The 287,769-nt window shown below is 47.1% G+C and overlaps 3 protein-coding genes, 1 long non-coding RNA gene, 1 other non-coding gene and 3 pseudogenes across 10 annotated transcripts; 4 read left to right on the forward strand and 4 right to left on the reverse strand.

Annotated features, from left to right (window-relative positions):
* Positions 1–1,790: 1,790 nt before the first annotated feature.
* On the reverse strand, positions 1,791–8,376 carry LOC138423613 (uncharacterized). The gene is made up of 3 exons (XR_011250329.1): positions 8,290–8,376; positions 6,441–6,489; positions 1,791–1,988 (listed from the first exon to the last, which is right to left on the reverse strand). It is a non-coding gene; the product is annotated as an uncharacterized lncRNA (long non-coding RNA).
* Positions 6,777–140,370, forward strand: RIN3 (Ras and Rab interactor 3). Its single transcript, XM_069559701.1, has 10 exons — positions 6,777–7,707; positions 48,198–48,405; positions 67,061–67,178; positions 99,979–100,051; positions 106,308–106,399; positions 113,637–115,211; positions 117,679–117,987; positions 131,087–131,218; positions 136,082–136,245; positions 139,170–140,370. Exons 1-10 carry the CDS (start codon positions 7,664–7,666, stop codon positions 139,488–139,490), a joined length of 3,036 nt encoding a protein of 1,011 aa, XP_069415802.1. The 5' UTR covers positions 6,777–7,663; the 3' UTR covers positions 139,491–140,370.
* On the reverse strand, positions 33,153–33,271 carry LOC138423961 (5S ribosomal RNA; annotated as a pseudogene).
* A 5,486-nt stretch (positions 140,371–145,856) lies between the features above and the next one.
* On the forward strand, positions 145,857–145,928 carry TRNAY-GUA (transfer RNA tyrosine (anticodon GUA)). Its single transcript has one exon. It is a non-coding gene; the product is annotated as a tRNA-Tyr (tRNA).
* A 2,977-nt stretch (positions 145,929–148,905) lies between these two features.
* On the reverse strand, positions 148,906–186,309 carry LGMN (legumain). 3 transcript variants are annotated; one of them, XM_069558912.1, is made up of 14 exons: positions 186,074–186,309; positions 175,246–175,413; positions 164,009–164,106; positions 162,818–162,899; positions 161,373–161,458; positions 160,193–160,268; positions 159,527–159,589; positions 157,369–157,435; positions 156,358–156,476; positions 156,181–156,270; positions 153,928–154,128; positions 151,919–152,089; positions 149,780–149,847; positions 148,906–149,489 (listed from the first exon to the last, which is right to left on the reverse strand). In XM_069558912.1, exons 2-14 carry the CDS (start codon positions 175,381–175,383, stop codon positions 149,447–149,449), a joined length of 1,302 nt encoding a protein of 433 aa, XP_069415013.1. In that variant the 5' UTR covers positions 175,384–175,413; positions 186,074–186,309; the 3' UTR covers positions 148,906–149,446. The 3 variants fall into 3 exon arrangements, with proteins under 3 accessions (XP_069415013.1, XP_069415014.1, XP_069415012.1); XM_069558913.1 differs by having other exon boundaries at positions 185,863–186,086; XM_069558911.1 differs by lacking the exon at positions 186,074–186,309 and adding an exon at positions 176,172–176,535.
* Positions 186,310–230,878: 44,569 nt separating this feature from the next.
* Positions 230,879–231,806, forward strand: LOC138423616 (serine/threonine-protein phosphatase PP1-gamma catalytic subunit B-like; annotated as a pseudogene).
* A 20,837-nt stretch (positions 231,807–252,643) lies between these two features.
* On the reverse strand, positions 252,644–253,564 carry LOC138423619 (pre-mRNA-splicing factor SPF27 pseudogene; annotated as a pseudogene).
* A 2,991-nt stretch (positions 253,565–256,555) lies between these two features.
* Positions 256,556–284,744, forward strand: GOLGA5 (golgin A5). 4 transcript variants are annotated; one of them, XM_069559706.1, is made up of 13 exons: positions 256,556–256,841; positions 259,057–259,633; positions 264,891–265,118; positions 266,040–266,259; positions 266,715–266,838; positions 268,293–268,496; positions 272,752–272,922; positions 275,327–275,455; positions 277,634–277,732; positions 278,462–278,687; positions 280,662–280,767; positions 282,922–282,985; positions 284,275–284,744. In XM_069559706.1, exons 2-13 carry the CDS (start codon positions 259,087–259,089, stop codon positions 284,353–284,355), a joined length of 2,199 nt encoding a protein of 732 aa, XP_069415807.1. In that variant the 5' UTR covers positions 256,556–256,841; positions 259,057–259,086; the 3' UTR covers positions 284,356–284,744. The 4 variants fall into 4 exon arrangements, with proteins under 4 accessions (XP_069415807.1, XP_069415810.1, XP_069415808.1 ...); XM_069559709.1 differs by having other exon boundaries at positions 264,894–265,118; XM_069559707.1 differs by having other exon boundaries at positions 256,640–257,269.
* Positions 284,745–287,769: the final 3,025 nt, after the last annotated feature.

The raw sequence follows: 287,769 nt of genomic DNA on the forward strand, positions 1-287,769 counted from the left end.
TCAGTATCCTTGCCTTGAGAACCCCATGAACAGTATCAAAAGGCAAAATGACAGGATACTGAAAGAGGAACTCCCCAGGTCGGTAGGTGCCCAATATGCTACTGAAGACCAGTGGAGAAGTAACTCCAGAAACAATGAAGGGATGGAGCCAAAGCAAAAACAATACCCAGTTGTGGTAGAGGCAAGGTCCGATGCTGTAAAAAGCAAAGTTGCATAGGAACCTGGCAGCACAAAGCAGGGACAAATCAAACAATGACACAGGACTCAGAAATAGAGCAGGCTTTCTCCTTGGTTACAAGTCTTTTTATTTAGACAATAAGAGATTATTAAGTGCCTGCTGTTTGCAAATCCCTCCACTGAAGATTATGAGGGGAGAGAAAAAAAATTTTTTAAAGAGGGCGTATTTCCTGCTCCTAGGGAGCTGGCACTCTCATGCTAAGGATAACAGAGGCATGAGAACATCGTAGTGTCTAGAAATATGTAACAAGTGTGGTTCAAGAGGATATTTTAGTAGGGAGCATGCAGGCTTCAGAGAGGAACCTGGAGTCAGATGAACCAATGCAGTGACTGGGCAAGAGAGAGGTTCTTTAAGAAAGATCTTGAAAGCTTTCAGTTTCTGCCATAGTGATGAGTGGGGCTGGCCGAGGGCAAGTGGGAGACCAGACAGGAAGCTGCCCCAATAATCCAGGTTGGAGGTTGCTTTAAAAGTTTGTTGGGGTGTGTCCTCAGCTCATGAGCACCCTTGCTCTCTGAGATTGCCAACCCCTCACAGCCAAGACAATAATCAGATGTTATCTCCAGATCTGGAATCGGGACTATGGGATGCTAGTCAGTCTCTATACAGGGGTAACTGAGACCTGGAGACTTGGGGGTTGTGGGGTTGTCTGTCTGCAGAGAGAAGGGGAGAAAGACGGGGACCTGCAGAGAGAGGACAATGAGGCAGAATGCCGGAGACTGGGACTAAAGATATCCTGCTTGGTTCTAGGGGACAGAAAAGGGTGTTAGTCACTCAGTCGTGTCTGACTCTTTGTGACCCCATGGACTGAAGCCCACCAAGTTCCTCTGTCCATGGGATTCTCCAGGCAAGAATACTGGAGTGGGTAGCCATTCCCTTCTCTAGGGGATCTTCCTGACCCAGGGATTGAACCTGGGTCTCCCACATTGCAGGCAGATTCTTTAACATCTGAGCCACCAGGGCCAAACATTATCTGTCAGGATCCCATCCCTTCTGGATCCTATGGAATCCCTGTGCACCTGTGGGTTCCACTAGGCACACCTTCACATGAGTCAGATTCACCTTCCTGCCACATGGAGTCTCAGAGTGGCTGAAGGTACAGGTGTGGTCAGATCCTCAGCCAGCATCCATAGGATAACTGGGCTTTTGGAAATGCTTCTCTAGTCAGGGTCATGTTTCAGAAATCTGACACAGTCCTATAAAAATTCAGAGTCCCAGTTTTTACTCTTTTTTAAAATTGTAAGGCCCTTTGTGCACAGGCCCTCATTCCTGCTGGGCATCTGCTGGTGAGAGCTGAGAAGAGGCTTCCTTCAGAGCTAGGCTCTCAGGTCACCCCAGCCCCTACCCAGTCACTACAGACACTGTGTTCCTGGCTGACCCGAAGGATACTGATTGATTTTGCAATAATAAAGTTTTTCTCCACCACTTTCAACATATTTCACCAAAGTAACAGGGAACAGAAATGTTGGAGCTCTGGTAGGGGGAGGTGGTCAGAAGAAGATGGAAAAGCCTCAGGAAGAGAGCTGTTTTCTGTGTCTATTTTTGCAAAACAAAATTGCCCCAATCATTTTTATTATATTTCACAATTTTCCCAGTCAAGAATTCAGGTAGGACTTGTCCAGTGATTCTCCTGGTCCATGTGACATTGATAAAGGTCACTGCATGATATCTGGCTAGCAGATGGGCTGGTCCAGAGGATCCAAGATGGTTTCACTCATCTGTCTGGTCCCTTGGCCAATTTGCCCAAGAGTGCCTGCCAAAGTCCGGAAAGATTTGACCTCAGTTTGTCTGATTCCACAGTTTTGCCCTCCTGCCCTCCCTGACCCCAGTCCTTCCCCACACCCCAGGAGTCTGACCCAGAGGGACTCCACACCTATAGGGACTGATCAATAGGCTCCCAAGCCCTCTGGCTTCCAGCTGAGTTTAGCGATTGCAGGGCCCACTGCTTGCTGGAGGTTAGGTGGAGGGAGATTATTCGGATTATTTTCCTGGCTGCATCCCTAGACTGAGGGTCCTTGGTCTGCTCCCTAAGTGATCATTCTACAGGACAGGACTCTCTGCTTCTGGGTCTGGTAACCACTCCTTCTCATCTTCAGGCTGAGGAAGGTAATAGATCTAAGAGGGATAGCACAGTCCCTGTTACTTTCCACTACACATTTACTAAATCCTCCTCTTGCACGTGCAACTGTAGCCCTCCAGGCTCCTCAGTCCATGGGATTCTCCAGGCAAGAATACTGGAGTGGTTTGCCACGCCCTCCTCCAAGGGATCTTCCCAACCCAGGGATTGAACCCAGGTCTCCCGCATTGGAGGCGGATTCTTTACCATCTGAGCCACCAGAGAAACCCAAGAATACTGGAGTGGGTAGCCTGTCCCTTTTCCAGGGGATCTTCCCAACCCAAGGACTACAGCTGTTTCTTCTGCTTCTCCTAGATTGCAGGCTAATTCTTTACTACTTAAGTCATACTCAAGTTATCCTAATCAGAAGTACCTGTGAGAGCTGACTGATTCATTTGTGCTTAGTCATAGCACAAATAATTGTTAATACTTATTGAGTACTTACTACATGCCAGGGTCTGTTCTAGTCCCTTACCTACATTAGTTCATGCAACAGTCACAGAATCCCTATGAGGTAGGTGCTATTACTATCCCATCTGACAGATGAAGAAACTGAGTCACACAGAGGTGAAGCAGTTTGCCTAAGGCTGCACAGGAGCTAAGTGGCAGAGCTAGGATTTGAACCCTGGCCTCCTGAAAGCTAGTGGAGGTGATGGAATTCCAATTGAGCTATTTCAAATCCTGAAAGATGATGCTGTGAAAGTGCTGCACTCAATATGCCAGCAAATTTGGAGAACTCAGCAGTGGCCACAGGACTGGAAAAGGTCAGTTTTCATTCCAATCCCAAAGAAAGGTAATGCCAAAGAATGCTCAAACTACCACACAATTGCACTCATCTCACACACTAGTAAAGTAATGCTCAAAATTCTCCAAGCTGGGCTTCAGTAATATGTGAACCACGAACTTCAAGCTGGTTCAAGATGTTCAAGCTGGTTTTAGAAAAGGCAGAGGAACCAGAGATCAAATTGCCAACATCTGCTGGATCATTGAAAAAGCAAGAGAGTTCCAGAAAAACTTCTATTTCTGCTTTATTGACTATGCCAAAGCCTTTGACTGTATGGATCACAATCAACTGTGGAAAATTCTGAAAGAGATGGGAATACCAGACCACCCGACCTGCCTCTTGAGAAATCTGTATGCAGGTCAGGAAGCAACAGTTAGAACTGGACATGGAACAACAGACTGGTCCCAAATAGGAAAAGGAGTGCGTCAAGGCTGTCTATTGTCACCCTGCTTATTTAACTTATATGCAGAGTGTATCATGAGAAACGCTGGACTGGAAGAAGCACAAGCTGGAATCAAGATTGCTGGGAGAAATATCAATCACCTCAGATATGCAGATGACACTATCCTTATGGCAGAAAGTGAAGAGAAACTAAAAAGCCTCTTGATGAAAGTGAAAGAGGAGAGTGAAAAAGTTGGCTTAAAGCTCAACATTCAGAAAACGAAGATCATGGCATCTGGTCCCATCACTTCATGGGAAATAGATGGGGAAACAGTGGAAACAGTGTCAGACTTTATTTTGGGGGGCTCCAAAATCACTGCAGATGGTGATTGCAGCCATGAAATTAAAAGACGCTTACTCCTTGGAAGAAAAGTTATGACCAACCTAGATAGCGTATTGAAAAGCAGAGACATTACTTTGCCAACAAAGGTCCATCTAGTCAAGGCTATGGTTTTTCCTGTGGTCATGTATGGATGTGAGAGTTGGACTGTGAAGAAAGCTGAGTGCCGAAGAATTGATGCTTTAGAACTGTGGTGTTGGAGAAGACTCTTGAGATTCCCTTGGACTGCAAGGAGATCCAACCAGTCCATCCTAAAGGAGATCAGTCCTGGGTGTTCATTGGAAGGACTGATGTTGAAGCTGAAGCCCCAATACTTTGGCCACCTCATGTGAAGAGTTGACTCATTTGAAAAGACCCTGATGCTGGGAAAGATTGAAGGCAGGAAGAGAAGGGGACGACAGAGGATGAGATGGTTGGATGGCATCACCGACTCGATGGTCATGAGTTTGGGTAAACTCCAGGAGTTCGTGATGGACAGGGAGGCCTGGTGTGCTGTGGTTCATGGGGTCGCAAAAAGTCAGACATGACTGAGTGACTGAACTGAACTGAACTTCTTACTCCAGCCCCTACTCTTAACTTAACTACTCCATATACTAGGAAAGAGTAGTTACTAACTTTTAACTACTCCATATACTAGGAAAATTTCTGTTGAACAAATATGCTCTGTTTCCTCAAAGTCTGTAATCCAACTCAGAGCAAGATTTTGAAATATAAGACTGTGCTGTGAAATATTTTTCTTTGCTAATCGTCCCCAGAAACTCCAGCAAGGTTTGGAGTTAACCTCCTGAAGGTGACTTTCCCCTGAAAATTCACACATTCCTCCTCCGGATCAAGCCTATTTGCCCTCATCTGAGTAGAGGGAGGGGAAAGTGGAGGAGCTTGTGGAGGTGAGAGCTACCCCAGGAGGACCCAGAGAGGCAAAGCAGCCTTTTCTCTTTTGGGGAAATAAGTTGAAGTGTTGACCTCTGCATTCCTACAGTCCTGCCACAACTGGACATCCTCCAGACCCAGCTGAGAGTGGAAGGTGGAAGGAGGGGCTGCAGTCACGGACAGCCTGGAGTCTTTGTGTGATGGTTAACAGAAACCTGACGGAGATTTGGCTTGAGTTTTTAGAAATGGAAAGAAAATATAAAGGACTATATTGGTTCTTACACATGAGATGTCTAATGGTGCTTTAAGCATCTCAGAATCAAAACCTCAAAAGATGTCATTAGGGCATAGTCTCTCTCTGCATTACTTTCCTCTCTTGACTATATTTTGAGCACAATTTTACCACATGGTGGCTCAAGTAACTACTGGGCTGCCCCAAGCTTATGCTCTCCCTGGATAAAGCCAGTTTGTGGTTGGGGGGTAAGACTGCTGGCATTTCCTGATAGTACCAACATAAAGTCCCAGGGAGGGATCCTATTGGCCCAGCTTAGGTCATGTGCTCATCCATGAGCCAATCACTGGGCCTGGTAGGTATAGGGCTGATTGGTCAGATTAGATTAGTCTATGTCCTCTAAAGTGGGGTAGAATCTGGTTGTCTTCGGATGAACTTAACTGAGGAGGGTTGACTCCTTAAACAGAAACTGTTAACCAAAAAAACTGAGGGTAGAGGAAGGAATTTACAGGCCTAAACAGCTGGAGATTTTCACTTCCCACAGGAGTCCTCAGATTCACTCCAGGGAGAGAAGTGGGGCGTGTGAGGACTTGAGAGTGAAAAGGCGACCCAGGAAGGAATCTAAGGGCTAGCTTGGCAGAGGCCATGACTAAAGGGGGCTGCTCAGATTCCAATCTTGGCAACGTCCTCCTCCGTCAGTTAGCAGCAACAAGGTCAGGGCGGGGCCTCGCCTGGTGTCCACCGGAGGAGTTCTGTCTTCACAGAGGAGGTGAGGAGCAGGCCTTGTGGAGGCCTCTGGTGGACATGGTTAGAGCCCTGGAGATGGTTTCATGGAACCGGGGCTTTGAAAAGCTCGTCCTGAGTTTCTCAGATGTGGTCCAGGGAGCAGAGTGAGTGCAAGTCGTGTCCAACTTTTTGCGACCTCATGGACTGTAGCCCGCCAGACTCCTCTGTCCATGGGATTTCCCAGGCAAGAATACTGGAGTGCGCTGCCATTTCCTTCTCCTGGGGATCTTTCCAACCCAGGGATCGAACTCGGGTCTCCTGCCTTGAAGGCAGATTCTCTACCATCTGAGTCACCAGGAAAGCCCACCAGGGTGCTGAAGGAAACCTTTATTTGTGGAGGCCATGGAAGAGTGCGGTTACTCGCAATCCAGATCAGCCTAGAAGGAGCTGGAAGACTATTCCAGGTGTGAGAGCTGGATGGACCCTGGGGCCCAGGGAGCCCTGGGAATGGCCTACAGGCTTGTTTTAGCAACAGCAGAGGACTAATAATAATGGCACCCTGGAGTGCCCCCCTCACCCCCTCCCGTTTATACATGTCACTTCTACAGATGAGCAAGCAGGGGTAGGGAGGGCAAAGAGGCCTCGCCTCCGAATGCTTTCACCAGAGCCCTGGGCCTCAGTCCTGTGACACCTTACCTTGCCATGTGCCTCAGGCAAGTCAGCTCCTTTGTCTCAGTTTCCTTATCTGTGAAATAAAGATGTTAGACCAGAGGGTCTCAACTGGGATGATTGTGGCCACCAGGGATATTTGACAATGTCTGGAGACGTTTTGGGGTTGTTACAAGGAGAGGGTGATGCTACGGGCACAGTGGGCAGAGGCCGTCCTACAAGACACAAGACAGCTCCAATGACCAAGCATTATCTGGCCCCAAATATCAACTGTGAAGAGGCTGAGGAAGCCTGCATTAGACTGAGGTCACTCTGTAGGGGTCAGTGCTGACCAGTCACTGTGAGATATTCTGAGGGCACCCCGGGCTCAGGAGGCATTTTTGAGTGCCCAGGCCTTTAGAAGAGAGGTCTCCTGGTCCCACTAGAGTAGCTGTAGTTGTATTTGTGTAAACTGACTGGCTTTCTCTCTCTGCTCTGATCTAGACGTGATACCTAGAATAGGTGAATTAGATGCCTGGCTTGATGGAAGAACAGACGGCCCTGTGAGGTAGTGAGTCCACCGTCAGTGGAGGCATTCAAGAGAAGGCAGCGTGGCCACCTGTCAGAGACGTGGAGGAGGAGCCCTGCCTCTGGTCTGAGCTGTCCTATGGCATTTTGAGCCTCCTTCGGTCAGGAGGTAAAGCGCGAGAGTGCTCTGCGTAGAGCTCTCGGCTTCCCCACCTGCCGGTCCGGAGCGGAAGCGCCTTGCTTCCCACGGGACTCTCCACCAAGCTGCAAACTTTTCTCCAAGTTTTTCTCCCCGGTCTCCGGGAGCTGCCGGAGCGGCGCAGGCAGCACCCCGCGGCTGGTTGCTTCGACCCGACGCCACCGCCGCCAGGCCCGGCCCAGCCCAGCCCAGGGGGCGCGGCTGCAGGGGCTTCCGAGGGCCCCCGGGGTGGGGGTGGGGGGCTCCGGGCCGCGAGCCGCTGCCGAAAGGCTTTTGACAAAAAAAAAAACCCTTGACCACCAAGGCCAGCCTCTTCCTGAAAGCCCCGCTCGCTCCGATACAGGAAGTGGAGGGAGCGAGGGCCCCAGAGCGCGGCGGCGGCTGCGGCGGTGGCTTCCCGACTCGGCGCGGGGCTGGCGGCGGTGCCCGCCCGGGCCCTTCCCCAGGGCAGCAGCGCCAGGGGCATGCGGGCGCCCGGGCCCCCGCGGCCCGCGCCGCCCGGCGCCTGAGCCCTTGCCTTCATGGTCCCGGAGCTGACGGCGGCATGATCCGACGAGCCGGGGCGCCCGAGCGCGCGGACCCCATGGGGTAAGTGCGGAGCCGCGGCGCCCCCTTCTCCCTCGGTGTCCCCGGGCCCCTCTCGTTCCGCGTCCCTCCCGCCCCCGAGAGCGCTCGGAGCTCCGGAGTAGCCCTGCCGCAGGACTTCGGGGTGTCGAACTGAGACCGAACCCCTGGCCACGGCTCGGGCCGGTCCCCCCGGTACTGCGCGGAAGGGGGCGGCCCTGGTGCCTCTTCAGGACCCAAGACTTGGCGAAACTTTTAAACCCAGATGTCGCTCGCCGGAAAACCGGCTGGCACGTCCGGGGCTAGGTTGGTGGGTATCTGAGGGTCGTCTCTATCTGTCAGAGCCGAAGCGGAGGGGCTGTGCGATCGCGGCCCCCTCCCCGGGTTCTGGTCTCGCCTGAACTTCAGATGCGATCACCGCGGGCCGGGCCCCTCTAGCCTCTCGCGCCCGCCGCTTCGCCTGTGTCCCGCGCGCGTCCTCGAGTGCTGGCGCTCGGCCGCGCCTGGGGCCGAGGACCCGAGTCCCCGTAAGTTTGGACACGCCCGCGGCCTGTAGCCCACCCGCCCGCCAAGACCGAGGACCCACCGGGGTCCCCTCCCCCACACCTCTTTTGGATTCCCGGACAGTGGTGACCTTCGGACCGGCCTTTGCGAAGCCTGGGGCTTGGGGAGGGTCCAGGGCGCACGAACTGCGCGTGGCCTTAGGAATCCCCTACGGAAGGGAGGAGGCACTGCTTGGAATGCGTGAAGCCAAACCGGTTTGGGAACCGGCTTTCGGGAGGGGTCTCCAGCGTCTGGTTTCCTGTCCCCCACCCCCATCTCGCACCCTCGGACTTCTGGACATTGCTCAGGGCTGCGCTCCGAAGTAGATTCTTTCGATCAGCCCAGCCCAGCAGGCGCCCAGGGAAAGCTTCAGTGGGATGAAGAGGTTCCTGTTCAGAGGCAGATTACTGGGCAAACCTCTTAGACCTTTCTGGGAATTAAGGATGGTGGGCGCCATGGGGGAAGCCAGGCTCGAGCTACTTCTGTGATGGACACTCAGTTGCTGCCTGGCTTAACTCTGTGACCTCAGCTACGCGGGCCTCAGTTTTCCCCAGTGTTAAAACAAAGCGACGGGCTGTTCTCCGGCAGCCCGGAACTGGGGAGCAGCTGGAGGTAACTGGCCCTAGGCTAGTGGGAGGGGTGTCTCAGAGGGACCTGAGAGCACTAGATCCGAATGCCTCCCCTCCTCCCCCTCCCCCATTTCCGTCCCAGCCTGGATCCTTTCCCTTGGAAGTGGAAAGACAAATGTCATCCGCTGGAGGAACTGGAAATTTTGTTGGGGAGGGCGCCCCCCCAAGAATCAAATATCTACCACACCCAATACTGATGGGTGGACCTAGGAGGAGATTCCCAGGGAGGAAGGGGAGGTGAGGGGCCAGGGTCCCGAACTATGTGACTTCCCATAATTGTCCCAGGTTGACCTCTCCTTACCCATTTCCTCTTGCCTTTCTCTGTTTATTACAGGGTCAGTTATTAATACTTAACCTCTCTGTGCCTCATTAGTGTTAGTGTTAATAAGTATTAATCGCTCAGTCGTGCCCGACTCTTTGCGACCCCATGAACTGCAGCCCTCCAGGCTCTGCTATACATGAGATTTTCCAGGCCAAGGGGTTGCCATTTCCTTCACTTACCTAGAAAATGAAGATAAGTGATAATAACTACCCTTCAGAGTTGTTTTGAGGATTAAATGAGATAATGCATAAGAAGTTTTGCACCTAGGGCGGAGGGCAAACTTTTAATAGTTATTATTATTACTGCTATTATCATTTGTTTATAACCTCTGTTTCCCAATTGCTTAACTAGGATGGGATGGCCTTGGCCTCATCCGTAAAATGGGGGTAATAATAACACCTGCTTCTTAAGATTGTTATGAGGATTGGATAAGTAACTATTTAAGTAGCTATCCACAGGCAACCAAGGATTAACACACCAGTGCAAGCTTACTTTAAACTGTGTGGGGCCCATCCATCATAAATAGTAATTGAATATTGGTTTGTTGCTAAAAAAAAAAAAAAGTTGCTTTATTTAAGAGGATCTTTGGAGTTGGAAGAGTTCTGAGATAGTATCTCATTTAACCTTGCACCCAGTACAGGAATCCCATTGACAATATTCCTGAAAGGTGCTTGCATACCTCCAGTGATGGGGAACTTAACCACCACTGTGGTAGTCTTTCCAATAGATATCAAAGAAAGTCTGCCTCCTTCTAACTTGTACCATTAGAAACCCTGTTCAGAGGGGCCCAATCCTTCTTCACTCAAATACTAGAAGACAGTTCTCAGTCTCACTCGTGCATCCTCTGTCAGCCCCTGAGCTGCACATCTACCCGTGTTACAGTACCCAAAGATGGTGAGGGGCAATCATCTATGACCCCTCACCCCCAGGCCACCCCTAGTGCCTGCCGACCACTCAGGGCTGGCTTCCAAGTCTTTAGCTGAGCTCAGCTTTCCACCCGGCTCCCAAAGCCCCCTCCTCCTCGCTGGCAGGAGATGGATGTCCAGACAGCTAGGGGAATGCCTCCCACCCCACACCCAGGGGCTCGGAGGGGGTGGCTTGGATGTCAGCCCCCTGGAACAGGAGTATGAGGATCTTGGCAAGCAAGCTCCGTCTGCTTCTTATTGGAAACACCGGCTGGGGAGAAGGAAAATGCAGACAGGCTGCCCAGTACTCTGGATGCAGACACTTCTTTTCCTCTATTCATTCAGTGTTCATTCCACAAGTAGTATCTGCATTAGATGGGCAGGGGGGGAGGGCAGCCTTAAACCGAGCCCCTGCCGGCTTGCAGCTGACCTTCCCAGCAGGAAAGACAAAAGGTCAGGGTTAGGGGTATGGGAGCCCAGGGGGGCTGTTCTGGAGCAGGTGGTTGGGGAAGGCCGCTCCAAGAAAACCGTGTTTAGCCGAGATCTGAAGGAAGTGGGGAGAGTGAGTCAAGCCCCTGAGAGGTGGGGGGTGGGGGTGGTGGTTGGTGTGTCTGACACGGGGAGGCCAGGGAGGCTGGAGTGGAGTCGGGAAGAGGACAGAAAAAGGCTAGCCGGTGGGGTACAGGCTTTGGAGGGTGCTCTAGGTGAGAGGGGCCATGGGTGGGGTTCGCAGAGGGGTGACCTGACTTGTATTTGGATTGTATTGAGGACAGATTGTGGGGGGAATAGGGGCAGAAGCAGGGGGGCGCCTGTGGTGGCTGGGAGAGAGGGCTGGAGCCGGGAGAGTGGGCAGTGGAGACATGAGAAGCTGGAGCCCCAGGCTTCGCTGGTGGGTTGGAGGTGAGGTGAAGCTGCTGAAGCTGTAACTGTCAGGTGACCAGACGCTGGACAGTGGTGGGGTCGCTGGGAATGTGTGTGCTCAGAGCCCACACGCTTTCTCATGTTTGGTAAATTAAGGATCTGTTTAAGATTTTATTTGAAAAAAGAGCCCACTCTTGGAAAAAACATGGCCATCACAGACCTCATCCAGTCCCCTCGTATGACAAGGAAATGGAGACCCAGAAAGAGGAAGTGACTTACCCAATATCAGGGGAGCTGGGCCCAGAACGCGAGACTCCTGAGCCTTGGGCCTGCAAGGGGTTGTCAGGGCAAGGCCCCAGGCTTAAGAGAGCCCTGGCTGTCTCCCTCATGCCTGATCCATTGTAGGGGTCCTACCAAACACCTCAAGGAGCCCCTCAACCACTTCCAGCACTAGGGTGGGGGCTCTTCCTGGGTGAGGCCCACCCAGAACAGGATCCAGTGATGAATTCAGGGTCCCAGCTACCGCTCAGCTCGCTGACCCCGGTTTCTTTGCTGTCAGGGGCTAATGCTCCCAGATGGTCCTGGCTGGCCCTCAGCTGGGATGCCCACCCCCTTCTAGACCCTAAAAGAGACTCTGACCCACAGGAAGCAATTGATACCTCATCAGCTTAAGCAAAAGGTACCTTCCTTCACTTTGGGCCCTGAGAAACCCCAGTGCACCCCTGGGAAGTGGAAAGACACCCCTGGGAAGCACACAGGAGGGCAGGGAATAGGGGTGCAGGGGCCACTCAGGATGGGAGAGTCTCAGCATGTTTACCCCTGGCCCCCTTCCCATCATCCCTACCCCTTGACAGGCCTTATCCTGGGCCCGGGTCCCTATTTTGTCATCTCTACTGAGGCAGTAAGTGTTAAAATACAACGAGATCACCTGCATTTTAATCCAAGAGATCAGGAAATCAAGTCAGAAACCAACCAGGAATGGGCTTGATATTTGAAGAGAGCACCCACCCCCGGCCCCCCTTGGGTCTCCCGGGAGCTCCCTTTTACAGACAGGCATCTGGGCTGGTCTGCGGCAAACTCAGCTGGCCTCCCAGCCATGGGCCAGAGCAGAGGGAAGGGAAGAACAGGTCCCAGACAACCACAAACACCGTCCTTCAGACCCGCTCACAGATTCCATCTGTCACAGCGAGATTCTCTCCTGAGAGTCGTCCCCTGGGTTGTGTCATCCAGGCAGTGACACATAAGCGGAAGTGGGTGGGCAGCCGGGGAGGGGGTGGGGGGCAGGTTTGGGGGAGAGAAGTGCCCGAGCCAAGGCTTTGAGGTGGGAGTGTAGAGTAGGCCCGGGAGGGAAGGAATCTGCCCCCCAAGTTATCAGGCAGTGGGGTCGAAGGGAGCAGGGAAGGCCAGCTTTGGCCAGGGAGAGATTGGCAGGAGTATGAAGAGGACTGCTCACTGGGCCCCATTCTTTGCCCAGGTTACTCTAGGGGTTCGGGGCACCTGTGTGCCTAGAAAGAGCCCAGTTATGGGGGAGGCGACCCAGAAAAGACCCAGGCCAGCTCTGGATCACAAATAGACATGCATCTTCGCCGAAAGAATGGAGTCAGCTGGGGGTACAGGATCTGGGGGGACCCTGGCTGGTCATGAAGGTCTGTGGTCCACTGAGAAGCTGGGAAAATGATGTGTTGTAGTGTGTGTGTGTGTGTGTGTGTGTGTGTGTGTGTGTGCGCGCGCGTGCGTGCGTGTGCGTATGCGTGTGCATGTGTGTATGTCTATCAGCCAAGGTTGCCAAACTATCTTTTCCAGGGCAGCACTGTTCCTTATTCTGAGATTAGGTCTTCTTTCTGTATTAAGCCTCCTTTCTTTTATGAAATGATCGGGCACATTGATGGTAGTTGTTAGTTTTTAATGTCTTTTTGGCAAAAGAAGAAGTTGCTGGAGGAAATTCTGAGAAACACTGCTTGAGCTGCTTCAGTGGAATTTATCCATTTTGTTCCCCCTTCACCCCTCTCCAGAGAGTCAGCCTGGTGATATGGTTCTTTGCTGATTTTGAAGATGCTTCAGGACCTGCATGCTAAGAACATCAGTAGGGCTGGAGGATATCCTAGGGTCCCACGCTGTTCTGGGGTTTGAGGTTTTTTTCTAGGGAGCAAGTCCCTTAGTCTCCCTGGGCCTCAGTTTCTCTACCTGAAAAATGAACTCGGTAATCTCTAAGACCCTGCTCTGTCTGACTCAGTGATTCCCTGAATTACTGGCCAACAGGCAGTAGAAGCTGGTATCCTGGAGTGATATGGGAGTGCCAGTTGGAGATGAGACAGCTCTTTCTTCCTCTGATGTTTCTTCTAGAACATACACTTTCATAAGAAACAAAGACTCAGAAAGGAGACTTCTGGGTCATCACCCTGATCAAGTGCCTGGAAGAAAGTGTCTTTTCACTGGTATGGGTGATTTTTGAAAAACTCATTTTGAAAAAAAAGTGTACTGGTTTGGGGAGCCCGCTTTGGGGAGAGGCCCCTGGCTTCCTGGTAGCACTGGCCGCCTGGTTGGTGAGTTAGGAAGGCTCCTTGGGGGGGCTTCTCTGAGTGTGAGTGGATGTGCGCCAGTGGGCCCTGCTCTGGCCCACTGGTGTGGGAGCCCTGGGGATGCGGACGAGGTGGCCGGCGGCCTGGTGTCATGGGGTTCCTGGCTGGGAAGGCTGCTCCTGACAGGGTTTGAGAGCGGCATGGTCTGAGGAAGGGCTCAGGATGGGGGGCTGGACAGGCCCTTCAGCTGAGGGAAGGGACTCCCTGCTAGGCAGGCCCAGCCTCCCCGCAGCAACCCCACTGTTGCCGCGACAGAGCCAGGCCGTCTGTGTGCAGGAGGGAGGGAGGCCCAAGGACAAACACACACATACACACACACACACACAGTTATACAGTGAAACCAGCTCTTTGCCTCCTGCCAGGGTGACCTTAGAAGAAAGGAGGTAGGTAGGTACAGAGGAGGCCTTCCCTTAGCTGGGGTGTCTACAGGGCAGTGGGAGGGCCTTACTGACCCCATACCCGTGTGGCCGCCAGCCTCAGGCCTTGGATAGAAGGATCTGGAAGCCGCCGGCATGACTGCTGCCTCTGTCTCTCCCCACCTGCCAGTGAGGCCTCCCAAGCAGCCTCATGCTGGTCCCGAGCCCGGAACAGCCCTGGTGGTCAGAAGCTCTGAGAGTGGCAGCAGGGCCCCTTGCTCCGTTTTGCCGATAGCTCCTAGGGGTGCCCTTAGCTCAGTCTGTTAGTGTTTGAAGACCCACCCAGCCTGCTGTGAAATGTCGGTTCCCTTTTAGAAGAAACAGCCTCTGGAGCGGTTGTGGTCAAGGTCTGTTGTTGCCGTCTGTGCACGGCACCACTGCTCGCTCAGGCCACATCCTATGGGGAAACCAAGGCCCCCTGCCTCCCCTACCTGGGGCCAGGCAGCGTGCGATTCCCCTAGAACCTGGCTCTACCCGCCAGCCTGGAGCCCTGGGAGGCTCAGGGTTCCAGGAGAGGGAGCCGGGAGTGGTGAGAGGCTGCCCTAGAGGGGCTCTCCTAGGGGACAGTTAGCTCCATGAACATGGCCCCCATTTAATCACTGACTCTGGGATCTTTATCAAAGCCAAGAAGTTTTTATTCCCTAGTTAAGAGATGGGACTTCAAACGCCAGACACCATCCCAACTCCTTGACTAACATCATTCAATATGAGGTGTCAGGGCTGATGAAAGGGCCTGTTTCCTCAAGGCAGAAAGGGAAGGAAGGGGGATGGAGAGGGACAGCCCAGTAGAAGAAGAGGAGACCCCAGGGGTAGCAGAGATACATTCCCCTCCTGCATGGATTTTCCCAGGGCTGGGTTGTTTCCTGGGTTAATAAATGTGCATCTTTACCCACCTCCAGGGACCAAAGAAGTAAAGGACTTTGCATCTGAAATTCACAATCTGACGATCTCTGGCAGAGAAAGCTCTCAAGAAGGAGTACACTGGGGATCTCTTTCCCCACCCACCGTAGCCCCAGCCCCCTTAGTCTCAATCAGTGACAGGGACGGATACTGTACATTTCCCTGGGGATGCCGCAGTTCAAGGGCTTCCCAGTGGTGCTAGCGGTAAAGAACCCACCAATGCAGGAGACATAAGAGACGCCGGTTTGATCCCTGGGTCAGGAAGAGCCCCTGGAGGAGGGCCTGGCAACCTGCTCCAGTATTCTTGCCTGGAGAATCCCCAGGGACAGAGGAGCCCAGCGTCCTGGTGGGCTACAGTGCATAGAGTCACAAAGAGTCAGACGACTGATGCAGCTTAGCACGCACGCATTGCGGTTCAAAGCAAAGACTTGCCTCTCTACCAGTGGCACCTGATAACAGCACTTGTGCTGCTTGCTTCTTTCTGTTCATGTCATTTTGACAGAGCAACTGTGTAAAATATATTCAGGATTTTAACCACTGGGGAAACTAGTGAAATCTCAGCCATTCTCACCTATCCATCCATGCACCCAGCTCTCCATCTCTCCATCCGTTCCCCGACTACACCCATCCATTCAGCAAATATTGGTTGGACATCTCGGAGTTTTCAGTTCATGTACTAGGGGAAGTAAGCGAAACATGCACCTAATTGTAGGGCTCTGTGTACAAAGGTGCTGAGGCTCTGTTACACTTGGCTGTGGTGAGCAGGAAGGACGCCCTGCAGAGGTGGCATCTGGATTAGGTCTTGAAGGATAAATAGGAATTTATGAAAAATGATTTGTGTATTTGTCTGTTTCTTTTCAGCGGTGCTGGGTCTCGGTTGCTTTGTGCAGGCTTTCTCCCGCGGTGATGAGCTGGGGCTGCTCTTCATTGCGGATCACGGGCTCTAGGGCCTGTGAACTCAGTGGCCGCAGCTCCTGGGCTCTAGAACACAGGCTCGGCAGTTGTGTGCACAGGCTTAGCTGCTCCACTGCGTGGAGGACCCTCCTGGACCAGGGATCGAACCCGTGTCTCCTGCACTGGCAGGCAGATTTCTTTACCACCGAGCCTCCAGGGAAGCCCTGGATGAGTGGGGTTTTAACTGAAATCCGGAAGGGTATCTTAGGAGAAAAGCACCAAAAGGGAAAGTAGAAAGGACAGGCTGTGCGCGGGAGCTCTGAAGAGCCTGGTTTGGGGACAGGGAAGAAGGGTTCTTTGTGCGATGGGCCTGGAAAGGGAGTCGGGACCATCTGGCTACAGGTGGAGAAGCTGAATTTGACCACAGGTCTGCTCTGCCTCTTAGAGCTGGGCAACCCCGGGCAAGTCACTGACCTGTACCTGCCAGGACGCCTTCCTCTTCCTCCTCTGCCAAGCAGAGCGGTGATCCCTGCCTTGCAGGGTTGTTACATGAGAGGATGTTCGTAGTTATTTGGGCTGTGAGACCAGGTAAGGGCTGCTGCCTATCTGTACATGGTGTGTGTGTGTGTGTGTGTGTGTGTGTGAGCTCGTGTGCACACACATTCTGTTGATTTTCAAAACAATATTTTATATCCGAAAAAGTTCACATATAGACATAAAAAATACTAAAATGTAACGCATCAAGCACATCATCTTTTTGAGGCTACACCCCGTCCAGCTGCCTGTTTGGTTAATGTCCATCTCTGGTACCTGGTTTTGAGCTATGTGTATCTGTTTGTGTTCCTCTTTTTTTCACTGAGTGTTATTTCCTATACGTATTTCTGCATGCCGTACTCTGGAGGTTATGTTGCCTACGTATCATCTTTGATTACCTCATCATATTATGATCATATTAACGGTTGGAGTAGGCATAGACATATGTCAACTTTTTTTTTGAAGTTCCCTCTGTTTTAAATAAAGCTCCTGAAAACTTTTATGGGTCTAGGGTTTGGGGACCATTTCATTGTCATCTGCCATCATCTTGCAGTATTTGAGTTCAGGGGTGAAGCAGAGCCTGTTGATGGGCCCCCTGAATTTTAGTTGGGTATAAATTTTTAGCTAAACATGTCCCAATTTCCTTTCAGCTAGATGTGGCTATGAGATTAGATTTGGACAGAAAAATATATGGGGAATAAGATTTGCTTGGTGATGTCCTTGAAGGGAAGGCTCATGCCTTTCTATTTTCCTCTTTCCTCTTGGCTGGAATATAAACATATTGGCTGGGCTTGGGCACCCATTTTGGACTCTGGGATGAATTTGAGAATGGAAGTTATGCAGAGTAGAGCAGCAGTATAATATATAAATATAGTAAGGCTCTCAGACATGTTGGTGTATCATCCCAGCCCTGTATTACTTACTCAGATTTGTGTATGAGAGAGGAATACATATCTACCTTACTTAAATCACTATTGTTTAAAATTTTCTATCACAGACAAACTTAATCCTGACACACACAAAAATTTATCCCTTGTCACATGGCACCAGAGTATATGCCAGAAACGCTAAGGCTGCTTTTCAGGGTTACATGCAAGCCTTTATTTCCTAGTGGAGGTGAGAAGGAGGAAAAGGGGGAGAGGGGAGAGACGTTTTGCATAGACTAAGAGTCTTATTTCAAGGACTAAATTGCAAACTTGTTTTTCCCATTGGGTGTTTGTGAGTTTTAGATTTCACCAGAAGCTTCAGACCAGTTATTCTGGTTTAAGTTCTGACTCTCAAACTTCGTGCTTTGACAAGGCTAAATACTGCTGAGCAAGGCAGCCGTGTCTCTTCCCTCAGTCTCAGTTTCCTCATCTGTACTTTATTTCTTTCCAAATATGTTGGCTTTTAAAAAATATGTGTTTACTGGCTGTGCTGGGTCTTAGTTGCAGCTCACAGATCTTTGGTCTTTGTTGCGGCATGCAGGATCTCTAGTTGAGGCATGTGGGATCTAGTTTCCTGACCAGGGACCGACCTCTGGGGCCCCTGCATTGGGAGCCCGGAGTCTTAGCCACTGGATCACCAGGGAAGCCCCCTTCATCTGCGCTTTAGATGGAGAAACTTCCTGCCTGTGCCGACGTTCTGAGCTTGGTTCTCCGACCAAACCAGCACAAGAAAGGCTGGGGGCCTGCTCCGAACGGTGCTCGCTTGTATCCCTGATGGCTGCCAGCATTCATTCATTCTTTCCTTGCTGCTTTATTGAGCACTTACAGGTGCCAGGCTGGCTTTGTGCTGACCGCTGGCCGCTAGAGGTCTTGGGTGGTCACCTCACTTCTCTGCTCAGCCTTGGGAAAGGTTTGCCCTGAGATGGCCAGGGCTGGCCTTCCCTTTCTAGGGGTAGCAAAGACCCATTTGGAGCCTGTAAGACCCTGCTCTGAGCTGCTCTCCCACAGCCCAGGATCATGCTGTCCGTCCACCCCCCAGGTATGGGGAGGCCTTGAGGACCTTGGTCTAAGAGGCCACAGGTATCCTGGGATTGAGCAGGGCGGGCTGTCTTGAAAGGCTAGGCAGTTGCTTTTGAAGTAGTTTGAAAGGCAGGCAGGGGGCTTCTTTCCGTGAGCCAAAGTGGCCCCATCCTTGGCCCTTACATTGTCAGGCATCAGAGCTCAGTGTGAGTCTGGTGACCCCATAATCCAGCCTCTGCTCACAGATAAGGCTCAGAGAGGGGATGTGGTTGCCCCAAATTCTCACAGCTGGACCCAGGCTGTTTCCATGGCTCTGTGCAGGTGCCTAGGCTGCTCCTTCACGTGAGGCCCTAGAGGTGGGGGGACAGTCACATTGGCTGTCACTGGCTGCCTCTCCGTCCAGCCTCTGGGTAGTGCTGAGCTCTTTCCTGCCTCAGGGACTAAGCATACACACCCCACCTCTAGCCTCCTGCAAAAGCCTTCCAGGCTCTCTAGCCTCTAGGGCTGTTGCGTACAGTTGTGCAGGTTGCTCACTGCACAAAGGCACCTGCTGAGAGAGGAGCAAGGGGCCCCTGAAGTTTCACTCTCTTGCCAAGCCCTGTGTGATGTCAGGTGTGTGTACAGGGTGGAGGAGGGGTTGTCTGCATCCATGGGAAGCAAGAACCATCTTTTCCTAATTTACACAGAGGTACCAGGATGCCGGTCAGCAAAGACCCATCAGCCCTGTCCGAGCCTCGTTTCTCATGCTGTCATGGTGTATTCTCTCTCTGTGGCCCTGCTAGACTGTAAGCTCTCAGGGCAGAGAGAGCGACTCCTCCTGACAGGTGTGGTTGCCAGATCCACACTGTTCTGGGCATAGAGTGTTTGACTCAGAGAACACTCAAGCTAAGCAAGAGTAAGAGCTGGAGAGGCGTGTCCCACGCAAGGCTTTGTTGAATGAATATATGGCAGGTTAATGCCCAGTAGAGAGGTGGGGAGGGATTAACCAGGATAGAGGGCCTCTGGGAGATGGGAAGGGGCCTGCCAGGAGCTTGCAAGAGGAGGCTGTGGCTATGCAAGCTTGAGCAGTAGGGTGAGGTGTGTGACTGGGCAGGCCTTCGAACTCAGCTCTGGGTGGGAGGCCCTGAGGGTAGAGGCTGTGGCAGGAGAAACCTGAGCCACGCCTGGCCTGGCCCTGGCTCTGATGTGCTGGGCCAGGCCTGAGCAGGCTTAGTGTGGATATCTGCCAAAGCCCCAGCTCCTCCCCAGCCCTTAGACCCCCACCCAGCCGAGTCCCAGAGCTCCTCTCCAGCCCGCATGGCGCTGGTCCGCCAGTTACCTGACAACTCACCCTTGTCCCAGGATCCCAGTCTTGTGGGGCTGCAGGAGCGGCAGGCAGTGCAAAGCTCGAATGATGCAGGATGGTCCCCTGGAGTGCTGGGGTCCCTGGCTGGCTCAGGGGTGTCCCACTCAGACTAGAGCACATCTGGGGGAGCTTTAGCGGGGAGGTGAGAGCCGAGCCGAGCTGAGTGACACCTGGGAGTTTCCCAAGTAGCCGCGGGGGATGGGGGAACCAGCATAGCCCGGTTGTGGGTACCATGGCCCAGTGTGCCTGGTGTTTGCTCTGTGCATGGACCAGAGGTGACCTGTGCAGGAAGAGGGGACAAGACACCTGAGGCTCTTAGGCTGGAACCTGTAGACCCTGGAGACTGAGACAGTCTCGTCCCCCCATTTTTAAAGTTGGGCTGTGTATTGGTTTCCTAGGGTGGCTGTGATAAAGCAGCACAAACTGGGTGGCTTACAACAATCAGAGTTTGTTCTCGCCATTCTGGAGGCTGGTGTTCTGATCACGGTGACGGCAAGGCCGTGCTCCCTCTGAGACTCTGGGTGGAATCTTCCTGCCTCTTCTTAGCTTCTGGTGGCCCCGGCGGTCCTTGGGGTCCCTTCACTTGCAGCTGCATCACTCCAGTCTCTGCCTGGTCACTGGGCCGTGTCCTCCCTGTGTGTTGCTCCTCTCCTTATAAGGACACCAGTCATATCAACTTAGGGTCCCTCCTGCCCCCATTCTAAAATGACCTCATCTTAACTTACATTGGAGCTTCCCAGGTGGCACTAGTGGTAAAGAACCCATCTGCCAGTGCAGGACACCATAAGAGACGCAGGTTTGATTCCTGGGTCAGGAAGATCCCCCGGAGAAGGGCATGGCAACCCACTCCAGTATTCTTGCCTGGAGAACCCAATGGACAGAGGAGCTTGGCGGGACACAGTCCATGGGGTCAATCAGACACGGCTGAAGTGGCCTAGCATGCACATCTTAACTTCTACATTGGCAATGACCCTATTTCCAAATACGGTCACATTCTGAGGTCCTGAGGTGCTGGGGGTTAGGACTTCAACATGTCTTTCCAGGGATACAGTTCGACCCATAACAAGGAAACATTTATATGGAATAAGCCTCTTCTGTGAACTTTTCAATACATTCTGGTAAACGTCGACTGTCGGGTAACCACTACCGCAATCACGATAGAGCAGTTCCATCACTTTCCGAAGTTCCCCTGTGCCTTTTGTAGTCAGCCCCTCCCCCGCCCAAACCCTGGCATCCTCACTCATATCCATCCTTGAGTTTTGGTGTTTCGAGAACTTCACACGAATGCTGCCTTTGAGTCTGGCTTCTTTCACCTGGCTGAAGGCGCTGGAGACCCATCTGTGTTGTGTGTCTCAGTATTACTTTCTTTTTATTGCTGAGTGTATTTCATTGTATGCATGTATCACAGTTTGTTTACCCATTCACCCGCTGTGCCACATTTGGGTTGCTCCCAGTCTGCGGCAATTGCGAATAAAGCTGCTGCAAACATTTGTGTATAAGGTACAGGTTTTGCACAGGAATCACATGGATTGCTTGCATCGGGCTGCTGTGTGAAGAAGGGCATGGGGTTTGGGGGAGTAGTACATGGGGCAGAAGCTACTGTAGGGGTCGAGGTGAGCAGAGATGGAGGCCTGGACCAGGGTCTCGGCAGTGGGGATGGGGAGATAGGGCGCCCTCAGGGTGTATCTAGGATGGAACCTGGTGGTGGGTTGGGTGTGCATCATGGAGGCAAGCAGGCTGCCTTTATTACCTCCTGCCAGCCCACCCTCCACCTGCCCAGGAGAAGGTGCCTGTTGTAGCCCAGCGTGGCCGTCTGGATATGAGAACGTTGAGAGGGGAGGAGTACAGCTTAGCGGTTAGGCCATGGAGCCAACCTATTCTCTGCCTTAGTTTCCTCATCTGTAAAATGGGGTGCTAATAGTTCCATACTCTTAGAGCTGCTGTTGTATTACATGAGTTAATGCATGTAAGGAGCTTGGACAGAGTTCCACACGTAGTAGGTGTTCAGGAAATGTGAAGCATGTCCCATGGTCTTTGGAAAGGCCTCAGTGCCTACCCTCTTGTGCACTCCACTTGTCCCCAGGTCTGTCCTGTCTTGCTGTGAGACCTTGAGCTGGCTCCTTGCTCTCTTTGACCATTGCTTCCTGCATTCATACAATGTGGAGGCGCAGAGCCCCCACTGTGTGCCGGGCTCTGTGTGAAGCAGCACGTGGCCCAGCAGCCTCCCACAGTAGGTACTTCATGAAGACTTGGCTGTGGTTCCTGCTCACAATACTGTCAGAGGAGGCTGGTGAGAGGCTCTCAGGACACAGGTTTGGGGACTGCCAGAGGCTCCCCTGCAGCTGCTACAAATGCCATCTTCCCCTTTCCCCGCCAAATCTGTTCTTTGCCCCTGACAGAAACTGCCCATGGTGGCAGCTGGGGAAGCCTCAGCAGTTACAGGGTGGGTGCCAGGTGGGGGCCTGGCCTGGGCTCCAGGGCAAGAGGTATGCTGGGTCCCAGTTCAGATGACACAGCAGCTCGCTCCCAGGCTGACAGATGCTGTGTTATGAGCAGGGTTCATGTCCAGGTGGGCCACAGTGGGGGCCAGCCTAACGAAGGGACGTTTGCACCCAGTCCTCATTACTCACAGATTCTGCATTTGCAAATCGGCCTGCTTGCTGAGGCTTATTCATAACCCCCAAATCATAGTGCTTTGAAAGTTGTTTACAGCCCTGCACAGAGCAATGAAAAATCTGAATATTCTGACACACACGTTCTCATCTGAGAACAAGGTGCCTTCTTGATTCCGTCCTCGTCGTGGTCTGTTATGTTTTTCAAGTTCTCCTGCTTTGGGTTGATGGTTTCGCTGTTTAAAGTGTCCCCCAAGTACAGTGCTTCTCTGCTGTCTAGGGTTCCTGAGGGCGAGAAGGCTGAGACAGGCCCCGTGGAGAAAATATGGGTGTTAGAAGAGCTTCGCTCAGGCATGAGTTACACTGTTGGCCGTGAGTTCAAGGTTAATGAATCAATGATACGTATTAAATTAGGTATCTTTAAACAGAAACACACATAAAACAAGATGTGTCCTGATCAGTGGATGGAAATGTTGTGACTAGCAGTTCATGGGAACCTACCCCTGTGTTTTCCCCCAAAGCGGTGGTTCTGTTTCCACTAACTCAGTGTCTGTGGTGAACTTTGTGGCATGTACCGACCACAAATGCTGAGAGTGGACTGTGTGAACATCGGGTAGATAAGTCAGTGCCAGTCTCTCTACTGCACTGTCTGAATGTCTATCAGCAGTTCATTCCTCCGGATTAAGAAGTGCCCAACTCATGCATGGTCTGTCTTTAAAATGCATAAGTCTTTGGGGGTAGGCATCATCCCTCTGTCCCCGGGCCTTGGTCCTCTCTCCCTCCAGTGAAATTCAAGGCTTGGAAAGAACAGTTTTCAAAGAGGGGAGCAGTCAGTGCTAATATGTCACATTCTGTGATTCTCACAGAAGCATCCTTCTAAGGAGCAGAGTTTTGATCGAGGCATAAAAATCGGGGACCTGTGGTATTCATGCTGTTGCTAAGTCGCTTCAGTCGTGTCCGACTCTGTGTAACCCCACAGACAGCAGCCCACCAAGCTCCTCCATCCCTGGGATTCTCCAGTCAAGAACACTGGAGTGGGTTGCCATTTCCTTCTCCAGTGCATGAAAGTGAAAAGTCAAAGTGAAGTCTCTCAGTAGTTCCCGACTCTTAGTGACCCCATGGACTGCAGCCTACCAGGCTCCTCCACCCATGGGATTTTCCAGGCAAGAGTACTGGAGTGGGTTGCCGTGGTATTCATAGATGACACTAATAGTTACAGCAGTTATGTGAAGCCCCTTTGCTTGTTTGTTTTTGTGTTTTTGGTTACACCACAGGGCATGTGGGATCTTAGTTTCCTGACCAGGAATCAAACCTGCACCTCCTGCAGAGGAAGCGTGGAGCCCTAACCATTGGACTTCCAGGAAATTCCCCAGGCCCCTTTGCTAAGCGCTGTTTCTCAGTTATTCGTCACAGCCCCATGAGGCTGGGGTTGCAGTGCCCAATTTACAGGCAGGGAAACTGAGGCACAGCAAGTGACTCAGCAAGTGGAAGCCCTCAGCACTCTGTGGCAGACTCGGAACCTGAATCCAGGTTTATCCGAGTCCAGAGCCTCGGCCTTTGCCCCTGAATTCCCTGTATCCCTGTGTTGCATCCCAAGATTCCAGGACCTGCTGCCTGTCCTAGACCCAGGTGTGCCTGGTCCTGGAGGGAAGGATGCTGCTGGACCCTCCCCAGGCCTGCTGAACCCCACGGAGGGGGTGACCTCCTAGCCCCCTTTCCAAGTTGGCCATATATGATGGACCAGGTGAAGAAACTCAAAGGTGTAGAAATGGGGGCCTGGCCCCACCTTCCAGTCTCTCCCTTGTCATCCACTGACAAAGTCACATCCTGTAACCCCCGCCCTTGGAGTTGCTGTTATTGTTTTTCCATCGCTCAGTCTTGTCCAGCTCTTTGCAACCCTGTGGACTGCAGCACACCAGGCTTCCCTGTCCTTCACCATCTCCTGGAGTTTGCTCAGACTCATGTCCATTAAATTGGTGATGCCATCCAACCATCTCATCCTCTGCCGCCCCCTTCTCCTGGAGTCGCTGGGAGACACTTTAACCTGGGATGGGTGGAGTGTGTTTCCTCTCTCCCCACCCCAGTGCCTCCCAAAGGCCCCCAAAGGTAATGAGCCAGTGACCTCGGCCTCCTCTGCTCTTGAAAACTCACTGCGGCGGCTAACTTGCCTTATGCTTAGGCATCAGGGACCGTGCACCCTATAAAGTCTGATGGGGGAGGGGACCCAAGCCCTTAAAAGGACACGGCCCTGGAGGTGGGATTTTGGGGGCAGGGGGTGGGATGTCCATCTTGTTTTGGGAGGTGGGCCTGGGCCCAGGAGGCGCGCTGCCAGACAGCATCAGGACTGCCGAGCTGGGGCGTGCACAGGACCCCGCAGAGGAAATGCGGTCACAACAGTTGTGAGGTGGGTCGCAGGGTGACTCAGTGTCGCCAGGGGCTGGAGGAATGTGATGCCGCAGCAGCTTCCTGCAAGGTGCAGATGTCCAGAGCCTGCCTCCTCAGGGTGCAGGCAGTGCCCCAGCTGGGCAGCGTCAGGGGTTGGGTCAGTGTTCACCCCTGAACCCTGGCAGGCGCTGGGCGTGACCCCACTTCTGGTTTAGAAATGGGGGTTCATTTTGTCAAAGCACACCCCTCTGACTCTGCTCATGTTTCACCCTTCCAGCAAGCCTCTGAAAGAGGGAGGGTGAGTATCCTTTCGCTTATCTCACTAGTGAGAGAACTGAGGCCCAGAGAGGGAGGGAGGCTTGCCTGAGGACACACAGCCAGCTGGTAGCTGAGGCTGGAACAGAGCCCGGCCGCCTTTCTGGGGCAGAGCGTTTCCTGCGCCGCTCAGAGCTGTCCAGCATCAGTCGTGTCCGCAGTGACCACCGACAGAGCTGCTGTGAAGCTCCAGATGCAGTCAGCATTTTGTCCTCACTGCGGCCTTTCGGGGTCTGTTCTCAGTCTCATTTTACAGACCTTGAAAGGTCGGTCTCAGAGGGAAATTCAGTCAGGCTCCAGACACGAAGGGCGAGGGAAAGAGAAATTTAAGCAGAGGTCCAGCGGGAAGCCCACATCTCCCCTTCTGGGCTGAGACCTGTCCCCCACGGAGCCCCTGCTCCCTCCTCCTGCCTCCGGCTCCTAAACCCTGGGTCAGGCCCGGGAGGGGAGGGTTGTGATCTCCTTTCCATTTCCCCCAGATGATGGGGGAACCGCTGAGTAAGCAGGAGCGGGGCCAGAGGACAAGGTCACAGTGGGACTTGTGGGCTGCCACGTGGCGGGGGCGATTCCGGAGGGAGGGAGGCCAGCAGGGGCCAAGGACAGGCCTCCCCAGAACTGATGGGCCTCCTGTTTTCCAAACCTGGTCCACGTGGGAAGGAGAACACAGCAGAAGGAAGGTGGGTGAGGAACCCGGGAGCTCTGTAGAGACAAGCCTGGGAGGCCTGAGCTGGGATCCATGTGCAGAAGGGACCTTGACCTACAGCCAGCTATGGGGGCGTGGGCAACTCCTGAGAGAAGGGGACCTTAAACCCTGGAACAGACAACTGAAGACATGGTCTTCCTGAAGAACTTTGCAAATTGGGCAATGGCTAATGGTCATAGCACTGACATGTGTTGAGTTGTCTTTGTTTGTTTGTTTAATCTTTTTTCTTTCTGTCTAACTAAAAGCAAATCCCACACACAGTATATGAATTCTCACACACTGAAAAGATTTAAACAGTAGAAAAGTCTAGACCTGCATTGTCCAGTACATTAGCCACTAGCCTTGTGTATCTGTTTTACAAATTAAATTAATTAAAGTGAAGTAACAGTTGAACTGGCCATAGTGCAAATGCTCCAAAACCACGGGCAGCTGATGGTGACTGCCCTGGACGGTACAGACATGGGACGTTTCCATCTCTGCATTCAGTTCTTTCAGGCAGCACTGGCTGGACCACGAGCAGGGAAAACCCTGCCAGCTGAAAAATAAATTCTGGAATCAATTTGGTTCCTTTGGACCTGTTTTATGTATTTAACTATGTCTGGGTATCCACCTTTCCCAGACGCAATTCTTTCTGGTCTGCCCAGCTCCTTGGCCCTATAAATAGACTGTAGCCTGCCAGGCTCCTGTATCCACAGAATTCTCCAGGCGAGAATAGTGGAGTGGGTTGCTGTTTCCTGCTCCAAGGGATCTTCCTCACCCAGGGATCAAACCCAGGTCTCCTGCATTGCAGGCAGATTCTTTACCATCCGAGCCACCTGTTAGGCCTCATGAGAATGATATTTTGCACTTTTTCCCAAAAGAGGAAACCAAGACTCAGAGAGCTAAGGGACAGGTTGGAGCACGTTTGTTTTCTAGGCACTTCCCTTGGTGTGTCCGGGGTAGCTGAGGGGCATCCAGGCTGGGGCTCTTATGATCTTTTCAACTCCCTGCACATTTCACTCAATTGTGTGTGAAGGAGAGACCCTGATGGGCACATCGATCTTCTGGGAAGTCTTTCCCCTGGTCATTTTAATTGTTTCCTCTGAAATGTTTGTCCATTATTTTCTGATTTTCATAGTAATACACACTGAGTGTAAAAATTTGGAATGTGGAAAAACAGTGTTAAGAAGGAGACAGAAATGCCTCAATCCCAGGGTTAAGAACCGCTCCTGGACCAGTTTATACTCCCACAGGCAGAGCAGGAGTGTTCCAGTTCCTCCATGGCCCCGGTCCTTGGTTATGTAGGTCTGCCTCATGACAACCATTCTCACAGGCTCCTGAAGTTTTAATTCCAGATTCTCTGATTTCTCTGCTCTTGAGAAGCTTTTCAGATGCTCCCTGGCCATTTCGATGGTCTCTGTGTTAAGTGCCAGCTCAAGTCTCTTGCCCATTTTTCTATTTGTTCTTATTTGTCTTGTTTTTTCCTTATCAATGTGTAGAAGTTCTATGTATAATCTAGTTCTGAGCACTTTGTGTTACAAGTGTCTTCTCCTACACAGGGCATAAATTTCACTGTCTTGATGGTGTCTTGATAAACAGAAAGTCATCATTTTAATGCAGTCAAATTTAAAATTTTATTTAAGGTTGAGGTGTGTGAGTGTGTGTTTGTGTGTGCACTGTTAAAGAAGTCGCTCTTCCGTCAGATTATGAAAGTATTCTTTATTTTCTTCTAGAAGCTTTTTTTTGGTTTGTTTTGCTTTCTACATTTTATCAGAACAGAGTCTTCCTGGAACTGATTTTTGTATAAGCTGTGAAGAATGGATCACGTTTATTTTTTCCCCATGCAAATCGCTAGTTGTCTCAGCACATTTTGTTGCGAAGTTTGTCCTTTCCTCAATGCTCTACTGTGACCTCAAGTGACTATGTTGGGGGATCTATTTCTGGACTTGCTTAGGCCACTGACATATGTGCCTGTCCCTGCCCCAATACCATACCTTCTTCATCTGTAGCTCTATCATAAGTCTTGATTTCCAGCAGCCCAAATCCTACCCCCTTCTTCAAGTGTGTCTTGGATGTTCTTGGCACTTTTCATAGAATACTTTTGGGGTTCTAATTGGAATTGCACCGATTCGTTCAATCAGTTTGCATAGGATTCATGCCTTGAGAGTGTTAATTCTTCTGCTCTGTGGGCGAGATCTGCCCTCCATCTTTTTCTTATATTGTATATTTATAATGTTTAATAATCATACATTGTGAATAAGAGTCTAGAGGGATTTCGCAGGGTGATTAAGAACACAGACTCTGAGATAGCCAGGGTTCCAATCTCAGCGCTGCCACTTTCTGTAGCTTCAGTGAGTTGCTTAATTTCTCTGTGTCTCAGTTTCCCCCTCTGTAAAATGGGAGCAATAACCAGAGTTATCTCATAAGGTTGTTTGAAAAAGTCAACTTAGTTAATACATGTGAAGCAATTAGAGCAATGCCTGGCACAGAAATCTCTGGAAACATTATTTATGTTTGAGTTGGTGAAATATTTGCAGGATTCAAAATAAATATATTTTTTAAAAGTCATGATTTTTTAAAATGGTTTAGGATTTAACTGGTTTAGGATTGAAAGGACATCTTTATAGAGGTTAATGCCACAGACTGCATCAAGGCCTTGTCTGCACTATTTGAATATTTTCATGTTTCTTGAATGAAAAACAAATGCAATGAAATAGTATTCCCACCTTTGTCCCCTATGTGCCTGTTCCCATCGCTGCCCCACGAGGTATTAGTTTCTTGTGTGTTCCTTCAGAGTGACTTTTTGCAAATACAAATAAGCCTTAAAAATTTTTTTTTTCCAACAAGAGAGCACAGTCTAGACACTCTTCTGTACTTTGCTTTTGTCACTTAACCACATATCCTGAAAACCTTTCCATGTCAGTATACAGAGAGCTTCCTTACTCATTTTCTTTTTTTTTTTAAGTTGCATAGTATTTACAGAGGCCTTATGTTTGTTGATTTGTTGCTGTTGTTTAGTCACTAGGTCGTGTGTCTGACTCTTGTGACCCCATGGACTGCAGTCCACCGGCTCCTCTGTCCATCAGATTTTCCAGGCAAGAATACTGGAGTGGGTATTCCTTCTCCAGGGGATCTTCCTGACCCAGGGACTGAACCTGCGTCCCCTCCATTGACAGGCAGATTCTTTACCACTGAGCCACCCCAAGAAGGCACAGTTCTCTAGATCTGCATGTACAGAACTCGGCTCAATTTCACATCTGAAACCCCGTTAACGAGAACTTTTTTTTCAAAGTTCCAAACTGCTTTGATCATTTTTCAGATGGGTGATATAGTTCCATGGTTGAAATCCAAAAGGTGCGAAAGGATGTACGGTATTTATTGTTGATCGTGCTGGGTTTTGCTGATGCACGGCTTTTCTCCAGTTGTGGCAAGTGGGGGCTACGCTCTAGTTGCAGCATGCAGGCTTCTCACCGCAATGCTCCTCTTGGTTCAGAGCACGGGTTCTAGTATTCCGTCTTCAATATTTGTGGCTCCCAGGCTCTAGAGCACCAGCTCAGTAGTTGTGGTGCGTGGGCTTCGTTGCTCCGAGGCATGTGAGATCTTCCTGGACCAGGGGTGGAACCCATCTCTTGCATTGGCAGGTGGACTCTTTATCACTGAGCCACGAGGAAAGTCTGGCATCAGAGCACCTTAACGTGCACGTATCACAAAGATGCACGGGGCCTGTCCATCGCCCTTGGTGACTTGGGTTCTTGTCCTCACTGCTTTCAGCTTCAATCTCAGCCAGGAAGTTGGTACCCCAAATTCTGTCTTCTCTAGTAACCACTTCCGTGTTCAGTGAAATTTCCCAGGAGTTTTTAAAGGGGCGGGGGAAGGGAGGGAATGTCAGTGCTTTTTCGCTGTGTGTGGCTATTATTGTAAGTATTATTGTGATAAGTCTAGAATGATGTTGGTCCATAGCGGATGCTCAATAAATTACTGGATGAATGAATGTATGATAATAACCTCAATGAATGTTTGCTGTATGCCAGGCACTATCCTCAACAATTCCATAAGGCAGTAATGCTGATGTTTCCCATTTTAAATGTGAGGAAATTAAGACAGAATTGTTTGGTCATGTGCCAAGGCCAACATGCTAGGATTCCAACCCAGGCTCTCTGGTTCCCAAGCCCATGCTTAAACTGCTAGTCAGCATACCCCTCAAGGCCTAATCGCACATAGCACTGGGGCCAGAATGGGTATCATCACCTATGAACCATGTTCTGATGGCAGACAGTCCTAGCCTAGGCTGGGATTGGGGGAGGGAGGTCAGCAGGATGAGCAGGCTGACCTGCCCATCAGGCTGGGTTCAAGGGCCTGGCTGGGGTATGGAAAGGGACTGGGACCCGTGAGCCAAAGGTTACAGAGGGAGAATGGAGGAACTGTCCCCCAGTCCTGGGAAGGCTGTGGGCATCAGGCAGGCAGCCCAGGAGGCAAGGCTGGGAGCCAGGTGGGCCTGAAACACACCGGGCAGCAGAGGCCTGCAGCACACAGGTGTGGAAAGTTTGAAGGCCGTAGACCTGCTTGATCCCTTGATGTGGGCTGTGACGTGCGAGCTGAGACAGCCAGACCTGTTCTCAGCACTTCCGGGGCCCGGAAGACTTGCTCTAGCTGACTTCCCCTCAGCGAGGCTGTGGGCAGGGGCCCTCCAAGTCCGGTCCCAGCTTCCCGGGGGGCACCCACCGAGGGTTGGGGGCTTAAGCTGCACCCCATGCCCTACCTCATCTCAGAAGGCCTTTTGGTCTCCCGGTAAGGAGACACCTAGGGAGCTCTCTCACAACAGGATCCCAGGCACCATTCTTGGAGCCCCAGTGACTGGGAGCCCACCAGGGCCTCATGCAGTTATCTGGCCCATGGAACCGGGCTGGAAGCATTGGTTGAGCATTTGCAGATGGTATACATGTGAGCGATGCTGATTCTGCGACTGGCTGCCTCTATCCGTCTCCACGTGATTCCAAAGGCTGGGCCAGAAGTGGAACCACGCGGCAGCTGTGGCTCAGCTTTCACAGGTCCAGGAAAAAGCATTTGGTGGAGCGGAACCACAGAGAAGCTGGCCTGGCTGCCTACCTTCTCTCAGACTGTCTGCTGGGCCAGAGCCAGCCTGGCTTGGCAGAGAGACTTCAGATGGTATGAGCTAGGGGTCTGGTGAGTTGCAGAATCATGGAATGCATAGTGCTGGAAGGAACCCCAGTCTTAGGTCTTGTCCAGGCTCAGACAATGCATAGCCCAGTACCCAGCCTGTGGCTGACAACACTAGGCGATCCCAGCAGACTTTCTCTGCCGAGCCTTTAGTGCAACAGTCTGGGCAGCTGCTGCCTATCAACTGGAGTTCACAGGGAAATTCAACCTACTTGCCATTCCAAATCTACAGCAGTCTTCTCATTTTACTGAAGAAGCCACTGAGCCTGGAGATGGGAAGTGAGTGAGTGGCCAAAGGTCTCAGCGTGAACAACACAACCAGACCATGGTCTCTTGAGTCTGAGCTGTGTCATTTCCTTTGTGTTGTCCCTGTTATCCTGATGAAAACAGTATCTGCATGTAATTACTCATCTCCTAAGCTCTTTTTATCTCCTTTCATCTCCACATTGTGATCGCAACCTCAGAATTCAAAAAGGTTGCCCATAGTTCCCCAAGAATGTTGTATACATAGCTGCAGAAAAGCTGAGCTGTCTTAGGTCGTGTTAACAGAAGTAGACTGTCTAGATTGAGAGAGGTGATGGTCATGCTCCTTTATAAGCTGCTCAGGACACACCTGGGAAATTATTTCCTAGCTTGAGACTCTATATTTCAGAGGTAGAAAGACAGAAGGATACTCAGCACACTCAGGAGGATAAAAACAGTACAGTGAAGGGGTTCAAACACTCCATAATTTACGGTCAATTGATTTTCAACAAGGGTGCAAAGAAGATTCAACGGGGAAAAAATCATCTTTACAACAGATGTTGCTGGGACAACAGGATCAGTTCAGTTCAGTCGCTCAGTCGTGTCCGACTCTTTGCAACCCCATGAATCACAGCATGCCAGGCCTCCCTGTCCATCACCAGCTCCCAGAGTTCACTCAAACTCATGTCCATCGAGTCGGTGATGCCATCCAGCCGGTAATGCCATCCAGCCATCTCATCCTCTGTCATCCCCTTTTCCTTCTGCCGCCAGTCCCTCCAAGCATCAGGGTCTTTTCCAGTGAGTCAGCTCTTCACATGAGGTGGCCAAAGTACTGGAGTTTCAGCTTTAGCATCAGTCCTTCCAAAGAACATCCAGGGCTGATCTCCTTTAGGATGGACTGGTTGGATCTCCTTGCAATCCAAGGGACTCTCAAGAGTCTTCTCCAACACCACAGTTCAAAAGCCTCTCCAAATGCAAAAGGAGGAGGTTGGACCCTATCTCATATCATATGCAAAAATTAATTCAAAATGGAACAAAGACCTAAGTGTAAAAGGTCTCAGAAGAAAACAGGGGTAAATCTTCATGATCTTGAATTAGATGTTGGTTTCTTAGCTATGACACAGAAAGTACAAGCAACCAAAAAGAAAATAGGTAAATTGGATCTCACCAAAATTAAAAACTTTTGTGTTTCAAAGGACACCTTCATCTTTTCATTGGGAAAATTAAAAGACAACCCATAGAATGGGAGAAAATATTTGCAAATCGAACACCTTATAAGGCACTTAAGCATAGGATATATAAAGAACTTACAACTCAATAATAAAAAAATAATCTAATTCTAAAACAGGCAAAGAATCTGAAAAAAAATTTTTTTCTAGAGAATATCTACAGATCATCAATCATTAAGATTCTCAGTGTAGTTTTACATCAGAGAAATGTAAGTCAAAATCACAATGAGACATTCACTGAACTTTTGTGATGATCGTCTCATGATGTGAGTTAGCCAGATCATTATTCTGTACACCTTACACTTATACAATGATGTATGTCAGTTATATTGCAGGAAAACTGGAAGAAAAAAACACAATGAAATACAACTTTATACCCACTAAGATGGCTATAACAATAAAGATAGCTAATAAAGGGACTTCCCTGGTGGCCCAATGGCTAAGACTCTGCGCTCCCAATGCAGGGGTCCTGGGTTCAATCACTGGTCAGGAAACTAGATCCCGTATGCCACAACTGAGAGTTCTCACACTGCCACTAAAGATCCTACATGCCTCAGCGTAGAGCGAAGATCCCACATGCCACAGCTAAGATCCAATGCAGTCAAATAAATAAATAAATAATATTTCAAAATGATAATAACAAGTGTTGATAAGAATGTGGAGAAATTGGGACCCCGTCCCCTGCCCTGCACTGTCAGTGGGATGTAAATTCTTTAGCCATTTTGGAAAAAACAGTCTGGCAGTTCTTCACATGCTAAATATAGAGTTACCGTGAAAGTCGAGCGACTCTTTGCGGCCCCGTGGACTATACAGTCCGTGGAATTCTCCAGGCCAGAATACTGGAGTAGGTAGCTGCTCCCTTCTTCTGGGATCTTCCCAACCCAGGGATCGAACCCAGGTCTCCCACACTGCAGGTGGATTCTTTACTGACTGGGCCACCAGGGAGGACCAAGCCAACAGCACCTAGTATTCCCAGGAGTTCTCCCATCCAAGTGCTAACCAGACCCGACCCTGCTTAGCATCCAAGATCAAATGAGATCGGGTGCATTCAGGGTGGTATGGCCGTAGACAGAGTTACCATATGACCCAGCAAGTCTAGTCTTAAGTATATACCCAAGAGAATTGAAAACAATGTCTATACAGAAACTCATACATGAATATCAGTGGTGTTATTCATAAAGGCCCAAGAGTGGATCAACCCAAATATCCATCAACTAATGGGACAAGTACAGTGCGGTATGTCCATACAATGGAATACTATTTGGCACTAAAAAGAAATGAAGCACTGGAGCTTCCCTGGTGCCCGGAAAGATGGTGGATTCATAAAGAATCCACTTGCCAATCCAAGAGACGTGGGTTTGATCCTTGGGCGGAGAAGATCCCACATGCCGTGGAGCAACTAAGCCTTTGTGCCACAATTACTGAGCCTGTGCTCCAGAGCCGAGGAGCTGCAGCTGCTGAGCCCACATGGCCTAGAACCCGTGCTCCACAACAAAAGAAGCCCTCACACCATGACTAGAGAGTAGCCCCCACCAGCTGCAATGGGAGAAAAGCCCGCACAGCAGCAAAGACCCAGCACAGCCAAAAATAAATGAGTAAAATTTTAAAAAAGAAAGGGAGGACTGATGCATGATGTAAGTCGTGACAGCGTGAAAGTGAAAGTGTTGGTGGCTCAGTTGTGTCCGACTCTTTGCACCCCATGGACTGTAGCCCACCAGGCTCTTCTGTCCATGGACTTCTCCAGGCAGGATTACTGGAGTGGGGTGCCATACCCTTCTCCAGTAGAGCTTCCTGATCAGGGATCGAACCTGGGTTTCCTGCAGTGCAGGCAGATTCTTTACTGTCTGAGCCACCAGGGAAGCCCAGGTGAACCTTAAAAACATTATGCCAAGTGAAAGAAACCAAACATAAAAGACCACACACTGTATGATTCCGTATGGGGAATATCAGAAGGCAAACCTATAAAGACAGAAGATGGATTAGTGGTTGACACCCGCTGGAGCATTAGGAGGAAATGGGGAATGACAGTTAATGAGGACAGCATCCCTTGTTGGGATGGTGAAGATATCCTAAAATGAACTGCAGTGATAGTTGCATGATTCTGTGACTGTACTAAACGCTATCTCAGTGTACACCTTAAAATATTACTAGAAAGCAAAGCACTCCGTATGCAAAGTCATGGAGACAGTGTGTGTAAACCAATGTGTGGCTCAGTGTCAGACACAGGGGAAAAGTTAAATGTTACCTGTGGGTACCACATGGTGTTACCTGTGGGTGCCACAAGGAGAGGCGGGCTGATCAACCTGGAAAAGAGATGACCCTAGAGGATCGGGGTAGGAGTTGGGCTGGCCTTCTCTGCATAGTTGAAGGGCTATGTGGGGATGGGGCGTGTTGTCCCAGTGGCCTTATAAGGGGTAGAAAAAGAAACAAGAGGAAGGATTCAGAGGAACAGATTTCATCCCAATGGAAACAGAGGACTGCTTCTCAGAATGACTTGCCCAGTGAGGTAGTGAGCTCCCTGTCATTAGAGGTCTTCAAACAGATACAGCTACGTATTGGGATGGTACAGAGAGTTCCCAGTGTTAGGGGAACCTCTGAGGTAGAGGACAGCTGATAGGCTTACAAAGTCTTGTTCAATATTCAGAAATTTTAAGCTAGTTGTTAAATCATCGATAACTTCTTATTAGCAATGGTGGGAATACTTACAACCATGGCAATCCTCATTCACTATACGCCAGGACTTTTGTTGTTGTTGTTGTGGACAGGTGCTTAATAGCACATCACTGATCCAAGCCAACTGCTCCAACAGGTCTTTTGGAGTGCTTGTTACTCAGCAGAACGTGGGTCCACTCACCCACGTGCAGCAAAGTCGATCTACTGACACCCGGTTGTAGTGAGGGAAAGTACAGCATTTATTGCAGGTGGCAAGCGAACAGCATGAGCAGTTAGTGCTCAAAAGGAAGACCTGAAGTTCCAAGTGGCTTTCAGGGAGAGGTTTCTAAGGCAATATTGGGGGTGAGAACAGCAGCTCAGGGACTTCTGATTGGTTGGTGGTGAGGCAACAGGGTGATGTTTTGGGAATCTTCATCATCAACCTGGTTCCAGCCAGTCTGGAGTCTCTGTACTTATGTCAACCACGTAGTGACCATCCTTTACCTGGGTGGCTGATCTTAGTTTCTGCAGACCAACTCAAAAATATGCATCAGATTGTTCTGCGTATCCCTTAAGGAGGGATTAGGACACTTTTTAAAATCACTGAGCTGCTAAGTTGTCATTGCTTTTCTTGATGGACTGCTTTCCCTTTGTTTCTGCATTCCTTCACTTCCCTAATTACTGACTGCTTAAGCCCGCTCTTTGGAACTCAGGGAAGGCCTAGGAGACCAAAGCCTTTTTCTACAAACAAGAAACAGGGCACAACAAGGGGCTTTTGTACCCAGGAAGGCCCCAAAGTGTCCTACTTGGTTTCAGTTCCCCCGTTTCTTCAATAAACCTCAATCCTGAGGTGAACAGGGGCGGGCCAAGAAAAGGAATCAAGTTTTGGATAGAGAGGTTAATCATAAACTCAGGGGGGCAACTCAGTTCCCGGGGGGCTTGGTTTCATGCTCATCCACCCCCAAAGTCCCCAGATTCTCCTCCTTAACCAACGGGTTCACCTTCTCTGCCCTGTCCCAGGATCTGATGAGCCTTAACTTCTTCCATGAACGGTCTTGAGCTCTTCATCTCATCTAGGAGTTACCACTTAAGTGTCCATTGTGGCTGAGTTCTTCCTTACCCTGTCCCATGACCTCTGAAGCAAGTGGTGTAGATGAAAGAATTAATCAATAATTGATCTAGGGGCTTCCCTGGTGGCTCAGCAGTAAAGAATCCACCTGCCAGTGCAGGGGACTCGGGTTCAATCCCTGGTCCACGTGCTGCGGGACAGCTAAACCCATACACCACAACTACTGAGCCCACACGCCCGGAGCCTGTGCTCAGTGAGAAGCCTGAACGCTGCAACAAGGAGTAGATCCTACTTGCTGCTACCGGAGAAGGACCTCATGCAGCGACGAAGACCCAGGGCAGCCAGAAATAAATACATCTTTTAAAAAAATAGTTGATCTAGAAGGAAATGAAAATTTTTATTTGAGCCGACCTGAGCATTATAATCCAGGAGGCTGTCTTTCAGAAAGCTCTGAGAATTGTTCCACTCTTTTAGAGGTCAGAGCCCAGGTATGTAAGTTTTTGAGAAAGGGCCATACTCAAGTCATTGACAGGTTGCACAGTCCAGATCTACACTACAAAGTGTGTAGCGGGTCTTGGGTGGCCCCTCGTGGCCCCTTACAAGATGAAAGAAGGAATGTTGTCACCTAGGAAGGTTTGCTTAATGAGGTTGCACAACAGGCACTAAAGGGGAAGGAGGAGGCCCAAACCAGCAAGGAAAAAATTTATGTTTAAATTTTCTCATCTCGGGCTTCCCTGGTGGCTCACTGGTAAAGAATCTGCCTGACAGTGCTGGGGACATGACTTTGATCCCTGGTCTGGAAAGATCCCACATGCCTCAGAGCAACTAACCCCATTTGCCACAACTGCTAAGCCCACGTGCCACAACTCCAGAGCCTGTGCCCTAGGGCCTGTGCTCCACGACGAGAAGCCACTGCAATGAGAAACCCCTGCATCGCAACTATTAATAGTAGCCCCCATTCGCCGTGCAACAACGATGCAAAAGCCCCGTGCAACAACGATGACCCAGCACAGCCAAAAATAAATAGAGTTATTTTAAATTTTCTCATCTTGCCCTAAAATATGAATTTTAATTTCATCAGTGGCCTAGGCTCCCTGTTTACACTGGGGGACACTGAGCCCAGGGTGGGTGTTTGTTCATAGCACTGGGGCCTCAGAAGGAGTTCTCCCAGCTCCAGATACCTGCCGCCAGTCTTGCATGTTCCTGCTGGCATCTTCCTGTAGTCAGAACTCCAAGCTGTCTCTCACTCTGGCATCAGCTGCTGCTCCTTGGCCCAAGTCTTGTAGCTGCCACAGTGTGGAGACACAGTCCCAGTGACCTTCTCTGGCTTCTGCTCTGCTGTCGCAGCTATCAGAAGATTTTCCTTAAAGTCCCCCAGGGCCTGATTCTTTGGGTGGACTCATCTTGATTACCTTTCAACACAGGCCCTCGGGCTCCAGAACGGTCTTAAAAATGCCAAGAAAAACAAACGATGGGAGTCACCCCGGAGGAGCTGGCCTGGCAGAAGGGACAGGCTTAAGTGTTCTTGTTGCAGAGAAGAACCAGGTCTGACTCCGTGCTGGAACTGTTTCTTTGACTTGCTTTTCATTGCTGCTGTTATGTGCATGCTCAGTTGCTTCAGTCATGTCCGACTCTTTGCGACCCCATGGACTGTAGCCCGCCAGGCTCCTCTGTCCATGGGATTCTCCAGACAGGAATACTGGAGTGGGTTGCTACGCCCTCCTCAAGGGAATCTTCCCAACCCAAAGATCAAACCCGAGTCTTCTGCACTGGCAGGTGGGGTCTTCATCCCTAGCGCCACCATTATAACAATACATGATGGCCTGCCTTGGGGGACCCTGCCCCTCTGCCTGACTTGACTGTTGGACTGTATGTGTGTAAGTCACTCAGTTGTGTCTGACTCTGCAACTCCATGGACTGTAGCCTGCCAGGCTCCTCTGTCCACGGAATTTTCCAGGCAAGAATACTGGAGTGGGCTGCCATTCCCTTCTCCAGGGGATCTTCCCGATCCAGGGATGGAACCCCATCTCCTGCATTGCAGGCAGATTCTTTACCATCTGAGTCACCAGGCAAACTCAATTGTTGGACTAACTGTTAGCCTTTGTTCAGCTATTAGGAAGATAATCTGACCCTGCCCACTTGTGAATGGCTGCAGGAAAGAAGAGATTAACACACCCCTTCCACAGGCTGGCCATTCCGGGAGATGTTTTGTAAGACTGATGGCCCTTTGTATTAATACTTCACTTCCTCACTGCTTCTCCCTCTCTATTCTGCCTTTTGACTTTAGTTCCTCACCCCTTCTCTCTCTGGTTCTATAAAAGAAGCTGGCATCCAGACCCCGACAAATGGTTATTTTGAGACATTAGTCTGCCATCTTCTCGGTCAGCCGGCTTTCTGATTAAAGGCATATTCCTTGTCTCAACACCTCGATTCATTGGCCTGTCGTGCGGCAAGCAGAGCAAGTTTGGACTCAGTAACATCCTAAGACCCCCCCCCCCACCCCCACTCTACAATGCCTGGGCTTGTGGCAAGTTCTGGAGGATCTGGGGAGAAGGTGCGTGTTTCTGACATTTTAAAAATAAATAAATCATTGCAGAACTGGCCAAAGCCTCCTTCACACATTTCCCAGATCCCATTTTCTTCCAGCTCCTCAGAGGCCACCATTGTCCTGGATTTGGTGTGCCTGTGTATTTACAGAAAAACATAGAACTGTTGTGTACACTTTTACACTTCATATAAGTGTTTTCATTCCTGCTGTAGTTTGCTTATTTCATTCAACATTGGGATTTTGGTTTGTTTAATTTTAAAGCTTCTTAACTTTTTCTTTTAAAATAACTTCAGACTCCCAGAAAAGTTACTGGAGTAGTACAGTGAATTCCTGTACAGTCTTCAGTCAGATTTACCAATCCTGCACAGTCTTCAGTCAGATTTACCAATTATGAACATTTTGTCACATCTGTTGGTTTTCTCTTCACTTTTTCTGAACTTGTGAGAGTAAGTTGCAGACATTATGCTTCTTTACCTGCACATATGTCTGTGAATATTTCCCAAACATGGACATTCTCTTACATAACCTCAGCACAAGGATCAATATCAGGAAATTAACATCAATGCAACTGATAGGATTTTGAGATTTCACCCAATAGCAACTGGTTCCTAACTTTTAGCAGCTGTGTGGTAGTCCAGGGTGGAAGAATCACAACTTATTGATCATTTTCTCATGTCTGTTTCTCATGGATGGACATTGGTTGTTCCCATTTTCTTTCATTATAGGTGCTTCCATTATCAATTGTTTCCTTACGCCTGTGTGTGTCCTGGGAGTGGGGCTGCTGGGGCCTGGCTACAGCACCCCTCTTTTAGATTTTGACAGTCTTTCAGAGCAGGTGCAATTGTTTTTGTTCTCATGGGGGTGCTTTTCTTCCTTGGTGTGCTGGTGGCATTCAGGGGGCTGAGCAATGGATTCTCCCCTATCTCAGGTCATTTCTCATGTTGGCATTCGTAGGAGAAACAGGGCAGGACCACATGTGTGGTTAGGCCAGCAAGAGTAGTGACATATTCAAGGTGTTCTTGTGTGCCAGATGCTGCTTCATGCACACGTGGCAGGGATTACCAGCTCCATTGGGCAGATGAGAAAACTGAGGCCCGCAGAGGTGAAAAATCTCACCCTGGGTCACATGGCCAGATGTGGCAGGGTTGGGCCCGAAACTGCTTGAGTCCTAGTTTTCACCTTGGGGCTATGTGGAATGTGAAATGACCACCACTAATCGTAGTGAGAAGGTGGGTGGGCACAGCCATGAGTGACTGCCCTCCCCTCCCCTGGGAGTGTCAAGGCTCAGCTGGTTCTCCAGGATCAGACACGAGGAAAACACCCCTGGGGCCTCTGGACAGTTTTGCCCCAGCTTGAGAAATAGCTGCCACTTCAAAAGGAGGGAGGCTTTGGACTTCTGGAAGCTCTGCTTGAGCATGGGAGCCCCACCAGGCAATTTAGTTACGGCTCTTAGAAGTTTGCTCTCAATCACTCTCGGGATAATAGCGCACAGTGTGCGCATCTGATCCTCTCTACTCCCGAGGGAAACGCTCTCTGCCTGTTATACTTACTCCCCATTTCACAGAAGAGGAGACTGGAGGTGAGTGTGGTTAGGCAAATAGACCTCTTAGCGAGTCAGTGCGGAGCTGGCTTTGCAGTGTGTGAAATGATCACCAAGCCGGCTCAGGAGATCCCAAAGCCACCAGCTCTCCACCCTGCATGCATTTATATGACAAACCTGCGTATTTCTACACATTGATTTAAGGTGATTTTAATCATAGAAGTAATGCATAATTGGCATAAAAATTTGAAACAACCCCCCTGCATGCACTTCTCAGAAATAACAGTTCTTACTGATGTCATACAGAGCCTTCAGGACATTATTTCTGTGTATGTTTATATTTCTCTGTCTCTGTGTTTATATAAATTCCGAATGGGTCAACAAACTTTAATGAGCACTTTCTTTGCCAAGTACTATAAGGATACATAAACACATGGGAAATTTTCAAAGTTTCTTCAAGAACTAGAATAATGTAGAGGTGAGTAGCCCAGACTCTGGGTTCAGATTGTCCAGATATGAAGCCCAGCTCTGCCACTTAGAGGCTGTGTGACCTTGGGCTTCCCTGATGGCTCAGCAAGCAGAGAATCCACCTGCAATGCAGGAGCCGCAGGAGCCTCAGGAACCTCGGGTTTGATCCCTGGGTGGGGAAGATCCCCTGGAGAGGAAATGGCAACCCACTCCAATATTCTTGCCTGAAAAACCCCCATGGACAGAGGAGCCTGGCGGGCTACAGTCCAAAGTGTTGCAAAGAGTCAGACATGACGGAGCACAGGCGCACAACCTTGGATGAGCTGTTTAACCTTTCTGCGCCTCAGTGTCCTCATCTTTACATGAGACTGTCAGGTAGATATGTTACTTTCCAAGAGCTGCAGCAGGAAGTCATCATGAACCTTGGAGCTATTAACAATAGAAATGTATTTTCTCATGGTTCTGGAGGCCAGAAGTTCAAGACCAAGGGGTCAGCAGGGTTGGTTCTGTCTGGAAGCTTTGAGAGAATAGGGCCATGTCTTTCTGCAGCCTCTGGTGGTAGCCGTCAATCCTTGGTGTTCAAAACTGCTAACTCTACTTTCTTCCCTGCCTTCATGTGTTTTTCTTATATCTCTGTGTCTGTGCATGTGGGATCTTAGTTCCCTAAACTAAGAACCCCTGCCTCCTGCAGTGGAAGCTCAGAGCCCTAACCACCGAAGCCAGAGGATTCCTCTCTGTCTTTCTATGAGAACACCTCTCACTGAATTTAGGGTCCACCCTAAATCCATAGAGCTTCCCTAGTGGCTCAGACAGTAAAGAATCTGCCTGCAATGCAGGAAAGCTGGGTTTGATTCCTGGGTTGGGAAGATCCCCTGGAGAAGAGAATGGCAACCCACTCCAGTATTCTTACCTAGAGAATCCCATGGAGAGAGGAGCCTGGCAGGGTACAGTCCGTGAATTTGCAAGGAGTCAGACACGACTGAGCGACTAACACTAAATCCAGATTGATGTCATCCTTAATTACATTTACAAAGATCCTTTTTCCAAGTGAGGTCACATTCGCAGGGGCTGGGTGCTAGAATTTGGATCTGTCTCTTTGGGGGACCCAGTGCTGCCCTCTCCAGTAGGCGTGAGGATGACTGTGTGCCATGGGCTATTGAGGATGAGCGGGCATGTTGCTGCCCTGACTGGCATTTCCAGGGCCCGCCCCTCCCACCCTGGCCCCTCCATGTCTTCATATACTCAACCCCTGTACGGAGTGATCGGGCCATCCCATGACACTGACTGCTGGGACCAGGTTTCTTTCTCTCAATAGACTCACTTGGTCCTGGAGCAGGGGCGTGGTCAGGACTGCGGGTGGGACGGAACTGGCCTTTTCCCAGTCCTCCCCTTCCATCCCACACTCCCCCGCCACCCCCCGAGTTCCGGCCAAGTCTGCACAAGGGGGCCTTAGTTCTTCCAGTGATGCGTCATTGGAACTTTCTGAGCTGCTTCCCCGGAGCCCACACAGGCAGCCCAAGGCCAGCGTCCTCGTGAGCTGGAAACTAAGGGGCCTTCTCCCAGACAGGGAGCATCCAGCCAGGGGTCTGCACTCTTAGCTGACCCCACACCCAGGTGGGCCCCTCTGGTGGCCTCTCCACCCCAGAGCAGGGCTTTCCTTTCTCCTCACCAAGGTTTAGTAGGCCCATGACTCAATGCAGGCAGCATGCCAGGGTGGACACACCATGCCAAGTCCCTCCTTCCTGTGGGAGCTGGTGAGAAGGTCCCCAAATAAGCCAGGATGCCGAGCCTAGGCCTGGTCCCTGTGGCCCAAGGCAAGGGTTTTTCCTGGTGTCTGGCCACCCTGCACCTGGGTGGGGCAGCCTGGGTGTCCTCGGACAGCCCACCCCTTGAATTGAAAGGCTGTTAGGACTGCTGATTAGAGCTGTTCTCTATATTTCTCCTGTGCAAGCAGAAGGGAAACAAGTCATGGAATGATTTCTCTTTCCCGTGGAATTGCCCTGAAGTGTCTGGGCTCATTATTTTGTGCTAACAGTGCCATTCATTACTCGGGGTTCCGGTGGCTGCCTTCGCAGGGCCCTCAGCTGGAGCTTGGCTGGTGAGCAGGAGGGTGTGGGAGCTGGGGCGGTTGACTGTGCCAGCAGATGACATATTGGCTGTGGTGCGGGCTCAGTGATGGTCCCTCAAAGTCAGAGCTGGTGTGGCCAAGCTGTTTAATGACCGTCATCATGGCTCTGCAACAGCCTGCGCGATGCCCGCTAAGGGTGTTCGCACCTCTGCCATCCTGCTTAAGCCCGACAGTCCAGCCTGGAGCTCCAGCATCAGTTGCAGCGTTTAATAGTCACAAGTGGGCATCCAGAGAGCTCAAGTGACCTGAGGCTCAAGGTCATCAGGGACTCAGGGGGTAGGGGCCGTCTTCCTGGCCCCATTACCCTTCCTTGGCCTGGTCAGAGCAGGTGTCCCTGCCACTCTGTCCCTCCAGGGCTCTGCTGCTCCTGTGACCTGGTGCAAGGCCCAAACCTCCCCCAGGCTCAGTTGCTCCTTCGCTAACTTATAGTCCCTGCTGCAGCCTTTGAAACTTAGAGTTTCCACTCCAAGCCTCCGATCCTGCCAAGCCACCACTTAGAGGGCCCTGAGCAAACCCTTGTTGCTTCCACCCTTGCCCACCCAGAGGGGAAGGAGAACATTGAACAACTTGGACAATTCCTGGAAAGCAGCATCTTAAGAGCCTTTGGCCTCTTGAGTGTTTAGTCTGAGTGGCCACGCGTAGCCCCTTCAGTGCTCATCTCTGGAAGGTTTCTGCAGTAACCCTAGGTCTTATTTGTCTTTCCACCGGCAGAAGCTGAGCTCAAGTTACAAAAGGGATCCTCCAAGTTATTTGTTTCTGTGCCCCCAAATTGGCTTTTTTGTTCATGTCAAGCCGTGGTTCCCTAGCACTTGAACTTGGACTGGAATTGACTTGGGTATAAGATGAATGCAATACACAAAGGTATGCCCCACTCTAAATGTGCTGAGTCCTACAATCCAGGCTGCAATGTAGGAGAACTATAGTGAGAAGAGGAAAATAAGAATTCCAATTAGCGAGCTGAAAAGAGAAGCAGTAGCTAGCATTTCCTGAATTATGTGCACTCTGCCAAGTTCTTGACAAATGTCCCATCAACTTTTCACAATTATCCAATGAAGTATTTTTATACAAGTGAATAAATGGAAGCCCAGAGAAGTAAAGGATCTGGCCAGAGATCACACAGCCTGGATCCTAACCTAGGGCTCATAGGGCTCTGAAGGATGGGAAAACTTTATCCCCAGTGGTTTGTTATAAAAAATATACTAGACATACAGAAGAGTCAAAATAATTTTGGAGTAAGCACTTACCCTTGATGTTTTTGTTTATTCCTCTGTTTCTCCACCTTATTTTTTCTTCTGCATTTTAAAGAAAGTTCTGGACACCCCAGAATACTTAGCACGTATATCACTAACTAGAGTTCAGTATTTCTTTATGGTTCTTTTTTACTGTTTTGGTGTAAATTTTGCATATAATAAAATGTAAATATACTTAGCTAAGTGTACCAGCTGAACTTCATATAAATGGATACATATCATATGTATTTTTTGGCGCCTGGCTCCTTTCTCTCAGCAGTGTTTTTGAGATTTATACATGGGATTGTGTATATCAGTGGTTCCTGTTTGCTGTTGAATATTTTTCCACTGTGTAAGGTACCACTTGTCTGTTGATTCTGACTGATGACTATCTGGACCAGTTTGGGGCTATTATGAATAAAGCTGATATGAACACTCAAGGAGAGGTCTTTTCATGGGCATACTTTTGCCTTTCTTTTGGGTACATATCTATGAATGGAATGGCTCAGCCATGGGGCAGGTCTATATGAAAGTTGATTTGAAAAGACTGCCTTTTTTCATAGTGGTCTCACCAATAAAGCATGAGCGTTCTGTTTACTTCCTATCCTTGCCATCATGTGATGTTATCAGTCGTTTTAATTTTAGCCTAGTGGTTGTGTCGTGGTATCTTATTGTGGTTTTAATTTGCATTTCCTTAATGACTAATGATGTCAAGCACTTTTTACCTGCTTCCTGGCCATGTCTTCTTCTTTGAAGCATCCTCAAAGCCCCTTTAAAAAATTAATTTGTGTGATCTCTATTAGATACATGCTTTGCAAATATTTGCTCCTAGCCTGTAGTTTGAGTCTTCAGGGTGGTTTTGGTTTTTTTTTGTTTTGTTTTTTTTGAGTCTTCATTTTCTTCATGAGGTGTTTCCATGCGCACAAGTTTCAGTGTTGATATAACTAACTTATCCATCTTTTCCTTTCTGGTTCTTGCTTTCTGTGTCCAGTCTAAAGAATGTTTGCCTACCTGTTGAGAGGAAGTCACAGAGAATCTGAAGGCACTGCAGGTGGACAGAATAGCTGGAGCAAGAGTGTCAAGTGGGGATGTGCAGATTTTGCAGGGGTGGTGGACAGAAGCCTCCTTCTGTGGGCTGGGGGCTCCCAATGGGAATGCCTTCAGTATCAGGGACTGGATTGGACTTTTCCGGCAGTGGGAGCCATTGAGAGTTTTAGAGCGGGGCAGGGACATGATCACAAAAGGAGAGATGACACAGTCCCTTTGCTGGAGCCTGGGGCAGTTTCTACTTGGTCACCGTGAAAGCAGCAGGCTGTACCTCAAGAGGCAGGTGGGACTGCTGAGGGCTGGGGATAGGGGATTGGTTTCATGTCTGTGGGCCCAGAGGCCAGCCAGGCCCCACCACATCTTAAACAGTCCATTTCTTCTTGCCAAGAAAACCCAGGGGCTGGTGAGAGCAAGTTGCTAGCCGGAAGCCCAGGGAAGGTGCTTACTTATGTGGATTTAGAGGCGACTCTCCCAGTAGATCCAGAATCCTTAGAGAGAGAGACACACACACCCCCACCCCACCCCACTGTGGTCTCTGACCTCACCTTCTCCCGCACTCACCCTTCTACCTCCTGCTACCCCCAAGCTTCCTCGTGGTTCCTCCTGGACCAGGCAGCTCAAGCCTGCTGCTCAAGGCCTTTGCTGCCCGAGTCTGGTATCTTTTCCCCAGCTGTCTGCATCCAGATGTTACTCAGTCTTTTCAATGAGGGCTCCCCTGACCCCAGCCCTTTGCTTGCCTGGCTGGTGCTCAGCACCATCTAACACCCCAGGGCACCCCTTCACCTTGTCTGTGGCCTGACTTCTCTCCCAGAGATGAGGGGTTTTTCTCCTTTTTAAGCTATTTTGTTCTCTGCTTTAACCCCATGCCTGGAACAACATCTGGTACTTTCAGGCCCTCAGAAAATATTCATAGTATAAATGAATTCAAGGTGAACTTTCTCATTTTTTTCAAAGTTTGTTTGATCTTGGTTCCACAAGAGAAAATGGGGACCCTTGTCCAGAAAGTCCAGGTCCTACCTAGGCCACCTGGCAAAAAGAGGAGTCTTCTAGGCCACTTCTTCCCTGTGTACAGATGCAGAAACTGAAGCCCTAAGAGGGAACAGATGTTCTCACAGACTTCACTAAGCAACCTAAGCCTAGTTAGTGGCAGAGAGGAAATGGGAGCCAATTGCTCTCACTCCAGTGGCTGTTAGAGTCCTAACTGGCCTCTGAGAGGAAGCCTGGGGCCAAGCAAGAAGATTTTAGGATGATTATAAAGACTTTCGGTGCCAGAAGATATTTTTGTGCTTCCAAGGAAGGCTAGAAGAACCTAGAAGACCAAGAATGTGTATTTCTGGGTGATTCTGGCCTCCCCTGTCTTTACTGCTTTCCCAGAGGAGATGTGGACCATACTTCGGGCCCTGGGAAGAGGTCATGTCCGTATGAGCTGGGCTGCCCTGCTCTCAAACTCTAAATGAGACCCAGTTCCACAGCCTGTAGATGCCCCCCAGCTGCCCCTCCCAGCCCCATGACGCCCGCAGCTGCCTGGACACTACTGTTGGCCTGGTGACCTGGCACACTCTTGTGTGGACCCAAAGGAGAAATTCATAAGAACCCCTGACACACGCAGCTTCCAGGGAGGGAGGGCGGGCTTCTAGAAGGATTTAGGAGTGAGGAGCATCAGAAGAGGGAATTTTTAGTACACTGACTTTGCTGGATCTCTCGCTATACATATCTTTCTAGTCTGGTCTCTGCAAAATCCAACACAACTGGACCTGTTTAACCTCACCTTCCTGGCCTCCCCACCACCCAGAGAACTGCCAGGACCCCCGCCCTCCCTTCTAGGGAATGCTGTTCCCTCCTCAGGACTCCTGGGTCCCCCACCTCCTCTGACCTCAGCAAATGGTTCCACTTTTCTGTGCTTCTAGCAGGCCTCATCCTGGCCTCATCCTACCCCACCCCCAGGCAGCTCCTTAACAGCAGATGCCGACCTGATCTCTGGTGCCCTTCGGCAGCATCTCAGGGATACAGGACAAAGGAAAGGCACCAGCTGCATCTTCCTGGTTTTATAACTACCCTTTTCTATCTGATTAAGGTTTTCACCCATGGGAAATCCCTGGTGGTCTGGTGGTTAGGACTCCATGCCTCTACTGAAGCGGGCACGGGTTTGATCCCTGGTCAGGGCACAGCTAAAAAAACAAACAAAAACAGCAACCACAAAGAAAAAGGTTTTCACCCCTGCAGATACCCTGAGAGATTTTGTTCCTCAGGTAGCAGGCAAACAGACCACACAGCCCCCACCCCACCCCACCCCCAACTCAGAATTTGAGGCCCCAAGATGCTGTTCCTCCTTTCCTGGAATCAAACTCACGTGCATGCGTGTGTAGGGGGTCGGGTGGGGGAAGCGTGTTGTGGAGAGTCTGGAATCTCTTGGGCCGGTCCTCTACTTGTCCTGCCATTTCTCAGGCCTGTGATGTTCTTTCTTTCCCAGGGACCCTGACCTGTTACATCCTCATCCTGGGGATTGACTGGGAGAGAGACAGGGAAACCTGGAAATGTCTGTATCAGCATATCTAACCAAAATACAATGCAAGCATCTTTTGTAGTTTTACATTTTCTGGTAGTCACACTACCAGAAAAAAAGGAAAAAGAAAGAGGTGAAATTAATTTTAATAATGTTCTATCTCAGTATGTCCGAAAATGATCATTTCAATACACAATCAATGTAAAATATTATTAGTGGACTATTTTGTGGTCTTTTTTTTTTTATACCAAGTCTTTGAAGTCCTGTGTGTATTTTACACTTCCAGTGTGTCTCAGTTCAGACGGCTGACTCTTAAGCGTTGACATGACTAGTGGCTATCATACTGGACAGCACAACTCTGTCTTGATCTGGGTGATGGTTACTTGGGTGCAGACATACGTCAAAGTTTGTCTAATTGTATATTAAAGACTAGTGCATTTTACTGTGTGTAAATTACACTTCAGTTAGGAAGTTGTTTTTTTTTTTAATTCTCTTCAGATCTCTGCTCAAATGCCATTGTTTTCATGAACCCTCCCTGGGTTGGAATTGGCTCCTTCCATTGCACTGTCCTCTTGCTATATTTAGTCTGATCTGTGCTGCAGCTGGTTGTGTCTGTGTATGTCTTACTCATGTTAAGTGCCTTAAGGTGAAGATCATGTCCATTTTTTTAACTCCCCAAAAGGCCCTGGCTATGCAGATGCTGAATAAGCAAGCATGATTTATTCAATCCAGTAAGAATTGAATCCCCATTTGTTGTCAAGTCCTCTCTGGACCTGTGTCAGGATGCACTGATCATTCTATTCTGTTCACAGTCCTATTCCAGATGTTGGCAAAGGAGAAAAACAGGAAGAGGAGAAGGAAGACGGAGTGGGGCCCGGCCTGCCAGGCACTCCGAAAAACTGCCTTCCTCGCCGGGACATCAGCGTCCTGGAGAAACTCGTCAAGACGTGCCCGGTGTGGCTGCAACTGGGTCTGGCCCGGGCGGAGGCGGCCAGGATCCTACACCGGGAGGCAGCCGGGGTGAGTGGGGTGGTCTGTCCACCTCGTGGCCGGTGGGCAGGTACAGCTGTATGGAAGTAGCTGCCTTCTAGATGGCCGCCCATTTGCTCTCTTCTTAGGCTTATCAGCATTCCAACCAGAACTCAGGATTGAGGGACTGTTGGGCCGTCTGGTTTCTGCCTTGGAGAGCAGGTGTCCCGCTGCGGAGCCTTGGGCAGCATGGCTAGCGGGATGTGTCTGAGCACTTGGGTGTCCCAAGCAGGACTGGCACTTCGAGAACTCAGCCAGGCATCCAGGGACTAGAGAATATCAGAGCCTGAGGAACCCGAGAAATCATTTTACATGTGAGGATGAGGGGCTGTGGAATATAATCGAAAGGTTTCTCTTGTCTGGGTGGTTTTTGGTTTTTGTGTTTTTTTTTTGGTTTTGAGTCAGGCTCTGTGAGTTGGGAAATGGCTTGAATTTTCTGAACCTCACTTTTCTCTTTGAAATGGGGCCATTAATAGTATTTTCCTCCCCATGGTGTAAACATTACAGAGGAAGATAGATAGGTACATAATAAAAGATGAGTCAGAGCTCATCAAATCCCACCCACTCTCCACCACCCCCATACATGCTACTTCCTTTAAATTTTTTTAATTTAATTTAAAAAGTGATATATATATATATATAGTAAAAAAAAATATCAAGCTGGACAGAAATGATAAAGTAAGAAGTAAAGTGTCTGATAAAGGTCTTTGCCACCTACTCTTTTTCCACCTACCTACTACCCAGAAGTCTTTTTTTGTTCAGGGCTTTTTAAAATTGAGGTGAAATTCACGTAACATAAAATTAGCTTTTTTTAAGTGAGCGATTTAGTATGTGCACAAGGTTATGCAAGCAGCACTTCTGTCTAGTTCCAAAATATTTCACTGCCCCAAGATAAAGCCCCATATCCATTAAGCAGTCACTCCCTATTCCTTCTTTGCCTGGCCTCTGACAGCCACTGGTCTGCATCCAGAAGTCATTTCTGCTGAACGTGTGTGTCCTGTTGATCTTGTGTTCAGACCCCCACATCTGTAATAGCTAGCATTCCCCAAAGGGTGAAAGGGTTAGTTGTTCAGTCGTGTCCAACTCTTTGCGACCCCATGGACTGTAACCCGCCAGGCTCCTCTTTCCATGGGATTATCCAGGCAAGAATACTGGAGTGGGTTGCCATGCCCTTCTCCAAGGGATCTTCCCAACCCAGGGATCGAACTCAGGTCTCCTGCATTGCAGGCGGATTCTTTACCATCTGGGCCTCCAAGGAAGCCATTCACCAAGCACTTACTATATTCTGGGCACAGTCTAAGTTCTCCAGTGCAGGTTATCCTCACAACAGCCCTCTGAGATAGATGTTACTATTATGCCCATTTTACAGATAAAAGTAACTGAGATACCATGCAGTTGAGTGTCCCCAGGTGGACACAGTGAGCCAGTGCCCGAGCTGGCATTTGAACCCAGGTGGCTGGGGAGCTCCCACGTACAGGTTTCATTTGACACAGATAGAATCACATCTTTCAGCCATTTGTGCTGGTCTCACCTTCAGGGTGGTATGCATCGCTACTCTCTGGGGAATAGTCCAAGCTCCTAAACACAGGAGACTCAGGTGGATAGTGGACTCATTTACCATGGACTGGATAAAAATCCATCAACTTGGCAATTGTACCTGAACTTTGGAATTACTGGAACTTATAGAGAAGACAGTGGCAGAGGATAAGATGGTTAGATAGCGTCACCAACTCAATAGACATGAAATTGAGCAAAGTCCAGGAGATAGGGAAGGACAGGGGAGCCTGGCGTGCTGCAGTCCATGAGTCACAAAGAGTTGGACACGACTTAATGACTGAACAAGAACAGCAACAACAACTTGGGGCCTCTAGTAAAGTCCCACAGAGGCCCCTGCCGTAGTGAGTGGGTACCAGAGAGGCCTGAAGACCAGGCAGAATCCCGAGGGAGCAAAGGGAGGCCACCACCAGCCTGTGGACCTGCCCAGCCCCACCACAGCATCAGGTCAGCCTGGGAGAGGGTTAGAGGGGGCAGGCAGGGAGACTGTAGTCCTCAGGAAACTAGATCTGTTGTTTCATTCCTCCCCCACTTAAAGGCTTTCCGTTTTGAACTGACTGAGGGCTTCAGAGCAGATGATGAAACTGCATAGAAAGTAAAATTGGAGACTCACACCAGCAGGTGTTCGGTCAGCATTCCCAGGCTGCAGGCCTGGTTGGTTGTCCACTCTTCTATTAGGATCTGAGGGGAGGATGCAGCTGAAAAACAGGCCCAAGTATAAGGTTGCAATGCTGAGGGTGGCTGTTTTCTGGACCTTTCTGGGTCATCAGGAGAAGTGTGTCCAGGCCTGTGTGTAGATGGAGGTGGACCAGAGAGTGAGGACCCGTCCGAAGGAGAACTGCATTGGGTATAAGTCATGCCCACTTCATCAAATGGTTCAATCCTCAAAAAGTTTGCAATAAACCCTACTCAAAACAATAGTAGTGGTCTGTGTGGAGCATGCTTATTAATGTCAGGCCCTGTACCAAGTACAGTATAGTATGATTGTCGTCTCATTGAATCCTCACAGCAATCCTGTGAGGTGGACTCTGCCATGATCCTCGTTTTACAGATAATGAAACTGAGGCTGGAGGGGGAGCGCCCTTGTTTGTGCTTCCCAAAGGCAAAACCTCAAAGGCTTCCCAAGCTGAGGATTTGATTGCAAGTGGTTTATTTGGGAGGTGACCCTAGTGACCACAAGTGGGGGAAATAAGACAAGAAAGTGGAGACAGATAATAAAATCAACCCTAACCCTAATAAAGGGCTTCCCTTGTGGCTCAGCTGGTAAAGAATCTGCCTGCAATGCGGGAGACCTAGGTTCAATCCCTGGATTGGGAAGATCCCCTGGGGAAGGGAAAGGCTACCCACTCCAGTATACTGGCCTGGAGAATTCCATGGACTGTACAGTCCGTGCGGTCACAAAGAGTCAGACACGACTGAATGACTTTCACTTTCACGTTCATGCTGGTTACCCCGGGGGCACATGGAGCTGGCTTCTCCTGGGGCACTTTGGGAGCCAGGGCAGAACACATATCTCAAGGTCATTCCACCCCGAGGGCTGAGGGAGCTGGTGTTATTGACCACCTCCTGAGAGCCGTTGGTTCCAGGCAGTGGGGGTGATGGTTCATGTTCCAACACCTCCCTTCTGCTCTCAGTATGAGAAGCTCTGACTCTGGTCAGAAATAGCCAGTGGGCAAAGAGATGCCAGTCTGGCTGTTGGAAGCAGGGCTGGGGTCCGCTAAAAAGAGTGGGTGGGACCCAGCAGCATCTGCCACTGGGAGTGAAGTCACCTGTCCAGGGTCACACGGGTAGTGAGTTACAGGGCTGAGATTTGACCCCAGTCCTAGCTAAGCCAGAGCACACCCCTCACAAGGGTGAAAGTTAGTAGCAGGCAAGAAAAAGAAGTGACTTTCTGAGGTCAACCGATACCGGATGGGTGTGGATATAAGACATGTACGAAAATGGGTAAACTATGATCTTAAACACATATGAAGATGGGTAAACTGTGATCTTAAACACGTATGCAGATGGGTAAACTATGATCTTACCACAGTTTTCTCAGAGTGTCTGGGAGGGCGAGTTCTATGCATGGATATGAATGAGATGGCGCGGGGAGGAGATGTCTGAGTGCTGTGTGAAAGGTAGGACAGCGAGGGACCTGGAAGAGGGAGGGAATATGTCCAGGTGGGCTGATCCAGGCAGACTTCCTGGAGGAGGCAGATGCTGAGCCCTGTGTCCAGAGCTTTGAATCTGATCCTAGGAGTGAGACCACAGGGTACTGTTAAGACCACAGGTTGGGAGCCGGAGGCCTTCCCACTTCTGCCCCCTACTGCCCCCTCCATGGCCACAGGGATTGGGGCAGCCCTGAAGACCACAGAACTGGAGGAGACGCCTTCTGTTCACTTCTCTGCCCTCCCCACTACTCCTCCCTGTGAGCCTCTGTATTTTCAAGCAGAAAGCAAAGCCCTAAGGCTCATGCTCTGATACAGACTTGTCCCACTTTTACCCAGTGTTCTTTGCATGATCTTATTGCTTACTCCTTGGAAGAAAAGTTATGACCAATCTAGATAGCATATTGAAAAGCAGAGACGTTACTTTGCCAACAAAGGTCCATCTAGTCAAGGCTATGGCTTTTCCAGTGGTCATGTATGGATGTGAGAGTTGGACTGTGAAGAAAGCTGAGCACTGAAGAATTGATGCTTTTGAACTGTGGTGTTGGAGAAGACTCTTGAGAGTCCCTTGGACTGCAAGGAGATCCAGCCAGTCCATTCTGAAGGAGATCAGCCCTGGGATTTCTTTGGAAGGAATGATGCTGAAGCTGAAGCTCCAGTACTTTGGCCACCTCATGAGAAGAGTTGACTCATTGGAAAAGACTCTGATGCTGGGAGGGATTGGAGGCAGGAGGAGAAGGGGACAACCGAAGATGAGATGGCTGGATGGCATCACTGACTCGATGGACATGAGTCTGAGTGAACTCCGGGAGTTGATGATGGACAGGGAGGCCTGGCGTGCTGCAATTCATGGGATCGCAAAGAGTCGAACATGACTGAGCGACTGAACTGAACTGATTGGATTCTCACAGTGACTTCTTTCTGGTCGATGTTATTGGCATTTCTATTTCCAGATAAGAAAGTGAAGGCACAGAGAAGTTAAGTCACTTGCCTGAGGTCACACAGCTAGAAAGTGCAGAGTCTGCACGGTGTGATCTGCAGGGATGCTGGGAAGGCCCTTTGCTGTATAGTATCACTCTCAGGGAACTGTCTGAATTTCCATCAGTGCAATGGCTTCATAGTTTTTAAAGATTACAGACACTGAATAGCCCCCAGGCTGTGAGAGTTCAGAGGGTCCTCAGAGATCACACGGCTCCACGCCTTCATGACACTGAGGTGGGACAGTGCTTCCTCTGTCACTGTCTGGGGCCAGTGGTCAGGAGACTGGAGATCCCGCCCCTTTGTCCCAGTTATCTGTATAACCTTGACAACATCCCCACCCAACCACCCCCGCCCAATCCCTCCCCATCTCCTGTAGCCTGCTTCTCTGATAAGGTGCTGGGAACATATTGGCCCATTTTTGATTTGCATGGACTCAGAGCAAGGCAGTCAAAAGCCACCTTTATTCATTCTGCACCCAAAGGGTGGGGTGTTTTTTCTTTTAGTTTTATTTTAGAAGTCTTCTGTTTACAAAGAAGTTGCCAAGATAGTACAGATAGTTCCCTTATGTGCTTCTCACCCAGTTTCTCCCACTGTTAACATCTAACATAAGTCTGGTACGTTTGTCACAGTTAATGAACCAGTATTGCTACGTTAGTATTAACTAGCACCCACTTTCTATTCAGATTTCCTGGTTTTTACCTAATGTCATTTTGTGTTTCCAGGATCCCCTCCAGGGCACCACATCATATATACTCACAAGTCTCCTTAGGTTCCTCTTGGCTGCATGTTTCTCAGACTTTCTTTGTTTTTGACGATCTTGACAGCTTTGAGGAGTACTGGTCAGGCGTTTTGTAGACTGTCCCTTACCTGTGATTTGTCTGATGGTTAGACAGGGATTCCCTGCTGGTTCAGACGGTAAAGTGTCTGCCTGCAGTGGGGGAGACCCAGGTTCGATTCCTGGATCCGATCCCTGGGTTGGGAAGGTCCCGTGGAGAAGGGCATGGCAACCCACTCCAGTATCTTGCCTGGACAGAGGAGCCTGGTGGGCTACAGTCCATGGGGTCACAGAGAGTCGGACACGACTGAGCGACTTCACTTTCACTTTCACTTAGACGGGGGTATGGGTTTGAAGGAGAAAGATCCCAGAGCCAAAGTGCCATTCTCATCCCACTGTGACTAAGGTATGTATTGTCAGCATGACGTCACTGTGGATGTTGACCTTGATCACCTGTCAGGTTCCACTGTAAAGTTACTCCTTCCCCTGCCCCTTCCACACCGTCCTCTTTGGAAGGAAGTCACTCTACACAGCCCACACTCAGGGAGTGGGGACTTGTGCTCCCTCTCCCTGAGAGTAGAGCATCTATGTAAATTATTTGAAATTCTTCTGCACAAAGGATTTGTCTCTTCTCCTTCATTTATTCATTTATTCAATCAGTTGCTTTATCAGTATGGACTCACAGATATTTATTTTGTGCTTTGAGTTTTAACTCAGCGTTGTCATTGTTGTTTAGTTGCTAAGTCACGTCCATCTCTTTTGCAACCCTGTGGACTATAGCCCAGGCTCCTCTGTCCATGGGATTTCCAAGCAAGAATACTGGAGGGGATTGCCATTTCCTTCTCCAGGGCTCCAGTGGATCTTCCCGACCCAGATCAAACCTGCATCTCCTGCATTGGCAGGTGGATTCTTTACCACTGAGCCACCAGGGAGGCCCAATGTAGCCTCATACTACTATAATTATTTTGTTGCTCAAATTGTTTCAGCTTTGGCCACCGGGAGCTCTTTCAGTTGGTTCCTGTGTCCCTTTGATGAACTCCCATCATTTTGTGTGTGTTTTACTTATTTGTTTGTTTGGAGCACTTCCTCACTTTCTTACACTAAAAGATGCTCCAGACTCATATATTCCTTGCCCTAGTTCTAGGCTCAGCCATTTCTCATCGGAAAATAATACTGGAAACTAAGATCTGGGCACTCAGTGTTGCTATTGGAGTGTCATTGCTTCTAGACCTCAAGGTGGTCTTTTAATGAATGAAACCTCTTGGAAGATTGCTTTTTGTTTAGCAAGAGTTGCAGTAACCCGAGTTTTGATATGGACCAGCCACATTCAAGGCATCTTCCTCTACTGTGAGCCAAGGATACCAATTCCATTCAATATTAGTTTGGCAAAAGCATCAGCAAAGCTGCTTTTCTCCCCTTCAGGGTGCTAGGACCAGGGAAGAAGACACAGCCAGCAGGTCTGCTGTGTTGCCAAGTACTATCTCTCATCTTTCCAACAGCCCGCAACAGGGGGCGGGCTCTCTATTTTATTTTTAATTTTTCTATTTTGGTCACACTGTGTGGCTTGCGAGATCTTAGTTCCCCAACCAGGGATCAAACCCGGGCCCCTGCAGTGAAAGCACCAAGTCCTAACCACTGGACCACCAGGGGATTCCCGGGGGCTCTCTATTTTATCAGTGAGGAAACTCACTTCTGACGTTAAGGAATCTGCCCTGAGTAATATGACTACTAAGTGATAGAGTGTGATTTACACTAACTGCCTTCAAAGACTTAAAAAAAAAAAACCCACAATGTCTCAGCCTCATCCCCCAAAATGCAGATTTCTTTGGTTTAGAGTGGGGCTCAGCCATCAGCATGGTTTTCAAGTTCCCTCGGTGATTCTTATGTGCAGCCAGGATTGAGAAACCCCGCTCCTTGCCAGGCTACAACCTCGTTGTATGTAAAGAAGGTGGGCTGCATGTCCAGACTGGGCTTCGGCCACTGGACCCCCAACCTCCATGGGCACAGATGCCCCTGCACTTGTGGACTCCATGAAGAACTAGCCACTTCTGTTTCAGCCCTGAAGAGTATGATTGGAAAATTTCCCCAAGCAACTGGAAAATAGTCCTAAAATAACAAAAGTGGAAAAGCAGACAGCTCTGGATTGACCGGGCCAAAAAGGGATAGTAAAAACAAAACCATTTATAGTGTATTTAGCTTTGGGTTTTTATGTATTTATTTGGAGGGAAGGAAGGGCACGCAGTAGCTGCGTTCTCTCCCTAAGCATATTCTGTCCCAGCTGTTACTGAAATCAGCTGGTCTTCCCAAAATTCATCATGCTGACTGAAGGTGGACAGGGAGGGGCTTGCATGCCAGCCAGGGGCTCAGCCCTCCTGGATTGCAGTGACTTACCTATAAAACTAACCCTGAGTTTTGGAAAGATCCCAGGACACTGATGCTGGGAGAGAATCTTCTAGATGGAAGGAGTCCTGGACCCTTTTGTCCCTCTCCCAGACTAGACTGGAAAAGCCAGCTCAGAGAGGGGAAGTGACTTGCCGAAGGGCACAGCAAGCCAGGGTCAGCACTAGGAGGGACTCTGTGTCCTGCCTCATGGCCCAGGGCTCTGGCCACGACTCCGCTGTAGGCTTCAGGGGGTGGGGATGAGCGAATCCGAGCTCTTCAGAGAAAACTGGATCCTCAGAGCAGGGGGTGGACATGTCACCCATCGGTTTGTACAGTTGGGGGAAGAGGATTCTTCTACTTTTTTGCAAGTTCCTAATCTAGTGCACTGGGGGAGTTGACAAAAGGGAAATAAATAAAGAGGGACCTGAAGGAGTGGGCTGACTCAGATGTCGGCTCAACAAGGCAGCAGATGATGCTTCTACCCGTAGAGGAGAGAGGTTGAGTGAGGACGCTGGGGCACAGCAAGCTTTGGCCCCACTTAATCAGGGAAGGCTTTCAGGAGGACTTGCTCAGGGAGGGTCCTAGTGTGGGCATGAGTGTGACCTGCTCCATCCTAATAACCCTGGGAAGCCCACACGCAGGGATCCTGGAGGTAGACAGAGAAGGACCTGGGGCCTGGACTTGTCACCTCGTGTTCCCTCTCTGCTCACCTTGAGCTCATCCTTTCACTCAGGGCTGACACATGAAGTCTGGAGCTGCTAGTGAGGATGTCTTTCCATGTCCAAGGTGCCTGGTGCTCAGCATGTTACCTTTCTGACTATAGAGCCATCCATGAATGAGAGGATGGGAATGCCACCTCCACGCTGCAGGGGACTCTGAGGCAGGTAGAGACACCATACACTGTGTGCATGCTAAGTCACTTCAGTCGTGTCCAGCTCTTTGTGACCCTATGGATTGTAGCCCACCAGGCTCTTTTGTCTATGGGGTTCTCCAGGCAAGATTACTAGAATGCATTGCCATGCCCTCCTCCAAGGGATCTTCCCAACCCAAGGATCAAACACAAGTCTTATGTCTCCTGCGTTGGCAGGCAGATTCTTTACCACTAGTGCCATCTGGAAAGCCCCATACCATATATTGGGTGCTTATTATATAGCAGGCACTCTACTGAAGTCACCTGGGCACTTTCAATAATCCTTTGAGGCACTAGGTCATCTGGGAATGCTTTCAGTTCAAGTAATACCTGGCCTATGGTAGCTTCAACCATAAGGCGACTATTGCTTACCTAATGAGAAATCTGGAGGTTTGGGGTCTAGGGCTAGTTTAGTAGTTAACGGATGACAGTGGCTGACTTTATTTTCGGGGGCTCCAAAATCACTGCAGATGGTGACTGCAGCCATGAAATTAAAAGATGCTTACTCTTTGGAAGAAAAGCTATGGCCAACCTAGACAGCATATTAAAAAGCAGAGACATTACTTTGCCAACAAAGGTCTGTCTAGTCAAAGCTATGGTTTTTCCAGTAGTCATGTATGGATGTGAGAGTTGAACTATAAAGAAAGCCGAGCGCCAAAGAACTGATGCTTTTGAACTGTGGTGTAGGAGAAGACTCTTAAGAGTCCCTTGGACTGCAAAGAGATCCAACTAGTCCATCCTAAAGGAGATCAGTCCTGAATAGTCACTGGAAGACTGATGCTGAAGCTGAAGCTCCAATACTTTGGCCACCTGATGTGAAGAACTGACTCACTGGAAAAGACCCTGATGCTGGGAAAGATTGAAGGCAGGAGGAGAAGTGGACTACAGAGGATGAGATGGTTGGATGGCATCACGTTCACGATGGACATGAGTTTGAGCAAGCTCTGGGAGTTGGTGATGGACAAGGAGGCCTGGTGTGCTGCAGTTCATGGAGTCACAAAGAGCCAGACACGACTGAGCAACTGAACTGACTGATGTCTTCAAGACCCAAGTTCTTTCCTCATTTCTATTCCCTCATTTTCAAGGTTGGCTTTCAAGGGTCTTGGGTTTGTCACCCCATGGCTACAAATTAGTGGCTGCAGCTCCAGCCATCTCATCCATTCAAAAGCAGGAGGTCATGGGCAAAAGGCTTTCTTCTCTTAGGATCAGTCTTTTTGTCAGGGAACAGATGTTTTTGCAGATACCTTATTGATCACTCCTGACTGTGAGGGTAGCTGAGGAAGGGAGTGAGTGGCAGAGGTCAGTTACCAAGGAGAGGGAGGGGACTGGTTCTCAGGGAACTAACTCATTGTGACCATCACAGACAGGAACTATCATATTCCCATTTTGCAGAGCAAGGAGCAGCCCTGGAGCAGTCACACAGCTCAGAGTGGCCAACTAAAGACCGAACTCTACGGAGTCTGGCTCCAGAGCCCATGGACTGAAGTCTTACACAGAAGGGCCCCAAGGCCCGACACTCTGGCTCTTCCCCTTTATCTCTCTCTTTGCCAGTCCTCTCCTGTGCTGTTTTCTCATCTGTACAAGGGGTAAAGTGTTCTAAACCCCAGGGAAGGAGTTGCTGCGAGGTATTTAAAACCTTCAGGAAGGTGTCTGGCATAGAAACATATCAGCTGATACTTGGTGGGTTGGCTGGGTTGGAGGACACATAGGAGGTCACAACCCCAGCCTGAAGGTCACTGGCCTTGCATTCTTGTCCTGGCTCTGCCACCAGCAAGGATGTCTTTGCATCTCTGGGTCTTGATTTCTTTAGCTGTAGAGTGAGGAGCTGAATACATCTGTAGCTTTCAAATTTCCCCACTGAGCTCTGGGGGCCCCTCAGTAGCACCTAATAGAAGGAAAGTAGGAGGTACCCAAAGGATGAGGCCCCATCTCCTCATACCGCACAGCTATACCATTACCTACTGTGGCATATGAACCACTCCAAGGTCCAGTGGCTTGAAACAGTCACCGTTTGACTTTCTCAGGATTCTGTAGGTCAGTAGTGTGGGTTGGCTTCTGCTGAGTGGTTCTTCTGCTGGTCTCTCCTGGGATTAACCAAACAGCTGTAGTCATCTGGCCGTTTGACTAGGTCTGGATGGCCTGTGATGGCCTTGACCACCTGTCTGGCAGGTGGTGCCAGCTGTGGGCTGGGCCTCATGACTCCAGCAGACTCGCTCAGCCTTCTGCATATGACAGTTATGGTTCAAAAGGGTGAACATGGAAGCTGGCATGCCTCTTAAGGCCTAGGCTTAGAACTCAACACTACCACTGCTGCTGCATTCTTTTGGTCAAAAGCAAGTCCCAGGCCAGCCTACCAGGTGCAGGGAACTAGATTCTACCTCTTGATGGAAGGAGCTGCAAAGAATTTCTGGCCATTTTTAATCTGCCACATAGATGGTTTTTGCTTCTGTCTTCCTAGCTCTTTGTTTGGATAAAAAGATACATAGTAATAATCTTATTAATAAGTATCATTTATTTGTAAAATGAGATTGAAACTGAAAGTGTTAATCATTCAGTGTGTCCAGCTCTTTGTGACCCTGTCGACTGTAGCCCGCCAGGCTCCTGTGTCCCTGGGATTCTCCAGGCAAGAATACTGGAGTGGGTTGCCACTTCTCTAGGGGATCTTCCCAATCCAAAGATCAAATTCAGGTCTCCTGCATTGCAGGCAGATTCTTTACCGTCTGAGCCACCAGGGAAGCCCCTATTTGCCAATAAAAATCTTAGCATGTGGTTTAGTGCTCAGTAAATGGTAGCAGTCTACAATAATAATAATAAATATCTTTAAGTGCATACTCTGTGCCAAGCATTCATATACATGGGTCAGCAATTCTCCTGGAAACCCTGAGAGATGGATATTATTATACTCAGGCTCAGATGAGGAAATTGAGGCCAAAGAAGTAAAAGTAACTTGCCTACGGACACACAGCTGATAAAGATCAGAGCTGGGATTCAAGTCCCCCCTGGGGGTCTAAATAGTGGGCTGCCAGGGGGTAGGCAGGTAGAAAGAGAAGTAAGATGGGCTTGGGAAATTTGCACATGAACCCCACCCCCCCCCGGCTCCCGAGGGTGCTGGAGTGGGAGCTCTGGGTGGCACACCCAGCCCATTAGCCTTCTGGGTGCTCACCTGCAGCAACCACTGTGGGCAGCATCTCTGTAGAGGATGAGCAGTGGACACCCAGAGAGGATGAGGGGCAAGGGGAACATGGGCAGTCTACTCAGATGCTCTTCTCCTGGCACCAGCTTTGGCTGAACTCTGCTGGATTGAAGCGCAGGAGTTGCACCCTAATCTAGAACACTTTGCAGGAGTTACCACTCTGCATATGTTCTTGCAGTGAGTCATATAATGACACTGTTTTTGAGGTGCTATCTGTGAATACTTCCTGGAAGGGACCCTGTGACTAGCTGAGCAGCTAAACCTCCCCAAAAGGGAATGCAGAAGAGACCGTCTTATTCCAATGGATAATGACCAATGCAGACCACTGACCGGGGTTCTGCCTAGAGCAGGCCCCTGTCAGTGTCCTCTCCCTCGCTGCCATCTGGGCAGGAAGGGTCAGAGGACTCCTTGAGCCTCCCTCCCTTCTCCCCCCTAACAAATTCAGCTCCCCAAACCGCTCACCCAGTGCATTATCTTAGTTTTTCAGATAAGAGGACTTGGCCATAGCAGAACGAAGTGGCCCAGGAGGCTCTGTGGCCATGCCAGAAGGGTGGGTGTTGGGCACTCAGAATTGGGAACCTGAGCCCAGCCTGGGGTACTTTTCCACCCCAGTCTGCACGCCTGCCCTGCAATGACTAGTTAACACAGCCTCGATGGCAAGAGATAAGTGAGATGTTCTCGGTGACGCCCAGGTCTGCATCTTGCTTCTGCATTTCCTGTTTGCATGGCCTTGGGTTTCTTTAACCTCTCTGTGCCCTGAGTACCCATCATTAGGAATGGTAATAGTGCCTACCTCACCGAGCCATGAGGGAACTGGACGATGCAAGGTGTAAGGTACCTGGTCCAGAGCACAGACGTCAGCTGCTGTTTAAATTTCTGCTCCTTGCTTGTAGCTGAACCCCTTCTCAAGGAAATCCTGAGTCTTTTTCACAAGAAACACATGTGGTACACTGAGCCCCAGTTCTAGATGGAGCCTGAGACTGGGAGGTTGAGGACTGTAAACCAGCCATGGTCAGGAAGGCAGAAGCAGATGGAAAATTAATTCTTAGTGAGCATCGGTAGAAACCCTTTTACCCCACTGGGTGCCTGCCTACGTAACATCTCAGTTACTCCTTCCAACACAGAAGGGCAGGGCTTTGGTTTCATTTCTTGTTTCTGCTAGGTGGTCATGGGTGTTATCCCAATTTACAGATAGAAACACTGAGGCTTAGAGAAGCTACAGAATGACCCAGGGCCACAGAGCTCATAACAGGCTGCACAGAGCCCTCTGGGAGCCCAGGAAGAAATGCAGATGGCGACAGATCTTGACTGTCAAATGCAGGTTTGACTCTTCCTGCAGCTGGAGGAGTTCCTGTTGGAGGGCTCTTATCTTCTTTCTTTCTCTCTGTGGAACAGGAGGGTGGAGAACAGGGTCAGTGTCTCAGCAGAGTAAGCAAATCGAGAAATAGTTACATGCTGGGTGTGAAAGAGCCAGTTAGGTTGCAGGGTGGCATTGCAGGAGGTCCCAGTTGAGGCTGCCAATGGTGATTTGTCATTGCAGTCACCCTAGGGTGGGATCGGTGGGGGTCAAATAGTCCAGGAAGAAGGAAACCATCAGTAGAATAAGATATCTACATTGGAGACTTCCCTGGCAGTCCAGCGGTTAAGATTTCGCCTTCCAATACAGGGGGTTATGGACTCAATCCCTGGTTGGGGAGCTGAGATCCCACATGCCTCATGACCAAAAAACTAATCATAAAGCAAACAATATTGTAACAATTTCAATAAAGACTTTAAAAATGACCCACATCAAAAAAATAAAAATTAAAAGATATGTTGTACTGTGGCCCTGACCCTCCATAGATCTCTCTCTCTCTTGCTTTCTCTAATAAAAAATGGTCCATCCTTCTGATAGGTATCCTTATTATCTTGTTTTGTTCTCATGTATTTTCTTTTGTTTAAAAAAAAAAAAAAAAAAGCTGGCTGGTGGCATTTTCCCCAATGGGTCATGTTTGAAATCACTTCCTTGGCTTCTGTGCCATTCCTGACACTCCAGGATGGCAAGGGGCAGCTCAGCTATGTGCATGTGCTTCTGAACAATGACCTGGGCTTCTGTCTCCTCCTGCCCCCACCCCAACACACATTTGTACACCACCCTTGTAAAGGGAGCTCTTGTCCTCCAAAGACAGAATTTATGCTAGTTTGGTTTCAGTTCAGGAGGGCACCAGCCTCAGCTCCTGCCTGGGCTCAGCGTTGAGGATCCAGCTTTGCTGTCTGCCTTCCCAGGGGCACCCCTGGCTCCTGCTGGGCATCCTTCCCATGCCCTGCCCCTCAGAGCTCCAGGAGGGGAGCCCTGAGTCCAGTTCAGCCCAGAGTCCCCTCGTTCCTCACTTACCCACCCACACACACACATTCATTCCCACACTGATGCACTTGTGGACACACTCACACACATTCACTCTGCGCTTGAACAGCCCTCTGATATCAACTGTCCTACGGTTGTAGGATGCCCTACAATTCAGCTCGGACACTACCCAGAGTGAACACAAACCCCGTAAGTTAAAGGGAAGGTTCCTCCAAAGACTGCTCTTAACTGCAGATGCCACACACAAATGGGATCCCCAGGATCCTCACACTTCTGACTTGGCTACAAACATGGCCCCCTCTTTAGATCTGATAATTTGCTAGAAAGATCCAGAGGACTCACTGAAAGCACTAAGCTTGTGATGACAGTTTGATTATAAAACTCAAGAGCAGCTGAATGAGACACACAGGGATGAGGTCTGGGTGGGGAGGGCCACACGGAGCTTCCATACCCTCTCCCCATGGAATCTGGGCACAGCACCCTCCCCACATATCAGTGTGTTCGCCAACCAGGAGATTAAATCATTGCCCCGGACTTGAACTCAGTCTGCAGTCCCTCTCCGCCGCCCGCCCCCCCCCCCCCCCCAGAGGTAGAAGTGGCTCTGTGTGTTCCAGTCCTCTAATTATGTGACTGTCTTTCTGGGGCAGCCCCTTCTTTAAGGTCCCACCTGAGCCACCTGTTAACATAAACTCAGATGTGGTCCAAAGGGGCTCTTTATGAACTACGAAAGACCGCCATCATTCAGGAAATTCCAAGGGTTTCTGAATCTCTGTGCCAGGAACTGGGGACAAAGACCAGATGTATTTTTTTTAGAGCACCCACAGGCTTTTTCTCACTCACACATACTCATTCTCTCTCTTATCACACACACACTCACTCCCACATTGCCTCACACATGCTGGTTCCCATGGACCTGATAGGTATGAGGTACCTGGATCTTGATGAAAGTGAAAGAGGAGAGTGAAAAAGCTGGCTTAAAGCTCAACATTCAGAAAACGAAGATCTTGGCATCTGGTCCCATCACTTCATGGCAAATAGATGGGGAAACAATGGAAACAGTGACAGACTTTATTTTCTTGGGCTCCAAAATCACTGCAGATGGTGATCGCAGCCATAAAATTAAAAGATGCTTGTTCCTTAGAAGAAAAGCTATGACCGGTCTAAACAGCATATTAAAAAGCAGAGACATTACCTTGCTGACTAAGATCCATCTAGTCAAAGCTACAATTTTTTCAGTAGTCATATATGGATGTGAGAGTTGGACTATAAAGAAGGCTGAGTGCCGAAGAATTGATGCTTTTGAACTGTGGTGATGGAGAAGACTCTTGAGAGTCCCTTGGACTGCAAGGTCAAACCTAAAGTAAATCAGTCCTGAATATTCATTGGAATGACTGATGCTCAAGGTGAAACTCCAATACTTTGGCCACCTGATGTGAAGAACTGACTCATTTGAAAAGACCCTGATGCTGGGAAAGATTGAAGGCAGGAGAAGAAGGGGTCAACAGAGGATGAGATGGTTGGATGGCATCACCAACTCGATGGACATGAGTTTGAGCAAGCTCTGGGGGTTGGTGATGGGCAGGGAAGCCTGGCGTGCTACAGTCCATAGGGTCGCAAAGAGTCAGACACAACTGAGCAATTGAACTGAGCTAATGCTGACCTATATCTCTGAAGAGGAGCCAAAGTGACCTCTTTTCTTTGAAAGGTGCATTCATAGGGGCAGTTCAGGTCCAGGTGAACATATCAGTTCAGAGATGTTGCTGCTCACAGCAGGCGAGGCTGTGCCAGGAGTGCAGAGAGGCACCTAGAGGAGAGCCTGCCTCCTGCTAGGTCCCCCAGGAGGTGTCCTCCAGGTGGGGTGCCGGCACCCCCACCCACCTCCCATTTCTGCCCCAGAAGCCTCTCTATGGCCTTCCTCCACTCACTGGGTTCTCAGGTTCTCTCCAGCCTGCCCTGTGTGAGGAGAGGCTGGTAACCTCATTTCTGACCTCAGTTCAAGGACTAATGGGTGCCTTGTGTCCCTGCTCCCAGGAAGCACTCTCCCAGAGAGCAGACGATTAAACCAAGAGACCACCCTCTGTGGGCTGGGCACGGGGCTCAGGATCTCAAGCTAACGGGCCTGAGCTCAGATCCCAGTCCCATCCTAAAGAGCCTGGCGGGCTATGGTCCATTAGCAGAAAGTGTCAGCTGCTCAGTCATGTCTGACTCTTTGCAACCCCGTGGACTGTAGCCTACCAGGCTCCTCTGTCCATGGAATTTTCCAGGCAAGAATACTGGAGTGGGTTGCCATTTCCTCCTCCAGGGGATCTTCCCGACCCAGGGTTTGAGCCTTGGTTTCCTAAATTGCAGATAGATTCTTTACCAACTGAGCCACTAGGGAAACCTCAACGGGTTATGGTCTATAGGGTCACAAAAATTTGGACATGACTGAAACAACTAAGTATGGATCAACAATTTAATGACATTGAATTAACAATTCTAATACTATAGCATTATCATTATAAATTTGTTGTTCAGTCGCTAAGTCGAATCCGACTCTTTGCAACCCCATGGACTGACTGCAGCATGCCAGGCTTCCCTGTCCTTCACTATCTCCCGGAGTTTGGTCACTTTCATGTCCATCGAGTCAGTGATGCCATGTAACCATCTCTTCTGCCTCCCTCTTCTCCTTTTGCCTTCAATCTTTCCCAGCATCAGGGTCTTTTCCAGTGAGTCAGCTCTTCGCATCAACTGGCCAAAGTATTGGAACTTCAGCTTCAACCACCAATCCAGTAGTAATCAGTTGCAATGGCAGGGAATTTGGATCATCTCCCAAGAGGTGGTGGGACAGTGCCTTGAAGGGAGAAGGGAAGAAACACCATCTCTATGTTCTTGCAGAGCCACTTATGCATGGGGCCATGTACTCTGGAGGTCCCAGTGGCCCTGCTTCCCAAATTTTTCTCAGCATCTTTGACCAGGCTCTTGGTCTTCAAAACTCTAGCCTGGGCTCTTGGGAGGGGCGTAGAGCCCCAGTTGGGGATGAGGTTGGAGGAGAGGGGGGACACGGTGACCAAGTCCTTTCTCAGGAAAGGAAGGACTGACTCTACCCTGGGGGGAGGACCACTCCTCTGCCTCTTCCCCAGGAGGACGCCAGGCCCTGGAGGCTGGGGAGATTCCAGAAGGCCTCTGTTATCACCTGAAAGGAGGGATGAGCCTGAGTGGGGCCAATGGAGACGGGAAAGAACATTTTTAAAACCACAGAGGCTGTAAAGGAAGCAGGGGCTCCCTCCCCATGATGGCCTACTGGGGTTGGAGGCACAGCCCCAGGGCGGCTGTGGGTATGACAGGGGAAGACTTCAGAGTCACAGGCCCTTTAGCTGAGCAGAATGGCCGTCTGGAGAGGGGAAGTAAAATGAGGCATCTATAAACAGGCTGGCTCTGGTTTAGACTTCAGGTAATGCTTGGTTACTACAGCACAAATAGGTCCTCGGGGCTCAGAAGCATCATTTTCGACTAGAGTGAATCCACAGGAGAAGAAAGGACAAGCTCCCCCCAGGTGGGATGTGGGGAACAGAGAAGGGCTGCATAGCATGGGGTCCAGAGCGTGGATACCAGTGACCTGAGCTGAATCCCAGCTCTACCTCATCAGCTGTGAGGCTTTGGCCAGGAACAGCCTTCAGGGTGTGTCCTGGGGCCCAAGCCCATACAGGTATTTCCTCAGTCTGTCTTCACACCAGCCCAAAGAGCCAGGTCCTGTTAGGATCAAGGAGCACCTTCCTTCATCTGTGAAGCAGGGATAACAGCAAAACTCACGCCACAGGGTTATCGGGACGATCAAGCAAGTAAACATATGCAAAGCATTCCTAACAGTTGCTGTCACAGCACAAGCTGTATATTAGTTATTTGCTATTTTTGTTTCCATGGGAAAAAAAATAGTGTGACTTGACTATCTATGATTGTTTCCAGCCTCCCCTAGAGCATATGTGCTAGGGTGTGAGTTGAAATTCAGCCGTTATGTTTGTGCTTTTCTAAAAGTAGTCCCCAGACCTTCACCTGTACCAGATTCAGCTGATTCCAGACCCACCCCCACCCCCAACAAACCAGCATCTCAGAGGGTGGGGACACAGGAATCTGCCTTGATTCAGTTGACCTCCACTTCCATACACAAATGAGAAACTGAGGCTCGAGGATCCATGGCACAGGTACCAGGTGACACATGGCCCTTGGGACAGAACCCCTACTTGTTCTTGGGAATGCTAGACTCCACCACCCTGCATCTTGGTTTCTGGAACCTTCCAGACGACTCCCGTCTCACAGTTGTCCTTCCAACCTCCTGCCACATCTTTGACTCACAGAATGCCCTCTTCCTCCATTGCAGGCATTCCTGGTCCGCCGGGACAGCAGCTTGAAGCACCTGGTGCTCTGTGTCCACTTCCCTTCCCTGAATGAAAGCTCATCCGAGGTGCTCGAATACACCATTAAAGAAGAAAAATCGAGTGAGTACCATCTTCCTGTTCTGCCTCCAGCCACACAGCAACAGCAGATGCTACACCCTGTAACCACAGACACTCCTCTCAGGCCATTTTAGAAGGCTCTAAAATTAGAAGAAGAGGGGGAAGCTTTCATCTGCTGAAGTTGTTTGGCCCAGTTTGTTCTGAACTCAGGTTTATCACTCAAAGTCAACGTGTTTCTGCTCACCCGTGTCACAGCTCGGTGGCTTTGCTTCCAGGCCCCTGTGAAGTTTCCTTTTGTTTAGGTCATGCTGAAGACAGGGAAGGAAAAGAGGGGAAATGTCTGGGGCCCTGGATCCTAGTGACCGCTCAGCCCACAAACTGTGATCTTGGACAAGTCACTGAACCTCTCTGAGACTCAATTTTCATATCTTTCAAATGGACAGAATAGTCTCTGCCTGTGTGTATCACACTGCCTTTGTGAGGGTCAAATGGGCAAGCACTTTGAAAAACAAAAGTGTATGCCCAGGGGTGCCAGGAGGCAGGCTTGGGCCTCTGTGGAAAAACCAATCAAGGGTTGGTTTGTGTGCAACTGAAAGTGTTTGGGCTTCCCCCTCCTCTCATGCACCATGCCGAGTATTAAGATCCAAAAAGCTTAATAGAAGAAATCTGTAGACTACTCTGAGCACCAGCTCAGGTCCTCTTATAAATGGATCCAAGAGTGTGGGAAGCTTTTTATTCTTGGTTAGCAGCAGAGTAACAACAGTTAAAAAAAGACAAAATATTTAAGTGTTTAGGATAGAAATACATAAGGTAATCAAATGTTTGCATAATTGAATGTTAAATATTGTTGTTTAGTCGCTAAATTGTGTCTGACTCTTTTGCAATCCCAGGGACTGTAGCCTGCCAGGCTCTTCTGTCCAGGGGATTTCCCAGGCAGGAATACTGGAGTAGGTGGCCATTGCCTTCTCCACGGGATCTTCTCAACCCCTGTCTCTTATGTCTCTTTCATGGGCAGGCGAGTTCTTCAGCATTGAGCCACCTGGGAAGCCCAAATGTTATATACACACAGTAAATATTTTTACAAATATTTATTCGATATTTTAGGGTGCTTGTTTCTTAAGAGACACTTGTGCCCAACACTGGGAAGATGCAAAGAGGAAAAAAAAGAGTTCTGGCCTCAAGGCTCTCAGTCTAGTTGGAGGGTGGGGGACATGGTGGGTGGGAGAGACACAGACCCCTGCCCTTGCTGTGCAGTGTGACAGTTGTAACAGGGACCTCCAGCTCAGGGGCACAGAGGCTGCAGACCATTGTGGGAAGGATTGTGGGAGGATGTGAAAGAGAAGGGAAGCCTGTGCTGGATCTGGAAGAGTGAGGATGTTAATTTAATGATATGCTAATTGTCTATCTCAGAGATGGAGGAGAAAGCAAAAGCAGGGGCAGATTCTTGTTCTTGCCAAACACTGAATGGGTGAGACATCATCGACTCATTTGTGTATTTAACAATTGGTTATTAAGTGTCTCTGCATGGCGTCGGGAGCTGCTGTGGCACTAGGGGCACAGCAGGGAACAGAACACAGGCCCTGCTCTGAGAGAGGAGACAATAAATGAGTAAGTGACGTAAGCTGATCATCCGATGGAGAGTCATGCTATGGAGGACATGTAAGTGGGAAGATTAGCCAGCTGCTGCAATCACAACCAAAATTGGAATAGCTTGAGTTCAGTCCCCGGGTCGGGGAGATCTCTTCGAGAAGGAAGTGGCAACCCACTCCAGTATTTTTGCCTGGAGAATTCCATAGACAAAGGAGCTTGGTGGGCTACAGTCCACAGAATTGCAAAGAGTCAGCACTGGGTGACCAACACTTACACTTTCAAACTCAAAACTTTCCTGATCATGTGCAGGATTCCTGGTCAGTGGGGAAGGCTCATTCAGGGACCCCATCTTGCGCATGCAGCTTCCAGTTTCCTGTGGTTGCATGTGCATGCATGCTAAGTCACTTCAGTCTTGTCTGACTCTTTGCAACCCCATGGACTGCAGCCTGCCAGGCTCCTCTGTCTATGGGATTCTCCAGGCAAGAATCCTGGAGTGGGTTGCCATGCCCTTCTCCAGGGGATCTTCCCGACCCAGGGATCAAACCCTTGGCTCTTCTGTCTCCTGCATTGGCAGGCAGGTTCTTTTACCACTAGTGCCACCTGAGAAGCCCTCCTGTGGTTGACTCCATGCCAACCACATGGCATGCCTTCCACATGGTAGGCTGGAAGGGGAAAGGGGAGTCTTGTGAATGGGTCTTACCTCAATGCCTACAAGTGGGTGAGACACTTGTGCTCACGTTCCATTGGTTCCATTGGTTAGAACTTCCACACATGGCCACGCCCACTGCAAGAGGGACTGGGGTATGTAGTCCAGACATCTGTCTGGGAAAGCACAAAAAGTCGGGATCTTGGTGAACTGCTCAGAGTCTGCTCTCTGGGTAAAGGGTAAGGAGTGTGGGGGTTGTTAATTTATGGAGCAACCCATATGACTCCTGTCCTACAGCATCCAGCAGGGAAGAAAACGTAGGGATCTCAGAGAAGAAGGAGAATGTTACAGTTTCCCCAGACCAAACATATGATGACTACAGAAGGCCTGAGGTTGTTTGGGGCACCCGGTGGCTACACAGACCCTGGGTGCACTTTTGATCTGGGAAAAAGACAGCCATCAGCCTTCCTGCTTATGGACTCATTTTGTCCTGCTTCTTATGAAGAGTAACCAGGCTTTTGGGGACTTGGCTGCCCAGAGTACCTACAATTGTAGGAATCGAGTATGTACAATCCTTTAGAAACCCAGGAGCCAGTTGTGCTCTTGAATTTCAACACCAGCTTTGGGAAAGTAGCTGAAAATGGGGGTGTTATGCTGAGGCGGCTACACGTCAGCACATGTGCAAGAAGTGGAAGGAGGGAGCACAGTTTCAAGGGCAGGCCAACCAGTGAGCCTTTGGGGAGGAAAAGGGAGTTGGGCTGGATGGATGGAATGTCTAGAAGCTCTGCTTTCTGAAATCCTTGGCCCCCGAGCTTCTTTTCCCACCTCCCTGCCCCATCTCCAGGGTAATCACTTCTCAGTCTTCCCACCCCGGTGACAGTCTGGCTGCCCCAGTCTTTTGGAGCTTGGTTGGGAAGCACGCACAAGGTCTAATCCATGGAACCAGATGTCACATCTGGTTGTGTGTCTCATTCTTGAGTAGGAGCCCAAGGAATACGCCAAGGCATTCGGGATGAAGGAAGCTTCCTTCTCTGATTTCATGTCTTCCTCCCGGGGCCACGTGGTAGAATCCCATTTTCCATTTTTAAACCTTTAAAAATGTATGCTCAGCTTAGCTGAAAAGAGCATCAAAACCCAAACCAAACATCCTTCGTGAAACATAACTCTTCTAAATCACAATTCGTATCCATTCCCTGTGACTGCACAGATGTCGTCTGTACGTTTGTATGTGTTTCATTTTGCTTTTTTTTAAATTTTACTCCTCTGCTCCCCAAACCTCAGTCCTGAGATCTGACCCGAGAGAAACCAGACAACAGCAAGAAAGCAGCAAGGTGGCGTGTTTCTTTGCCACGTTGCTTCGCCGCTTCCACCTTTGTGCTGTCTTCCTGTGTGGTTCCTGCTCCTTATCATGATGGTCAAGCACAGACCAGGGAAGCCGCACAGCCTGTGTTGGAATCGGAGTGTTCTGCCTTTAACCACCTGTGTGACCTTGGGCCCCTTGCCTAACCTCTCCAGGCCTCTAAGATGGGGATGATAATGGTGCTGCTCCCGTAGCAGGCTGGAAGGAGGAGTTAGTGCATCTGAAGTGCTTAGGGTAGTACCCAGAGCACCCTAGAGGGTAATAACTGTGTTTGTTTTTCTCACTCTTGTTGTTATTGCTGTTATTATTAAGGCTCCTTCAGGATTAAGGCAAAAAGGAGGAGTAGAATAAGCCTACACACTGGGCTCCAAGGTTCTGGGTATATCCCAGCCCAGCTTGTGGGGCCTGACCATAGTCCTTTGTGGGAGGAAGGAACCACCAACCTCTTGCATCCTCCCGTGGCCATGGTGGCTATGGTGGGGGGTGGCCTGAGGAGGAAGTGGGCAAGGGAAAAGGCCCAGAGCCTGGACCTGGGACCTTTTGTTGGGATTCCCCACACAGAGCTGAGACAAAGGAAAGAGACAAGGGGATCCCCCAGGAAGTAGGCAGTCGGCCATATCTGTGGCCTCCCTCTGTTGGCCTTGAATGAGAGAGATCTTTGCAGACCCCCTCTCTGCTTCTGTGTGCTCAGGTCATCCTCTAGTTCCTTGTTAAGAGGTTTTTGGCGAAATCCTGAACCAGTCCGCTCAGGCTAGCTATGCTGTGGTGACGAGCAGCCCTACCCTGCAGAGGCTTCTCTACCCACAGCACTGCACACACAGTAAGGCGAGTGTGTTTCTCACTCACACCGCATGTCAGCTGAGACTCTTTACAAAAACATTTCACTCTGCAGTCTGGGCTGAAAAAGCAGTGCTCAGAGAGGGGAGGGTGCAGAGGGGACGGAGAGAGATGGCAGGTTTATTCAGAGGTGGCAGAAGTCACTTCCCATCACATCTCATTGGCCAAAACAGGTTGAATGGCCAGACCAGACTCAGTGGGATGCAAAGTATGATCCTCCCTCCAGTGTGTGACTAGCACAGAGGGGTAGCGGCTATTTTGAACAACTGTTGTCACCTATTACATTCCCGATTCCCCTCTGTGCTGCTCCAAGGTGACAAGTGCGTCACCACTTAGCTTCATCAGGGACGCTCAGAGGCCAGACATGTATGTGTGGCTGGTAGCGGCTGAGAACTGGCAGAAAAGACATTGGCTCAGGGGATATAGGATGCAAAGGGACAGGACACAGGATAGAGGGAGGTCTGACCAGCCTCCAGGTGCAGCCTTGCCCCTTTATGGCTGAAATTAACTAGCTAGCTGGGGGACACGAGCTATCTTTTTCATTAATCTGCACCCTTGAAGATGGCAGCAATGACTCCTTCATGTGATGGCATTTTCTCCTGGCTGATATATAACAGACAGTCAGTTGGCCCCATCTGCAGAAGAGGAATCATGAGACAGCAGCGGATGGTGTGGTCTGGCTCCTACAGGAAGTGACTGCCCAGTACTCAGTCTGAGCCACTTGGCCTAGTTTCGGGGCAGCCCCACTTCCCTTCTTGCCTATCCTCTATTCCACACTGACCCCTGGCATTAGAAAGGCTGGCCTATTGAACTCAGTTAGGATTTCTTCTTGATTTTGAGCAGATCTCTCACCCTTGGGCCAGTGATTTTGGGCCAAGTAGTTGAATGAGATAAGTATACTTGCACTTGGGAACAGAGCCCACCTCAGCGGTGAGTGTTGTGCTGATTGGTGCAGATGATCATCACCACTGGATTGGGCGACCTTTCAAACCAAGGAGGGGAGCAATTCTAGATGAGTCCTCCCAGGCAGTAGAGATCTGTACGTATGGGAGGGCAGAGTGTCACACAAATTGCCTTTGAGGTCCACACTGAAGATTTGCTTTGGTGCTCTTGGGTTTGACCCTTTCACCAACTGACCCACTATCCTAGAATGAGATTTCACCTGTATTTGGGCCAAAATATGTTAAGTCCATAAAAAGGTAAGGAATTATTATGTTAAACTTAGGGTTGGTATGAAGAAGGCAAGCTCTTGATATTTCATCAGGCCGGAGGCATTGTATCATGGTGAGTCGTGTGCGTTTGTCAAGGCAAACCTCTTTTGAGATCATGAGCTTTGGGAAGACTGACAGTTCTAGGTTTTTATTCTGTCCCTGGCATCTTCTGACATTAGACAAGTATCTTAACATCTCTGGGCTTCAATTTTCTCATCTGCAAAATGGGAACATCTGCAGCATGGCTGTTGGAGGGTTGATGACTGAACACAGTAGGGATGAGAGGCAGTGCTGCCTGGCACATAGGAAGTACTTGGCCTTGGACCTGTGCTATTGTGACCGACAATTAGAAATATACACGGTCTTCATTCCCATTCTTGGCACAGAGCTCCCTCAGAATTTTCTAAATAATAAGAGCCATAACTGTGTCTTGAGACATGTAACAAACCCTTTCAACCACACCTGAGTTTATGTCCACGTGGTGACTTTGGGAAAGTACCTAAGGATGGGGGTTGGTTGCCAGGAAACCAATCATTCGATTGGAATGTTGGAAATTTCAGTTCCACTCCCAACCTCTGGGAAAGGGAGAGAGGAGCTGGAGGTTGAGTATCACTGATGGCCAATGATTTGATCTATCATGTCTGTGAAATGAAGCCTCCATAAAAACCCAAAGGGACCGGGTTCAGAGAGCTTCCTGGTTTGTGAACACAATGGAGATTGGGGAGAGTGGTGTGCTCAGAGAGCAGAGACACTCTGGCCCCTTCCTGCATACGTTGTCCTGTGTGTCTCTTCCATTTGGCTGTTCCTGAGTTATATCTTTTAATACAAACCAGTGATCTTGTGAGTAAATGCGTTTCCTGAGTTCTGCAACCCACTCTAGCAGATTAATTGAACCCAAGTCATTAGAACCTCCGATCCCGTAGGTGATTGGTCACAAGCACGGGTAACAACTTAGACTTGTGATTAGTGTCTGAAGTGGGGTGGGTGGGAGAGTGTTGTGGGATCTGATGCTGTCTCTAGGTGCATAGTGTCAGCATTGAGTTAGACTGGGAACTTCCCTAGAGGTCCATTGATTAAGACTCTGCACTTTCAGTGCAGTGGGGTGTGAGTTTGATCCCTGGTCAGAGAAACTTAAGATTTCACATGCTGCATGGCTCAGCCAAAAAAACTATGTTTTTACATTTTTGAAAATAAAGAATTGAGTTAAATTGTAGGACACCCAGTGGGTGCTGGAGAATAGCTTGGTGGTTTGGAAAGCACAGACACTGGGATTGGTGTCAGAATAGAGGTAACTATAATATCCTAGTGTTGTCTCCTGGACAAAATGAAGTCATGTATGGGGGAAAGCTGTCACAGTGTCTGAGTGTAGTAAGCACTCAATAAATTCAAGCAGTTATAATTAGCTGTGGGGTTGAGTAACATGCAGCTCAGACCTCAAAACCATCACTTCCTGCAGCGCCGTGCTCTTGCAGGACTCCTCTAAGAAGTTAATTCATTCTTTTATCTCATATTGGTTATACCCATGCAGGTTTTGGCAAAAAAAAAAAAAAAAAGGAACCGCAATTTGTATCTTTCTATTTTCAGTAATTCCCCTTTCAGCTTCCAGAATTGAGGTTGGTCTAGGAAAAAATACATCATCAGATAATTGAACTCCAAGAACCTTACTGTAAATCTTTCGTGCCTTTCTTTCTTTCTTTCTTTCTTTCTTTCTTTAATAGATTTTTGAATCATAGTGGTGCATATTTTTTAGCCTTCTTTTTTTACTTAAACATTTTATTATGAGCTTTCTCTGTGTTATTAAACATTTCACAGACTTTGCATCCAATGAACTGTGTGCTGAATGACGCTTAGGAAGGGTCTGTAAGACACGGCGCCTGACATTGGCCAACCTGAGCAGACCCACGTGCACTTAACCAGAAATGGAAGTCAGATGGTCATAAGAGCTAGAATGTTAGTGTGCACTTTGAGGGCACCAGGAGTTTGTCTGGCTCTGTGGACATGGAACACCGGAGGAGGTTTTGACAGAGAGGGGAGAAGGATCCAGGACACGTGGCCTTGGAGGCAAGAGGAGAGGGAAGCGGGTTGTGGAGGGAGGGGAAGTGTCACATCGTCACCAGGCCCCAGCGAGTGGCCTCGGCCTGTGTGTACAGTGACTGCCACCTTCAGGGGCTTTGCAGCTTCAGAAGATGTGCCTGAGAGAGAAGACCGTCCAATTCAGCAGCTTCAGAGAGCCAGGGGCCTCTGCATAGCTACAACCCCTCTTTTCGGGGTGACTCCAGAGGGATTGGGCCCCAGTGCCTCCTGGGCGTCCTGTCACGGGAAAGCTATGGGTTTGGATTATCAATGTTTGTGTCTGGGGCTCCCACCTTCCTTTCCAGCTGTTTCTGCCTCCCTCTGCCACCTTCCATGAAAAACTGCTCTCTGGAAATTCTCTAGCCGGTAAGCAGATTCATACTAACGTGTGAAAGACTAGCACCATCATAAAGTGGTGCCCCCCGCCACAAGGGCGTGCATCTCAGTAGGAATAGTTATTGTACTGATAAAGGAGGGGAGCGCCAGGCACTGGCCAACAGAAGAGTGGGAGTTGGTTTGTCCTGGCCGTCCTGAAACAGCAGAGGAGGGGGGCAACCTGCTTTCATTGAGGCTCATCTGACCTCCAGCATCCTCCCCATGCCCACCACCTGCCCAGGCCGCAGGCTTCCTGATGAGACTACTCAGGTGGACAGTGAAGTTCTTATGCGTCTGTTGCCTGATGGAGGCAGTTTCTCCCAGGTTACCCCACAATAAGGCCCCTGGAAGACAACTGATGCTTGCATCCCCATCTGGCGCCACCTTCCTCCACACTCAGCGTGTCACCCCGCGTCTGTGCTGTGCTGGCAGGGGGCTCGAAGCCCTCTCCTCTCAGCCAGTCAGCTGTACTCATCTACAGAAGGGTAGAGCTTCTGTCTGATACATCTGTGGTCCCCATAGCCTAGCAAAGGGCAGGACCACTGCTCAATCAGTTAGTCACACCCCACACTTGTGCAGAGAGTCTCTAGGACCCAGAGAGTGTGCTTTGGAACCCGATGGATCCAAACTCAAATGCCACCCTTATGCTTTCATCAGCTGTGAGGTCTTGGCCATGCTACTCAATCATCCACCTCAATAAGCCTTGGTTTTCTCGACTGGGAAATGACCTCATAATCAGAGTGATGACTAACTAAAACTACATAGAGTCGGTACTCATGAAAAGTTAATTGCTTCTTCCCCTTCTCTGCTCACCTTCACCCTTGACAGAGAGGTCTTGGAGTTGGAAAACCTGGATTTGCATTCATTTCTCCTGCTTAATTGGTTCTGGGAACTCAAGCAAGGTGTGACTCCTGGGCCTCACTTTCATCAACTGTAAATAGGGTTAAAGATGCCTCCAAGGAAATTGCTGTGGGGAATAAACATTCCAACGTACCTAAAACCTGACAGAGATTCTAGAGCTGCACACTACTGTATCCATCCGTCCATCTGTTCCCGTGTATACATAACTAGCATCTATTGAGCCCTGGGCTCAGAGGAGACCAAATTCTACTCTTAGAAAGATCACTTGGGTAGCTGAGTGGGTTGGAAGAAACAAGGCAAAGTGCTTTTTACAAGTGGCTTTGCAGTTCTCATGGTGTCCCTGTATGGAGCTTTGCTCTGGAAGGAGTGCCCCCAGTATTTAGGACTTCTTAGGGGTTGTTCCAGGGGAACTCAGATTTTAGGGTTTGTTTTTTTTTTCCAAAAGGGAAAGCTGATTGTTACCTCTGGACACTTTTTTAAAAATTTATTTGGCTGAGCCGGGCCTTAGTTGCAGTACTCGGGATCTCAGCTGTGGCTTGTGGGCTCTAGATTCCTGACCAGGAATCAAACTCTGGCCCTCCGCATTGGGAGCATGGAGTCTTAGCTACTGGACCACCAGTGAAGTCTACCTCTGAGGACTTCTGAAGCGCCTCACAGATTTGCCTGGCTCTGGAAGCTTCCAGGCAGCTTTCCCACCAGAAAGAGGAACAGCATCAGTGTGAGTTTATGCAAAACCATGTCAGGTATCAATGAATGGGGTTCTAATCTGGCCCTACCAGTAATCTTCTGTGTTACCTTAAGCATGTCACTCAATGTCTCTGGGCCACCTGACCTCACCAGGCAAGAAATGGATATAAAATGCCTTGGAGAGATGAAGCCCCATACAGAGAGAAGGTACTATTCTTGGTTTGCCTGGCCCCAGACATCCCAAGCGCTAGGATAAAAAGCCTCACCACAGGTGAGGAAAATACATGTTCAGTGTCCCAGGCAACCACACTGGCCACTTGGGAAGCCACTGTATTATGCCTGTCCCATCAACTTCTCCTTTCTGCCCAAACTGCTTAAGGAAGCAGTCAGAGGTGAAACCTTCTGGAAAGTTCTGTAGAAATGGACTAGTGACTTCCATGATTTTGTGTGTGCGTGTGTCCATCTCCCTGGATATCAAGTATCTGCCTGAGATGCAGGAGACAGAGGATATGCGAATCCAATCCCTGGGTTGGGAAGATGCCTTGGAGAAGGAAGTGGCAACCCACTCCAGTATTCTTGCCTGGACATGAGTCTGGGGGTCTACAGACCATGGGGTTGCAAAGAATCAAACACGACTGAGCAATTAAACCACCACCAGTTCCCTAAATCTGTTAGGAATCAGTAAATAGTTTGCATTGCGTTTATTGGCAGTCCCGAGTCTGTTACATACATTCTGTTGTGCTTTTTGCTGTCTTGGCCTTGGTTTACACAGTGGAAACTTTCAGGCAACTCGCCACAGTGGAACTTCCCCTCTTGAGATGTTTCTTTAATGTAGTCATTGTTTGCAGTTCAAGACTGCCCTGGGAAGCCCCCAGGTGAGACTCAGTTCCTCAATGATAGACCCTACCCTTGAAATTTTATATATCCTTTGGCCCCAGCTACTGGGGAAACTCCCCGTGTACCCGACTGTGTACCGGACTCTCTGTGTACCAGGCATAAAGTGGTCTTCATGGAAGCCATTCCTTGGGTCTTTATCACAGCCCTGCGAAGCAGGTGCTAGACCCCCATTTTGCAGCGGAGGGAATTGTGCCCAAGGATGAAACTGGGACTGAAGCCAGGCTCTCAACTCCATGTTCAAAGCACCTTCATCTGAGCAGGTTGCTTCTTGTCTTGCCTCCCGTGGTCCTCATGTGCATGGGGCTCCAAGTTAGGGGTGGTGGGGGGCACAGAGAGTGGGGCATCGAGCAGACCATTATGGTGTATACATGAGAACTTTGAAATTACCCTCTGAGTATGTGAAAGCTGTTCAGTTGTGTCCAACTCTTTGCCACCCCATGGACTATACAGTCCATGGAATTCTCCAGGCCAGAATATTGGAGTGGGTAGCCTTTCCCTTCTCCAGGGGATCTTCTCAACCCAGAGATCAAACCCAGGTGTCCCACATTGCAGGCAAATTCTTTACCAGCTGAGCCACAAGGGAAGCCCAAAAATACTGGAGTGGGTAGCCTATCCCTTCTCCAGGGGATTTTCCCGACCCAGGAATCGAACCAGGGTCTCCTGCATTGCAGGTGGATTCTTTACCAGCTGAGACTGAGCTATCAGGGAAGCCCACCCTCAGAGTAAGAGGCCGGAGCTAAGAGTATACCCAGGTGCTAGTGCTTTATTTTCACTGCACAGAGCCAGAGCTGGAAAGAAAGTAGCAGACAGGGGTTGCTGCTGCTGCTGCTGCTGCTAAGTCGCTTCAGTCGTGTCCGACTCTGTGTGACCCCATAGATGGTAGCCCACCAGGCTCCCCCGTCCCTGGGATTCTCCAGACAAGAACACTGGAGTGGGTTGCCATTTCCTTCTCCAATAGACAGGGGTTGGGTGGCTTCAATAAGGACAGCTATGGAGAGGAGCTAGTGGGATCACCTAAGTTCATGGCCTCTTAATGGTTCTGCCTCTTGATGACTGTCTGCAGGTGGGCTTGTCTCTGAGCCTCGGTTTTGGTGGGGTGCTGGAGCCAGGTCATTCCAGCCCGCGAGAGTTCACACTGCACATCTCTTCCCAGCTCGGTGCTTGAAATCAATGCAGTGGGAGCATTTACATCATGGAAATTGGAAAATGTCATAAAACTGGGGCTTTCTTTCCCTGGAAAGCTGGTTGTTAAACATTAGCAGCACACCACCATTCAGTTTCCTTGTCTATAAAATGGGGACGGTGCGGCCGACCTCATGGAACCATTGGGAGGGAATGTATGTGTGAGCATTTTGCAGACTAAAGCATGATGTGTTTTGTGTGTGTGTAGATGTGCTGTGCATATTTATATGTAGTTTGTTATAATTCTCACATGACGATCTGTATCTTTAAAAGTGGTTGGGGGCTGTTTCTTTGCAGAAACAGGAAGTGGAATCAAGGAGTAGAACAGCAAGTGTGGCAGAAATTCCCAGAGCAATTGGGTGGATGATGTAAGACTGTAAGCCCATCCCGGGATAATGTTTGAGCTTGTGAGGTCCTTTCTGGTGGAAGCCTAAGGGGTGGGACCAAACCCCTGTGAGTCATTGAGAAGATGTGGTGGAGTATGTTCCACGGTTTTCTCTGTGCCAGTGACTGTAGTAGAAAGAACAACACGCAGGCAGACTCCGATGTGAAGTCTGCTTTGTCACTTACTAGCTGGTTGAACCTGGCAAGCTCCAGAGCCCTTTTTGAGCTTGGTTTCCTCATCTGTGATATATGTGTTTGGGGAAACCCATAGGTTTTGGCATCTGTGCACTGTGTGCTGAATTTGCATTGGTTCTGTTCTCTCCTGGGCTCCTTCAGAACTCTGTTTTCAGCATCTGGGGATTCCAGGTGAACCCCTGGTTTGCAGAGTATAGGTCAGGGGTTGGTCCCAGAAGCTCCCCCTATGCAGCCCAACCTAGAATCTCTCTGCACCTCCTCCTGTACTGAGTTATGACATGGAATATTTCCTGAGAACTTGGCTAGAAACAGTGAGAGAATGCTAAGGAAGTAGGACATTGAGAACAATCATGCCTAAGCACTTTATATGTTTTAATTCATTTAATCTGCACATCAACTCTAAAATATAAACACTATCGCGAGGAAGGTTGAAGGTGGCTGTGCTTTTTTTGACTCTCTTCCCATCAAGAAGTGGAAGCTATGCCCTCTCCCCATGAATATGAGTCAGCTCAGACTGGGCAATAGAATAAGGCCAAAGTGACACCATGCCTGTTCCGTGTGTAGCACTTTCGAGAACTGGCAGCTTCTGCCTGGAGTCTGGGAGCCCTGAATTGCCATGTAAGAAGCCTGATGACTCTGAGACCACCTTACTGGAGAAGCATGGAGACTATATGGACATAGAGAGAGGCCCAAGGGGGCCTGGCTGAGTCTCGCCTTCCAGCTGTGCCTGCCAAGGCCCAGGCATGAGTAAAGGCTTCTTGGCCCCTCTGGACCAGACCACTCCCCAGCTAGTATCACCAGGTGACCTAGTCAGTGCTAGAAGGAGCAGAGGAATCTCCCAGCAGAGCCCTGCCCAAATTCGCAACCGACAAAATCATGAGCTACAATAAGAAGGTGGTTGCTTTGTGCCACTAAATTTTGTAAGTAGTTTGTTGCACAGCAATAGATCCAGAACAAGTATGATCCCTATTTCATAGATGAAGAGACTGAGGCATAAGGAGGCTAAGTATCTTGCTCAAGACACACACTAGTAAATGGTGGGGTCAGGATTTAAACCCAGGCAGCCTGGCTCCCCAGCACGTTCTTGACACAATGCTGTACTTCTCTGGGGTTGAAAATAGGGCTCTGCTCTCAGGGAAACTTCTATCTACTTTGGGGTGCAGGGATCACATACACTGCATAATTAAAGAATCACCTGAGACATTCAATTATTCGTTTATTCAACTTAAGGCCATTAGGCCCTAGGGATACAGAGATGTTAGGATTTTACTGTACTCAGAGGAAGGACCCCCAACACTGGAAGGTAAGTGAGACCCCACGGCTCACCTCTGGGGAGTGAGGACACGTGAATTGTATCTTGAAGGATGACCAGAAGTGTCCTGTTTGAATGAGGGAGGAAGAGCACGCAAGGTGGTAGGACAGGACATGCAAGGACATGGAGTTACAGGATATTGGGATGTGTCCAAGGGATGTGGTGTTTGCTGGAACGTAGGGTGTGAGGAGGGAGGGACAGGCAGAGATGAGACCATTGGCCAGACTGGATCACAGAGGGGCATGTATCCATGTCCTGCAGCTCAGCCTTTATCCTAAAGGCCACGGGGAGCCCCGGTAGAAGGGCGTTAGGGGTGGGGCCCGGGTGGGGTGAAGCATGATCTGAGGCACCTTTTAAACAGAAGTCCCTCACCACTGGGGGCAGTGTGGAGGCTGCAACACAGGGGAGACCCCAGGGGATCAACACCAGAGGGAGCTCAACTAGGAGGCAGCACGTGGGGCCTGGACCTGACAGTGACGGTCAGTGTGGGGAGGAGGGGACCAACCCAGAGGCACCCAGGAGGAAGACTGACTGCCAGCTGGCAGAACTGGCTGAGGAAGGAAGAGGATTCTGGGGCTCCTGGGGCCCCTGATGTCGGGAGCCTGTGTCAGAGTCACCCCAGGTCCAGGGGAAGGCTGGTTGGACAAGGTGGCAGCAGGGAACATGGGGAGATATCGTGCCAGGGAGGAAAGCCCGCCACCATCACCCTGGCGCCTGGAGCAGTGCCTGGCACATAGTAGCTGCCCAGAAGGTACTTGATGAATGAAAATGAGTGAAGCCTTGGGTCCAGGCCTCTGGAGGGAGGGTGCAGCCTGAGGCAAAGCTCTGAGAGTCTCTGAGGGGTGAGATGCTAAGCCCACATCATCTCTCTGTAGTGGTCACCTCCTGTGGGGTCCAGAGGCCCGTTTCCACCTCTGGGCCTAGAGATCAATCCACTCTTCTTACTGGGCAGTAAAAATGCCACGTGGGGCCCTTCAACTTGATGACAGGCCAGAGGAACCCAAGGCTCTGTGAATCTGCTTGCCCAAGGACATCGAACCCTGACCCTGACCCCGACCCCCGCAGGTCTCGGGAATGTCCCTGAGCCCGCAGAGATGCTCCTCGGGCAGCCCCGCTGGTGTCCCTTCCCTGTTCGGGGGAGCACTCAGCCCTAGGCCTGCGGAGGATTTGGGAAATGGGGGCGGTTCTATAAATACCATTCCCTTTCTTTCACTCCTGCATTCAGAACCAGTGAGGGAATAAAGGATCATAACCTCAGCTTTTCTACCGATGGACTGATTGGAACGATGCAGTTTGACCTACAGCCGAAATCAAGTGCCCTAGCATCACACCTCTCATTGAATTTGTTCCCTGGAACCAAAGGCCTCCTGGCAAGGGCCAAGTCTGCTCTGTGATACTCACACCAGGGCCAGCGAGAAGCTGTGTCCTGAGCCCAGATGGCTGAGTATTTACCAGCAGGTGTTTCAGTAGCATCTCCAAGCAAGAGAAATGTCAGTTGACTTGAGACTGGTCCCTTGTGTCTTTTTATAATTTATTTTTGGTTGTGCTGGGTCTTCATGCTACATGGGCTCTTTCTCAAGTTGCAGTGAGCAGGGGCTGCCCTCTAGTTGTGGTGCAGAGGCTTCTCATTGCAATGGCTTCTCTTGCTGCGTCTCCCAGGCTCTACAGCACAGGCTCAATCGTTGTGGCGCCCAGGCTTAGCTGCTCCCAAGCATGTAGGATCTTCCCAGATCAGGGATTGAACCTGTGTTTCCTGCAATGGCAGGCAGATTCTTTACCACTGAGCCACCAGGGAAGCCCTGATCCCTTGTTCTTGATTCCATACCCTGTGACTTGGCTGATGCAGAGGATGGGAATATGATTCCTGTGAGGCGGAGGTCCTGGGTTCTGAGTCTTGGTGGACCCTCCAGTCTTGCATTCACTTTCGTTCCAGCACTGATGTCAGGCATCCGCTGCGTGCAGGCAACTATAGTTGTGGCATCCACAGGGCTCCTGGCTCTTGCCGGTTGTCCCAGGAAGACAAGCAAGTTCACCCTCTGGTGCTGGGTTTCTGAAACTCAGCAGTCTTGATATTTGGAGTTGGATCATTCTTTGCTTGAAAGAGTCAGACACGACTTAGCAACCGAGCAAGCACGGGCCTCTGCACACTAGATGTCAGTGATACCCCTCACCTTACCCCGCCTTGGATTCCCCTCAATAACCTGAGATGTGTCCACGCCCTGCCACATGTGTCCTGGGGGACAGATTTGCTCCTGGCCAAGCACACTGCTTAAGGCTGTGCCATCTAGCTCAGCAACCTCACGCTGCATAAGGCTACTGAACACTACAGATGTGGAGTCTGAATAGACATGCTGCTGCTGCTGCTGCGTCGCTTCAGTCGTGTCCGACTCTGTGCGACCCCATAGACAGCAGCCCACCAGGCTCCCCCGTCCATGGGATTTTCCAGGCAAGAGTACTGGAGTGGATTGCCATTGCCTTCTCCAATGTATGAAAGTGAAAAGTGAAGTTGCTCAGTCGTGTCTGACTCTTAGTGACCCCATGGACTGCAGCCTACCAGGCTCCTCTGTCCATGGGATTTTCCAGGCAAGATTACTGGAGTGGGGTGCCATCGCCTTCTCTGGAATAGAGATGAGCTGTAAGTATAAAATACACATCAGATTTTGAACACTGCATATGCAAAAAAAAGGACTGTGATGCATCTCAGTAATTTTTTTATATTTATAGTTTGTTGAAATGATGCTGTTTTAAATATGTTGGGTTAAGTAGGCCATTACTGAGATTAATTTCACTTGTTTCTGTTTACTATTACTAACATGAGTATGGGCAAAATTTAAATTGCACACGTGACTTGAATTATATTTCTATGAGACAGCAGGGTCTCAAAGAGCCAGTGGCCTGGCACACAGGTCGGGAGCCTGGGCTGAGTCAGTCTCGCTTCTGGTCACATCCTGGTACCAATTCCCAGCTCTGTGACTTTTGGTGAACCACTTAACCTCTCTGAGTATCACAGTTCTCGTAAGTGGCAGCCACTTTCTCCTAGACCACAGATAAGAGTTCTGAAACTCTGAGGTGGGATGAACTTTATAAGCTCCTGAAGCTGAAGCTGGGTTGTTTTCTGGGCACAGTGGTTTCTTGCTGGGTCTTCCTGTGGCCCGTGGGGCTGTCCTGCCATCAGTGGTGCCCAGGGCACGTCCTTTTCCTCCAGTCTTTTCTGTTCCCAGAGACAGCAGCGTCTTTTCATGATAGGTGCAAAGACGCCCCCGCCCCCGCCCCCGCCCCCGCCCCCGCCCCCACAGCCTGAGCAAAGGAGCTGGCGGATTGCTTTCCCAGCCTTGCAGCTCCTTCCCCGTGGATAACTCAAGCCCCAGGATAGTCAGCCTCTGCTCAGCGTCTCCCCCCGCCCCTCCCCGTTCCTTCTCCCCCAACGCCTCCCTATGGCTTTACTCTTTATTTAGTCTTCCCTGACACTTGACAGTTCGCACATCTGTCCACCGTCTCCCCTTCTGTTTTGGCGTCTGAACCTATAAATAGTTCTCTGGCAAAGTCCCATCTGCACTGTGACAGCTCGTTCTGCGTTCCTTTTCCCACACTTAAATCCTCATCGACGCGGTTGTTAAAAACGGAAGTGTACTGTCCAAGAAAAAGGCAGTTTTTATTACAGTGTGGACGGTGTGGTGGCAGTGGCTGTGGAGATGGCTGCCAACGTGGATTCAGAGGAAATGCTTTCAATAATGGCAGGGCCCATAAAGCATATGGTGTGATCCCGGCCAAGCCCTGGATCTGGGAAAGAAGGAAGGTCCGTCCCTCGCTTTCCAGAAGCTTTGGGCCAGCGTCAGGCCCGTGAACACATCATGGTGTGGGGAAATCGCGCTCTCAAGTGGAGTGTGTGTCCAGTGCCGGGCCAGAGGGAGAGGAGCTCGTTCTGCCCAGGAAGCTGTCTCCGAGGGGAACCCAGGGCCGGCCGAGTGACAGAGGTGGGGATGTGTGGTCCATGGGAAGGTGTCCCTGCTAGCTGACGGGTGAAGTCGGCACGCTCAGTGTAGGTATGAAGCCCTGGCATGCCCTTCCACCCTGCCGTATATCACTTCTGCTGAGCAAAAGGTGTCTCATACACCAGGCTCCTGGGGCTGATGACAGCTGGTCATCATGACTGGGGCTGTGCCCTCAGTCCAGTTACTTAAGCTCTCTGAGCCTTGGCTTAATTTGCTTATAATATGAAAATAGTGGAGTTATGATAGTTAGAAATACAGAGGCTAGCACATAATAGGCATGTGGTAAATAGTAGATGATGTTATTGTTATTAAAACTTTGAAAATGATAACCCTCTATTACTAATCAGGAAGCTCAAATCTGGGCAAAACCCACACTGTGAAGTTGGGAGAAGGAGGCAGAACAGCACCAGTCCAGGCTTAGAATCTAGAGTCCAGAGAGTGTCCGAATCGAACTCTAGGAAACACCCAGGCTAACCCTCTCTCATCAGATGATAATGTGCCTTCTCTGGACTTCTGTTTCCCTGTCTGTGCGATGAGGGAGGTTAGACAAGAGCTGTCTCTAAGAGCCCTTCTGTTCTGGCCTTCAGTGGTTCCCCATCCATTGAGAGGCAAACTTACAGGTACTTGGATCTAGTCTGAGCAAACTAGGGGTCTGGTAGAGAACTAAGTAAGAAGGCATTGGTGCCTTTTTCACCCTAAAATTCTTAAGATGAAATCAAGAAGAGATGGCTCCTTATGCCAAGAACAGCCAGCAAAGATGGCTGTGACTCATACCCAGGGCTGCCATGGACAGTTGCCCAGCTTGTGCACTGCCCAAAAGTGCCTGGTAGGATTAAATCCAGCTGGTGTTCTGCTTGTCCGGTTGTGTAGTTTTCTGCAGGGCTGCAGCCACCTGGAGGAAGAGGCCCTTCTTTGCTCCCTAGCCAGACCCTGCAAGGGGTCACTGGGAGCATGTGGAAATGGCCCCTCCTTGGACCCCCAACCATGGCTGCCGGGTCCTCCCCTGTCCCTTTCCCACTGCCTCTAGTTAAAGGTGCACTGGGCAACGGCTTGCTGTGCCCCGCATCTAGTCCTGCCCTGGGAGTCCATATTTGATGGGGGAGACTGAGGGCTCAGAAATGATGATCTTACACTGAGGCTTCAGGGTTGCTTAGGACTTTACAGAGGGCAGGCCGGTGAATAGACGAGTGAAAGGACTCCAGGGCCAGCTAGTGAACCAGGGGCCAAGATGCCCACCCTGGACCATCAGTAACAGCCAGGGAGACAGAAAGGAAACTGTTTTGGGCACGTTTGCTGATCAGCGTCCTCTCCCAGGTCCCTGAGCCTTAACTTGCCTCCCACCTACTCCCCCCTAGACCTCCCGGACCTCTGTGTCACCTGTGGGGGAGAGGCTGCTAGTCTTCACTCACGGCCTATCTGCGCGTTACCACCACTCAGCCTCTGCACAGCAGGTGCAGGGCCTGAGAGGGCCTCGGTTACTCAAATCCTCCCTTGGCTGTTAGAGAAAGCAAGTTTCAGAGACTTGAAGGCTTTGGTCTCTGGGCCCATGGTGGGTGGAACCAGGAGCTCAGGCTTGGTCAATACCGTAGGGGTTTGGGCTTTTTCTGGAGTGGAACAGGCATTTGCCCCGCTCTGTGCTTCTGTCCTTGTATAGTCGGGCATTGAATCTGCTGAGACCACAGGAGATCAGCTGCCCGGCACGGGACTGTTTGTTCTCGCTTCTCTGGACAGCTCTGCCCTCTGCTGGAGCCAGAGCTTCCGGCAGCCCTAGTCCAACAGCCCCTTCCTTCTGGAGGGGACAGGGCCATTCTCTAGCTTCATGGGTGACCCAGATGCACTGCGGCAGCATCTGGAAGCAAGTGGTGCTGAAGCTGGGCCTGGAACCATAAGGTCCTCTGGATGCCAGAGAAATTGCCACTCTCCTTAGTTCCACCCCTGGGAACAGGGCAAGGAGTTCTCAGCTAACAAAGAAGATTGGGCCTGATGATAGTATGAAATAGTCTTTTTCCTCCTCTGTCACGTACTGTCTAGCTCATGGTTCCCATGGCAACCGTGGGGTTGCTGGGCAGCAGAGGTCCCTCCAGCCAGAAGGCAACTGTGTGAACTTCCAGCTGGGGAAGGCGCTGATGGGGGTGGGAGGGACACCTGAAAGAATGTGGGCATGGTCACTGCAGGTGACCCGCCACCCCTCCTCCCCCCCCGCCCCGCCTTCCTGTTCCAATTAGAACCACTCCCCAGCCTCTGGTCATGTTGGCTTTTTATTGGACCCAGCTTGGAGATCTAGGATCCCTTTCAGGAAGCAGGATCAGAATCTATTAGAATCTGTCTGGCAACCCTTTCAGGTGTTAGATTTCAGAGAAGGTAGGCTCTGCAGTGTCACAGAAGTCTTTGAGGTGGGGGCCACTTCCCTGGCCCACCCAGATTCCCCCAGCCACTGAGGCCTTGATACCTACAGGGCTTTTTCTTAGATAAAAATCAATGAATATCCCTCCCACCCTTACCCAACCACATTTGCAATCTTCAAAAAAGAATGAGCTGGCTGTATTGAACCTCTCCCCCTCAGGAGGGAGTTTCAGATAAGTCCTGTGGCCTAAACCATTGGCAAATTCCCCATCACCCTGCTCACTGCCAGGCATCCTCTCAATTTCTAAATCTATTTCCCCTGATTTCTACAGAGTGCGAGCATGATAAATATTTGTCAATGGTTGAATACATAATGTCCTAGCTGAAGAGTAACTCGGACTCAGCCCTTCCAATGAGGGTCATACCTGGAAATTTATTAACGACTCCTGTTGTCAAAAGGAATGTGTTTGAACAGAGATCTCTTAGGTTGACAAGGCCATCTGCCAACAGGGAAGACAGTTTACATTTCCTGAGTAATCTGTACATTTCACAGTGTTAATAACCTTGGCAAGGTGTATATTCATTCTTTTTGTGATGATGATCTTTTCCTCATCAGAGCCCAGGGTAAAGCTTAAGTGAACAGATGCTCACCTTTACTCTCCAGTAAAGACGAATCAGACTCTAAACAAGGCACCTGCCAACAGCCATCTCTTTTTAAAAAGAACATGCTGGAGAAGGGGTTCTCACTTGTCAGTTTCATTCACCTTAGTCACTGGGAGCGTGTGGTAAAATTAAGCCAGGTGTGGCTGAGGTTTACCTTTGGACCAACTATGAAGCAAATGCTTGCACAGGAACTTAAGAGTAAGATGGCACCAGGGACTTTGGTCTAGAGAAGAATAATAGCTGGTTAAAGACCCCCTCATACCTTAATTATAATAATTTGTGGTGGTGGTTAAATTGCTGACTTGTATCCGAATCTTTGTGACCCTCTGGACTATAGCCTGTCAGGCTCCTCTGTCCACGGGATTTCCCGGGCAAGAATACTGAAGCGAGTTCCCACTTCCTTCTCCAGGGAATCTTCCTGACCCAGGGATTGAACCCGCGTCTCCTGCATTGGCAGGTGGGTTCTTTACCACCGAGCCACCAGGGAGGCCCTAATTATAACAGTAGATACTACCAAATGCGAAGACGAGTTGCGAGCTCATTAAAGCAGGTGGACATATAACTATTGAATTATTTATGTGACACCATATGAGTGCCTACTATTTCACAGATTTGGACAGTATTCTTTTTTTTTTTTCACTCAAATAAATATTTGAAAGACCCTGTTCAAGGATGAAAAGACAAGTTACAACTGGGAGAAAATATTTGCAAATCACACATCTGACAAAGGCTTTGTATCTAGATCAGATAAGAACTCTCAAAACTCAACAATAAGGAACAAGTAACCCAAATAAAAATGAGCAAAGGATCTGAATAGACATTTTTCCAAATTCCATATGCAAATAGCCAATAAACCCATGAAAATATGCTTGATGTCATGAATCCTTGCGGAAATGCAAATCAAAACCACAGTGAGGGATATGTGTATATGTATGGCTGAGTTCCCTTCTCTGTTCACCTGAAACTATCACATTGTTAGTCAGCTATATACCCCAATACAAAATAAGTAAAAAACAAAAACAGTGAGATATCATTTCACACCCGCTAAGATGATTCTAATCAGTAACAGAAAAAGTACTAGCAAAGGTGTGGAGAAACTTATTTTTTAAATTTAAATTTATTTTTAAAACATTTTAAATTAAAAAAATGTTTAAACTTATTTTTTAAATTTAAATAAATTTTAATTTTAAACTTTGTTTAAATAAATTTAAACAAACATTATGTGTTTATTTTTGTCTGCACCGGGTCTTCATTGCTGTTCATGGGCCTTCTATGGTTGCAACAAGTGGGGGCTACTCTCTAGTTGAAGTGCGTGGGCTTCTCATTGCGATGGCTTCTCTTGTTGCGAGCACAGACTCTAGGGCGTGTGGGCTTTACTAGTTGCAGCTCGGGGGCTCCGTAGTTGTGGCATACAGGCTTAGTTGCCCTGAGCCATGTGGAACCTTCCTGGGCCAGGGATAGAATCTATGTCCCCTGCATTGGCAGGTGGATTCTTGACCACTGGACTACTAGGGAATGAACGCCTGTGGAGAAGCTTAAACATCGCGAGTGGAAATGTTAAGTGGTGCAATTGCTTTGAAAAACACTCCACCGGTTTCTTAAACATGTAGAGTGACTGTGCGTGCTATGTGCATGCTCCATCAGTCAGTGTGTCTGGCTCTTTACAAACACATGGACTGTAGCCTGCCAGGCTTCTCTGTCCATGGACTTTTCTAGGCAGGAATACTGGAGTGGGTTGCCATTTCCTCCTCCAGGGGATCTTCCTGACCCAGGGATGGAACCCACATCTCCTGCAGCTCCTGCATCGCGGCCAGATTCTTTACCACGAGCCACTGGGGAAGCCGTAGAGTTACTGTCAGGCAGTCAGTCCAGTCGCTCAGTTGTGTCCGACTCTCCACGACCCCATGGACCGCAGCACGCCAGGCCTCCCTGTCCATCACCAGCTTCCGGAGTTCACCCAAACTCATCTGCATCGAGTCAGTGATGCCATCCAGCCATCTCATCCTCTGTCGTCCCCTTCTCCTCCTGCTCCCAATCCCTCCCAGCATCAGAGTCTTTTCCAGTGAGTCAACTCTTCGCGTGAGGTGGCCAAAGTATTGGAGTTTCAGCCTCAACATCAGTCCTTCCAAAGAACACCCAGGATTGATCTCCTTTAGGATGGACTGGTTGGATCTCCTTGCAGTCCAAGGGACGCTCAAGAGTCTTCTCCAGCACCGCATTTCAAAAGCATCAATTCTTCGGCGCTCAGCTTTCTTTACAGTCCAACTCTCACATCCATATATGACCACTGGAAAAACCATAGCCTTGACAAGATGGACCTTTGTTGGCAAAGTAATATATCTGCTTTTTAATATGCTATGTAGGTTGGTCATAACTTTCCTTCCAAGGAGTAAGCGTCTTTTAATTTCATGGCTGCAATCACCATCTGCAGTGATTCTGGAGCCCCAAAAAATAAAGTCAGCCACTGTTTCCCCACCTATTTGCCATGAAGTGATGGGACCAGATGCCATGATCTTAGTTTTCTGGATGTTGAGCTTTAAGCCAACTTTTTCACTCTCCTCGTTCACTTTCATCAAGAGGCTTTTTAGTTCCTCTTCACTTTCTGCCATAAGGGTGGTGTCATCTGCATATCTGAGGTTATTGATATTTCTCCCAGCAATCTTGATTCCAGCTTGTGCTTCCTTCAGCCCAGCGTTTCTCATGATGTACTCTGCATAGAAGTTAAATAAGCAGGGTGACAATAGACAGCCTTGACATACTCCTTTTCCTATTTGGAACCAGTCTGTTGTTCCATGTCCATTTCTAACTGTTGCTTCCTGACCTGCGTATAGGTTTCTGAAGAGGCAGGTCAGGTGGTCTGGTATTCCCATCTCTTCCAGAATTTTCCACAGTTTATTGTGATCCACACAGTCAAAGGCTTTGGCATAGTCAATAAAGCAGAAATAGATGTTTTTCTGGAACTCTCCTGCTTTTTCAATGATCCAGAGAATGTTGGCAATTTGATCTCTGGTTCCTCTGCCTTTTCTAAAACCAGCTTGAACATCTGGAAGTTCACGGTTCACATATTACTGAAGCCCAGCTTGGAGAATTTTGAGCATTACTTTACTAGTGTGTGAGATGAGTGCAACTGTGTGGTAGTTTGAGCATTCTTTGGCATTGCCTTTCTTTGGGATTGGAATGAAAACTGACCTTTTCCAGTCCTGTGGCCACTGCTGAGTTTTCCAAATTTGCTGGCATGTTGAGTGCAGCACTTTCACAGCATCATCTTTCAGGATTTGTAGGATCTAGCAATTCCACTTCTAGGCATACACTCAAGATATGCAAACATATGTCCACGTGAAAATTTGTACACAAATGCCAAGAGCAGTATTATTTGTAGTAACCAAGGAGTGGAAACAACCCAAATATCTGTCAGTGATGAATGGATAAAGAGTGTGGTATATCCATCTAAGAGAATACAATCAGACATAGAGAGGAGTAAAGTGCCACTGATGGCACAGGCAGTGCCACTCAGTACTCTCTAATGACCTACATGGGAAAGAATCCGGAAAAGAGTGGATTTAAGTATTTATGTACAGCAGAAACTAACACAACAATGTAAATCACTGTAGGTGCCCAGTCGCTCAGTCGTGTCCCAGCTCTTTGTGGCCGCATGAACTGTAGCCTGCCAGATGTTTCTGCCGAAGGAATTTTCCAGGCAAGAATACTGGAGTGGGTTGCCATTTCCTACTCCAGGGGATCTTCCCCAACCCAACGATTGAACCCCAGTCTCTTCCATCTCCTGCGTTGGCAGGTGGATTCTTTACCACCAGCACCACCTGGGAACCAGCTATACTCCAGTAAAAGTTAACTTAAAAAAAAGAAAGAGAGTAGTGAAGTGCTGATGCTGACTCCTGCTACATGGACAAACATTGAAATTGTGATGCTAAATGAAAGAAGCCAGACCCACAGGACCACATATTGTATGACTCCATTTATACAAAAAGTCCAAAATAGGCAAATCCATAGGGACAGGAAGTAGATTAGTGGTTTCCAGAAGCTAGGGAGACGGAGGAATGGAAAGTGACTGCTGGTGGGTATTGCATTTCTTTGGGGGGATAATGAAAATGTTCTAAAATTGATTGTGGTGATGTTTGCACAAATCTGTGAATATACTATCGTGCACTTTAAATTGGTGAGTTGTGTGGTGTGTGAATGATATCTTAATAAAACGTTTTTTTAAAAAATCCAACATTTGAAAAACTGTCCAATTAGCAAACAGGAAAAGACATGAATAGACACTTGAGCAAAGTGGATGTACACATGAAAGGGTATTCAACCTCTTTTTGAAATGCAAATTAAAGCCACAATGAAATAACACTCTATACCTAGCGGAATGGCCAAGATAAAAAAATAGTGACCACACCCAGCTGGCAAGGATGGGGGAAGAAGCTGCATCGCTGCTACATAGCTGGTAGAAGTGTAAAATGGTACAGCCACTCTGGAGAGCAGTTCAGCCCTTCCATTGAAAAACAAAGGATGGCCTTACCATGTGACCCAGCAAATGCACTTTGGGGCATATTATCCCAGAGAAAGAAAAGTATATTTTCATGCAGAAGCATGGACCTAAAAGGTCCACAGCAGCTTTGTTCATAATCACTAAAAACCAGAAACTCCCAGATGTCCTTCAGTGGGTGAATGACCTAGGTACACCCAGACCATTGGTTACTACTCAGCACTAAAAAGGAATGGGGTATTGTTTCACTCAATAACTTGGATGACCCTTGAGGAAATGAAGCAGAATGGGAAAAGCCAGTCCCAAAGAATATGTCCTGTATGACTCCATTTATATGACATTCAATCATGTAATCACAGAGATAGAAAACAGATTGTGGTTGCCAAGGGTTGGAGTGGATGTGATATGAAATACCTTGATAGAGATAGTGATTACAGGCAGCTGGGATTTACACATGGGATAAAATTGCATAGTTCTCTACAAACGCACATTCATATGCATGAGAGCCAGTATAAACTTGGTAAGGTCCGAATGAGCTCTGTGGATCACACAAAGATTGGTTTTCTGGTTCAGATATTGTCCTCTAATTAAGCACCCTGATATTGCCGTTGAGGATGAAAAGTGAAGAGGGCCTCTCTGTTAATCTCTGCAACTTCCTGTGGCCCTGTATTTCCAAAGAAAACATTTGCTAAAGAAATAGTTACATAAATATTGGAGAGCCAGCATTGTGCTAAGCACCATGCCTGGTGCTGAGGGTACCACAGAGAACAAAAGATACATACGCCGTTCCTGCCTTGGCAGTTCATTTGTATTACTGAGTGATAAAATGGAATTTCCTAAAAAACGAATCTTCCAACAGCTTTTGGTTCTTTGTGGATTACTCGTTTTGATGTTGAGATTGTAAAGGCCAGAAGCCAGGCGTGTGTGTGGAGCCGGAATCTCCACCTTGTCTTGGCTCAGCCTTGATGGTGAGTCATGAGGTGGAAGGTTTCTTTTTCTCTAGGCAGGGGCAAGTCCCATTGTTGTCACCTGTTGTCAGCTGGGGACATAGAGATGGGACCAGCTGGTGCTGTTTTTTCTCCTCACTCTTTGAAAGAGAGATGGTTTAGATGGGGGCTGTCTTTCCCACTGCTCTTTCCACTGAGGAGGCTGGAGGCTGTGCACAGTGGAGGAGTCACCGCTGCTCACATTTTCAGAGGGGAGCAGAGGGAGCCGGCATCGTTGTTGGGTGCACCCAGTGGGTGACCCGGGGAGCCTGTCAGCCCTCGAGGGGCTCAGAGGGGAACCAAAGTAACATGAGCCAAGAGGACCCTGGAGACCAGTCAGCCCCTGAGAAACATTTACAGAGAAATTTAGAACATTCAAGAAAAATTTAGAGAATCTTCATAGTTTCTCTGCTTACAAACATCACATATGCTCATTATAAAAGTGCCAGAAAAACATAATACAGGAAGTGAGATTCAGTCCACTGTGTGTGTGTGCGTTTTCTTTTTTTTTAATCATGGCTTTATTGAGATGTATTTACTTCATGTATTCAGTATCGTACAGTTCACCCATTTAAAGTGTACGATTCGGTGACTTGGTATATTCAGTTGTCCAGGCCTTACCAGTGTCAATCTGAGAACATTTTCAGCACATCAAAAAAGAAGCCTCGTGTTGTAAAATGTGAATGTACTTAGGCCACTGAGTGTTCTTAAAAAGTATTAAAATGCTAAATTGTATGTTTTTTATAGTTTGTATGTGCTCACTCAGTCATGTCCGACTCTGTGATCTTGTGGACTGCAGCCTGCTAGGCTCCTCTGTCCTTGGAATTTTCCACGCAGGAATACTGGAGTGGGTTGCCATTTCTTTCTCCAGGGGACCTTTCCGACCCAGGGATCAAATCTGCATCTCTTGTCTCCTGTGTTGGCAGGCGGATTCTGTGCCTCTGCACCTTCTGGGAAGCTGTATCTTGATAGAATACCCTTTTGCCAAGCATGTCATACAGAGAAGTTTAAGATACAGTCCTTGCCTTCAAGGCAAAAGACAAATGAGGACGATTAGCAAGGAAGGGCGAAGCTGGGTCCTCCTTGCCTGGGGAGAGAGCAGGAGCAAAGGCCTGGAGGCCAGCAATCCCAAGTCGAGGTGTGGCAGGGTTGGCTCCTCCTGGAGACCAGGGAGAATCTGTTCAGGCCTCTCTCCTGGCTTCTGGTGACAGCTGGCAACCCTTGGCTTGTGGCTACATCTGCCTCCATTGCACATGGCTTCTCCTCTCTGTGTCTGTGCCCCAGGTCTTTACATGTTTTCTTGCAAGAACACCTATCATTGGGTTTAGGGCCCACCCCAATCTGGTCAGATCTCATGTGAACTTGATTCCATCCGCTAAGAGCCTGTTTCCAAATAAAGTCACACTTGTAGGTACCAGGGGTTAGGATCACAGTGTGTCTTTCTGGGAGACACAGTTCAACCCACAACAGACAGGTACTTTATTAACTCTGTTATACAGCTGAAGGGGCTTCCCAGGTGGTGCTAGTGGTAAAGAACATGCCTGTCCATGAAGGAGACGTAACAGGTGCAGGTTTGATCCCTGGGTTCAAATGATGCCTTGGAGAAGGAACTGGCAACCCACTCCAGTATTTTTGCCTGGGAGATCCCATGGACAGAAGAGCCTGTTGGGCTACACCATCGATGGAGTCACAAAGAGTCAGACACGAATGAAGCGACTGAGCATGCAGGCACGCATGCAGCTGAAGAAACAGGCTCAGGGAGGATAAGCAATCGTGATGGAGATATGTTCACACTCAGGCCTCCATTGCACATGGAGGCCACCGGCCAGCGCAGGACACAGGGCTGTCCTGGAGGTTGAGCGCCTTCCCCACCCTCTGGAACAAAGGCTTGTCTAACTCCTACTGATTTGCGTTCACCTCTGCTCCAGAACAGTGTGAGGCTGCCTGTCGGGGCTCCCTCATGTCCCAGGTGTCCCTTTGGGCCCCTGGAGGGAGGGCATGAGCCATGTGGTAGGAGGCCTGAGACCCCAGCCAAGGCACCACGCCCGCCCTCACCCTGCCGAGGCCTCTGCTCCTCTGGGGTCCCTCTGCCAGACAGACTTATATGTTTTGAACTGTACTTTTATTCGTTTTTGGTTGCGATGAGTCTTCATTGCTGCACATGGGCTTTCTTTGCGGCAAGTGGGGGGCTGCCAGGGTCCAGCCGCGGTGGATCCAGGGTGATTCGAAGGTGGGGACGGAATCAGCGTCCTAGGAAAAATCTTAATTACAGATATAGAGAGAGATTAGAAACGGATAGTGTAGTAGGAAAATTAGTGGAGAAAAAGAGGCTGAATAACTTGGTTTATGTGGAATAGCATCCATGCTCCAGATGGGAATTCAGCCAGAAAAACGGGGATCAAGAAAGAAATGACATGGGGGAATCAGTCTTTCCAGAAACTGATCCGATTTCTTTATTTTTCAGGTTTGTTTATATACCTTTTTGTTATACATAGGGATGAATACAGAGTCACGCAGGGGTCAGCAGACCTGACCCTTGTCACAATCAGGTGCTTCATATAAAATTATACAAAGGTCTTATGGGTTTGACATCATCTTCTGGCCATGAGACCTGCTGACATTTTATGGCCCTTTCTGATACCGGTCAGTTAAACAGAAAACTTATTTTTCCAGGGGTGATTTTTTTCTTAAATCAGGCGCCACCCTCCAAATAAAGTTCCATTCCTATAGGGTGAGGGTGTAGTGAGTTACAACTAGGAAAGGAATTTACTTAGCCTAAGGTTTAACATGATTAATCTTAAAGGTTAATACTTATTTTTCCTATATGCTAGTTATATTCATTATAAGGGCAAGGAATGGGGATTTAGCAGCATATATTGGCTCAACAAATGTAAACCCTTGACCAATGTTCCCCTTAAGATCTATTTAGTCTTAAGATAGTGATAAAGTTACATTTTTACATAGCAAGGACACAGTGATTTATAACAAAGTACAGTGATCTATAACAAAAGAGAAAATTCATTAACTCAAAATGTCTAGTATTGCCAACATCAAAAACTACTATATTTCCTTTCCTATATTCCAAATACATTGATTAATATATTCCCAGGTGCCTAAGGATATGGAGGCCTGGCAGCAATCTCTGACTCAACAGTGAGAAAAGCCCTATGCTAATACTCCAAACTCTCTGTGCTGTTTATGGTTGAGAGGTTGTCACACAAGCTAGTCTGTCAGCAGAGAGGTTTGACCTGAGATACCCTTGTCACACCCAGGGCAGGGAATTAGCAGCAATTATTGGTGGGACAAATGAAAAAACCCTTCACCAATGTAATTTCTAATCAACCCACTATACTATACTAATAATTTTCTAACTTCTCAAAAGAGTCTGTATTTAGAAAGTTTTAAAGCATCTCATGCCTCTCAAGGTTGGGAGGCTGTAAACAATCACATGTGGCCTGACGAACCTGATCAGGGAGGCTAGAGGACCTCCAGAGGAATTTCTAAGTTGAAACACTCTTGTCACGCCCAGGAATTTTTATTAACTGGAGCTGCAAGTTAACTCCTTCTCCGAGAGAAATGGGGGAGAGCCTCCCGTAAAGTCAGAGGTGTAGGTGAGAGCATGAAACAGACTCTGGTTTGGGGGTTGGATGCTCGGGAACAGGGGGTCTCCTGAGGCTTGATCACGCCTTTGAGTATGCCAAGCCTCCTTCCTCATGACCTTTGCCATGGGCGGAGTTCCTCACGCTGGCCCCCGGCAGGGGGCTACTCTCTAGTCGTGGGGCACAGGCTTCTCCTTGCGCAGCTTCTCTTGTTGCAGAGGTCTTGTTGCAGAGGTCTGGCTCCAGAGCGTGCGGGCTTCAGTAGCCGTGGGGCATGGGCTTAGCTGCTCCATGGGATGCTCCTGGACCGGAAATCAAACCCATGTCCCCTGCATTAGCAGGCGGATTCTTAACCACTAGACGAGCAGGGGATCCCCGGACTTTCAGCAGACATTTATTATCTCCCAAACTGCATGCCACACAATGTGCTAGGCCCTGAGGAGAGCTCAAGTGTGGGCAAAGCCCTGGCCCTGGCAGGGCAGGAGCTCCTCTGGGTGTGGCCTTGCTGTGCTATTCCCACAAGCAAGATGGGGAAGTATGAACTGGGGGCTGCGGGTGGGGCAGAAGAGGCCTGGTTACAAAGAAACAAACATGACCTTGACCCTCCCTTGTGCCTTGACAGATCTACTGTTTTCACTGTAAAAAGGGGACTGGGCCACTATATCTAGAACTGTGCATGGCCCCAACCACAAAAATGGATGAGCCCTGGTCCTTGCTCCTGAGGAAGGGACCAGAATGGGGGTAAACTAAGTCTAAAGGAAGTGAAGTCGCTCAGTCCTGTTCAACTCTTGGTGATCCCATGGACTGTAGCCTACCAGGCTCCTCTGTCCATGGGATTTTCCAGGCAAGAGTACTGGAGTAGGGTGCCATCGCCTTCTCCAGGGAGTCTAAAGGAACTGTGGGCTTTATAGAAAGTCCCGGGGCACAGGAGAGGAAGGGACTGCCTATTTAAAGGTTTCATCTCTGTCTGCAAAGGTCAGACCACGTCTCAGTGGTGAAGGAAAACTGCTCATTGTTGAGCAGGCCTGGTATAAAGAGGCTCAGCTTTTTGCATGCATCACCACTAATTCCTCTTGAAGGATTCATGAGAAAGGTTTACAGATGGAGCGTCCTCTCTACCTCTCCCAGCTACCACAGATCTTTTGACCCCAGCCTATAAATGGCAACCCACTCCAGTACTCTTGCTTGGAAAATTCCTGGTGGGCTGCAGTCCATGGGGTCGCAAAGAGTTGGACACAACTGAGCAACTTCACTTTCACTTTCCCTTGGCCAGTTGGTGCTGCTAAGGTCTGTGATGCACTGATGTGCCACTAGGTGGCGCTGTGGACCGCCTCATGTCCATTAACTCACAGAGGGTGGTAATTCCATGCCCTGATGTTTCTCTGATTTGTTATTTATGGGCATCTTGCCAGTACCTCCAAGAACTGTAACCTACTTAATGTTTTTCTTTAAACTCCCTTGTAAAATTTTTATGTCTATCCTAATGAGAAACCGTGATCTCTTTGCTATAAATAAATGATGAATGTAATTCCCTGGTGGCTCAGGCAGTAAAGAACCCGCCTGCAGTGCAAACCCAGGGAGATCTGGGTTCGATCCCTGAGTCGCAAAGATCCTCTGGAGGAGGACATGGCAGCCCAGTCCAGTATTCTTGCCTGGAGAATCCCCATGGTCAGAGGAGCCTGGCGGGCTACAGTCCATGGGGTCACAAAGAGTTGCACAGGACTGAGGGACTAAGCAAGATCTTTTAAAAAAATCATGTTAACTGTTTAGAGCTGTGCAGTAGCATGTAGAAAGAAGGGAAGTATTAAAGCTATTAGAACAAAACATGTTGTTTTGTGTATCGTAGATCACCAATGCAGCAGAATGCTGTCCTAGGCTTTGGAAGCAGGCTGCAGTCAGCTAGATACAAGAGTGCTTATGGTTAGAAGGGCTCTTCCCTTTGCACATAGAGGAACTGGGGTACTGAGAGGGGAAGGGACAAACCCATAGTCATACTGTCCACCCCAGGGTTGGAGCCAGACCTGGGACCTGGCTCCGGCCTTATACCTCCACCCCACGGATGCTCAGAAGAACCTCAGGAAGTTGGAAATGAAGTGTGAGGCACTCATGTTTCTTGGCCCTCTGATGCCCGAGAAAGTTCACTGTGGGTCCCATGTGCAGAGAGCATCACTTGTCGGGCGCATGGAGCCCTGGGATGAGAGTCAGGCGGCATGGGGGTGGGCGGCTGCCAAGACCCCTGGTGAGCAGCTCAGCATCTCTGGGCCCCTGGCCCTGGTGCTCTGCTGCAGGGCATGATGTGGTACCATGCTCTCCTCTGGGCAGTCCACCTCGGCTTCGGGCCCTGACTGCCACATCCTGGCACCTTGCCACTCCAGGGAGCCACATCCACCCGGGATGGGCTCTCTCTCCGTTGATCCTTCTTCCTTGTTAGAGCTGGAAAATATGGGTGTCACCCTCCCTCTTGGGTTACAGCCAAATCAAGTGAAGTTCTGACAGGCCCAGAGATTCTTGGGCGAAAGGCCAGTGGCCGCACTGGACCAAGGAATCTCCTGGAAGCTAAAGCAGAACAGGGACAAACCATCCTCTGCTGGCTCCCACAGTCCTCAGAATTGTCAAGTCGAGATGACCCTGAATGTTTAATTCGGGACGTTTTCAAGTTCTGCTTTTACAATCTAGAATCTTCAGTGTTATTTCGCTCAAAATGGTGCATGTGTTATTGGTTAACGCCAGTTGCTGTAATAAAGAGGCCTCTGAAATCTTGGACTTCCCTGGTGGCTTAGGTGGTAAGGAATCTGCCTGCAGTGTGGGAGACCTGGGCCTGATCCCTGGATTGGGAAGATCCCCTGGAGAAGAGAAAGGCTACCCACTCTAGTATTCTGGCCTGGAGAACTCCATGGACTACAGTCCATGGGGTCACAAAGAGTCGGACACAACTGAGCGACTTTCACTAAAATCTCAAGATTAGCACCACAGAAATTCACCTCTCACCTCCCTGCGGTCCAATGGGCTGCTGATGTGTTGTGACCGCAGCAGGCTGGGCCCTGCAGCAGGTGCTGTGACCCACAAGTGAGCACAGGGCAGACCCGCCCTCCCTAGGGACACCCCCTCTCCTGTGACAGGGACACTCATCCATGCCTCTGTTCTCTCCCCTCAGTACTGTACCTGGAAGGCTCGGTTCTTGTGTTTGAGGACATCTTCAGACTAATCGCATTCTACTGTGTCAGTAGGTGAGTATTCCTGGCCCCACGGGAGGGCATCTCATGGCAACAGATGTTCATGCATCTTGGGTTGGGCGGGGGTGTCACAGGGGAGCCCCCGAGGGAAGGGTGCAGCCCACAGGATGCAGAGAGAGGGGGCAGTCCCCTGGCCTGGCCCTCGTACCCATGAAAGGCGGGGTGCCCGCTCTCCTGCTTTCTTTCTTTAAAGGTCCCTCCCTCACCTTCACCTTCCCCCTTGGCTCACTGCCCATCACCATCTTGTCTTCCAGCTTTCGGGACAGCTTGGGGTGGGTCCTGTGCTGACCCGACCCGCCCTGTTGGAGGAGTTCTAGAAGGAACTTCCTGTAGGGGCAACAGGAAGGGCTGATACTCTTCGTGGGAGAGAGCGTGTGATTTTGAAGCAGCTGCTGGGTGGAGTGTGTGTCTGTAACCACCCTCAGAACTGCTCTGTTCTTTCAGAACTGGTTGCAGGTCAACAGGAATTTAAAAATACATTTTGCTGCCAAGAAGCCAACGGCTTAAGCTACAGGGATTTGACCAGGGCTGGGCAGGATGTCTTGGGGCCCAGGGCCCCAGACTCACCTCTCCCTGCTTCAAAGAGACCATTCATGCTGCCTTCACTCAAACCAGGACAGCCCTCCCACCTACCAGGACCCTCCTGGGCCCAGTGGGCAGAATCGAGATGCTGATAATAAGGTGCTAAACGCTCTTACCTGTAGGGGGCTCTCCAGGTACACAATAAGGTACTAGGGGTTTATATCCATTATTTTCTTAAGTCTTGCTAACAGTTTCACCCCGTTAAGTGCTCTTGTTAGTCCCCCACCTCCCTGGGTGTTTTTGACTGCTCTATGCAGGACATGGGATCTTAGATCCCATGGGATCCAACCTGTGCCCCCTACCGAGGAAGTGTGGAGTCTTAACCACTGGGGTGCTCTTATTAGTTCCATTTTACAGATGAGGAAGCTGAGACTAGAGAAGTAAGTTGCTCAGGGTCATGCACCTGGTAAATGTCAGGGTGGAGATTCAAAGCAGAGCGCCAAGGTCCTTGGTCTTTGCGACAGCCGTCCCACTGTGTGCATTCTACAGTGATTCTGATGATCCAGCGTGTCCTTCTAGGCCCACAAAGCCGAGCACCAGGGCTCCCTGGCCCTTTACATTATGACAGGTCAGGTTCTCAGAGTCAGGCCTTTTCCTGTTCTGAGTTCTACCTTAGTGGAAGATGACAGCCTAGAGTTTGGCCCATGCTAGATCTTCCAGTGAGTGAGTGAATGGTGACATAATTGCAGAGCTCAGAATTTGAGCTAATCTTTCTCTCTCAACTTTCTCTTCTGTAAAATGAGAACACCACCCATGCTGCAGATGCTGGAGAAAGAAATGAGATAAAGGGACAGCATGCTACCAACACCCAGGAGGTGCTCTGGTTCTGATTCCGTGGGTTGGGCCACGGGAGGGTGTGCTCGGGTGGTGACGTCATCTGTGTGAAGCGAGACCCGGAGCTGTGGTCACCAAGCACCACTGTCACCTCCCACCCGTTCCTCCTCTGGCTGCTCTTTCTCCACGTTCCAGAGAAGCAGATGCTTTTCACCTGCCCTCAGACACTCAGGAAACCTACTGGGAGGTCACAAGGCTTGGAGCCTGGAACTCCTGTGTTTGAGGGGAGGGGGCATCAGCTCCAAGGCCACCTCTCGGGAGTGAAATGTTGCCAAGGAAGGGCCGTCAACTAGGAGTGGAGAGCCCGTTCCTGGCTGTGTGACCTTAGGCAAGTCCCCCGACTTTTCCCCGCCCCAGTCACCTCACGTGTCAAGGGGAGCCAAGACGGAACCCCAGAGTGCTTGAGCTGTGTTCCTCTGTGAGGTCTGAACGAGCAGCCATCTTCAGAACCAAGTGCCCGGAGGTCACGGGAGGTGAGCCAGAGATGCATGTTTTAGGTGCCTTTGTGTCGCCGGCAGGGCCTTGCACAAGGGGGTGTTTTGAGATCTGCGAAACACCCAGGCAGTGGCACCCCACTCCAGTACTCTTGCCTGGAAAATCCCATGGACGGAGGAGCCTGGAAGGCTGCAGTCCATGGGGTCACAAAGAGTCAGACACGACTGAGCAACTTCATTTTCACTTTTCACTTTCATGCATTGGAGAAGGAAATGGCAACCCACTCCAGTGTTCTTGCCTGGAGAATCCCAGGGACGGGGGAGCCTGGCGGGCTGCTATCTCTGGGGTTGCACAGAGTCGGACACGACTGAAGCGACTTAACAGCAGCAGCAAACACCCAGGTGATACACGCCAGTCCTGGCTTGAGACAGAGCCTGCTCCCCGATGGGCCCTTGGGGCCCCTGTGGCCTCGGCGCCTGGCCACTGAGCACAGTCCCTGCAAGAGCGTGGACCAGCCCTGGTTCGGTCACATGGGCTCATGAGGGCCAGTCCTTCTCCAGCGCTCACTCAGGAGCACATGCTGTGGTCCACCGCAGCCTCTGCCCTCAGGATGGGAGGGCGTAGATTTGGCTTCATGGTGTCCGCCCCCAAACCTCACTGGAACTTTATGCTTCTGGCTGGATGGTGGATGGTGTGAGAGTTCTTGAGAGTCTGAGTCCCATAGTCACCCAGGGAGCTGGTCAACACTTCCAGGGCCCACCCTGGGGATTCTGACTAGCAGGCCAGGAGTGGGGCACAGGAATCTGCATTTATAACACACACACACAATCTGTCTGCAAACCGAGGCTTATACTAACAGCTTAGCCGAGGGCCTCCCGGGGGCATACTTGGAGAGGAGAATCCATGTGCAGGGGGCACTCAAGGACCTCCCCTGAAGGAGGAAGCAGCAGGGCAGCGGGGTGCAGGACAGGGACACGAGAGAAGTCCCGCCAGGGTCCAGTGCCAGGGTGCCCGGCCTCAGTGGGATCCCTCTCTCCAGCAGCTCCGGAGCACAAAGCAGACCTTGGGTTCCACCGTAAGCCATGGGGCTGGACTTCTGTGCCCCCAGGCCAGCACACCCAGGCACGTGCGGCTCTCTGTAGGGCCACTGGGGCAGGCACTGAGGCTCCAGTATGCCAGAACAAGCCTCTGGGGGTCATGGGTGCCGGCCCTCAGGAGCAAACCCCACAGAGGCTGGACGATGGGTACGGAGCTGGTAAAAAACACTGAAGTGTCTGAAGGGGGCGGCAGCAGTGACTGCTCCAGTCAGCTCCATGGACCAGGCGTCTGTTGAGTCGGGCTTACACTGGGTGCTGCCCACAGAGCTCTTGCTAACCTGGACGGTGCTGCAGGGTGGGGCAGGGGGTGTTACCACTGCAGACCCCCTTCATGAGGCTCGTGACCCCTGTCCCATGCTGTGCCAAGGATCAGACCTTTGCAAGGAGCTTAGCAGAGCCCCTGGTCTGCAATGAATCCTCCAGGAGGCATCAAGCACGTTCTTCTTGCTGTTATAAACAAAGATGCTGCAGCTGGAGCTGGCCAGCCTCGGGTCACCCAGCTCAGTCCTGAGCCAGGTCTGAACCCCAGGTTGTCTGACTGCCGAGCCCAGCTGCCTCTGCCCGGCATTCAGGGCCAGGCCCGTGGTCCAGAGGACGCCGGTCTGCTTTTCCTCCAGCAGCAGCTTCCCCTTCCATGTGCGGGGAGTCTAGGCCCTCTTGGTGAGAGAGGGGACACTGGCAACCAGGCAGAGGGGCGGGAAGAGAATTCAGGCAGAGGACACGGCGTGGGCAGAGGCCTGGCAGCGGGGCCAGCTGCAGGTTGCTTGGCAGTGGCTTCCTGGGGAGAGCGTGACATGTGGGTGGGGGATAAGGTGACTGGAAGGCCTGAAAAGCCGAGCCCAGGAGCTGCATGCAGGACTTCCTTCCCTGGTGCTGGGACTTGCTGCAGCTCACAGACGGATTGCATTTGAGCAGAACCATGTGGCCGCAGGGGGTGGGGTGAGGGGTTGAAGCAAGGGGAGTGTGGACACCAGCTGGGCTCTGCAGCCACCCAGGCCCCAGGCAGGGGATGGGGAACCGGGCGGGGTAGGGGCGGTCACTGCAGGGAGGAGTGGGGAGGTAGGGGGAGCCTGGGGAACTGTCGAGGCTCTTATGGGCACAGGCACGTGACAGGTGTGATGGTTCTGGGGCACATTCTACATACCAGATGCTCTGCCAAGCCCCTTTTCGAGGATGGCGAGTTCTGATCCTCAGTACAGCCTGGGGTCAGGAGTCAGTAGCCTTGTGAAATGGGTGCCATTAACCGAAAAGAAGAAGTGGGGAGCCCCTTGGCCCTCCCGCCGTCTCTAGGAGGTGGCCAGGCACCCAGTGTTGTGACAAGGCTGTCACCCTCCTCTGGGCAGCTGGGGGAGGTGGACTGGGCCTCTTCTCTGAAGGCAGCTGTTATCACCGGGTCTGGATCTGCCTTCACAGCCACCTGGACCAGGAGCCACGGTCTTGCCTTCTGAGTCCTGGTTAGGGAACAGGGGGACAGAGGAAAGGAGCCTCAGAGGCCCCGAAGCACCCTTGACCGGAGCTCCCAGCAGGAGGGGAAGAAACAAGTTCCCACTAGGTGCTCCCCTGCTGTGCTGCGTGGTTTCTATAGTAACCCCATAGGCGAGCATCATGTCCCCTGTCTGACCAGGAGATGGAATGACACCCACCAGGAATGGTAGAGCTAGGGGTTTACCAGCGTCCTCGATTCCAGAATTCATGCTGGTTTTTTCTTTCTTCCTCTCACTTAAAGAAATTCTTTTAATGGAAAGGAATTCATGCTTTCCCCTCTACTTTCCTTTTGAAAGTGGTTGACTTTCAAAACCACAGAAGTCACCTGGGATGTGTGAAGAGATGGAGCCATGAGGCATGGTAGGGGTGTAGACATGGTCTCATAGCCTTCCATTCTGGAAGCGCTCCCCAAGTTGCCCCAAAATTTAAAGGACCTGGACGGGGTGGGGGTGAGTGCCAAACCCTATGGGAAAGAGAAACTAGCCTGTGTGAACTAATACGATATTAATAATATACATCGTGCCTGGTACTTTTAATCCATGGCCCACAACCCACTAGGAGGTAATAGGAGAAAAAGAAAATGTATCTGGCCTTAGTCTAGGTTCTAGACACAGAACTCCTAAATTCTTGGAATTTCCTGAGTTGACGGGGGTGTCTCTTGTTATTCATAATGAGCCCCTTTCTGTCACACCTGCGTTTATGCAAACCCATAAACAGGAGAGGCTCCTAGACAGCCTCAGGATGGGGCTGGTCACCAGGAAGACCAGTGATCAAGGCGGGGAACTTCCAGCTCCACCCGCCCACCTCCCAGCTGATGGACACTTTGAGGTGCTGGGAGGTGCCGTGTCCAGAGAGGCGTGGAGCGGAGCCCCTTGCCCTGACCTTGCCTGTGTGCCTCTTCCATCTGGCTGCTCCTGGGCTGCGTCCTTTACAATGAGCCAGGAAATGTAAGTGTTGCCCTAAGCCCCATGAGCTGTTCCCAGCAAACTGTCAAGCCTGAGGAAGGGGTCATGAGAACCCCTGACTTACAGCCTGTCCCTCAGAAGTACAGGTGACCTGGGACTGGCATCTGAAATGGTGGGACTGAGTCTTTAGCCTGTATTAAGGACTAGTAGTTAGTCCTAATTCCAGGCAGTTAGTGTCAGAATTAACTTGTAGGACATCCCTTTGTTGTCCAGAGAATTTGAGGATCGTTTTAGATAACATCCCAGAGGGGATCATAAAGGCCCTCTCTGACCTGTTTCCCCATCTGTACAGTAAAGGGGGGGAGGGTGTATAGGCCTTTTCCGGGGCGTCTCTGGAGTGATCCCTGGATGAGCTGCCATTCAGACCAAAGGCAGCAGATAGAGCTGGCGGACTGTGTTGTTGGGGGCGCCTGTGTGCTCACCCGAGGCTGTGCGCTCACGGTTTCGGGGGGAAGCAGGAGGTAGGGTCTGGCTGCGCGCCTGCTGCACACCTTAGTGTGGAATGGCAAGGCTCGGAGGAGTGGGTGGGTCCGGTGCCTTCCCCAGAATAGCTCCTTTAGAGGAAGCTGTGTGGGCTTCCCCTGCACGCACCACCCCTCACCATGCCCAAGGAGGGTCTCAGCGTCTCTGGGTCCAGTGGAGACACAGGACTGGGATCCGACTGGTTGCTCCCTCAGCCTCAGGATTCCACCCTTCGGCTCCAGGGAAGTTTCCAGTCTGTGTGGCGACTGCAGCAGCCAGCGGGGTTGCTGGGTTCTTCCTCCACGGGCTGTGGATTGGGAGGTGGCGGGGCTGAGACTGGACACACGGAGCCCACCCCAGACTTACCTCCGACACCTGGTGTCTCCGCAGAGATTTATTGCCCTTCACGCTGAGGTTGCCCCGGGCCATCCTCGAAGCCCGCAGCTCCACAGACCTCGAGATCATCTCCAACCTGGGCCTGGGTAAGTCCCCTCCGGGGTCAGAGCAGGAGGCCGGGCTGTAGTAGGACTGGGGGTCCTGGGGGGCCTCTCAGGCTGAGCCCAAGCTGGATCCTGAGTCCCAGCTCCCATGGGACCACCCGCTCCCCTGCCCCAGGTGCCGAGCCGCCCTAGCAGGGAGACACTCCCACTTTTCAGAGTGGCCGCTTTAACAGCTGTCAGGGGGTCTCAGGCACAGCCTTGCTGGGTCTGAGGGAGCAGGGGCCGGTCAGAGCCCACACAGGCTGACCTGGCATCAGAGCGTGACCTGCGAGAAGCCAGAGCAAACACCAGGCTCCGTCTCAGCATGACCGTGATCATTAACTGAAGGTGCCCCCCACCCCCTTGGCCTGCTCCCTACCCAACCACGTGACTTAGCACACCCACCCTGCTCCTTACCCTTCTGACCTTTTGAGGGATTTGGGGTCGGGGGAGTAAAACACAAGAAGGTTTCTGATCCCAGCCCTTCCATGTGATAGTAAGAAGAGCTCACACTTCCGGGGCCCTGTCCATGCAATGGGCTTCACTGAGCCAGCGCCGACCTCTGACAAGGCCTCACCATGCTGGCCCTCCTCTGGAAGCCCATGTTTCCCAAAGCTGGAGCCACCAGGAAGCCAGGCCGGCCACCCCTGCAGGCCCCCATCCTAGGCAGAGGCCAGGTCACATTATGAACAAGCAGTTAATGAGTCCTTATCAAGACTAAGCCATTCAGGGAATATAGTCAATATTTTATAACAACATTAATGGAGTATTATTGTCTGTAAAAATTTTGAATCATGATATTGTGCACCTGAAACTAATATAATATTGTAAATCAACTATATGTCAACTTTTAAAAAAAGAAAACTCAGACTTCCCTGCTGTTCTGGTGGTTGAGAATCCACCTGCCAATGCAGAAGACACGGGTTCAATCCCTGGTCCCGGAAGATTCCACGTGCTGGGAGGCAGCTAAGCCCATGGAAGCACAACTACTGAGCTCACGCTCCACAAGAGAAGCCACTGCAATGAGGAGCCCCGCACCGAAACTAGAGAAAACCCACGCATGGCAACAAAGACCCAGCACAGCCCAAAATACATAAGTGAATTTTGTTTTAAGTCTAAACCATACCCAAGAACCTGCATTACATAAGGCTGAGCCCACTGGTACATTTTCAGCAGTGCTGGTCAAATGGAAGAAAGGTTGGTGGAGCGGGCAGGACCAAAACATAGATGAAACTAGAGGCAGACCTGGGATCCGAGGAGATGCCCCTTGGTTCTCAGGCCCGTCACTGTCCACCCCCCAGGGGCCGCTGCACGATAGAGAAAGAGCTGCCGCAAGGCGGCTTATGGTCAAAGGCCAAGAAGTCGGAGGAGTCTAGGCCCTCGGGTTTAATGAGCGATAACCATGCTCTACCCTCTTCGCCTGCCTTGACTCATCAGATCTCCAGACACCCCAGTACAGCAGGTTGTAATATCGTGATGCCCACTTTATGGCAGAGAAAACAGACACGAGGAGTTGAGTGACATGTCTAGGGCCACAGGATCCACAGAGGACTGGGCAGTTAGGCTCCAGCCTCCGCTCCTGGTGCCCTGTCACTCTATCCGGGTTCTCCCAGGTCTAGTTGACCCAGTTTATAAACTTCGGGGCCAGTTTGCAGTTGATGTTGGGAATAAACACTAAGCTTGGGCCCCAGACGTTATACTTGCTGGGCTCTTACTCTTCCAGAAGCTTGGGTGTGGGACAGGTGTGTGTGTGTGTATGCCCAGTCATGTCTATTTGCAACGCCATGGCCTGTCACCCTCCAGGCTCCTCTGTCCGTGGGATTTCCCAGGCAGGTATACTGGAGTGGGTTGCTGTTTTCTTCTCCAGGGGATCTTCCCAACCCAGAGCTCGAACCCACATCTCCTTAGCTGGCAGGTGCATGCTTTACTGCTGAGCCACCTGGGAAGTCCATGGGATGGGTGAGCATCTGGTAACTCATACAGTCCAAACGACACCCCTCCCAAGGGCTAAAACGGCAGAGGTGACGCTCTCATTGCACTCTCTTGGCGCTTATTGTGTTATCCTTGCATTCCCATTTTAAAGATAGAAAATCAAGTCTTAGCACGGCCAGGAAACTTGTCCAAGATGTTCCAGGCAGCTAGGAGCCCAACTGGGAAGTACACCGAGAGCTTTCTGACTCCCAGCACAGCTCTCCACTGCCCCCTTGGCTGTACCTCATGAGCATCTCATTTGTTGGTGCAACAAGCAGTTGCTGGCTGACTTTGAGGTCAAGTTCAAGGGCAAGTGAGATGCCTGCACTCCATCTGGGAGGCTTACCACCAAAAGGAGGGTTGGTTTGCAGCCTCACTACAGGTGGGTTGAGGCAGGTGCCCCTGGGATTCAGTGTCCCAGGGACCCCCAGGTTTCTCTCTCCTGGGGATGGAGTGTCCCTGAACCCTAGGAACGACTATGTGGAAGACAAGCTGCTCCTCTAGGGAGAACCATATTCCTTTCTGGAATCAACAAGCCCTTCTATCCGGGCAAGCTTGACCTCTTTTGAGAAGTGGATTTAAATGAAACCCGAGGACATTGCAGCTTAGGAACCAGAGGGTTCTGATCAGGCCTGGTGTCCCCAAGGGCTGAAGCACAGAAGTGAGGCTCACCAAGATAAGTTTTTCCTGGAGCCGAGGAAGGGCTAATTTTTCTATTCATCCCCAGAAAGGATAGAGACCCAGAGCTGAAAGGGCACGTCCCATCAGAGACCAGAAGCCTTGGCTCTGAGATGAGCAGACTGCCCCGGCCTTCACCTGCAGTAGCAGTGACAAATAAGCAAAAATAAGGGCCGGACGCCCCAGGCACGGTGCCCAGCGCATCACACATTCTAAGCAAGGCAAAGAAGTGAAACCAACTCAAAAGAGCTTAAGATAAAAGGGGATTTAGTGAAAGGAGGCCGTGGAATCTCCATGATAGGAGCAGAGCGTCTGCCCAGCTTTGCAGGCAGCAGATGCTCTTCTCTGCACACAGCTCAGCCTCCTTAACCCCTGGTTCCCACTCCCGACTCCTCCATCCGTGGGGCTCTGACGTCCGCCCCCACATACCCATCTGATGACCTTGTCATTGGAATAAGTTTATGAGGCGTTTGTGTTTTCTGCCTCTAGTGTCAGCAGTGTTTCTTTTTCTGGCCCTCTACTCACTTTTTACAAAATGAATAGAGTGTCATAAATATCCAGATCATTGCACAAGCCTGCTCTTCAGACAGAGATGATGGTGCTGAAATGGGGTTATTGACTCACAAGCTCAGCACCATGTGATCGCCCAGAACGTTTGCTCCTGAGCTGATGTAAGAAAGTCTGAGCTTGGCCTTGGAAAAGCCAGCGTTCAAAAGGGTTCTGTAGGTAGAAGCTTGGGGCCACAGATTTAACACAGGGAGCGGTTCACTAAACTGTGTGCAGTTAATTCTTCTCAGCGCAAAAGGAATCTAGAGAAAGCAGGTTAGACTTGCAGAGGTTCTCAGACATGTTTGCAGTGCGTATATGTTTTATATTTCTGAAATATGTTTAAAAAGAGAATATGTGCTATAACTCTTCCAAGCTGGCCTGTAACTTGCTTTTGCCTTTATGTTATACAATGAGAACTTTCCTAGTTGTCAAAAATCCATTGGAAAGTCTAGTTTGAATGATTGTCTTAACAGCCCACCTTTGGGATGTCACAGAAACCATTCACCCACTGATCTCATCAGACTTTCTAGCCGTTTCCATGGCGTCTGGCACACTTGGCTGCCTTTATTCATGCCCTCTTTGTTCCTGGGGTTCCTCAAGTGTGAAACCTTTGTCACATGTCCTCAGGGTCTAGAGCCCAGCACCTGGCCTGGCCAAGGCCCTCTGAGGACTATAGGTGTGGATGCCTGGCAGGAGGCATCTCCAGTTGAGACATAGGAGGCCACAGGGCCGGCAGGACGTCAGCCAGAGTCTGGGGACAGCACACAGGAGGAGTGGGCTTGGGCCCTTAGGGGAACTGTGGCCGCTGAGCCGAGGTTGGCCTGGTGCCACTAGGTGCAGACGCCCACGGCCGCACCAACCACTATGGTTGCATGACAGCCTTCCGCTTCTCCCCTGGCCTTGGCATTCTGCAGAGAAAGTTACCTACTTCCTTTTTTCAAAAAAAAAAAAGGCATGAAGACCTTAGTTCCCTAACAGGCCCCCAGACCCCAGGGTGTAGCTCCTTGGGTCCCAGCTCTCCCACCTCTTGGAGCAGCCTTGGCTTTGAAGCCTCTGCCCTGTGGGGTGTAACCACCAGGCCTATCTGTGGGGCAGGGGAGCAGTTCCTAGTCACCCAGCCCCTGGACATATTTCCCTGAACCCCACTGTCTCTTCCACTCATGTAGAAAGGCAGATCTGAGCGGTGGAAAATGTGTTCTTTTTTCCTGTGTGATGCCCGCCCCGCCACTGCTGTCCCGAGGTGGGTGGTCTGGCTGGTGGTCCATCACTTACTCAGCTCTTTGCTCTCCTTTTTGCCTTTCACCTCTCATTTTCTCACTTCTTTACTTCTTGTCTTTAGACACCCTCCCAGGCCCAGGATGAAACCAGAGGACAGTCCTAGGGTTGGTCTGTCTCATCAGTGTGCACCAGGGTAGGGGAACCAGGGGAGTGTAGGCGTGGCCTGAAAGTGTCAGGAAAGTTCCACCAAACTGGTGACATCTGACTCGGGTCTTGAAGGTTGAATAGGAAGGAGTTTGCCAGGTGGAAAGGGTGGGAAAAACATTCCAAGCAGAGGAAACATTAGCCAAGACCCAAAGGTGGAGCTGCCCATGGTGTGTTCAGGAAGGAGTGAGCAGCAGAGAGACTAGAGTGGAGATTCAGTAGGTGAAGGTGTAGAGGGTCAGATCCCACAGGGGATGAATGCCAGGCTGAAGGCTCGAAAGTGATTCTGAACAAAGAGCAGTCAAGGGTCTATGATATGCCCAGCATAGAGCCGCCAGGAGTAGAATGGATTGGAGGCAGAGTGGGGACACGGAGGCAGGCTATTGCCATGATCTGGGTGAGCAGTAATGGGAGTGTCCAGGCACAGGTGGGCAGTTCTGTTGATTGCCTGCCCTGTGACTTGTACCTTCTCCCGAAGGAAGGGTCTTTCAGGAACTTGGAGGTGAGCCTTGGGAGCCTCAGCTCACCTATGGGGCTGCTGCCCAGTCCCTTCATCAGACTGGCTGCCTGCTTGCTCCTTGCTAGGAAGCCTTCCAAGAAGACTGTGCAAAGTACTCAAGAGCATGGACAGGTCACGGAGGGGTCAGTAGCTGCCCAAGAAAGCAAAGCACAAGGCACAGGCGGCTATGAGAAACAGTCCTCCCCCTCACCCCCATAGATGGTGGGAGAGCTTGAAGACACACCCTCCCACGCCGGGCCCCCCATGTCCTCTGGGAGTGACTGGCAGGGGCCCACATTGGAAAGTCACATGAAAGTTTGTCATCTTTGATACAGTGGAGACAGCTGGCCAAAGCACTTCCAGACATGGGGTCTCTGTCCACGAAGGGGCTGCACCATGAGCCCTGCTCTGCTCCATCGCGATGGCCCCACCCCAGAGGGATGCACACGGCGCTCTCTCAGCATCTCAGCAGCGCTGCTGTCCTGGAATTACGCATCGCTCACCTGGATCGGGTTTCTATCTCCTTGGCTAGCAAGCTGGTGAACACCCACATCCCTGAGAGTGCCCATCCCTTGGGATGAAAAACACACGCACACACAGCTGCCCTCGGCCATCTTGCAGTGTCTCCTTTCTTCCAGTGTTGAGAACCTGTTGTGTTCTTACCCCGACCCTGGCTCTGGGGTGTACGCCACCCCGCCCCTCACTCAGGCCAGAAGAGCAACAAGGATGGGAAGTGTCGCAAGTTCCTATGAAGGGCAGCCATGCGTGTAACACATGGGCCCAGCACTCGGCCTTCAGAACTGGTGCGACCTAGTTCACACCCCAGCTGCTTCATTCCCTGACCTGGTGACCTTTCGTCTCTCTGGGTCCCTTATCTTCATCTGTCACATGGGGACAACCTGAGGACTTACAGCCGAGGCCTGTGGTCAGAGACCCTGAGACAGTCCCAGTAGAGCAAGCGGCCCACACACCCAGGATCCAGCTCATGTTTGTTCCTGGTATTGTCTTTGATGCTATTTTTGGTAATTTTCTTACTGATGACTCCTTCCCGGACGTAAAGAGCCTTGGGTGAGAGACTGGAGGCCTGGCCTCATTAACAAGGAATTGGCACTATCGATCTCTAAAATTAATAGCTTGGACAAGACCTGGGTTCCCTACTGCTCTCCAGCAGAAGGGACTGCTTGAATGAGTTCGCAGTGACCTGCCAGCCCTCTGACCTTGTTCTCAAAATGTGCCCCTGGGGCCCTTCTTGGAGCATCCCAAGCTTTCATCAGCTTCTCCAGAGGGCTTGGTACCGAAAGGTCGGGACCTCCTATGATCTCGTCAGCCCCCAACTTGAACATCCCGTGCCTCTTACCCAGAACAAGCCTGGCTCTGACCATCAGTACCTGGAGAGGGAAAGGCCTGCTCTGGTGGCCTCAGCCATGGGCTGAGTCAAGAGAAAGGCGTGTGCTGGGGACTCAGCAGTGCAAGAGCTCAAGCTCTCCGAGCTGAGGGCAAGTGGGCATTTTCCTGCTTTAGCAGCGAGATTGACCAGAGGTGGAATCATTTTGCAGTGGGCAGGCGTTTCCCCCCCTTGGATGGTCAGGTCTGAGCTCACTGGCCACCATCCATAATTCATTATTCCTGCTGTGACAACTGCAGTGGCCAAAACCAGGCCCAAAGTCCCTTCTCTGTTGGGACCCCATTCTAGATCTAGGAAGGTCTGGAGACTTGATTCCGAGCCCCCAACTGCTCAGCAACGGGAGATCTGGACTTCGTCCACTCCATGCCCACACGTCCCTGCACCACAGGTCATGTGTGCCCCTCGGGCGGCTCTCACATGCCAGGGGACAGGACCGAGGCGCTGAGCCTATCGCCAGCACCGTCCTGGCCCCACCCCGGCACTGACACCGCAGGGGAGGACGGCGTGGGGCTTCCCCCTCCCGAGGCAGGAAGTGGTGGGAGAGGTTTAAAACAGTACAGGAGGGGAAAACAACCTTCCAGCGAGTGAAGCAAACACCTCGCTGCCGGCCCTCCCTCGGCCCTGCCCCCACACAGCCCGCAAAGACCACCCGGTGCGGTCCACGCAGGGGCCCGGCTTCAGGGACTGACCGCCTCTCCCTCTCTCTTCTCGGACAGGCTTCTGGGACTCCTCGCTGAACCCCCGGCGAGGAGGTGGGAGTCCAGCGGAAGCCCCAAGAGACCCAGCCCCCGGAGCGCCCCCCGCCTCCAGCCTCAAGTCCACCGCCCATCCCGAAAACTGCTCGTGTGAAATCGAGCTATCCATAGGAAACGGCCGCCTGTGGTTTGTGAATCCGATCTTCATCGAGGACTGTGGCCGTGCCCCGCCGGCCGACCAGCCCCCCGCTGGAAACTGCCCCTCGCGCCCGGCGCCCCCCAGCTCTGACGCTACCTCACCCACCTCCCGGTGGGCCCCCCGCCGCCCGGCGCCCCCTCCCCCGCCACTCCCCCTGCACCCCCCGGGCTTCAGCCGGCCGCCTCCTGCTTCTCCTCCCTCTCCGGCCAGTCCTTTGCCCAGTTCTCCCCCGGCGGCGGCTCCCTCGCCTCCAGAGGCTCTTCCGCCCTCACCCCCAGGACCTGCCCCCCACTTGGCACCCCATGCCCCGGGCCCCCCGGAGCTTCCAAGCCAGCCACCCATGACAGCCTGTGAGAGGCTCCCACGCCCCCTCACAGGCCTGGACCCTCTCAGGGAGGAAGAGATGAAGCCTGGGGCAGCCGCCAGCCCCTTGAAAGCCCCCGCTCCCCCAGTGGCCACGAAGAAGAGCCTCCCCACGGTTCCTCCCAGACGCCGCATCTCCGAGAAGGTCTCCCTGGAGGACCAGAGCGCAGGGAAGCCAGACAGGGGGCCGGCCGCAGAGGGGGCCCCCGAGGGTCCTTACAGGGCATCCCCGCTCCGCCTGCCTCCCCAGCGGACCTCAGACAGCGCCGGGGACAGGCCTCGGAGAACCACAGAGCCAGGCCAGGAAGCGTCAGCCCAAGCCAGCAACCCGGGCAGCACGCCAGAGCCTCCAAGGACGATCCGACAAGCCCCAGTCCCGCCTCCCAGGAAGAAACGGGTCTCCCGGCAGCTGGCCTCTGTCCTCCCAACTCCCCTGGAGACTGCCGAGCTCTCCACAGCAGGGGAGGCCCCAGAGAAGCCCACCTCTGGTCCCCACCAGGGAGAGATCCAAGGTCATGCCTCCCCCGCCGGGAGTAATCAGACCTCGCATGCCCCAGTAGGGGCCCGAGCCCAGAGCGCTCCAGAGTTCAAGGGCTCCCTGGCCTCCCTCTCGGACAGCTTGGGTGTGCCTGCCTCGGCCACTGACCAGGACTCATACTCGACCAGCAGCACGGAGGAGGAGCTGGATCAGTTTAGCAGCCCCGGCATGAAGAAGAAGCCGTCCATGATCCTGGGCAAGGCGCGCCACCGGCTGAGCTTTGCGAGCTTCAGCAATGTCTTCAATGCCTTCCTGTCCAACAACCGCAAGCTGTACAAGAAGGTGGTGGAGCTGGCCCAGGACAAGGGCTCGTACTTCGGCAACCTGGTGCAGGACTACAAAGTGTACAGCCTGGAGATGATGTCCCAGCAGACCTCCAGCACCGAAATGCTGCAGGAAATCCGCACCATGATGACCCAGCTCAAGAGCTACCTGCTGCAGAGCACCGAGCTCAAGGCCCTGGTGGACCCCGCCCTGCACACCGAGGAGGAGCTAGGTCGGTCCCGGGCAGGGGCTGGGAGCGGGCGGGGGGTGGGGGTGGGGTTGCCGGGATGATCCCAGACAGTCCGCCCTCTCCGCGAATAACCCTTCTACTGCTCTGCCTCTTCCTTCAGAAGTCGGCTCACAGACCCAGATGGCCGGCCCCCACCTTCAGGATGCTCCTGGTTTCATTAGGGAGACAGTCGCCAGGAGCAATTAGCAGTCTAAGAAGCAGTAACATGAGGCTATTGAGGGCCAGAGGCCGTCTCCGCAGGAGACCTGGTGGCTTAAGATGAAGGGACCTGAGAGGGTACCTCTTGTTTTGCAGATGAGGGGAAAAGGCCTGGAAGGGAAAAACACTTGGCCAAGGTCACATAGGAGCCAGAAGCAGTGGGGAAGCTGACCGCAGGTCCCTGCCTCTTGAGTCACCACACCTCCAGCTGCAGAGGCTCCGAGGACTTGGAGGGACAGACAGGAGTGGGGTGAGGGAGGCAAGGGCAGCCATGCATTCTCCTGTTGGCGAGGCTGGAGAGGCAAAGGAGAAGAGGGAGGTTGTAGGATGAGGACCGAGACAGCCAGGACCCGCCCCAAACCCAGACATGAGCCAACTCTAGGCATGCCCTCTGCTGAGACTCAGTCATGGGAACAGAGGCTCTTCCCTCACTCCCAGAGATGAGGCAGCTCAGGTGTCTCTCTACAGGGACAGGACTTGGGATCTCTGCTACCAGGACCAGTAGCCGAGACTCTCCCCACCCCCACCACCCCTCCCGCCCCAGGAATTGAGTAGAGCCAAAAAGACTTCCCAAGAATATTTCACTACTATCAGTCAAAGCTGAGCATTGCCTTGGTATCAGGTTGACCCGGGTTCAAATCCTTGCTCGGCCCCTAACTGTGACCTGCACCAGCAGAGCCTAAGTTGATCCATCTGTTGAGTGAGAATTATGACGTGTATGTTGCAGTGTTGTTAGATCAGAGATGACTAATCCTCACTGTACTAGCTGATCAGGATGCCTCCTGGATAAGATAGCGTTTGAACAGAGGAGGAATGAGCCATGCAGATAGCCATGTGCATTCCTCCAGGCAAAGGGAGTAGCAGGTGCAAAGGCCCTGAGGTAGAAGCAAACCTGGCAGGTTGGCAGAATAGCAGGAGGGCCGGGGTGGCTGGAGCAGCCTGAATACAGGGAGCAGGCAAGGTAATGAGTGAGAGGGGTCACAGGGTTAGATCACAGAGGGGCTTGTGGGCCATGGGAAAGACTTTGGCTTCTTTTGTGCATGAAAGAAAGAAAGACAGTGAAGTCGTGTCCAACTCTTTGCAACCCCGTGGACTGTAGCCCACCAGGCTCCTCTGTCCATGGGATTCTCCAGGCAAGAATACTGGAGTGGGTTGCCATTTGCTTCTCCAGGGGATCTTCCTGACCCAGGGATCGAACCTGGGTCTCCCACATTGCAGGCAGGTGCTTTAACCTCTGAGACACCAGGGATTGGGGCAATTACAGGGTTCTGAGCACAGGAATATCATGATCAAACATAGCATAGCACGATTATGCTGGTTGCTCTGTTGCCGTTGCTGCTGTTAAGTCACGTCAGTCGTGTCCAACTCTGTGGACCCCACAGACGGCAGCCTACCAGGCTCCGCCGTCCCTGGTACTCTCCAGGCAAGAACGCTGGAGTGGGTTATCATTGCCTTCTCCGTTGCTATGTTGAGTAAAGGACTAAAAGAAGCCACGGCAAGAGGCTGTTAACATAAGTCAAGTAAGAGATGATGATGGCTCAGGTCCAGGTGGTAGCCAGGCAAATGATGAGAAATCAGGTTTTGGCTACACTGTATTTTTGAGACTAGAGGCAAATGGATCTGGTAACTGAAAAATACATATTAAGAATAACTCTACTGGGACTTCTTTGGCAGTCCAGGGGTTAAGACTCCATGCTTCCACTGCAGGGGGCACGGGTTTGATTTGTGGTTGGAAAATGAAGATCCTAACCTTGTGGTACAGCCAAATAATAATAACAATAATTATATATATATATATATAATATTTTAAAAAGAGTAACTCTTTTTTAAATGTCAAGCATTTACTACATTTGACATTTTTTAAATGTCAAACATTTACTGGGCCCTCAGGCCCTCCAGGCACAGTTTCACAGCTTATAGAATGCACAACTCCCGTGTGAATAGGACCCTCTCAGATTGTTTACTAATAGGCAGCCCTATGAGAGTTAGATCTCTGCCAGGCCCCGTGGAAAGCATTAGGACACCACATATGGGTCCTGGAGGGCCCCTGTGCCCTTAGCATTGTGCCTTTCTGCTGAATGTACTGCACAGTCTCACCTGGCAGAACTGCGGGCTGAACCTGCCAGGGCTGTGAATATGTCCTTCCAGGGACCAGGGATGGGGAAGCCACGCTGTTGGGCAACAAGGCCTGGGGGCGGGATCCCTGCCGCTGGTCTCCCCACCCCACCCTCTGTCTCTTACTTGCCTATAGAAGCCATTGTGGAGTCTGCCTTGTACAAGTGTGTCCTGAAGCCCCTGAAGGAAGCCATCTACTCCTGCCTGCATGAGATCCACAGCAAGGACAGCTCACTGCAGCAGCTCAAGGATAACCAGATGGTTATCCTAGCCACCACTACCACCGACCTGGGCGTGACCACCAGCGTGCCAGAGGTGCCCGTCATGGAGAAGATCCTGCAGAAGTTCGCCAGCATGCACAAGGCCTACTCGCCCGAGAAGAAGATCTCCATCCTGCTTAAGACCTGTAAGCTCATCTACGACTCCATGGCCCTCGGCAACCCAGGTAGGTGGGCAGCCGGGAGGGGCCCTGGGCTGTGGGTTCTCTCTGGGTCCCTGTACCAATGATGCTATGTGTGGCTGTGACCCCTTCCCCTCAAGAACTCCAGAGCCATTGAGAGGCACGGGAGAAGCCGTCCCAGATTCAGAGATCTGTTAGGGTGGGAGTAGTGGAACTCCTGGGCACCTCTTGTGCTCCCTGGGAGCTGGGAGGAGTGCCGTGATTGGCAGCCACGCTGGAAGCAGGCAAGGAGTCCAGCCCACACTGTGCCTCTGTATAAATCAGGCAAAGGCACTATCTTTGTTTCCTAGGGCTGCCGTGACAGAGTTCCACAGACTAGTGACTTAAACGACAGAAATGTGTTGGCCCACAGTTCTGGCGACTGGCATTTTTGAGATCAAGATATCAGCAGGGCCCTACTCCCTCTAAAGGCTGTAGGGAAGGATGTGTTCCAAGCCTTTCCTCTAGCTTCTGGGAGTTCTTGGCTTGTGACAGCATCACTCCAGCCTTTGCGTGGTGTGCTGTCTGTGCGTGTATCTGTGTCCAAATTTCCCCTTTTTATAAAGATGTCAGTCATACTGGATTAGGGGCCCACCCTCCTCCAGGATGACCTCATCTTAACTAATTATATCTGCAAAGACCTAATGTCCAAATAAGGTCCCCTGCACTGAGGCCTAGGTCTGCAACAAACGGATTATGAAAGAACGCAGTTCAGCCCTTAATGGCCACAGGAATCAGTTACAGAAATCAGTTGGGCATTTACCTTGATCTGGTTGGGTGCACCTGAGCTTGGTTGGGCTGGCTTGAGGGTCCATGTGAGGGGTCACTTGGAGGCTGGCTGGACTAAGATAGTCCTTCTTAAGTTTGGGTGGGTGATTGGTTGTTGACGGGTCTGGAAAGGGGGTGACTGGGCCACATATTTCTAATTCTGCAGCAGGTTAGCCCAAGCGTGTGCCCAACGGTGGTAGTTGGGATCCAAGTGGGCAAGTGCAAAGTCTCCCGGTCTGGACTTGAACTAGCACAGTGCACAATGAACCATTTCACTGACTCACTGAGTCACAAGACCAGCCCAGATTTAAAGGGTGAGGAATTAGACTTCCCTTCATGCTGAGAAGAGCTGCAAAGGAACAAAGCAAGGGGTACAGATGTAGAGAAGGGAATCACTGGGTTCATTTATAATCAGTTTACCACAGCGCTGCTCCCGGCAGACGAGGACAGGCATCACTGCACTGTGGTGCACACGTTAGTGAACAGAGTGTTGGCTGCATTTCATCCCCTGATTACCCCTTCAGCTTCATGTCCTTGTACAGTCAGCAACCTGTGTAACTATACACGACAGCCATGGAAAGGGAGAGTGGAAGGATTGTTACCTCTGTAGCCATACAGATGGGTTCAGATTCCTGATCTGTCACTTACTACCCATGTGACCTTGAATGATCTACTTAACTCCTTTATAGGACCCAGTTCCCTCATCTCTGGAAGCTGTTTTGCAAAGAGGTGAAACTCAGGCCCCTAACATTTCAGAAGCCACACTTGGTCACTTGTAAATATTAGAAATAACATGTGTAAAATGCCAGCCGGCCATACATGGTGCCTAGCGGGCTTGCCCAATGGTGGCTGTTTGAAGGGAGGGTTATCCATCTGTCTTGCAGAAGGGCAAGCCAGTATGGCCACAGACCAACAGAAAGTGTGTGTGTGAGACTAGGGTATGGTGCAAGGTTATATCAGAGCTCTGAGCCTCAGTTTCCCCCATGTTAAATGGGCCCAACCACAATCACTTTATGGGGCTGTTGTGGGAGTTAGATTAGCCTGCAGTTTGCATGCAGCTCAGAGGCTGGCACTTGACAAGGACAGTTACCTCCCTCCATCTGAACGCATGTGGGCAGTCATTCTTCCTGCCGTGCTGGGGCTTGGGGCAAAGTCAGAGCCAAGGGCTCTACAGACCCTGAGATGTTATCAAGGAGGCAGCTTTGGGCCTGAAAAGGGCAGCTGCATCCTCAGCAAGTCCCCCGTTGACTCAGAAACCTTTAGCTTAAACACCCAGTTAATTGGCAGTGACTTCAAACACCGTGAGTTTTGCTGACAGTGAATTTACTTACTGAAAACTTAGCAGTGAGCAGGGAATGGGGGAGAAAAAAGCTAAGTGTGAGGGAGAAGAAAGACAGTTGCTAGAGAGATGCAGTCAGAGTTCAGCCTGAGAAAGACAGAGCAGAACAAGGATGCTGAGAGCTTCCTTGCTGGCTGGGGTGGGGCTGGGGGTGCAGGGAGACGGGAATATCTCTGCTGATTGAGAAGCCAGCTCCAGGCAGAAATTCAGGGCGGGGTCATGGCTCCGTGTGAAGAGTCCCCGCCGGAAACAGCTCCACCGGGAGCAGATGGCTTTCTGTTCAGGTAGCCATCGCTGCCTGAGCACTGGCCACTGACCCAGTGGACTTTCCGTCTCCCCTGTGCCCTGAGCAGGGCTGGGCTGCCCCCCTCGGGGCCTCAGCCTCTTCACCTGGGAGGATGCAGGTGAAGAGAAGAGCAGGGATGTGGGGGGGGGGGTTCATTTATGGACACGGGTTTGAACCCAGCTTCGGTGCTGTAGGCTTGGACTTGAATCTCATGGGGCCTCTGCTTGTCTGTAAAATGTAGATGATACGACCTGCCTCTCAGGTTGCCATGCAGGGCATTGGGAGAGGACCTGGAAATCACCCAGATGGCTCAGGCTCCAAGGAGGTACTAATCTTCGAGAGCGTCCATTTTCTCACTTAACAAGGGGGCTGGGAACACCTCTCTCGGGACTGTGGTGAGGCTCAGATGCAACCAGATATGTATGTGAGCGTCCAGTGGATGAGAGGTTGCACGAATGGCTGCCTAGTCACCCGGTTCACCCAAAACGTGGAGGCTGAACCCACTCAGTGGTTTCCAAGCTGGGTTCCAGGAGGCACCCCAGGGGCCACTAAAGGGACATGAGGCTGGGTTTGACCCTGGGCAGCCCTGCTTGTCCCTGTTTTACACACAGGGTTCCATCTGGGATTCTGTTTGAAATAACCCATTCTGCTGCTAGACTTTTTCGTTTTTTTAAAAGAAAATCTTTCATTTGGAAATAATTCCAGACTTCAAAAACTTCAAGAGCAGGAATAATACATTAAAAGAGAAACATCCGCATACCCTTTGTGGACTGCTAATATCTTAAACATCGTTTGCTTTGTCATTTTTGCTCTCTGTGCATATGTGATTTCTTCCTGAATCATGTGAGGGCAGGTTCACATACAGCTTGGCCCTTTACCCCAGGTACTTCTAAAAATAGGGGTATTCCCTCACATAACCACATTAAACTCGCCTGCTTCATAATTTTACATCAATACAGTGTTTTTCTCCACAGCACCTTCTGTACTCCGGGCAGTCAGTGATCTCACGGGGCTTTCTTTAGCTCTCCCTCCTCCAGCTCAGGATCCAGGGGGAGGGCAGGGATCGCATTTCGCTGTCTCCTTTAATCTGGAACTTCACAGCCTTTCTTTGTCTTCTGTGACATCGACATTTTTAAGGAATACAGGTTTCCCTCCCCACCCCCCACCTCACTGTTTCTTCGTCATGAAAGTTCCTCATTTTGTGTTTGTCAGATGTTTCCTCATGATTAGACATTTTCAGCCAGATCTCTTAAATTCTCTGCTGACTTGGACCTTCCATGATCTTAGGACCAGGCCCTCTACCTCGGGCCTTCTGCTCACATCTACCCCAGCTCCCCACCCCCTACCCCACCCCGACTCCCCTCATCCCCATCCCCATTCAACCCAGAGGCTTCCAGCACCTTGCTACCCAGAGTATGGTCCACAGACCCACAGCGCCCCGTGGAAGCCCTGGGGGGCATCAGCGACCCCGTGGAGGGCACACCTCCAGCTTGGGTGCTGCTGGCCTTCACCACTGACCCGCTTTTAGCAGGAAAAAAGCCCTTCTCCCCATCACCCCACATCCCCTACACCACACCCTGCCCCAGCCCCTCGAGTCCAGGGAGGAAGCTCCACCCACCTGTCTTTCCCATTACATGATGCTGGCAATAGTAACTGGTACCCGCAAGGCATGGCTGCTGGCAATGTGCTGGGGTGTAGGGGAAAAGATGGAACTTGGAGACATGAGGCCTGGGATCATGGACCAGGCCTTCTTTTCCAGAAGGCTGCTGCTGCTGCTAAGTCGCTTCAGTCATGTCCAACTCTGCGACCCCATAGACACCAGCCCACCAGGCTCCCCCATCCTGGGATTCTCCAGGCAAGAACACTGGAGTGGGTTGCCATTTCCTTCTCCAGTGCATGAAAGTGAAAAGTGAAAGTGAAGTCGCTCAATCGTGTCCAACTCTTAGCGATGCCATGGACTGCAGCCTTCCAGGCTCCTCTGTCCATGGGATTTTCCAGGCAAGAGTACTGGAGTGGGGTGCCATTGCCTTCTCCGTTCCAGAAGGCAGTTGCTGTTAATGCCGTGATACGGATGGGCCTGGATTCAAGGCTGGGATTTCCTCGCTCCAGAGCCTGTGCCTCCAGCACTGTACCAGGCAGATCCTGGGGGCAGATCCTGGGATCAGATCCCAGAACTCATAAATCCCGATCAAGTACTTCTTCCAATGAAGCTGGTTTAGGGCCCGTGTCAGGCAGAGTGGAGAGTTCACAGAGACAGATGGCTTTGGATCGACCTGGCCCTCCTTTCTGCAGCCAGGAGCAGACTGCATGGGGCCTAGTGAGAGCAGTTAGAACTTCTAGAATCATCCCTCCCATTACTTTGATAAACAAGTGGTCGCCACCTCTTCAGTATCTAAGACCATACATTCAGGGCTGACCTTGCTGTTGGGAGGAAATAGCTTCAAGTCCAAGAACTCCTCCACAAGAGGAGGGGGAAGGAAAGAGAAATGCAGTGTATGCAAATATGGGGACTCTTTCTAAAAGAATACAAAGAACCTTCTTCTAATATAGATACAGAGCAGGCAGCATCCCAGAGGGCAGTGAAGGCCAGCCTGCCACTTCTTCCTCTTCCTTCAGTAGTCTGGGTAGCTGGTTCAGGGAGACCCCAGGTATGTGGAACAAAAGGCCCATGACATCTACCGAGGGTAGAGAGGACAGAGACGGAGGGCAGGCTGTGGGTTTTTAAAAATCTGTGTTTAAAAAGTCTAAACTGATTTCTAATGACAAACGTCACTAATCGTTTATTATAGAAAAAGATGATTAGTATTGTGATAGATTTCTATCTGGTCTCTTTGAAATAGATATAGACAGGTAGATAAATAGATAATTAGTTAAGGAAATACTTTCTGCTGTAACAAACCCTGCAATCTCTAACTCAATACAAATTTATTTCTCACACACGTAGGTCCAATTGGATAGAGGAGAGGGGAGTGGGCTCCACGCCGTATAGTCATCCAGGGATCCAGGCTGGGGGAGGCTTTCTAAGTCCCCTAGGCATTGACATGCAGGTAACAGAAGGGAGACACACAGACAGACAGAGAAGCTATGTGCCTGGTCTGGAAGCAAAGAACAACCTTGTTTTTCTGCCCCACAACAGAAATGGGATTCAGGACCTCTAAGATGTCATGTTCTGAGGATTGCATGCTAAGTCGCTTCAGTCGTGTCTGACTCTCTCTGACCCTATGGACCACAGCCAGTCAGACTCCTCCGGCCGTGGGGTTCTCCAGGCAAGAATACTGGAGTGGGTTTCCATGCCCGCCTCCAGGGCATCTTCCCCACCCAGGAATCGAACCCATTGTCTCTTAAGGTCTCCTGCATTGGCAGGCGGGTTCTTTACCATTAGTGCCACTGAGGATTAGAAGCCACGTTACCCTCCTGTCTTGTATAATAACTATGTCTAACATTTCTCACAGTCCAGTAACCCAGCAGGTACCATGTTCATCACTTTCTGCCTTACTTGGGCTTCCCAGGTGACTCAGTGGTAAAGAATCCACCTCCCAGTGCAGGAGATACGGGTTCAGTCCTTGGGTAGGGAAGATCCCCTGGAGGAGGAAATGGCAACCCACTCCAGTATTCTTGGCTGGGAAATCCCATGGACAGAGGAGCCTGGAGGCCTACAACCCATGGGGTTGCAAAGAGTCGGACAGGACTGAGTGACTAAATGACAACAATAACATTCTGTCCTATTACTGAAACATCACAACCACCCACATGAGGCACGGATGCTGCTGTTATCCCCATTTTATAGTCAAGGAAATTGAGACGCAGCGAGGTTGAGCTTGAGCTCACTTGAGGGTCACAAGTGAGCGGGTGAGTGCTGACCCTGGGACTTGGATCCAGCTCCTGTGCTAAACTGCCCGTTCCCCTGCCTTTCCAGGGCACCCTCAGGTCAGAGATGACCTCAGAGAGGCCACACCCAATTACAGTAGCCTCATAGGTTTTCCAGCCAGTCTGGGACTTTCAGCTTCGGGTCTCTGCACCCACAGCCTGCGTGGTTGACTGCCTTGTGGGCTGAGCTCCCTAAAGAGGAACTCAGGAGGCCAGAGCGATTTCCTCAAGGATGTGGTGTTGCTCAAAGCAGAACTGAGACGTAAGCAGCCTCTGCAGAAAGCACAAACAGCCTAACAGGGTCGCTTTGGGAAGCTCAGTGGGAGAGAGGCTGGCTTCTCGTCTCACGTCACCCACAGGCTATAGGGAACCTCCCTCCCAGGGGCTCCAGCTCTGTCATCTGTGCAGCTGGGAGTTCAGACTGGACTGGTGGTTTTCAAACTGGTCCCAGAGAACTCTCAAAGTGCTGGGGACATCTTGCAGGGGAGAGGAGAGAGGAAAGGAAATAGGAGGCCAGCCCTGCTGTCTGACTCTGATCAACCAGAGAAGCCAAGTTCTGTATAAAATACCCCTTAACCAAAGGTTTCTGCAGCAAAAGTAAGTTTAAAACCTCCTTTCTAGATGCTCTCTAGTTCTGCCATCCTGTGTTTTTATCAGATAAATTCATTCATTCAACAGTTCAACAAACACTTACTGACAATATGAATGTTAACAGGAAAACCCAGTGCCTGTTTTTAGGATGGTCACAATTCAAGTGGAAGACATGGCGCATTCAACAGGTGACAACCGTGCAGTGAGATAAATGATGTTCATTCGTTCATTTAGCAAATGTTATTTATTAAACATATACTGCTGTTGAGGGGGCCTCCCAGAGGGTGCAGTGGTAAAGGATCCCCCTATCAATGCTGGAGACACCAGAGACCCAGGTCCAGTCTCTGGGTCGGGAAGATCCCCTGGAGTAGGAAGTGGCAACCCACTCCAGTATTATTGCCTGGGAAATTAACATGGACAGAGGAGCCTGGCGGGCTACAGTCCCTGGGGTCGCAGAGAGTCGGACAAAACTGAGCGTGCGCGCGCGCGCGCACACACACACACACACACACACACACACACACACTGTTGAGGCATTGGATATACATACTGAGCACAGTATGTCCCTGCCCTCATAAAGCTTTCATTCTAGTGGGAAGAAACAGATGATAAACAAGGAACCAGTGCTTCCTGTTTCCTTGGAAATATACCATCAGTACTGAAACAGGCTATCTCAATGAATGAAACAGGCTCAGGGGGCTGGGGAGTGTGAAGGAGTTTGCCGTTCTGGGTTGGGACATCTGGGGAGGCCTCTCCGAGTTAGTGTGTATTTGCTTTTCCATTTTTTGCAGTGACAGGGCCAGCAAACCCGTTATAAGGGCCCTGAACCTAATTGGTGGGGAGTGAGGGTCTTGGGTTAAAACCTCCTGGAGGAATGAAATGGCTTCAAGTGGGAATGGTGCTGGAGGGTTAGGGCCAAAGCAGGTCATAGTCATGAGCTGCCCCAGGATTGTTGCACAGCCAGTCACTTTCCCTAGGAACCCAATCAACACACTTCGAGGGGCAGTTATGATAAGGTGATGTATTTTTTCCTCTTGATCGGGGTCTGCAGGCCAACTCTGGCCCATCATCTGGTTTTATAGATAAATTGGTATTGAAGCAGCCACGTCCATTCATTTACGTAGCATCTCTGGCTGCTTTTTATACAATGGCTGAGTCGAATAGTTGGGACAGAGACCATGTGGTTGTTGTTCAGTTCAGTTGCTCAGTTGTGTCTGACTCTGCAACCCTGTGGACTGCAGCACACCAGGCTTCCTTGTCCTTCACTATCTCCTGGTGAAGCATATCCCCTTTGCTCAAATTCATGCCCATTGTGTCGGTGTTGCTATCTAACCATCTCCTTCTCTGCCGCCATGTGGCCCACTAAAACAGCAGAACTAAGATATCTCCTATCCAGCCCTGTGCAGGGCTTCCCAGGTGCCACCGGTGGTAAAGAACCTGCCCACCGATGCAGGAGATGTAAGAGACGCAGGTTTAATCCCTGGGCGGGGAACACCCCCTGGAGAAGGAAATGGCAACCCGCTCCAGCATTCTTGCCCGGAGAATCCAATGGGCAGAGGAGCCTGGCCGGCTATAGTCCAGAGGGTCACAGAGAGTTGGACACTACTGAAACAACTTAGCATGCACAGCCCTTTAGAGAAAAAAATTTGCCAACCCCTCTTTCAGAAAATGCTTCCTAGAAGACAAAACTTTGTCTTTAATCCAGCCACTCATTTGATGTCATCGGGGCTCTGAGTCACAGACTGAGTTTTGTTATTATTAATATCTCTGGTTTGCAGATAAGAAAAGTGAGGCTCAGAGGGCATGACCCCAGAAAGCACAGCTGGTTAAGTGGCTGAGACAGGGGCCTTCTAGTCCTCACGGTTTGTGTGACCCAGGTGTGCAGCTTCAACATGTTTTTATCAGAGCTCTTCTCCAAAGTCTCCTGGCTGATGAAAACATGCATAAGAAAAAAAAAAAAGAAAACATGCATAAGACCCCCAGCCAGCTCTTCAAAATGTAATCGGCACCCCGCAACATCTACAGATGGAAAAGAGATGTGACTTTGGCAAAAAAGAAAGCCAGAATCAGCAGGAAATGCAGGCTGCAGCCCAGCGGCCCTTTCAGAGGCACAGCTTGATGGACTGATCTATGATCCACGCGAGACAGATGTTCTCATCACAGGCCAGTTGTTTTACAACCGTGCCCCCAGCATCTCAGTCCTATCGCTTGAGGCCCCGCTGTGTGCAGGGCAGAGCCCCGAGCCCTAAGCCTTGGGCTCCAGGCTTTTAGGAAGGAGAATGCAGCACTAACTATCTCCAGGATATTGGCTGGGAGCCAGTGCCTTTAAATGATGCTTAAAAGTTGTGTTTGGCCACAAGGAGCTCTCAGGTCAGGGAGCCTGTGTGGTTATTTCTCACCACATCAGGGAAGAGTGACCCAGATTCTACTGACCAACCATGGCACTTGGAGCAAATTTCTGTATCCCTGAGCCTCAGTTTCCTAATAATGAGATTGGACTTGATGAATCCAAAGCCATTGGTGTGCTAAGTCGGTGATGGTACAAACCATCTCACGGAAGCTAGTCATCTGTGTCTCTTCCCTGCTCCACGTTCATGTCGGTAGCTTGAAGTTGGCCACTGGGGAAATATTTACGCCATGATAATTGGCAGATCCTGCAAAGCAGAGCTTTTTCCTTCGGAGAACCCCTTGTTAACCATTCCCAGCATACCACTGTCTAAGGCCCATAATAATGGATCCTGGTAACCTCGACCATGACCCCAGCTGTGGGAGAACAGAGTAGGGCCTGGTGGGAGGGCACATGGGGCCAGCGCACAGTCGGTGTCCTAGATTCCAAGCCCTGTGCTGGAGACTGGAAGGGCCTTGATGGGGCAGAGGTTCAGAGAGATTAAGTAATCTGCCTAAGCTCACACGGCCTCCATCCCTGCCTTCAGGGAGCTCACAGTTCACAAGAAGGGCAGGCTCTGAAACAGTCAAGGGTCTGGGCACTAGAGCAGGAACCATCTATTGAGGATATGGGAGGACAAGAAGTTAGTAAGGGAAAGGAAGGGAGTGCGGCCCAGGCAGAAGGAACCGTGTGTCAAGGCGCAGGATAGTGAAAGCGCCCGTAGCGTTCAGCTGCGATTCAGCACAGTGGGGTGTTCTTCAGAGTGTGGCAGTGGGTGGCAGAATGTCATCCTGAGCTCCCCCTGGTGTGGAAAGGACTCCTGGAGTCTGTGCAGAGGCCCGTCTGAGTCGGTGCCAGGCTTGGGCTCTGAGATCTGGCTGGGAGCTCAGCATTCATTCATTCACACTTACCCAGCACATCTCCTGCACACACCCTGCCTCTCGTTGCTCTGTGCATTGGAGAGACAGAGGAAGTTGCTCATGGATAGCTGGAGGGACAGACAGATATGAGGTCTAAAGAGTCCCCTGCAGTGGAGTGGCTGAACACAAAATCACAGGAACCAAGGAGATGGGCCCCAGAGCCCTTCCTGAGGGTCAGCCGAGATTCTCAAGAAGAGCATGGAAACACGGAGAAAAGGGCAAAGCCTGGGGCCGCAGTCTGGAGGGTTCCTTCCCCTTCTCTCTTAAGTCCTCAGACATTGGGCCAGAGCTGGACAGTCCTAGCTGAATGTTGCTGACCCCTCAAGCAGGTTTTCTCTCCTCGGCACTGTAGACCTTTGGGGACTAAGTAATTCCTTCCTATGGAGGGCTGTTCTGTGCACCGTAGGGTTTTTAGCAGCATCCCTGACCTGTATGCCAGTAGCAAAAACAACGCCAGACATTGCCAAGTGGCCCCAAAGAGCAGAATCTCCCTGGCTGAGAACCACTGCTCAAAAGCAAATAAGCTTTCTTGACTATTGGGTTTGGCGAGTTATCATTGGGCTGGCCAATAAGTTCGTTCAGGTGTTTCCATACCATCTTGTGGCCAAGCCAATAATACAATACCAAGAAAAAACAAAATGATATTCTTGGAAGCAGAGTAAAATTTTGGTCAGCATGAGTTATAGGTGAATTCCAAAGGGCACAGGACTGTTTCACATCCCTGTTGCCAGACACACCTTGTTCCCTAATTCATAAATCAAACAGGAAAAGAATCTCCCATGTTCCAAGCATTCTAATAATTAAATTGTCAACATGGAAGACAAGTCCTGGCACGAAGTACTGTGTCCCCTGGAACTCTTCAATTGTGTCTCAGGCTCAGAAAGGTTATGAAAGACTTTCTCCAAAACTGTCTGATCCTGCGTGCAAAGACACGGGAAAGTTGAAAGAAGGGATCAGAGAGCCTCCGAGCACAGAGCTGGAAAAAGAGGAACAGTGTTCTTCCTTAGTGGGCATTTCCGTGGAGGCGGTGTCCGGGCAGTCCGCTGTAATTCATTTCATAGAATTCTCACCAAAACCTCATAGGATGTCATGCTGTCCGTGTCAGTTCACATTTGGCCAGAAATGCAGGCTCAGAGAGGTAGAGCAGTTAGGTCAAGGTCACACAGCTGGTAGGGAGTGAGATTCATGCCCTGAGTCTGACTCTGCTTTTCAGTGCTGGGTGTTACCAGCTCCACCAACCACTTCATTTTACGGGTGGAAAAACTGAGGCCACCTCAGAAAGCAGAACAGAGGTGCCAAGAATAGCTCACTTTTCCACTGCACCCTGTGGGTACTGAAGCACTTTCGTATTCTTTCTCATTTCAGTCTCTCAAAAACCATGACAGGCCCTCAGGGCATCTGTTAGGTCCACCTCCACCTCGCTGCTTCCCCAAGGCATTCCAGGAGCTCTGAGCCCAGGAACACTTTCCACAAAGTGTGTGTGTGTGTGTGTGTGTGTGTGTGTGTGTGGCTCCGAGAAAGCACCTTTCAAGGCTACCACACGCTGACCATTCAGTTGTGTCCGACTCTTTGCGACCCCATGGACGATAGCCCTCCAGACTCCTCTGTCCATGGGATTTCCCAGGCAATAATACTGGAGTGGGTAGCCATTCCCCTCTCCACGGGATCTTCCTGACCCAGGGATCAAACCTGGGTCTTCCGCATCGCAGGCAGATTCTTTACCACCTGAGCAACCAGGGAAGCGCCGCTCCCCTGCCCCTGCCCAGCCCACACAAAGCAGTAGTGATGGATTATTCCTTTCAGAGGTATTTATGTTTTAGAAGAAACCCTCAGGAAAGGGTACTGCTTAACCCAAAAGAGGGGCTTCCCACTGAGGTGGCTAAGCAGTACAAGGATCCACCTGCCAATGCAGGAACTGCCAGAGAGGCTCAGGTTCGATCCCTGAGTCAGGATAATTCGTTGGAGAAGGAAATGGCAACCCACTCCAGTATTCTTACCTGGAAAATCCCTTGGACAGAGGAGCCTGGAGGGCTACAGTCCATGGGGTTGCAAAGAGTCGGACAGGACTGAGTGACTAAAAGACGACAGCAGCAACATTCTGTCTTACTACTGAAACATCACAGCCACCCACATGAGGCACGGATGCTGTTGTTATCCCCATTTTATAGTCAAGGAAATTGAGGCGCAGCGAGGGTGAGCTTGAGCTCACTTGAGGGTCACAAGTGAGCAAACCAGTGAGTGCTGACCCTGGGACTTGGATCCAGGTCCTGTGCTAAACTGCCAGAGAGGCTCAGGTTCAATCCCTGCATCAGGATGATTGCTTGGAGGAGGAAATGGCAACCCATTCCAGTATTCTTGCCTGGAAAATCCCTTGGACAGAAGAGCCTGGCAGGCTACTGTCCATGAAAGAGTCAGACATGACTGACCACATAGCCCCAAAGAATGCAGTTTGGAGGGGGAGCTTCAGGCCTCGTGGCATCTGGTCGAGGGAGGGCTTCGCTTTTGCAGGTGGATGGGGAGATGTGTGCTCACAGAGGCAGGGAGCCTTCCCAGAAGACATCCACCTGAGACAGACAGCTGCTCCTGGGTGGGTCCCTGAAGTGTGACGTGAACTTGACTGAGGATGGCAGAGGGGAAGAGCTGGCAAAGGGGAAGGGGCTGGTCTTGCCTACCCAGCGGAGGGCACCTTCTTGGGGCTGGTCTTGCCCACCCGGCGGAGGGCACCTTTCTCGGTTCCCTCTTCCAAAACCCAGACTGTGTCTCAGGCCTTCTGACTAGGCTGATCCTAGGCTCACCCTGTGTCAAGAGTCAGGAGAAAACAGGAAGGTTCCTCTTCTGGGGTGACCACCACCCACCCACCCAGCAAACCACTGATCCTTGCCCTGGGCAGGGAGCAGCTCCCAAGGAGAGCCTGGCACTCACCACCTTCCGCCTGCTTCCTCTCCCAGGGAAGCCCTACGGGGCAGACGACTTCCTGCCGGTGCTCATGTACGTCCTGGCCCGCAGCAACCTCACAGAGATGCTTCTCAACGTGGAATACATGATGGAGCTCATGGATCCCGCCCTGCAGCTGGGGGAGGGTGAGTCACTGTGCCAGACCCATCTCCGGACTCCCGGGGCTGATCGCCCACCCCTGACCCAGCCACATCGGGCTCGCTGGGCAGCTCAACCCAAACCTCCTGGATACCAGATTCCTGGGGCACGACACGATACCTGACACATTCCCTGTCCCAGGGCAGCTCACAGACTAGCAGGGGAGCTGGGCCAGTAAAGAGACCTTCTCATCGAGGCTTGTCAAGGGAGGCCCTGAGGGTACCAGAGCATGGTACTTAGTCTGTGCAATCAGAGAAGGCTTCCTGGAGGAGGTGATGTCTGAGCTGAGCACTGAAGGATAAACAGGGACCAGTCAGATAAAGAAGGACAAAAGGCCGTCTTCCCAGAGGGAACAGCTGTTGCTGGCAGTATAAACGATAAGGGAATGATGGTCAAGTTCTTAGACAGGGCTGGTCCTGGGGACGCTCAGGCTTTCGCTCATCCAGTGCTGGCAGGAATAGTGATGCTGTGGGTAGGAGGCCATGCACTCTCCTGGAGGCGAGGATGGGAGCGTAATTTGTCCCACCCTCACTTTCCCTTCCTTCTCCTCCTTCCCACCACTTCCTTCCACCCACTTAGCCTCGGCCACCCCTCCACCAAGAATCCCTGAGGGGCACCAGCCCAGATAGCAGCTCCGAAGGAGCCCCAAGCCGCCCTCTGAGACATCACCCCCAAAGGATGGAGAGAGATTCTCAGGCCCCCCGTGGCCCCTTTGGGCTTTGTGGTTCTTGAGATAAGCTGGCCCTCTTTGCATCTGTTTGCCTTTTTAGCTTTTGTTGGTCTCTGGGGTGACAGTATGACGTGTCTAGTCCTCTGAGTTCTTGGCAGCTCAGGGGAGCGTGTAAAGCCACGGAGGATTGGCCCAGCCCCGTGGACTGTTGTGGGAGTTTTAAAGACAGTGTCAGGGAAAGCCCTTTACGGAGTGGAAGGATGGGGCGAGGCTGTGGGGCTCTGCACTGGGTCTGAGCCCCGGCTGGCCAGTTCCCCGGCAGTGGTCAGCCATCCCCTGGCCACGTTGACCCCTGCTCCATCCATAGCCTCAATCTTTGCTGCCAGGCAGGGCTCCATGCCAGGCATGGTGGCACACAGTGGGGACAGGCCAGACACATCCTTGACCCAACTACCCTCTACTTATGGACATGAACCACCCCCACCTCAATCATGCCATAACCTCCTAGGATACCTTCCTCTTCCCGAAACCCACAAGGGGTTCGGGTGGGAAAGCTGAAATCACTCTGGGCAATTACAGGACTGATGGGAGACCCAGGCAGTGCTGGGCACCTGGCTGGAGCCAGCTCAAAATTCAAACTCTCCCAGAAGCACCCTCATAGATTCCTTTACCCACATCCCCTCTGCACACTGGCTGACAGCTGACCATGCTGAGCTAATAATATCTTAAGAGACGCAATGGGCTTTTTCCATCAGTAGCACACTCTCCCTAAAGAGAACTGCTAAGCTGCTAAGTCACTTCAGTCATGTCCGACTCTGTGCGACCCCATAGACGCCAGCCCACCAGGCTCCCCCGTCCCTGGGATTCTCCAGGCAAGAACACTGGAGTGGGTTGCCATTTCCTTCTCCAATGCATGAAAGTGAAAAGTGAAAGTGAAGTCGCTCAGTCGTGTCCAACTCTTAGCGACCCCATGGACTGCAGCCTACCAGGCTCCTCTGCCCATGGGATTTTCCAGGCAAGAGTACTGGAGTGGGGTGCCATTGCCTTCTCCCGGCCAGCTCCAAAACTCACGTGCAGAGTCACCTGCCACCTAGTGGTCATGATGGGAACTGCAGAGGACCCCCAAGTCCAAGATTAGTGGTCTAGGAGAGCCAGGAGGCTGTGGAAAAGCAGGTCGTGAGCAAGCAGGAGTGTGCTGGCAGGACTAGAGTTCCTCCCTTTGCCCAAGAAGGTGGGGAACCTCTGGAGCACCTCCCTGAGGTCACGTAACCACCATGTGTTACTGAGCACTGCACTTTACGTGTGTTCATCTCTTTTCACTACATTTGATGGGATTTGTGGATGAGGAAATGGAAGCACAGAGGACACTAATTCACCTGAAACACAGGGCTGCCTGCTGAAGGCTGAGACCCGGACCCTGCTCTGTGTCCAAATCTGAGCATTCCCAGTCAGTGCACTGCAGTCCGTTCCCCACTTAGCAGCCAGGGGGATGTGATCACCATGGGAAACACGACCGTGGGGAATGCCAGCTAGAGGACTGGGACTCTCGGCCAGCAAGGGCTGGAAGCAGCAGGCAAGTCTTCCTGGAACACACGGGCTTTGAGCTGAGCTGGAATAGGAGACCCATGGGAGGTCTACTGGCCCTTCTCTGATAAGGGACGCTAAGCCAAGCTCCGTGCTGGCCTTGATATTGTTTTTGATGTTGTTTAGTTGCTAAGTTGTGTCCGACTCTTTGTGACCCCATGGACTGTAGCCCTCCAGGCTCCTCTGCCCATGGGATTTCCCAGGCAAGAATACTAGAGTGGGTTGCCATTTCTTTCTCCAGAGACTCTTCCCCACCCAGGGATCGAACCCACATCTCCTGCATTGGCAGGCTGATGCTTTACTGCTGAGCCACCACGGAAGCCCTGGCGTTGACATGCCTGTTTCAAAACCTGTCTCCTTCCTGCCCTGCCATGAAAGGGCGAGTGATCCTGTGGCCACAAACCCCTTTATCTCATCCCCTACTCACCCCAGGCAGGCTATGAACTTTTCACATATTGGCTGTGGAATTTGTAGCGATATGTAGGCAGCTTCATCCAGTGTAGCAGTTAGGAATGCCTTGGGCTACAAATAACTCATTACGTAACTAATAATGGTTTAAATCAGAGTAAGGGACTGGTTTGTCTCTTGCATCAAGAAGTCCTGAGGTTGGTTTTGTTTCTATTTTGTAACTGCCTTATTGAAAAGCAAGACCCCTTCCATTCCCGGCCTCCTCATATTATAGGTGTTTCCTGCTAAATTGGAGGGATTATTTGTATTTTAATTTTGTAATCTGTGACTCTGTATTGTTGAAGGTTTCTCAGTCCTGTGGGGTCTCCTTAGAATGTATGTGACTTTTCATGTTGCGATATCACACAGATGAGACAGCCCAAATTTCTCTAACACAGCTCTTAATAAATGATCTGAATGAGAAAAAGAAGTCCTGAGGTAAGCAGCTGATAATGATGGCACTTTTTATCCCTGCCATCAAGAAATTGTAGACCCAGCTCTTTCCATTGTTCTTTAGGATGTGAGCCTTTGTCTTTGTGCCTATCACCTCTGATCACAAAACAGCTGCTGTGCCTCCGGGCTCACCTCTGTGTTCCAGACAGGAGGAAGGGAGACAAACCAAAACCTGACAAGATGTACCAACTCAGTTTGTCCCTTACTAAAGGCTTTCCTGGAAGCCCCACCCAGGGACTTCCGCTTATATCTGTGTAGCAGACAGAATGGGGTCTCCTGTCCTGTACCTCAAACTGAAAGAGATTCTGGGAAGTGAGCATTTTCAGTTGTGTTACTTACCCGAAACAAGTAGAGTTCAATTAATTAGGAAGAAAAAGAAGATGGGATTTGGGTGGCTCACTGGCAGATGACTCTCATGTCAAAAACCACTGCTTTGCTCTGTGATGACCTAGAGGGGTAGGATTAGGTAGGGGCTGGAAGAGAGGCTCAAGAGGGAAGGGATGTATGTATACATATAGTTGAAACATCTTGTTGTACAGCAGAAATTTAACACAACATCGTACAGCAAGTATACTCCAATTTAAAAATTAATTTAAAAAATTTTTAACTAAAAATAAATAAATCATTGCCCTGGTACCCAAAGCGCTAAGGAGAGGCCTGGGGAGTGGGAGGGAAGCCCAGGAAGCTCAGCAAGACCTTGGCCAAGTCACCCCACCCCGTCTAGACTGAGGGCCACTACAAGGCCTGTGCTCCTCACACATTTTAACCAAAGCCTCCAACAAGCCAAGGAAAGTAAATTTATAAGTATATGTGCAAATTATTATCTTTAATCATAAAACTTCATGTAAATTTTTCAGTCTGAAGGTGGCACTACTGGTAAAGAAACTGCCTGCCAGTGCAGGAGACATAAGAGACGCAGGTTCAATCCTTGGGTCTGGCAGATCCCCTGGAGGAGGGAATAGCTACCTACTCCATTATTCTTGCCTGGAGAATTCTATGGACAGAGGAGCCTGGCAGCCTACGGTCCATAGGGTCACAGAGTCGGACACAACTGAAGCAGCTTAGCACACATGCACAACATATTTCAAAAATTAAATTACCTTAGGAAACATTAGGCATTAGGAATATGTATGAATTAAGATAAAAAGAAATGGAGAAATGAAGGATGCAAATTTTTAACTTTCTTTAAATTATTAAAAGTTGTGTGTAATCATATAAACATAATTAACATTTTCTCCACATATTTTTAAGTTTTTTTTTTTAATAAAATGTATATGACACCTACAGAGAGAGGTCTCCTGCCCACCCATGAGTCCAAGGCACTGCTTTCCCCACCCTAAAGACATGCGTAGCTGTTAGTTTCTTGAGTATCTTTACATTTTAAAACTAAAAACTCACTTTAAAGCATCAGTTTAAAAATAAGCAAGAGTTGCGTCCTAAAGGGGAGCCAATGACAAGCTTTGAGCCGAGCCGTGCAGCTCAGGGCTGGACTCCAGGAATCTTTTGATTCTGCGGTGGGCGTGGCTCTGAAGCTCAGCAAGTGACCAACCACCTGGCCGCACTTGCCTCGGGCCGGCGGCGGTGGGTGGGGCTTACAGAGGTGGGCGGGGCGGACCAAGCCGGGACCAGCTCCCTCGGGTTGCGAGTGGGTGGAGACGTGGTCCAGGCTCCGCCTCCACACCCTTGCCTCCTGCAGGTTCCTACTATCTGACCACCACCTACGGGGCCCTGGAGCACATCAAGAACTATGACAAGATCACGGTGACCCGGCAGCTGAGCGTGGAGGTGCAGGACTCGATCCACCGCTGGGAGCGCCGGCGCACGCTCAACAAGGCTCGGGCCTCCCGCTCCTCCGTGCAGGTGCGACCTGGGACCGAGAGGGTGGGAGGGGACCAGGGAATCTTGCTCCCAGACCACCCCTACTGCCTGCCAGTTCAGGAGCAATGGCACTGAGCCCCCAGCCTGCCAGTGTGTGCCGGCTTAGGGGCTGGGGTTGAGAAGTTGAGGGCTGGAGAAAAGTATTATCAGCGAGCATCCGCGTTTCAGTTGGGCCCACAAGATAGGAAGAAGGAGACCTTCACCCAGCATTCCTCAGCGACTGTGATGTCTGAGCGGGCTGTTAGGGCTGGAAATGGGAACAGTGGTTTGTCCCAGTTAAAAAGCCCAGGAGCTGATCTTCAGCCTTGCCACTTGGTGCCCAGACAAATGCAGCAGCTGCCAAGGGTCCCCTGCCCCTAACCTGCTCACAGCCTGCCCATCTCCAACCCACTCACCCATCCTTCCCCACTTCTGTCTGTACAGACTCAGTGTTCAAAAGTCACTGGTGGCCAGACTCCTGCCCCCACCCATCCCATTATCCCACACCTCCGAGGCTGCATCAGATCAGTTCATTTCAGTTCAGTCAATCAGTCGTGCCCGACTCTTTTCGACCCCATGGACTGCAGCACGTCACGCTTCCCTGTCCATCACCAACTCCTGGAGCCTACTCAAGCTCATGCATCAGAACAGCTATGAACACCCTGAGCTCAACTCCCTAGGGCTTAGCCTCAGCCCATGCTGGTCCATCTCCCCTTCCTCACCAGCTGCCATGCCCAGCCTCAGTGTCTCCAATAGCCCCTCCTCTGAAAAGCCTTCCCTGACACCCCCCGCCTGCCCCCCCCCCATTCCCTATGGCATGGGTTAGAAGTGCTTCCTGCTGCTGCTGCTTCTATTGTAGCGCATATACCCCGTACTGTAACCAACAATGTATAAAGCTGTAACCCTGAGAGAGCAGGCCCTATTGCTCACATGTCTCAAGGCCTGGGCCAGAGTGGGACTGGGGAGTGTGCACAATGGCAGGAGTTAGGACAGTGAATCAAGCTGCAGTCCAGAGCTGTGACTAGGTCTCCAGACTCACGTCCCTGGCACCCAGAGCACACTGGACCTGAATCCCATGCCTGGCTGCTTTCCACATGGCCTTTCTGTAACTGGGAGAGCCCAGGCCTGGGAGGCAAGAGGCTCACAGTATGGACCCAGCTCTGTACTAGCTTGCTGTGTGACCCTAAGCCATGTCTAACTCTCTCTGGGATGCTGTTTTCCTGTCAGCACAGGGGGACTCTGGCCCATTTGAGTTCTGCCTCCCCAGTACATGTTCTAACATCAGTCAAGCTGATGTCCCTCCTCCTCTAATCAGTGGTGTCCTGATAATGTTTAGTAACTGGTTCTCTGGGGAGAAAGAAAAAAAAAAGGCTCTGATCTTTGCCTCTGTCAATTTCCATGGTATTACTATAAATACTGCCACCGTGGCTGATTCCAAGCTACTAACTTGGCATCATGGAACTTGGAGTTGGAAAGAGATGTACACAGTTGGCTTTCTCAAGCTGGTATGAGCCAGCGGAAGTTGGCGAGTGCAGCTGCAGCACCCCAGCATTCCCTCCTGCCTTCTGGGACAGCTGCCCCTCCACCAACTCTTGGAATGTGAGCGCTCTTGGTCCAAGGGTGACCCTCGCATTCTTTCCTTCTTGCTTCTACCTCATGGATTCCCAATGCTGAGCATCATCAGTGCGTCCCACTAAGGAGGCAGAGCTCAGGCAGAGGCTTGGGATGAGACTTATCAGCACTGTTTCTGGGGTCTGAGGAGGGCACCGCTGTCTGCCCCCTTCCCAGTGTCTCCTCTGCACCACACACGGTAAATCCCTACCCTCCGGAGGGAAAGCCCAGAGCCTGAAAGTCATCGGATGTCAAGGGCTCTGGGGAGGCCTGCTGGTGGCTGAGGAGAGCACAGGCAGTCACCGAGACCCAGGGAAGTGGGCTGGGCTTTCCCCTCCCAGGAAGAAAAAAAAGAAGTGATCCCAGGGACTCTTGGCACAGAGCCTGGCACTACTCTGTAGTCACTAATTATCTCCATTCTGAACTAGGCGGCCTCAGGAGACCGCTGTGCTGTCACCGTCCTTCCACAAGGGGGCAGCCCCGCGCACACACTTCCTGCCCGCCCTCTGGGCCCTTAGCGGAAAGGGGACTCTAACAGGCTCTGAGCCAGTTTTCTGTGATCCACCTCCAGGCACAGAGAAAGGACTGGTTTTATCCCCACTTTGCAGTAATGGAAATGGAGAGTCAGAGAGGTCGTCACACAGTGAGTGGGAGCAGATTCAAAGCCAGGCAGGGACTCCTTCCACGGTCTCCGGTGGACTCAGGTGTGAATGTGCTGTTTTCTGCAAACACTCTCCATCTTTTCCCCCCAAGTCTTCTCCCCCGCCCTTCCCTGCCAGCCTGTTCCTCCTGGGAACACCACCCCTTCCATCCCCAGGCCCCTCCAGCCCTAGGGCCTGAAGAACTGTTCAGCCTGCCTTAGCTGCTCCAGCTGAGCCATGGAATGCTGGGGGTGGGTCTGAATCTTTGATTTTATTTATGCTGCCCCGTGTGCCCAGCAGAGTGCCTGGAATGCAGGGGAAGAAGAGAAAGTGAAAAATAAGATTTTTTCAGTGACGGCAAGCCCGTGGACTGGCCACCAGGGGGCGCGCTCACTCCTTGTGTCCAGGCCAAGACTGACCCAGTGAGAGCTGAGGCTCAGAGAGGGAGGGTCTTGCCTGAGGTCACACAGCAGGGTCAGCCGCAGGTGCCCCGACGGCCAGCCTCACGACCCCTCCTGCCATCCATCCGCTGTCTATGGAGAGGAATCGGGGGGCCCAAAGAGGACAAGGCCACGCAGCTTCTTCTGTCCAAGCTCCCAGCATCAGGGCAGGGGTGAGACAGGACGTGGGCTTGGCCCAGCCGGTAACCGTGACCCCCTCCGTCTCTCCCCGCAGGACTTTATCTGCGTGTCGTATCTGGAGCCGGAGCAGCAGTCGCGGACGCTGGCATCGCGGGCGGACACGCTGGCTGAGGCGCTGTGCGCCCAGTGTGCGGAGAAGTTCGAGGTGGTACAGCCGCAGGACTACCGGCTCTTCGTGCTGGTGGACGGCCGCAGCTTCCAGCTGGCCGACGAGGCGCTGCCGCACCGCATCAAGGGCTACCTGCTGCGGAGCGAGCCCAAGCGCGACTTCCACTTCGTGTACCGGCCCCTGGACGGCGGCGGGGGCAGCGGAGGCCCGCCCTGCCTGGTGGTGCGCGAGCCCAACTTCCTGTGAGCCCGGGGCCGCGGCCCCTCCGACGGCAGTGTCCACCCAGGCGGGGACGCTGGCAGACCGGCCCGCACCCTCGACCCCCACACTCACACTCAGACGCACCCACTCACACATGCACACGCACAGACACTTGCGCGCGCGCGCGTGCACACACACACACTCCCAACAGGGATGCCCACACGTTGCCCCGTGCTTGCAGCCTACTGAGCGTGCCTCGGCCACCGTGGCAGGACCATTGTATAAACAACGTGATCCGTGGCCCCAGCGTGCTCCCAGTAGGAGGGCGGGAGCCGGGAGAGGCCACATGCTTCATTAGGCAGAAAGGGAAACGGAAACTCAGAAAGGACCCTCCAGCCCCCTGCAGCACACAGAGCCCCAGCTCGCTCGGCCCCTGTTCACACACAGCCCCTCAGGCCAGTCCGTCTGTCCCGCGCCTCGGGCCCCCGCACCCCATGCCCACCCAATCCGATCCCCAGCCTTTCACCGGGAGGGCTCAGGTTTTCCCAAGACCGTCCTCAGGAGGAGTGGCCTGGCCACAGCTGCCCCGCCCCCCCTGGAGCTGGAATGTGTTGGACTCGCCCAGCATCTCAGGAGCATCTCAGGGTGCTGAGGGGACAGGCCCCTCACCCCTGCCTCAGAGCCAACCCTCAGCCATCCGCCCGCTCCGTGCTGCCGGTAGCTCCCCAGCCCCTCCGGAAGCAGCCAGGTGTACAACGGGACCTCCGAGCGAGGCCAGCTTCACAGCTACGTGAACGAGCCCAGCCTTGGCCACGGGGGACATTGTCCAGGGCCCTCTCCTTCGTGGGCACCCCAGGACTGTGGCATTCAAGGCAAGAGACACTGTGTGGGGAGTGTTTTAATAAAAGTCCTTTTGAAAATGGCATCTTCGTTTCTCAAAGGGCTAGATCTCTGCTCAGGCAGCTAGGCCCCCCACCACCACCACCAACAGCCTAGTCCCCCTCCAAGGTGGGGTTCAGAAAAGCACCTCCTTTCCACTGAGCGCCCTGGTTTCTTTTGTTTTGTTGTTTTTGGCAGAATCTATAGGTTCCTCAAGTGGCACTAGTGGTAAAAAAAACCTGCCGGCCAGTGCAGGAGACAAACGAGTTCAATCTCTGGGTTGGGAAGATCCCCTGGATGAGGGCATGGCAACCCACTCCAGTGCTCTTGCCTGGAGAAAGAATCGCCATGGACAGAGGAGCCTGGCCGGCTACAGTCCATAAGGTCACAAAGTGTCGGACACAGCTGAAGCGACTTGGCACACACACAACATACTCTCAGGGCCCTGGGCCCCGTCTGCCCCTCAGCCTGGGCATTTCCTCTTCCTAGCACCCACACTTCACATCATTCCTGCCTCTGTTGCCTATCACAGCAATACAATTCTGTACAATCTTTGCCTGGTCAAACTCTTTATTTTTCCCTAAAAGCCCATCTCCAGAAAGCCTTCTCTGACTTCCTGCGCTGCTGGCCAGATAGTCCTTGTCCATGTCCTCCAGCCCTGTGGGCTCATCTCTGTCACAAGAGATAGCTCATCCAATTGCATCTGTCTGTTGACACTTCTGCTTTCTCCACCAGATTTGGACCCTTCCTGTCTGTGTCCTCAGCATTGATTAAAAATATGTTTGCTGAGTGCCTGTTCAATGTCAGCACTCTTCTAGGCCCTGGGAGACAGTAGAGAACAAATCAAATGCAGCCCCAGCCTTCATGGCAGTGAGCTGTGCCCACGGGGCAGGGCGGCTGGACTTCCCTGGATTATATTGCTGGGAAGCAGCCAGCTCATTCAGCTGATCAACAAACATCTGTCTGACTGTGGCTCCGGGCCAGCCCTGTGGCAGATGCAGGGATTGCTCCAGGATGCAGGCAGCCAGCCCTGGACTTTCCAGGCTTTGTAACAGACATGAGAAAACAGGCAAATACCCAGAAGCTGAGGTTAGCCAGCCATGATCCCAGGTTGCCCTTGCCTCTGCCACCTCCCTGCCCACCCCCTGGCGCAGGCATTGTCCCCTTCCTGATCTTCCGATGCTCCCTGCAGCCCGAAGCTGAGCTGGCTGTGCTGCTTCGGGTCCCCAGCTGTAAGGTAGGGTGCCCACTGCCTCCCACTAGGCCTGAGACTGGTGGGGATGGGTCAGATGGAGGTCCATTTACCCAAGCACCCTCTTGTCCAGTGGGGCCCAAACTTGGGGTGGGGTTGGAATTCAGAGGGTGGATTGGGCACCAGTCCAGCCCTGGTGGGAGGCAGGGGGGTCTTCTGTCCAGCTCCCAGGGAATGGGCAGAGCCAGTCAGTGACCTGGACCAGGAGCACCACTGTAAGAACCCCACGTGTGTGTGTGCATGTGTGCTCAAGCGTGGGGCCCCTCCCGTCAGGAGAAGCCAGAGAGCAGGATGGATGGGGCTACCTGGATCCTGTGGTCTGGAGGCCTCTGTCCGCAGTGGGGTGTGCAGGCCTGATCCAGGATCAAGAAAACAGGGCCGTGCAAGAGCTGAGCCCTCATGAGTGCCTGGCACTGGTCAGTGACTCCTCTTGTGATATTTATGGATGAGAAGGTGAAGGCTCAAAGAAACGGGGAGAATTAGTCTGCTCCAGTGACCTTAACAAAAGTACCACTGATGGGCCAGCTTAAACAGCATTTATTTTCTCACCATTCTGGAGCCTGAAGTCTCGAATCGGCTGGTTTTTCCTTGGCTTGCAGACAGCTGCCTGCCCACACAGCCTTCTTTCTGGGCCTGAGCACCCCTAATCTCTTCTTAGAACGCAGGTCCTATTGGAGCAGGGCACAGCTGTGTGATCTCACGTTACCTTTAGTAACCCTTTAAGGCCCTGTCTCCCAAATGCGGGCACATTCTGAGATGTGGCTTGGGGCTTCAGCACATGAGCTTGGAGGGGACACAATTTAGCCCGTAACAACAGGGTGACTTGCCCAAGATCACACAGCTGGTTAGAGGCCAGAGTGAGGTTTGAACTCAGAGCTGACCTACCCCAAAATTCAGGGCTCTCTTTACCCCACATGGCACCCCAAGTGACCTGCTTGTAGAAAACCAAAGTCAGATAAGCCTCACCTGCCAGATCCACTCCTGAGCTTGCCTGAGGGTATGGTGAGCATCACAGGGCTGACTTGACCCAGAGGTCCAAGATGCAAGTGAAGCGACCTGGCCCCTCCACTGGCCCCTAGCAAGGAATCAGTGTGTCCAAGGTTGACGGGGTCACAGGCTGTGGCATAGAGCAGGGGCTGGGCTTTGTCTCATCCCTGGCATTCGTGCCCTGTGCTCTTGGCCGGCTGGCTCCTCCCTCTGCTTTTACTGGCCTCTCCCCTGGGCCAACGGTGCTGAGAGAAGCTATGAGAACATCTGCGGAGACCAGGACACAGCCAGGCCCTACAGCTCCTCCGTCCCCAGGTCCTAGCAGTGACAGCTGGGTGCAAAGCCCTGCCCATCATGAGCAGTCCCAAACCCGCCCTGCAGACACCTGGCCCATCATGGCCTCACAAGACCTTAACGTGTTGCACTGCGTTCTCCCTAGTTAGGAGCAGGTTTCCGCTGGGGAACAAAGGACCAGCCTGCAGAGGAAGTGGGCAGAGAGAAGCGGGGGGCCCTGAGTCGGGGAGGGACAGAGAGAGGCAGGGAGGGTCTTGTGGGTGCAGAGGAGACGCGCCCCCTCCCCCTCCCCCCACAGCCCATTTCGCTGGTTTGCAGATGTGGGCACTCTGTGAGCACTCAGCTGGCCTGAATCCAAGAACTGGCCACCTCCTTTTCTTCCAGGTCATCTGGCCTGGAAAGCGGGGAGCAGCTGGGCAGGAACCAGGCCCTCCTTTCGCGGGAAGGTCATATGGTGCCTGGCTCTGGGGAGGAAAGCTCTGACTCACAGTGGCCATGAGTTTGCCTCATCCCCAGATGTCACGCTATTTGCTGGAAGACAGCGGTTTCCTAGGAATGCCCTTCCAGGAAACATGTCTTTGCAGCTGACACAACCCTAGGCCAAAAGGGAACTCAAATCTGGCTTCCAAGTCAGAAAATCTGTTCAACTGGAAGGCGGGAGGAACCTCAACTGGTTGTCAGGAGACCTGGGTCCCAGGCCAGCTCTGAGCCCTCAGTGAGATGCTTCACATCTTTGGGCCTCAGTATCCCTGTTCTTAAAATAAGAATGATTCTTCCCCCATCTCCCAGGCATGTCTCAGGGATCACACCAGCTCTTGGGTGGGAGCAGGCAGGCAAAGCCTCAGATCTTTTGGTAAAGGGAGATAAATTCAGAGTTAGACATAAGGGCAGGGAAGTTGTTCACAGCCAAGGTTCCATGGCTGAAGGGACCAGGGAGTTAAAACCCAGGCTGGGCTCCACTTGTCACCTGGCACAGGACTGTGCCCACCTGGAGAAAGGGACACCTTTTCTACATCGTCATACGGTCTATAGCAGGGGTCCTCAACCTCCGGGCTGTGGACCAGTACCTGCTGTCAGATCAGTGGTGGCATTAGATTAGAAATAAAGCGCACAATAAATGTAGTGCCCTTGAATCATCCCCAAACCATCCCAACCATCCTCCCCATCCCCACTCCATGGAAAAATTGTCTCCCATTAAACTGGTTCCTGGTGCCAAAAAGGTTGGGGACCACTGGTCTACAGAGAGTCCAGGTGAACTCACTACTGGGGGCAGCTCTGCATATTTTTGGTTTAGCGAGAGCAGTCAGCACAGGATGTGCCTGAGGGAGTGGAGGGCATGTAACCCACCTGGAGGAAGCAGATGGCTTCCTGCCAACAAGGATGCCTGAGGTGGGTCTTGAAGAATGAAGAGTTGGCCTAGAGCAGAAGGGAATCGAAGGACCCCTGAAGATTGCTGGAACTCTCCACGGTGCTCTTGCATGTCTGGTGAAGACTCATTGACAGCTTCTATTCCAGACTATCTTCTTAACAGTGTTTGGCTAGGGACTTCCCTGGTGGTCCAGTGGCTAAGCCTCTGAGCTCCCAGTGCAGGGGGCCTGGGTTCGAGCCCTGGTCAGGGGACTAGATCGCACATGTGCAAGTAAGGATCTTGCAGGTTACAATAAACATCAGCGATCCGGCATGCTGCAACTGAACACAGTATAACAACAACAACAACAAAATAATATTTTTTAAAAAGAGTATTTGACTAGCCTTGGAGGATACAGTTGCTTCCTCCTGAAAAGAGGGCAATTTTTTCTTCTGACCAATATAACAAACTAGCATCTCTCACTTTGAAAAAACGTGTCTACTCCGACAGGGCCAAGGTGGGACAGGTCTGCTCACAGCCTTATTCCTAAGCCGGACATTTCTCAGCCGGATCCAGACATGCTGTGTGCACAGCATCTACCAGGGCCCACCTCCGCATGCCCCTCAGGGCACTCGGCAGGCCAGGGGAGGCAGCAAATAGGAAGCACGTGTACCTGGGTGCTGAGGGCTATGAAGTCCTTTGTGGTGGTCCCAGGAGTTTCATATCTCCTGCCAGCACATATGACGTTGTGCAGGTGACCTTGTTAACGTGCACATGGGGTAAAATCTCTGACTCTTGACAGTTTTTGACAAGGAAGATGGAAGAAAGTGAAAAATCACAGAAAATGAAATAGGAGTGTGCTGTATGCAGGCTAACTGGTCACTGAAAGATTGGGTGTACATAAAGCCTGAAGCAAAGAGTAATGGGAGGTGAGGCCAAAGGGGCGGCTGGCCAGGTCTTTGAATGGCCCTGGTTGGCTGCACAGCGAGTCTGGAAATTCTGCACCCACATAGAACAGAACTGGAGGGGATGGGCCGGGCTAGAGGCAGGCACAGAGAGCACTCCTAGCATTTAGACTGTTGTCTTGAAAGACAATGTCTCATGGAAAGATGCCAGAGTTTCCTGGAGAAATAGCTGATCCCAGCTTTGGGACAGCTGGAAATGTAGAATGAAACATTCTGATACACTAGGTAGGAAGGAAGCAGTGGAAGTTTCTTAGCGTCCTGTCAAAAGGGCTTGGGTGGTTCAGTCGCTAAATCATGACTGCAGTCCCCTCTGCCTACCTCCCTGCAACCACTAATCTACTTTGATGTTCTTCAGTTGCTCAGTTGCGTCCAGCTCTTTGTGACCCCATGAACTACAGCACACCAGGCTCCTCTGTCCTTCATTATCTCCTGGAGTTTGCTCAAAGTCACGTCCATTGAGTTGGTGATGCCATCTAGCCATCTCATCCTCTGCCGCCTGTTTCTCCTCCTGCCTTCAATCTTTCCCAGCATCACTTTCTTTTCCAATGAGTCGGCTCTTCACATCAGGGGGCCAAGGTATTGGAGCTTCAACTTCAGCATCAGTGCTTCCAATGAATATTCAGGGTTGATTTCCTTTTGGATGGACTGGGTTGACCTCTGAAAGGGCTTGGGAGTCCACCAGGACATCCCTGGTGGCTCAGCTGGTAAAGCGTCTGCCTGTAATGCAGGAGACCTGGGTTCGATCCCTGGGTTGGGAAGATCCCCTGGAGAAGGGAAAGGCTACCCACTCCAGTATTCTGGCCTGGAGAAGTCCATGGACCGTATAGTCCATGGGGTTACAAAGAGTTGGACACAAATGTGTAACTTTCATTCATTCAGCCAAAAATGGACAACTTGAGCGTCAGTAGAGAAGTGCAATGGATCAAAACCCAATAGAAATATGTAAATCCTCTGGATCCAGCTGCTGATTTGTAAGAGACTTGGGCATCAGAAAGACATGCTGAGCAGCAGCTCATGTATGCAATCAGTGAAGTCCAGACTGAGAAACTCCACTGATCTCCAGCCTGGACTCTTTAATGGAAATTGGAAGGGGGGGAAAAAAAGATGAGAGAATGTGTAGAATAAAAACTATAAGTGTCTAGGGATGCACACTTGTCCTAAAACCACAGAGAACACAAGGAGGGTAGTTACTTTGGGAGGGAGGAGCTATGCCTGGGATGGAGTACAAGCAGGGGCTTCCAGGGTGGCCAGTGTGATGGTTGACCCTCTATAACATGGGTGGTGGTGGTGATTTAGTCGCTAAGTCAGGTCCTACTCTTGTGACCCCATGGACTGTAGCCTGCCAGGCTCTTCTGTCCGTGGGATTCTCCAGGCAAGAGTACTGGAGTGGGTTTCCATTTCCTTCTCCATGGGATCTTTCAACCCAGGAAATCGAATGTGGGTCTCCTGCATGGCAGGCATATTCTTTACCAACTAAGCTATGAGGGAAGTCCTTAGTAACGTGGGTGGGTCCTGTCCAAACAGGTGATGGTCCTAGGAGTGCAAAGACCTTCCCTGAGCAAGAAGGGATCCTGCCAGCAGGGGGCCTTTGGCCTGGACTGCAGTTCTTCCTCTGGGTCTCCAGGTTGTAATTTTCCGTTTACCAAGCCTCCACAGCCACTGATTCCTTCCGGTAAATGTCTCTATATGTGTACATATCCATTGCTTCCATTTCTCAGGAGAATCATCACTCATGCATCTGCTAAAGTTCTATTTCTTGACTTGGATTGTAATTACAACAGTATTTCATCTTATCACTCATTAAGCATTGTACTTGTTTTCTGGATCTGCTTTTATTTTAGTGAAAAAGGAAAGCATCCTTTATATGAAAGTGAAAGCAAAGTCACTCAGTTGTATCCGACTCTTTGTGACCGTGGACTGTAGCCTACCACACTCTGTCCATGGGATTTTCCTTTGTATATAGGTATGTAAATATGTAGAAAGGGGATTCTAATAATGAATACAAACTTTTTTTTGGGATTGGGGGCCGGGGGATGGGGAGTGGCCATGTTTTGCTTTGATAAGTTTCTGTACCTCTTATGATAGAACATGTTTTGGATATAACCAGGAAAACAAAATGCTGGTCCTGGTTGTGACACACAAGGAAAGGACACCTTTCTCAGAAATCTAGTAGAAAATGGCTTAACCTGAGGGACGGAGAGTTGCTTCTGCTGGGGACCTAAGAACCACAGGAGGAGGAAAAAAAAGTCAAGGCGGTGTGACTTAGGAAACTGTCATTTATTTGAGAAAATGAACAAGCCTCTTTTAACCTCAGCGCCGTGAACATTCAAGTTTCTGCACTTGTTAAATAGTTAAATATATTTTTGTTCTACAGGGAGGACAAAGAAAGAGAGGGAAGCAGGGTTATAAGCGTAGGTAACGGTTCTAGAAAAGAGAAGAACGGAGTCTTTCCTACCTGAATCTTGAGGTGTTTTAAGAGACTCCTTTTAAAAATTCTACTTTTTGGACATCAGTCAGCCCTCAGGGTTGCCCATTCTTGAGCTTTAGTGATAAACATTTAAACGCCATATGCTTCTTATATTTGTTAAAACCTTCAAGCTCCCCTAGATTCGTAGGACAGTAAAAGTTCTTTATCCTGGTCACGCGATTGACTATATTAAGACAGCCTCTCAGAGAAAGGATAACCTGATTAAAAACAGGCCCATTAGAAACAGAAGCATCACCCTGGAATTAACCTTGTTTGACAATATCTCTACCTTCAGTCTCTACCTCCAAACTTTAAAGGCATCTGCCACTGCTAAAGAAGACACCATGTACACACAGGTGGTCACAAGTGTCCTGGTTTAGTGTTTCTTTTTTCTTTGTTTTCTTTCTATTTAAAACAGCCCATCTAGCTATATGGCTTAGTTTTAAAAATGCTACTGAAACATAATTAGCAAACCATATCATTCCATTTGTTGTGTACAAGTCAGTGGGTTTTAGTACATTCAGAGTTGCATAACCAACTACTGATCGTGATCAGCTTCCAAACATTTTTTATCATCCCCCAAATAATCCACACCCCCATTAGCACTGACTATTTCCACATTTCCCCTCCCCAGTTCCCAGCATCATGCATCTATTTTCTGTTTCAATAGACTTGTTTATTTTGGACCTTAAATACAAACGGAATCATGTAATACAGGGGTCTTAGGTAACTGGCTGCTTTTCCTGGGCTAAATGCTGGAGCTGTATCAGAGCTTCATCCTTTTTTGTTGCTGCATAATATTCTACTGCCTGAGGAGAGTTAGTGCTCCTTTTAAATGTCTTTCACAAAGCTAGGGTGGGTATCACCCCTTGTGGGACACCAGGCCAAGAGAAACAAGGGTAACACAGGCACCCTCTGCCCTCAAAGATAACCTCCCAGACCCCGTGTGTGGTGTATACGGCAGACCCCAACACATGCTGGAAAAGATCCAAGGGAAGTGCAAATGCCAACAGAGAGAGGAGAGTAGAAGTTGAGCAAGACAGGGCACTTTCAGATACACCTTGAGGATGGGCCAGATGGAGGGGCAGGCACTCCAGGGCACAAGGCACAGGAGGCTGAAAAGTACAGAAGCTGGGGGAGAGGGGAGCTGGCAGGAAGAGCCAACCAGTGGGATGGGGAAGGGGATAGGAGACAGACAGACAGGGGGAGGGCTCCACAAGGAGGGGCCAGGAACATAAATGAAAAGGTCAGGGACCTGAAATTAATACTCAGGTTCAGTGATAAATCTTTATTTTTTAGACTTGTCCATTACTGCCAAATAAAATATAAAAGCAATCCAAAATTATGCTATTTTCTAAAAATAGTTTTCCATTTGGAGAAATTTATGTCCCTCTTCCAGAAAATCATTTGAAGACTTAAGAGGTTCTGACATCAGATTCGACAGAACAAAGACTCTTTCACTGGCTACAGACGTCCCAGTGAACTTCTCACTCCTCAAACGTCATGGGCAAAACACCCTCTTAAAAAGCAAATACACCCTTCTCAACACAGAGCTTCCCAAATCTCTGGGCTTTTCAGAGGATCACACAGGACCTGTAGGTGCTGGGGGAAGTAGGTAAAGGTGAGCAAGCCATCCTGGGAGAGGCCTGGAGCGAGCGTGGCTCCGGTGGCCCGACGGCATCCCTGGGAGGACGCAGCAGCTGGGGCTGGGGGCGCGGAGCCTCCCTCGGGCTCCAGCTGTCCAGTCTGATTAGCACACATTCTAAGGGACGGTGATCACATTCAGTAAAGCTTCAAGGAGGCAGTGTTTCAGTAGTAGCCATGGCACACCTTGTTCATGGACAATTTTATTCTGTAAGAAACCGGAAGAAGGAGGTGGTGAGCCGGAAGTTGTTCAACTCGGAAAAAATGAAAACAGAGAGAACCCACCAGGGAACAGGGAGTCGTGTATGACAGACCCACCCAATCCAGCACCCCTGGGGATGCATCTGTCTTGAATTCCTCCACAGTGAGAGGCAGAAGCAAACTACCCACATGGAGAAGGGGACAGCAGAGCTGCATGTACCCTTCTACTTTCAGAAGGACCCCACCTCCTCACCTTCCCACCCCCACTGACCCTTTAAATGCCAGGTGCTGGCTTACCTGTCAATTGGATAAGGGTTTTCACAAAGGTTGACCAGCACATACAAACGTCTCAAAGCATACTCGTACTAGAGGAAAACCAACCAAAAAGACACGATCAGACATCATCACTTTATAACACGATCAGCTCCTAACTTGGGAATACGTGCAGCATCTAGACCAGTGGTTCTTGGGACTTCCCTAGATGTCCAGGGGTTAGGATTCTGTGCTTTCACTGATGAGGGCCCAGGGTTTGATCCCTGGTGGGGGAGCTAAGATCCCATGAGCCATCTGGTGCAAAGCCAAAAAAAAAAAAAAAATTAGGCCAGGGGTTCTTGACCTTTACTGAATCAGGGATCCCCCCCTCCCCAACTTTGGATAATCTGGTGTGATTTATAGACCATTTCCCAGGAAACATGCACACACACAGATTTGCAGCACTCTACAGCAATCCTATAGCTCCTTCAAGTCCAGGTAAGGACTCCTGGATGAGAAACTCCTGGCCCTGCTCCCCTCTGTCAGCTCAAACCTCCTCCGGCAGCCTGGCTTTGGGTCTAGAACAACTGACGAGGGAGACGTATGGTAAGTGAATGCCAAACCAGATGGCAACCAAGACTGAAATAACTTGGAAAGCACTTCAAGGGAACCTGGGACCTCACAAGAGGAAGAAAGAGGAGATTTGCTTTCTGTGATTCCAAAGGGCAAAAAAGTAACATCCGATGATAAAGTATTTTTAAAAAATGGAAAACTTAAGTTATTAAATAAAGAGACTTCTTTGTTAAATAAATGAAAAATAAAACTGAGATTCTCTTAATAATGGAGAACCATCTCCTGAGTATAATATTGCCAGGTGGCTCAACCTGGAAAAAAAAATCTGCCTGCCAATGCAGGTAACTCGGGAGATGCTGGTTCAATCCCCCGGGTGGGGGAAGATCCCCTGGAGAAGGGAATGGCAACCCACTCCAGTATTCTTGCCTGGAGAATCCCAAGGACAGAGGAGCCTGGCGGACTCTAGTCCATGGGGTCGCAAAGGGTCAGAAGTATCTGAGGGTAATCATGGTCTGCATATCACAGCCCAGACAGAACTTTCTGCAATGATGAAAATATTCTGTAACATTCTCAATTCAGTAGCCACTAACCACATATGGCTCCTGAACACTTGGAGTGTGGGTACTGTGGCTAAGACACCAAGTTTTACATTTTGTTTCATTTTACTGAATGTACATTTGTGTTTAATTAGCCACCCACAGTGAGGCTATAGACTACTATATCAAAGAGCACAAGTCTAAAGCAGGATTTGGCAAACTTTTCAGTCATGGGCTGGATAGCAAATATCTGAGGCTTTGTGGGCTGTCTGAACTACTCAACTCGGCCACACCATGAAAGCAGTCAGAGATTCTGAGTGACTGAGTACAGCTGTGGCTATGCTTCAGTTTAAAACTTTATTTATAAAACACACAGCTATGGCTGCATTTCAATAAAACTTTATTTATAAAAACAGGCTGTGGAGGAAAAAAACTCAACAGTCTGTGGGCAGGAACGGGCCTGTGGGTCACCATTTGCGAATAACCCCTTCCTTGAAGGATCCAAGCATCACCTAAGTGCTGAGCAAAGCGGAAGGGTTTTTAGGTACCTTCCAACCCTGACATTCTACAATCTGCAGAAACCAGGTACTTTCTTCTCCAAGCACTAGGGCCTGACTTCAGCAACAAATCCTGGGAAGAGGTCAGAACAAACCCAAAAGGGAGAAAATCTGTGTGGCTGGTGTGAAGGGCAGGGATAAGGGTGGAGTTTGGCAAGGAAAGCACAGCATGAAGACAAGGAAGTCCCCTTCAAAGGCCAACAGAAACACGAGATGAATAGTCTATAACTGGTAAATTCTCCCAGCCACTGGGACAGTTAAGAGTGTCTGCGACCAAGACTGGGGGGCAGTCAGTGAATTTGGACGACCTTGCCCCTCTCACATCCCACCAAAGGCGACAGAAAGGGTCTGCTGCTGTTTCCTTTCACAAGACGGAACCTTCTACAAGGCATGCACCTGGTGTGATACCCGTGGACCATACTAACTCGGGTTTGGAGTTGAAGGTGCAGAGGAAGGCCAGGCTAGCTGGCCACGGAAACCTGGGAGCAGAGGCCGGCGGCCCCGGGGTCTGGGCTTACCGTGGGGTTGTGCCAGTTGAAGCAGTGTGAGCGGAAGTGCGACACGGCCTTCTGGTAGCATGCGTGGTTTGTGAGCGGGGCTCTCTGGGACAGGAGCCTGTCCACCTTGGTAGCGGAGCCCGAGACCAAGGTGACGATTTCCCGCACTGACTTCTCAATGATGTTCATGGCCTGTGATGTGACATTTTTGTTTTTTTACTTAACACAGTCTCTCTTAGAACCCTGGACTGGTTAGATGCTTCTTTCACACTGCCCCCACTCCACTATGTTCAGAGGTGCCAACAGATGCTTTCTGCAGCAAAAATTGTGCACGCAAGGCTTCTTTACAGCTAGAAACCTCCAGAAATACCTTGCCTCTTAGGGATCTTCTAGCATGGCGGGAGCATTTAAATCTAAATACCTGAAGGGCAGGTATGGCCCAGACTGAGGCGGCAGGGGTGGTGGTGGGGGGCTGCATAGAAATTGTGTCCCAAAATAGACTGTGGTCCAATAAATGGTGCTGTGTGTTCACAGGCACCTCTGTCTGTTCTAGAAACCAGCAAATGCTTAGACAGAATGATCCTTTTCTTCCCGGATAATGAAAACCAGCATTACAAAGGGGCGGCTGCTTCCACATCAACCAAAACATACAATTGAGTCCCCTGACCCTCCCATTCCCCAGCCAGGGTTTGTTCCACTCATGCCCGAACATACCCTGCCCTCTGTGTTTTAGACCAGCAGTTTTCAACTTGTCTAGGACCACGGGGGTCCCCCAGATTTCTTGGGGGCTCCATATGTCCTTCCTTTCTCAGCTATGTATCTGTGTGAGGCTACACTTTCTTTATATATTTCAACCAGAACTACAGAGCCCAACAGAGTGAATACAGACACAGGAACGGGGACCAAGCTATCTTCTATTATGCTGGACACAAAACAGATTTGCAAAAACATGTTGTGATGCCACTCTTCTAACTCACATTCTTTTGATCTTAGAAAATAATTCTTTTTTATAGAAAGTATATTAACACAAAATGGGTTTATTATTATTTCTAAATGAGTTAATATTTTACAAATCTCAGTATTCATTTCTAAAGCAGTAAATACTGATATAACCCACATAAACAAAAGCTCTTTGGGATCAATACTTTTAAGAGTGTATAGAGGTCTAAGAGGAAAAAATATGAGAACTGTTGTATTACACTGTGATAACAACAACAAAAGAAACCATCCTGAGGTAGCTAACTGTCAGAATCATGAGATATAGGCATTTAAGACAGTTTACATAGATTTTTTTTTTTTTCATTCTTAGAAAATTCAGCACATCAGTCTCTGGGCTGTGCTGATTGTGGGGTGGGGGTGGGGTAGGGGAGGGGAAAGTGGGGTAATGGACAAGGTGGGCAGAGTCAGCACAGCTGGCTTTGTTGGAAGGACAGCCAATCTCTGCCAGGCGTCTCGAGAGTACACGCCTCGTGGTTCTACTCACACAGCTCGAATTTGAAAAGAAATTCAACCAGTTCCAGACAAACTGACGAGCTACTGAAAACAAACCTAGTTATCATAAAAGATTGCTCAAGCATTTTAGGAAGAATTTGGGGCAGTGACTATGATTTCCTAAGTCAGCAGAAATTTTTTGTGGACTGGACTTTTTTTTTTAATATGATTAGCCACTAACTCACCAAGCAGCAAAGTAAAAATGTCTCCCAAGCAACTAGGGGTAAATAAAGAAACATCCACGTGCCTTGGCTTCTTGGCAGGAGACAGGTCCCCTCCTTTTGCTTCCTGCTTCAAAGAGGTCAAGGCCAGTTTATCAAGGAAGAATAAAGCTGGCCACTCTCCTGCTCATTTGTGTCCATTTCACAGTGAGTAAAGGAAGGTTTTGTTTCCCATATATTCCCGGGTAGTAGGAGGAGGGTGACCCCAGAGCTCCATCACCTGGTTCCCACCAACATGGAACTATGGTCAGGAGGCAGAGACGGGGCTCACGCACGCTCCGCGGTGAGGCTGGGGCCTGCAACTTCGCCACCACTCACCTCCAGAAGCCTGTCAATCTTCTGGACAAGACGCCTGGCCTCCTGCACATCGTTGGTGCTCATCAGCTTCCTTTTCATGATGGAGAGAGGCACCTCGGGGCTTGGAGTGAGATCAAGGCGACTGACGGGGGGCAGCGAGATGGGAGAGCTAGCTTTGTGTTTCAGACCCTGAAACTGCATCAGCTTCATGGCAGAGATGGACTGGGGAGGGAGAGAGAGTCGGTTTGAGTGGGAGGAGCAGAGATGCCAAACGTACCCCAGGTCCTTGAGTCCACAGTTCGCCCAACATGGTTTTGGGACCATGGGAGGGTCACAGTCACAGCCTGAAAGCATGAGTTCCGTCCTCTGCAGTGGGCGAGGTGATGCATTTGAGCACCTGAAATCCACCGATGTTGAACTTCGAAGATGCCTGGCACCCTTTGCAGCAGAACTGCCCCAGTTCCGCCCAGCTTGTACCAGAGTCATTTCAGCCACAGGTGACGCTGGGTGGTGTCACCACCACCCCTATGCTCACCTGCCTGCCCCTAGTGACAGAAGGGAGGAAGGACAATGCATAGCACCTGGCAGGTTAGAGCTGAGGTCTGAGTCCACTGAGATGGGAGAGCTAAAGCCACAGAGTGGGGGGCAGACTTGGCATCAGGGTCTAACCAGTGGGACCGACTGCCTGGCTCTGTCTGCCCACAGAGGTCACTGCAGACTGGATCCCAACTAAGAGGAAAAGAAATGCTGCAAGTGATCATGTTCCTAAACCAAGCAACACTAATCACTAATTACCAAAACACTAATTTAGAAACAGTTCTAAAACAAAAAATAAAATACATGTGTGCGTGCTAAGATGCTTCAGTTGTATCAGACTCTTTGCAAGCCCCTGGACTATAGCCTGCCAGGCTCCTCTGTCAGTGGGATTCTCCGGGCAAGGATACTGGAGTGGGTTGCCATGCCCTCCTCCAGGGGATCGTCTCAACTCAGAGATCGAACCTATGTCTCTTTTGTCAGCTGCAATGGCAGGCGGGTTCTTTACCACTAGTGCCACCCAACACAGGCATACATATATAGAAATATAATGCTTAGAAAAGATCCTTCAGGGGACCTCCATGGGGGCCTAATGGTTAAGACTTCACACTCCCAATGTGGGGGGAATGGGTTCAATCCCGGGTCAGGGAACCAAGATCCTGCATGCCAAGTGGCACACCCAAAAAATCAAAATCCTTCATACCTCCTCAACCAAGAGCAGACATGGCCAATGCTAAGGAAACGACAGAGAGCAGAAAGCCCAGGGCAGAAGAGCTGCTGCCGGTAACTTCCCCTCCCCCCAATCCCCCAACGAAGCCAGGGTGGTGCCATCTTTGACCCTGCCTCCCCCGAGTCACCCCTCCCTGGCTTCTTTCCACTCCTCCCCTCCACTACCCCCCTCTCAAAAGCCTGACCAGGCCCACAGCCTCCTGAGTGCATGTCTCATGGCCTGTGACTGGCTCCAGGACCCTCCCATCCACATGCTACCCAAGAAGTGCTAAAGGTAACAGCTGGACTGACTGGCTCACCAGTTCTTCTAGAAGGTCAATGCTTATGTGGGAGGAATTCCGGGGTGAACTCTCAGATGGTGGCAGGCCACTGGAGTAGGGCAGCTGGCCATACAGACTACTGGGAGCACCCCCCACCCCCACCCCCTCCTCTGCACATCCCAAGGGCTGGCCCCACAAGCGGTACTTGAGGCCCAAGCCTTCAGCAGCCACCTAATGTGACCTCTGTCAGGACAGCCCTGATGGACTTACCTATTTGACCACCTAGGTCCTTTCATAGCTGGAGGGGATAAACATCTCTAATTTAGAGCCTACGGGTCAAGATAACATCCTGCAAGCACAGGAAGGCTGGACACATCCAGGGTTCCAGGGGGCAGAGCCACAACGCTCGCAGGACGAGCTTATTCGCTAACCTCTCACCAGGGGCTAGGTCTGTGTTCAGTGCTGGGGATGTGCCGCCAACTTTTGGCTCCCAATCACCTTGCGCGCTAGGGCTCTGACCAAAGAGGACACAGAGACCCGGAGAGAACAGGTAGGTGGCCCAAAGCCGCAGAACTTTGTGAGTTTGAACCTGAGTCTGATTCCAAAGCCTGGGCAGACTCTCCAGGACAGTTGGCCCTGAGAGACAGAGCCAGTCCTGCCTCAGCCATTCCTCACCCGCCTGGATCCCGGTTCTTTTCGCCGAGTCAGCCTAAGACTGGGGTGTCGTCAGGCCTGCGAGGCCCCTACTCACCTTGTTCCCATACTGCATGACGTGGCTGGTGTTGGTGTGGGATTTCACCACCTGGTACTGCTTGTGGAGGGTCTCTTTGGTCAAATCCTCCTGCAAAAATGAAAACGTTTCAAGCCCTCTGACCCTCGCAGCTGACAGCTAAGCCTCCACCGAACAGCTGGCCCCCTGACGGCTCACCACGTCTGAATCTTCCATCCAATTGACGCTGTACCAGTCCCCCAGGAATGTGGCCCGCTCGTCATCGTAGTAACAGGCGAAGGAAAACTCCGTGGGGCTGGCAGCCGTAGTTGCATAAACTGCAAGGAATTAAAGACATCTGTCAGTCATGTTTTATCCTCAGCTGTCTGAGGGTTCCCCTGGAAGCTTGAGTTCCTCCTCCTTTCCTGGTGTAATCAAAGCATGTCCCCTGTGATCAACTCAAGGAGAACAGGGAGACCCCCTACATCCAGCCCTGTTCACTCAGTTACAGTAACTCATCTAAAATGAAAGGTGGAGGAAAGAGAAGCCAAATGACAGACACTGGCTACAGTGAGCAACCAGGCCTGCTTAATGGGACATCAAGCTGCTTTGGAAAAGTGCTAAGAGATCAGAATAGCTGAATCTTGGAAGGATATGGACCTCATTTCATTTCCAGAGAAAAAGAACATTTACTAATATTAGAGAAACATTTAGGTTGACTGAATCTATGAGCTACCACTTACTATCTAGCTACCATGGACTCAGAGCTATGCTGGATAAATGTCATCACTTAAAATGTAACTCTGCAAAAAAAAAAAAAAAGTGTAACTCTCCCAACAGACACTGTCTTTATCCCCATTTTACAGATGGGGATAACTGAGAGTAAAAGAGGATAAGTCATCTGTCCAAGATTAGATAGCCAGCAAACAACACATTGCAAAGGACAGAGGCCAGTCCAGAGACTATAATTGTGGACTTAGGCAGCCCTACTAGACCCTGGCAGAACATCACAGAGCAATATCACATCACCCCCTGACCACTAATCCTCCAGGAGTAGAAGCCCAGAGCTGCCCACAGGTATCCCCCTACTTCTAGGCACGAGGCTGCCCTAGGCCCCTGCTTCTGTAAGACACTTGGTTCTTCCCATAGGCAATCAGCAAATGTCCATTTTCACTGCAGAGCACAGTGCTCACCCAGCCCAGCTCAGAGGTCACTGTGCCCACCACCTACCATTGATGTCGGGTGGCAGGTGGTTCATCATGGACCCAGACTCACAGGCTTCAATGTAGAACACCATCTAGGAGGCAAATGAGACAAGTGAACTCCCCCTGACCAGGCACAGACCTCTCATCAAGGCCACTTTGGCTCTGCCCACTCTCTTGACCCATTTCTCAAGAGACTTTCACTTTGGGGAGACACCTGTGCTGTAAGTCTGACACTGTTTCCACTGTTTCCCCATCTATTTCCCATGAAGTGATGGGACCGGATGCCATGATCTTCGTTTTCTGAATGTTGAGCTTTAAGCCAACTTTTTCACTCTCCTCTTTCACTTTCATCAAGAGGCTTTTTAGTTCCTCTTCACTTTCTGCCATAAGGGTGGTGTCATCTGCATATCTGAGGTTATTGATATTTCTCCCGGCAATACTGCAGATGGTGACTGCAGCCATGAAATTAAGACGCTTACTCCTTGGAAGAAAAGTTATGACCTACCTAGATAGCATATTCAAAAGCAGAGTCATTACTTTGCCGACTAAGGTCCGTCTAGTCGAGGCTATGGTTTTTCCTGTGGTCATGTATGGATGTGAGAGTTGGACTGTGAAGAAGGCTGAGTGCCGAAGAATTGATGCTTTTGAACTGTGGTGTTGGAGAAGACTCTCAAAAGTCCCTTGGACTGCAAAGAGATCCAACCAGTCCATTCAGAAGGAGACCAGCCCTGGGATTTCTCTGGAAGGAATGATGCTAAAGCTTAAACTCCAGTACTTTGGCCACCTCATGCGAAGAGTTGACTTATTGGAAAAGACTCTGATGCTGGGAGGGATTGGGAGCAGGAGGAGAACGGGACGACAGAGGATGAGATGGCTGGATGGCATCACTGACTCGATGGGTGTGAGTCTGAGTGAACTCCGGGAGTTGGTGATGGACAAGGAGGCCTGGCGTGCTGCAATTCATGGGGTCACAAAGAGTGGGACAGGACTGAGCGACTGAACTGAACTGAACTGTGCTGTAAGAAGCTGCTTCCAGAGGCTATGGATGCTGCTGTCATACAAACCAGAAGGACTTAAATTTGGTATGGCTAGTAGCAGCAGTAGTGGTTGCACAGTCCTGTCTGACTCTCTGCAACCCCACAGACTATAGCCCACCAGGCTCCTCTGTCCATAGAATTCTCTAAGCAAGAACACTGCAGTGGATTGTCATTCCCTTCTCCAGAGGATCTTCCCGACCCAGGGATCGAACCCAGGCATCCTGCACTGCAGGCAGATTCTTTATCATCTGAGCTACAGGGAATATCCTTGTGTGTGGCTATAAAATAACATGATCTATCCGTTGAAATAATGAAGGAAAAATGGAGCCACACATGATGCTAAGGAAAACTGATTTTCCATCCAATGCAGTGTACAATTTTCAGGAGCAAAACACGTTACTCACACAAACATGCCAGAGCTATGCAGATTCCATACAGGGTGCAAAAGGGGCTAGAGAGGGCCAAAGGGAGAATAAGGTGGTATTTTCCTCTCCAACTGCCCCAGACTGGTGACAATCCTAGAAAGAGCAATCTCCAAAGTGTCCCTGGGCTAGGAGCATTGTTGGAAAAGCAGACCCTCAGCCAGCCTCCCCCCGCCCCCCCGAAACACTGAGCCAAATGCTGGGGGTGGGGTCCATACTGTGTTTTTTGTTATTTTAACTTAATTTATATTTTTGACTGCACTGGGTCTTTGTTGCTGTGTGCAGGCTTTCTCTAGTTAAAGTGGGAGGGCTTCTCATTGCAGTAGCTTCTCTTGTTGTAACGCCTGGGCTCTAGAGCTCAGGGCGGCAGTTGTAGCACACACACTTAGTTGCTCCCAGGCACATGGGATTGTCCTGGACCAGGGATCCAACCCGTGTCCCGGCAGTGGCAGGCAGATTCTCAACCACTGGACCACTAGCAAAGTCCCCACACTGTATTTTAACAAGATTGCCAGTGATTCTGACCTAACAGCTGAAGCTTTAAGAATCACAAAAAGGTTATTCCTGGGAGATCAGAGGTCAAGACTGACACAAAGGACACCTACCCCCTCCCAAAAAAACACAGCCAGTCCAGAGTTAGAAAGCCCATCACAGCACCACGGGCTCTGCTTCCACTGCCTCCCTCACATCCCTTCCCCAAGGCCACCCCAAGCACTGACATTACCTTTTGGTACCTCTTGTGTTCGTACATGTAACGGATGGTCTTATTTAGGTCCTCTACATGAAGCTGAAAGGTAAGAATACGGACACTCAGACCAAACACATCAAGAGAAACCATGTGCTAGATAACCCACTAATCAAGCCCTAGTGATACCTTATAAATTCTTATTTAGAAATCCTTAGAGCTAACCATGGTGCACAGCATCATCCCAGAGTGTCGTCAAGGGCTTTGTTTACATGCAGAGGTACTTCCTTATCACTTTGTCCAGAGCACTCAGGGGCTGTGTTCTACGACTGCGTCTCGTGCAGGCACCCAAGTTCGGGGACAGCGACTGATACTGTGATGTCAGCAGACACACAGGGAAAACTTGCCAGAAGAGATGCCTCTGGATAGATTTCAAGCTGCTAAATGCAGCCCCACACTCACCAGCTGCACACAAACCACCCCGTAGAACATTAGAGACACACATCACAGGTGTACTGCCAACACGGAGGTTTTGTTTCCCATTCTCCCTGCTTGCCTTTTTTTTTTTTTTTGGCTACCCTTCTCAGCTTGTAGGATCTTATTTCCCTGACCAGGGATTGAACCCGGGCCCTTGGCAGTGAGAGTGCAGAGGCAGAACCTCTGGGAGTACCCCATGGCTTGTTTCTAAAACACTAAGAAACTCACTTCTTCGTCAGGAAACACCAGTATCCCAGTGGCTCCATGATCCGTGAAGTAAACGAACACGTGGTCCTTGGGGCCACTGCCAAGAGACACACAGACAAGCATGAGAGTCGAAGTGGGCCATTTCCTATTTCCGCCTCCGTGTCTCTGAAAAGTCACCCCAATCAAAAAACTTAAGGAGAAGCCTGAGGATTACAGTCTCTCAACCAGGTAGGAGGAGGAGCACAAGAGACCGCTGTCTGGCTTGTTCCCTTTGATCCCACTGAATACTACTCTGAACCAAGAGGCATATCCCAGAGCCTGGAAGGCCAGGACTCAGCAGACAGCCCAGGGTGATCGGTAGAGTGGGGGCCTGTAGCCCCTGGGCCTCACCCCAGGCAGCCACACTCTCCTACTAGATATCCCCAAAATGAGGAAGGGAGCCAGGACCTGGCGCCAAACGTGGTCCTGCAATTCCGACTGCCCTCCAGGGCCCTCAGCCTGCACACAGCCTGGGACGCCCACTGGTGCTCCCTCACTTAAGGGCCCTGTTCCAAGATGGCAGAGATGTAAGAACTCACTGGGAAGCAACCTGGTTCATCCCACTCAGACATCCCTCTCTGCTCTAACTCACGCAAGCTACCCATGTCCAGGTCTCCCCTCAGATACGAGAGGAGCAGCACCAGCTGCCTAGTATCTGAAGCCATGCTCCTGAGCTCCCTGACATTACGTCAAAATGCTTCATAAAGAGATGCTACACGAGACATCCCTCACCCATGGAGAGCAGGGCAAGCACCGAGGTGAGTTTTCTCCAACATGGAGGTTTATCAATGTCCTCCTCTCACTGGGCTGACCTGCCATCAGAGCACAAGGTCGAGGGGAGGCTGGGTGGGGGTCCTTCAACCTGACTGGCCGCAGAGCTTCACACTCGTCTCAGGGTGTTTCGATAGACTAGTAGCAGGTTTAAGCGATGGAGAACACTTCATTAAGAGTAACAAGGGACCCTGGATCATAGGGTTAATTTGTTACAGAAATGGCTGCTGAAAGAAGCCACAGGTTCTGTGCAGGCTGTCAGGACAAAGGTCCCCACGCTGCAATCTCTCACCAGTAAACAGGCCGGAAGCAAGAACAAGGCCTGTATGAATTCTCGATTCTGGAGTACCAGGTCATTCAGAAAACAGGGTCAGCCATAAACAGACGTTACCTCTTTAAGACCTTTCCAGATCCTATGCCCTTCACTGCTTCTGCATCACCTCTCAACACAGCAAGGAAATTCTCCGGGGTGACATTCTACGAAAAATTGGGAGTCAAAATCAGATGCAGCAGACACTTCAAACCAGTGCGGGTGCTGAGTCTGTAGCAGAGGGCCCAGGCCATGACCACACACCTCCAAGGCTTAAGGATGAAGGGCAAACACTCTGCCACCAAGAAAGACCCAAAGCAAGGTCAGTGTTGCTGGCACACGTGCATGACCTTGTCTCAAGCATTGTCTTGTCTTTGGCTGATGCCGTTCAGCAAGCCTGCCATTCCTTCTTGACCATTATAAAGCCCAGGAGGAAAAACCCAAAGATGCTGGGAGGGAGGGACAAACAGCAGAGGAAGAACACGTGGCCTCAGAGAGACAACAAAGATGGAGACGGAAACTTCAGTGCCGACCTTTGCAACTGGCTTGCCTCCTCAAAGGCTGAATCCCAAAAACACCCCTTAAAGGCAACTTTGTAAAATGATAACTGATTATTAAAAAAAAATTACAGAAAAGCACAGAGGAAAGAAGATAAATCACCAGAAATTCCACCACCTAAATTTTGGACATTTCCTTAAATAAGTCTGTGGAAACAATTTCATAAAAATGGGATCAGCTATCTCATATGAATGATGCATCTGATTTAATTGTTCTTGAATTTAAAAGAGAAAAATAAAACTGGAAGAACTGCCAAATTTCACAGAAATGTTTCTCTCTCACAAGGAATATTAGTTCCTAAAAGATTCCACTGAAATTAAGAAAAAGAGGGTATGAAATCCAGGAGGCTAATGAAATTATAGTGTTTTTAAAAATGTACCAATGTACTGAGTTGGCCAAAAAGTTGTTCGGTTAAGGAATATATTGTTTAATAAAGTTCATTGTGAAAATGAAAAATGTCTTTTATTTTTATTTAAACCGAACAAACTTTTTGGCCAACCCAATATATACCCTCAATCAATTGAGATGGATACAATTCTTTGGAAGTGATATACTATTATAATAATGGTGGGAAACTATCTCAGCAAAATCCAGAGATACTACTTTGTACCAGGGCTGGCATTTCAGAAAGCTGATTTTCAGAAAAGGACACAAATAATTTATAATCAGATTAATGGCAGTATCTTAAGAAAATCAGGTATTATAGAAAGAAACTATTGAGATTTAAAGTATAATAAAACTAGAAATAAAAGATTGGTAGGCTACCATTAACATTTTTTTTCTTTTCTCTCTGCTTTCTTTCAAAATTCACAGAAATTATGCCTCAGGCACAAATCTCAACATAAACACAAAACGTTGGCCAGAAATCCGTCTAATGAGGTCCTGATTCCAGAAGAACAAGAAAGAGGGGGAAATCATCATTGAAACGAAGCAGACCCTGCCGGCTCTGACCCCGCGCTCTGCCTCACCTCGCCCGTGTAGTCCTTCGGCACCCCGTGGTACACGTCTGAGCCGTTGGGCCTGTTGATCACAATTCCTGGGGTGGGATTCCTGAAAATCAAAGGATGCAGTGAAGCACACAATTCTATATATCTCTGAAATCTGCATCTTCATAAATATGTTCCGGTTATGCATAAAAAGACTAAACAGTCATGACTGTCACAGACACTTCTCATCACCCACCCAGGTCCCCAACACGTGGTTTTAGTAGCCCAAGGGTCTTGGGATCCCACAAGTCCTGGCCAGAGCAGTGAAGGGCTGAGCTCTGTAAACTGAGGACAGGAGGCCAGGCCCCTGTGTGCCTGGCCTCCTGCTGGACACCAGCTTGCATCTTGGAGGGGAGATCTCATCAAGAGATCTCTCAGAGAAAACCTACTTTCAGAGAGAGAACAGAAAACAAGGCTTTGATGCAAGAGCTTAGGCATTAAAGCTCAGAATGTGTTAAGAACAATCATGTGATCATCGGAAAGGCCACAGTTAGGAACTGAGGAGCTATGAGACTAGAACAGGTTAGAGTCAGACCTGTACCTGCTGCTGCTTATTTTTTGGCGGGGGGAGGAAAGGGTGAGCCACTTGGCATGTGGGATCTAGCTCTCTGACCAGGGACTGAGCCCCCTGCACAGAAGCTCGGAGTGTTAACCAATGGTTAACCAGTGAGTGTTAACCAGGGAAGCCCCCATACCTGCTGTTTCTGATCTCAAGAAATCAGATAAGCAGGCATGAGAGAACAGTCTGGAAAATTAAATTCAGCAATTTTTTAAAAAAGGAAATAGGTATAGAAAGAAGGGTGGGAGGATCTAAGCTACAAAGGAGCCTCTTGTGCACAGGCCTCCAAAGCGCCCCGGCACAGAGCTCAGGAACAAGTACTGCAGAACCTAGTAATGAGTTAGTTCTCTAAGCCGAGAGGGAACCCATGCGTTAAAGCCTTGCAAAGCCCGAGCTTCAGCACCTTCACTACCATTTGCTATGTCCCTGACATTGCTGGGTTCTACCAAGTTATGGTCAAAGCTCTACATGAAGTTGGTGGGTGGAATTTCAGCTGGGACTCAGCTTACATTCTAATGTTAGGCTGCCCAACCAAGAATTCCTGAGAATCCATGTGTATTTTTTAAAACGCTCTAAAGTTCCTCACCATCAAGTTCAAAGCCCTCCATACTCACTGGTGGGAGTCGGCGATGTCGTCATACATCATCACGATGACCTGCTCATCAGGGATCCCGTTTCGGTGAACGATCTGGTAGGCGTGGCATGCATCTGCCTGGGAGAAGGGGTTTTGTCAAGTGTTAGATTTTGCCCAGAAGAAGCCAATTTGAGCGTTTTCAGGAGCAATGTGTTCTTTCTCATGGAAGACGTGCTGTGTCCCACTCCCTATTGGTCAGATCTTTAAATCAGTTTAAAACACATTCATTCATCTTTTTCAGTGCAATTTTTAAAAATCCAGCCTTCACCATGAAACTCTCATCAGGCAGTCAGCGTAAAATGTGGACTACTCTCTCTCACACACACACACACACACACACACACACACACACAACTACCACCACCACCCACCACATCTACAGGAAACAAGGGCTTTTGAAAGTCCTGAATAAGTTATTTTCATTTTCCACACCCTAGAAAAGTCTCCTGAAAGCACTGATTTAGGGCTGAAGAACAGAATGACAGAATGATGGACCAACAGATTAAAAGCTTAGTGGTTAGTTCTGTATCACACAGGATTCTGCTGGTTCCAGTAACCTTAACCACCACAGTTGCTGTTCAGAGAACTGAGTGAAAAACTCAAAAATTCAGCTCAGGAACTAAAATGAGGAATGTGTTCTTTAGTTTAAAAAAAATAACAAGGGTGACCATAGTAAAGGTCAAAGAAAAACTTTGCTAATGAGATTCCTTGTCCATAAAAAGGCCAAGACAATTTTTGCTTCCTTTTTCAGATGATACAGACTACACTCCATGACATGTAAATCATTTGAGGACAAAAGGGGAAAATGTTACCTAACGTTCTGCTTTTATTTAATTATGTCTTTCCTAGGGCAGAGTATAAAAGAAATGCCATGCCCAGTTACTTGCCTCTCTAAAGAAGAGGGCTTCAGAAACTGGATGTCCACAAATCACGTTCTAAACAGCTCTTAGCAGAGCAACTGAAATAAAGTTCACACACCACTAAATCCAGCATTCTGCCTGTACACGTCGAAAACTTTATAGCAAAAATAGGTGCTCAAAATACAGTTGCTAAATGTTGTGTGGGTGAGTCCAAGACCTGGCATTCAAGAGCTATGAGATGAATATGAATATGAATTAGATGAATATTAGATGAATAACAGAATATGAAAACTCATACATTTATGGACTTTGTTCTACCTGCCAGGTACTATGCTCAGACTTTCTATGTACCATTTCATTTAATTCTCATCACAGCCCCCTGTGATAGTGATTCCAATTTCACAGTGAGGTCATCAAGGCTGAGGGAGGGGAGGTGACCTGTCCAAGTCACATGGCTCAGAGTGAAAGATCCCAGGCATTCTGACTCCAGAACCTGATCTTGCTTTCAGAAAATACAGAAAAATAAACTGTCCGATGTTCATATAATGGGAGTACCATAAAGATCACACAAATGGAATACCTAAAAATGAATGAAATACAACCTATGCTTCAAGATACATGAATCTCAGGAACATAACGAGAAAAAGAACAAATGATAGAAAAAAAATATTCACTATGATTACATTCATATAAAGGTCAAAACAGGCTAAAGTAAACATTATGTTGTTTAGTTAAATACACAGATGGAAAACTCTAAAGTGAAGCAAAACAAATCTAAGGAACTTGCCCTCTGGGAGGGTCAAGATTGGACCAGATAGGGAACAACATACTAGTAATTTTCTTTTTCTTCAGTCAGGTACTGAGAGAGTCAATTCCTAGGCAGGTTGATAAGAAGTCCGGGGGTCCCCAAGGAGAGAGGGGTCTGGAATTCTCAAGGAGGAGAAGAGGACAAACGTTTTCTTCCCTCTACATTCCTTAGTCTTAGTCATATAAAATGGTTTTTTTATACACAACAACTTAGTTTAAACTCTGTGCTAAGGATTATATAACAACAATGCATCCTGCTTGAGGACAATTTCTCCTTCCTAAAAACCTTCTGGCTAATCCTGTTATCAGGATTCAGATGTAAATTGAAGTAAGTAGGGAAAACCACTAGACCATTCAGTTCAGTTCAGTTCAGTCGCTCAGTGTCCGACTCTTTGCAACCCCATGAATCGCAGCACGCCAGGCCTCCCTGTTCATCACCATCTCCGGGAGTTCACTCAGACTCATGTCCATCGAGTCCGTGATGCCATCCAGCCATCTCATCCTCGGTCGTCCCCTTCTCCTCCTGCCCCCAATCTCTCTCAGCATCACAGTCTTTTCCAATGAGTCAATTCATCGCACAAGGTGTCCAAAGTACTGGAGCTTCAGCTTTAGCATCATTCCTTCCAAAGAAATCCCAGGGTTGATCTCCTTCAGAATGGACTGGTTGGATCTCCTTGCAGTCCAAGGGACTCTCAAGAGTCTTCTCCAACACCACAGTTCAAACGCATCAATTCTTCGGCGCTCAGCCTTCTTCACAGTCCAACTCTCACATCCATACATGACCACAGGAAAAACCATAGCCTTGACTAGACAGACCTTAGTCGGTAAAGTAACGTCTCTACTTTTGAATATACTATCTAGGTTGGTCATAACTTTTCTTCCAAGGAGTAAGAGTCTTTTAATTTCATGGCTGCAGTCACCATCTGCAGTGATTTTGGAGCCCCAAAAAATAAAGTCTGACACTGTTTCCACTGTTTCCCCATCTATTTCCCATGAAGTGATGGGACTGGATGCCATGATCTTCGTTTTCTGAATGTTGAGCTTTAAGCCAACTTTTTCACTCTCCTCTTTCACTTTCATCAAGAGGCTTTTTAGCTCCTCTTCACTTTCTGCCATAACGGTGGTGTCATCTGCATATCTGAGGATGAGATGGCTGGATGGCATCACCAACTCGATGGACATGAGTGAGTAAACTCCAGGAGTTGGTGATGCACAGGCAGGCCTGGTGTGCTGTGATTCATGGGGTGCAAGAGTTGGACTGAGCGAATGAACTGAACTGAATCCTGTTATCTTAAAATGGAAATTATGGGAGTGGGTCTACTAAGATCTTTACAACCTCCAGACATTCTTTTGATTCATTGTAATAACTAATTAAAAGGTATTTAACTCCATTGCTAACACTAGCGAGGGGGCACTCTTTCTGCCCCCTTCTGATGTCTCTGTCAGAAGCTTTCTCTATCTCTTTTATGCTTTAATAAAACTTTATTACACAAAAGCTCTGAGCGATTAAGCCTGTCTTTGGCCCCAGATTGAATTCTTCTCCTCTGGAGGCCAAGAATCCCGGCGTCATTCGTGGTTCAGCAACAACCTTTCAGTACAAACTACATAGGTATTCATTTTATTATTATTCTTTACATTGAAGGCACATTATATAGATATTTGTTTTCTATTTCATAAGAAAAAAAATCAATATTATGTCAGATTTGACCTTCTCAATGAAACTGGAGTGAGCAGGCACACCCACCCACTCACCTCAGTGCAAACTGGCCTATTATCTATCTCTCCTGTTAGATACCAAAAAGCAGGTTCACCAAAAGACAAAACAACGTAGGAATAAACTTAACAAAAGAAGTGCAAGACTTGTAAACTGAAAATTATAAAACTGCTGAGGAAAATTAAAGATCTAAATACACAGAGAGATATCTCATGCTCATGGATCAAAAGACACACCACACTTAAACTTTTTAAAAAACTAGCTCAGTCGGTAAAGAGGCTACCTGAAGTGAAGGAGACCTGGGTTCAATCCCTGGGTAGGGAAGATCCCCTGAAGAAGGAAATGGCAACCCACTCCAGTATCCTTGCCTGGAAAATCCCATGGACAGGGGAGCCTGGCGGGCTGCAGTTCATGGGGTCGCAGAGTCGGGCACAGCTGAGCAACTGACACCACCAGTGGATAAGACTCCACACCTCCAGTGTCTGCACTGCAGGGGGCATGGGTTTGATCCCTGGTTGGGGAACTAAGGTCCCGCATGCCGTGCGGTACAGACAAAAGATTTTTTGAAAAGTTAAAATACCTCTCCTCTCCCCCTCAAAAAATTTTTTTAAAAAACTGATCAGCAGGGATTTCCTCAGAAATTGACAAGATAATGCTAAAATTTGTACATAACTGCAATAGATATATAAACTGAAAAAGAAGAAGAAAGCTGGAGAACTTTCACTTCCTGTTTTCAAAACTACCCTGGGAAAGGAGAATCTTATCAACAAATGGTGCTGGGAAATTTTGGATATCTACATGCAAAAAAGATGATCTTAGACTCTCTCCTCATACCGTATATGAAAATTAACTCAAAATGAATCACACTTGAATGTAAGTGCTACAGCAACATTTTATAAGATAACACAGGAGAAAATCTTTGAAATCTTCAATTGTAATTGCACAGATGTCATAGATATAACACCAAAAGTGTGGTCTATAAAAGAAAAAAAAAAGGTAAACTGGACATCAACAACATTCAAAATCTTAGTGCTTCAAAAGACATCAGTAAGAAAGTGAAAAAAATAAAAATAAAAATAAAGTGAAAAGATAAGCAACAAAGTGAGAGCAGAACATTTGCAAAACACATATCTGAGAGGATTTGTATGTAGAATATGCAGAGAACCCTTGTACCTCAATAAAACAACTGGTTCAATCAAAAACAGATCAAAGATTTATATAAACATTTCACCTAACTAGATATACTGAAAAGCACATAAAAAGATGTTCACAATCATTACTTATTAGGGAAATGCAAACTCAAACCACAAGGAGCTACCACGTCACAGCAGACAGACAATAACTAGTGTTGGTGAGGATAAACCAGGAAGCTTCATCCACTGCTTGCGTGAATGCAAAATGGTGCAGCCCTTTTGGAAAATACTTTAAGTTTCTTTAAAAGTTAAGTATAAATTTACCCTAGGACCTGGGAATTCTACTCTTAGGTATCTGCCAGGAGAAGCAAAAACATTAACCCACACCAATATCTGTACTCAAATGTTCTTGGCAGAATGCTTCAAATAGGCAAAAAAAAAAAAAGAAACAACCCAAATATCCACTGAGTGGGGAACAGACAAAATGTGATGCAAGCATACAATGGAACGCTATTTGGCAATAAAAGGAATGAAGTGCTAACACGCGCTATACAGATAAAGTTTAAAAACATGGCCTTAAGAGAAGCCAGACACAAAAGTTCACATTGCACGGCCCTATTTATGTGATATGTTCAGAAAAGGCAAGCTTACAGAATTACAAAGTATACTAGTATACTAGGAGTTGCCTCCAGCTAGGGACTTGAAATTGGCTCAAGGGATCTTACTGGGGAGATGGAAGTGTGCTAACACTGATTTATGGTGAGGCGTACACAGCTTGCTAAATGCACCAAAACATCACTGAACACTTAAAATGGGTGAATTATATACAATCTGTAAAATACGCTTCAATACGACCATATATCTTAGAAAATATATTCAGCCTATCCTGTTAGTGCTCCCCTAAATTCCTGGGCTCCTCACCACCGCCCTGACAGGCAGACTCTTTTATGCCCATTTCACAGATGGGGACAGGCTCAGGAAGGGCTCAGGGCTTCCCCCACCACAGCGGTCTCAAAGCCAAGCAGAGATCCTCTCTTGGGTCCTTGGAATTACTTGGTTTCTTCCCAACCTTCTCAATTCAAAAGGGCTTTTGGTTGGAGTCAAGCACTCACTAACACCCAAAAGAAATAAAAGTAAGGTTAAGCCAAGTCAAGTGATTTGGAGACAGTGCTAAAGATTACTTGAATGACTTTTCTGGAGTGTATCTTATCTCTGTGCATTTTTTCCCCTTAAAAACAGAAATGCCATAGGAGAAATGCCATGTGACAGGAAGGTATTGAGCAAGACTTGACATAAAGGGCAGAGCCCTCTGGGCCACACTGAACAGAGACTGCTGACTCAACTCTCAGGAGTAAGGAGTTCAGATGGGATTGCTGATACATCCCGTGATTTCCTGGTGGAGGTCACTGTCCAGTCACTGATCGTGCCGCCCTACCTCAGGCCAACTGTAAGCTGACTAAGAGCAACCAGCCTGGGGCAAAGGCGAAATACTTGTTCTTGAAATACTTGGCATGTTCTTGAAATACTTGGCATCACTGCCAAGGGGTCCACCTTCAAGCCAGCTAGGGGCTGGGAAGAGTTCTCATGGGCTGCTCATTGAGAGGAATATGTATAGTACCCCTTCCTGGCACATGCTCTGAGCACTGCTAAGCCCTGAGTCGGCATTGGGTGGGGGCGAGGGGGCTGCTAGCTCAGCTGGTAAAGAATCCGCCTGCAATGTAGCAGACCCCGGTTCAATTCCTAGGTCAGGAAGATCCACTGGAAAAGGGACAGGCTACCTAGTCCAGTGTTCTTGGGTTTCCCAGCTAGCTCAGCTGGTAAAGAATCTGCCTGCACTGCAGGAGACCTGAGTTCGATCCCTGGGTTGGGAAGATCCCCTGGAGAAGGGAACGACTCCAGTACTCTGGCCTGGAGAATTCCACGGACTGAGTGACTTTCACTCACAGAGCCCACCACCACCTCAGATTTTCCAGAGGAGAATCAAGAGGTTTGGAGTGAGATTACATCATTTGTTCAAACTAATACAGCAGATGCGGGAAGAACAGGAATTACACCTGGGGGTCTATGCAAGTCTACAACCCACAGTCCCGACCACCCTGCCCAGCATCTGGCTTGTACAAGGACAGCCCTCCTGGGCTAACTGCATTCCCCCAGTTCAGTCCTGCTCAGCTCTGCTCTCCATCTGTTTCTTTTCTTAAAATATAAGAGTGATACTTTGTAACAAGATGGATTAACTATAAAAACATAATGCCAGTGAAAGAAGCCAGACACCAAAGCAGTCCACCTTGTATGATTCCATTTATGAAGTTTCTGGAAAGGGCAAGACAATAAAGACAAAAGGCAAATCCTTGGGGACAGGAGGCTGGGATGAGTACAGGCACAGGGGAACTTTCTAGAATGATGGGCGTGTCCTAAAACTGAACTGTGGTAACACTTGCACAACTGTCTGAATTTACTAAAAATCACTGTACTATGAGATAGGTGAATTGTATGGCATGGAAACATACCTCTTCAATAAAGCTGTTTCTAAAAAGTGGTAATAACACACACCCTTAAATATATAAAGTGAAAGGTGGTTATTCAGAAGTATAATGACTGCCACTAGACCCTCTATTATCCTATCTTTTCCTCCCAACTTCAACATGTACAAGTTCTGGACTTTTCCCTCTCCCTCTCTGCCTCCTCTTGGCCCTGTGGATATTCTTAAGGAGGCTTCTGAAGCCTTCCCAGGAAAAGGTGGCACTCCCTTCCTCTCCACCACAGCCCCCAGCTTGAGACCAGCAGAGGGGAGGGGGCGTCAGCATTCTCCCAGCTCCTCACCTCTTCTGTTGCCAACACTCCAGACCTTCTCCTTCAGAGCCCCACTGCCCAGCAATGACCTCAAAACTCCCCTCAAGCCCCTTTCTCCCAGTGACTCCTGGCTCACATCTCCTCTCCTCCCAACACCGCCCCCCCCATATCCCAACATCCTCCTAATGGCTTGTGCAACGGTGAACTTCACCTTCAATCCACTTAATTTTCCTTCTCAGTGCACTCAGATCTCTATACTGGAAGAAACCTTCCTCTAGTCCCATTCCTCTCCTGGTGACCTATGTTCTTCTTTCTCCCCCTCACAAGCCTGTCGGAAGAATAGCCAGTACAGCATACCTTGTGCGGTTTGCACCAAGGGACCTCTTCCTCTGTCATCCATGCATCGGAGTCTGGCTCCTGCCTCCACCACTGCAGGAACTTGTCCTCCAGGACCTTCCAAGCCCATACTCAAGATGTAACATATCCCACTAGCATCAGCCCAGACCCACCAGTTCCCTCGCTGTCATCCATTCATCCCAGCCCCAAATGGAAAACGGAGAAAGCCAATTCAGTGTAACCAACACAGGTTAAATAACCATCATAAAGCACAGAAGAGTGCTCTGCAATGATCTAAGTGTGCCCAGTATACTAATCTTCTCTAAACAAATTTGTGATAATGAGTGCTATGTTCACGCAAGGAAAACGTAAACCTCAATAAAAATGTAAGTCTAAAAGTCTATGCAGAAAAGAAAAAGTCTATGTAGGTTCTATGGGAAAAGCTCTTTCAAATGCTCTTTTGTTTCCCCCTACACTTTGAATTTTCTATTTTGTACTGGGGTGTTAACTGGCTATACCTCAAACGCTCCTCTAACGCTCAGTTTCCAAAGTCAAGACAGCAAGTGTCGGCAGTTGGCCGAGGAGTGAACTTGGCCGGCAGGGATATGAACTGAGGCCAACCATGATTCAGCAGCCACGCTTCCCGTGCCCAGCTTTAGCACCAGCATCCGCCCTTCTTTAGGGACAGAAATTTCAGTCTGCGCCCACTTCTTTTTGCTTTTCTTGCTTCATTCCATTTTGATATGAAGTAGTTTACCCAGGGAAACTAGCAACACTTAAAAAAAATTTCCTGGGAGCAAAGGGTAATCACCTATACTGAATAATGTTTAACCAATACATGCTTTTTAAAGTTAGTTGTATAAAAACCAGGGTGTCTGATGAAGCAGCCAGTCTGCTATCAGTGACCCGTATTTAATACCCCATCTTTCTGACTTGTGTTGAGAGGCAGAGGAGAAAACTGAGCTGGGTAGTTAATACTCGGATTACTCCTCTCTAACTGGGTCAGGTCTGTGCGTGTCCGACTCTTTGTAACCCCATGGACTGTAGCCCGCCCGTCTCCTCTGTCCATGGGATTCTCTAGGCAAGAATATTGGAGTGGGTTGCCATGCCCTCCTCCAGGGGATCTTCCCAACCCAGAGATCGAACCTGGGTCTCCCACATTACAGGCAGATTCTTTACCATCTGACCCACCAGGGAAGCCGGGGTCAGGTCTGGGTTAAGTATTAAAAAGGTATCACACTGCCAATGAAAATAACTTTTTAATCAAGCTGAATTTCCTATTCAGCTAGCATATAAAAAGCATTCAAGAACTAAGTCATTCAATAATCATCAAATTATAGAGCTGGTTGCCTGGAAAATCCCATGGACAGAGGAGCCTGGTAGGCTGCAGTCCATGGGGTCGCTAAGAGTCAGACACAACTGAGTGACTTCACTTTCACCTTTCACTTTCACGCACTGGAGAAGGAAATGGCAACCCACTCCACTGTTCTTGCCTGGAGAATCCCAGGAATGGTGGAGCCTGGCAGAGGGCAGGGCGGGGCGGGGGGTACAGCGGTTGCACAGAGTCGGACTCAACTGAAGCGACTTAGCAGCAGCAGCAGCAGCAGCAGCAGCAGCAGGAGTTCACCTAAACCAACCCCTATTTAACAGATTATGAAACTGATATCCTGGGAAGGAAACACACGTGAGGCAGCCCTGTTAAGCCGTCACAAGCACAGATGCTAGGTCTAATCTGGCAGCCTCTGGCCACACTTGGTGACTAGGCACTTCAAAGGTGACCAGTTGAGACAGAAAGTAAACATAAATAGGGAAAAAGAACTGGACCGACTGCACAGAACCCCACAGTGGGGGGTCAAATGAGTTCACTTGTGATTGCCTGTGCATCTCGTCTCTGAGAATTGAAAGATTCAATGACTTTTTAAATAACAACGTTATTAAGGTATATAATTCACATATCACACGTCAACCTTTTAAATATACAATTCAGTGGCTTCTAGTATGTTCACCAAGTCACGCAACCATCACCATTCTCTAACTCCAGAGCCTTTTCATCATCCCTAAAAGAGACTCCACACCCAGTAAGTCATTCTCTGTCCCCTCTTCTGTGTACACCTTGTCAACTGCTAATCTACACTCTGTTTTCACAGAGTTTCCTGCGCTAGACTGCCATCTATAAACGGAATGCTGCGGTCCTTTGTGACTGGCTTCTCTCACTTAGGATAATGTTTTTAAGGTTCAGCCCTGTTGAAGCCATGCATCCGTCCCTTGTTCTCTTTATGGCCAAATAATAACACCTTGTGTGGACAGACTATACTTTTTGCTTATCCATTTATTGGACACTTGGATTGTTCCCACTTTTAGGCTAGCATGAATGAAACTGCTATAATCATTTGAGTACAAGTTTTTTGGGGGGAGACGTACATATTCTTTTTTTTTTTTTTCTGAATATATACCTAAGAGCCGAATTGCTGGGTCACACGGTAACTGTGCTTAACCTTTTGAGGAACTGTCAGACTGTTTTTCAAAGCAGCTACACCATTTTACATTCGCACCTGGAGGTTGCACTTTTAACATATTTACAAATGTACATTCTTTCCTCTCTAATTTCTGCCAGGCTGGTTTGCTGAGAGTGCCAGGAAAGAAGAGGGGGAGGGGTGAAGGCAGAGCAGCAGGGCGGGGGTGTGGAGGGCAAGGAGACTCGTGACGCTGCTTCCAGAGTCCTGTCTGCACCAATTCAGCCTCACGCAAGTCACCTCTGGTCTTCAAGTCTCAGTTCCCCTATTTACTAAAATGAAGGCACTAGACCAGTAGGTCTCAACTAAGGACATATGGCAAAGTCTGGAGACAACTTTCGTTGTTACAGTGGCTGGGTGATACTCCTGGTACCTAGAGGGCAGAGGTAGGGATGCTGCTAAACATCTTACATGGTAGGACAGCCCCCAACAGTTAAGAATTACCTGGGTGGACCCAAGTGTCAACAGTGCCAAGGTTGAGAATCCCTGCATTAGACTGAAGTGACCACATACGGGCCATTTTGAGGAACAGCCAAAATGGTTTCCAAAATGACTGTACCACGTTATAATCCACTCAGCAATGGGGATGGTGGGGTGTGTGTTCCATTCTCCACATCCTCATCAACACATGTATTTTTGCCAACCTAAGAGGAGCATCTGTTCTACTTTTGGTTGCTGGGGGGAAGGGATAGTTAGAGAGTTTGGGATGGACATGTACACACAGCTACATTTAAAATGGATACCCAACAAAGACCTACTGTATAGCACAGGGAACTCTGCTCAATGTCACACGGCAGCCTAGATGGGAGGGGGGTTTAGGGGACAATGGATACATATACATGTACGGCTGAGTCCCTTTGCTGTTCACCTGAAATTATCACAATACTGTTAAATAGCGATACAAAATTAAAAGTTTAAAATAAATAAAATCTTGATAGCTTCAACTCCATCCCAAAGCAAAACCAAACCAAAAAACAATAATAAAAGGTCTCTTCTAATAACAATGTCCAGGATTGTTAGCAGACTGCCAGTGTCATCCAGGAAAAGGTGAGTCATTTTCTTACCTGGTGCCTGTAATTATCCCAGCCCTGTGATCCTGCGACAATCACCACCCAGTGCTTGCCTCCATCCTCAGGGTCCTCCAGGGGAACAGCAGCAATTCCCAGGACCAAGCTGAGCAACACAGTGACTTCCCAAATCATCCTGCCCCCTTGGAATTCCCCTGCAGAAATCTAGGAAGAAAAAGGCAGAGTCAAGTGAAAAAGGAATGACCAAAACAGAAGAACACTGCTGGACCCAAAGACAAGATCGCAGAAAATGGGCCAAAAAGATACGATCATTTCGTCATCAGACAGAACTCGCTGAGGATAAAACTGATGACAAGCAGACTTTTATTCTCAGCGCTGCTGCCGTTTCCCTGGAGCGGAGCAGGGGGTTGCCCACAGCGCCCCACCTTCACTACGGGCTGAACTTAGGAGAATAAACCAAAGAATATTGAGGAAGCTCTTGAGGCAACTTTTTAAAGTTTTTGTCACAACTTGGAATACAGAAAACAAAATTCACTAACAAACTTCACTGTGTCGGAAAAATATCTACCACACACTATGAACTGTTTTAAGAAAAGAACAGAAATATACTGTGTGCTTAGCAAAATGTAGAAGGCAGACAAAACCTAACAGTAGTTATTCTTGGGTGGTAGATAGGTAGAATTAAGAAGGACCTTCTTTCTTTTTGTCTCTCTTTACTACAAATAATATATATTACTTATACAACAAAGCTTGTAAAAATTCAACATACACTTGATGTAAATACTGAGGGGCAATGTGTGTGAGCTATCGGGGTAAGCTATAGTCTAACACTGGCAGCCCAAATGAATGTCTTTGGATAATGCTTACAACCTATTTTCATTATTCTGTAGAAGAGGCTGAGCAAACATTTTAATCCTTGTTTTACTGGATGGGGAGGTTGAAGCAAGAGAGAAGTGACTTACCCAATATTCACTGGCCACAGACCAGAACCCGTGCCTTCTGAATTCCTGGTCCACCCTTTCTGCTACATAGTTCTGCATCTCAAGACTTTATCCTTAATGAACTACATGCCCAATTTTACCCTTCACGGCCAAAACTTTAAAGAGAGTTTTAAAGCACAAAAGGCAGAACTAAGGCTGAGTCCTGGCCACCCTGCATTACTCAGACAAGTATGCTATTTTAATGCCCTGCGTCCTGACTATGTTATTTTTAAAAAAGCCTTCCTATGGCAGAAGCCAGGCCTGTCATTCTAAGATAAGAGGAAAAACAGTCATTGAGATGTAGGGACTCAGAACAGAACAGTCTACGAGGCTAACCTCTGCCTCTGATGCTTTTTGACAAAACAGTGCTCATTTACTCACTCATTAATGTATTCACTCATTCATTCACCTCCTCAGTCAGAGTCTCCTGAACTCTGACCCTGCCAGAAAAAGCGCTGGGGGCCGGGAACGCAGTAGGGACAGGACGAAGCTTCTGTCCTCAAGGACTGCAGAGCCAGCTAAGTCACGAAACACCTTGAAGTCTAGGAAACCATCCTCAGCATCTGTGCCTAGTTCAGTTCAGTTCAGTCGCTCAGTCGTGTCCGACTGTTTGTGACCCCATGAATCACAGCACACCAGGCCTCCCTGTCCATCACCATCTCCCGGAGTTCACTCAAACTCACGTCCATCGAGTCGGTGATGCCATCCAGCCATCTCATCCTTGGTCGTCCCCTTCTCCTCCTGCCCCCAATCCCTCCCAGCATCAGAGTCCTTTCCAATGAGTCAACTCTTCGCATGAGGTGGCCAAAGTACTGGAGTTTCAGCTTTAGCATCATTCCCTCCAAAGAAATCCCAGGGTTTATCTCCTTCAGAATGGACTAGTTGGATCTCCTTGTAGTCCAAGGGACTCTCAAGAGTCTTCTCCAACACCACAGTTCAAAAGCATCAATTCTTCTGTGCTCAGCCTTCTTCACAGTCCAACTCTCATATCCATACACAACCACTGGAAAAACCATAGCCTTGACTAGACGGACCTTAGTCGGCAAAGTAATGTCTCTGCTTTTGAATATGCTATCTAGGTTGCCTGTGCCTAAGACTGTGCTAAACCTCAAAATGATGGGATTTCCTCCCAAGTGAAAAAACAGGAAGCCCTGAGTTTTACCAAAGTTTTAAAAAGTAAAGGCACTTTGGGCCAGCACTTCTCCAACTTGACTTATATGCCCAGATTGCCTGGGGGGCTTGTTAGAAGGCAGAGTCTGACTCAGTAGGCATGGGCAGGGCCTGAGACTCTGCATTTCTGACAAGCTCTGGGTGATGCCCAGGACTACACTCTAGTCAGCTCTGCCCAGAAGCCCAGCTTCCTAGTTAAGAAACCGTACTACTCTAGCCCCGCAAGACTTCTCCCAGGAACTCAATGCTTCATATGTAAGAATTAAGAATCTGAGGTGGGAGGACTTCCCTGGCAGTCCAGTGGTTGAGACTCGGAGCTGCCAATGCAGGCAGCAGGGGTTCAGTCTCCCGTCAGGGGACTAGGATCCTGCATGCTACACAGCACAGCCAAACAACAACAAAAAAGAATCTGAGTTAGTGCTCGATCCAGGTTTCTTTAGCTCCACTATAAAGTCATGGATGCATGGGTAACTGCAATAACGTGCCCCAGATTTGTTTCAAGATTGTCTTCAAATGGTCAAGGTGAGTCACAGATGAGGGCAGTGGCCTTCCCAGGCCACCCAGCCCCGGAACCCGCTGGTCTATTAATATGTCATGTGTATGGACAGGATGTTTTCTCACATCCACTTGACCTGCCCAGGGTTCACCGAGGGATAATAAAATGGGAAGTAATACAAAGGTATGAATCAGCAGCAGTGAGATCAGACAAGAGACAGTCAAGCTCCCACCCCCAGAGCTCTGCAGGGGCCCCCACACTGGAGGGGGAGGTGAGCCAGTGATACTGGAGGCCATGCAACCAGCAGTGTCCTGGCTGCAGGCAAGCCTCCCAGGAAGCCTTCTCTTGGGGCAAGGGTCAGCAAAGCCTCTGTAAAGGGCTGGAGTGTATTTTCAGCTCTGCAGGTCACGTCATCCCCATCGCAACTCTTCAGCTCTCCGATGGTATCACAAAGCAGCCAAAGAGGATACAGAAACCAGTGAACACGGCTACATTCCAATGAAACTGAAACAGGTGGTCTCTGCGGCCCGCCCTCAGGAGCCAGAATGTGTTCTCAGCCCACAGGACAGGTACAGTCTGGGGTTTTTATTATCTTTCATCAACAATCATAAATCAGGCTCCCTGGTTTGCATACCATTCTTTCTGACTGTCTATCATGTGACTCAATCCTGAAGCGGCTGATCTGTCTGGAGGCACCAGTGCCTGACTTCTTCTTTTCTTTCTCTTTTCTTTTCTTTTTTTTTTGTTGTGCCTCATGGCATGTGGGATCTTAGTTCCCCTGACCAGGGGCCAAACCTGTGCTCCCCAGAAGTGGAGGCTCAGAGTTTTAGTCATTAGACTGCCAGGGAATTCCCCCTTTCATATTTAAATAAAATATACTAGAGTCGAATGGTTGGCCTGCCTGAGCAACAGAATAGACACCACCAGCTCAACTGCCTAAATCAGCAAACAAAAAACACCACCAGGTTATTTTTACAAATTCCAGTTTACCTTTCATTCTTCTACTAAACACTAGCAAGTTACTCCTCGGTGAGGGAAAGTACCTTATTCATACACAAGGGACATTTTCAGAGCTAACATTTAGCGATGTTCTTGTCTATCTTTTTTTAAATTATTAACACAGAGTTGTGGTTCCTTGAATACAATGCCAAGTTACAAGCCTCACCATGTGACACCGATTGGGAAATGCCACTTAAAAAACACATACACTAATATGTTGGGAAATGTATGGGGCCAGGGGCGAAGGAAAGATATGAAGTAATACAATCCTTCCATCACCCTTAGCAATGAACACGTCTCAAAACAGCAGGTTTCAGATGGCAATTTCCTGGTCAGCACTATTCTTGATGAAGTCGAGCGCCGGAAAACAAAGTCACAAATCATCTTGCAGCAAATCTATGATTCTCGTTTCAGCAGAGAGAAAAGTTCACGAATAAAAAGTAAACAAGGACCCCTGGGACTTCCCTGATGGCTCAGTGGTTAAGAATCTGCCTTCCAATGCAAGGGTCGCAGGTGTGATCCCTGGTTGGAGAACGAGGATCCCATACGCTGCAGGGTAACTTGGTCCACAGGCTGCCAACTAGACAAGCACTGCAATGAAGACCCAGCGCAGTCAAAAAAAAAAAAAAAAAGTAAATGATCCCTGCCAAACTGGCCCAGGAAGACCGCTATTTCTTGCCCGTGGCGCTCCAGGGCCCCAGTCACACAGGCGCCGTCTTCTGCTTCTTCCTGTCTACTCACCCGTCCAACACACAGGGCCTGAACACCCACCAGGCGCTCACAGGGGCTGAACAGGGAGCCAAACCAGCGAAACCCTTCGCAGAGCTGACATTCTAGCAGGAAGAGACAGGTTGTACAGTGGTGATGAGTGCGGGGGAAGAAACAAAGGCAGAAGAGGAAGTCCCGGTGGGAGTGCCAGGTATCACTTTTCAAAAAGGGAAGATTTTAAGAAGGTGAGGGAGATCACCCATTTGTAGCAGAAAAACCCCAGAGGCAACATAAATGGTCATTTACGGGGGTTGTCTGTTGTTGTTGTCCAGTCGCTACGTCGTGTCCATCTCTTTGCAACCCCATGGACTGTAGCATACCAGGCTCCTCTGTCCTCCACCACCTCCCGGAGTTTGCGCAGATTCATGTCTACTGAGTTGATATGGTTTTTCCAGTAGGCATGTGAGAGTTGGACTGTGAAGAAAGCTGAGAGCCGAAGAATTGATGCTTTTGAACTGTGGTGTTGGAGAAGACTCTCAAAAGTCCCTTGGACTGCCAGGAGATCCAACCAGTCCATTCTAAAGGAGATCAGTCCTGGGTGTTCTTTGGAAGGACTGATGCTAAAGCTGAAACTCCAATAGTTTGGCCACCTCTTGTGAAGAGTTGGCTCATTGGAAAAGACTCTGATGCTGGGAGGGATTGCGGGCAGGAGGAGAAGGGGATGACAGAGAATGAGATGGCTGGATGGCATCACCGACTCGATGGACGTGAGTTTGAGTGAACTCCAGGAGTTGGTGATGGACAGGGAGGCCTGGCGTGCTGCGATTCATGGGGTCACAAAGAGTCGGACACGACTGAGCAACTGAACTGAACTGAGTTGATAATCCAATCTAACCATCTCATCCTCTGCCACCCTCTTCTCCTTTTGCCTTCAATCTTTTCCAACATCAGGGGCTTTCCCATCTACAAGGTACTATTCATCAAATCAATTATATGTGTGTGTATGTGTGTGTTAGCAGCTCAGTCATATCCAACCCTTTGCGACCCCATGGACTGTAGCCCACCAGGCTCCTCCATCCATGGCATTTTTCAGGCAAGAATACTGGAGTGGGTTGCCATTCCCTTCTCCAGGGGATCGTCCCAATCCAGGAGTCGAACCTGGGTCTCCTGCATTGCAGGCAGACTCTTTACCATCTGAGCCACCAGGGAAGCCCTAACTCAACTATAATACATCCTTATAACGGGATATAGTGATAACTTTAAAAGAAAAAGGTAGTTCTTACAAGTGCCGAGAGCAGGAAGGCCTCTGAGAGGATGCTCAGGGGTATGTGTTTAGTCTGCTAACCATTTGCAGGGAGAAAATGATCCAAGACAGCTGTTGCTCTAACCAGAGGAGAGAGGAAAGTCCCCAAGAGTATTCTGTTGTTGCTATGCCACACAGGAAGGGAGGGCGGGATATGTGTGGGTATCTATGAACCATGGAGTGTGCGAGGCACTTTCCCATCCTCACAACAGCCTGTGAGCAGTCTCATTACCCCCTTCAGCTGAGACAGACTAGGAAAGGTAGAGAAACTTGGTAGAAAGTGGCACTGTTGCGTGACACACAGATCTGCTTCCAAAGATTGCTTCTTCTACTACACCACCTTGCTTGTCACACCAAAAGAGCATTGTTTTTGTGAATATCTCAGAGGCCCTGTAACCACAGGTGGGAGGGCTACACCCTACACTCCGGGGCCTCCAAGTTTCCTCCAGCAGCAGGATACCCAACATGCCTGCTCTTCATCACCCCACTATTTTAAGACACTTGTGGGTAATCGGTTATAAAAAGGTCTTAGAAGAAGAGCCCATCAAAGGAGAACTTGAACCACACAAAGTCAAAGTCAATGGACAAGCCTTTACAAATGAATTTTACCAGCCTCCAATGCCAGGTCCTCGCTGCTCCCACTGGTCCAGCGACCCTCTCATGTTACAGGGCTACATGAAGTCACTGATTCAACTGAAGGACTCCACTTCAGACAGCACCATCAAGTGGGATCTGATCCAATAGGGGAGGTTTGGGACAGACCCGAGTGCACATACCAGATCAACTGTCACCAGCAATAGAAGTAACAAGGCTACAGTTAGAGGACCATCTAAATAGCAGGATTAAATTCAAATCTAGGTCTGACATCAAAGCCCAGACCTTAACCACCCCCGTGACCTCCCACATCAGCCCTGTACTTGCTACTTGCTCTGGGTTAGCAATGGCGAACCATTAAAGCCAACCAAAGCAGCTGGGCAGACAATGACATCTGTAAAGAGACTTCCAAACCTACAGGTTTTAGATCTTGCCCTCTGTTCGTTGGGGGCTTACAACAAAATCATCATGCAAGTGGTCCCTGGCTGATAACATGCAAAAGAGACAAGGACAGGAGACAAGGTGCCCTCTTTCACCGAACTGAAGTCAAGTTCCTCTGAGCCCTCCTCCCAACAAGACTTTGGCCCACTGAGCCCAGGTTTAGCAAGAATCCTACAAGAATCTCCCATCTTTGGCGTCTAATCAAGCTTCTCTTGGCAATTTTTCAGCCATTGTCCCTCCCACTCTGCCTACTGGCAATACATCTCAGTTGTCCTTGATGTATTTGGAGTTGAGCTCAGTTCTATATGGAAGTCTTTCTCCTCTAATACAATAGCTAGAATAAAATCCATCTTGTCATTAAAAAAAAAAAAAATGGTTACATGACATGGCACGTGGGATTTTAGTTCTCCAGCCAGGGATCAAACCCGGGCCCCATGCACTGGAAGGACAAAGACCTAACTACCAGACCACCAAGGAAGTCCCCATCTTGTCTTTTTAACATATGTCAGGTGAAATTTCTCTTTAATACAGGACAGTTACTAAGTTACTACAGTTCCTAAGTCCGGGGGACCCTGCCTCACCTTAATTGTTCATCTGTCAAATGGGATGGTAGAACTAAATTATTAATGGCCCATTCAATTCCCATATCCTTTGATTTTCTGTTTCAAGAGTAAAATTGGGGAAAAAAAAGAAAGAAAGAAAAGAAAATCCAAGTAGTCTTATCTCAAATCTCAAAAAAATGGATTTTGTTCAAGTGAGAGAATCAACGTTTTTTCATAGGGAACATTTATGATTCAGTAGCAAAGCACATTTTGGATTAGAGCATGTCCTTCAAAGTTACCGAATTGTGATTCTATGGAGGACTTCCCTGGTGGCTCAGTTGGTAAAGAATCTACCTGCAATGATTCTATGGAACTTTTTTTCCCCACAACTCTGTAAACTGTAGATACTAGAAATGAAAATAATTATTGTCTAAAAACATGCAAATGAATTCTATTAAGTGGAGGTGCAAGCGATTCCCCCTTTGAAAGAAAGAAGCCAGCTTTCCCATTGCACGTTTCTGTATTTCTATTCTACAAATGTACTTTGTACTTGGAATCTCCTTTCAGCTGACAGTAATATATAGAAAGTGATGTTGTTGTTCAGTCACTAAGTCACGTCCAACTCTGCAACCCCATGGACTGCAGCTTGCCAGGCTTCCCTGTCCTTCACTACGTCCCAGAGTTTGCTCAAACTCTTGTCCATTGAGTTAGGGAAGCCTTCCAACCAGCTCATCCTCTGTCGCCCCCTTCACTTTTTTTTTTTTTAAAGGTTGATCAAAGTTTTTTTTTTTTAATTTTTATTTTTATTTTGTGTGTGTGTGGTTTTGACTTACATTTCTCTGATAATGAGTGATGTTGAGCATCTTTTCATGTGTTTGTTAGCCATCCGTATGTCTTCTTTGGAGAAATGTCTATTTAGTTCTTTGGCCCATTTTTTGATTGGGTCTTTTTTGTTTGTTTGTTTGTTTTTTGTGCCCCCTTCACTTTTAAAAAATTGTCTTTTAACATTTCAAGATGTACAAGCAGCCATAACATATTTCAAAATACACATAGTCAAGAAAGATTTTTTAAATTTACCAATGTCTAGAAGAATTTGATTTTTTATTAATGGTTTTTCTACACTTTTATTTTCACTGCTTATTTGGCATTTGAATTTCTTTAAGTTTCTCCCAAAGTACTATTTTTTGAAATCTAGGATTAATAATAGTTTGTAGTCTTTCCCCAAATGAATGAGCATGACTTTTATAACTAGATGTAAATTCTTAAGTTTAATTTTGCTACAACTTATATTTTAAGAAATTGAAGGATACACGTTAAACTACAGAAATGTACAAATATAATATAAAATACCTGTTACCGTCATACAGATCAACTGTTAATATTTTGTAAATCTGTTAAACCTCTTTCCCCATAAACAAATAAAACATTACAGATAAAACAGTACCCCCATTGTCCTGTCCCATTCTCCGAATACCACAAGGTAACCACTATTGTAAATTATTTCATTCCAAGCAATTTATTATACTTTAAAATACATACATCCACTTTATAAACATTCTCCTACTAACAAACATGTAGGTTGCTACTTTTTTTAACTATTAAAAGCATTCTTACACTCATCACCTTGTATACGAATGTCTCTCTGGTGCTTTAGGAGTAGAACCACTGAGTCTTAAGATATACTATTTTGCTAGCAGCTGTACTGTCCTAAAATATATTTGCAAATATCTGATATCTTTCAAACAATTGATACTCTTGAGAGTAACAAACTTTCTAATTTCTAATCTGATAGATATAAAGTGATCTAATTATGGGTTTAATTTGTATCTCCTGGATTACAAGATAAATTGAGTCATATGTCTAATCATCCAGATTTCAACATCCTTAACATTTGTGATGATTTCTCCTTCATAAAATGGGACTCAAATTTTGACCTAAAGCAATGTCTGCGGTTTAAGGAAAGAAAAAAAAGGCTTGTCGTTTCCTTAGAAAAGATAGTCAGTCATAGGTGGAAAACTCAAGAGACAGCATTCACCTCAATATATTTTTAATACTAGGTATGGTGTTCACTTACTTAAGAGTTCACAACCTTTTATTCATCTCTCCTCTCATTCAAATGCAATTGTCTTTAAAATCCTCAGCAATTCTCCTGGCAATTACTGCAATGAGCTCCCTGGTGTGGCCTCTTTCCAACACTTTTCCACATTAGAGAGTATCTAAGGTACACACTGGGCTTCCCTCGTGGCTCATTGGTAAAAAACCTGTCCAGCAATGCAGGAGACTCGGGTTCTATCCCTGGGTTGGAAAGATCCCCTGGAGAAGGAAATGGTAACCCACTCCAGTATTCGCCCTTGGGAAATCCCATGGACAGAGGAGCCTGGCTACAGGCCATGGGGTCACAAGAGAGTCCAACACAACTTCACGACTAAACAATAGCAACAACAAAGATACACATCTACTAAATTCGGTTTCTAGGGCTTTCAGGGCAAAATCCAAGTCTCTTACTGCAGCACAAGAGGCTTGCAAGATGTGCCTCTCTTGTTTTCCACTATCCACAAGAAATCCCTTGCTCCAACCAGGCTCAGGACTCTGGGTCCAAAATCAGTGCTCTTTTCCTGCCTTCATCATGCTATTTTCCAGGCGAAATGCTCTTCTCTTTCATCTCACTAGCTCCTGCCCATCCCTCAAACTCCATTCAATTATTCCCTTCTCTGCAAAGTCTTACCTCTTCCCACAAGCAGGGTTACATGCTGCCCCTGGAACACTGGAATGGTTCACGATAAACTGCCTCTCCCCTTTATGAAATAATCCCTGCTTTAAAAACTTAGTAAGGCTCAACCAATGTTTGCGAACTAATGCAGTAAAGACATTACTGCCTGGAGCAAAGAGAGCTGGGCCATGCCACTCACTACATACCACAGGGCAAGTCTCAAACCATGGACATTTATTTTCACAAAATTTCCTTCTCCCAGCCCCTATATTCTTGGCCCTGAATACCACGTGGGTAAAACCTCAACCCTAATGGAAGTAGGGGACCAAATCCTGCTAACTTTCACTTCCATGGTTCACGTGAATCATCCTGTTAACTCCCACCAGCTCAAACCTATGAGAAGTGGCACTTTTATGATTTCTCAGAAGGGATGTTTTTATACCTTTGGGTATATTTGCTGTTGTGGTTAACATAACCCCTTCCCCCTTAGGCTACCAAGAACTAACTGGAAACAGATGCAGCCTCAGCATTACAAACCTCAACAACCTGAATTGTTTCTAGATTGTTAAGACAGGACACAAGAGACCCCTCCTGGCATTCCCTGGCTATAGGACCTTAGCAAATGTGCTGTCAACTCGCGCCTGTTTCTGCTCTCGGAGGAGCCTGGGCTTCCAGCCAGAGCTCGCGCAACAAAAGGAGCCCCAACTCACCAACCCCACGGGATGCAAGGCTAAGAGAGGTCATCGGAAGTCATCGTTTGCCGAAAACTCCCTTTCGCCCGATGAGAAATGGATTTACTCAAAAAAAAAAGGCCGGGGAAACTGAAAATCCCAGCCATGAAGCCAAGATCTGCGGCAAACGGGCGACTCTGGTCCGGGGCGTTGGGCCGGGCCCCAGTACCCTGCCAGGGATATTGATTACCTGCTGAGGGACCGTGGGAAACCCTCGCGGTGCGCAGCCTCAGAGAAGTCAGCCGCCCGCGTCCTCCCGGCACAGATTGCTGAGCTGGGTCCTAGCTCCTTGCTTTGAGGGTTGGCTGCGCCGCGGCGATTGGCCGACCTTCGGGGAGGAGCGTCTTCGAAAGCCAATGGGAGGCGAGAACGAGACCTGAGAGTCGCAGGAACTACAAGTCCCAGCGAGCCTCCGCTGGGCCTTCTGATCCCAGAGGGCAAAGGAACGCAGGGAAAAAGGTATCCAGTGAATTAGGGCAGGATGGGGTGAGGGTGGGAGGGTGGTTCTGACGTGTGTGGAACCAGGGGCGCAGTGATTCCCCGGAAGGATCGATCCCCAGCGCGCTAAGCCGTTTAACACTCTGCATCTAAACTTGTACACAAATTAGAACCACGTAGGATGGTAGCTTCGTAGGTACTGATGCCTCCGCCTCACCCTAAAGATTTTGAGTTCTTTGGTTGGTCCGCCTGTCGCCTGGGTTTTGAAGTCTTTAAGGAGCCCCAGGTGATAGGATGTGCAGATCCGTTTCATCCTGGTAACAACCCTAGGAGAAGAAGGCACTTGTTAATGTCACCCCAGCTTTACACACAGGGCAACTAAGGAAAGTTATGTCAGGGAGGTTAATTTTCGGAAGATCACATACCTCTGAAGTGGCAGAGCCAGAATTCGGAGCCAGGCAGTCTAGTTCCAGAATCCGGTGCTTTTTATCCGTATGCTACTTCTCAAACATTTGGTATTATCTCACAGGGAGAGAAAAGTAAAATACTATACATACAAGTACCGTGGTGTGGAGCTGAGAAAGTTGAGTTGAATGGAGTTACTATGAGGGAATAAGTCCCGTCCTGCCCAAGGACATCGAGCACAAAATATATAGGACTTACATTCATGGGTTGTCTCCTTTCATCTTTTTTGTTTCGGCTGTGTTGGCTTGTGTCAAATTAGTTGCCCCACTGTTGCAGGAAAGGGGACCCCTACCAGGGCCCGAAACTAACACTCGGAAATGAATTGTCCAAGGAAACACATCTGCTGACAAAGCAAGAGATTTTATTGGGAAAGGGCACCCAGGTGGAGAGCAGTAGGGTAACAGGAGAACAGCTTTGTCACATGGCTTGCAGTCTTGGGTTTTACAGTGATGGGATTAATTTCTGGGTTGTCTTTAGCCAATCATTCTGACTCAGAGTCCTTCCTGGTGGTACACACCTTGTTCAGCCAAGATAGATGCCAGAGAGAAGGATTCTGGGAGGTAGACATGTGGTGTCTCTTTTGACCTTTCCCGAACTCTTCCAGTTGGTGGAGGCTTATTAGTTCCAAGTTCCTTACCAGGACCTCCTGTCATAAAACAACTCATGCAAATGGTTACTGTGGTGCCTGGCCAGGGTGGGTGGCTTCAATCAGTGTGATTCCCCTAACACCACCACAGTTTAACTCAGGTCCTCAGCAGTGAAAGCAGAGTCCTAATCACCGGACCACCAAGGAACGCCCTGATGTCCTTTTATAATTTTTTGTTTTAACTGCAAATCATGGGTCTGTGTACCACCCTAGGCCTACTGCCAATTTTGTGAATAAAAGTCCAGAGGAACACACCCACACCCATTGGTGTAGGTATGACTGGGAGAACAAGGCAGAGATGAGCTATTGTAGGAGAGACCGTGTGGCCCACAAAAGAATGTGTATACTGTGTGACCATTTACAGAAAAAGCTTACCCACCCTGAGTTAAGTACTTGGCCCAAGATCACAGCTTGGAAGTGACCAGGGCTTCAAGTCCAGGTCTGTCCAAGCCTAAAGTCAGTTCTCATGACCACTGTGCTTTCACAGTCTTCCTCAATGGGGAGCATAAATGTTTTGTGCCAGGTGTATGGGCTTTAGAAACGTTCACAACCCAAAAGTTGAGTGTGGAGGAGCTGGAAGGCTTTAAGCAAATACTGAAAATGTATTTGCTCCACTCATGGTGAAGGATGGAAGCTGGAACGAGCATAACAAAGGGTTATGAGCGTTCATTGAGTGCCCAAGGCTGGGAATGGATCATGAAGGGTCATATATGTCTGGCCTTGAGGCATTCAGAGGCTTCCTCCTGACCGCCTGTTTCTGGGAGCAAGGACTGTTGTTTCATGATAAGACTCCCTTTAGAGTTTCGCCAAAGGTATGTTATGTCTTGGACGGTGAGAACTGTATTTTATGCTTGAATGCTTTGATGTTTTATCGAGAAAGGCTATGTGCAAGTCTGCTTTATGCTCTGCTCCCTGAGACCATATATCTGCAAAGCTGTATAATAAAATTTGTCAGTCCACTAGAGGCTGTCCCTGAATGTCTTTTCAGAGCGCAGTTCTCCGAGCCTTACAGTTGAGGATTATGCTTTATTCAGTGGGAATTTTTAAGACTTCGAGTCCAGGGGATAGCATCACAAGTAACCCTGAGAGAAGTGCTTCAAGGAGGAGCCAGGCTATATAGAAGTTTTGCAATAAAGGACAAGTTGTCTGAACATAAAAAGGTTATTGTTAAAGAAAACCAGATAACCCAAGTTAAGCAATTTAGCACCTTTCTAGGTATGGGAAGATGCAAGCGTCTGGACTCACTGAAATCAGTTCTTTGATGTTGCACCTCACTCAGCACAGTATACTGTTTTCACATCCTGAGCTTCCTCGGGGCTCACCATAGGGAGTGGCTGCTGTCTGATGTCTGCTGGATGGCAGGTATTTTTCCCTTCCTGGGTTCCCTCAGGGCTCACCAGCTCACCATCTGTAGTGGCTGGATTGCTGTGACGTGACATCCATATTTACCGATGTGTTGTGTCAGGAAATATTCCATTTCTCAGATGTAAATGAGCATGGAGAGAAATAGGAATCGGTTCCTTACACTTGAGAACTTACTGTCTAGTAAGAAAGGCAGAGCATCCTTAACCACTCCCTCTGTTCACCCAAAATAAATGGCAACCTCTGGCTGGTTAGGCTTTCACACTTGGAATGGAATGAATGTGGTGGCTTGGTGCCAGGCATGTTTAGGCAAACAAAGGGCCCAGGGTAGTCCCCCCGAGTCTTCCTCAGCAGCAGTGTGGGCTCAGAGCTCAGAGTTGGAACAAGAGAAGGTGACTGAAAATTGAGGGGTCCCTGGTGTTGGTCAGATGAGCCTCAGAAGATGCTGTAAGGTGGCTAACCTAGGCCAGCTATGGGGAGGAGGCTGAGACGCAAGAGGCTTGGCATGGGAACTTGGACATGGTGTGCTCTCTCATCAAGTTATCTGGATCCAAATTCCAGTTTTACCATTTATAAGCTGTGTGACCTAGGTAAGTCACTTAGCATCTCAGTGCCTGGGTTTCTTCAACTGTCAAACGGGGAGGGTGAGGGGTAGGGGGAAAGCACCCAGACTTCCCTGGTGGTCCAGGGGCTAAGATTTCACACTACCAGTCTCCCAGTGCAGGCGGCCCAGGCTCCATCCCTGGTCAGGAAACTGAATCCCACGTGAGGCAACTAAGACCTGGTGCAGCCAAATAAATAAATAAAAGAATTTTAAAAAGAAAGAAAGAAAGAAAAAACAGTACCTACTTCATAAGATCTCTCTGAGAATTAAATTAATCCAGTACTTAGCACCAAGTAAATGCCCTATTAATATTAGCTACTCACTGTGTTAATAAGGTGCCTATAGCTGCTGAGCTATGAATTAAGACTCCCAATGAGGAAAAGAAGATGGGGATCTGAGTTTCAGCACTGCCTGGGCTCCTGTACCCCCTCACAGAATGTCACCCAGGTAGGGGGTGTGCTCTGCCAATGGCAAGCACCAGGAGCAGAGGTCAGGGCCGAAACTGACCAGCGCAGGCAGCAGGAAGATGGCAGGCCCCCTGTGGACACACGGGCATGGGGATCTCCCCATCAAATGCCCCTGGCGGAATTCTCACGGGAAAAGTCACCATCTGGGGACTCTGGCCACCATACCACATGCTGCTGCTGCTGCTAAGTCACTTCAGTCATGTCCGACTCTGTGTGACCCCATAGACAGCAGCCCACCAGGCTCCCCCGTCCCTGGGATTCTCCAGGCAAGAACACTGGAGTGGGTTGCCATTTCCTTTTCCAACGCATGAAAGTGAAAAGTTAAAGTGAAGTTGCTCAGTCGTGTCTGACTCTTAGCGATCCCATGGACGGCAGCCTACCAGGCTCCTCCGCCCACATAAGCAGAGGTTAATGAGGCTCAGCCGGATATGGACGCGGTGGATAACTGTCACCACAGATAATAACCCTGAGGAACCATGGCAGGTTCAAAGTCTTTTCTTATCTAATGGTGGGAGATTAAGTAAGAGATTATGATTATAAAACAACAAGAGCTGGGGAGAGTGTGAAAGTAATTAGTTAGGTCTAGAGCAAGTTTCTCAATACTTCTCAGCATTAACATATTTGAGGCCCAGTTATTTTTTGTTGGTGGGAAGGTGGAGTTGTCCTGCACATTTTAAGATGTTTAGCAGCATCGCTAGTCACTATCTACCCAATGCTAGCAGCACCCCTCTCTCAAGTTGTGGCAGCCAAAAATGTCTCCAGACTTTGCCCAAAGTTTCCCCCATGTTGAGAACCTCTAGTTTAGAGAGAGAGCAAGCTGCATATATCACTCACTCATTCCATTTGATGTGATGGTTAAAGGCCTAGATGGTGAATCCAGACCCCCTGGGTTTCAAGTCGCTCTCCACCGCTTCCTGACTGAGTGACCCTGGACAAGGGCTTCACTTCTTTGTGCTTCACAGAGCTGTTGTAAAGATCAAGTGAAATAACAGGTGCCGTGTGCCCGGTCTCTTCCGTCGTGTCTGACTCTTTGTGACCCTATGAACTGTAGCCCGCCAGGCTCCACTGTCCATGGGATTCTCCAAGCAGGAATACTGGAATGGGTTGCCATGCCCTCCGCCGGGGGATCTTTCTGACCCAGGGATTCAACCTTCATCTCTTATGTCTCCTGCATTGGCAGACGGGTTCTTTATCACTGGTGCCACCTAAGGAAAAAACTTGGTTCAGATTCTAGCCAAGTGTCAGCTATTCACTGAGTGCATGAGAAGTCCTGAGCTCCGAGGGTCCCTACATTCAATTCCTTCCACCACAAACAAACTGGACTTGTTTTAAGCTTAAATATTTCAATGAAAGTATAATATGCATAGAGGAAAATGCACAAATTATAAATGTACAGCCCCGTACATTTTCACAAAGCAAATACATCCAGGTAACCAGCCCCTGGATGAAAACCTGAGCTTGGCCAGCACCCTAGAAGACACCCTTAGGCCTTCTTCAGATGGTCTTTTTTTTTTTAATGGTCCATACCCTCTCTTCCCCTAAGCGTTGTTTTTTTTTTTTTTTGTAACAACATAATTTTATCTGTTTGTTTTTTTTTATTTTATGACTGTCCTGCATAGCATGTAGAGGTCTAGTTCCCTGACAAGGGAATCAAACCTGTGCCCCCTGCATTGGAAGCTCTGAGTCTTAGCCACTGGACCATCAGGGAAGTGCCCCCTCTAAGCAGTTAATTATGCTGTTCCCTCTGGCTCCTGACTCTCTTGTTTTCACTCTGACCAAGTACTGCTTATTCTTTTTTTTTTTTTCATTTTTTTATTGTAGTAAAACATATATAACATAAAATGTGCTTATTTTAACCGTTTTCATATGTGCAGTTCAGTGGCAGTAATTACCTTCGCATTGTGTGCAACCCTCACTACTCTCTATTTCCAAAACTTTTCATCATGATTTTCAGCTTAAAAACCATCCCATCCTTCCAGAACAAAATTCCACTGGCTCGCATGACCTTACTCCTACCTGTCCCCATGATCTCACTTCCTGCCGCAGAAGTTATTCCTCTCCAGCCTAATGGCTTTCTTACCTTTGTGTATGCAGCTCCCTCTTCCAGGAATGCCCTTCCCCTTCCAGACACATAGCCAGCTTCTGCTCCAATGGCACCACCTCCTCAGAGATGCCATCCTGGGCCCGCAGACCTATAATAGTCACACAAACCTCCATCATTCCCTAGCCTTTTACTTTGCTTCACAATCTCACTTTATATATTTGTTACTTAATTTCCTGTGACTCCAGTAAAATTTAAACTGCTTGAGGGACTTCCCTAGTGGTCCAGCGGCTAGGCTTCCATGCTCCCAATTCAGGGGGCCCAGGTTCAATCCCTGGTTAGGAAACTAGACCCCAAGTGCCACAGCTAAGACCTGGCACAACCAAAGAAATAAATATTTTAAAATAAATACACAAGCTGCTTGAGAGAAAGACCCAGTCTATCTTATTTATTTCTATATCCACAGTGTCTAAAAGCATAAGCTGTCATGTAATAGATACTCATTAAATAAATTTATCAGTTGAATTAATGACATGATACAGGTAAGTGCTCTTTGCTGTGCTCCTGTACTCCGGGGAACCCCTGTGTCTTCCTGTTTGTTTTTTTTTTAAGGATTTCCACTCAAACAATAAGCATTTATTTACCTACATGGTAGGCAGTAGTCTAAGAATGACCCTCAATCAAATCTAATCTGCTCCTCCTTAAGTATGTGTGAAACCTGGTTCCAAATAGGAAAAGGAGTCCATCAAGGCTGTATATTGTCACCCTGCTTATTTAACTTCTATGCAGAGTACATCATGAGAAACGCTGGGCTGGAAGAAGCACAAGCTGGAATCAAGATTGCCAGGAGAAATATCAATAACCTCAGATATGCAGATGAGGAACTAAAAAGCCTCTTGATGAAAGTGAAAGAGGAGAGTGAAAAAGTTGGCTTAAAGCTCAACATTCAGAAAACTAAGATCGTGGCATCTGGTCCCATCACTTCATGAGAAATAGATGGGGAAACAGTGGAAACAGTGTCAGACTTTATTTTTCTGGGCTCCAAAATCACTGCAGATGGTGATTGCAGCCATGAAATTAAAAGACGCTTACTCCTTGGAAGGAAAGTTATGACCAACCTAGATAGCATATTGAAAAGCCAAGATATTACTTTGCTAACAAAGGTCCATCTAGTCAAGGCTATGGTTTTTCCTGTGGTCATGTATGGATGTGAGAGTTGGACTATGAAGAAAGCTGAGAGCCAAAGAATTGATGCATTTTAACTGTGGTGTTCAGAAGCATCCTTGAGCGTCCCTTGGACTGCAAGGAGATCCAACCAGTCCATCCTAAAGGAGATCAGCCCTGGGTGTTCATTGGAAGGACTGATGCTGAAGCTGAAACTCCAATACTTTGGCCACCTCATGAGAAGAGTTGACTTATTGGAAAAGACTCTGATGCTGGGAGGGATTGGGGGCAGGAGGAGAAAGGGACGACAGAGGATGAGACGGCTGGATGGCATCACCGACTCGATGGACGTGAGTCTGAGTGAACTCTGGGAGTTGGTGATGGACAGGGAGGCCTGGCGTGCTGTGATTCATGGGGTCGCAAAGAGTCGGACACGACTGAGCGACTGAACTGAACTGAACTGAACTGAACTGAGTGCTAGAGAAAGTTGTTGGCTTGAAGGTAGAAGGGCTACCAGCATCCAGGCAGGTTGAGGAGCTGAGAGTGGTCTCCAGCTGACAGCCAGCAAAGGAATGAGGACACCATTCCTACAGCCACAAGGAATGTAATTCCGTCAACGAACTGAATAGCCTCAGAAGTGGATTCTTCCCCAGAGCCTCCAGGTAGGCATTCATACTGACCGACATCTTGATATCAGCCTGTGAGACTCTAAGTGGAGAACCAAATGGAGTTCACCGCTGATGGCCACGAGGCTACATAAGTCTACCCTTTCTCCAGACACTGTTTGAGAAAGAGAGGAGGGAATAAAACATGTGTTAATTAGAATGCAGAGTCAGCTCCTATGCCAAAGACCAAAGTGACAGTGACACAAAAAAGATGGGTTTGTCTTGTGAAACACAAGTGTTGGAAGCCCAGCACTGATAGATTGCCTGGTGTTAGGGACCCAATTTCCTTCTGTCTTGAGCGTTTTCATTCCTAGGTTATTGACTTTATGTGGTCCCAAGTGGCTCCACACCATGTCACATTCCAGGCACCTGGCTGGAAAACGTACAGTACATTGGCCAGAACTAAGGCACATGGTCATACCTGGCTTCAAGGGAGGCTTGGAAATGCAGTCTTTAGTTGGGCAGCTATGAACCTGGCTAAAATTCAAAAGTTCTATTGCAGGAAGTAAGAGAAAATGGATATTTGGGGATATCCAGCCATTTCTGCCGAGAAGACAGCCTGAAAAACTAATCAGTTTCCCACCCCCCCCCCCCCAAATCTGAAGGAAAGTGACTTAAACCAGAAGAATCTGAGAAGCCTCTATCTGTCAACTTTAAGCCATCCCCTGCCCTTTCTCCTGACAAAGATCCAGTTGGAGGAAGTAGAGATGTGGGCTCGATCCCTTGGTGGGGAAGATCCCCTGGAGAAGGAAATGCAAGCCACTCCAGTATTCTTGCCTGAGAAATCCCATGGACAGAGGAGCCTGGTGGGCTATGTCCATGGGGTTGCAAAAGAGTCGGATATGATTTAGCAACTAACAGCAACAACAGGACCTGTTAACAGAGTTTATCATTTAGTGCCCTTTAAAGGATTAATTAACTAATAAAATCTATGGAGTAGAGGCTGTAACTATTTCCATTTTACAAATGAAAAAGTTAAGGCTCAGAAAAATTAAATAAATGGCCCAAAGTCTATAAGGGAGCTTAGCCTGGAGAGCAGGGGTTAAGAATCAAGCTAATCTGGGGCTTTTCTCCTCCAAGGATGTATCAAGGTTATCTTCATTACCTGGTGGGGTATGCTTTTCAGAAGGACCAAGGTAGGAATGCCTCTTGATGAAGGTGAAAGAGGAGAATGAAAAGGCTGGCTTAAAACTCAACATTCAGAAAACTAAGATCACGGCATCCAGTCCCATCACTTCATGACAAATAGATGGGGAAAAAATGGAAATGGTGACAGACTTTATTTTCTTGGGTTCCAAAATCTCTGTGGACAGTGACTGCAGCCATGAAATTAAAAGACGTTTGCTTCTTGGAAGAAGAGCTATGACAAACCTAGACAGTGTATTAAAAAGCAGAGACGTCACTTTGCAAACAGAGGTTTTTATAGTCAAAGCTATGGTTTTTCCAGTAGTAATGTAGGGACGTAAGAGTTGGACTGCAAAGAAGGCTGAGCTCCAAAGAATTGATACTTTTGAACTGTGATATTGGAGAAGATTCTTGAGAGTCCCCTGAGCTGCAAGGAGATCAAGCCAGTCAATCCTAAAGGAAATCAACCCTGAATATTCATTGGAAGGACTGATGCTGAAGCTCCAATCCTTTGGCCACCTGATGGGGAGAGCCAACTCACTGGAAAAGACCCTGATGCTGGGAAAGATTGAAGGCAAGAGGAAAAGGGGGCAACAGAGGATGAGATGATTAGATGGCAACACCAACTTGATGGACATGAGTTTGAGCAAACTCTGGGAGATAGTGAAGGACAGGGAAGCCTGGCATGCTGCAGTCCATGGGGTTGTAAAGAGTCGGACATGACTGAGTGACTGAACCACAGCAACAAGGTAGGAATTCTGACGGTTCTTTTTTTTTTTTTTTTTGGCTGCCTTAGGTCTTATCTGTGCCTGTGGGCTCAGTAGTTGCCATGTGCAGGCTTAAATGCTGACAAGTGGTATCTTAGTTCACCCAGCAGGGATTGAACTCGCATTTCCTGCATTGGCAGGGGGATTCTTAGCCACTGGACCACCAGGGAAGTCCCCTGACAGATTTTAATACAGTGGGTTCTTTAAGGGGAAATACTGAACTATATAAATGAACATGTGTGTGTATGTGTGCTAGTAAACACAAGGGTTATTGTGAAATCTGTGACCCACCCAAGGGAAACCCACAGTTTTTCAGATTCATTTCTGGCCACGTTGTATGTCACCACCATAGTCCTTTTTTTTTTTTTAACTTCCACTTTTTTTTTTTCTTTCTCTAAAATCACTCTTTTAATGTAAAAACATGTGCATGGGAGGAAAAGTCTTGGTTTTTGTGGAGTCAGATTCAAGAGCAATGCCATGTGTCTCAGACCACCAATGCAGAAAAAAATATGTAAAGGTCCTTTGTATCAAAGCAATGCTGTGGACAGTGAATCACCTGACCCTTTTAAGATGACTTTCCATATAATATTTTGCAAAACAAATCAGGATATACTTCGAAGACAGGGACAGTCCATAGGAACTGTCATAGGTCAGTTCCCCAGAGCAAAGCCTGAGAGGCGATCCTTGTGCAAGTGCGTTGTTGAAGACGTGTTCTCAGGAGGAACCTGAGGGGAGTAGGGGAAAGGGACAGGGCAGAGGAAGGAACTCTGCAGAGATGTGGGTTCACGAAGAGGTGATCTTCAGCCTCATTCCATGGGGCTCTCTGAAGCACACCTGGTACCAGAAAGGTTGTCCTACCCAGAGGCGAGAGGGCTGAGCTGTTATATACCCATATTGGCCAGTTGTCAGTCATGAAGAGGAGTATAAACTCCTGGGCATCTCCTGATGGGGGACAGCTTCCCTTCACCAAAGGCAGAGTGGGAACCAACCTAAGAAAGATGCAGAGTGAGTTCTTAGCAGCCAACATGTGGTAGTCCATTGGCTGAGTGAGGGGATCCTGGGCAGGGCAACAAGAGCCCTATGCTTGGAACCGTCACAACTTATGCATAATACTTAAGTCAGGTATATACGATAGTCTCTCGGTGTGCTATTCTGTCGACTTATTTATTTAGGTTATTTTTTGAAATTTGTTGTATCTTAAAAAAATATTATATATTTATCTACTTACTTGTATTTGGCTGTGCTGGGTCTTCCTGGCTGCATGGGATTTTTCTCTACTTGCAGCAAGTGAGGTTACTCTCTAGTTGCGTTACACAACCTTCTCGTCGCTGTGGCTTCCTTTTTGGGAACACAGGCTCAGGCACACAGGCTCAGCAGTTCTGGCGCACCAGCCCTAGAGCACAGGCTCAGTAGTTGCGGCGCGTGGGCTTAGTTGCTCCGTGGCATGTGGGATCTTCCCTGATTAGGGATCGAACCCATGTCTCCTGCATTGACAGGTGGATTCTTTGCCACTGAGCCACCAGGGAAGCCCCTATTTTGGTTATTTTTGGTAAACTTTACTTTTTAGAGTAGTTTTAGGTTCACAGAAAAATTGAGAAATACAGAAAATTCCGTATACCCCACAATCAACATCTTGCACCAGACGTAGTGCTTTATGACAACCAATGAACCTATACGGACACATCATTATCACCCAAAGTCCGTAATTTACATCAGGGTTTACTCTTGGTGTTGTGCTGTCTATGGATTTTGACATATGTATGGTGATATCAATCTACCATTACAGTATCATACTGAAACCATACACGACGGTTTCACTCCCCTAAAAATTCTCTGTACTCTGCCTGTTCATCTTTCCCTCCCCTCAACCCTTGGCGACCACTGATCTTTTTTATAGTCTCCATGGTTTTGACTTTTCTAGAATGTCATTTAGCTGGATTCCTATATTGTGTAGCCTTCTTTTACTACGTAGTGAAAGAAACCAATGTTTCTTAGTAATATGCACTTTTTCCCATATATTTTCATGGCTTGAGAGTTCGTTTCATTTTAGCACTGGATAATATTCCATTGTCTGAATGTACTATAGTTTATTTATCTGTTCATCTACTGGAGGACATTTTAGTTGTTTCCAAATTTTGGCAATTGTAAGTAAAGCTACTGTAGACATCCACGTGCAGACTTTGTGTGGACATAAGTTTTCCCTCACTGGGATAAATATGAAGGAGTGCAATTTCAGCACCCCATGGAACAGGTATGTTTAGTTCTGTGAAAAACTGCCAAATTGTCTTGCAAAGTAGCTATGCCTGTACCATTTTGCCTTCTCCCCAGTGATGAACAAGAGTCCTTATTCTACATTCTCACCAACTTTTGGTATCTTCAGTGTTTGGGATGTTGAATTTGCAGTTCCTTACTGATATATGATGTTGAGCATCTATTCATATATTTACATGTCATCTTTATATCCTCTTCAGTGAGGTGTCTGTTCAGGTCTTTTGCCCATTTTAAAACTGGGTTGTTAATTTTCTATTGCTAAGCTTTAAGAGTTATATCTATCTATCTATCTATCTATCTATCTATATATATATATATATATATATACTAATAAAGAGTTATATAGATATCTGATAAAGACTATTATCCTCTTTATCAGATATGTCTTTTGCAAATATTTTCTCCCAGCCAGGGATTGGAATAGAATGGGGAGTGACTGCTAACAGGTACAGAGTTTTCTCTTTGGAGTGATAAAAATTTTCTTAAATTAGATATTGGTGATAGGTGCACAACTGTGAATATATTAAAAACCACTGAGGGAATTCCCTAGTGGTCCAGTGGTTAGGATTCCACCCTTCCATTGCAGGGGTCATGGAGTCAATCCCGGTTGAGTAATAAGACCCACAAGCCATGAGGCATGGCCAAAAAAAAAGAGGGACTTCCCAAGTGGTCCAGTGGAAATGCCACGCTCCCAGTGCAAGGGGCCAGGGTTCAATCCCCGGTCAGGGAACTAGATCCCACATCCAGCAACTAAGAGTTTGAATGACAAAAGATCCTGCCTGCCACAGCTAAGACCCTGTGCAGTCAAATAAATAAATTTTTTAAAAAACCAGATATCTAATTTTGGGAATTTCCTGGCAGTACAGTGGTTAGGACTCTTCTCCTTCATTGCTGAGGGCAAGGATTCGATCCCTGGTTGGGGAGCTAGGATCCTCCTAGCCGTATTGCATAACCACAACCAAAACCAAAACAAACCAAAAAAACCCTGAATTCTACAGTTTAAAAGAGCAAATTTTATAATATGTGATATATATCACAATTAAGTTTTTAAAAATTCGTGTTCTAGACCTAAGAGGTATAAAAATTTTAATCGAATATTTTTATAGTCACTTGTAACAAAATGTTGGGTTTCAGGTCAGAACATGACTGCCATATTTACATAACTTTAGTGTCCCCCTCCCTCTTTTCAAACTGTTTTAAAGTTGAAGTATAGTTGCTGGATAATATCATATGAGTGACAGGTGTACACTATAAAATGTGTGTTAGTCACTCAGTCATGTCCAACTCTATGTGACCCCATGAACTGGAGTCCAGCAGGCTCCTCTGTCCCTGGGATTTCCAGGCAAGAACATGCAATATTATATAAGTTATAGGTGTACAGTATAGTGAGTCACAATTTTTGAAGGTTATACTCCATTTATAGTTACTATAAAATATTGGCTCGATTCCTTGTGCCGTACAGTAAATCCTTATAGCTTATTTTATGCAAAATAGTTTGTACCTTTTAGTCCTCTTTGCTTATACTGCCCCTCTCACTTGCCATCTTTCCATTGGCAAACACTAGTTTGTTCTCCGTATCTGTGAGTCTCATTCTTTTTTGCTGTATTCACTAGCTTGTTGTATTTTTTAGATTCCACATGTAAGTGATATTATACAGAATTTGTCTTTCTCTGACTTACTTCACTTAGCATAATACCCTCTGAGTCCATCTATGTTATTGCAAATGACAAAATTTCATTCTTTTTTTAAGGTTGAGTAGTATTCCATATATATATATATATGTTTTTGTTATTAATTATATATGTTGTATATATATGTGTGTGTGTATGTGTTGTTGTTGTTTGGTTGCTTAGTCGTGTCCAGCTCTTTGTGACCCTAGGGACTGCAGCACACCAGGCTTCCTGTCACTCACCATCTCCCGGAGGTTGCTCAAACTCATGTCCATCGAGTTGGTGATGCCATCTAACCATCTCATCCTCTGTTGCCCCCTTATCCTCCTGCCTTCACTCTTTCCCAGTGTCAGGGTCTTTTCCAGTGAGACAGCTTTTTGCATCAGGTGGCCAGACTATTGGTGCTTCAGCTTCAACATCAGTCCTTTCAATGAATATTTAGGATTGATTTCCTTTAGGAATGGCTGGTTGGATCTCCTTGCAGTCCAAGGGACTCTCAAGAGTCTCCTCCAACACCACAGCTCAAAAGCATCAAATCTTTGGTGCTCAGCTTTCTTTATAGTCCAACTCTCACATCCATATATGACTACTGGAAAAACCATAGCTTTGACTAGACAGACCTTGTCGACAAAGTAATGTCTCTGCTTTTTAATATGTTGTCTAGGTTGGTCATAACTTTTCTTCCAAGGAGCAAGCATCTTTTAATTTCATGGCTACAATCACCATCTGCAGTGATTTTGGAGCCAAAAAATTAAAGTCTGTCACTGTTTTCATTGTTTCCCCATCTATTTGCCATGAAGTGATGGAACCGATGCCTTGATCTTAGTTTTTTCAATGTTGAGTATTAAGCCAGCTTTTTCATTCTCCTCTTTCACCTTCATCAAGAGGCTCTTTAATTCCTCCTCAATTTCTGCCATATGGGTGGTGTCATTTGCATATCTGAGGTTATTGATATTTCTCCCAGCATCTTGATTCCAGCTTGTACTTCATCCAACCCAGCGTTTTGCATGATGTACTCTGCATATAAGCTAAATAAGCAGGGTGACAATATACAGCCTTGATGTACTACTTTCCCAATTTTGAACCAGTCCATTGTTTCATGTCTGGTTCTAACTATTGCTTCTTGACCTGCATACAGGTTTCTCAGGAGGGAGGTAAAGTGGTCTGGTATTCCCATCTCTTTAAGAATTCTCCACAGTTTGTTGTGATCCACACAGTCAAAAGCTTTAGAGTAGTCAATGAAGTAGAAGTAGATGCTTTTTCTGGAATTCTCTTGCTTTTTCTATGATTCAGCAGATTTTGGTAATTTTATCTCTGGGTCCTCTGCCTTTTCTAAATCCAAATTGAACAACTGAAAGTTCTCAGTTCATGTACCGTTGAAGCCTCACTTGGAGAATTTTGAGCATTACTTTGCTAGCATGTGAAATAAGTGCAATTGTGTGGTAGTTTGAACATTATTTGGGAATGCCCTTCTTTGGGACTGGAATGAAAACTGACCTTTTCCAGTCCTGTGGCCACTGCTGAGTTTTCAAAATTTGCTGGCATATTGAATGCAGCATTTTAACAGCATCACCTTTTAGGATTTGAAAGTAGCTCAGCTGGAATTTCATCACCTCTACTAGCTTTGTTCATAGTGATGCTTCCTAAGCCCACTTGACTTCACATTCCAGGATGTCTGGCTCTAGGTGAGTGATCACACCATCGTGATTATCTGGGTCATTAAGATCTTTTTTGTACAGTTCTTCTGTGTATTCTTGCCACCTCTTCTTAATATCTTCTGCTTCTGTTAGGTCCATACAGTTTCTGTCCTTTATTGTGCCCACCTTTGCATAAAATGTTCCGTTGGTATCTCTAATTTTCTTGAAGAGATCTCTAGTCTTTCCTATTCTATTGTTTTCCACTATTTCTTTGCATTGTTCACTTAAGGCTTTCTTATCTCTCCTTGCTATTCTTTGAAACTCTCCATTCAGATTAGTATATCTTTCCTTTTCTCCTTTGTCTTTCACTTCTCTTCTTTTCTCAGCTATTTGTAAGGTCTCCTCAGACAATCATTTTGCCTTTTTGTGTTTCTTTTTCTTGGGGATGATTTTGATCACTGCCTCCTGTAAAATGTTACGAATATACATCCATAGTTCTTCAGGCACTCTGTCTATCAGATCAAATCCCTTGAATCCGTTTGCTCACTTCCACTGTATGGTTCTAAGGGATTTGATTTTGGTCATACCTGGGCTTCCCTGGTGGCTCAGATGGTAAAGAATCCACCTGCAATGCCGGAGACCTGGGTTCGATCCCTGGGTTGGGAAGATCCCCTGGAGGAGGGCATGGCAACCCACTCCAGTGTTCTTACCTGGAAAACCCCATGGACAGAGGAGCCTGGTGGACTACACTCCATGTAGTCACAGAGAGTCAGACACAACTGAGTGACTACGCACAGCATATAGCATACCTGAATGGCCTATTTAAGCCTGAATTTTGCAATAAGTAGTTCATAATCTGAGCCACAGTCAGCTCCTGGTCTTGTTTTTGCCTATTGTATAGAGTTTCTACATCTTCAGCTGCAAAGATGTGTGTGCATACACACACACACACACACACACACACACACACCCCACATCTTTCTCCATTCATCTGTTGATGGACACTTCAGTTTCTTCTGTACCACTTTCTCTTTTAATTTACATTCTCTGATTTAATGCATCTTTAAAAGGTACCGTCACTCCTTTCTGGGCTTAAGACTAGACATAAATAAAGAAAGACAATGCCTGATTCATCTTTGCACTCCCTAAGCACTTGATCTTTGAGGGTCTGGACATTTTCACAAATGCCTTTGCAGTATATTTTCAGCAGCAAGAGTAAAACTGAGACTATGGTGCTGAGGTCCAGCCCCAGGGGTTGCAAGTCACAGGTTCACTCAGCTGGTCTTGGGGAAGTCCCCTTATTTACCAGCACAAGTGGTCGACATCTCCTTTGGCTGATCAGCCCTTCTTAGCCATTTGGCAGATGCACTTCACTGACTTTGACTGTCATGTGCCAGCGTGGGCTGGTCTGGGTCACGTCACTGATCCAGACTAATTGAGCTCAGTGGAGCCAGGCATTTCGCCTAGAACTATGTCCTGGCTGAAACCTCTTAATGTTTTGATCTTCCAAGAATGTCATACGTTGGTTTGCCTTGATGGGCAGATAGATAAATTCTTCACTTGCTAGAATCAGAAGGTGCCTTGGAGGAAATAGTGAGAGTAGAAACAAAATGAGCTACCCAGAGACTGGCTCAGTTCAGCTCAGTCCAGTTCAGTAGCTCAGTCGTGTCCAACTCTTTGCGACCCCATGAACCACAGCATGCCAGGCCTCCCTGTACTTCGCCAACTCCTGGAGTCTACCCGAACTCATGTCCATTGAGTCGGTGATGCCATCCAACCGTCCCATCCTCTGTTGTCTGCTTCTCCTCCAGCCTTCAATCTTTCCCAGCATCAGGGTCTTTTCAAATGAGTCAGCTCTCCGCATCAGGTGGCCAAAGTGTTGGAGTTTCAGCTTCAGCATCAGTCCTTCCAATGAACACCCAGGACTGATCTCTTTTAGGATGGACTGGTTGGATCTCCTTGCAGTCCAAGGGACTCTAGCTAGGCAATCTTAAATGATAGTTCCAGTGCCATAGGCCTCTAGCACTTTTTCATCATGAAAATGAGAGGGCTGAACTCAGGGATCCCTAAGACCGCTAGCAGCTATACTGATTAGCTGGTATACAATTTCCAAACTCTTGGATTTCACAGATCATTACATTTCCCACAGACTTTCCAGAAATGACACAAGATGTTTACTTATTGCTTACCAAGGAAGGACAATAAAAAACCCAACTACTATTACTGCCATTTTCTATCGCATCACTTCCAGAAAGAAAGGATATATTAATTTAAAAAAAAATAGTGAGAAGGAAATAATCTCAGGATAAAAGAGTCTTTGTTAAGAGAGGGGACTGACAGCTTTACCTCAACATGTGCACTGTGTACTCGCTATGTCTTTCTTGTTCTAAAAAACAGCTTTATTGAGATATCTACATGTCATACCATTCATTCATTCTAAATGGACATCTCAGTAACTTACAGTAAATGTAGAGAGCTGTGCAACCAACCCCACAATCCAACATTTCCATCATCCCCCAAAGACCCCTTATGCCTATTTGTAGTCATTCTCTGTTCACAGGACCAGGGCCTAGCAACCACAAATATACTTTCTGTCTCTATAGATTTACCTTTTATGGATATTTCTGGCTTCTTTCATTCAACATAATATTTTAACAGTTCATCATGTTGTAGTATATCCCAGTACTCCATTTTTTTCCCTGTGGCTCAATAATATAATATTCCTTTATAATATAATACGATACATGTTGTAAGGATATATACACATTTTGTTTGTCCATGTATCAGTTTTGGACATTGGGTTGTTTCTACTTGTTGGTTATTATAAATAATTCTGCTATGACCTTTCGTGTATGAGTTTTTGTGTGAACGTATGTTTGCAGTTCTCTTGGGTATAAACAAACCTACAAGTGGAATTACTAGATGTGATAAGCAGAGTGCATGTGTGTGTGCTAAGTCGCTCAGTCGTGTCCAGTTCTTTATGACCCTATGGACTGTAGCCTGACAAGCTCTCTGTCCATGGGATTCTCCAGGCAAGGATACTGGAGTGGGTTTCCATGCCCTCCTTCAGAGGATTTTCCCAACCCAGGGACTGAACCCATGTCTCTTATACCTCCTGCATTGGCAGGTGGGTTCTTGACTGCTAGCACCACCTGGGAAGCTCCAATAAGCAGAATCAGTCAGTTCAGTCGCTCAGTCGTATCTGACTCTTTGTGACCCCATGGACTGCAGCTCACCAGGCCTCCCTGTCCATCACCAACTCCTGGAGTTTACTCAGACTGATGTCCATTGAGTTGGTGATGCCATCCAACCATCTCATCCTCTGTCGTCCCTTTCTCCTCCCACCTTCAATCTTTACCAGCATCAGGGTCTTTTCAAATGAGTCAGTTCTTCATGTCAGGTGGCCAAAGTATTAGAGTTTCAGCTTTAATAGGCAGAATAGTGGCCCTCCAAAGATGTCTATGTCCTGATCCCTGGAGCCAGTGAACATGTTTCCTTACATGGCAGAATAGATTTTACAGAGGTGATGAAGGATCTTGAGATGGGGAAATTAGCTTGGATTATCAAAGTGGGCCCAGTATAATCACAAGGGTCATCATAAAGGAAAGAGGGAGGTAAAAGAGGCAGTGTCAGTGATGTAGCATACGGAAGACCCCTCTGGCTGTTGCTGACTTTGAAGATGGAAGAGTTCACAACCCAAGAAGGGCAGGCAGCCTCTGAAAAATCAAGGAAACAGATCACCCCTAGAGCCTCCAGAAGGAATGTAACCCTGGCAGCACCTTGATTTTAGATAAGTGAGACCTGTTTTGGACTTCTGACCACCAGGACTAGAAAAGAATATATTTGTGTTGTTTTAAGCTACAAAGTTAGTGGTAATTTGTTACAGCAGCCACAGGAAACTAATACAGTAGGTCATAAGCTAATCCTAGCTCTAGTTTTGGGCTTTCCTGATGGCTCAGACGGTAAAGAATCCGCCTGCAATGCGGGAGACCTGGGTTCAGTCTCTGGGTTGGGAAGCTGCCCTGGAGGAGGGCTTGGCCACCCACTCCAGTGTTCTTGCCTGGAGAATCCCCGTGGGCAGAGGAGCCTGTAGGGCTACAGTCCATGGGGTTGCAAAGAGTCGGACACAATTAAATGACTAAGCAAAGCACAGCTCTAGTTTTACATCACTAACAGACCAATTTAGGGAGATATTCGGAGAAGGCAATGGCATCCCACTCCAGTACTCTTGCCTGGAAAATCCCATGGACGGAGAAGCCCGGTGGGCTGCAGTCCATGGGGTCACTAAGAGTCAGACATGACTGAGCGACTTCCCTTTCACTTTTCACTTCCATGCATTGGAGAAGGAAATGGCAACCCACTCCAGTGTTCTTGCCTGGAGAATCCCAGGGACAGGGAAGCCTGGTGGGCTGCTGTCTATGGGGTCACACAGAGTTGGACTCAACAGAAGGGACTTAACAGCAGCAGCAGCAGCAGGGAGATATTGGTGGTTGGAATTAAGAGCACGATTTGCCAGACGTATGGGTTCAGATTCCAACTCGACTACTTACTTGATATGATCTTTTAAAAACATAATAAAATTTAATTAATTAATTGATTTATTTTTGGCTGTGCGGAGTCTTGTTGCTTCACAGGCTTTTTCCCTAGTTGCGGAGAGCAGGGGCTACTCTCCAGCTGTCGCGGGTTTCTCATTGTGGTGGCTTCTCTTGTTGTGGAGCACGGGCTCTAGGGCAAGCGGGCTTCAGAAGTCGCCGCACGTGGGCTTAGGAGCTGCAGTTCCCAGGCTCTAGAGCGCCGGCTCAATAGCTGTGTGCACAGGCTTAGCTCCTCTGCAGCATGTGGGATCTTCACAGATCAGGGATCAAACCTGTGCCTCCTATATTGGCGGGTGGATTCTTTACCACTGAGCCACCAGGGAATCACCACTGTATGTGATCTTGAGTGAGTTTTCTTAACTTTCCTGTTCCCCAGTTTCCCCATCTATAGTCAGGTTAGTAATAGCACCTTTCTTAAAGTCTGTTATGAGGATTAAATGACTGGGGCTTAGTACAGTACCTAGTATATGGTATATACAGAATTATTTACTATTATCATTATTTACATTGTCTTCCCAGAACAAAGGACCAGCTATAGCCTGTCCCAGAAATGAAACCAAAAATTTGCTTAAACCTTTCGAAAAACTGTCTCCCCCGCACCAAAACCTCAAAGTTCTTAAGATCAGGTTTCCCCTAGAGCGAAGATAGTAGTTTCAAGAAATTTCCCTCCCTGGAAAATTATTTTTGAGACAGCTTTGTCCAGCCTCCTAACTGAAGAAGACAATGACGTTCTGCCAAGATGTTCTTGGCAGAGCTGGTTCCCTCCACCACATCTTGCTCAGAAATCCCTGCTTGGTCCACGGACAACTAGCTGTTATGTGTTTTTATCCAGTCCCTCAAAACATTGTAAACAGTTTGCAAATGTTGGCTGAATACCAAATGAATGCATGAGAGTTGACCAGAAGAACACTATGGTTTCTACTTCTGGTGAAATTCTTTCTAGAATAAGTGAAATCCCTTTCTGACTTTTGGATGTAGAATAGCTCTGGAGGTGATAAAGCCCAGGGCCCTGATTTTGCCAGTGAAGAGACTGAGATACTGAAGGAAACATGGCAGCTAAGATCGTACAGCAGGTTAGCTGCAAAGCAGTCTTGAACAGAGCTCTTCTGGTTTCTAGCCCAGATGTCTCTCCAGATGTTATACATCAAAGAGTATAATATTTGGGTCTGAATCTGGGCTGATCTCCAGCCCACCCTGAAAACCACTTGTTAAATCAAGTTCCTGGTATCATAGTGTCTCATTTTCTTATACTTTCTTTCCCAAATAAAAATTCTGCTCCAATTTCAGTGTTCAGTAAATAAAAGAAATGCTATCAATATTTTCTCTCCTTACACTTTCTTTATATAGTCCCAATGAGCATGAAAAGACATGGGCAAAAGTCACTATTATCTTTGGCCTGTATCCCAGAACTCATGATTTCTCCAAACTAAGGATGAATTGCATAAAAAGTGAGACCTGCTTGTGACGCTCAGCAAAGCACACAGATAGTAATTAACGTGATTTCAAAAGTAAACCTAGTTAACCAGAGTTCCTCTTTTTCTTCTTTCTCTATAACAAAGCACTTGGTTAAAAGTGAGATTGCTGAGTGAGGAAATTAAAAAAAGAAGCAGTAAATGGCTAACAAAGCTTTGTACTCAACAAAAGACTGCCAGACAAGTTCATGCTTTCATAAATGAGTGAACAGACCCTGAATCGATGAAAAGTTTTGCAGAGTTGTGAGTAGATTCAACACTCATCTGCTTAGGGATGCTTTATGTTCATAAACTCGCAGGGCTTCTTCTTGTTTAGTTGCCAAGTCGTGCCTAATTCTTTGAGACCCCATGGACTATAGCCTGTCTATCTATGGGATTTCCCAGGCAAGAATACTGGAGTGAATTGCTGTTTCCTTCCTCAGAGGGTCTTCCTGACCCAGGGATCGAACCCACATTATCTGCTTGGCAGGCGGATTCTTTACCACTGAGCTACCAGGGAAGCCCTTCCTTTATCCATTCAGAGAAAAGACCTCTGGTATCTTCATACTAGTCCTGCTTCTGAACAAATGCTCTTTTGTTACCAAAAAAAAAAAAAATTCTTTACCCAAGTCCACTCAAAGATCTCACTATTTCAAGCACTCTGGCATATATTTGAATCTTATTTAGTTCCACTGACTAGGAATTTTGGTACAATATTAAATAGCAGTGAGCATCCTGGCTTTTTGAAAACCTAATTCACTGTGTTTTTTTGAAATATTTCAAATGTAAGACAAGACTGTACAATAACAAGTGCCCATATATCCACATTCCAGCCTTAACAAATGATAACATCATGTCATATTTGTTCTGATTCTTAAAAAAACTTGTATCTGAAGGTACCTCTGTCCCTGCTTCCTCAGCCCAGAAGTAACTACTGTTATAACTTAGTGTTTATTATTCCTGTAAACTTTTGTACTCTTGATAGGCATGTATACATCCATAAAAAGTATGATTAAAAGAGAAAACAAATGCATAATAACTGAAAGCAACCAAACTGGAATGTCTACCTACTGTACGATTTTAACTATAAGACATTCTGTGGTTTAGTCGCTAAGTCATGTCCAACTCTTGCAATCCCATGGACTGTAGCCTGTTAGGCTCCTCTGTCCGTGGGATTTTCCAGGCAACAATACTGGAGTAGTTTGCCGTTTCCTTCTCCAGGGGATCTTCCCAACCCAGGGATCAAACCTGGGTCTCCTGCCCTGCAGGCAAGTTCTTTACTGACTGAGCTATCAGAAGTCATTCTGGAAAAAAACAAAGGTATGGAGACAATCAAAAGATCAATGGTTGCCAGGGTGGGGTTGGGGGAAGTGAAAATGCAGAGCATGGAGGATTTTTTAAGGCAGAAAAATACTCTGTATGATATTGTATGATGGTTTTATGTCATTATACTTTTGTTCAAATCCATAGAATATACAACAACAAAAGTGAATCCTATGGTGAACTGTAGATTTTCAGTGATTATGATGTGTCAGTGTAGGTTCATCCTTGATAAAAATTTACTCTTCTGGTTACTGATACTGATAACGGGGGAAGTTATGCATGTGTGGGGACAGAGGGTATACGGGAAACCTCTGCCTTCCTCTTAATGTTGTTGTAACCCTAAAACTGCTCTAAAAAGATACATGTCTTTTTGCAAATGACTCAAATTCATTCCTTTTGATGGCCGAGTAATATTCCATTGCATATATGTATCATATTGCAGGAACTCAGCTCAGCGCTCTGTGTGACCTTGATGGATGCAGTGGGGGTGGGGTGGGAGGAAGGCTCGGGAGGGAGGGGATTGTTGTTATCCAGTCGCTCAGTCACGTCCAACTCTTTGCAACCCTATGGACTGTGGCATGCCAGGCTTCCAAGTCCTTTACCATCTCCTGGAGCTTGCTCAAACTCATGTCCATAGAGCTGTGGAAGAGACCACAGCCATCTCTTCCTCTGTGGCCCCTTCTCCTCCTGCAATCATTTCCAGCATCAGGGACTTTTCTAATGAGTCAGCGCTTCACATCAGGTGGCCAAAGCATTGTAGTTTCAGCTTTAGCATCGGTCTTTCCAATGAACATTCAGGGTTGATTTCCTTTAGGATTGACTGGTTTGATCTCCTTGCAGTCCAAGGGACTCTCAAGAGTCTTTTCCAACACCACAGTTCAAAAGCATCAATTCTTCAGAGCTAAGCCTTCTTTATGGTCCAACTCTTACATCCATACACAACTACTGGAAAAACCATAGCTTTGACCTTCATTGGCAGAATAACATCTCTGCTTTTGAATACACTGTCTAGATTTGTCATAGCTTCACTTCCAAAGAGCAAGTGTCTTTTAATTTCAGGGCTGCAGTCACCATCTGCAGTGATTTTGGAGCCCAAGAAAATAAAGTGTCTCACTGTTTCCATTGTTTCCCCAACTATTTGCCATGAAATGATGGGACCCGATGCCATGATCTTTGTTTTTTGAATGTTGAGTTTTAAGCCAGCTTTTTCATTCTCCTCCTTCACCTTCATCAAGAGGCTCTTTAGTTCCTCTTTGCTTTCTGCCATAAGAGTGGTGTCATCTGCATATCTGAGGTTATTGATATTTCGACAATCTTGATTCCAGCTTATGTTTCATTCAGCCTGGCATTTTGTATGATGTAATTTAAATAAACAGGGTGACAATATACACCCTTGATGCACTCCTTTTGCAACTTTGAACCAGTCTGTTTTTTGGTTCTAACTGTTACTTCTGGACCCACACACAGGTTTCTCAGGAGGCACGTAAGGTAAGGAGAGAAGGGATATGTGTATGTATATAACTGATTCACTTTGTTGTAGAGCACAAACTTAACACATTGCATAGCAGTTATACACCAATCTGGACCTAACAGAAGCAGAAGATATTAAGAAGAGGTGACAAGAATACACAGAAGAACTATGCAAAAAAGACCTTCATGACCCAGATAATCACAATGGTGTGATCACTCACCTAGAGCCAGACATCCTAGAATGTGAAGTCAAGTGGGCCTTAGGAAGCATCACCATGAGCAAACCTAGTGGAGGTGATGGAATTCCAGTTGAGTTATTTCAAATCCTAAAAGATGATGCTGTGAAAGTGCTGCACTCAATATGCCAGCAAATTTGGAAATCTCAACTGTGGCCACAGGACTGGAAAAGGTCAGTTTTCATTCCAATCGCAAAGAAAGGCAATGCCAAAGAATGTTCAAACTACCGCACAGTCACTCATCTCACATGCTAGTAATGCTCAAAATTCTCCAAGCCAGGCTTCAATAGTACATGAACCATGAACTTCCAGATGTTCAAGCTGGTTTTAGAAAAGGCAGAGGAACCAGAGATCAAATTGCCAACATCCGCTGGATCATGGAAAAAGCAAGAGAGTTCCAGAAAAACATCTATTTCTGCTTTATTGACTATGCCAAGCCTTTGACTGTGTGGATCACAATAAACTGTGGAAAATTCCACCGAACCTGCCTCTTGAGAAATCTGTATGCAGGTCAGGAAGCAACAGTTAGTACTGGACATTGAACAACAGACTGGTTCCAAATAGGAAAAGGAGTATGTCAAGGCTGTATATTGTCACCCTGCTTATTTAACTTACATGCAGAGTACATCATGAGAAATGCTGGGCTGGAAGAAACACAAGCTGGAATCAAGATTGCTGGAGAAATATCAATAACCTCATATTTGCAGATGACACCACCCTTATGGCAGAAAGTGAAGAACTAAAGAGCCTCTTGATGAAAGTGAAAGAGGAGAGTGAGTTGGCTTAAAACTCAACATTCAGAAAACTAAGATCATGGCATCTAGTCCCATCACTTCATGGCAAATAGGTGGGAAAACAGTGAAAACAGTGGCAGACTTTATTTTTGCGGGCTCCAGAATCACTGCAGATGGTGACTGCAGCCATGAAATTAAAAGACACTTGCTCCTTGGAAGGAAAGTTATGACCAACCTAGACAGCATATTAAAAAGCAGAGACATTACTTGGCTGACAAAGGTCCATCTAGTCAATGCTATATTTTTTCCAGTAGTCATGTATGTATGTGAGAGTTGGACTATAAAGAAAGCTGAGCACCAAAGAATTGATGCTTTTGAACTGTGGTGTTGGGAAAGACTCTTGAGAGTCCCTTGGATTACAAGGAGATCCAACCCGTCCATTCTAAAGGAAATCAGTGCTGAATATTCATTGGAAGGACTGATGTTGAAGCTGAAACTCCAATACTTTAGCCACCTGATGCGAAGAGTTGACTCATTTGAAAAGACTCTGATGCTGGTAAAGATTGAAGGCAGGAGGAGAAGCGGACGACAGAGGATGAGATGGTTGGATGCCATCACCAACTCAATGGACATGAGTTTGAGTAAACTCCAGGAGTTGGTGATGGACAGGGAGGCCTGGTGTGCTGCAGTCTATGGGGTCACAAAGAGTCTGACACGACTGAGTAACTGAACTGAATTGAACTGAAGCTGCTTACTGTCTCTGTAAAATTGCCTATATACATCATATAATGGAATCATGCAATATGTGTTCTTTTTGACTGGATTGTTTAAGCATTTAGCATATTTTCAAGGTTCCTTCCCATGTAGCATGTATTTGAACTGCATTCATTATTATGGCTGAATAATATTCAATTGCATGGATATGCCGCATTTTAAAATCCCTTCAACGGTTGATGGACATTTTGGTTGTTTCCAGTTGTCTCTTATAGGTAATGCTGTGATGAACAGTCATGTACAAGTTTGTTTGTGGACACACATTTTCATTACTCTTATTTATACACTGAGGAGTAGAATTTCTGGGTTATTATTGAAACCCATTTAGTTTTCTTGTAGCTTTTTTTTTTTTTTTCTGACTGTTCCATATGGCTTGTGTAATCTTAGTTCCCCAACCAGGGAATGAACTTGGGTGGGGACAATGAGAATGTGGAGTTCTAGCCACTGGACCGCCAAAGAATTCCCTCTTGTAGCTCTTTTTGTTCTTAGTGTCTGTGGGAATGTGCTGTCAAATTACTTTGCATTAAAGTGACTTGAAATAGTTTCTGTTTGAGTACTTATGCCACAACTCAATATATAGATGTATTTGTTTTCCTTTGATATGGGGATTTATTTTTGAACAATTTTGTTTTATATTTATGTGAAATATTCATATGGACTTCCTGCCCACCTTCTTTACTTCCTTACTTAATAACCCAGCTGCGAAGTGACTGAACAGGTCCAAGTGAGGAAGGGAGCCAAGTTTGGAGGCGCCCTAACAGTGATCAGGGTTCATACAAGACTATAGGCCCAGGACTTCCCCTGGTAGCCCAGTGGTTAAAATTCTGTCTTGCAGTGCAGGGGATGTAGGTTGGATCCATGGTTGGATAGCTGAGATCCCACATGCGTTGGGGCACCTAAGCCACACACCACAACTACTGAGCCTGCATGCTCCAGAGCCCACGCAGCACAAGTAGAGAATCCATGCATTGCAACGAAAGATCACATGATGCAACAAAGATCCCTCATGCTGTGACCAAGACTTCATGCAGCCAAATGAATGAATAAACATATTTTAAAAGATTATGGGCCTAGCAGGTCAGTGCCCTGGCAGTAGAGTCTTTGGCAAAGAAAGTGGCAGAACTGGGCAGTGACAAAGCAGGGTTGGGAGATTACTTATGTAAAGTGGGATTGAGGAAATACACAAGTATATTGAGAATAATAGATAATGGAAGGCAGGTTTCTCATTGTCAGAGGGGAGAATTAGAAATATGAAAATGGGAAGTTTAGAATGAACGTTATGCTGATGGATTGGAATTGGAGGTATTGGTGTCAACTGGTGGTTCTCAAAATACAAAGATGTAGAAGTGAATAGCAAGTAACAATGAACACACCTAATCCCCAGATCTTGGTTTCTAAATCCTATTTTTTTTCTAGCAAAATGAAAAACTACTGATTTTAGAAGGGCACAGAGAGTATAAAATGAGCCTGAAACATTTTGTGGCTCCAGAAAGAAAAGAGATGCTTTTATAGAGACATTGCAAAGGACAAAAAAGTCAGATTCTTGGCCAATTTGAACATCAATACAGTTAATAAGAGTAGCAGATTATATTACATTGAATAAAATAGGAATCTATGCATCTACATTGATATCAATAAAAGAATGAAGTGAAAAGAAAGCACTTACTTGCAGTAGAATGCTAACTATTAAGTGTAGAAGGAATAAGGGAATAATCAGAAAATCATTATTTGGCAATCATCATAGCAATAATTGGGGCTTCCCAGGTGGTTCAGTGGTAAATAATCTGCCTGCCAAGCAGGAGACGCGGTTGGGAAGATCCTCTGGAGAAGGAAACTGCTACTCACTCCCGTATTCTTGGAGAAGGCAACGGCACCCCACTCCAGTACTCTTGCCTGGAAAATGCCACGGACTTAGGAGCCTGGTAGGCTGCAGTCCATGGGGTCGCTAAGAGTGGAAAAGACTGAGCGACTTCACTTTCACTTTCCACTTTCATGCAATGAAGAAGGAAATGGCAACCCACTCCAGTGTTCTTGCCTGGAGAATCCCAGGGACGGGGGAGCCTGGTGGGCTGCTGTCTATGGGGTCGCACAGAGTCGGACACGACTGAAGCGAGTTAGCAGCAGCAGTGGCAACTCATATTCTTGCCTGGGAGATCCCATGGACAGAGGAGCCTGGCAGAGGATCCATGGGGTTGCAAAAGAGTTGGACACAGCATGGCGACTAAACAGCAGCAATAGCAATAATCAATTTTAGGTACGATACATCAGTGAATGTTAAATCTAGCAGATGAACAGAGGTTGAGAAATTTACATAGGATATTTACATAGTCTTGAAGTACCTCCCCACAAAAGAATTATTTCTTCTAAAGGAAAAACAAGTAACTTCATGATGGAGAATCTTAGCAGAGAACATTGTCTTTCACTATGAGAATGGAGCACAACTTTCTCAGCTACCCAGCTGAGGGCCCTTTGGGTGGTTTACAGTCTTTTCCTATCATAAATAATTTGCAATGAATATTCTTGTATATGTCTCCTTTTGTATTTTTCTCTGGGCATTGTTTTTGCGAGGTAATTTGACTTCAGATCCCCACCCAGATAACTTTGTTTAGGATTAAGATGATTCATTCTTTTTTTTTTTTTTTTCTTAATTTACTGAGTGAGCATTGCTCTAGGTGTTTTTGAGTTTGGAAATGAATAAGAAAGCAAATTTCTTGCTGCCATGGGGCTTGCCTTCTAGTGTTGACACGGAAATAGCAGAATAAGGGAGTGGTGAATGATTGGACCGTCAGGATAGGGCGGCTGAATGAAGTCAGCAGATTCTGTGAACATCTCCCAGGCAGAGAGAACAAATGCAGTGCCCCTGAGGTGGGAGTGAACTTTGTACTTTACTCTCCTCTATGGAGTGATAGTGAAGTGGCTCAGTTGTGTCCGACTTTTTGCGACCCCCTGACCAGTAGCCTGCACCAGGCTCCTCCGTCCACGGGGTTTTCTAGGCAAGAGTACTGGAGCGGGTGCCATTTAAATCAGCAGAGGCTCTGCTATTGGTGGATGTTGCTTTCAGCCTGTGGATCTAGTCATTTTTCCCTGAAGAGCTCCCTTCACCAAGTGCATTATCATGGGATTTCACAAACCACCCAGGGATGAAACCGGACCCTTCACAAGGTGAACAAGATGCTTCTTGTCCACTCAATGCCTGTTCTGTGGCTTCTCAGCCAAGATTATGATTCCTCCAGCATGCTCAGAATTCTTTCCCAGCACTGACTCACTCACCCCTTCAGCAAGCCTGGGAAGGCAGGAGACCAAGGGATTGAGAGACAGAGCTGGGATTTCAACCAGGGTTTGGATGAGATTTCTACTCTACAACTCGGCTTTAGAGCCCTCATGTTCTGCCTTATGTCCCGTAACAACATCCGTCACTGAATCAACAACCACCATCTCTCCCCATTACAGTCTTTACTGACATCAGAACCAAACTCCTTGCCCCTGACTCATTGTCAGTTTCTGCTGCACAATGCCTGTCATGATTCTCAATAATTCCAGAATACCCATTGCTAGTCCTTCCAACATCCTGAACCCATATTTCTATGTCATACCCTAAAGGAAGTAGATCGTGTCATTACCAGCGTTATCAGTCTGCTCAAGCTGCTATAACAAAATACCGTACGCAGAGTAGTTTAAGCAATAAAAATTTATTTTCTCATAGTTCTGAAGGCTAGAAGTTCGAGATCAAGGTACCAGCTGATTTGTTTTCTGGTGAAAGTGTTCCTTCTGGCTTGCAACCAGCTCACCGTATCCTCACTGGGTGGTGACGTGAGGGTAGGGGGGAAGAAAGAACGCTCTCTAGTTTTTCTTATAAGGATACTAATCCTTTATCATCAGGGCCCACCTGTCTGACCTCATTTAACCCAAATTAACTCCTTACAGGCCCTATCTCCAAATATAATCACATTGTGGATAAGGGCTTCAATACATGAGCTGGGGTGGGGGGGACACAATTCATAGCAACCGGGAACTCCCAATCCTCCACAACCTCAATGTCAAGCATCCCCTTCTCCACCACTTCTTCCTACCTTCTGCTTCATTCTCTCCAGGACCTCAGCCCTCATCATCCTTGTAACCCACCAGACTCTACAATCCATTTCACTCCTCACCATGTTTCCCTGTCTGCTACTTACCTTGTGCCCTCACAGCCATTAACCCAGTTTGAATTCCATGACCACATTTGTAGGCTCTTTCACTTCCTCACGTTTGCTTAGCTGAACATGGTTAATCCATTGTTTCCCCTGCTTGGCCCAGGGCTTATGAGGCAGAATGTCACTGCAGGGCATTCTGGAACCAGGCTGCTATAAATTCATGACATCCAACTGTAAGTGGGCCCTGGAGATTGTCCAGAAATCACTCAAATTCTCTTAGTTAAGTTTCCAGTCTGCCAAATGGTGCTTTCACAGTCTCATTCCTAAAACCCGCGACCTTCTCCGCAATCATCTTCAGTTGGTAATCTCATTTCCTATTTTTCTGAGAAAAGTGAATCCACGTGAAAAGAACCTCTGCAAGCACCCCCAGCACATCCACCCTGCTACGTGGAGGAGCTGGAAGGCTTTGAGCAAATACTGAAAATGTATTTGCTCCACTCTTAATGAAGGTTGGAAGCTGGAATGAGCATAACAAAGGGTTATGAGCGTTCACCGAGTGCCTGAGGCCGGGAATGGATAACGAAGGGTTATACTGTGGAAGTGCTGCACTCAATATGCCAGCAAGTTTGGAAAACTCAGCAATGGCCACAGGACTGGAAAAGGTCAGTTTTCATTCCAATCACAAAGAAAGGCAATGCCAAAGAATACTCAAACTACCACACAATTGCACTCATCTCACAAGCTAGTAAAGTAATGCTCAAAATTCTCCAAGCCAGGCTTCAGCAATACGTGAACCGTGAACTCCCTGATGTTCAAGCTGGTTTTAGAAAAGGCAGAGGAACCAGAGATCAAATTGACAACATCCGCTGGATCGTGGAAAAAGCAAGAGAATTCCAGAAAAACATCTATTTCTGCTTTATTGACTATGCCAAAGCCTTTGACTGTGTGGATCACAATCAACTGTAGAAAATTCTGAAAGAGATGGGAATACCAGACCACCTAACCTGCCTCTTGAGAAATCTGTATGCAGGTCAGGAGGCAACAGTTAGAACTGGACATGGAACAACAGACTGGTTCCACATAGGAAAAGGAGTACGTCAAGGCTGTATATTGTCATCCTGCTTATTTAACTTCTATGCAGAGTACATCATGAGAAATGCTGGACTGGAAGAAACACAAGCTGAAATCAAGATTGCCGGGAGAAATATCAATAACCTCAGATATGCAGATGACACCACCGTTATGGCAGAAAGTGAAGAGGAGCTAAAAAGCCTCTTGATGAAAATGAAAGAGGAGAGTGAAAAAGATGGCTTAAAGCTCAACGTTCAGAAAACGAAGATCATGGCATCCGGTCCCATCACTTCATGGGAAATTGATGGGGAAAGAGTAGAAACAGTGTCAGACTTTATTTTTTGGGCTCCAAAATCACTGCAGATGGTGATTGCAGCCATGAAATTAAAAGACGCTTACTCCTTGGAAGAAAAGTTATGACCAACCTAGATAGCATATTCAAAAGCAGAGACATTACTTTGCCAGCTAAGGTCCGTCTAGTCAAGGCTATGGTTTTTCCTGTGGTCATGTATGAATGTGAGAGTTGGACTGTGAAGAAGGCTGAGTGCCGAAGAATTGATGCGTTTGAACTGTGGTGTTGGAGAAGACTCTTGAGGGTCCCTTGGACTGCAAGGAAATCCAACCAGTCCATCCTGAAGGAGATCAGCCCTGGGATTTCTTTGGAAGGAATGATGCTAAAGGTGAAACTCCAATGCTTTGGCCACCTCATGCGAAGAGTTGACTCATTGGAAAAGACTCTGATGCTGGGAGAGATTGGGGGCAGGAGGAAAGGGGGACGACTGAGGATGAGATGGCTGGATGGCATCACGGACTCGATGGACGTGAGTCTGAGTGAACTCCGGGAGATGGTGATAGACAGGGAGGCCTGGCGTGCTGCAATTCATGGGGTCACAAAGAGTCAGACATGACTGAGCGACTGAACTGAACTGATACGCCCTGCTTTGAGGCATTCGAAGGCTTCCTTCTGACCACCTGTTTCTGAGAGCAAGGACTGTTGTTTCATGATAAGACTCCCTTTAGAGTTTCACCAAAACTATGTTATGGCTTGGGTGGTGGGAACTGTATTTTATGCTTAAATGCTTTGATGTTTATCTGAAATGGCTACATGCAAGTCTGTCTTATGCTCTATTCCCTGAAAATTATACAACTACACAATTGGATAATAAAACTTTGTCATTCCACTAGAGGCTGTCCCTGAGTGTCCTTTTCAGAGTGCGGTTCTCCGAGCCTTACACTGCTACCTACATCTGTGATGGCACAGTCTGCTTTGCTTCCTGTTAGGACGTGCAAAGCAAGAACAAACAGCGTCTCACCCTCCATTTAAATTCACAGAGATTAACCCACAGCAGCTGCTAACTAACAGGGCACTTGAGCTTCAGACGAAGAGATGATGGCAACAACAGGATGAAGCACTCTGTGCTGCAGATACAGGAAACGAGGATGACAACAGACTGCTCTGAGCTTTGGACAAACAGGTCCTTAGACAGTCAGATGCATGTCAGGGAGAATTCTTATGAACCCTGCCTCTTACACCTTTTGTACATAGAAAAGCACATAACCATTAACTTGAGGTACCTGTTCTTTTTGACTAGCGATAACATTTTGCCAAGATGTATGCTGACTGAGTGTATCCCCCCTCACAACAAAAATCACATAAAAACTAGCTTTGCCTCACTTCTGTTAAAAATTACTTGTTTATTTGGCTGTACTGGGTCTTAGTTGTGGCTCCTGGGATCTTTGATCTTTGTTGCAGCATGGGGAATCTTTAGTTGCAGCATGCAAACTCTTTTGTTGCAGCGTATGGGACCTAGTTTCCTGACCAGGGATCAAACCTGAGCCTCCTGCATTGAGATTGAAGAGTCTTAGCCACTGAACCACCAGGGAAGTTCCCTCCCTGCCTCTTTGGAGCAGTTACTCAGAGCTATTGAGAGGCTGTCTCCCAGGCTACAGTCCTTAGTAAAACCTGAATAAAACTTGACTCGCAGACCTCACACTGTACTTTTCTTTCAATTGACAGGTGGACAGATTCTTCATGTTCCTAGCTAAGGCATCCATCCTCCCCCACCCCCCACCCCCCATGCCCTATGTGTACCATCCCCTCTCAGCAACTCAAGGGCATGGCTTCAACTTCCCTCTCTCTTTTGGATTATCATTTTTTCTTCCTCCTTTGAAGTTTTCTTAGAAAAGAGAAAGATCTGTTTTTTTCTCCAATCTTTAAAAAAAGAAAAACAGGGAAAGAAAAATCATCTCTTGACCCCACCATCCCCTCTAGAAGCTGCTCATTTTTCTTTTCCTTGACAACAAAATTCCTTAGAAGAATGATCAGACTCCCCCTCTTTCTCTCTACATAGATAGATAATAGATAGGTATAATGGAATACCATAAAATAATGAAATTTCCTCATGTAACAATGTGGCTAAATATTATGCATTACATTGACAAAATGAGCCAGATACAGGAGAAAACATTCACAAAGACTTCGTGGCTATAAAGTTCATAAACAGACAAAATTAAACTAGATGATTCAGTTCAGTTCATTCGCTCAATCGTGTCCGACTCTTTGCGACCCCATAAACTGCAGCACACCAGGTCTCCCTGTCCATCACCAACTCCTGGAGTTCACTCAAAACTCATGTCCATCGAATCGGTGATGTCATCCAGCCATCTCATCCTCTGTCATCCCCTTCTCCTCCTGCCCCCAATCCCTACCAGCATCAGGGTCTTTTCCAATGAGTCAACTCTTCGCATCAGGTGGCCAAAGTACTGGAGTTTCAGCCTCAACATCAGCCCTTCCAAAGAACACGCAGGACTGATCTCCTTCAGAATGGACTGGTTGGATCTCCTTGCAGTCCAAGGGATGCTCAAGAATCTTCTCCAACACCACAGTGCAAAAGCATCAATTCTTCGGCTCTCAGCTTTCTTCACAGTCCAACTCTCACATCCATACATGACCACAGGAAAAACCATAGCTTTGATTAGACGGACCTTTGTTGGCAAAGTAATATCTCTGCTTTTCAATATACTATCTAGGTTGGTCATAACTTTCCTTCCAAGGAGTAAGCGTCTTTTAATTTCATGGCTACAATCACCATCTGCAGTGATTTTAAGTGAAGTGAAGTCGCTCAGTCGTGTCCAACTCTTTGGGACCCCATGGACTGTAGCCTACCAGACTCCTCCCTCCATGGGATTCTCCAGGCAAGAGTGCTGGAGTGGGTCTCCATTTCCTTCTCCAGGGGATCATCCTGACCCAGGGATCGATCCCGGGTCTCCTGCATTCCAGGCAGACGCTTTAACCTCTGAGCCACCAGGGAAGCCTTTTGGAGCCCCCCAAAATAAAGTCTGACACTGTTTCCACTGTTTCCCCATCTATTTCCCCTGAAGTGATGGGACCAGATGCCATGATCTTCGTTTTCTGAATGTTGAGCTTTAAGCCAACTTTTTCACTCTCCTCTTTCACTTGCAGCAAGAAATTTTTTAGTTCCTCTTCACTTTCTGCCATAAGGGTGGTGTCATCTGCATATCTGAGGCTATTGATATTTCTCCCATCAATGCTGATTCCAGCTTGTGCTTCCTCCAGCCCAGCATTTCTCATGAGGTACTCTGCATACAAGTTAAATAAGCAGGGTGACAATATACAGCCTTGACATACTCCTTTTCCTGTTTGGAACCAGTCTGTTGTTCCATGTCCAGTTCTAACTGTTGCTTCCTGACCTGCATATAGGTTTCTCAAGAGGCAGGTCAGGTGGTCTGGTATTCCCATCTCTTTCAGAATTTTCCACAGTTTCTTGTGATCCACACAGTCAAAGGCTTTGGCATAGTCAATAAAGCAGAAATAGATGTTTTTCTGGAACTCTCTTGCTTTTTCAATAATCCAGTGGGTGTTGGTCATTTGATCTCTGGTTCCTCTGGTTCCTTTTCTAAAACCAGCTTGAATATCTGGAAGTTCACGGTTCACGTATTGCTGAAGCCTGGCTTGGAGAATTTTGAGTGGTATAGCAATGCAAATTTAAGGGTGCCAACTAAAAAAAAAAAAAAAACCACAGTGTGCAAGTTATGAATTAAGTTTTATTTGGGCCAAATAAATGACTATAGCCTGTGAGACAGCATTTCAGATAGCTCTGAGAAACTTCTCCAAAGAGAAATAGGGGAAGGTCAGTATACATGTGATTTGGGTGAAGGGGAAGTACATGCAATCAAGCACATATATTTTGCAGGAGGTTATTGCTAGTCACAAGGAGCAGACATCACCATGAAGGATTTCAGTGCTTTTTTAGATATGAGGAGGTACAAGAATCAGGCTCATATTAATAAAATTGCCCCATATTTGAGACAATTTTGAGAAAACTTGGTTCATATTAATAAAATTGAAATACCTGAAAATATCTATCTGAAGACCTGTTCTGCTAGTTTTTTCTGTAAGACTGCTGCTAAGTCACTTGAGTCATGTCCGACTCTGTGTGACCCCATAGACGGCAGCCCACCAGGCTCTCCCGTCCCTGGGATTCTCCAGGCAAGAACACTGGAGTGGGTTGCCCTTTCCTTCTCCAATGCATGAAAGTGAAAAGTGAAAGGGAAGTTGCTCAGTTGTGTCTGACTCTTCGCGACCCCATGGACTGCAGCCCACCAGGCTCCTTCATCCATAGGATTTTCCAGGCAAGAGTACTGGAGTGGGATACCATCGCCTTCTCCATTTCTATAAGACAGAGTGCCTCATTTTTGCTCTTACCCTGAACTCATTTCGGGACGTCCTGAAAATCAGCAGCTGCAGAGGCTCATAATTTTAATCCTTGAAAGGGTAGACGGCCAGTGCCAATTTGTAGGTGACAGGGGATAGACCTTTCTTTGGTGTTCTGAGACCCAATTTCCAGTGCCTATGGAAAACACATACACACACAACCTAAGAGCTGTGAGCTGGGTTTTATTCAGGGTTTCGCTGAGGATGGTAGCCTGAGAAACACCCTCTTGATATCTCTGAGGATCTGCTCTGAAAAGGTAGGGGCCAGTGTATATATGAATTTTTTTGTCTAGGAAAAACACGAAGTCGAGCAAACATCTTGGTGAAGGATTACTGCTCATCACAAAAGAACAGGAATCTCTAGTTAATGATTTTAGTGCTGTTTTATGTATGAGAAGATGCAAGAATCTGGGGTCACTGAAATTTTTCCTGAGCTATGTGTCTTGACTACACAGGGGACTGTTTTTAAGTATCTGGAACCTCATCCTGTTTATCCAAAGCCTTGGATGCCTTACCTGCTTTTCCATTCTGATTCCCCTCAGGGTGAACAGTCAGCGACCTCCTGCACTGGGCTGTGAATTAACTCTTTGCATAACTGGAGGATGGGTGACAGTCTTTGTTCCTTTTTCTACACCAACATGGGAGCGGGTGTTTCTTGTGTAACAGTCGGTTCTCAGACACTCACTGGGTGTCCTGTAATTCAACTCAGGTCTGGCCCTGTCTACCTGAAGACAGCATCGGACTCTGCAGGTCAAGATTTCAATCCTACAAGACTGCCTTTCACCTCCCTCAGCCCCCGATTTCAGAGACCAGTCACAAGTCCAAGTTCTTATCTGTCTTTGCTTCTTCTGACCAACCAGCTAAAGATCGGAGCTCCCAACACCCTTCTGTGGATTTCAGATGCTAGTTGCAAGGCCAGGTTTTTAACTGGACTTGTCAGCAAACTGACAATCAATCAGAGGTTTTCAAAATGCCCTTCTTGATATATTTGTTAGAATTCTAGCAGGAAGGGGAAGCCCTTCCAGGGCCCAAAAGTGGGTTCTTGTCTAACACTGAGAAATAAATTGTTCGAGGAGACACACATGCTGATGAAGAGATTTTATTGGGAAGGGGTGCCTGGGTGGAGAGCAGCAGGGTAAGGGAGCCCAGGAGAACTGCTCTGCCATGTGGCTCACAGTCTCGGGTTTTATGGTGATGGGATTATTTTTCTGTGTTGTCTCTGGCCAATCACTCTGACTCAGGGTCCTTCCTGGTTGGGTACGCATTGCTCAGCCAAGATGGATTCCAGCAAGAAGAATTCTGGGATGTTGGTAGGACATATGGCCTGGTGTCTTCTTTTGAAAGAAAGACAGTGAAAGTAAATTCGCTCAGTCCTGTCTGACTCTTTGAGACCCTATGGACTGTAGCCTGCCAGGCTCCTCCATCGATGGGATTTTCCAGGCAAGAGTACTAGAGTGGGTTGCTGTTTCCTTCTCCATGGGATCTTCATGACCCAGAGATCAAACCTGGGTCAGGTCTCCTGCACTGTGGGCAGACTCTACTGTCTGAGCCACCAGGGAAGCCTTGTGTCTTTTTTTGAACTTTCCCAAGTTCTTCTGATTGGTGGTGGTTTGTTGATTCTGTGTTCCTTACCAGGACCTCCTGTCTCAAAGTCATGCAAACGGTTACTATGGTGCCTGGCCAGGGTGGGCAACTTCAGGCAGTGTTTCCCCTAACAGAATGGCCCACAGTGAGACATGTTACTTACTGGATCACTAGTTTATTGTGAAAGGGTGCAACTCAGGAAAAGCCAGATGGAGAACTGCATACGGTATTACCAAACCTAACTTGGATCTGCTCGCCCACTATGCAGCATAGCCGATGGACTGACTGACACCAGGTTATAGTGAAGGAAAGTCAGCATTTATTGCAGGGCCCAGGGCCAAGCTCATGCTCAAAGACTCACTCCTCCGTGGCTTCCAGGGAAGGGGTTTTAAAGGCAACTTTTGGGGTGAGGGCTGCAGGGTGTGTGATGTTTTTCTGATTGGTGGTGGTGAGGGTGGTGTTGCAAGATATCTTAATCATCCACCTCCTGGTTCAAACCTGTCTGGGGTCAGCATGCTGTGGTCAGCATGTGGCCACCATTAGGATGCTGAACAGGGGAAGAGGAGGTGGGGTGTGGTGGGGTGGGCTCTTCATTTCTGCAGAACAGCTCAAAGACCTGTCAGACTGTTTTATGCGTGTATCCCTTGAGGAGGAACTAACACTGTCTCATTGCTATTGCTGAACTATCGTTTCTTGATTGTTTTCCCTTTGCCTCTGCATCCCTTCACTTCCCTAATTAGTAACTGCTTAAGTCTGCTCTTTGGAACTCAAGAAAGGCCTAGAAGACTATGCCCTTTTTATACAAACAAGAAAGAGGGGACACAGAGGGGCTTTTATGTCTAGGAACTTCCCACAGGGCCTTCTTGTGTAAGTTCCTGCTAGTCACAAGGAGTGGACATCACCATGAAGGATTTCAGCGTTTTTCTAGATATGAAGAAATACAAGAATTGGACTCATAAAATCATCCCCCGAAAATATCTATCTGAAGATCTGTCCCCCTAGTTTTTCTCCCTGAGCGCAGAGTGCCTTATTTCTGGCCTGAACTCCTTTCAGGGGGTGTTGAAAGTCAGCAGCTGCAGCAGCATATGATTTAATCCTTACGGAAGCAGACAGCGAGTGCCCATGGCAAGTGCCAACTTGTAACTGACAGTATCAAGATGTACGCATACAACACATGTTCATATAATAAAAACCACAGGGAGGCATCATTAGACACCCGCCAAGCTGACAAAATTTGTGAGGTTGGACAAAACCATCATCTTAAATACAAAAAGGAGTTAGAAAGAAAATTTTGAAAAGTGTAAGAAATCTGCTGATGGCAAGGTCAAAACCAGATTCCAGAGGCAAATGAGCCTTGAGGTTAATGACTAAAACTGACAGAAAGAAAACATGCTCCGGGAGGAGAGGTAGAAAGCTCCCGGGAGAACTGCAGCCTGGGGCAGCCCTCACGGGGCCTCCTTAAAGTTTTTGCTCTATGCACCCCCCCTGCCCAAAACAACTTCTGTCCAGATCACCAGAGACCTCCATACTTCTAAATCTACTAGTCATTTTCAAGACCCATCATTCTTATCTTATCATGCTTATCATGCTTGATTGCTCACAGAAATTTTTTTGACGTGAAATTCACATAACATAAAACTAATAATTTTAAAGTAAAGTTGATGGCATTTAATACACACAATGTTGTGCAAACACATCTCTGTCGAGTTTCAAGACATTTTCACCACCCCAAAAGAAAGCCCTCTACCCAAATCAATGCTCACTCCCCACTCCCCACCCATCTGCTCTTTATCTATTTACCTGCTCTGCATATTTTGTATATCTGCCATCATGCCCTTTCCCCACAGTTTGATGCAGCTGATCACTTCCTCTTCCTTTAAACATTTTCTTCATGAGGCTTCTAGGATCCCCACACTTCCTGGTTTTCCTTACCCTGATCTCTGAACATTGGAGGTCCAGGGCCCAGTCCTATACCTCTCCTTATCTCTGTCCCTACTTAGTCCCTGACTGACTCATCATGGTTTTAAGTCCCATCCAGACGCTGATGACCCGAAGCTTGTCTCTCCAGTCAGGACTCTCCGCAGAACTCCAGACTCTCACATCCTATTGTCTACTTGACACCTCTGCACTTGGCCTGTCATACTTGTCCAGATCAAGACTGAGCCTGTGACCTTCCCCACCCAGCCTGCTCTACCTGATTCATGTCAAGTCCTCCTTCGAAGTCCTCTAGCAGAAAACCTTACAGCCTTCCTCCCTGACACTTCTCTTTCTTTCCTTAAAAAATGTATACTGTTTACTTGTTTAGGCTGTGCTGGGTCTTGGACGCTGCGCCTGGGCTTTCTCTAGTTGCCTCGAGCAGGGGCTGCTCTTCGTTTGGTGCATGGGCTTCTCACTGCAGTGGCTTCGCTCGTTGCTGACCACTGGCTCTAGGCACGTGGGCTTAGTAGCTCCGTGGCCGGTGGGATCTCCCCAGACCAGGGGTCGAACCTGTGTCCCCTGCATTAGCCTGTGGATTGTTAACCACTGGACCCCCAGAAAGAGAAGTCCCTTCTCTTTTATTCCCTACATGATCTGTCAGCAAAGTCCTACTGATTCTCTTCAGAACAGCTCTAGACTCTGACCACTTCTCGTCACCCCCACACAGCTATCATTCTGGGGTGGGCACTCTCCGTTCTCACCAGGGTTGTTACAGTTACCCAGAAACTGTTGTCCTGCTCTTGTCCTTGGTCCATGTCAATCCATTCTCAACACATCATCCAGAGGGACCCTGGTTGTATCGGTCAGGGTTCTCCAGAGAAACAGTATGTATGTATGTATAATAAAGATATGGAATTAATTCATGCAGTTATGAAGGCTTGAAGTGCCATGATCGGTGGTCTTCAAGTTGAGATCCAGGAAAGGCAGTTAGCTTTTCAAATGCTAACTGCATCTGGAAACACCCTCCCAGACACACTCAGACATACTGTTGAGCCAGGTATTTAGGCGTGCCCTGACCCAGTCATGTGGACACATAAAATGCACACTGAATTGCTAAACAAATTAAAGCATTTCTCTGCTCAAGATTCTCTAAGGGCTTCCTAACGCTTTTAAGATAAAATGCAGAATTCTCACATGGCCTAGAAGGACCTGTGTTATCTGAGCCCTGCCTGCCTCTCCACCCTCACCTTCCCTCTGCCCCTTATGCCCCTGCAGTCCTGGCTCCCTTTGCCCCTGACCCATGTCTCGACACTCACTCTCCCTTCTGGCTGCAACACTCTTCTTTTTCCCACCCCATGTCCTCTAGGCTCACTTCTTTATCTCCTTCAGGTCTTTACAGAGCTGTCACCTCATTCAGCCTTCCCTGACCACCCTACTCAAAATTGCAACTTCCGTTCCCAACACCACCCCCTCCTTCCTTGCTCTATATTCCTCCATAGAACTTACTACTGTCTCAGATGCCAGAATTTGACTTTTCTGTCTTCTCTCATTAGACTATAACCTTGGTCCCTTTGCTTCCTATCCTCAGCAAATAGATTTGTACGAAGCGCATGTGAGAATGTTAGTCACTTCAGTCGTGTCTGACTCTTTGCGACCCTATGGACTTCAGCATGATAGGCCTCCCTGTCCTTCACCATCTCCCAGAGTTTGCCCAAGTTCATGTTCGTTGCATCGGTGATGCCATCCAGCCATCTCATCCTCTGACGCCCTTTTCTCCTTCTGCCCTCGATCTTTCCCAGCACCAGAGACTTTTCCAATGAGTCATCTGTGTGCATCAGATGACCAAAATACTGAAGCTTCAGCTTTAGCATCAGACCTTCCAGTGAAATTCAGGGTTGGTCTCCCTTAATGCTCAATAAATATTTGTCGAATCAGTCAGTGAATGAATTTTCCAAAAGCTAGTTTCAAGAAAGAAAAGGAGTTTGTACTGACCAAGAGAAAAATTTCCTATTGTTCATAGAAAGGAGAAACTTTTAAGAATTCCACTTCTAAGTCTCTGCCTTAGAAATCCCACATGTATTCTTATAAGAGAGTGGCACGATCTTGTGAATTCAGTCCCAGACCTGTGTGTGCTCCTACCCATTGATAAGATGGACATAAGACTGGTCACACTGTTGCAGGAAGGGAGATCTTTCCTAGAGCCCAAGAGTGGACTCTAGTCTAACACTCAGGAATGAATTGTCCATGGAGACCCATGTGCTGACAAGCGACTTTGCTGGGAAGCAGCACCTGGGGCGGAAACCAGCAGGGTAAGGGAAGCCAGGAGAACTGCTCTGCCATGTGGCTTGCAGTCTTGGGTTTTATGGTGATGGGATTCATTTCCAGGTTGTCTCTGGCCAATCATTCTGACTCAAGGTCCTTCCTGGTAGCGTGAGCATCTCTCAGCCAAGATGGATTCCAGCGAGGAGGATTCTGGGAGGTTGGTAGGACATATCAACTGCTGTCTGTGTCTCCCCCTTGGGACCCTTCCCAGATTCTTCTGGTTGTTAGATCTGCATTCCTTACCCAGGACCTCCTGTTGTAAGATAAGTCATGCAAGTGGTTACTATCATGCCTGGCCAGGGCGGGCGGTTTCAGTCAGTATTTCTCCTAACAACACAGTGCAGTGGGGGCCACAGGACTGAGTAGATTGAGGTGTGTTTACACACCTAGACTTACTCATTAACTCACCAATCTATTCATTCCTCAGGTCTCCCTGTTCATAACTGCCATCACCTTATCTATCCACACAGACTTCGAGCTCCTTGAGAGAAGATGTCATGTCTCCTTACTGCCTCGCTGTGCCTGGCGTAGACTAGACAACTCAACAAAGATGGAATGGGGGGTGGGGGGGAGGTGAATGAAAGACGGTGGGCAGAGTGAAAGAAGGCCAGAAGCTGGGGAGTTCACAAGGCTTGTCTTCAGAATGGTGGGGACATCTGTCTGGATAGAGCAGAGGGTATCTACTGGGGAAATAACATTGGGTGAGTGAATCTGGGCACTGAGTCCCTGCTAGGCTGCTGCATTCCCTAATTATGGGAGAATAAGCCAGTTGAGAGGGACATGAGTTGAAACAAGCACACATTTATTTGGCTACCCCACTTGCGTTCAGATGGCAAATCCCCAAATCATGATTAACAGTTTACAAGGGAATGATATCAAGGACCGGCCGTGCCCCCTTCCTGGGCACCATCATGAGGCTCGGGCATCCTTCTCTCTTCCTCTGCCCTCTGTGACTAGGGAGCCCCACTCACTATCCCTCCATCCTGAGACCGTCACCTCCTTCTCAGCTTCCTGGCTCCTGAGGCGAGGGGGCTGCACTGGTCCTGCCCCTTGGTCCCTCCACCAAATTAACACTCAATTGCAAAGGTGATGTCTCCCCTGCAGAGTGGTGAAGACCTCTCCTCTCAGACCTGGGGAACTCCACCAGGTTTTCTATGCTTGCATGTCAGGAATGCCTCCAGCATTGCAGCAGAGGTACCACCTCCATGTCCCTGGGGTCCTGGAAAACCAAGTAGGGTAGCTACTTGAGATGAGTTTGGGGAGGAAGGAGGTAGATAGGCCTTGTGGTTTAGGCAGGCTGGCATGGAGGGGTACGGGGAGACCATGGCAAGGCCCACATCTTCATTCTGGATGGAACTAGGACTTCAGATATGGACGGTGGATGGAGAAGAATAAGTAGAAGGTCATGCAGGGGAAAACTCAGAAGGTCATAAAAATCCTGCTTACCATTTATTAAGCCCCTGTTGTGTGCCAGGTATTATACTGGATGCTTATATATGCAATAGGTTCTTTCTGAGATACCTGCCTATCTCATGGAAGCAGCTCCTCTAATCCACAGGGTGGGACCACTGCAGTCATTCATTTAACAAGTATGGAAGCACCTACCAAGGACTTTCTGAGTGGCGCAGTGGTAGAGAATCTGCCTGCCAATGCTCTTCCTGCTTGAGACACAAGAGACACGGGTTCGATCCATGGGTCAGGGGGATTCCCTGGAGAAGGAAACGGCAGCCCACTCTGGTATTCTTGCCTAGGAAATCCCATGGACAGAGGAGCCTGGCGGGCTACAGTCCATGGGGTCGGGAAGAGTCGGCCACGACTGAGCATGCACACACAGAGCAGAGAAGCATCTACCAAGTAGAAAGCCCTGTCCCAGATATTAGGTACACAGAGAAAGATGTGGTCTATGCCTTCATGGAGGCGAGATGGACACTAAGTAAATAAACAACTGGACATATATACACACTATACAAATTATTATAAATTTGCATAATTATAATTATACAAATTATACTAAATGAAATTAGCATAAATATTATAACGGGAAAGAATGAGGTACCATGTGGAGAAGAACAGCAGCTAGCTGACTCCGAATGGCCAGGGAAGCTGCCAGAGGGGAGAATTTTATACCAAGACCTGAAGGATGGGAAGGAACTGGCAATATGAAATGGGAACTGTGGGTGGTGGGAGAACAGGGGACTTGTGGAGAGGAAATTTCCAGGCAGTGGGAACATCAAGGCCAGTGTTCTTGAGGGTGGGATGGCCGGACGCTGTGAGTCTAAGGAAGAGCAGTTCCAGATGGAGCTGGTGAGGGCAGCTTGGGCCAGATCCTTCAAGCCTTTGCTGCAGCAGAAATAGAAATGAGACTTTTCTCATAAATAAGGGAAATAAGAGAACAATGAACAGGCTGGAGAAACAGCTTAAACAGGACTGAAAGAGTTAAGCAACCTTGGTTACTCTTTAGCTGTTACTGCTAACAAACAAATGTAGCTAGACTCGTCCTTCACCAAGCTAATCACTCTCTGAGTTTATGTGAATTCTATCCTGCACTTGGCATTCTTTCCCCCACACCCTCCTTTGTAACACTACCTTGTAACACTACCTTGAAACATTCTTCATTTCAGAAGGAACTTCAGGAACAGATCACCGCAGAGAGGACCAACCCCAGTTATGCCTGATGCCAGCTGTGGCTGTTTTGAAATTTTGCAAAAGAAAGAACGCAAGCCTGTCACTGCCTTGAGCCTTATTTCCTTCTCCAGACTGCAAGCCCTGACTATAAAATTTCTCACTAACTCCTCCAGGGCAGGCACAGTTCTGGAACCACTAGCCTGCTGTGTTGCCTCTTTGCCTGGCAAAGAAATAAAGTTACACCTTCTCTTTCCTCCAAACCTCTGTCTCCATATTTCTATTTGGCATGGGTGCATACAGAGCCGAGATTTTCAGCAACACCTTGTGGGCCAGAGTAGGGAGGCTGGGTTTCATTTTACACACTGTTATTTGATGTGTTGATTTTTAAAGTATACATAGATTATTGAATCACATAATCTAAAAATAGTTTGATAACTGTATTTCAATTGTTTCCAATCTAGTTTCTTTTATCATCCTGTGCATGTCATTTTATGCATCAAAAAACACAATTCTGCCTCAGGATTCTAATGGGGAGAGAAAGAGGATGCAGGGAATGCAGCCACAGGAGGGTACCCACTATGTCTTCTGTCATCACCTCCACCACCACCACCACGGCCACCTCTGTGCTCCTGGCCTTGGGAAAGGAGGTATAAATCCCCAGGTGTGAGCCCACACCTGCAGGAGGGTCAACTGTGAGCAGGTGATGGCAGATACAGATAAACTTAACACCAACAGCCTCAACCAATGACTGCTGCAAATGAGACGGTCTAAGCCACACAAGGATGTCTGGCTACAAGGAGATCAAAAAAAGAGAACCGTGCTTAAAGTTCCGCCAAATCTTTCTCTACTAGAACTTGAAGCATTGCTCAAAATAGTGATGATACCCACAGGCAATACTTGGATTTGTCTCAACTTTTGGAGTATGGTGGTTTCCCACTAGAAAGCAAACTATAGTGGGAGACACAGACTTTGGAGACTATCTGCCTTTTATTGGCTAAAGAAAAAAATTGATTATCCAGAGACTTTTTTTCTTCTCAGAAGAAACCACAAATGTGCCAGTATCAATAGAATGTAAGGATTTTGTGATGAATGTAAAAGATAAAATGTTACACTATGGAAAACATGTTTCACAGACTGCTTTAAATGTTTACCAGTAGCAGCCTTCATGGTCAAGAAAATACTCTGCTGCCCTGGAGGTTTGTCAGCAGATTCTCAATCTGTGGAGCAGATTTGGAAAACTATGTGACCCTCTGATGGACCAGATCAAGGCCTTCTTTGTGACCTTTTGCGATGTGACCTGGGTAAAGCTGTCTTAGGATAAAAATGACAGAGGAGTGTCCTTCACACTTGGTGCAGAAGTGGTTGTCAAATTTCTCTGTAAGTATGATTTGGATCTTATATGTAGAGCCTATAACATGGTAGAAGATGGGTATGAATTTTTTGCCAAGAAGCATTTGATCACTCTGTTGTCTGCACCCAATTATTGTGGAGAGTTTGACAATGGAGGTACCACGCTAAATGTGGACAAAGTCTTTTTCAGATTTCAAAACTTGCAGAGAAAAAGAAGCTGAATGCCAGGAGATCCATTAATATCTCCAAGGGGTGTGATCACAAAGCAAGCAAAGAAATAGGTGTCATTTTGACAGTGCTTAATTGGGACTTGTGATATAGAGTATATGACCTTCATTTTTTAAATTATGTGGATTGTTCAGCTTTCTCAAATAGTGTTGGTGAGCCTGCTCCTTCCATTTTTGACTTAATGAATGATATTTGCTTGTTATAACAGCAAATAGAAAACTCTCCACACCCAGGAAAAAAATGTTTTGTTTCTTTACAGTTTTGCCTTGTTTTTTAATTCTCTGTTCCTTTTGCAAACAACTATAATGATGGTATTAAAGCTGAAAATCTCAGGACAGTTTATCCCGTCTAGGAGGTAAGTGTACAACAGATCTGTTTTAAATTCACTACAACCCATGAATAATGTGAATGTTCGTTTTCTTTAGGATATAAAGAGAGCCCTAGGGTGCTCAGTCTGTACAAGTTATCATTATAAAATGCATACTGTTGATACAAACCGCTATGAATAAAATATTTTTAAAACTTTGTTTCAAAAGGATTGCTTTTTATCTTACTGTGTTATCATGTACACACATTTTTATAGCTGTCCAAGTTGGGAGTAACTTTCAACCTTGCCAGCATCACTGGCATGATGTGTATTTAATTAAAGCACACTTTCCCTTGTTGTTGTTGATTAGTTGCTAAGTCATGTCCAGCTCTTTTGCGACCCCATGGACAGGTTTCTCTGTCCATGGGATTTTCCAGGCAAGAATACTGAAGTGGGTTGCCATTTCCTTCTCCAGGGAATCTTCCCAACCCAGGAATCAAACTCGCGTGTCCTACATGCAAATCCTGCAGGCGGATTCTTTACCACTGTGCTACCAGGGAAGCCCTATCATATACTTAAAATGACGATTAAAGTCATTATTTTAAATGTTTCTGTCTTCCCTAAAGCCAAAGCTTTTGTTGAACATTGAGTGTCTACATATTGACACTCCTCTGAGTATAAGGTGGCTTAATTGTGTACACATGCTACTTCCTGAGGATTCAAAAACAGGCTTTTGAATTTGCATAGCAATTAGTAACATAGTGCTCCTTAAGCTATTAATGATTAAAGTTAATAACCTTTTTTACAGTTTCACTATAGCCTATTCATTAAGTAATCCTGTTACACCAGGTCTGAACCCGTCCATTTAGAAGCTTCAAATTATGGAAATAATGCTGTTCTAAACAAGTGACCAATTATGCTTTCTTCGCTTTAGTTTCTTTACTCTATAGTGAAGTTGAGGCTTATAAATCAAAACAAAGGAACCAACTTACTATCCACTACTTTATACAGAACTTACAATATCTATGACTTTAAAAAACTGTGATCTGTTAAAAAGAATTGTTTCAGCAGATGACTGTCTATAATATCATGTGATGAAAAAGAATTCAGACTTCTTAAATGATGAACTTGTTAAAAATAAAACAACGAAGACTTCCCTGGTAGTCTAAGTGGTTGAAAATCCTCCTGCCAATGCAGGGGATATGGGTTCAATCCCTGGTCTGGGAAGATTCCACATGCCTCAGGGCATCTGAATCCGTGTGCCACAACTACTGAATCTCACGCACCCCAGATTCTGTGCTCCGCGACAAGAGACGCCACCACAAGGAGAAGCCTGCACACTGCAATTAGAGAGTATTTCCCACTCACCACTAGAGAAGGCCCTCTTGTGTGCAGCAACAAAGACTCAGCACAGCCATTTTTGTTGCCCAGTTGCTAAGTCATGTAAGACTCTGCGACCCCATGGACTGCAGCACACCAGGCTTCCCTGTCCTTCCCATCTCCCGGAGTTTCCTCAAACTCATGTCCATTGAGTCGGTGAGGCTATCCAACCATCTTATCCTCTGTTGCCCTCTTCTCCTCCTGTCCTCAATTATAAATAATAAAAATTTAAAAATAGAAAAAATTATTCAAAAAAAAAGATAGCCACACAATTCTGCAAAAGGGTTCATGGCACAAAGAAGATAAGATGTAGGTCCCTTCCCTGCACCCAAGCAGAACTAGCCTTCCACAGAACCCCAGAACCTCAAAGTGGGGCTCTTAAAGAACACCCAGGCAGGAAGGCCAAGGGTCTCTGCAGGGCTCAGAGAACCGCGCTCTGTAAAGGACATTCAGGGACAGCCTCTAGTGGACTGACAAATTTTATTATCCAGCTTTCGTAGATATATGGTTTCAGGGAGCAGAGCATAAAGCAGATTTGCATGTAGCCTTTCTCGATAAGACATCAAAGCATTCAAGCATAAAATACAGTTCCCACCGCCCAAGCCATAACATAGCTTTGGCGAAACTCTAAAGGGAGTCTTATCATGAAACAACAGTCCTTGCTCTCAGAAACAGGTGATCAGAAGGAAGCCTTGGAATGCCTCAAGCCCAGGCGTATGACCCTTCGTCATCCGATCCCAGCCTTGGGCACTCGGTGAACGCTCATAACCCTTAGTTATGCTCATCCCAGCTTCCAACCTTCATCATGAGTGGAACAAATACATTCTCAGTATTTGCTTAAAGCCTTCCAGCTCCTCCACAGGTCTCCAAATGGAGGAAATAGCCTGCAAGTGTCAGACATTTTTATCTCTCTTAAGCGGCAAGAGGAAACAAACTAGCGATATTTTTTCCTTCTCTATACAAATTTAAAAGGAGGTTTCTCTTAAAATTCTGTGTTGCCATAATGACACCTGGTTTCACCTGAACTTAACCAATGCCTTTTTCTTATGGAAATGTTCATCTTAAGCTATGCTGGTGTACTATGCATTTACCCCAAACTCTGTCTTCAAGTCGGTTCTGCCTTTTGGCTCAGAACCTACTTGATAAACCAGTATGTTATACTCCGATATTGTTCCTCTAACCAGTAACGCTGAAGAAGCTGAAGTTGAATGGTTCTATGAAGACCTACAAGACCTTTTTGAACTAACACCCAAAAAAGATGTCCTTTTCATTATAGGGGACTGGAATGCAAAAGCAGGAAGTCAAGAAACACCTGGAATAACAGGCAAATTTGGCCTTGGAATGTGGAATGAAGCAGGGCAAAGACTAATAGAGTTTTGCCAAGAAAATGCACTGGTCATAGCAAACACCCTCTTCCAACAACACAAGAGAAGACTCTACACATGGACATCACCAGATGGTCAACACTGAAATCAGATTGACTATATTCTTTGCAGCCAAAGATGGAGAAGCTCTATACAGTCAACAAAAACAAGACCAGGGGCTGACTGTGGCTCAGATCATGAACTCCTTATTACCAAATTCAGACTCAAATTGAAGACAGTAGGGAAAACCTCTAGACCATTCAGGTAGGACCTAAATCAAATCCCTTATGATTATACAGTGGAAGTGAGAAATAGATTTAAGGGCCTAGATCTGATAGACAGAGTGCCTGATGAACTATGGAATGAGGTTCGTGACACTGTACAGGAGACAGGGATCAAGACCATCCCCATTTCTGAAAAGAAATGCAGAAAAGCAAAATGGCTGTCTGGGGAGGCCTTACAAATGGCTGTGAAAAGAAGAGAGGTGAAAAGAAGAGAGGTGAAAAGCAAAGGAGAAAAGGAAAGATAGAAGCATCTGAATGTAGAGTTCCAGAGAATAGCAAGAAGAGATAAGAAAGCCTTCCTCAGTGATCAATGCAAAGAAATAGAGGAAAACAACAGAATGGGAAAGACTAGAGATCTCTTCAAGAAAATTAGAGATATCAAGGGAATATTTCATGCAAAGATGGGCTCAATAAAGGACAGAAATGGTATGGCCCTAACAGAAGCAGAAGATATTAAGAAGAGGTGGCAAGAATACACAGAAAAACTGTACAAAAAAGATCTTCATGACCCAGATGATCATGATGGTGTGATCACTCATCTAGAGCCAGACATCTTGGAATGTGAAGTCAAGTGGGCCTTGGAAAGCATCACTATGAACAAAGCTAGTGGAGGTGATGGAACTCCAGTTGAGCTCTTTCAAATCCTGAAAGATGATGCTGTGAAAGTACTGCACTCAATTTGCCAGCAAATTTGGAAAACTCAGCAGTGGCCACAGGACTGGAAAAGGTCAGTTTTCATTCCAATCCCAAAGAAAGGCAATGCCAAAGAATGCTCAAACTACCACACAATTGCACTCATCTCACACACTAGTAAAGTAATGCTCAAAATTCTCCAAGCCAGACTTCAGCAATACATGAACCGTGAACTTCCTGATGTTCAAGCTGGTTTTAGAAAAGGCAGAGGAACCAGAGATCAAATTGCCAACATCTGCTGGATCATGGAAAAAGCAAGAGAGTTCCAGAAAAACATCTATTTCTGCTTTATTGACTATGCCAAAGCCTTTGACTGTGTGGATCACAACAAACAGTAGAAAATTCTGAAAGAGATGGGAATACCAGACCACCTAACCTGCCTCTTGAGAAATCTGAATGCAGGTCAGAAAGCAACAGTTAGAACTGGACATGGAACAACAGACTGGTTCCAAATAGGAAAAGGAGTATGTCAAGGCTGTATATTGTCACCCTGCTTATTTAACTTCTATGCAGAGTACATCATGAGAAATGCTGGACTGGAAGAAACACAAGCTGAAATCAAGATTGCCGGGAGAAATATCAATAACCTCAGATATGCAGATGACACCACCGTTATGGCAGAAAGTGAAGAGGAGCTAAAAAGCCTCTTGATGAAAGTGAAAGAGGAGAGTGAAAAAGTTGCCTTAAAGCTCAACATTCAGAAAACAAACATTAATATCAAGTATTTAACATTGAATATTTCCCAGTTCACATGAACCTGGAATTTATTGTTTAATTTAGAATTACTTGATTTGTAAGCGCTTACCTTTTTTTTTAAGCCAAATAAATACAGCTCATATACAAATTAACCTCAAAAATATTACCCAGAGACAGAGACATACCAAGACATATTTAGACAGACACAGTGCAAGATCTAGCTTCAAGTTGTTTTTTTTTTTTTATTTCTACACTGAGGTCATGAGTGCGCATCTTGACCTTTTTAAAATTATCAGTAACCAAGGATAGAGGTGTGGGGCTAGAATGGTGTTGCCCCATTGTCCCTGGATCAGTCAGATGTTGGTAAATTAACACAGACAATACAAACAGCCACACAGACAGACAGAGAGACAGGAGAAATACACCTCCGGGAGTCCGGAAGCAAAACCGAAAGACAACAGCCTGCGGTGGTTCAGCGGGAGCGACCCGCTATCATCTACAGAGAACAGGGGCACTCCGTTCCCTCCGAGAGGGTCGGGGACGTCTCCCAACGACCCCCACCGGTGATCCGTCGGCGCATCCGCCTGAGTCATATACCAGTCTCAGAAAATAGGCCCTGTCAGAAACTTAAAGAGAGACAGAAAAAAGCCTACCGGCTGCAGATGACTCTCTGGATCGGTCTTCCCGTGGAGCCGGTGGGAGATCCTGGACGAGCCCCCAGATGTTATGCCCAAGTCCCAAAATCTCCCAATGGCCACCAGGGAGCTGGTATCCAATGCAAAAGCAAGAGAGTTTTTATTACCAAGCTCGAGCTGGGGCTCCCACCGTTACCGACACAGTGGCTAAGGAGAGGAGCCCCGAGTTTAGGGTTACACTGCTTTTATAGGGAATATTCAGGTAAAAGGGTAAAAAGGGGGTGTTCAGGCTGAAGGACAACTGACTGGTTTTTACTTTCAAGGTAAATCACAAGTTCCTGAACGTAAAGTCAGGAGGTTTAACCTAAGGGCCGATTGGCTCATGGGCAGTGGTAAGTCTGTTTGCCTGGAACCTTTACAAAATGGAGTTCTTTTACAAGATGGAATAGCTTAGGCTCTTCAGCATCACCACACCAGAATGAGAGGCTCCTCTGGCCCACTAAGAGGCAGCGTTACCAAAGGGAAAAAAAAATCCATTTCAGTCCCAATCTGACAAACCTTTAACTTCAGAGATGTTTTGGGGGCTAGAGCTCTATTTAGTTTTTGAACTTTTGATTTCTAGCAAGGTAGGCGCTTTCTTGACTACCAACCTAAGTTTGGGACCTAAGCCACAGTACACAGTAACTGTATAGACACAAGCCCCTTGAAAGTCTAAGATCTGATAGATTAGGTTAGTACTTCTAATTTTTAAGGAGTTATGAAATGGTCTAAGAGACCAAAAAGTTTGACTGAGAAAGGAGAGTTCAGTCCACTTTGCCCATTTCTGGTCGGTTCCCAAAGGAGACATTGGGTGCCTCTTGGCATTGGCAGGCCGGTATAAACCCCCGACAGGTTTCTGCCATAAGCCATATGAGATCACCGTGGAACCGCAGAGCGAGGCTCCTCACTTGCTTCGCGCAGGGCATGTCATTTATTCACACAAGCACACTGTAGAGTTAGTAAAATACACAGCAGAAAAAGTGTTCACTAAGAAACAAAGAACTAGAGCTCCAATCATCCTTACCTTGTCCTGGAGGATCCCGGAAGAGCCCCCAAGATGAAAGGTTGTTGTTGAATTATGATGCCGGGATTTTTGGCCCCCGGAGGAGAAGAATTCAATCTGGGGCCAAAGACGAGGCTTGATCGCTCAGAGCTTTTGGGTAATACAGTTTTATTTAAGTATAAAGGAGATAGAGAAAGCTTCTGACATAGGCATCAGAAGGGGGCAGAAAGAGTACCCTCCTGCTAGTCTTCAGCTGGATGTTATATAGTCACAAGCAGCCTGTTAGAGAAAGAAAGCAATGTCTCAAAACTCAGAATGGCACCAGGCCCCTCACCCATAAGATGTATTTTGGGATAATCTTGGCACCAAATGGTTTATCTTGGGCCATAAAATGATTAACTTGAATCTTGAAGAAGGGCAGATCACCATAAAAATAGTTTCATTTACATAGATTAGAGGAACAATATTGGAGTATAACATATTGGTTTATCAAGTAGGTTCTGAGCCAAAAGGCAGAACCGACTTGAAGACAGAGTTTGGGATAAATGCTTGGTACACTAGCATAGCTTAAGATGAACATTTCCATAAGAAAAAGGCATTGGTTAACTTCAGGTGAAACCAGGTGTCATTATGGCAACACAGAATTTTAAGAGAAACCTCCTTTTAAATTTGTATAGAGAAGGAAAAAATATCGCTAGTTTGTTTCCTCCTGCCGCTTAAGAGAGATAAAAATGTCTGACACTTGCAGGCTATTTCCTCCGTTTGGAGACCCTTGGCCTTCCTACCTGTTACCCTCTCACAGGGAGCCCCTTAGTGGTCCAGTGGTTGAGACTTGACACTCTCACTGCCAAATCGGGTTCAATCCTGGTCAGGGAGCTAAGATCCCACAAGCCTTACGGCATGGCCAAAAACAAACAAACAAACAAAAAACACCCAGTACAGGTGCAGAGACATTTTGAACTCCCTAGGAGCTACATCAGGAGCTTCTTGGTGGGGCATGGGGAAGCACTGGAAGGGGATCTGCATATCCTCTCCCCCATCTTCACCCCCTTCATCTACATCTTTAATCAGGAGTGCTTCACTTGTATGCACTTTATGTATGAAGCATAGACATAAGCTTTCCTGTAAAGAAAGAACACCATGGCATAAAAATCACTCACATACACCTTCAAAGCCACTAACCACCCATTTTACAGATGAGGAAAGTGAGGCCCTGAGAGAGAAAGGGAGTTGTTATGACACCAAAGCAAGGCACAGAATGCTGTTTGTTGACTCTCAGGCATGTGTTATTTCCAGGAAAATTCAAAGCCTCTTCTCCAACCAGCCCTGCTGCCCACATGGGGTCAAATGGGGGTGGGAGGCCTCTGGGAAGAAAATGCTCATGACATGCTGAGAATGTGGGGTAAATGGGGGCCTAGGAGGTTTCATCAGGAGTGCCATGGCAGAGGGACTCGTCTCCAGGAGCATCTTAGCATTCCAGATGACATGGAAATCACCAGGAATGGCCGGTCAAGCTGGAGGAACTCCCAAACAGGTACAGGAATATGAAATGCCTGGGTGTCATCTAGGGCTGATTCATGGAAATATTACATTCTGTGCTCTATAAACAAAACAGTCCACCAATCCTCATTTTACCTGTTAATCCAAATATAATATGCACGTACATATTTTTAAGTATTAAGTGCCTCCTGCTGCTGGAAGATAGAAATGCACAGAGAGGTTCACAATTTCATCCTTCAGAGCTGCTTAACAAGGAGTAGAATCATAAAAACCTGGAGTTGAAGGAATATAGGAATCTTCTAATGAGGGTCACAAAATCCCTGGAGAAAGCCTGCAGGGCTGGGCAGGACACATAAACGAAGGGTGTCAGGTGGTACTGAGAGGCAGGGCTATGAAGACCTGGGGAGTGCATTAGGCCTCCAAGGATGTTCAAAGTTAAGAATTGTTTTAATATTAAAAAAATACATTCTTATGGTACAGCATTTAAAGTGTGCATACCAAAGAGGATTCACTGAAGAAAAAACCACTTTCTCCAGTGTGTTGCCCAGCAAAGTTTTCCAAGGAGGCAAAGAAACAGATTTTACTCATAAAAGATATTTCTACACAAATGATAGCATACAAACACCATTTTTTTTTTGAACTTCTGTTTTTTTTTAAAAAAACATTATGTGCTGTTAAAGTCCTGGAGCTCTTTCTATATCCTTCAGTTCAGTTCAGTTCAGTTCAGTTCAGTCACTCAGTCGTGTCTGACTCTTTGCCACCCCATGGAGTGCAGCATGCCAGGCATCCCTGTCCATCATCAACTCCCGGAGTTTACGCAAACTCATGTCCATTAAGTTGGTGATGCCATCCAAGTATCTCATCCTTTGTCAACCCCTTCTCATCCCACTTTCAATCTTTCCGAGCATTAGGGTCTTTTCAAATGAGTCAGTTCTTTGTATCAGGTGGCCATAGTATTGAGTTTCAGCTTTAGCTTCTACGTAGAAAACCCTAAAGACTCCACCAGAAAATTACTAGAGCTAATAATGAATACAGTAAAGTTGCAGGATATAAAATCAACACGCAGAAATCCCTTGCATTCCTATACACTAATAGTGAGAAAATAGAAAGAAAAATTAATACAATTAATACAATTCCATTCACCGTTGCAACGAAAAGAATAAAATACTTAGGAATATATCTACCTAAAGAAACAAAAGACCTATATATAGAAAACTATAAAACACTGGTGAAAGAAATCAAAGAGGACACTAATAGATGGAGAAATTTACCGTGTTCCAGGATCAGAAGAATCAATATAATGAAAATGAGTATACTACCCATAACAATCTATAGATTCAATGCAATCCCTATCAAGCTACCAGTGGTATTTTTAACAGAGCTAGAACAAATAATTTCACAATTTGTATGGAAATACAAAAAACCTCGAATAGCCAAAGCAATCTTGAGAAAGAAGAATGGAACTGGAGGAATCAACCTGCCTGACTTCAAGCTCTACTACAAAGCCACAGTCATCAAGACAGTATAGTACTGGCACAAAGAAGAAATATAGATCAATGGAACAAAATAGGAAGCCCAGAGATAAATCCAAGCACCTATGGACACCTTATCTTTGACAAAGGAGGCAAGAATATACAATGGAGAAAAGACATCTCTTTCACAAGTGGTGCTGGGAAAACTGGTCAACCACTTGTAAAAGAAAGAAACTAAAACACTTTCTAACACCATACACAAGTAAGACCAGAAACTATAAAACTCCTAGAGGCAAAACACTCTCTGACATAAATCACAGCAGGACCATCTATGACCCACCTCCCAGAATATTGGAAATAAAAGCAAAAATAAACAAATGGGACCTAATTAAAATCAAAAGCTTCTGCACGATATAGGAAACTATAAGCAAGGTGAAAAGACAGCTTTCAGAATGGGAGAAAGTAATAGCAAATGAAGCAACTGACAAAGAATTAATCTCAAAAATATACAAACAATTCCTGCAGCTCAATTCCAGAAAAATAAATGACCCAATCAAAAAATGGGCCAAAGAACTAAACAGACATTTCTCCAAGGAAGACATACAGATGGCTAACAAACACATGAAAAGATGCTCAACATCACTCATTATCAGAGAAATGCATTCAAAACCACAATGAGGTACCATTTCACGCCAGTCAGAATGGCTGCGATCCAAAAGTCTACAAGCAATAAATGCTGGAAAGGGTGTGGAGAAGAGGGAACCCTCTTACACTGTTGGTGGGAATGCAAACTAGTAAAGCCACTATGGAGAACAGCGTGGAGATTCCTTAAAAAACTGGAAATAGAACTGCCATATGACCCAGCAATCCCACTGCTGGGCATACACACTGAGGAAACCAGAATTGAAAGAGACACGTGTACCCCAATGTTCATCACAGCACTGTTTATATAATAGCCAGGACATGGAAGCAACCTAGATGTCCATCAGCAAACGAATGGATAAGAAAGCTGTGGTACATATACACAATGTAGTATTACTCAGCCATTAAAAAGAATACATTTGAATCAGTTCTAATGAGATGCATGAAACTAGAGCCTGATACACAAAGTGAAGTAAGCCAGAAAGAAAAATACCAATACAGTATACTAATGCATATATATGGAATTTAGAAAGATGGTAATGATAGCCCTGTATGCAAGACAGCAAAAGAGACAGATGTATAGAACAGTCTTTGGGATTCTGTGGCAGAGGGCGAGGGTGGGATGATTTGGGAGAATGGCACTGAAATATGTATAATATCATATGTGAAATGAATCACCAGTCAGGTTAGATGCATGATACAGGATGCTCAGGGCTGGTGCACTGAGATGACCCAGAGGGATGGTATGGGGAGGGAGGTGGGAGGGGGGTTCAGGATGGGGAACACGTGTACACCCATGGCAGATTCATGTTAATGTATGGCAAAACCAATACAACATTGTAAAGTAATTAGCCTCCAATTAAAATAAATTTTTAAAAAAAGAGTTTTCTCCTACACCACAGTTCCAAAGCATCAATTCTTCAGTGCTCAGCTTTCTTTATAGTCCAACTCTCACATCCATACATGACTAGTGGAAAACCATAGCTTTGGCTAGATGGACCTCTGTTGGATATGTCTCTGCTTTTTAATATGCTGTCTAGGTTGGTCATAATTTTTCTTCCAAGGAGCAAGTGTCTTTTAATTTCATGGCTGCAGTCACCATCTGCAGTGATTTTGGAGCCCAAATAAATAAAATCTGTCACTGTTTCCACCATTTCCTCATCTATTTGCTGTGAAGTGATGGGACCAGATGCCATGATCTTAGTTTTCTGAATGTTGAGTTTTAAGTCAATTTTTTCAGTCTCCTCTTTCACTTTCATCAAGAGGCTGTTTAGTTCTTCATTTTCTGCCATAAGGGTGGTGTCTTCTGCATATCTGAGGTTATTGATATTTCACAGCACTTTCACAGCATCATCTTTCAGGATTTGAAACAGCTCAACTGGAATTCCATTACCTCCACTAGCTTTGTTCGTAGTGATGCTTCCTAAGGCCCACTTGACTTCACATTCCAGAATGTCTGGCTCCAGGTGAGTGATCACACCATCGTGATTATCTGGGTCCTGAAGATCTTTTTTGCCAGTGTCCAGCTCAGGCAGCCAAGGAATCAGCCTGAAGGGGTGAGCTGTGTCAGCAGATGATGATGTAGTCTCTGACATAATACAGAACTACATGTTTATTTCAAGCTTCAGGTCCTCTTTTATACTTTGACAAAAGCATTAGGTTGGAGGTTTGACATTTTTAGTTTCCCCCACCCAGATTTACTGTACTTAACTTGTGATTACATTGTAACTCATGCTACATTCCTCAGTTTATTTCTTATCTTTCTAAATCCTAGCATGTTTGCCTCTAGCATCTTAAGATCACTATCTCCTGAAAAGGCTTCTAGTTATTCTTCAGTTCAGTTCAGTCACTCAGTCCTGTCCGACTCTTTGCGACCCCATGAATCACAGCACGCCAGGCCTCCCTGTCCATCACCAACTCCCGGAGTTCACTCAGACTCATGTCCATCGAGTCAGTGATGCCGTCCAGCCATCTCATCCTTTGTCGTCCGCTTCTCCTCCTGTCCCCAATTCCTCCCAGCATCAGAGTCTTTTCCAATGAGTCAATTCTTCGCATGAGGTGGCCAAAGTACTGGAGCTTCAGCTTTAGCATCATTCCTTCCAAAGAAATCCCAGGGCTGATTTCCTTCAGAATGGACTGGTTGGATCTCCTTGCAGTCCAAGGGACTCTCAAGAGTCTTCTCCAACACCACAGTTCAAAAGCATCAATTCTTCGGCACTCAGCCTTCTTCACAGTCCAACTCTCACATCCATACATGACCACAGGAAAAACCATAACCTTGACTAGACAGACCTTAGTCGGCAAAGTAATGTCTCCGCTTTTCAATATTCTATCTAGGTTGGTCATAACTTTTCTTCCAAGGAGTAAGCGTCTTTTAATTTCATGGCTGCAGTCACCATCTGCAGTGATTTTGGAGCCCAAAAAATAAAGTCTGACACTGTTTCCACTGTTTTCCCATCTATTTCCCATGGAGTGATGGGACTGGATGCCATGATCTTCGTTTTCTGAATGTTGAGGTTTAAGCTAACTTTTTCACTCTCCTCTTTCACTTTCATCAAGAGGCTCTTTAGTTCCTCTTCACTTTCTGCCATAAGGGTGGTGTCATCTGCATATCTGAGGTTATTGATATTTCTCCCAGCAATCTTGATTTCAGCTTGTGTTTCTTCCAGCCCAGCGTTTCTCATGATGTACTCTACATATAAGTTAAATAAGCAGGGTGATAATATACAGCCTTGACGTACTCCTTTTCCTATGTGGAACCAGTCTGTTGTTCCATGTCCAGTTCTAACTGTTGTTTCCTGACCTGCATACAGATTTCTCAAGAGGCAGGTCAGGTGGTCTGGACCCATCTCTCTCAGAATCTTCCACAGTTGATTGTGATCCACACAGTCAAAGGCTTTGGCATAGTCAATAAAGCAGAAATAGATGTTTTTCTGGAACTCTCTTGCTTTTTCCATGATCCAGCAGATGTTGGCAATTTGATCTCTGGTTCCTCTGCCTTTTCTAAAACCAGCTTGAACATCAGGAAGTTCACGGTTCATGTATTGCTGAAGCCTGGCTTGGAGAATTTTGAGCATTACTTTACTAGCCTGTGAGATGAGTGTAATTGTGCAGTAGTTTGAGCACTCTTTTGCATTGCCTTTCTTTGGGGTTGGAATGAAAACTGACCTTTTCCAGTCCTGTGGCCACTGCTGAGTTTTCCAAATTTGCTGGCATATTGAGTGCAGTACTTTCACAGCATCATCTTTCAGGATTTGAAAGAGCTCAACTGGAATTCCATCACCTCCACTAGCTTTGTTCATAGTGATGCTTTCCAAGGCCCACTTGACTTCACATTCCAAGATGTCTGGCTCTAGATGAGTGATCACACCATCATGATTATCTGGGTCATGAAGATCTTTTTTGTACAGTTCTTCTGTGTATTCTTGCCACCTCTTCTTAATATCTTCTGCTTATGTTAGGTCCAGACCATTTCTGTCCTTTATCAAGCCCATCTTTGCATGAAATGTTCCTTTGGTATCTCTAATTTTCTTGAAGAGATCTCTAGTCTTTCCCATTCTGTTGTTCTCCTCTATTTCTTTGCATTGATCGCTGCAGAAGGCTTTCTTATCTCTTCTTGCTCTTCTCTGGAACTCTGCATTTAATGCTTATATCTTTCCTTTTCTCCTTTGCTTTTCGCCTCTCTTCTTTTCACAGCCATTTGTAAGGCCTCCCCAGACAGCCATTTTGCCTTTTTGCATTTCTTTTCCATGGGGATGGTCTTGATCCCTGTCTCCTGTACAGTGTCACGAACCTCATTCCATAGTTCATCAGGCACTCTGTCTATCAGATCTAGGCCCTTAAATCTATTTCTCACTTCCACTGTATAATCATAAGGGATTTGATTTAGGTCCTACCTGAATGGTCTAGTGGTTTTCCCTACTGTCTTCAATTTGAGTCTGAATTTGGCAATAAGGAGTTCATTATTTGAGCCACAGTCAGCCCCTGGTCTTGTTTTTGTTGACTGTATAGAGCTTCTCCATCTTTGGCTGCAAAGAATATAATCAATCTGATTTCAGTGTTGACCATCTGGTGATGTCCATGTGTAGAGTCTTCTCTTGTGTTGTTGGAAGAGGGTGTTTGCTATGACCAGTGCATTTTCTTGGCAAAACTCTATTAGTCTTTGCCCTGCTTCATTCCACATTCCAAGGCCAAATTTGCCTGTTATTCCAGGTGTTTCTTGACTTCCTGCTTTTGCATTCCAGTCCCCTATAATGAAAAGGACATCTTTTTTGGGTGTTAGTTCTAAAAGGTCTTGTAGGTCTGCATAGAACGGTTCAACTTCAGCTTCTTCAGTGTTACTGGTTGGGGCGTAGATTTGGATTGCTGTGATATTGAATGGTTTGCCTTGGAAACAAACAGAGATCATTCTGTCGTTTTTGAGATTGCATCCAAGTACTGCATTTTGGACTCTTTTGTTGACCGTGATGGCTACTCCATTTCTTCTGAGGGATTCCTGCCAGCAGTAGTAGATATAATGGTCATCTGAGTTAAATTCACCCATTCCAGTCCATTTTAGTTCGCTGATTCTTAGAATGTCGATGTTCACTCTTGCCATCTCTTGTTTGACCACTTCCAATTTGCCTTGATCCATGGACCTGACATTCCAGGTTCCTATGCAATATTGCACTTTACAGCCTTGGACCTTGCTTCTATCATCAGTCACATCCACAGCTGGGTATTGTTTTTGCTTTAGCTATTCTTAATTATTCCTAAACCCTAAACTCAGCCTTTTCATACTGTTCATGGGGTTCTCAAGGCAAGAATACTGAAGACTACTTTGGCCACTCATGCGAAGAGTTGACTCACTGGAAAAGACTGTGATGCTGGGAGGGATTGGGGGCAGGAGGAGAAGGGGACGACAGAGGATGAGATGGCTGGGTGGCATCACTGACTCAATGGACGTGAGTCTGTGTGAACTCCGGGAGTTGGTGATGGACAGGGAAGCCTGGTGTGCTGTAATTCATGGAGTTGCAAAGAGTTGGACACGACTGAGCGACTGAACTAATGAGCTAAACTCAGCAATCTTCTTTTGCCATAAATATTTCCCTCACAAACAGGTCTCAGATAACAATCCTTCCCATGGCCTCAAGCTGTGGCCTACATGCTCATCCTGGGACATTCTTTGTAATGATCCTTGAACAAATGTCAATGGTTATTTTATAGATTATTTTCTGGGCTCAACTGTAGAAGGCTTTGTGCTTTCTCATTCTTCTCTCAAGCACCTTAGCATTCTTTCCAGCCAACTCAACTGAAGAAAGGAAAGAACAAGTCAGAATCACAAGGCCTAACTCCTTCATCCCAGGGCCATGCCTGCGAGATGAGGAGAGGGGGTTGGGGTCGTGCCTCCATTTTGTCAGTAATGCCTAACGCGGCTCTCGACACTTTTTTGTATAGTTCTTCTGTGTAGTCTTGCCACCTCTTTTTAATATCTTCTGCTTCTGTTAGGTCCATACCACTTCTGTCCTTTATTGAGCCCATCTTTGATGAAATGTTCCCTTTGTATCTCTAATTTTCTTGAAGAGATCTCCAGTCTTTCCCATTCTATTGTTTTCCACTATTTCTTTGCATTGATCACTGAGGAAGGCTTTCTTATCTCTCCTTGCTAGTCTTTGGAACTCTGCATTCAAATAAGTATATCTTTTCTTTTCTCCTTTGTATTTTGCTTCTCTTCTTTTCACAGCTATTTGTAAGGCCTCCTCAGACAGCCATTTTGCTTTTGAATTTCTTTTTCTTGTGGATGGTCTTGATTCCTGTCTCCTGTACAATGCCATGAACCTCTGTCCATAGTTCTTCAGGCACTTTATCAGATCTTATCCCTTGAATCTATTTGTCACTTCCACTTCTTATTATATTAAGATATAATTGTAAGGGATTTGATTTAGGTCATATCTGAATGGTCTAGTGGTTTTCCCTACTTTCTTCAATATAAGTCCGAAATTGGCAATAAGGAGTTCATGATCTGAGCCACAGTCATCTCCTGGTCTTGTTTTTGCTGACTGTACAGTCCGAGGTCAGGGGCTGTGGCTGGGAGGAGCAATCTGAGGAGTGGTGGCTTTGGGGGTTAGGAGGGCCTAGAGGAGCTATCCCTTCCTGAAGGTCAGGAAGGGCTGCAGTAAGGAGATACCCCTCATCCAAGGTAAGGAGCAGTGGCTGTGCTTTGCTGGAGCAGCTGAGAAGAGATATCCTGCCGGGGTCCAGCCCTGGTGGATCCAGGGAATTCAAAGGTGGAGACGGCGACGGTGTTCTTGGAAAAATACAAATTTAATTACAGATATAGAGAGAGATTAGAAATGGATAGTGTAGTAGGAGGATTAGTGGAGAAAAGGAGGCTGAATCTAGATGGGAATTCAGCCAGAGAAATGGGAACAAGAAAGAAGCGACATGGGGGAATCAGTCTTTCCGGAAACCGATCCAATTTCTTTATTTTGGGGTTTGCTTATATACCTTTTGTTACATATAGGGATGGATACAGAGTCACGCGGGGGTCAGTCCTGACCTTTATGTGCTTCACATAAAAATGTCTTAGGGATTTTATGATCCTTTCTTTCTGATAACCAAAAACTTATTTTTTGCAAGGGTGTTTTTTCTTAAACCAGGCACCACCCTCCAAATAAAGTTACATTCCTATAGGGTGAGGGTGTAGTGAGTTACAATCAAGAAAGGAATTTATTTAACCCAAGGTTAACGTGATTCATCTTAAAGGTTAATGCTTATTTCTCCTATATGCTAGTTATATTCATTGTAAGGGCAGGGAATATGGAAATTTAGCAGCAAACATCAGCCCAACAAATGAAAATCCTTTCACCAATGTTTCCCTTAAGATCTATTTAGTCTTAAGATAGTGATAAAGTTATATTTTTACATAGCAAGGACACAGTGATTTATAACAAAGTACAGTGATTTATTACAAAAGAGAAATTCATTAACTTGAAAAGTCTAGTATTGCTAACCTTAAAAACTACTATATTTCCTTTTCTATATTCCAAATACATTGATTAATATATTCCCAGGTGCCTAAGGATGTGGAGGCCTGGCGGCAATCATTGACTCAACAAGAAGAAAAAGCCCTATGCTAATTAAGACTCTCAAAATACTCCAAAACTCTGTGCTGTTTATGGTTGAGAGGTAGTAAACAATCATGTAGTGGCAGGAGTATGGATAATCCCGTCACACAAGCTAGTCTGTCAGCAGAGAGGTTTGACCTGAAACACCCTTGTCACACCCAGGGTAGGGAATTAGCAGCAATTATTGGCACAACAAATGAAAAACCCTTCACCAATATAATTCCTAACCAACCCACTATACTAATAATTTCCAACTCCCCAAAAGAACTTGCCTTTAGTAAGTCAAACATCTCATGCCTCTCCAGTTGGGAGGCTGTAAACAATCACATGCGGCCTGACGAACCTATACAGGCTGGCTAGATAACCTTCAGAGGAGTCCCTAAGCTGAAACACTCTTGTCACGCCCAAGAATTTTTATTGCCTTGGAGCTGCAAGTTAACTCTTTCTCCAAGAGAAACGGTTATGGGGGAGAGCCCCCCATAAAGTCAGAGGTGTAGGTGAGAGCATAAAACAGACTCTGATTTGGGGGTTAGATGCTCGGGAACAGGGGGTTTCCTGAGGCTTGATCACGCCTTTGAGTATGCCAAGCCTCCTTCCTCATGACCTTTGCCATGGGTGGAGTTCCTCACGCTGGCTCCCGGCAATATCCCATGCCCAAGGTAAGAGAAACCCAAGTAAGATGGTAGGTGTTGCAAGAGGGCAACAGAGGGCAGACACACTGAAACCATACTCACAGAAAACTAGTCAATCTAATCACACTAGGACCACAGCCTTGTCTAACTCAATGAAACCAAGCCATGGCTGCGGGGCAACCCAAGACGGCCGAGTCATGGTGGAAAGGTCTGACAGAATGTGGTCCACTGGAGAAGGGAATGGCAAACCACTTCAGTATTCTTGCCTTGAGAACCCCATGAACAGTATGAAAAGGCAAAATGATAGGATACTGAAAGATGAACTCCCCAGGTCAGTAGGTGCCCAATATGCTACTGGAGATCAGTGGAGAAATAACTCCAGAAAGAATGAAGGGATGAAACCAAAGCAAAAACAATACCCAGCTGTGGATGTGACTGGTGATAGAAGCAAGGTCCAAGGCTGTAAAGTGCAATATTGCATAGGAACCTGGAATGTCAGGTCCATGGATCAAGGCAAATTGGAAGTGGTCAAACAAGAGATGGCAAGAGTGAACATCGACATTCTAAGAATCAGCGAACTAAAATGGACTGGAATGGGTGAATTTAACTCAGATGACCATTATATCTACTACTGCGGGCAGGAATCCCTCAGAAGAAATGGAGTAGCCATCACGGTCAACAAAAGAGTCCAAAATGCAGTACTTGGATGCAATCTCAAAAACGACAGAATGATCTCTGTTTGTTTCCAAGGCAAACCATTCAATATCACAGCAATCCAAATCTACGCCCCAACCAGTAACACTGAAGAAGCTGAAGTTGAACCGTTCTATGCAGACCTACAAGACCTTTTAGAACTAACACCCAAAAAAGATGTCCTTTTCATTATAGGGGACTGGAATGCAAAAGTAGGAAGTCAAGAAACACCTAGAGTAACAGGCAAATTTGGCCTTGGAATGTGGAATGAAGCAGGGCAAAGACTAATAGAGTTTTGCCAAGAAAATGCACTGGTCATAGCAAACACCCTCTTCCAACAACACAAGAGAAGACTCTACACATGGACATCACCAGATGGTCAACACTGAAATCAGATTGATTATATTCTTTGCAGCCAAAGATGGAGAAGCTCTATACAGTCAACAAAAACAAGACCAGGGGCTGACTGTGGCTCAAATAATGAACTCCTTATTGCCAAATTCAGACTCAAATTGAAGACAGTAGGGAAAACCACTAGACCATTCAGGTAGGACCTAAATCAAATCCCTTATGATTATACAGTGGAAGTGAGAAATAGATTTAAGGGCCTAGATCTGATAGACAGAGTGCCTGATGAACTATGGAATGAGGTTCGTGACACTGTACAGGAGACAGGGATCAAGACCATCCCCATGGAAAAGAAATGCAAAAAGGCAAAATGGCTGTCTGGGGAGGCCTTACAAATGGCTGTGAAAAGAAGAGAGGCGAAAAGCAAAGGAGAAAAGGAAAGATATAAGCATTAAATGCAGAGTTCCAGAGAAGAGCAAGAAGAGATAAGAAAGCCTTCTGCAGCGATCAATGCAAAGAAATAGAGGAGAACAACAGAATGGGAAAGACTAGAGATCTCTTCAAGAAAATTAGAGATACCAAGGGAACATTTCATGCAAAGATGGGCTTGATAAAGGACAGAAATGGTCTGGACCTAACATAAGCAGAAGATATTAAGAAGAGGTGGCAAGAATACACAGAAGAACTGTACAAAAAAGATCTTCACGACCCAGATAATCATGATGGTGTGATCACTCATCTAGAGCCAGACATCCTGGAATGTGAAGTCAAGTGAGCCTTGGAAAGCATCTCTACGAACAAAGCTAGTGGAGGTGATGGAATTCCATAAACTCACTAGTACTTGGTAATTTCCATCTTTTTAGCACTTATGGTGGGTGTGTGATAGTATTTCTTTATTGCATGGCTCTAATATCATTTACTTCTGTTCCCATCCAGGGTAAAAGGAATATAAAGAATCTAGGGAACGAAATACCTGCATGAATGAATCAGTGATTAAATAAATGTTTATTTAATTTATATCTCCAAAAACCTTATTGATCAAATTCAAACACACGGACAGATTTTGGAGTTTTAAAGGGATAGTGCTAAACCTTTTGTTATTAAGACATTATACATCTTTCATAATATTTTGATGTCAAATGTATTATTTTTAAATCTAGTGGAAAGATGGTGGATATTTTTGATGATTATGAGGATTCCATTTTGGTGAAAACATATAAGAAAAGTTTATCAGCTATTTTTTTATGTACCTCTGTGTTTGAAACTTAGTTATTTAAAACATATGTCTGTAAAGTCTATGCTCAGCTAAAAAATACAGTATCTCTTTCTGATTTTAATTTTGCATTTCTCTGATGAGTCATAAATAGTGTTGACCACTTTTTCATGTGCTTTGACCAATTGGATATTTTCTCTTGTGAAGTACTTATTTAAGATATTGGTCCATTTTGGTTGGGTTGATTGGTCTTTCTTATTAATTTCTCAGAGAGCTTTATATATTCTGAATAGAAATGCTTTGTCAGATATATGTATTATAAACCTGTTCTACCAATCTTTGACTTGCCTTTCATTCTGTTAATGTTTTCTTGTTTTTTGTTGTTGTTGCTTTTGCTTTTTTTGGATGGAAAGAAATTATTAATTTTAACAAAGTCCAAATTGCAGTCTTTTCTTCTGTGGTTAGTGTTTTTTGCATGTGTCTTGTACAAGGCAAAGTCGTAACCTCTTTCTGTTGGTTGTGCTGTTTCTCTAGCTAATGTAGCCCAGTCCCAGTGACTTCTGGTTGGTAGGTCTGTATATGCTGACTCTTAAGAAGTATGGGTGGGAATTCTTGAAACAGTGGGGTAGCCTGCCCACTGCCAATTTTTTTATATAGGTGATCTGACTTGATTTCATTTGAATCATCCTTATCCCTTCAATGATTAACAATATTGTTTCTGAAGTCACACTGATACAGGTTTGAATCCCAGATGTACTACCAACTCCCTGCCTAAAATTACTAAACCGCTCTGAATCTTAGAGTCACCATCTGTTAAATGTGGTGTGTAGTCATCAGATTTCATTAGGTAAGGCTGTATAAGAAACCATTTCAAATCTTTATTTTTTTTCATGTTTAAGTTTTTTATTTTGCTAAAATGTACAAATAGAATACAACTACCACATTTTATGGTTTCTAAACATATAACCACTGATGGTTTCCAAAAGATGCTGATGTTCCTCATAGTTAAGATGCCTGATCTTCTGTGAAAGCCCAGAGTACCTTCCTCTCTACCCACTGAGCCAGTCTATTTCAGAAGTCTTGCTGTATGTTTTCTTTGTTTGCCTCTCCGTGTTGCTGCTTCATTTGAAAGATCTCATTTTCTAATTGTACAATAGTCCTTTCAATCTCATAATTCTTACTGACCAGGGATACCCAGGTTGACTCCATTTCTCTTAATTTAGATTCAGCTGTGAGTTGCATGTTCTTTCGTTGCCAGTTTAAGTCTTGAATATGTTTCCTTAACTTCTGAAGCTCTTTCTGTGCGTGCTCAATCATATGAGCTAGATTTTCATTATACACTTTCCAGGCATTGCATCCATGCTGGGACATTAGTTCCAGATTCTCAATTCGAACTGCCTGATGCTCTAACTGCGCCATAGAATTGTTTACACACTCTTGCCATGCAGTGATGTCATTTTTCTGACCAGAGGAAGGGGCTGGAAGTTCGTATCGTTTCATACTGAGCAATTCAATTGGTTGTCGAGCAGCCAATCTTTCAAATTCATTTCTCATTATGTCTATCTCAAAAGCAGAATAATCCGGGGCCGTCAGGTAGCTTAGATAGTTCTTTGTAGGTCGGTATCTGCGAGTTTCCTCCTCCACCAACGCCGCAGCCGCTTCGCGAACACCAGGCGCTTCATAACCCTGATCAAAATACGGCAGCGCATCCACCACAACCTCCCCGGCCACCAAACCAGTGCCCGCCATCCTTACGTTCACTGGAGTTTTCTAAGTCTGCGCGGGCTCAGGTTCACTTCGATACTCCAGTCCATTTCAAATCTTTAAAAGCAAAGTTTTCTTTTTTTGCTCATGTGAGTCATTGGGCTTCACATGTCTTTCCTTCCAGAACCCAGGCTGAGGGAGCAGCTCCATCTGGGACAGGGCATACCCATGAGAGAAGAAAAAGATCAAGAGTGCTAGTAGAAATACATAATGGCTCCTAACACAACTACCTGGATGTGGTGAAAGATACTTCTAGTCACCTTCTGTTGGCCAAAGAAAGTCACAAGATCAAGCCTGACATTCCTAAGGCTGGAAAGGACATTCTTCCTACAGGATGCATTGCAGCCACATAGCAACAGGTGATGATGTATAATCCTTGTTGACCTGAAACTACGCTACCAGGTATTTCTCCAGCAAAGACGGGTTTATTTGGGATCCATAGAGAATTACAATGTGCGGTCTACAACCATGGTGAGCCATTTGCAAGTCCCCAAGGGAAGGAGGATACTTTTATAGAAAAGGAAAGAAAAGTTGGAGGGCTATAGTAAACAAACACCTTTTCATTCGCTGAGCTGTTGTCAGGACAGAAAAGGGACCTTTCTATTTGTCGTTGGGCTGTGCTAGGTCATGGCTTGGGAGAGCTCCCCCTCTGGTCTCCCAACTCTATTTAATTCAGGTTTCTGTTTCTCTTTTTACATTCTTAACAGGCTTTTGTTTCTTAATTTTTTACATCCTTAACACTCACTTAAAAGCTAGGAACAACAATGCCACCTGAGTTCAGTTCAGTCGCTCAGTCATGTTCCACTCTTTGCAACCCTATGGACTGCAGCACTCCAGGTTTCCTTGTCCATCACCAACTCCTGGAGCTTGCTCAAACTCATGTCCATCGAGTCGGTGATGCCATTTAACCATCTCATCCTCTGTCATCCCCTTCTCCTCATTCCTTCCATCTTTCCAGCATCAGGGTCTTCTCCAGTGAGCTGGCTCTTTGCATCAGGTAGCTTTGACTAGACGGACCTTTGTCAGTAATGTCTTTGCTTTTTAATATGCTGTCTAAGTTTGTCATAGCTTTATTCCCAAGGAGCAAGCTTCTTTTCATTTCATGGCTGAAGTCGCCTACCACAAAATAATAACAACTCCTTTCTTATGGCAGTTGTGAAAATTAAATGAGATGAAGCATGTCTGATGCTTAACAGAGTATACTGTGTTATAAGGGCACAATAACTTAACAAGTGAATGCTCAGTCACTCAGTCACGTCCAACTCTTTGCAACGCTATGGACTGTGTGTAGCCTGTTAGATTACTGTGTCCATGGGGCTATCCCAGCAAGAATACTGGAGTAGGTAAAAATACGTTTTTGTTTAGTTGCTAAGTTGTGTCCAACTCTTCGAGATCCCATGAACTGTAGCCTGCCAGGCTCCTCTTTCCATGGGATTTCCCAGATAAGTATACTGGAATGGGTTGCCATTTCCTTCTCCAGGGGATCTTGACAACCCAGGGATTGAACCCAAGTACTTTGCTGACAACCATACAGTCAAACTATGGTTTTGTCAGTCTTCATGAACAGATATAAGAGTTGGACCATAAAGAAGACTGAGCACTGAAAACTGATGCTTTCAAACTGTGGTGCTGGAGAAGAGTCTTGAGAGTCCCTTGGACTGCAAGGAGATCAAACCAGTCAGCCCTAAAGGAAATAAACCCTGAATATTCATTGGAAAGACTGATGCTGAAGCTCCACTACTGTGGCCACTTGATGCAAAGTGTGAACTCACTGGAAAAGACCCTGATGCTGGAAAGACTGAAGACAAATGGAGAAGGCAGTGGCAGAGGATGAGATGGGTAGACAGCATCACCAACTCAATAGATATGAATTTCAGCAAACTCCAGGAGACAGAGAGGGACCGAGGAGCCAGGGATGCTGCAGTCCATGGGGTTGCAAAGAGTCAGACACAACTTAGTGAATGAACAACAAGCTTAATAAGGGCACAATTACTATTACAAGCTATTATTATTATTTCCTGATGCTGAAAATTTTCTGTTTACTGGACTGGACTAATCCTGACAAGAAGAAAAGAAGGAGCTATAATTACTCCCAATATTTAATTCGGAGACAATAATATTAACACTGAGTCTAAGGGCACAGGCTTTGTAGTAATGTGGGCTCCTTAATACGGGGCACATGATCTTAGACAAGTTATTTAACCTCTAGGGTCCTTTGGACTATGTTATAGACTTACAATTAGGCCAAATTAGCCAAATCGTATATACAACGTGACTTGCCTGGTGGTTCAGACGGTAAAGCGTCTGCCAACAATGTGGGAGACCAAGGTTCGATCCCTGGGTCGGCAATATCCCGTAGAGAAGGAAATGGCAACCCACTCCAGTATTCTTGCCTGGAAAATCCCATGGACGGAGGAGCCCAATAGGCTACAGTCCACGGGTTGGCAAAGAGTCGGGTACGACTGAGCGATTTCAGTTTTACTTTCTTTATATACAAAGTAAGTGCTGAGTATTTGTTGAATTACTAAAATTTTAGACTTAATTAAAATATTCAGTGAACAGCTTGCATAAGATAACTACAATACACATGTATGAAGAGTCCTTTACTGGCCATTTCTATCTTTTGGGTCTCAGCTCAAATGTTTCCTCCTCAGAGTAAAACCGTCCCTGACCACATCATTTAAAGCGCTTCTCCCACCTCCAGTCACTTCTCATCATCTTGTCTTTACAGCTCTGGTAAAGCTCCGAAACTTATTTTCTTTACTCCCACCTCCTGCTCAACACTGTCTTTTGTAAATCTAGGTAGGCGGAGGAAGACCGGTAAAACTAAACGACAGCAGGGACACCAGCGTCTCAGTCCTGTTAATCCCTTCAAGGCGGAGGACCGCCCCCGCCATCAAAGAGGCCCGCAGAGGGGACCACCCCCTTGCGGGCGTGGCCTCCAATGTTGTGTCGGCCGCGTGCGGGCCGTGGTCCCAGGGAGGCGAGCAACGTCACACGCACGCAAGCCCTGCCCCTTTCCTTTCTTGCCACAGGCGGAGAAAGGGCGTGGCCAGGCGCGAGGACCCCACAGCTGGCGGCGCTGCCGCCTGAGTCGCCTCCAGGTGGCTGTTCTAGGTTCCTGGCCGCTCAGGCAGCTCGGAAGGCACTCTGTTTTGGGGTCCTCACTGCTCTTCCACGTCTCCCGGAAGAGTAGCTGGGCCGTGGCAGGTCCGGGACCCGGTCTACTCAACCTGAGCCCTCTCCCGGCCCGCTGCTGAGGAAGGGCGGCCCGGGAGGGTGATCTGGCTGCGGTGCAGCCGCTGCAGAGCCCTCAGGTGAGGCGGCCGCGGGGGCCCTACGGCCCGATGGGTCCCTTTGGGGCGTTAACGGCCTTAGAGGCGGGGGCGGCAGCCCCTTGGCAGAGATCCTGGTCTCGCCGCCCTGCTAGGGGCTCAAGAAGAGGGTAGGGAGCCCCCCTGGATCTCCACGGACGTGGCTTGGTGCCCTCCCCTTTCTTGCCTCCGCGACCTCAGCCTAGTTTGCCCCGTCTTCCCCCTCCGAAGGCTCAACGAAGTGGGTGGGAAGCAAAGTTGGGGGTCTGGACTCGCCTACCTAAGATCCCGACAACAGACTCAAGGGGACCGACCAGCTGACCCCAGCCTCCGTTCCTCCGTGTTGACACCTGGCCGGCGAGCAGGCCCTGCCCCCGCCGTCGGCCGACCCGTCCCCGTCCCACGCCTTCTCGCCCTGTTTCTTCACCTCGGTGTGTGCCGTTTATTTACTGGGCAGAATGACCTCAGAATTCTATCTCGGAAGTCGGCTAGAGTTTTTCTTTTGTCCTTGGAGGAAAGGCCCAGGGTCCGTCTTAACCTTTAATTGGGTACTCAGTCCTAAGGCACAGGCTTTTGTTTGAAAGTCCTTTAAAACTGTAAGATGGGAGGCAAGATGGAAGAAATTATTAAGTATGTTTTGATCGCCTTATCAGGAGAGATAATTTGCCCCCTAATTACCACCAGTGTTTACTTGGGAATAATAAATACTTTGTAGGGAGTTTTATATGTTTGGGAGCATGTCACTTCCATTTTCATTTGATTTACGTAAACTCTGTGAAATACATGGTCATGTAATCATCCCGTTTTGTAAGGAACAGGTTTAGGGGTGAGTTTCTTCTTGAGGTTATTCAGATACTGGTAGGCTAGATTGAGAAGGCAGGGGTTAAAAGTGGGTTTGGCTGACTTAGATTTGCCTGTTTGAGCTGCTGTCTAAACTCTGGGATCTTTCTCAACCTTCCCCCCACTTTTTTTATGGAAAAAAAGGGGGGTACTGCTACTTAACACAGAATGTGGTTGTGAAAATTATGTGTGCTAAAGATAATGTTTGCAGGGCATCTAACAAAAATTAATTCCATTCAGCAGTATTTATGGTGCCTACAGTATGCTGAGAATTCACTGGTGAGCAAAAGACATGACCTTTATCTACCCACTCTTCCTCTCCTTCCCCAAGAGAGGGGGAAAATACATATAAAACATGAAGGACCTTTATCTACCCACTCTCTTCCTCCTTCCCCAAGAGGGGGGGAAAAGACATATAAAACATGAAGGGCTGTCAGGGAAGAGAATGGTTTGTGTACAGACAATGATAGAACCTAATTTAGATGGAAAGAAAGAGCTGCTGCTGTCAGGGAAGAGAATGGTGTGTGTACAGACAATGATAGAACCTAATTTAGATGGAAAGAAAGAGCTGCTTTTGAAACAGATGACAGTTGGGTGAAGATCAAGAACGAAAGAGTTAATTGTGAAAGAATGCCAGCACCACAGGCCGAAGAAACAGTGTGCACATTCAAGCGATGGTTGTTGACTTTTTTATATACTACTGTCCTGTGTCATGGAAGCTAGTTATTTCATTATTTTGATTCATTGCGGCACTGGATAAGTACCCAAGTATATGTATCAAAATGGATGGCTATGCTATCATCTTGTTTTATTTGGAACTTAGCCTAATGTGCATATGGTAGGTACAGAGAATCCAAACTATTGGAGGTGTGTTTTAAATGTGTATATGCACACCTAAATTATCCATGATAGTGTTGCAGTTTAACACTGAAGTAGCTTTTGTGTTAATCAGAAGTTTCTTCAAGTTTTAGTGCTTTACAACAAACTTCAGAAAATTATTTTTATTTGGTTATCCTGGGATTTTGCCATATTATTTGACATACAGTGGCTTTTTTACATCAAGATTTACACATCGTTGAAATAGGAATGGTGGTAGTAGTGGTAGTTGTAGTAGCAACAACTACTAAAATGAGCGCCTACTATGTGCTCAGCATTTTCAAAATGTTTTTTAGTGTATTGTTTCATCTGAAAACCATCCAATAGTATAAGTACACTTATTTTCCTCATTTTCTAGGTGAAATGTTTCGGTTAAATAGTTTGCTCGAAGTTACGAGGTAAGAAACCGGTTAGGCTTTCCAACCCGGGACTGTCTTGACTCCAGAGGCTGGTCTTAGCCTCTGTGTTCTGCCACACTGATCCTTTTACATCCTTTTTACAGGTTCACCAACAGGATTATTCTGCTCCCATCATGTCCTGGTTTGCTGATCTAGCTGGAAAGGCAGAAGATCTTTTAAACAGAGTTGATCAAGGGGCTGCAACAGCTCTCAGTAGAAAAGAGAACACCAGCAACATCATTTATAGCAAAAATACTGACTATTCTGAACTTCACCAGCAAAATACGGACTTGACTTACCAGACGGGATCTAAAACTACTTACATTTCCTCAGCAGCTGATAACATTCGAAATCAAAAAGCCACCATCTTAGCTGGGACTGCAAATGTAAAAGTAGGATCTAGGACTTTGGGGGAGACCTCCCATCCTGTTGAAAGTGCATCTGCTCCTAGGCCTTCATCCCAGTTTGTTCGAAGAAAAAAGTCAGAACCTGATGATGAGCTGCTGTTTGATTTTCTTAATAGTTCCCAGAAGGAGCCTACTGGGAAAGTGGAAATCAAAAAAGAAAGGGCCAAAACCCCTGTCTTGCAGAGTTCTCAGACATCCAGCGTCAGTTCTGTGAACACCAGTGTAACCACCGTCAAAGCCGTTGAAGAAAATCCTTCTGGGAGCCAAAGCCACGGTAGTTAATTAGGCCTCTGTTTGTTTTAGAATTAACCAAACTGGATGTGTTATAGCCTAAAATGTTCTGGCGGCATTTGTCATCATCTGGGAGGATGACGGGAGGCACTTGTTACCTCCCTGTTGGTAGAAGGGCAGGCTCTCTGAAATGTGTGGCATGAACAAGGGAGACAGCATGGAACACTGTTAGTCAATATACAGTTATAGTAGGGACTTTCGAATGTTGTCTGTGGGTAACTTTACCGAGAACATTTTGAAATCTGGAAGAAAATGTATAATTTTGGATTTGGAAATGTCTCCAGTTCATTTCTCTTTGTCATTTGTATTATAAAAATGACAGGAGGCTGTACTTCACTTACATTTTGGATTGTGAGTTTCTTGGTGTGTTTTTCCCCCTGCCTTCCCTGAAAGTAAAGCATAAGAAACTGAACTTTGATCCAAGTTGGAGAGTTGAAGGCATTGACCTAGTAGTGAACTAAAAACTTGGAATTCTGGTTTTCAGTTGTTTCGTTTGCTACGAAATTACCTCAAAATGTACACCTTCTCACCTGCAAAAATGATATTTACATGATGATTTGGCTAATTTGTATACCTAGGAGACATTTTAAAACAACAATGAACATGATAAGTTCTTGCAGGGATTCTTTATAGAGCTGATAATTCATGGTAGCTTCTTGTGTTCTTAAATGTTAAAGCCTCTTACACAGTCTTGGGCTTCCCTTTTAGCTCAGTTGGTAAAGAATCTGTCTGCAATGCAGGAAATCTGGGTTTGATTCCTGGGTCGGGAAGATCCCCTGGAGGAGGAAATGGCAACCCACTCCAGTATTCTTGCCTGGAGAATCCTATGGACAGAGGAGTCTGGCAGTCTGCAGTGGTGGGGTCTCAAGAGTTGGATACAACTTAGCAGCTAAACCACTACCACATAGTCTTGGCTCTTAGTGAACAAAGTGTTTCTTGTATTTCAAGACAAAAAAGTGGTAAAGAGATGGGTTTTGGGCTTTCAAGACAGACACATGCATTGGCAGTTGATTTAAGTACAGTTCCAATTCAGTCGCTCAGTCATGTCCAACTCTTTGCGACCCCATGAAATTGCAGCACGCCAGGCCTCCCTGTCCATCACCAGCTCCTGGAGTTTACTCAAACTCATGTCCATTGAGTTGGTGATGCCATCCAGCCATCTCATCCTCTGTCATCCCCTTCTCCTGCCCCTGGTCCCTCCCAGCATCAGGGTCTTTTCCAATGAGTCAACTCTTCGCATGAGGTGGCCAAAGTATTGGAGCTTCAGCTTCAGCATCAGTCCTTCCAATGAACACCCAGGACTGATCTCCTTTAAGATGGACTGGCTGGATCTCCTTACAGTCCAAGGGACTCTCAAGAGTCTTCTCCAACACCACAGTTCAAAAGCAGCAATTCTTCAGCACTCAGCTTTCTTCACAGTCCAGCTCTCACATCCATACATGACCACTGGAAAAACCATAGCCTTGACTAGACAGACCTTTGTTGGCAGATTTAAGTACAAGCAGTCCTAAATTTCTTCTCAACTATTTTTTGATTAATTTTACAAATGCTTATTGAGACCTTAATGAGCCAGTATACAGAATTGAATGGGTTATAGTTTATTAGATGAGATATACTTGTACACAGATAATCTACATGTAGTGTAGTAAATGCAGCAGTTGAGGTACAGTCAGAATATTGTGGAAGCATTGTCTTTTTTATTGCTTCGTAGATACTCTTTATATATGAAGGTATATGACCTTTCTTCTCCAGTTTTATCATATGTTTTTCCTCTTTCTATGTCTCAGTGAATAGAAATTCTTGATATAGGCTATTCTTGGGGCTTTTGTACTTCCATATGCATCTTAGAACTGGCCAAGTTCCACAAAAATTCTATGGTCTTTTTATTGAGAGTCCATTGCTTCTACATAGATAGTTTGGTGAGAATCAGCATTTTTACAATGTAGAATCTTCTAACTTGTTAACATGGTATAATTATTTTTTAGATGTCTTTGATTAAGGTTTTGTTTCTTCCATAAAGGTCTTGCATACTTTTGTTAGTTTTATTCCTGAGTAGTTTATATTTTTTAGAACGCTTATAAATAGTATGCTTTAAAATTTTTTACTTTCTGTTGGTTGCTACATATCGGTTTATGTAAATATGCTCACATGCATGCACACATACGCAGCAACCTAGACACCTCTTAGGCTTCATATTTTTCTGTACATTCATTTAAATTTTCAGCAACACGATAATATCATCTGTGAATAATGACTTTTCTGCTTAACCATTTTATCTTTTTAAAAAATCTTTTTCTTGCCTTGTTACATTGGTGAGTACTTGAAAACCAACTGTGTGTGTCTTGTTCCTTGTCTTAAAAAGAATGCTTTCACTGTTTCAGTCTGTGTTAGGTTTTTCTTAGGCACTTTTTATCAGGTCAAGGATGTCTTTCTGTATTTCTAGTTTGAGTTTTTATGTTGAATTTTAGCCGTTTTTCCTGTAAGTATTGCGATATCACAGTCTTTCCCCTTAATACTGATATGGTATACAGATCAGTTGGTTTATTTTATTTAAACCTAAAACCAAACTTACCTTTCAGTAAATGTGTGCTGAAACTCACTAGTGAAACCATTAGGATCTGGGCTGTTCTTAGTGAAAGATTTAATTATTGATTCAAGTGATTTTCCATTTCTTTTTAAATGTTTTTGGTAAGTTACATTTTTTTCCTAAGAATTTGTCTATTTCATATACTTTGGGAAGGATTATATTTATTGAAATTTTAGGAAAATAATGTGGTCACAGCTGAAATTTTAATACAGACACTAATCATTTATAGTAACCTTGCAGAAATCAAAGCTTGATCACAAATACTACCTGAGGAATACCAATATCTGGCACTGTGCTAAATGCTTAATTTTTTTAAACAGTGCTAACGAAGTATAACTGATATACAATAAATTACACATTTTAAAAGTGTACAGTTTGATGGGTTTCAGCATCATGTAGATTTAAAAATGTATTGACAATGTAGTTTATAGTGTTTCTCTCAGAAAATTGTTTTTGATCATGTCAAGCCTCTCTAGTATGTTTCTTTTCTGTTTTGTTAATTTCTGGTCTTTATTATTAATTTCTGCTTTCTTTAGGTTTATTTTGCTGTTTAATTCTTATGATGGGTGCATAACTCATTAATTCCTTTTTTTCATTTTTAATATAAATATTTAAGGCTATAAATGTCCTTCTAAATACTGCTTTAGATATATCTTATAGGCTTGGATATATACGTTATATCTTTTTAAAATCTTATAAAATTGAAAGTAACTTTTAAAACTCTCTCATTTTTTATTCATTAAAAATATCTTTATTTTGGAGATTTCAAGTATATCAAAGTAGAGATTGATCATTCCCCTCCACCCCCATACAACAGTTTATCCCATGATGATAATCAATAGCTTGTAGCCATTCTGGTTTAATTTATACCCTCTCATTTTCAATGTCTTTCTTTACTTCTACCCTCCACAGAATTATTTTGAAGTAATTCACAGATCTCATATCATTTCTTCTATAAATATTTTATTAACTCTAAAAATATAAATTTTAAAAACATTCACACCATTGTCACCATAAAAATGTAATAATTCCTTGTATATGTGTTGGTTGTTCAGTCATGTCTGACTCTTTGTAACCCCATGAACTGTAGCCCACCAGGCTCCTCTGTCCATGAAATACCCCAGGCAAGAATACTGGAGTGGGTTGCCGTTCTCTTCTCTAGGGGATCTTCCTGACCCAGGGATAGAACCCAGGTCTCCTGCATTACAGGTGGATTCTTTATCATCTTAGCTACCAGGAAGCCCCAATAATTCCTTAGTATCCTCTAATACCTAGTCAGTACTCAAGTTTCCTCTGTCTCATCATTTTTACATATACTGGAATGTGCAAATCTTAATTGTATTAATTCAAATAGCTATACCTATGGAACTCACACCTTTATTGTGATAAAGAACATTTCCTTTGCTACAGAGAGTGCCTCATGTCCTTTTCTAGTTAATCTCTCCACCCGCCCCTCAAGCACCCACTGTTACCATTTCTTTTACTTTTTGCCTGTTCTGAAACTTCGTATGTTTGCCAGCAAAAAGTGAGAGCATACAGTGTGAACACTTTCTTACCTGACTTCTTTTATTGAACGTGTTAGTGAGAGTCACTCATGTTATTGAGTATATTAATTTTTTTTTAATTGTGTGGCATTTTACTGTAGTATGGATACACCACAGTTCATCCACTCTTTTTTGGACATTGCAGTAGTTTCCAGTTTTTGGTTTTTGTGAATAAAGGTGGCTGTGAATACTTTTGTCCTTCTCTTTGTGGGAAAATGTTTTTATTTCTCTTCAATAAATACTCAGGAGTGGAGTTACTGGGTCAGGTGGTAGGCACATGTTTAATTTAATAAGAAGCTGGGGAAACTTCCCGTTTTCCCCAGCCTGTCGCTTATACTGCCGTCAACAGTCAGTCTGTGAGTTCCAGTTGGTCCGTATCTTCACCAGCATTTTGTGTTGTCTTAATTTTAGCCTTCTAGTAGGTGTGTATTGGTTCTTGTTGTGGTTTTAATTTGCATGTCCCTGATCACTAAAGATGTTGAGAAAATTTTTCATTTAGATACGGTTCATTTTTTTAGCACATACTTAATTTTGGGGGAGCAAGTGAAAAGTGTATTTGCATCATATTTAGTAACAAATTAGAAACAAGATAAATCCAAAACAATGAGTATCTGAATTAACGAGTATATCTTTGGGTAAGGCAATGTAGATTCCAGTTTGGTGTGTAACAGTTTGTCCTGACCGGTTATTACTCACTGCCTTGAAACCCACAGCTCTGCTTGTATTCCTTTCCATTATTTTTCAGTGTTGAAACTTCATCCTTGTGTTCAAAAATGATTCATAGACAAAAAGGAGACCAAAACCGTTTTTACCTAAACCCCAGTACATGGATTATCTCTGCTTTTCCCTTTCCCAGAACTATATTCTTCTATCAGTTCTTTATTGCTATTCATTCATTGCATCCATTGAGGGTCCTTAGAAATCTAGAGACTCTATGTGTGAGAATGAAATTTCATCACAGGGGAGTCTCTTAAGAATTTAAGTTGATTTTTTTATGGGGTTTTAGTGTAGCAGTTAACTTGAACCAGAAGATGTTCTACCACAGTAAGCTATGAATGCATATGTAAGGAGTGTTCCAATGTTACAAAGATGTATTTGCTTTCTTACAGCAGCCTCTCATGATTCAGATTCTGGCCATGAGGCCCATGAAGATTCTTCAAAGGAAAATGTATTATCAAATGCTGCCTGTACTGATCCCAACCCAGTGCCTAATGATGATGGCAAATCGCATGAACTGTCTAACCTTCGCCTGGAGAACCAGTTGTTGAGGAATGAAGTTCAGAATTTAAATCAAGAAATGGCCTCATTACTTCAAAGGTCCAAGGAAACTCAAGAAGGTAGAGCCGTCTCTAAATTATCCAGGGTTAGGAATGTAGCATTTCAAAAAATATACTAAAAACTTGATTGCATTTAAACTGTTAGAAATATCCTGGATGAGACTTGTAGAATAGTATTTTCATGGAAATAGAGAGCTCAGATTTGGAAATGCTACATGTTACTCACCTGAATCAGAACACTGGTTTATTTGGTCATCCTTTAGAAACCGTGAATAGGAAGATGTATTAAGACTTGTTAAACTGACTTCAGAAGCTTCACTCTTTCCCAGACTAATTTAGGCGTAGAACTATTTCCCAGAGACCCTGTACAGTTTGCTTCTGTATTTAAAACAAAGTGGTTTTTTGCTGTCAGGCTCACAATTTCAGATGGTGCATAGGGTATGGAGATCTATATTGCATTGCTCTTTCTGCACCACCAGTTTTCTAGATTCAAAGCACTTTTTTTTTTTTTTTTGCCACAGTAATGGAAAGAAACAGATTCCTTTCCAGTGTCTACAGATGTTTTGTTTCTTTTGATCCTATTGGGGTATACATTGTCCACCCTTGATTTGGATTTGCATTCTTTCATATCTATAGCAGAACTCCAAAAACCCACTGACGGTTTTAGTCTTGTGAGCTCTCTACTGTCTACTGTTTGGCTTCCAAATGCTTTACGAAAAAAAACATTTGTAGAAAAGCAGCTAACTTCATGTCCCTTTCCAACCAACTAACTATAATATAAGATATGAGTATTGGCCTTGAAAAATGGAGATCCCTCTTGGAGCAAAAAATTCAAATATATTTGTAAGCTCCTAATTTTGGCAATAGGTACTAAAGGGATTTAAAGGAAAATCTTTGTGTGTCTGAGAAAGACATGTTTTACTTATATGGAGACATTTGCTTCTTTCTTTTCGTTTCTTTGTTTGTTTGTTTTTAAAATAGAATTAAACAGAGCAAGAGCAAGAGTCGAGAAGTGGAATGTTGACCATTCAAAGACTGATCGAATAACTCGAGAACTTCGAGCCCAAGTCGATGACCTGACTGAAGCGGTGGCTGCAAAGGATTCCCAGCTGGCTGTATTGAAAGTGAGACTCCAGGAAGCTGACCAGCTACTGAATACGCGCACAGAAGCACTGGAAGCCTTACAGAGTGAAAAATCACGGTAGCTAATTCTGTTAATAATGAAAAAATGAGCTGGAATATTTATCAGTGGACATAATGATAAACATGGTAGTCATACCATACCATCTTGTGAAATTTTCACTTTGGAAATTTGCAAGAGGGGAAAATGTAGCTTTTGGTTAATGCTGGAATGTGTGTGATTAAAAATGGTGTTTGAATCTTGAGATGCACTGTTAGCAAATTCTGAATTTTAAAATATTTGAGGAGCAGTGTCATTAATCTTTTGACATACAATAACATGTGGCATGTGCTTGTATTTGGATGCCCAAAAATATAGATTACAGTCCATTAAAAGGGAAAAAGACTTCTCAAAGGATGTTTTAGTCAAAACCATCTTTTTGTGTGTGCTAATTTGCTGATGCTCTAAAAATTATTCTGCCTTTTCGCTTGTATACTGTGGAAATAAGTTATTTCAAGTGATGTATTTTCCTTTAGAATAATACAGGATCACAGTGAGGGTAGTAGCCTGCAGAATCAAGCTTTGCAAACTCTTCAGGAGAGACTGCATGAAACGGATGCCACTCTGAAGAGAGAACAGGAGAGCTACAAACAGATGCAGGTTAGGATGGGGACAGCAGAGCTCTGTTTTCTTTTTAAATATTTTTATTTATTTATTTATTTATTTGGCTGCACTGGGTCTGAGTTTTGACATGTGAGATCTTTAGATGTGGCGTGTGGGATCTAGTTCCATGACTGGGGATCGAACCTGGGCCCCCTGTATTGGGAGTGGAGAGTCTTAGCTGATGGACCACCAGGGAAGTCCCATGGCTGTTTTATTATTTGAATGAGGAGGAATCACTTTATACCATTCATAGCACATGTACTAGAATAAAATTCTACAGTGTATTTCAGAAAATTTTGTTTCTGTGACAAAAACTAAGTATTTGAATATTTATCTTGATCCTTGCTAAATGTATTTACTTTTATATGTTGAAAATTTAAAACACTTAGTGTTCATTAGATGCATACACCTTTTCATTTAATTTGATTGTGCAACAAGCATTACCAGTATTTGATTAAAAGCTAATTTGAGGCATCTCATTTATTCTTTTTATTTAAGCTTTTTCTGATTCCAAGTTAATCTGATTCTATAATTGTAAGAGAAAATTGTACATCATGTTTATTTAGAATTATACTCTTAAGTGAATTTTTTCATCTAGTTTAGTGATTTTTCAGCTCTGAGTCAGACAGTGAAGAATTTGCCTGCAATGCAGGAGACCAAGGTTTGATCCCTGTGTTGGAAAGATCCCCTGGAGAAGGAAATGGCAACCCACTCCAGTATTTTTGCCTGGAGAATCCCATGGACAGAGGAACCTGGCAGGCTGTAGTCCATGGGGTTACAAAGAGCTGGACATGACTGAGCACCTAACACACACACACACAGAGCTTTTGAAAATAAGGATAAAATATAAATAATTCTCAGAACTAAATTTAGGCTAGTAAGGGACAGACCTTGTGTTCTTTAGAGTGTGCTTTTAAAGTTTCTTATGCTAAAAAAAAATTACATTGACTAGTTTAGTAGACAGTTTGAAATAAAGGAAAAATGTTAGCCATGATATTAGAGAAGATATAGCTGTGTACCTGTGTCTTCCATTTGTTTTCTAATAGACTTTTTAGTTTTCTGTAGACCGTTATTCATTGATCAGTTAGTATCAGATCAGACCTGGTATTCAAGTGATCAGATTCACCAGGGTAACCGATTAAAAAACAGATTTCTAAGCCCAGTCTTGGAAATTTCTATTCAGTTGAGCCCAGGGAAGGCCTTGGTTGGCTGTTTCTTTTTTTTGGCTGTGTTTTTAACAGACTTCCTCACTGATTTTGATGCGTTGCCATGTTTGGGAACCACAGCTTAGAGTTCCAGTGCTTCAGTTCCTAACAAATGAAGACCTTTATTTTTTTTTACCTCCCTATTTCATGGGCTGAGCTAATAAATCCCATAAGATATCTAAATGGATGGTTGTAAACTCTCTCAAAGCAAAATGATAATAAGTATGATATAAAAATTTGCCACAGAGTGAGTTTGCTGCACGCCTTAATAAAATGGAAGTGGAACGTCAGAATTTGGCAGAAGCAGTTACGCTGGCAGAAAGAAAACACTCAGATGAGAAGAAGAGAGTGGATGAGCTACAGCAGCAAGTCAAAGTGCTGAAGTCCAACTTGGACTCCTCTAAGCAAGAATTAGCTGACTACAAGCAAAAAGCTACTCGAATACTCCAGGTGAGCCTGAGACGCACGTGTGTGAATGTTCAGGCAGGCCAGTTGACGGAGAGGCTCCCTGAAGCGCTTTGTAGATAGATCTGTGGGGTGCTTTGTTCCTTTTGGCTGCATTGGCTTACTTCAGGTGTCTTGTTCTTCTTAGAAATATTATAAAAGAGATGAAATGTTTCCTGCTCCCACCACTTTTGTCCTTTTAAGAAAAATATTCATCCTTCCACTACCTAGTTCAGGTCTTCAACCTGTCACCTTAATCACCATGATAACATCAGTGTTTGTCTTTAACAGTTATTCGATTCTCCCTTGTTGATTCTCTTGAATTTTTCAGAGCAATTGGCCTAGGCCTCCTCCCACTCTCAGATCTCCTCTCCCACCTTTCCACCTTCCCTTTAATTAATTCAAGACTGTAGTTTTCAACTTCTCTTTCCTTTGCCTTTCATATCAGAGGGAAGACATGTCCTTTTATTTTTTACCCCCCTTGGGTAATTTTTCTGCCTGTACTTTGATTCCTTCCGCCTCATTTAAGCCCATTCTCCATCAAGTCTGTCCTGTGTCTTCCTCTGTGTCTTTGTCTCTGCTGCCTTCTTCTGGCTCAGCTTGGTCAAGAGCATGTGGTTACTTAGTAGAAGAACAAAGACCAGATCGTGAAACCCTAGTTACTACCTATGGTGGAAGAAACATCGCTTTTGGCCCTTTTGATCACTTTGGTCCATTTCTCTGTCCTCCTTCCTTTTAATGCCAAACTTGTCAGAATTAGGGCTTCCCTATTGGCTCAACTGGTAAAGAATCCGCCTACATTGCAGGAGACCCCAGTTCAATTCCTGGGTTGGGATGATCCACTGGAAAAGGGATAGGCTCCCCACTCCAGTATTCTTGGGCTTCCATGGTGGCTCAGCTGGTATAGAATCTGTCTGCAATGTGGGAGACCTGGATTCAGTCCCTGGGTTGGGAAGATCCCCTGAAGAAGGGAACAGCTGCCCATTCCAGTATTCTGGCCTGGAGAATTCCATGGACTGTATTTGTATAGCCCATGGGGTCACAAAGAGTTGGACACGACTGAGTGACGGGATTAGTGTTCTCTCTCCTCCATTTTAGAACTATTAACTTTAACTCCTTCATGTAATTTCTGTCCCCACTTCATTTCTGAAATTGTCTTCTCAAAGTCTTTAATGACCTAAATATTTTCTGTCCTATTAGTTTCCATCCACTTTGATTTTGGTAGAATGTGTTGACCCTGTGAACCCTCCTATCTTCTTGAAAGTCGCCTTGTAATTTTACTTGTACGGCCTCAGCTCTGTCTTCTCTTTACTGCTGTTTCTCTTGGGCGCTCTTCTTTTGTCCTCTTTTGCTATTCTTTCTTACTTTGCTGTTATTCTTCCTTATGTTGCTTTGTCGTATACTCTTGCTTCTATCACTTGATGTGACTTCAGCATGGCTCCAACTCTAACTTCCTACCTGGTTTCTAAATGCCTGCTGTGCTTCTCTACTTGGGATATGGTATTGCAAACCCCAAATCAGCTTTCCCCTCATTCTCCTGTTTTGGTAAATAATATTGCTGTCTTCCTAGAAAGTGAAGCTTGAAACCATATTGTCCTTTTGACTTTAGCCCCTGCTTGCTATTGGCTGGGAACAGCTTTTTTTTTCTACCTCTATGAAATATCATATCTGTCTCCTTCAAACTCTTCTATATAATTATCTGTGTTCAGTTCAGTCGCTCAGTTGTGTCTGACTCTTTGCGACCCCATGAATCGCAGCACGCCAGGCCTCCCTGTCCATCACCAACTCCTGGAGTTCACTCAAAACTCATGTCCATCGAGTTGGTGATGCCATCCAGCCATCTCATCCTCTGTCGTCCCCTTCTCCTCCTGCCCCCAATCCTTCCCAGCATCAGAGTCTTTTCCAGTGAGTCAACTCTTCACATGAGGTGGCCAAAGTATTGGAGCTTCAGCTTCAGCATCAGTCCTTCCAATGAACACCCAGGACTGATCTCCTTTAGGATGGACTAGTTGGATCTCCTTGCAGTCCAAGGGACTCTCAAGAGTCTTCTCCAACACCACAGTTCAAAAGCATCAATTCTTTGGCACTCAGCTTTCTTCACAGTCCAACTCTCACATCCATACATGACCACTGGAAAAACCATAGCCTTGACTAGACGGACCTTTGTTGGCAAAGTAATATCTCTGCTTTTCATAAATGTAATTTGTTAATTTATTTAAAGGGTTCTTAATTGAGCTCTTAACTGTTCACTTGCACTCTGATAGGTGCTGAGGATACTGAGCTCAAAAGATGTGTCCTCTTTCTTAAGGGAGCATTTGATTTAGTGGGACGACACTGAGGCAATTGATATAATGAAATTATTGATGCAGCACTGTGGGAGCTTGAAGCAAGAAGCCCTTAACAACTGCCTGGAGATGTCAGGGATCACTGGAGATCTGTATGAAGAGAAACTTGAAGGACGAGTAGGAGGACTCGTGATCGAGCAGAGATTTCAGATAGAACAGCCTACGCCAGAGTAAAGGGGGCCCAAAGGAACACAGTATGTTTAAGGGGCTACACCTAGTTCTCTGTTGCTAGAGCAACAAGTATTAGAGATCAGGAGACAGGAGGGAAGACTCAAAGACAGCCGATGTCAGATTGTGGAAAACCTTGCCTACCAAGCAGAGAAGTTTTGATTTTATCCTGTAGGTGATGGTAGGGGGTGAGAGGTGTTAGAGAATTTGAGCAGCCTGATCAGATTTGGGTGTAAGAACTGTGGCAGCTGTGAAGAGGTGAGGGGAGAGCTGACATCTAAGATGGCATCTAGGATGATTCCAGGTTTCTGGTTTGAGTGTTCCCCTGTACTACCAAAGGGAAAACAGGAAAAACAGCAGGTTAGGGTTGAAGAGTATGATAAATTATGGTGAGTTTGCAAAGCTGATGTGGCATTGAGATGACAGTATCAAGAAGGCCATCAGAAATGCAGGTCTGAAGCTCAGTAAAGAGATCTGCTTATTAGCCACATGGAGGTATGGAGATACAGATCTAATCCTGTTTGTTATAAAAAATTTGAAAAATGCAGAAAAGCTTGCAGACATCACCTGTAATTCTACCACATAAAAAGGAGAAACTATTTTTGATGGAAGAGAGTATTTAAGGTGAAGGAACCAATGGTCCTTGCTGTTACTGGCCTTAGATTACAGCACTTTTTCAACTAGTCTTCCCACCTCAAGTCTCTTCTTCCAACTCATCCTTATACTAGGGATCAACAAACTTTTTCTGTAAAGGGTGAAATAGTACATATTGTAGATTTTGAGGGCTGAATCTGGTTTCTGTCACATGTTCTTTGTCTTGTCTTTTTTATAATCCTTTGAAAATATAAAAACCATCCTTAGCTTAGTGGGCTGTACAAAAAAAGGTCACAGGCCAGACCTGGCCCATCAACCATAGTTTGTGAACTGCTGCCTTAAACCACTCCCAGATGTCCCCTCCTCAAACGCATCTCCGGTCATAGCACTTCCTTATCCACTTCCTGGCAGTTGGTTTTAGACTGCTAAATAAAATTCGAACATTTTAGCCTGTGATCTGAAGGCCCCCCAAAATTGGTCCTAACATGCTCTCTGACCACATCTCAGAATACTTTCAGGCTCTCATGCTTTGGGGTTTTTATGCTTTGTCCCCTGTTTTCTGTACACCTTTTAAAATCTTAGCCTTTTTCCAGGACCAGTAGAAGAGCTGTCTTTTGAGTAAACTCTTCTCTTCTCCAGAAGTGGTTTGTCCTGCTCAGAACTCCGCAAGTAATCTTCCTCCATCCAGCCTTCTCGCAGCTTGTGTTTACTGCCTTCTGTTGGATATTTGCCACTTCTCTTTTATTGTTAAGCAAAGGGTACTATCTGGAGTGAGAGACATTATTTTTATCACACAGAACACTTAGCATAGTTCGAAACCCACTGTAGATGCTCCATGAATATTTGTTGAGTGGAATATAATGGGAGGGGAAAAAGCATAAGAAAGAATGAAGAGAAAGTTTGAGAATACTCTTGTTAATAAGTTTTCAACAGTGACGTGGTCCTGGGGACTACAGTCCAAGAACACTACACAGCAAAGCTCTGTTTCATTTTTATCCCTATGGATTTAACATTCTGTGGACTTTTTCTGATAGAGAATAAAATTGAAATATTCCCATCGTGGTTTAATTGGTGTGTGGTAGATGATATTCAGTGTAGAAGCTAATCTCTGCTTTGCTTATTTATTTATTTATTTATTTATTTATTTATGACAGTCTAAAGAAAAACTGATTAATAGCTTAAAGGAAGGATCTGGTTTTGAAGGCCTAGATAGCAGTACTGCTAACAGCGTGGAGCTAGAGGAACTTCGGCATGAGAAGGAAACACAGAGGGAGGAAATACAGAAACTGATGGGTCAGATACATCAGCTGAGATCCGAGTTACAGGTAAGAATCATCACAGTGCAGCTTCGCAGACAGCTGTTTACCCCCAGGTATTAGTAGTTTGAGAGGTGACAGCTTCTGTATCTGGGGGGAAGGGTATTAGTAATGTGTGAAACTGGGGATATTAGTTACCTGATAGAAGTGAATCTAAAGCAGCAGGCTTCTTGTCCATTGGTCGACTTACAGTTATAGGAATAAGAAACATAGGTCACCTGACTCATTCATTCAACAAATACCAAGTATTTGCCGTGTGCCATGCATCTTCTAGGCTTAGAGTTACGCAGGGAACCAGACAGAATGTTTATTTTATGGATCTAACATCCTAGTAGTTAAAAACAAAGTAGATTTGGGTTCACTTCTAAAACAAGGGTGCTTTCTAATATTAGGATGGGCTTAGGGTGATCTTTCATAGTTTTCTTATAATTCACTGTTTATGTGTAATTAATATATTTAATCTAAAGGTAAAATTGGGCCACTTATTTATCTTAAACAAGGGTCTTTGACACAGGAGGGGCCTCTGAGGATGAGAAAGAAAAAGTATGGGATAATGAGCCTTCTGTTTGTTTAAAAAAGAAAAAAACTGTCTGCCAAGAATGTTTATCATGCATCAACTTAGGAAATTATTGATTTTTTAGGATGTACATGAACAACAGTGAAAAGTGTGGAAGTGATAAGAATGGGCTGGCTTGCCTAGGGTATAAGCTTGGCTGTCCGATCTAGGTGCAGATCCTGTATCCAGGCTTTGGCTCCTAATAGATCTGTTATGTTGCAGCACTGCCCCCTCTCACTGAGCCGTAGTTTTCTCCTCTGTAAATTGCAGATGAGAACAAGGTTCTATGGGGAACCTATGTGTAAAGGGCCTCATGTTGTTCCTGACACATAACAGGCTCAGTAAATAGTAGCTGCTGTTATTTCTGAGTTTTTTTCTTATTATCTTTTAAACTGTAGGATTTTTTTTCTATAAATAATTTTGAATTCCAAAGACTTCAGTGCCATGAATTTGAAATTGAATAAACACTAAACTTTTGGATATTTTCATGTATATTTTTCATATATTCCATGTCTTTTTGGTGAGGTGGAAAATATGATTTGTTTTAATATCTCATCCCTACCCCAGCATCACTGATGACACTGACACATCTCTACCCTTTCTCAAGAAGTTTATGAAACTGATAATAAGGACCACAGTATTGGGTCTGGCAAAATGGAAGAATGGCTGGTAATTGTAGTAGCTGTCATTTGCTGAGCACTTATAGTGCCAAGCACGCACTGAGCACTCGACGTATATCCTTTCCTTTCTTCCTTCTTTTAACCCCTTGAAGGAGATGACAGATTCTCATTCTACAGTCTGAAGAAATCTAGGTGTGGAGAAGGAAAGTAGCTTGCTGTGACTCGTAAGGTGGCAGAGCCAGGATTAGAACCCTGGTCTGTCTCATGCCAGACTCTGTACCCTTAACCACACTGCCCACCTCTTGAGAATTCGTCTGATTTAGTCAAATTGATAACAAAAATTAGTCTACTTTTTACTAACCCTGAAAATGGTAAGGAAAAATAACTTATTGCTGTTTCCCGCTACGTCCACACAGTTGTGTGAAAGAGTATTTTACCTTGATTATCTGGGAGTATCATTAATCTATCAGTTATTTCCAAATGATATGTGAAGTGCAGAGTTTGTGGAGATGAGCATATATTCACAGTGTACCAAAAGATAAAAAGCAAAATTGAGAAGCCAGTTTTTGTCTCATGTAGTACTATATGAGTGGACTTAGGCTTACCCCATAGGGGGAAAATACAGAAACCTAAAGCAGGGTTCTTTGCCGCTGGTGGATTTTGCAGACAGTCTAGAAGGTGGTTTTGTAATTTGAAGAAGTGAGAATAGTGACACCAAAGAAAGAAGTTAGAAAGAGAAATATGGGAAGATGTGAAAACAGAGAATAGTAATAGAGCTAAAAGAAAAAAAAGAAAGTAATATGGTAATCTCACGATATGAGGGAAAAAGTTATATTTTTACTGTGAGTTGATTTCTGATACCCACACATATACAAAAACTAATTATAATCTACAGTTTTAGGGGACTAAGGCAGTGAAGTCCTTCTTGATGTTATATTTCTATTTCTCTTGAACTTGTTAGCTTTTGAACAGAGGGAAATCTCCCAGTGAGCCGCAGTCTGCTCATGCGCATTAAACCGGACGGTTTCTGCCGCAGTGTCATGTTCATTTCTCCCGCCGTTTGCCGTGTTACATAATGAAGGGTCAGTTTATGTGCTCCTTCTAGGCTGTGTCTGTCTCATTCATCTTTATCCCTCCAGGGCCTGCTGAGCCCCGTTTACGGCACATAATGACCACTCAGTAAATATTGAGCCAAACAGTTCATTATTGCTTTCACATGTAAGGTTCATCTTTTTAGGATATGGAGGCTCAGCAGGTGAGTGAAGCAGAATCAGCAAGAGAACAATTACAGGATCTGCAAGACCAAATAGCTGGGCAGAGAGCAGCTAAACAAGAACTAGAGGCAGAATTGGACCGACAGAAGCAGGTACGGATTCTTGATTGAGGATTCCCAAGGAAGACTGTTCACCAGCAGTCATATGAGGTGATTTCTAGTAAAGCAGCTTACTGAAATTCTTAGAGCTTGAGCTCAGAGGTCCCTCCGACCTTATTACTAACCCACCCTCCTCATTGTTTGTTTGTTTTAACAGATGAAACTTAGAGACATAGAATGACTTTGAGATTTGCCTAATATCATTCAGCTAATTAGAGAACAGAATCCAGGATTCCTGTCCCAGAGTCCAAAATTCTTTCTACTGCTCTGTCTATATTTTATTGTATCTTCTTGTCAGAGTATGTATGTTAGAACACTTAATGACATCAGTTGATTTTCTTATTTTACCACATTTTTACTTTCTGGAAGCAATAGTAAATTTTATTTACTAGAAATGGAGATACGACATTAGTGCCATTATAGACTCCTCTTTCTGTTTGAGAAAAAAATGCTTGTCACAAGCTATTTCTACAAATCATGCTTAAAATTATATTTCATTATTCAATTAGCAGTTGTCTGCTCTCCAAGCCAAATTATATTACTTTAATGAACTTAGATGATAGTTTCAGTATTAGCAGAGCTAAACATGTTTATAGCCACATTTTCACAATAAGAATCTATATTTAATATTCATATTTATAATTTACTGAGTAACATTATTATTATAGGTACTTAGTATACATTATCTTATTTCATCTTCACAATGAAATCACTATGCTTTTCATTTTACGAAAGAGAAAGCTGTTTGTATATTTCTCAGTACATCACTTATAACATTTCCAGCTTTGCCTATTTATATTCTTTTTAAGAATTTTTTCATTAGGATTTATCATTTCTGAAACTGGTTCTGTTCTTAAAGATGTGTATGTTTTTATTATGAAAGCGATTGTTTCCTGAGTAGTAAGAGAAAAATTCACTGAGTAACAATCTGTAGGGTACATCATAGCCTGTCTTAGATAATTTAGTTATAAGATTAGCGGTCCTTCCAGAAATTGCATTTTAATTTACTTAAGTCTATATTAAAAGGCAAGAATTTGATGTTCTTGATGGTTAGTGCGATAACTTTCATGGTTTTACCACTCCACCCCTAGTGCCCTTTTCTAAGACTTTTTTCTAAGGGAGTTAAGTAGAGGAAAGTGGAACTGAATGTAGCTCTAGGCTGTTTATTTAGTAATCAGATGTTCTGGATGGGAAGTACTTAAGCTTGGGATCAAATAGTCCTTAAAGTAATTTTAGTACTTTCAGCCTTAAATTTTGTGCTAGCCTAGAGCTTAAAAGAAACCAGCAAACCTTGTAAATTGCAATTCCCCTACCTAAATACCATCCTCATTTTTTCTTCTCACTTACCTCAGTTTTCTCAACCTGAGAAAACTGCAGTGAGCAGGTTGAGTCCATATCCCGTGTGCTTCTTCATTCAGCTCCCTTTGCTTTGCTTTGTCTGCAGTTAAGTAATGCTTCTGAAGGTGCCTAGTTAATGATTTACTCTTTCTTCCCTATCATCGCTTTACTCTTTAATTCTGACCTGACTCTTACTGATTGTGTCCATTGTACAAACTAGTTTAGTGCAGTTGTTAGTGAATTTGGAGGTATTTCTTTTTTTCCCCTCTCTCGTTGTTTCATCAGTGATGGAACAAAACAGTTGCAGGATTCTGCCTGATAAAAATAAGCCCCTGAAAAGCTGCTCAAAATCATCAGGGAAATGCAGATTGAAATCACAGTGAGATTGCACTACACGCTCCCATAATAGCCACTCTTACAGAGAGCAGCACCTAATGTTGGAAAGGATGTGGGAGAACTGGAACTCTCTCATCGTCCTGTGGGAATGCAAAATGGTACAGGTATTTTGAAAACCATTCAGAAAATAGTTTGGCAGGTTTTCTTCCAATATGTTAGGCATTCACTTATATGATCAAGCAGCTCTGTCTCTACATAATCTACCCAAGAAAAAAGGAAACATATGACTAATAAAAACCTGTGCTTAGATAGTCCATCACACACAGATGGCTACATCATGCTGAAGGGTTAATGTTTCATCGACTCTCTTGAAGTCTGTTCAGCATATAGGCAGCATATTGCTGGAGTGCTTACTTTGTGTCGGGCACTGTTCCAGGTACTGGAGATGCCATGGGGAGCACTGGTTTAGCTTTTGTTCATTTATGCCTCACTGTGTAGGAATTCCACTACATAGAAGAAGATCTGTATCGAACAAAGAACACATTGCAAAGCAGGATTAAAGATCGAGAAGATGAAATTCAAAAACTCAGGAATCAGGTATGAAACAGTATTCACAACTTGGGAAAAGGTATCATTGTAAAACATATATATTTTTTAAGGATACATTAAGACTTTCCCCCCCAACATTTTCACCTGAGTCCTATTTTTGGAGTCATGACATGTTATTCTACAACCTGATACAGAATTTTCATCTAATACCATTTGACTCTGCATTTGCTCTATTCTTCAGCTTGCTTCTTATACCAGTATATTGTAACCAGTCACCCGAGGAGCGATTAATTACTCTAGAGTTTCATATCTTCTAACCTCATTGGTGGTTTTGCTGATTGCCAGTATTATAATTGTGGTTTCCTAAGAAAAATCCAATGATAAATCTTCTTACTAATAGGTCTTTCATTAAAGTTACTGACTTTTTTTTTAGCTGAAAATGCAAAACATAAAAAATAACATGTGCCTCCCACTCACACGCACTTATACATATAAAACCAAAACAGAAGTTTCACAAAATAATACCCTATGTGCTACGCCCTCTATGTACTACTCTGTTCTATTGTTGTTTTTGTAAGTGGTGACTGTGACCTGCCAAACTGATTTCCTGACCCCCTGAATAACAGTTAGAAAATCACTTCTTTAGATGGTGAAAGAATGTAGAGTTTTGAGGAACCGCTGAGTGCCATGGATTCCCTGCGGGAATGCGGTAATGTGGTCTCTGCGTTCTGTGCCTCTCGTTTGCTACAGTAATCTTATGAACACCTTGCCTTTCAGCTTACCAATAAAACCCTAAGCAACAGCAGCCAGTCCGAGTTAGAAAACCGACTCCATCAGCTGACTGAGACTCTCATCCAGAAGCAGACCATGCTGGAGAGTCTCAGCACAGAGAAGAACTCTCTGGTCTTCCAGCTGGAGCGCCTTGAGCAGCAGATCAACTCTGCTGCTGGAAGCAGTAGTAATGGGTCTTCTATTAACATGGCTGGAGTTGACAGTGGAGAAGGTGAAAAACAGGGGGGCATGGGGTGGGGACTCTCCAGGGAATATTTCATTGCTTTAATTTCCAACCTTGCCAATTCAAACATGATCTGAAAAGTTACAGAAAGACATTTTTGTTTAAAAAAAAGTTTTATCCAGCAAAGCACCTGCTTTTCTCCCGATGTGACTCTTGGTCTATATGCTGTTTGATGTGATCGTTAGGGAACTGGACAGCAGGCTGATTAATATCCCTCCCTCGTTTGGAACCTGGAGAAGAAGGTCCAAGGACACTTCACAGGCTGTCAAGGACAAAGAATTCACCTGAGAGGGGCTTTCTGGACCCTTAAAGTAAAAGTTGCTTTAAAAAACCATAACTGTGAATATTAAAGTTAATATATAGTCAGTCACATGAGTATATCCATGCTCTATAATTTAAGTAGAGAAGTGTATAGATTCTCAAAATACATATTCAAGAAGAATGTTGAAGATTTTAGTATAAACTTCAGTCAAAGTGCCTACTCAGTATCAGGTGCTGTGGCAGAAATACAGTTGTCAGCAAAAGAGGCCCAAATCTCTGTCCTGTAGATCTTGCATTCTGGTGTCATGGGGGACTGCAGGGGAGGCGACATACAGTAAACAAGTTATGTGAGATGGTGATGCATGCTAAGACAAAAGTTAAACCAAAAAGATGGACAAGGTGCCAGGTAAGGATGGGGTAGTAACTCAAATAGGGCGGTAAAGGAAGACCTCATTGAAAAGGTGGCATTTTATTGAAGTCTCAAAGGAAGTAAGGTGGTAGACTATGAAGTGATGCAAAAGAAATATTCCAGGCAGAAAGAAGAGCAGGTGCAAAGGCCCTGAGGCAGCAGCATAACTGGCCCAGAGCAGGGGGCAGGGCAGCGGGAGTAGGCTGAGTGAGCGGGGCAGACCTCGGGAGGAGGCTGTTGAGGGCTGTGTCAGGACTTCCCCTCTGAATGAAATAGGAAGCCATAGAAGGGTCTGGAGAGGGTTGGCTGAGCTGGCCTGTCTGTTTTAACAAGATGTCTCCGGCTGCTGTGCCAGGAATAGACTGCAGAGAACGAAGCACTGAGGCAGGGAGACCAGGGAGGGGCCGTGGTGGTAACCCATGTGAGAGATGTTGGTGACTCAGACCAGAGTGGGGTTGGTAGGCATGAGTTCAGGATTTATCTGAAGGGAAGCAGATAGAACTGCTGGCAGATGAGATGTGGAGTTTGAGAGGAAGGAGTCAAAGTGTTTGGAAAGATGGAGTATGTGCTTAGGCCGGGAAAACTGCAGGAAGAGAAGGTTGGCAGCAAGGGAAGAAGTCAGGATGATAGTTTGGGGCGTGCTAGGTAGAGGTGTCCACCAGACATCCACATGGAGATGGAACGTGTACTTGGAGGAGTCTGGAGTTGGGAGAGGCCCGGGCTGGAGATACAGATTTGGGAGTTACCAGCTTTGTAGCAAGAGTGCGCAGCCTCATTTTTGCTGGCCCAGGAAGAAAGTGCCCATTAGTGCTACCTCTTGCCAGTACTTGGTAAATGCTAATTTTTGATCATTTCATAGGAAAATAATTTTCTTAGTTTTTAAATTTTGACTTTTGTGGATATGGAAGTTCAAATATTTTAACTTAAAAAAAAATGTTTTCATCTTCGGTTATATCGCTTAAAAGTTGGCCTTAAGAACTTCTTCTACATGTAATATAATGTATGAAAGGGAAAGTATTAGTTGCTCGATCATATCTGACTCTTTGTGACCCCATGGACTGTAGCCCACCAGGCTCCTCTGTCCATGGGATTTCCCAGGCAAGAATACTGGATTGGGTTGCCACTTCCTTGTCCAGGGGATCTTCCCAACCAGAGACAGAACTCGGGTCTCCTGCATTGCAGGCAGATTCTTGGCCATCTGAACCACCAGGGAAACCTGATATAATTCAACTATAATTTTGTTAGAAAATTGATTTGGTGTCTGTACATTAATTATTTTCTTATTTAAACAGGCACACGTCTGCGAAACGTTCCTGTTCTGTTTAATGACACAGAAACTAATCTGGCAGGGATGTATGGCAAAGTCCGCAAAGCTGCTAGTTCAATTGACCAATTTAGGTAAGCCGTGCCAGTATCAATGAGCAACTGACCGTATTTTTATAACATTTTCCAGTGGCTTCATAGTGAGTCCTGTCCAGCAGAGCTGATATAGTTATTCATTTATTTACCTACTTACTTAGTTTACTTCCACACCACTTGGCTTATGGGATTAGTTCCCATTTCAGGGAACCCACACCTCCTACGGTGGAAGCATGGAGTCCTAACCACTGAGCTGCCAGGGAATTCCCAAGCTGATGATTAAAGTGATAATTACCTTACTCCTGTCATGAAATTTCTTTAACAGGTCTGCCAGTGCCTGTATTTTATTGAAAGCGATTAACCCTGGCCATTTCTCTCCTTTCTATAGTAAACTCTATTTTAAAATTCATTAAGTTTCATTGAGAAAGCCTCTGTCCTGTGAATACATCTATTTGAACATTTTCTCTCCTTTATCATATGATAAGAGTAAAAGATGCTATATATACAAATGAATAGTACTGATTTTAATATATACTATATAAATAGCATAATTTATATATATATATGTGTTATATATATTCATAAAAAAACCTTTTTATACTAGCAGTCATCCACCTTATAAAGAAAATGTTTTGCCAGTGTATGTGTATCACCTTGAGAAAGTTCATGTCTAAATAACGTGCTAAACTCTCTGGCCTTTTAGTTTTTGTAATTAACATAGTTTAAATGAATTGTTGCACAATAGAGCAATCTTTTCTTACCTTTTTGTGTCAGAATGGAGCTATGGTGTTAAAAATAAGGGGGATGATTTACTAATTTGAATTCCTGAAGCTATGGGTTTTGGATGCCATAGTTACTATCTCTAAATTATTGAGCGCATCTATTTCAACTATTGAGTAATTCAACATACATATTAATGTTTAGAGAATATATATGCAAGGCATTGTGCTAAGGATAATGAAAGAAGCAGAAGGTCTTAGAAGAAAGGTGTACTTGTACATGTATTTGTCTTAGGGAAAAAATGTTGCAAAAAGACATGAGCAGTAAGGGCTGAATGTCATAATGCTTCCCACTCTTACTTGAAGTGTTTACCTGGGTTTCTGTAATTTTGAACCTTTTACAAGTATACTGCTGCTGCTAAGTCGCTTCAGTCGTGTCCGACTCTGTGCAACCCCGTAGACGGCAGCCCATCAGGCTCCCCCGTCCCTGGGGTTCTCCAAGCAAGAACACTGGAGTGGGTTGCCATCTCCTTCTCCAATGCATAAAAGTGAAAAGTGAAAGTGAAGTCGCTCAGTCGCTCAGTCATGTCCGACTCTTAGTGACCCCATGGACTGCAACCTACCAGACTCCTCCATCCATGGGATTTTCCAGGCAAGAGTACTAGAGTGGGGTGCCATTGCCTTGTCCATACAAAAGCTCCCAGATTAGCTATATAGAGGTTAATTTCAACTAGACTCTTTTTTCCTGTTCATGTGTTCACACTTGCCTTAGGTTCCTAAAAGACAAATGATTGCTAAAGGGACTAAGTTTGCTTTCTGCAGCTGTAGCTGAAGAGAAGGGATAAACAAAATAGATCTAGCACTTCCCTGGCTGCACAGCGCATAGCAGTCCATCTGCCAACGCAGAGGACAAGGGCTCGACCAGAAAGATTCCACATACGGCAGAGCAGCTAAGCCTGCGCCACAAGTACTGAGCCCACGTGGTGCAACTGCTGAAGCTCATGTGCTTACAGCCTGTGCGCCGCAGCAAGAGAAGCCGCTGCAGTGAGAAGCCCTGGCAATGCAACAAAGGGTAGCCCCCACTCGCCACAACTAGAAAAAGCCCACGCAAGGCAGCAAAGACCCAGCACAGTCAGATAAATAATTAATTTTAAAATAATTTTAAAATGTTTTATGAAAAATAAATAGATCTAGAATATTAATATCGAAAAAGAATTAAGAGAAGTAGCTTGTGGTAAAAGTTTAGCAATTGCCAAATAACGACAAAAGTATTTGTTCACTACTATGATATTTTATATGCTTATTACAAGTAATCATTTAACAGTCTACTATAAAACAAAATTAATCTTTCTCTTATGGTGGCCACGCAGTTTAAATGAGTAAAGTTTTAAAGACAGAAAACACGAGACATTATCACAGAAACGTGTTTTGAGTGTAACTCTCTCCTCTCTCTCCACCCCCACCCCTTGCTCAGCATCCGTCTGGGAATTTTTCTCCGAAGATATCCCATCGCGCGAGTTTTTGTGATTATATATATGGTAAGTAAGCTTGTTTGAGGAAACAGTGCTGCATTTGATTTTTAACTTGTTTTTTTCAGCTGCTCATCTTTTTAACTAAATATTTAGCAATCAGTTTTGAAAGCGTATAGAATTCATCTCTGACAACTTTTTTTCTTAAAGTTTGCAAGTAAAGTCAATAATTCATTATGTCTAAAAAATAAATTGCTCAAAGGCTTTTCCTATAATAAAACTGTAGTGCAGTTTAATAGTTAACCTTTATTTCTAAGCCCCTCGAATGATAAAAATATAATGCAAAACAATTGACTTCATTTTTTATCTTGAAGTAAAGCTTATTTCTGTAAATTCTGCTTTATTTCCTAAAGAGATCTCAAAGTTAGTGTATATTCTTTTAGATTTCTTATCTCTAATAAGATGCTTACCATAGTTTGGGTTGCTATGTCTTATCTTCTGTGAGCCTGCTAATTGTTCGGAGTGGGGTTGTCTAAAAGTAGTTGAACTGAATTAAGACGGACAGTTTTCTTGAGAAGAAATCAAAGCACAGCTAGAAATTCCCTTGTGTCCACTAGAGGGAAGAGTTACTCCTTCAAATAAAAAGTTCTTAATATGAGAGGCACGGGTAGTAGAGCAAAAGGAAGAAAAACTGAGTAACATCAGAAAGGACTCAGAAGATGCCCACATCTGGGTGGGGAGATCACAGGTGCCCTCTGGAACAGGAGATGCGATGTTGCCCATCTGGAGTGCAAGGCTCTTCGTCATGGCACCTCCTCACGTCAGCACCACTGTGGGGGAGTTAGTGAAAACCGGTCAGCAGGTCCTATGCTGGACCCTGAGTCAGCCTCTGAAACCTGACACTTTATTCCCATCTCCTCTTCACAGATCGTGGCTAAACTTCCTCTCAAAATAGCAGCCATAACTGTTATAACAGAGACCCTTTCTAACCAACGTCATGTATATCTAGCACTTTCAATCAGGCCATCTGCCCTGTATTTTAATCTCACGATCGGTTAGTTGTGTGTACATGTGCGTGTTATAAGTGTGTTCACGACTTTGCTCCTCAGCTGAGAATGCTGTCGGTATCGTAGCTCTCTATCACCTTTCATTGCACTTATTGCTCACTTGAATGTGCGTTTGTTTCTTCCTTGTTTCTCCAGTAAGCATGTTCTGAGTGCCTGCAGGGTTGCAGACACAGTAAGGGCAGGAATACAGCGACACACAAGACACGCTTCTGCACTCCGTGCACTGCACGGTGGGCCTTTGGGGAGGGTTGATTTACTGGCTAATCCGTAGGTTGTTTTTTCTTTCTTTAGGCTTTGCTTCACCTCTGGGTCATGATTGTTCTGTTGACTTACACGCCAGAAATGCACCATGACCAACCACGTGGCAAATGAACTGAGCCTGCTTGATTCAGTGATCAACCTTTCTCCAGACTGGGGATCTGCGGAAGGGTCACTTGCCTAAAATTCCTGAGAGGGGTGTGCAACATTATTTTATCACTACAAGTATTGAACTTTTTAAGTTATTATACAAGTACTCTGCTACCCAAATTTTCCTCTGATTTCCTTCAAATGGTAAGAGTTTCTGAAACAAAAATAATTTAGCAAGCTCAGCTCTACTTTTTCTGAGGTCAGCGGCACGGTGTATATATGTACACACAGAGATGCTGGGGTTGGACGCCTCTGTACAGGCTTTCTGTATTTTAGGTGACACTCATTATGGATTATAATCAGGGAAACTAATTGTATTTAGTGATATAAATAAAATGTTTTCTTTTTGATAATTCAGTCTGCCTTGTATTTTCATATATTTAACTTTGCAAATGTAGATTTACTTTTTACATGTTAAAGACCTGATTGGTATAAATCTTTTTATAAATATGTGAATAAAATTGACTGTGCATTTTTCTTTTTCAAAATAATAGTTTTTCATCCCCATTAAACAAGGCCTTTCCAGATGGGCATTCATGAGTAGAGCCAGAAATCAGAGCCATTGTCACTTGGAATTGCATTGGTGGTTTATACACTCTTTCCTCCTTATCCCCACCCCACGTGCTGTCTTCCTTTTATTTTTCTTTTTAAAAAGCAAATAGTTTCTTTTTAAACTTTTTTTTTTTTTTGGCCAATCAACAGTGTGGTGACAGTTTCAGGGGACAGCAAAGGCACTTCCCAACATATACATATGTCCATTCTCCCCCAAGCTCCCCTCCCATCCAGGCTGCCACATAGCACAAAGCACTCCCTGCGCTCTGCAGTAGGACCTTACTGGTTATCCATTTTGAATATAGTGGTACGTACATGTCGATCCCCAACTCCCTAGCTATCCCTTCCCCCTAGTCCCGCCCCTCATCCATTGTCTTCCTCCACCCCTTTTCCTTTTCTCCATTCTATATCTTGGTTTAGCTTGGGACATCCATCAAATTTGGTTTAACATCATTGCATTTTTAAAATACTCCAGTGCAGAGACGGTATGAAATTATTCTTTAAAAAGGGACATTCTCTTTGCCTGAAGTCCTGTATGATGTCTGTTTTGGCTTTCCTTCCTGTGTATATGTCTGAACTCTCATTTTGTCCACGCTAGGTACCGGTGGCCTCTCTTTGTACATAAGTAGTGTATGGAGATCCTGGGCTGGGCACGGGTATAGGGCTTCCTATCAAGAATGTTACTGCCTTTGCAGTAGCCTGCCAGTGCCTAACCAAACACCTGACCAGTTCTATTCTTAATGATATTGATACTATGACTTTAATTGTCCTATAAATTCTTCAAAGGTTTTGGTATACTAGCTGTGGATGTTTTCTTATTTTTTATCAGAATGAAGTTTTAAAGGTCATGTTAGGTGTGTTCAGGCTTTTTTTCCCAACCATGAATAAAAAAGAGTTCCATGTCATCTAAAAGTAGATATGATATTTTGGAGGGTGGGTTAGAGATGTGTTATTAAATCTATATGTCCTGGTTCTTATTCAGATGTCATAGCCTATCAGTCTGAGCTAGAAAGTCAAGTCTGATGTCAGAGTACAGTTTAGACTTATTAATATCTTTTAAAGGGTTTTTTTTTTTTCCTCTTCTAATTTGGAAACATTTCTGGAAAAAGATTAAAACCAGGTTACATACTTGAAGTGGAAAACGGCACATGCCTCATCATCGTGCATGGCCAGACTTCCCGTCTCTGCGTGTCCTCCTGGCTTTTGTTGGGGCAGCTCTAAATCTTTCGTTGAGTTTTTACACATTCTTGGCTTTGGAAATAGTTTGACAAAGTGTTTCCGAGATTATTTTTCTGCAGTTGCTTAAATCTTTAATTGAGTTTCAGTTTCAGTATTCTTGACCACTAACACACTAGGGGATTTTTAAGTCTTCCATTCACTTATCCTCAGATAACACAAAACCTTCTTGACCTACTTAAAAGGATTGTGCGAGAGCTGAATTTTTTTGCCTTCCCAATGTACGGCTTTGTATTTATGGCTGTCAGTTGGAAAATAAGATTATTTTCTTATTATAAGGACATTTCCCTTTCTCTAGACTTTGTGCTTGCTAAAACCTACCATTTCTCTTGCTGCAGAACAAAACTCCAAAGGAAAAGTATGGGTTTCGTTAAAGTGTGGGACTAGGTCTACCCTGGTTAGTTTGATAGTCCCAATAAGGGAATAAAGTCTAGGGCCGGATAGTTTAGCCTTCATTTAGAAACACTTATGTATAGTCAAAGCTATGATTTTTCCAGTAGAAATGTAAAAGTTAGACCATGAAAAAAGCTGAGCATTGAAGAATTGATGCTTTCACATTGTGGTGCTGAAGAAGGCTCTTGAGAGTCCCTTGGACTGCAAGGGACCAAACCAGTCCATCCTAAAGGAAATCAACCCTGAATATCCATTGGAAGGACTGATGCTGAAGCAGAAGCTCCAGTACTTTGGCCACCTGATGCAAAGAGCTGGCTCACTGAAGACCCTGATTCTGGGAAAGACTGAAGGCAAAAGGAGAAGGGGGCAGCAGAAGATGAGATGATTGGATGTCATCACCAACTTAATGGAATGCTTTTGAGCAAGCTCTGGGAGACAATGAAGGACAGGGATGTCTGGTATGCTACAGTCCATGGGGTCACAAAGAGTCGCAAAGAGTCAGAATGACTTAGCAACTGAACAACAACAACATACAACTTACCCTGGAGGAGAAAATCCAACCTACGTGAGTATGCCTCGCTGGGCTCCAACTCTCTACTGCAGGAGGTCAGCTGTATTGGAAAAGGCCCATATGGGCATCTGGGCCTGGATGGAAGTTGACGGACAGAATGGGTAAAGCCAAAAGAACTGATGGCCTGAAGCACTTCAGTTTGTGATTGATCAGAAGAAAGAAATGACAGAGTAGTGTCTTAGTGGTTGTTCTGAACACTATGAGGCTCATATTCCTAGGAACTCTTTCCTGAGTGAGAAGACTGTGGATTGAATGGTTCTGAACTTCCACAGTTCTAACATGGGTTCTGTCTTCAGACATAGACTCCAACACAAACACCTCAAAGTAAATGAAAAGTTCTTTTTTGTACGAACACTTGTTTGTCAAGGGTATTACATACAGAAACCTCATTTGTAGATGTCTCAAAGAAAAAGAGTGGCGGTAAGATAATTTTAAGCCATCACAAGATAGGTCAGATTACGTGCCCCTTGTGCTGGCCCCTTCTAGGAACTGGGAATAGAGTGGTGAACAAAAGTCCTGCCCTCACGGAGCTTACCTTTGAGTGAGGGGTGGGAAGACCACAAACGTATGCATAACTTGTCACTCAGAGTAAAATGCTGTGATTAAAAATAAAATGAGACAAACAT

Source organism: Ovis canadensis, chromosome 18 (assembly GCF_042477335.2).
Source record: "Ovis canadensis isolate MfBH-ARS-UI-01 breed Bighorn chromosome 18, ARS-UI_OviCan_v2, whole genome shotgun sequence".
NCBI classification, from domain to species: Eukaryota; Metazoa; Chordata; class Mammalia; order Artiodactyla; family Bovidae; genus Ovis; species Ovis canadensis.

Coding starts and splice junctions, on each gene's coding strand:
- RIN3 (XM_069559701.1), top strand. CDS start 7,664: ATGATCCGACGAGCCGGGGCGCCCGAGCGCGCGGACCCCATGGG. Junction 100,052..106,307: donor GCATTCTACTGTGTCAGTAG/GTGAGTATTCCT, acceptor GTGTCTCCGCAG/AGATTTATTGCCCTTCACGC. Junction 117,988..131,086: donor CATGGCCCTCGGCAACCCAG/GTAGGTGGGCAG, acceptor TTCCTCTCCCAG/GGAAGCCCTACGGGGCAGAC.
- LGMN (XM_069558911.1), bottom strand. CDS start 176,249: ATGCAGAACTATGTAGCAGAAAGGGTGGACCAGGAATTCAGAAGGCAC. Junction 157,436..159,526: donor AACACAAGAGGTACCAAAAG/GTAATGTCAGTG, acceptor TTTGCCTCCTAG/ATGGTGTTCTACATTGAAGC. Junction 149,848..151,918: donor TCAACTGGCACAACCCCACG/GTAAGCCCAGAC, acceptor GTTTTCCTCTAG/TACGAGTATGCTTTGAGACG.
- GOLGA5 (XM_069559706.1), top strand. CDS start 259,087: ATGTCCTGGTTTGCTGATCTAGCTGGAAAGGCAGAAGATCTTTTAAAC. Junction 272,923..275,326: donor AGCTGAGATCCGAGTTACAG/GTAAGAATCATC, acceptor TCATCTTTTTAG/GATATGGAGGCTCAGCAGGT. Junction 280,768..282,921: donor AGTTCAATTGACCAATTTAG/GTAAGCCGTGCC, acceptor CCCCTTGCTCAG/CATCCGTCTGGGAATTTTTC.